This window comes from Halichoerus grypus, chromosome 4, assembly GCF_964656455.1.
Source record: "Halichoerus grypus chromosome 4, mHalGry1.hap1.1, whole genome shotgun sequence".
Taxonomy (NCBI): domain Eukaryota; kingdom Metazoa; phylum Chordata; class Mammalia; order Carnivora; family Phocidae; genus Halichoerus; species Halichoerus grypus.
The window spans coordinates 183,907,155-184,186,618 of NC_135715.1; the positions used below are offsets into that span (position 1 = coordinate 183,907,155).

At 41.2% G+C, this 279,464-nt stretch overlaps 1 protein-coding gene across 2 annotated transcripts; it reads right to left on the reverse strand.

The window, feature by feature from the left end:
* Window positions 1-20,511: 20,511 nt before the first annotated feature.
* On the reverse strand, window positions 20,512-241,415 carry PID1 (phosphotyrosine interaction domain containing 1). 2 transcript variants are annotated; one of them, XM_036071530.2, is made up of 3 exons: window positions 241,099-241,415; window positions 140,723-140,869; window positions 20,512-22,664 (listed from the first exon to the last, which is right to left on the reverse strand). In XM_036071530.2, the coding sequence occupies exons 1-3, from the start codon at window positions 241,126-241,128 to the stop codon at window positions 22,188-22,190; spliced, it is 654 nt and encodes a 217-aa protein (XP_035927423.1). In that variant the 5' UTR covers window positions 241,129-241,415; the 3' UTR covers window positions 20,512-22,187. The 2 variants fall into 2 exon arrangements, with proteins under 2 accessions (XP_035927423.1, XP_035927425.1); XM_036071532.2 differs by lacking the exon at window positions 241,099-241,415 and adding an exon at window positions 218,757-218,907.
* Between the last annotated feature and the right edge of the window lie 38,049 nt (window positions 241,416-279,464).

The following is a 279,464-nucleotide window of genomic DNA, read 5'->3' on the forward strand; positions in this document are numbered from 1 at the left end:
ACCCACAGCGAATATTTCTCAACAGGGAAAAACAGAGCTTTTCCCCTAAGGCCAAGAAAATGACAGAAATGTCCATTCTCACCACTGTTGTTCAACATAGTACAGGAAGTCCTAGCCTCAGCAATCAGACAACAAAAAGAAATAAAAGACATCCAAATTGTCAAGGAAGAAGTCAAACTTTTACTCTTCACAAACGACATGATACTCTATGTAGGAAACCTAAAAGACCCCACCAAAAAATTGTTAGAACTGATTCATGAATTCAGCAAAGTTGCAGAATATAAAATCAATGTAAAGAAATCTGTTGCATTTCTATACACCAATAATGAAGCAGCAGAAAGAGAAATCAAGGAATCTCATTTACAGTTGCACCTAAAACCATACCTAGGAGTAAATCTAACCAAAGAGTTAAAAGATCTGTATGCTGTAAACTATAGAACACTTATGAAAGAAATTGAAGAAGACAGAGAGAAATGTAAAAACATTCTATGCACATGGATTAAAAGAACAAATATTGTCAAAATTTCTATACTATCCAAAGCACTCTATACATTCAAGGCAATCCCAATCAAAATAACACCAGCATTTTTCACAGTGCTAGAACAAACAATCCTAAAATTTGTATGGAATCAGAAAACACCTGAATAGCCAAAGGAATGTTGAAAGAGAAAAGCAAAGTTGGAGGCATCACAATCCCAGACTTCAAGCTGTATTACAAAACTGTAATCATCAAGACAGTGTGGTACTGGCACAAAAACAGACATATAAATCAATGGAACAGAGTAGAGAATCCAGAAATTGACCCACAACTATATGGTCAACTAATCTTCAACAAAGCAGGAAAGAATATCCAAGGGAAAAAAGACAGTCTCTTCGACAAATGGTATTGGGAAAATTGGACAGCGACATGCAGAAGAATGAAACTGGACAACTTTCTTATACCACACACAAAAATAAACTCAAAAAGGATGAAAGACGTAAATGTAGGATAGGAAACCATCAAAATCCTAAAGAACACAGGCAGCAACCACTTTGACCTTGGCCACAGCAGCTTCTTACTAGGTGTCTCAAGAAGCAAGGGAAACAAAAGCAAACATGAACTCTTAGGACCTCATCAAAATAAAAAGTTTCTGCACAGTGAAGGAAACAGTCAACAAAACTAAAAGGCAACCTTTGGAATGGGAAAAGATATTTGCAAATGACATTGGGTAAAGGTCTAGTATCCAGACTCAATAAAGAACTTATCAAAATCAACACCCCAAAAATAAAAAATCCAGTTAAGAAGTGGGCAGAAGACAGGAACAGACATTTCTTCAAAGAAGACATACAAATGTCAACAGACACATGAAAAAGTTCTCAACATCACTCACCATCAGGAAAATACAAATCAAAACTACAATGAGATGACACCTCACACCTGTCAAAAGGCTAAAATTAACAACTCAGGAAACAACAGATATTGGCAAGGATGCAGAAAGAGGGGAACCCTCTTACACTGTTGGTGGGGATGCAAACTGGTGCAGCCACTCTGGGAAATAGTATGGAGGTCCTTAAAAAGTTAAAAATAGAACTACTCTAGAACCCAGCAATTGCACTACAAGGTATTTATCCAAAGGATACAAAAGTAACGATTCAAAGGGGCATATGCACCCCAATGGTTATAGCAGCATTATCAACAAGAGCCAAATTATGGAAAGAACCCAAATGTCCATTGAGTGATGAATGGATAAAGAAGAAGTGATATTTATATATGGAATATTACTCAGCCATCAAAAAGAATGAAATTTGCCATTTGCAACAACATGGGTGGAACTGGAGTGTATTATGTTAAGCGAAATAAGCTAGTCAGAGAAATACAAATATATGATTTCACTCATATGTGTAATTTAAGAAACAAAACAGATGAATATAGGGGAAGGGAAGGAAAAATAAGATAAAGAAAGAGAGGGGGCAAACCATAAAGAGACTGTATAGTGAAGAGAACAAACTGAGGGTTGCTAGAGAGGAGGTGGGTGGGGAGATTGGGTAAATGGATGATGGGTACTAAAGAGTAGACTTATTGTGATGAGCACTGTGTGTTATATATAAGTGATGAATTACATAATTCTACCCCTGTAAACCCCCCCAAAAAAGATAATAGTGTCAATCAAATCTGAGTAATGATGATATGATCTTTAGTATTATGAATCTCATAGTAACACATATAACTCATATTATGTGCCAGACAACATAAATATACATATGTTTAATCCTCACAACAAACCTGTAAATTAACTTCTCCTATTATCCCCATTTGACAGATGAGAAAATTGAAGCACAGGGAGGTTAAATAATCCAGTGGAGTTAATAAATTGTCCAAGGTCATGGAACTACACAGTGGTAGTCAGAATTTAGATCCAGATCATCTGGTCCCAGATTCCATGCTCTTAACCACTATACCAGCAGATCTCCAAATTTTTGGTCTCAGGACCTCATCACATTTTGAAATTTATTGAGGATCCCCAAAAGCTTTGTTTTTGTGGGCTATTATCTGTTAATATTTACCATTTTAGAAATAAAAACCAAGAGATTTTCTAACATTAGAATTCATTTAAAATTAACAATAATAAACCCATTAAATTTTAACATGAATAATAAGTTTTTAATGAAATATATTTTCCAAACCAAAAAATAAGAATAATAATTAGTGACAAGAGTGTCACTGTTTTACATTTTTAAAATCTTCTAATGTCTGACTTAATAAGAAAAAACCTGTATTCTAATATCTGCTTTTGCATTTTATCTGTTGAGATATGTTGTTTTAGTTGATATATATGAAGACAATCTGGCCTTACACAATATGTAGTTGGAAAAGGAGCAGAATTTTATTATAAGCCTTTTCAAATAATTGTGGATATTCTTCTTTAATATTAAAAATTTTGAAATGTTGTACTTTCTTAAAGGACACTTACAATGTGGAATATGAAACCATAACAATGAACTTTTCTTACTCTATTACATTAAAAGCCATTGATCTAACTCACACTTTGAATGAATCTTTTACCCATGCATAATTTTGCAACATCACATACATTAGTTATTTGGTTCACTGAGTAATGCAGATCTTTTAAATGTTGACACATTTTATTGTGAAATATTGAGAAATCAGACTGTTAACATCACTACTGAACTCATCAGAAAAGTCATAAGTGTTGGAAAGTTGTCAAGCTCAGAATGGCAAATGAAGTTTTTCCAAAATTCTAATTTTTGCTCAAAAGTTTGATATTTTTCATTGGCAATAAATATTGCCACTCATCTTCCTTGATGTGACAGACTCACTTGATTCATTTTTGAGAAAATATCTGCCAAACACTCAATTCTGAATAAGCTTGGGTTTTCTGTCATTTATTCTTTCATATGAAGATGGTGTTCCAGGAACAAGGAGCTCATCATACTTTTGTATTTAGTGGAAGTGCTCTATGTGTAATTCCCATTTCATTGTGCAGAATATTATAAAGGCATGTACTCAAGAGACAAGGTTTTATAAAATTAACAATGATTTCTGCTTTATTAACAACTTTCTTACAGAAAACTAAAACTGGAAATTTTCTTAAACTGTGATTTTATACCTGTGAAAACTACAATGATCACCAGTACATTTCAGTGTTACTGCCTTGATTCATGCTCAGGCATGAGTAGTTTCAGCCACCACTGCTTTTGCACAATTGGTAAAAATGTCAAAATAATGAAAAAGCAAGAAAGACTTTAGGGTTGTGATCAAAATAGTTTTGACCCTGCAGACCCCCTAAAAACGTTTTCAGAGATGACCAAGATTTTACAAACCACACTATGAGAAACACTGAGACTCATTAGACTCTCCATAAAGTTAAAAAATGAACAGACACAGTATATTTATGAAGATATTACAGAAGAAAAGAAAGAAAGTGTTATGGACTGAATGTGTGCCCCCAACCCTAAATTCATATGTTGAGGCCCTTGTCCCCAGTGTGATGATATCTGAAGATGGGACCTTTGGGAGGTAATTAGGTTTAGATGAGGTCATGATGGTGGAGCCCTCATGGTGGGATTAGTGCCCTTATAAGAAGAGATACCAGAGCACTCTCTCTCTCTCTCTCATTCTCTCCAATGTGAGAACACAGTGAGAATATGGTTATCTATAAGCCATGAAGATAGCTCTCACCAGAACCTCACCATCCCAGCACCCTGACCTCAGACTTCCAGCCTCCAGAACTATGAGAAAATCAATTTCTGTTGTTTAAGACTTCCCAGTCTATCAAATTTTGTTATGGCAGCTTGAGCTGACTAAAACAAAAAGTAACAGAAAAAAATGGCAGATGAATATAGATTCACCAGAATTATGTTGCCAAGCAGCAGATCAAAACTATCACCAAACACATCGTCATAAACTTAAAAAAAAAGAAAAACTTCAGCTATGGCCTCTATAAAACAAGATCTCAAAGCTGAGATTAAAAAGTTTAGGGAAAATATAGGAAGACCAAAAAATGATTATTCAAACCTCAAGAAAAAGAGGCAAAAGAACAAGACTAATCCTAGAAAGAAGTCCTTTCTAGAGCAACATTAAGAAAAGTAAAATAAAACATGGAGAACAAAGAACTGAGAAAAAACAAGCAAACAAAATTAAAATGGATACAAAATTTAAAAAGTTTAATTGATACCCCCAAGGAAAATCATTATGATAAAAGAGAAAAACAATTTTAAGATATATTTAAAGAAAATTTTCCCCAAATCATAGAAAATACATTGCTACAGAATGAAGGCATATACTCTGCCCAAGTAAACACTGAAATAGAAAGCCAACATTGAATCTAAGGGTATTGAGGACAAATTACTTACCTTTGCAATAAATAAACATTTAGGCAGCCAAGAAAATATAAAATCACCATAAGAGAGGAAATCTGGTTGGCCTTGTTGCATCTTATCATTCCACATCATGTCTAGAAGATAATCAGTACAAGAAGGCAGGTGAGTACTCTGCAAAATACTCAAGGCAAGAAAGCATTAAACACAAGTTTTATAACAAGACATTCTGCCCTTCAAGAGTTAAGGTAACAGGAATTCTGCACATGTAAGAACTCAGAGAGTAAAATTCTCATTAGTTCTTTAATTTTTTTCCTTGACTGAAAAAAAAAAAAAACAGGCGAAAAATTATTTGAAGGGAAAAGGATTCAAGGTGAGCTTTAAATAGACTGAACAAGAGGACTTTGCCAAAGACAAATTATGGGTCTAGAACAATCTTTACAGATAATAAGCCTCAACAATACAGCATTGAAATAATTATAAAACAGCCAAGAAAGGAAGTTGGAGAGAAGGGGTTGAAGATTATATGAATACACTGCTTTCCAATTGTTTTACAGCTTGTGGTCAAAAAAGAGTATTTAAAACCGATAAGTCAAGTAATAGAAATAAAAGTATAGATTTAAAGATATGAAGGCAAACACATGGAAAAATAATATTCAATTAAAATTGGTGGTGAAGGGGAGGAGAGAGAGTAGGAAGAACTAAATATTGACGAATTTCATTATTATTCAAAATAAGGAATAAATAAATAATGTGTGACAAAATAGAGAATTAAGCATACTAGATAATATTACATTTAATAAGGCAGCCGACAGAAAAAAAACCTCATCGCAAAAAAACCTCATCACAAAAAATATACAAAAATACAAAAACAAATCAAACAAGCTGATATATTGTATATCTGATAGCATTTTATTTAATTTTTTTTTAAAGATTTTATTTATTTATTTGAGAGAGAGAGCAAAAGCCGGAGGAGGGGCAGAGTGAGAAAGAGAAGCAGACTCCCCACTGAGCAGGGAGCACTACTCAGCGTTCTATCCCAGGACCCAATCCCAGGATCCCCAGGATCATGACCTAAGTCGAAGGCAGATGCTTAACCAACTATACCACCCAGGCACCCCCATCTGATAACATTTTAAATCAGTAGGACAGAACTGGATTTAGAGTGGCAGATCAAGTAGTCATACAGAAAAAAATTAAAATAGACCCTACCTTGTAAACTACCCCCAAAATGACATCTAATACAAGGAAGGTTTATGTATAAAAAATAATAGTACTAAAAACAAAGAGCATGGGAAATTTTTTTCTTATTATTTTGGCTCAGGCTGACCCAGCACAGAAAATTTGGGAGGTATTAACGCACTGACACCCGCCCTCCAGCCCTCCAGCCCAATCTCTGGCCAGTGTTGCCCATTAGTTGAAACCAGATGGTGCCAGAGGGCAAAGGAGCCAGAAGGATACAATACTTCATTGGCTGGAGAGTGGGTCAGGAGAGGAAATAGTCTTCAACAAATGTGCCCAGAACACAGAATGAGGTAGTCTCTTCAACAAATGGTGTTGGTTAAACTCTATATCAACATACAAAAGGATGAAATTAAACCCTTCTCTTACACCCTACACAACAAACAACTCCAAGCAGATTAAAGACTTAAATGGAAGAACCGAAAATGTAAAACTCCTAGAAGAAAACATAGAGGAAAAGCTTCATAATATTGGTCTTGGCAATGATTTCATGGATACAAAACTCAAAGCACAGGCAACAAAAACAAAAATAAACAAGTGCACGTACAGCAAACGAGCAATCAGCAGTGTGAAAAGGCAACCGACAGGATGGGAAAAAAATGTGTAAACCATATATCTAAAAAGGGGTTAGTATCCAAAATACATGAGAAACTCCTACAACTCAATGGAGGTTCTTAAAAATAGTTTCTCTAAATCGTATCTCAGATGGATGGAGGTTTCCAAGTGATTCCTTTTTTTTTTTTTTTTTTACATTTACCACTAGCACACTCGATCCAAATATTAAGCCCACATTTAGTAGAGTGTTCAAAAGATTTTTTTGGTATTGACTTACCCATCAGTTCTCCTTTCCCTTATTTATTCACATATTTTATATGTGATATAGACATATATTTTATATGTGATATAGACACTATAAGACACTTTAAAACTTTTTGGAAAAAGAGTAACATATAAATAAATACGAAAAATGAATTTCACTTTGTATAGACAGTTGTCTCTACACCAAGTCAGCACGAACTCTGGAGCCAGACTACCTGGGTTCCAATCCTAGCCCTGCCACTTAGGATCTGTGATCTTTGGATCTGACATGTAACTTCCCTGGGTGTCACTCTCCCCATCCTTAAACAGAAGTAAATAAGTAATAGTGTTCCCCCTAAGGTCACAGCAAAGAGTAAATTAGTTACTATACAGACACAGAACTGTATCTAGCATATTGTTAGTGCTATACAAATGCAACTTAGTATTAATGTTGAGCTTCCATGCCACACAGTGAAGTATATGGCTTAGGTTTAGAAATGATGTCCAGGGAGTCCCACAGTTTGGGAAGAGCAGAGGGTTGGTGTAGGATAAAAAATGTTCTGCAATTCATGGTACTTTAAACATTCTGGACCATGGCCCATTGTTTTACATGTGGAAAATCAAAGCCTGAGATCCCAAAGGATTAAATGGCTTGCCCAGATCACCCTTCTTCCAGGTGACAGGACACATCAATGAGGGTCCAGAGGCATTAAAGCAGCAGACTTACCATTATAATAAACAGGAGTCTAGCCTATGGAAAGAACACTGGATTCCCAGACCTAACCCTGTCACTTGCCCTGGGGGTCATGGGCAAGTCCCTGGACTTCTCTAGGTCTCCATCTGGGGGGAAAAATAGTGTCAAATCGTCTTCCAAGGCTTCTTACATTTCTAGCAACTTGTGATTCTAGTCATTACAAATCTCTCTGGGCTCATGCCTGTAACTAAACTGGAAACATTTGCAATGTGGTAGAAACAGAGCTTCAAAAGTCAGAACAGAAGATTTAACATTTCCTACATCTAGGGCTCTGACCCTCCTCTGTACTCCTGCCCAGTCCTTCCCATGAAGAAATCCCTTTGAAGTCATTCTGACTCTGTTGATTAAGGAATCAGTTCTTCTAATCCACCAGACTTTGATCCCCACACAACACAGATAGTTTCAACAGATGAAACCACTGCTCCCCAATCGCTGACCAGGCTTGAAAGCAGCCAGCAAAGATGCTGCCCCCCAGCCAAACCACTGCTGCCTAGTGAAATGAGTGGTGAACCTCAGGAAGGTGGTCCAAGGCCACAGTCCTCACTACTCTGAGGCCAAGTCATTAATTCATTCAGAAATTATTTATGGGTCCCATTTAAGTGGCAGGCATTGTGGTAAACACTTAAGGAACTTACGATCTGGAGAGAATAGACAGCCATTACTCACAGAGTCACACCAAGGAAAGCACAAGTACAACCAGAATAAGCGCTTGGAAGAAAATACACACAGTGCTATGCAAGTAGTGTGCAGTGCAGGACTTCTGGTCACTCCTTGAAAGATAAAGAAGTACTATCTGTGTCACAGGGGATGGGTTTAGGACTGGAGGACTGAGGATGGGGAGCTGGCACTGCTCTAGGCAGAGGGAACAGCATATGCAAAGGCCACTGGTGTGAGTATATGAGGAACTAGAAAGTGACCAGCACACTGAGGTATAGAGCACAACAGGACTCTGAGTCAGCTCATCGTGGGTTTATTTAAAGATAACTCTAAGAAACAGTTTTCTCAGTTATATTGATGCTCAAGCCTCCCTCTGCCCCTCTTCCTGCACTTTATCCAGCACATGGAAATAGCTACAGTGGTCCTGGTTCAATCTCTTACTTTGAAATGCACGAAGAAGTTACCAGAAACTTTCACCAAAGGCTATCCATGATGGTTCTTTCCAAATGCTCTTGCATTTCGTACTATAAAACTACTTTGATAATGCAGTTACCATTATCATTAACCTAGAATAACACAATCATACTAACATGCATTTCCACAAATTATTTTTTTTTCCAGAAGGCATATTTTCCAGTAGAAATGACTTTGTGTATTACCTGCTGTTCATGGGTATCTCAGACCATATTGTGTCTTCTGGGAAGAATTTTCACCAGTGAAACAAACATTGTGTTTATTTTTCTCTTTCCAAAAATTAAAGAATTAAAGAGCTACAGAAGTAATTCTTAAGTGAGTCATATATACATATATATTCATATATAAATATATATGGAAGACATTACATGTTCATTAGCAAACATGAAGAAAATCTTGGAAGGAAAAAATCACTCCCTAATTACATCAACATGAGAAAGTTGCTCCTGACATGATGATATATCGAGATGACTACTTCCTTTCTTCTCTATTATAAACATGTCTTCTTAGATTATGAATTGAAGTTATAGGGGGAATGCCACTAAATAAAGCCCAAGCTGTGATATCTCCCCTGGAAATAACAATCTGGTTGTGAATATCAACATCCTCTTTTGAAATTGGGAAATCAAAGATAAAGTAATGAAGAGATAATACTAAAGAACAGCAGTGTATTCTCAGGCTTATTTGTACAAAAATGCTGATAGCAGATAGACATAATAGTTCTTGAAAATTATAGGGTGTTAAAAACTGAACAATAATTATGATACAATGGCCTCCATTTTTAGTAAAGTCATGAAAATTAGTGTTATACCCTTCAAGGTTCATTGGAGTAAATGGTATGTTTGATTAAATGGGAGTGCATGAAATGATACATTTATAATCATAAAAGATTCTGGGAAACAAAGACCCAATTGTTAAGATCCAACTATGCTCAGTACAATTCCAGTACTTTTTTTTTCTTTTTGTATATTCTACTTATTTGGATAGTCACACTAGACACTAGAGTCCTTGGTTCACAATGGATTCTGCATTTCTACTATCGAACTTTCCAGATGAGAAATGAAACATTTTAAGGAAGAATAAAAATGGTGGTGTACATTAGATACATATAACGTCAATAACTTAGAGATCATCTCTGCCATGTTATAGAAGATACCCTTCATACTACGAATAAGAAGAGCATCTTGAGTCTCAGTCTAGCTTTGTGGAAAGTGGGAGAAATCATTTAATCTAAGTCTCAATATTTTCATCTGAAAAAAATTCTAATGTGGTATTAAAATAAGCAAACAATGCCCAAGACACTGGTAGATCTTTCTTCTCAATCTTCTGTCCCTGCAGAATAAAAGCTTTGAAGCGCTCCAAGGTATATTTATTTTACCGAGAAGACAGGTGCTGGCCTGACAGGACTGGTTTAAGAGACAGCCAGGCTGCAGGACCATCTCTGTGGCTTATCTGGAGTGAGCAGGCCCTGTGCCAGGCACTGGGTCAAGAGCCTCTACCCACCTGAAAGGCTGGATAAGACATGCAGACTCAGGAGTCAGACTGCCTCTCGAGGATGGTGACATTTAGCAAATACTTCTCTAAACTTAACTTCCTTCAACTGTAAAATAGGCAGAATAATAGTTCCCTCTGCATTTTGTGAAACATACAATTAGAAAATGACAGTAAAAATCTTAAATCCAGATACATGGTAAACAATAAATGTTCATTTCTATTTTTAACTCATTTAAATCTCACATGATTCAGGCTCAAGATTTGGATTCCTGATGTGCATGGAAGGAAAGGAGGACTGAAATTTATTTTCTGCTGGGCCAGGGAAATACATTTAGATACCAGAGCAGGGATCAAAAAGAGCCACCGAAATCATCCAGGGAAAGTTAAGCACTTTAGTTTCATGAAAATGAGCCCCTCTGGGGAAGAACCATCCCCAGGGCTCACTGAGAGCACAAACGTTGAAAGCAAGGCTCTGAAAAGTCACTAAAGGCTGGCCAATCCATAGCTCCCAGACAGAGGCACTAGGTTCTCAAGACTGAGCTGGACCTGAGAATGAGGTAATCTGATCCATTGGAAAATTTGGGGACCCAACTTGGGAGTCCCAAAAGTTAGATGGTTGGGCTGTTGCAGGGATGGAGTGACTCGGGAATGTCCCTGGAGCATGTAGGTAAATCGTAGGCTTTGGGATTAGTGGGTCCTGAGGTCAAATCCTAGCTTTGCTTCTTAAGTGATTATGGGATTCAGCCAACTTCTTTAAGCTTTTCCAAAATCAACTCTTCATCCATAATGAGGGGATAATAATTCTGACTACATAGGGTTCTGTGAAGATTAAATCTGAAATAAGTTGATGTATTTAAAGTGTCTTGTACCTCATATATGCTCAAAAGTATTAGTTCCTATTATTTTGGTTCCTTCAGAGCTTTCTTCTCTCTTTACCATCCTTAGCCCATGTCTTTGGTGGAGTCCATGGAACAGCCAATGGACAGTGTTGAGCATGAATGAAATAACTTGTTAATCTTGCACCTAACCATCTCTCCAGAAATATATTCAGGAAGAGCCTGCAAACATGCTTTCCTGAGTTCCTTTTCTAGGATACTCTGAAGGAAAGGCTAGAACCTATTACTTCAAATCCCATATCCTAATGCTTAAGTATCTTCTCCAACAGCTACCAATAAAGACTATATTATAGTGTCATTTGAATTTGCCTAAAAACAAAGAGAAACTTTTACAATAACAAACCATAAAGTTGAAAAGAATTGCAAAGTTCATTAGTTTTTCAGAGAAAAGGAGAAAGAAAACATGTCCTGAGTTCTCTGATGGTAGCCCATTGTGGAGAAAAAGACAATTTATAAAAAGGCAACTTTAATCATAATAGAACAATGTCTGACCTTTAAAAGAAAGAACTGGAAAATAATTTTTAGTAATAAATTCTCTTTGATCTGCTGGCCAGTCAAGTTCTGCTATGGGCTTATCTTAACAGAGCAACACTGAAGCTGCTTTTTAAATGCTGGGGAATGCTGTTCTTCCACAGTGAGGCAGAGGGATCTGATTCTTCAGTGTGGTGCAGAGCACATGCTTACAAGACAACACGAGACACGGCCACAGGACCTGGAGCTGCAGATGCGGAAAAGCACCACAATCCTTGTGTTACTGGCAAATCCGAAATCCTGGCCTTCAAAGGCTTCTTCTTTTTGTGATGTGGGGATTTAGGTTGGATCATACTGAGATGCCTGGAAGACACCAATTCCCAATGAAAGGCACAAAGGGCTCCATGGGGGAATTGTGGGCATTGGCTTAGCACAAGGTTGTCCCAGCCTGGAAAACTTGGCCTAAGAGTTGCCTAATGTTGTCACATACAGGAAGAGCCATTCTGCCTGCTTCAAACTTCCTTATTTATTTATTTATTTTAGTTCTCAAGCTGCCTTTCCCTCACAACCTCATTTCCCTCAGCACAAAACCGAAGCCAGTGATTACCAGACAGGACATAATAATGGGAGATGGGAAAGTGCTGAGTTGAGGGAATTTCATCTCCTTGAAATGCTTATGTATTTAAGAACCATGCTAACTTTATTTCACAAGGAAATTCAAAAAATTTAAATGAAAATATACTTCAAAAGACTGCCTGCGATGTCCTTGATAACCCAACCATAATTCTGGCTGGCCAAGAGAAACCAAACCCAGAAAAGGAGGGCTTCCCACAGGGGCAAGAGCAGAAAAAGTGTTGAATTTGGAGTTGAATCATCAGCAGTGAAGCCTCCAAGCCATGAACTCTGAAGCCTGACTCAGTGTTTCCACCTGCTTTCTGGTGCCTTATGGTTTTGAGTTGAATTGTGTCCTCCACTCAAATTCATATGTTGAAGTCTTACTCCCCGGATCTCAGAATGTGACCTTATTTGGAAATAGAGTCATTGCCAGTAAAATTAGTTAAAATGAAATCCTAAAGCAATATGACTGATGTCCTCATAAAAGGGAGAAATTTGGAGACACACACACACACACACACACACACACACACACACACACAGGAGAAGGTCATGTGAACATAAAGACAGAGAGCAAGGTGGTGGCGCAGAAGCCAAGGAATGCCAAAGATGGTCAGGAAACCACCAGAGAGCACAGAACAGATCTCCACTCATAGCCTCAGGAGGAACCAACCCTGCCAACACCTTGATCTTGGCCTCCTAGCTTCCAAGCTGTGAGGTCACAGTTGTTTAACCCACCCAGTTTGTTATAGCAGCCCTAGAAGACTCATATACCCACACACCTGATGGAGTTGGAATCAGGTTCACCATTTTATTCATTAAATAAGCATTTCTGGATGTTTCTGTCACTGAGATGGACTCTGTGGGTGCACAGAGGATCAGGCCACAGTGCCCACCCTCTGGGACTGTGCAGTGACATACAGCAGCACCAGTCAGACGTGGCTATTGAGCACTTGACGTGCTGTAATCTATAAAATATATACCAGATATCGAAGACTGTATTGCAAGAATGTGAAATATCTCATTCATGCATTTTATAGTAGTATGTGTTGCAATGATAATAGTTTAAATATTTCGGTTAAAGTATATTATTAAAATTAATTTCTCCTCTTTCTTTTAATTTTTTTAATTTGACCGCTAGAAAATGTTAAATTACACATGTAGCCAGCAGTATAGATCTATGGGACAGCATTGCTCCAGAAGCTCTCAGATCAGGGGTGAGGAAGACATAGAAGCAAATAATCGCCTTGTGTCAAGGTCGTAGTGGTCTTGTCTGTAGGAGCTTGGAAGAAGGAGCTACATCCACAAAGAAGGGAGGATTTGACATAGGATCAGGGCATTCCAAAGCCCAGAGTCCAGCCCTTTTGTGGAATTACAAAGAACACTGTAGACTGTCTAACAGGTCCCTGTGAAGGAGTGAGAAGCGAAAATTAAGTGAAAATGAAAACCCCCAAAGAGCAGCATAAGCTGAACACTGGTGAGAGGCCAGATTTGGACTAAGTACTTCATTTATATTCACTCATTAACTTTTCATTGCAGTTCTATCAGTCAGACACCTATTATTCTCACTTTATAGATGAGGAAACTGAGTTGTTAAATTCTTTGCCCAAGATGTTAAGTTCTTTGCCCAGCACAACACAGAGAAGGGGTCAAACCTGAGCCTGGAATAGCAGGTGAGAGCCAGGTTGAGAAGGAGCTTATCACACCAACATACAAAATTAAGGAAGGAGTGGAGGGAGGGAGGAGGGACAGTAACTAGTTTTCTTGCAGACAATGAAGAGACCATGGAAAGATTGTAAGTAAAACTCTGGCATAATCAAATTTGAGTTTTAGAACATAAGACCTTGGGGTGTGAAGAATGGTGGGGCTGGAGGTTCTGTGTTCAGCTAAGAAGCCATTCTCTTTCCTTGCCCAGAAATAGAAGAGTAATCCAGAGAACTTCCTGTTACTATGGCCTTTGAGGGCTTTCAGGAGCCCTTTGCAGACAAAAGACGAGTGTCACAAGTCCAGAAGAAATCTGAGGGCACAGAGCTGGTCTGACTGAAACCAAATTGTGGATGATGCAGGGCTCCTTCCCCGCTTCTTTGGGAGTCGCTGTTCTTTGACACTTCTGGCCATGGGAAAGGCTTGGGTCAGTGGCTGAATTGAAATAGCAGAAAAAATAAATACGACTTCTGCCTCAGAGGTTTGTTCCTGGGAACGAGCGAAGGGGACAAGTTTTACCTTCAGGTTCTGAGGCTTTCTGGCATCCCTAGAGTCACCCAAAATGAATCTTTCTTCCATTCTTAGGCTGTGATATGTGGGATACCTCACTCTTTTCCTTCAAGAGTCATAGAGAAGAAATGACTCTAAAGAAACAATGATTTTGATTCTTTAAAATACAATTTCTCATAGAACAGCACTTGGAATGTGATGACTCAAAGCTCACACCTGTTGCAATTCTGAGCCTAAATGTTAGGCAACTTTAGATAAGAGGGCTCTTCTCCAAAATATGATATCAAGAGCTATTTCTAGAAGATCACTGATAGGTCTCACATGCCCTCTTTTGATTTATGAAACATGTGGTATAGTGAAAAGTGTCCAGTGTTTGCTATTTCACGTGTCTGAAAAAAATACACTGAGAATAAGGACGTGGGTATAACTCAGGACTGCTATTTTAAGATGCTACTTATTTGTGAAAGAAGTTTCTACCCTGATAGAAAAATTATCTACCTTCTGGGACAATCATTATGCAAAGGCAAATTCCTCTTGGCTGATGGATTGCAAAAAGGTGCCTCTTCCTTTGAAAGAGCATGGGCTGGATCCAGTGCTGCCCACTTGGTCTCTCTATCATGTCCTCTTGGGCAGGGCACAAACTCCATTCTGTGTGCAGAGACCCTCCAAACCTCATACCCCATCCATGTGGAGCTAACACGGTGATCACATTAGTAGTGGAACACTGCAAATCATAAAAACATCACATATTCATCAGGGATATCGGTCTGAAATTCTCCTTTTTGATGGGGTCTTTGCCTGGTTTGGGGATTAAGGTAATGCTGGCCTCATAGAATGAGTCTGGAAGCTTTCCTTCTGTTTCTACTTTTTGAAACAGCTTCAGGAGAATAGGTATTATTTCTTCTTTGAATGTTTGGTAGAATTCCCCAGGGAATCCATCAGGCCCTGGACTCTTTGTTTTTTGGGAGGTTTTTGATTCTGCTTCAATTTCATTACTGGTATTGGCCTATTCAGGTTGTCAATTTCCTCGTTTCAGTCTTGGGAGTTTACAGGTTTCCCGGAAGGCATCCATTTCATCCAAGTTGCTCAATTTACTGGCATATAGTTGTTGATAATAATTTCTAATAATTGTTTCTATTTCCTTGGTGTTAGTCGTGATCTCTCCCTTTTCATTCATAATTTTATTAATTTGGGTCCTTTCTCTTTTCTTTTGGATAAGTCTGGCCAGTGGTTTATTGATCTTATTAATTCTTTCAAAGAACCAGCTTCCAGTTTCGTTGATCCGATCTACTGTGTTTCTGGTTTCTAATTCACTGATCTCTGCTCTAATCTTAATTATTTCTCTTCTAATGCGTTGCTTAGGCATCGTTTGTTGCTTTCACAGATCTGAAAAGTAAAATGTTAAATTTTAAGTACAAACCAGGCCACTAAACATAATTGGTCATAACTGACTTGTTATATAATCTTGATGAGTTACTGAGCTTTGTAAGGTGATCCACAATAATTTAGTGTCTTAGTAATGTAAGAAAAAAAACAAGTAGCGAAGAGAAAACTATTAAAGCTTGGTGATCAGAAAATAATTTCTATTTCAATTATTTTAATAACAATGTTTCTATGAGAAACAGGAAGAGTTTAGTTTTTGAGGGAGTTATGCTAATAAGATTAAAGAGTTATACTAACTGAAGGTAAAGATGTATATAAATGATGAGTAGAAGAGGAATTTTATTACTTCCAAGGAATCTGAGTCCTAGAATTGCATTAACCATCTGTTGCTTAGTGGAGAACACACTTTAATAAATAAAGAATAATGGCTTTAAACCAGCACATCAAGCCTCAATTCCAGCTGTACCAGCTTCTACTTATGCTGAAATTACACCATGTCTAATAAATTGTTATTGTAATATGTGGAAGCAGTTTTTCCCAAGCAGGCAAACACTTCCAATGACAACGTTATTCATCCTATTTATTTTGCTTACTAAAAATAAGCATAAAACTTGAGCTTTTCAAGCCCAAAACCACCAACTCCTAATTAGTTTTATCTAAATTAATGAGGTTTTACTGTACTAGTTTCTAAAAGTGTAGTACTAAATTCTAGGAAAAGCTGTTGCAATTAAAATGGATAAAGGCAATAAGAATTTGGCAAAAGACTAAAATTAAAGGTCTAATTCCATCCTAAGCCCCCCAATTAAAATCTGCTTATACCCATAATAGCATCAGCATGGCGATAATCCAGTTATGGACATAGCATTTATCATTAGATTTTGTTTCCTGTGTAGAATTGGAATCAGAAGCTCTAGTTCATATCTGTGATCAGTCTTGGTCCTGGTCAATCCCAAATATACATTAAAAAGTGACCCTGAAATGGAGTCATTTCTTGGCTCTTTCTTGCAAGTGGGTGTTTCCTTAAATGTTTCTCTTAGGCTTTGCCCCCAAAGAACAAAAAATGTTCAGGAATGGCATCCAGCCCCACGTAATGACAGGTTTGAAATCAAGTAGGACCTACCCAGCGTCATGTTTTATTTTACAAATTTCATAATATTTTTAAATGGCTCAACCTTGGTCTAATATGTATGTTTAGATAAAGGGCTGGAACATTTTTTTATTAAGAAAATAATTGCTGGGCGCCTGGGTGGCTCAGTTGGTTAAGCGACTGCCTTTGGCTCAGGTCATGATCCTGGAGTCCCTGGATCGAGTCCCACATCGGGCTCCCTGCTCGGCAGGGAGTCTGCTTCTCCCTCTGACCCTCCCCCCTCTCATGTGCTCTCTCTCTCTCATTCTCTCTCTCAAATAAATAAAGAAAATCTTTAAAAAAAAGAAAATGTTGAATGACTCTATAGACATAAAAGTATTGATAATTATTGGTAATTTATTATGAAGGGCTTAAAAATGTGTAATGCTTCAGTAATTCCATTTTCAGATCACCTCAGTACCTTCTTAGAGTAGCCTCTAAGCTAAGCTATTGAAATCTTAGTAGGAACTTAAAAATGTTTTTAAATGGAAGTCATAGGTCTCCGAAGCACAAACTATTCAGATTATTTTTAAATAACCAATTTTGTGTGCCGAAGCAAAACCCAAAATAATCTTACTAGGACATTCCAAAAGAAACATTCTCCCCAAATCTCTTTGTGAATGTCAACTTTGGTCAAGTGTGCAAGATTATGTCTTAGGTTCATTTAAAAAAAAAATATCGTAGTTTATTTGTAAATGTCCAATATAAGATGGATTAGATTTTTCTTCCTTTTAGCAATTTGCTCTTATGCATGCAGTTGTTTTTCTTTCTAAGCTTGGGGTTTATGTACCATACATAGTTCTCTTCTGGTAACTATTATCAGCTGGTACGTCTTCAAAAGAAGCAGCCAGAGTTCTTAAGTTGAACAAATGTGTCCCATAAAATTACTCTAAAGGCCAAATCTTGGTGTCTAAAAGGAAAGTTTCTTGAAGATCAATCAGAATTTGGCAATTAAGGGAACCTTCACCTTCACCCCAGTTCAGTTTAGGGTAAAACAAGGAGAGGAGACGATATATCGCACATTTTTGGAATGCTTAAGAAATAGTAAGCTATGACAAATTAAATTGTCATCATGTCCCATCTGACTGAAAAATAACAACTAAGAGCAATCATCTAGGATAATCTGAAGTGTTTGAGAATACTGTCAAATTTTGAATCAATGGATCATGAACTAAAACATGATCACAGATTCAGAGCACATATGCTCTTCCTGCTCAAATCAGAGAGAGTCTGGAGTGGTGTCGTGTAAATAAACATTAAAGTCAAAAAGGATGGAGGGGAAGAGGGAAAAAAAGTGGGAAAAGGCAAAAGAGAGGACAAAGGAAAAATGTTTTCTGAAGTACAAATTTGGGGGAAAATCAGTTATATTCATATGCTTCTCATTGTCAGAAAAATAAAAATGCTTTCCCCTAATACCCATCCTTTTTGTTTTCAGCAACAGAAATAAACAGAAACAAGTGTAAAACAAGAATTCTGTAATCTATGACTAGAGATGAAATGTGAACTAAAGGGACAAAATCCCCATCTTAATGACACTTAACACCCCAGAGGCTTAAACAGATACTTATATGATACACACACACACACACACACACACACACACACACACATATATATATACTTACATAATCATACAAATAAAGACAGAATTAAAAATGCAGGGAATGACTGAAGAGAAAATTACACTGTGCTCTAGAACCCTGTAGCAGAAGGATGTGACTGAGAATTTTAACGTCCCGAGAAACACAAAATAAACCATGTATCTTGGTTCTGTAGGGGTGAAAAGAATATTTTGTCCATTGACCACAGCCAATAAAATACTTAAGTAAAATCTCATATTATGTTATTTGTGCTCAAATAAAACTTCCTGGGCCTCTGTTTTTAAAATGTTTTCTATTGCTATCAAAAGTACTTGAAAACAAATAGCAAAGGATGTTTATTTATAGTGGTGTAGAATGCTAATTTGAAATAAGCTAGAGGAGGGGCGCCTGGGTGGCTCAGTCAGTTATGGGTCAGACTCTTGATTTCGGCTCAGGTCATGATCTCAAGGCCGTGAGATGGAGCCCCGCATCGGGCTCCATGCGCAGCACGGAGTCTGCTTGAGATTCTCTCCCTCTCCCTCTGCCCCTCCCCTCGCTCTCTCTCTCAAATAAATAAATAAAATCTTAATATAAAATAAAATAAGCTAGAGGATTTAAGGAGAATGCAAATAAAAAATCCCAAAGGGGTGGATCTTGCCTAAACAGAACAACAGCCCTGGACCAGAAGTCAGAAGGTTCAAAGTCTCCATCAAACACATCCTAGCTGTGCTGCCTTAGCCAAGTTACGTGATCTCTCTGAATCTGAGTTTATCTCTAAAGTAACTGCCAAACCTTCTGGGGAGACATATGAGTTAACATACATGAAAGTGCTTTGTGACCACCAGTATGGAACATACAGTGCAGAAAGGGAGAAAAGAAAGCATTAAAAAAAAAAATGCAAGTCTGAATCACCCCTCTGAGGGGAATTAATACTGGCTGTCCCCAAAGACTTCATTAGCCATTTGAAAGATGTGGTTGTGTATTTATCTTTAAATTTCTTACTAATCATCTTAAGCAAAAGCTCATGGCAATATTATCAGAGCCAATTACTTAGAATGTCACACTCAGTACCCCGAAAAAAATACCAGCAAACGCTTTCTGCGATAAATAATCATATGTGAACTTGGGATTTAACTTTTACTGTGAGAGGAAAATGGCGTTGCTTTGAAATATGTGCTGGCTGGGTCTATCCTTTCTTGCTTTCCTCTTTCTTTTTCTTTTTCTTTCTTTCTTTCTTTCTTTCTTTCTTTCTTTCTTTCTTTCTTTCTTTCTTTCTTTCTTTCTTCTTTCTTTCTTTCTTTTTCTTTCTTTCTTTCTTCTTCGTTCTTTCTCTTTCTCTCTCTCTTTTTTTCCCTCCTTCTTAGAAGCCTATTCAAGGGCAAGGTAGTGAAATTGAAATTGAGGAGAGGTCAATGAGGGAAAATGCCATTTGAATGGGAGGAGATGGGTGGTAATTCTTAACTGAGTGTCCCTCTTCAGTAGGCTCTCATTATTTTCACTTCAGGAGACTATATGTTGGTTACTGAGTCCATGAAGCGCACTGCTCAAGATGCATGGGCTCCAGGGCCACCTGCCTTGCTAGATTAATGGGGTCATTCTGAGAAATCATGGCCTGCAGGAAACATTTTTAACCAGTGCTGTCAGAAGGAATCACTCCATGTTTACCTTCCAGGATCTCGGCACAGGTTCTCCCAAGATGAAATGCAAGATTTTATAAATAGTGATCACTGGCAAAACTTTCCGGAAGACTCTCCTCTGAAATAAGTCCACCACACTGAATAACTATTTCAATGGTTGACACGATACCATCTCATTGAATTGAATATAAATTGGGCATTGGAAAATAAAACAAGATTTATTTAAACACTATCAAGGAAGAATGGGTTATTTATGACCCAGTAGGAATGTTTTTTAGGAAGAATTCCCTCTTTACTCAATTTGATCTATTCTGTCCTTCAGGTTTTCATTACTTAAAAAAGGAAAGACATATAAAGTATGAAAGTCCTCAGCTTTATTAATGCAAACATATTTTTTATTAAAGAATGAATGCATTTATGCTATAGAATAGTTTACATGTGTTGTAGAACAGCAAGCAATATCTCCAAGAGGCGAGTTCTTCTCAATACGACTCCATGCTCATTCTACATGCCTTAAAACTGGACCCATACACGGGGGCACACGTACACACACACAAACGCATACACGGACACGCAGATACACAGACCAAAACGCTGACACCATTACTCTCTGGATTGGATGAGCTCTCATTTAAGGCTTCTGTAAGGTGCCCCAGTGTCCCTAACATCACGGGGATTAAAAACAGACTTCAGTCAAGGAGCAACATTACCCGGAAAACTAGCCATCTGCTCCTGGCCTTAAATGTACGTATTTGAACCAACACTTTCAATTTCATTCAGTGTTGACTCTGTGTTGATGATATCTAAAGATCCATGAAACTGAGACATCTCAGGCCCTCTTAGTGAGAATTTCTCATTAGAAACAGTGAACAAACCGGCAACTCTGCCCCTAAGATATCACCAATTTTAAGATAACGGGGTCAGAATTCCCTTTAGGTTGTAGTTTCTCTAGACAAGCCAGGTGTATAAAGCACATTCCCTGTTAGAGTACAATATTGAGTGATGGGGGCAAGGCTTCCTTGGTGATGCCCAATCAGATCTGAAGCTTGCCGTGAAGGATTCGACAGGACCATCAACTAAATAAGTTACCATAAATCAGAATTGATCAAAGGACAGCCTACATGGAGTTTGCTCACTTGCTGATAACTCGTTCCCTTTTTCCAAGGTTTCTGTGGTTGTGGTGGTTGTTTGAACTCCTACTTTGATTGTTTATTTCATCTGCTTGGTTATTTTCTTCCCTTTTTGTGTCCCGCAGTGTATGCTGAGAATCCATCCCTTAGGGACGTTGGCTGGGTTGGAAGGGGAAAGAGGGTGGATGAGGAAGGATGAGGAAAGCAGCTATTAGTAGTTGCAAGTATTCTAAGAAAAGAGATGAAGTGAATACAATAAGAGGGTACTGCTTGATATATTTACGTAAATAAAAGCATTATCTTTAACTGTGAATTAACTGCCAACTATCAGGTTGTTAGTTGTAAAGCTCAATAAAGGCTGTGCTGATTTGCTTACTGAGGAGAGAATCTGAAACATGCCAGGGAGAGGGGCTCTCAGGATGAGCCTGAGGTGTCCCTTTAGCTCTGCGGCCTCCGCACCTGCACCCCCCCCATATCCCCTCCCCATGACTAGGGATCCTATAAGTGCATCTAACATTCTTGTTGGATTTCATAAGGCAAATTGGAATGGTCCATCAAATAACAGACGCAGTGTATTTGCCTGAGCATGGTGATAACTGGCATGGAGGTCTCCTACAGGGAGTCATGGGGAAATGGGGGGGGGGAGAAGACAGTCTAGAACTTTCCTCCCCATCCGCACGCCCACCCTCCTCACAGTCACAGCAGCAGCAGATTTCAATGTAATGTAATTACTTTAATAATACATTTCTTTAGATTTAGAATTGCTCTTCTAAATTTAAAAAGCTTGGTCAGCCAATAGTTTGGCAGTCTTTTCTTCCCAAATTTGAATCATTGCTTATTCATCTATCATCTTGAATTCCTTGACCAATGCTGCCTTGCTGAAGCGTCCTAAGTTCATTCAGCCATCATCGGATTCCAATTCCTGGGAAACTTCTTCCGATGAGCTGTTCCTATGGATCCGACCATCACTCTTCATACTGTGGAAAGTCTTCTTGAAGGCCTCCATCATGGCATGGGCCAGCTTCTTGGCCTCGAGCTTGCTCTCACACTCTACAGCGTGGCAGTCCATCTGGTAGGACAGGTCATCGTTGATCTCCCTGTAAACCCAGGCGAAGATGTTGGGGCTCACGTTGTGGTCGGCGGTGCAGTAGGCAATGCGCGCCACCTGGAAGGTATCCATGTGGACCGTGGCTTCACCTTTGTGGTCGAGGTGATGGAGCCAGACTTGGAATGGTCGGATTTCCAGAAGGGCATTGGCTGGAAAGACATCTTCTCGGGCTAGCGTGTGCTTCTTCCAGAGCTCGATGACTGGTTTCTCTGTGCAGCCTGACAGAAACTGCATGCCTGTGGTGGGGACTTTACCCAGATAGGTAACCTGCAGAGGGAAGAGAGGAAGAAAAAGGGAAAGGTCAATATTAGGCTCTTCATTCTAGTTGTTCACTTAGATGTTCTCAGACAGTCACACTGTCACTCTGGGCAGGTGGAGAGACATCTTTCCAGCTCCTTAAAAAACAAACAAACAAAGAAACAAACAAACTAACAAAAAACTGTCATCAGAATTTCTACCTTTTCTCCCTCACAAGTTGAGCACTTGGTAAAGGTATTGAAATGCCTTAAGTAGCGTTGGATTTTTAAAAAACCTAATTTCTAGAGACCTGCTCTCCCTCTCCTCTCCCTACCCCTTTTTAAAATTCAAGTTAGGGTAACAATATCATCTTTTTACATAATTTGGCATTTCTTTAAAATCATAAAGCCATTTAAATTTTACTTTCAACCAAACACATGCAGAATTTAATGACAGGAGGAAGTCAAAAGGATGCCGTATCTGAAAAAAAAAAAAATCTTTATTAAACTTGTCTCCTTATCTCTTTACAATTCTCTCAGTGTTTGATTTCACTTAAGCTTTTGCTTCTAGCAAATGCCAAGGACACAAAAACTGTTCTATTTACATTATGGCTTAAAACATGATTGTTTTCCCCAACTCCCCCACCACCAGCAAGATAATTTGTTAAATATAGCAATGCACAGTTGTTTTTTAGCCTAAACAAGTTTTAAACTGATGGGCATCTGGTTATAGTGATAATAAAGGAAAGATCCACAGATGGGTTAAGACTGGAATGCTGGCTTATCAAATAGCTAGATGGGCAGTACGAAAACAAAGACAAATAATTCCAAGTGATTCAAATAGTGTCTTTTTTTTTTTTTTAGGATTTTATTTGTTTATTTGAGAGACAGAATGCACGCACATGCCCATGAGCAGGGGGAAGGGGCAGAGGGAGAGGGAGAAGCAGGCTTCCCAAAGAGCAGGGAGCCCGATGTGGGGCTCGATCCCAGGACCCCACCCCCCATCATGACCTGAGCTGAAGGCAGAGGCTTAACCCACTGAGCCACCCAGGCGCCCCTCAAATAGTGTCTTTTAAAACACTCATTTATTATCATACTAAGAAGGGATTTTCATTCTTTCTCTCTTTTTTTTTTTTTTTTCAGTCATCAAAATGCATGGAGCTGACACCATTGGACAACTGGCATTATGGAAATGCATAAAACTGAAGAAATCATTTAAGAAATAACATGAAATAGTATATAATTAGGTTCAAAATTGGTGACACAGATGTAAATACTGTCAATTTGAGGAAGACAAGATCAGAAAAAGGTCCAATGAAATGATGAGAAAGGAGATTTGGGTACGATGATTCCAATCAATGTCTGTGTTTAGTGGGGCTATAAAGGCCACATACAAAAAGATGTAGAACACAGAAGTTAAGTACTATTGCATTTTTTCACAGTTTGTTTATCCCTTAAACAAGAGTTAATTGGACAGCCCCTTAAAAAAATAACTTCTTTGTAAAGAAGCACAGTGCTGCACATTCTAGGAATACTTATCAGGAACCTATTATGCACAATGGCGAAGTGCCAAGGGGGATGGAGAAGGAGGAGGGGGGAGATGGAGAGGTCCAAAATCAATAGGATGGAGGTCATTGGTATTTGCTCACAGCACAGTCTTGGAAGCCGACAAAGTCAAGATTTACATCCTAGTTCCACAGTTCACAAGGTGGGTGGTTCTGGGCGAACCGCTAACCCTCTACCGTAATTAATAAGGCAGACCGTGAAAAGGGCAGGCGAGGGATACAGGCAAAGTACCCTGAGGATTCGGAGGAGGGAGTGATGGTGTCCTGCTGATGGAAGGCCTCAGGGGAGAGAGTCACTGGATTTCAAGACATGGGTTCTCAAACGCCAGGGAGGAGAAGCACGTGAAGGTAGTGAGAGGAGGCAGCAGAAAGGAAAGGGATTGCAGTGGGGAAAGCCCTCCTCTGCAGAGGGCAGCCCTGGAGAAGACACAGGAGGTAAGCTGCCACGGGATGAAAGCAGGCTAAACTTTGGAAGACAGCCCTGCATGCAGTCCAGGGAGCAGGGACATCCCTGCTCTGGAGGGAATGCCATGGAAGGTCTACAGTCCCAGAAGTGTCTGGGTCTGAGCACGGTTGTGAACTTGGAAGACTTGCCCGATGCCAGGAAGAGTAGATGGGAAGGGCTGGGCAGTAGCAGAATGCTCAAACAGCACAACCAGGAGGCAAGAGGGCCCGGATCGGGAGTGGAGTTCGTGCAGGTGACAGGAAAGGACAGACGGAGCCTGATGGGGATGACATTACAGAGATGGGACTGACAACACGTGGCAGGAGATGGAAGGGGGAAATGACACAGACAGACACCCCCTCAAGGAGAGCCACAGGTTGGATGGCTCCTGTCACTCTGGGTTGGAGTAAATGTACAATAAAGAGTTCTTGATTTATATACTTGCTGCAAATGTGCTTTCTGTATAGAGTACTTTATGATACCTTTATTCTTTTTTAACAGCTTTATTACTCTTTTATTGAGGTGAAATTCACATCACATAAAATTACCCATCTTAAAATGTGTGATTCAGTGGCATTGAGTAGTCAAAATGTTGTACAACTATCAGATCTGTCCAGTTCCAAAATATTTTCACCACCTCCAAGGGTGACATCAGACCCATGAAGCTGTCACTCTCTATCGTCCCCCCTCCCCCAAGGGTGACATCACACCCATGAAGCTGTCACTCTCTATCGTCCCCCCAAGGGTGACATCACACCCATGAAGCTGTCACTCTCTATCGTCCCCCCCTCCCCCAAGGGTGACATCACACCCATGAAGCTGTCACTCTCTATCGTCCCCCCTCCCCCAAGGGTGACATCACACCCATGAAGCTGTCACTCTCTATCGTCCCCCCTCCCCCAAGGGTGACATCACACCCATGAAGCTGTCACTCTCTATCGTCGCCCCCCCCAAGGGTGACCTCACACCCATGAAGCTGTCACTCTCTATCGTCCCCCCTCCCCCAAGGGTGACATCACACCCATGAAGCTATCACTCTCTATCGTCCCCCCCTCCCCCAAGGGTGACATCACACCCATGAAGCTGTCACTCTCTATCGTCCCCCCCCCCAAGCCCCTGCAAACTCCAATCTGTTTTCTGTCTGTATGGATTTACTATTCTAGATTTTCACATAATATGCGACCCTTTGCATCTGGCTTCTTTCACTGAGCATAATGTTTTCAAGGTTCATCCAAGTGGTACTATGTCGCAATACCTCATTCCTTTCTAGGACATCTTTACTTTCAGAAATGCAAAAAAAAATGGGGAAACTAGCTTCAGTGCTTGAAGTGAAAGTGCATTCTTTCTTACTAGCCGCTGAAACTAGAAATAATCATACTTATATTTGATAGAAACAGCCTTCAGAGAGAGGAAATCTCCTTCAATTTGCTCTAATCTCACATACACACACACACACACACACACACACACACTTTTTAAAAAAGTTATCCAGCCAACGCCTTCTAACATGATATAATTAAGGGATGAGCTTAAAGAACTTTATTAGAAGTTGTAGATAATTCACTCCAAATGAAAGCGATTTCATAGTAGTAAATATGTGTAACTCGGAAAAATGTACTCCTCTCTTATAAATATTTATGACTTGAAAATTGAAGATTTTAAGGAAATGAAGCTTTATTTTGGAAGTGTGCTTGAGAGAAGGAGGGGGCAGAGATGAGTAGCCTGAAGAGCTTCCTAAAATAATAACGAAAGCTACTTTTAATACGTAGACATATATAAAAACAATTTTAAAGCTCTGAGGTAGGACCATAGAACGTAGATGTAACCTCTTGGTATTAAACTTATTATGAAAGTAATCTCCTTTCAGTGGCCCAGTTTCACCAAGGTCACCTGGATAGCACACTGCACATCAAGCATGAGGTCCTAAACCGTCATTTATATATATATCACAGCCAAATCAAGCCACACAGACGCTGAATAAGTAGTACCTAATGTTTGCGTCACACTTTAGACAAAAGGCACTTTGTGTCTACCAGCTTCGTTGACAACCCTGTGGATCCGTGGATCAGGATGGACTATGATTACCGCTAGCCCATTTTCCAAGGTAAGACCCCTAGGTCAGGTGGTGGCGCTAGGACACGTACTCTGTCCTGCAAGGTGCTGGGCTTTCAGGTACATTTTGAGGATTTGTGAGGAAGAGTGCATGGAAAAGACATCCTAAAAAGATACCTGTTGAATTCCTAAGCCACTTTCCTATTAGATGAGAGCTGTTTCCGTTGGAGTCCACTTACGAGCCACTTGTTCATTTTCCCCATCTTTTGACTGTACGAGAGATTTTGGATTTCTGTGAGCACCCTAAATGCAGTGGGTCCTCCCAAACAGTGGATAGCATTCTTTTGTGGGGTGCTTTCGTAAATGACACTCTTCTCCACGCCATTAGGGGCCTAGGCCTTTCTTTACAATTTTATTCCTTGTTGTATAATTTCAGAAAGACTCAGAAACCTCCTAAAATTCCCAGGTAAAATGGAGCACAAATAACAAAATTATACACACACACACACACACACATATATATATTTAATATATTTAATATCTGTTTATAATATATGATTTCTAAAACTCAAGAAAATATAATCTACTTAAAATGAAATCAATGAAAACAAACTGTTTAATCCCAGAACTGCAGACTTTTGGCATCTTTCCAAAAGCTTTCTGAGAAAAGAGAAGCATAAACGTGTTCTACCAGTACTAATCCCGAATATTCCGTTAGCTTCAACTTGCAAAGTATTACTCAGCCTGCAGAGGGAGGAGAGCTAAAAGTGCATTAGGGGATGACTCCTCTCCACTGTGACACTGACAGGGGCTTCCAAGTACACCAATGATCACTGGGGCTTCCACAATTTATGTCGGCTCTCGATTGGGATTTTCCATGGAGACTACGGAAGCTGCAGCGGACAGACAAGCCCTTCTTTGTACAAGCACAGAATTAGCAAACATGCTCCTGACATGCCAGAAAATGGCTGATTGTATAGATAAGCAGCTCCAGTCCTGCTGCTTGATAGGACCAGGGTCTGCTCACCTCAGGCCTTGGTAAGGCTCTTGGCTGAGTCTCCTCTTCAGTTAAATGAGTTAACTCTGTCCAAACCCTTCTAGGCAGTCCCAGTCATGAACTGTTCTCTGGTTCCTACAGGATCTAGTCAACATAAAACATGAGCTAGAGGGTCTAAACTGATGTCACTGGGTGAACCTTGGGAAGTCAATGACACCGCTGTTTCGTTGCCTTTGTGGAGTTGATGATGTCAGAAATCCCAGGAGATCACATAAATACAAAGAAACAATGCTAAGTTGGCATTTCTTAAAGAGACATGGAAAAAGAATGATCTGAATGGAGTTTCCCTAAAAATGGAATGTAAAATGATGACATGATGTACCAAGACAGTTTCCCCTCAGAATGACCCCTTTAAATCAGCCCTGTTATCATCCATAATGGCCCGTGTTCTGGAATCCTCACTTTGCGCACTTCCCCTCATAAGTCAATTATTTACTACCTGCCTGTGCATTCACTAACCTTCCCCTAAGTTCTCCAGAGTCTGCCATTAACCCTTACTGCTGACTCTAAATCACTGGAAAAAACAACAACTCTTCCGGCTTTATTAAAAAAATGTTAATTTCTCTCTTTAATTTTTGATATAAGTGTAATAGAAAAATACCTATGGCTCTGTTTTTCAAGGGAAAACTTAAAGTAAAAACTTAAAAAACAAAATCAACTCTCTCAAAATACCAAAGCTTCGTTAAGCTACGCATTCAGCCATGTCCTCTACCGACAGGAGGCCACAGGATCTATGTGTGTCAATAAACAGAAACCCCCAAATACAGCGCGTTATCTCTGTAGCCTTCCAAATTGACGCCGTGGCAGGGATTTACTCTCTCCATAGAGAGAGATCGCTTCTTGCCACAATCTTCCTTGTGCAGGAGACTTTCGTTCACACCCCTCTGTGGGCACTTCCTCCCTAGGAGTAAAAACAAAGGACTCAATGTGCAAGGCGGCTTCAGGGGGTTCTGCTGCCAAAATAGGTGTACACCGTTTCAGGTCTGGTGAAGCAGAATCTTGTTATTCCTGCCCATCTATGAAAGAAGTGAATGTTTTCTAGATGAATAAGTCCCTTCTGAGCCTCATCCTTATGGGCTGCAATCTTCCAGAGCCACAGAATAGACGAGAAACCTTGAGTCACTAAACTGGTCACTAAATGCCCAAAATGGTAGACAGATTTTTTTTTTTTTTTAAGTTGTCGCCTCCCAGGGTGTAGGAACAAAGGGACTCAGAAGATGACGGGAAGTCTTCCAGGGGAGTAACAACCAGTTGGAAATATGCAGTAAATACTAACATCTTTTCTATGGTTGCAGGAACAGGCATTGGGCAAGAAACTTACTAAGAATGAATCATTCAGAGAGAAATAAACAAGCAGAGCAAAAAAATGAAAGTTTTTCCCCATGTGTCATTCAATGGCATACACCGATGCCTCAGACACAGACGGCTGCAATGTGTGTGAATGGGCTTTGCCCAATCCCGACTGAAAAAACTATTGGAGAATATTCACGACGTGTGAAAATCCATAGAGGCCATGGAGCTGAGGGGCCCACCAGAGCGCCTGCCACAATCCCAGTGTCAGTCAGGAGAGACTAGTGTCCTCAGAAGCTCTCCTTCCCATCCAGGACTTTTCCAACAGCTCAGCCAGCTCTCCATTCATGAATCACCATTCTTTCTTCATCTGTGGCAAAACAAACTCTGGTTGCCTGACATGGAGCCTTCTGGCCAACCAAGCTAGCACCATCCCTTCCTCTCGGTGCCAGTCAATATTTCATTCTGGCCTGAAAACCCCTTGTTTAGGACCCTGACCCATCTTATCCTAGACCAGATAGTGGGATGGCGAGGCTAATGACGGGGGCCCCAAAATAAAGAGGTGGGATAGAATAGATGATCACGTAAGAATCCAAGCACCTGGCTTCCTGGAGATCTTAGACCTTCCAAGCTGGACAAACCCAACTGCACAACCACACGAGCCCAGCTTTGGTTCAGTTTACTGTGAGGTTTCTACAGGATGGCACATCCCGATCAAAGCTTCTCCAGAGGCCTTTCTTGGGATATAAAAATCCTTGGTGTTCTTTCATTGTCTGTAGGAGACTTCCTGTCCTCAGCTGACATAAAATAACATGATATGAACTCAAGAAGGAGAATACTTGACTGGGAATCCTAATAGCCTTTGGGTTGTAAGGCAGAAGATAAGAAAAAGAAGAGCCAATCCTGAGTCAACAGCAGAGTCAAACTCTTCTCCTCTGATATGAATTCCTACTGCACTTTGTGGAAAAATGGGACAGAACATTGAGATTCACAATCCCAGCTTGAATTGTCTCCTTCCTTGCTGGCTGCAGCGAAGCAAGCAACCACTAGACACTCTGAAGAGTGGGGATGGATCCACATAACGAGTTCCTAACAATCCCCAATGCAAAGACAGACATAATGCTAATCATGACCTTGAAACTGTATTACAAGTTGTAAGCCATGAAGGAAGTATTAAAGAATAAATGCTGTTCACAGGAAAACCTATGAAGTCATTGTGAAAAGAAAATAAAGTAATAAGCTTTGGGCTTGAAAATTAAATTTTTTTTGAAAATTAAATTTCTTAAAGGCACATTCATTTGATAAGTATGTATTGAGAACCTACTAGGAACTAGGTATATTAGTGAACAGAATCAATATAACTCTCTGCCCTCTTGTGGGGCTTATGTTGTCAGTACACAGACAAAGTTTACAGGACTAAACCTGACATGGGCAAGGCTAGCTTTAGCGAGAAGAACACACACATGCCTCTGTGAGCATTTTCAATGAATCCAGAAAACTTTTCTTAGGTTCAAAAAGGTCTTTCATACAGCACAAAGGGGACAAAAAAAAAAAAAAAAAAATCCCCATTTAGAGTCCGTTCCTTGGATCAAGCTGTGTTCCATGAAGGCTCATTATTTTTACCTTCACTGTGGTTTTGGTTCCTGAGATGTTGCCGTGGTGGAAGGCCAGGCAGGAGAGGGGCTTTGGAAGAGCATCAGGGGAGAAGGGAAGGCGAGTAGGAACTAGGAAGATATAGAGGTAGATGACCAAGGCAGACTTTGCCTCCCAAACAAAATGGCCTGGCAACTAAAACGCCATTGGTGACTTGATACTTGCCCTGGACAGAAGGGATTCTTGGCCTCCCTTGACATCTATGTCTTCACTCTCAGGACGTTCCAGGCACATCAAACTGATTGGCCTTTAATGAATTATTGGAGTAAAATGATGCATTGTTTTAGGCTACTCAGTATCTATTCCACTTTTCTTAGATTTCTCCTTTCTTCATTTTGGAGATCCAAATAACAAGCGTTCCCAGTGTTTAAACCCAAAGTATTGATAATTATATTGCAATAAATTCCTGATGATTCAAAGGTGTATCATCAACATTCTCGGTCTTCAGTGCTCAATGGGGCCATTCATACCTGCCTAACACCATCCCTTTGTTGCACATCACACAGCTGGTCCCTGAAAAAAAAAAAGATGTGGGACACAGTGCTTCTACCCCAAGGACCAGATTCTTCCCTCTACCCCAATCTTCCTTGAAGAGGATTTAGACCCTTTTTTAAAATTTTTTTTCTTTTCATTCTTATGTCATCTATCTTCTCTCTGGCCACTTCTTCAACTGTCCACACTGAGACCCATCAGGAACATGGAAAGGTGACAGACACTCTGCCAGGGCTTGTTTAACATTCAAAAAGGAATTTGGAATCAGTTAAACTGTCCTTAACCTGAGATGTGTTTGCATAACTCAGGGGTTTAAACAATGATGCCAGCTAGCAGCAATAATTGAAGGAAGGAGACAAGAATGCATACTTAATATTCAGATATCCTATTCCTAAAGAACTTTGAAATGGTGTTTTACAAAGCAAACAATCCCTACTTCAAAGAACAATTCCAAAGAGCAAATATTAAGCATGTGCTGTGTTGGCTCCAACCTTGCCCTTGTGGGTGGTATATATACCAACAAGCCAGACAGCATGTGATGTGGAATTGCTCTGGGAGCCGCACGCATGGTGAGCAGGGCTTTACAGAGCCCTCAACAAAGGCAGGAGAGCCTCAAAAGGCCAGCCTGAGAGACCAGGGCTCAGCTCTCAGCAGACCTGGGAATCCCTTCTGGTTACCCCCCAGAGTCCTACTCCTCAGCCCTTCAGACTTCTGTGGGTCATCCCTAAGAAGCCCAGATGATTCTGGATCAAAATGAGGATTTTCTTCTCCAAAGTGAATCTTAGGTACACTCTGGGGCCTGTTTTTTGGCAGACCTCTTCAGGAGTAGACCCAGCTCTCCTTTGGCTAGACAGGGAGGAGGAGCAATTGTGGCCATTTCCCTTAAGGCTATGCTTTGAAGTCTTTGTCTTATATCTGTTTGGCCAGGTTTATTCGGCTGACCCAGAGGCAGAGGATGAGACTGGTAGCCTAAGGTAAGCCTGGCTCAAACAGCACATTTTTGTTATCCCCTAGGGGATGGTGATGACCTGGAAAGGCTCACAGACTTACTCTTAATTTTCTTCTTAGCAACAATGCTGGCAGTACAAATTTAGGTTTTCCAAAGTGCATATCCTCTGGTGCACATTTATGCACATTCCTTTGTTCAGTAATATTTATTTATTTCAGTAACTTTCCTAAGGTCATAAATATTAAGAATATTTTTCTTATTGTTTAGCAAGTCTTTCCAAATATTTGCATGTGTTACGTTGACAGAATCTATAAAAATATTAATAGAAATTTTACTGGGAGATGGTTTCCTTTTATTATGTAAATGTACGTCATGGGGGGAAAAAGCAAATTTACTAAGACCCAACATCAAAAAATAATTAAGTACTATTTTTGCACTCTAATAAAGAGACGAACATTGCTTCGGCTGTTAAATAGAGCTTCTGTCTCACAATTAGGTGTTTAAGTGATAGATTTGTCTCTGTGATTCATTATTACTATATCTTCGTTCCAATGACGTAGAGTGATTTGAGACGCTGTGCCCCATCTTGAGCTTATCAAGCAGTACCAATGCTCAATTTGTCCTGTCAATTGGCTCTTGGATGTGTGAAGTTGGAAATATTGTCATTGTCACTGTCAAAGACAGAAGCGATTTATCTGGAAGGCACTGAAGTGTGCCCCAGAAGACAAAGTCACTTAATAAAAGTGATACCACATTGAAACATACATCCCCTCCTCGGGCCCCTTCTGGTGAGCTGGCTCAAGGATGGTCAAATCTGTCCCTCAGTAGGACAAGAGCAATTAATTTCATGACAAGTTTGATATCTCTCCTTCTGCTTTCAATTCAGGGGAGTATCCTGGAGAGGGATAGACATTCAGCAGAGCTCTGCAAGGCCCCAAAATGTTCACAATGAGAAGATTCTCGAAATGATAAATCAATATGGAGCACACTGCTTGAGAGTTATCCTGACAAATGGATTCAAGGGACAAGCACGGCGGCAGGTGAAAAATGTCACCAAGTTTAGTCCTTGTAGCACTTTACCAATTCATTTTGCTTCATGCACAATTCGTTAGAAATGGACCAGAGAAGGCATTAAACATTTAGAAAGAATCATATCCAGACAACATTTGGTTGGAGGTAATAAAATAAACACACCAATCTCTGGGCTGTAAGTCTTGAGCTCTTAATCAAAGGCCAGTGAAGGTTGGCAACAAGAGAGGTACACTGAGGTGAACAAAACATGGAATTACTATGTATTCCAGAGAAATGAACACTTGTTCAGACAAAACCTCTACACGAATGTTCACAGAAGCTTTACTGGCAATAGCCAAGAAATGGAATCGGTCCAGATGTCTTTCGACAGGCAAATGGTTAAGTAAACTATGGCACAGCTCTACCATGGAATGAACTATGGAAATATACCTGCAACAACCCAGATGGATCTCCAGGGACTTCTGCTGGGTGAAAATAAACAATCCCGAAAAGTGACATACTGTAGGATTCCATATGTATATCACTTTAGAGATGGGGAACAGATTGGTGATTGCCGGGGTCAGGGGTGGCGTGAGGGTGAGGTTAAAACAGAGCAACATGAGGACTCACTGTTGTGAGGGATGTGTTTAGAATCTTCACTGCAGGGCTGGAAACCTGCCTACACTCATGCAAAAGTTGCATAGAACTAAATACACGCTCATCATGAGTAAAACTTGGAAAAGCTGAAAAAGATGAGTGGAGTATGACTGAGGTATTACATGACAGTTTTGCAAAGTGTTACCATTGGAGAAAAGTGGGTAAAGTGTTGGGGAACTCTCTGGATTCTTTCTTTAAAAAAAAAAAAAAAAATTTTATTTAGGGATGCCTGGGTGCCTGGGTAACTTCAGCTCAGGTCATACTCCCAGAGTCCAGGGATTGAGGTCCACATTGGGCTCCTTACTCAGCAGGGAGCCTACTCCTCCCTCTGCCTGCTGCTTGCCCTGCTTGTGCTCTCTCTCTCTGTCTTTTTTTATTTATTTGACAGAGAGAGAGAGCACAAGCAGGGGGAGCCGCAGAGGGAGAGGGAGAAGCAGGCTCCCAGCCCGATACGGGGCCCGATCCCAGGACTCCAGGATCACGACCTGAGCCGAAGGCAGACCATTAACTGAGTGAGCCACCCAGGCGCCCCTGGATTATTTCTTAACAACTGCATGTGAATCAATTATCCCAATAAAAATATCAATTACAAAAGTCATCTCATCCATCTTATTAAGAGTTGTTTTTCTAATAAAGCTATCTTTTATTTATAATTACTTATCAAAATTTGTAATACATTTATGCTGTTCTGATCAATGCATATGCATATTAATTGTATGGATAACTCAAACCAGAAGATATTTAAATTTAAAGACATATGGTCAAAAAATAATTTTTTGAAAATTTCCATTATTTACATATTTTCCTTGCAGAAGAAATACGACAGGATGGGGAATAAATGATTAAACAACATTCTGAAATCCATTCTCTCCCTTTATGGGGGAAAGGGAGAGTGACCCGAGAAGAGAAAGAAATGGTCTGGTTTAATCTCCTCGTGGGCTTGTTAATGACAGACCTCGTGTGGTTTGCTAGCAGGCAAGTCCTTATCTATGGAATGCTTTTGGCAGGGTGTACCTGTTTGCCTAGAATTGTTCGTGGTAAACAAACCTGAAATCTGTAGAGTTACAGCACATGGCTTCCAGGAAAATGTCTCTTAAGCTACATAACTAAGTATAAAATGGAAATGTCTCAAGGTTTAAAGGGCTCTCCTCCATATAAGTACTATAACCACATACAGTATTAGGTATCTTCTGTTATCTGGGCTAGACCATCTTTGGTGCAGCAAGAAGGGACTGAAAGAGACTCACTGACGGTCCCAGATCTCACCTTGTTTTGCTTGTGCTGTTTCCTTGAAATTATTAGTAAAGTTGGTACTGGATGAAATTTCTGATCTGAACATCCAATCCTCTGTGTAATCTCATAGGGTGATCAACAGCCTTTGAAGCAGACCCTGATATTATTTTAGGATGACATTTGGTGGGGTTGCAAGGGCTGCAGGAGGGGATAGAAGGACTATAAGAGACCAGGAAGGAAGAGAAATGCTGCAGAATTGATGATGGTTAAAGAAGAGCTATTATAAGTAATGCTGCTGCGGACATGGGGGTATGGATATCTTTTCCAGTTAGTGTTTTCATTTTTTTTAGATATATTCGCAGAGGTGGAATTGCTGGATTACATGGTAGTTTCATTTTTTTTTTTTTTTTTTTTTTTAGGACTTGGGGCTTGAACTTACTACCCTGAGATCAAGACCTGGGCTGAGATCAAGAGTCAGACATTTAACCGACTGAGCCACCCAGGTGCCCCATGGTAGTTCTATTTTTAATTTTTTGGGATCCCCCATTCTGTTTTCTATACTGTGGCTGTACCAATTTACAATCCCACCAACAGTACACAAGGGTTTCCTTTTCTTCACATCCATGCCACTTGTTATCTCTTATCTTCTTGATGATGGCCATTTTAACAGGCATGAGGTGGTATCTCATTATGTTTTAATTTACATTTCCCTAATGACTAGTGATGTTGGGCATCTTTTCATATACCTGTTGGCCTTTTGTAGATCTTCTCTGGGGAAATGTCTATTCAAGACCTTTGCCCATTTTTTAATTGGTTATTTGTTGTTGTTGTTTGTTTGTTTTTGCTATTGAGTTATATGAGTTCTTATATATTTTGGATATCAACCCCTTACATGGTTATGCAAATGACATATGGTTTGACATTTTTTCCCCATTTCATAGATTGCCTTTTGATGGTTTCTTTTGCTGTGCAGAAGCTTTTTAGTTTGATGAGGTCCCACTTGCTTATTTTTTCTTTTGTTGCTTATCTTTTAGGTGTCATATCCAAAATATCATTACCAAGACCCAATAGCCAAGACATGGAAACAACCTAAGTGTCTACTGACGAATGGATAAAGAAGTTGTGATATATACATATATATTATTCAGCCATAAAAAATTGGGGAAATCTTACCATTTACAACAACAGGGATGGTCCTTGAAGGCATTAACGCTAAGTGAAGTGTCAGAGAAATACAAATACTGTATGATCGCACTTATATGTGCAATCTAAAAAAACACAAAACAAACAAAAATCCCCCCAAAAACAAACAAAAAATACCAACTCACAGACAAAAAGATCAGACTTGAGGTTACCAGAGTCAGGGGTGAGACAGAGGGTAATTTGAAGGATGGTGGTCAGAAAGTACGAACTTCCGGTTATAAGATAAATAAGGCATGTAATGTACAACACGATGACTATAACTAACATTGCTGTGTGACATACAGGAGGGTTGTTAAGACAGTAAATCCTGTAAGTTCTCATCACAAGGAGAAAATTCTTTTTACTTTTTCTTTTTATTGTATCTCTGTGAGAAAATGAGTGCCAGCTATACTTACTGTGGTACTCATTTCACAATATATGTAAATCAAACCATCAGGCCATATGCCTTAAACTTATACAATGATGTATGTCAATTATTTCTCAATAAAACTGGAAAAAAATAGTGCCTGACATACAAGTGTACTAGCATAAGTTGAAAAAAAGTATGTTCATGATATTTTTTTAAAGAGATGTTAGTTTGGTACATAGATTATACTGACTACATTTAAAGAGCCATGTAGCAATTTTATTTACAATTACAGTATTTTAGCGGCACTTGGGTGGCTCAGTCTGTGAAGCATCTGCCTTCAGCTCAGATCATGATCCCACAGTCCTAGAATGGAGCCCCATGTCCGGCTCTCTGCTCAGCATCCCTCTCCCTCCTCCCCTCCCCCCCCCCCGTTCATGCTCTCTCTCTCTCTGTCTCTCAAATAAATAAAATCTTTTAAAAATTAAAAAATAAAATTACAGTATTTTATTTTATTTTTTTAATTTTTTATTGTTATGTTAATCACCATATATTACATCATTAGTTTTTGATGTAGTGCTCCATGATTCATTGTTTGTGCATAACACTCAATGCTCCATGCAGAACGTGCCCTCTTTAATACCCATCACCAGGCTAACCCATCCTCCCACTCCCCTCCCCTCTAGAACCCTCAGTTTGTTTTTCAGAGTCCATCGCCTCTCATGGTTCTTCTCCTCCTCTGATTTCCCCGCCTTCATTCTTCCCCTCCTGCTATCTTCTTCTTTTTTATTTTCTTAACATATATTGCATTATTTGTTTCAGAGGTACAGATCTGTGATTCAACAGTCTTGCACAATTCACAGCGCTCACCATAGCACATACCCTCCCCAGTGTCTATCACCCAGCCAAACCCATCCCTCCCACCCCCCACCACTCCAGCAACCCTCAGTTTGTTTCCTGAGATTAAGAAAAATTACAGTATTTTAAATAGAAGGAAACTATATCCTTTGCAACTGTTTAAATGTACAATGGAAATATTCACTGTGTAACTTAAAAATGTATAGTCAACTATAATACTGATTCATTTTGTAGAAAACTGAATGAAACCCCTAGAATATGTCTTACCTGACTGACTGTTACTTAAAAGATCTACTCATAATTAGAGAAATGCTAACTAAAACTACACTGAGATGCCTTTCTCACTTACCAGACTGGTAAAAATAAAAAGTATGGCACACATTGTGTTCACAAGGCTATGGAGAAACAGACACTCTCATGTAGATTGGGGTACAAACTGATATAACCTTTTTGGAAGGGAATTGGTAATGTAGAACAAAACTAAACAAGATCAATGAATACCCAGCTCGGTGCTAATTTAAATGGAAAATAAAAATATTCTTATAAGCATACATAGTTGAGTAAACAATCTTGAAGGTTAAATTTAGTTTTTAGATACATGCAGCCAAGAATCTGTTTTTGATCAAAATCACCCCATTATGCTGATTGGATCAACCTATTTCGGTGATAAGTGACAAATACTATTCTAATTGTCCCGGTGCACCTGTGTGTGTGTGTGTGTGTGTGTGTGTGTGTGTGTGTGTGTGTGTGTTCAAATAACACCTTTGACAATCAAAATCTGTAATCACTCAAGAGCTTTACTGTATTTACCTTCTGTTTCCAAATAGAACCCAATGCATGATGTGAAAGTAATTTTTAATGACTAGCCCCATCATGTGTTTATATTGTTAGTTAAAAGTCACCTTGGAACCATAACTTTCTTGCTATTTAACCATTCAGCTCCGCTCATGGAAATATTGTGACTGATAATACTGCTACTATTCACCTCCATAGTAGAATTAACACACTGAAAAGAGTCCTAAAGACTTCTCCTACTAGATTTCTTTGTAAGAAAAGAGAGTGATATCGAATATTTAGAAATACAGGAGCAAGGACAGAGGCTTATGTTGTAGCTTTGAAGAGTGTCTGGTTAAAGTCATTGCTAATGAGTGTATTCTTAAGAGAAGAAAAAATAAAGAAGTTTCTCTTTCAGTGTTGGGAAAATAAGAATAAGGAACGAAGCCGACTCATGGGAATCTTTTGAGATGAACGACCACTTCAACAAGTACAATTATTTTTAGTAAGAGTGTACTTGCACTGGAGCAAAGGTTTCAAATCTTGATGGATTAAGGAAAAGCAAGAAGCTCTTCTGTTATTTTTCAAGAAGCACCTGCTCAGGAGCCAGAAGAGTCTTATTTGCTGTCACAGTAGAGTAATCCAGCAGTGCAAAGTTATGATCACTGCCCAGTAGACAGACTCCAAATTGCTTCCCTCTGGTTGGCTCGGCAGAGGAACAAAGAGCCATGGAGACCATCAGCCCAGGTAAGCAGAAAACTCAACAAGGCAACTGGAGGAGGAGACCTGTGAACGGCATCAGAAGGAAAGTCTATGTGGCCAGCAAGGGAAGAATAAGGAAAACATCTAGTCTGTATCCTTTGAAATGGGTCTGATTTTCTAGGCTCCAGAAATCTCAGACACATAAAGCAAAGATACAGATAGCATGACTTCCAGATCCAAGCCTGGAAAGCAGATCTCTTTTTTAGAAGAATTTTATTTTCATTGTTTTAGGAAATGTCTCTTTATAAAAGGTGCATACGTTCCCCCATAAAAGTACTGGATGTCCCATGTGGGTCTTTGTATCTTGACTTTTTTGAGCTCTCTCGACATGCTTCTGATGAGTTTCTGTGTGTTTCCATGTTCTCACTCTCTCTCCATCACCAGCCCATATCTGGGAATTCACACTAACAGCCCATGTTAGAGTGTAGACTCCCAGAATCCTAGTACGGGTACCATATTAACAGCATATGACACACTGCCTGAGCCCATAGAAAAGGAATAAAAAAATCAGTTAACTCTCCTTAACTTTCAGCTTTTTAATGGCATGATAACATACTCAGCATTACTATTTTCAAACTCTTAAAATTCAGGCTAGTTTCATGTGAGGAGTTTATTTCCTTTTGGACGCTTGGTCTATTTGTAATGGGGAATGACAGATAACAATGTAATAATAGTAATTAATAACATTAATCATCTCAATTAATAAAATGAATGGCTGGTATCCTGAGAAAATAAAGATATCAAGGAAACCTGAAATATAGCCAACCTGATATTTAAAGGTGTTTTAAAATTAATTTTCCTCACTGATTGGTTAAGAGGAACAGGAACAGGCTGGTGGTAGTTTTAGTTTGTTTAGGGTTCTCCTGCTTTGTTCAAGGCTTCTCTACCGTCAGGCCTCTGTTACCTCAGTTGGCACTGATGTCTTATTTTGTTGGGTCAGTGCTTTTCACAAAACTGTGAACATGCTCAGAAGGTAACGAGTGGGCACCAGTATTCCTGGATAGGCTGTGCAAGAAACAAACAGGTGGGGGCCGGAGTTTGGGGTGGAAGTGAGATGATACGAAAACCTTCCTTTCCTGGCCCCAGCTATGATGAGGGGTTTCCGGAACCTGGAAGGACACTTCCGTTAAACAGCAAATGTCTCAGGCCCAAGGTGAGATGCCTTCCCTGCCTGCCCTGCACTCTCCCTCTTGGACTGGCTCTTCTTAGCCATCTCCCGTAGCCTACTGTCAGTCACAGACTCCGTCTCAGGTCAAGGGGGGCAAATCTTTGTACTGTCATTGAACGTTCCTTGTTCCTTGAATTTGTGCAGTCACAGAATTGGCAGGGGAGGCTCCCTCTGTGACAGCAAGGCCTCCATTGCCTGCCTCAAGTGCCAACGGCCCAATCAAACTTGACATTGCCCGTCTCTGTCCACAGTCGTTCTGCTCTGCCTGGTGGCAATTCAATCCAGGGGTTAAAGGAGAAAATGGCCTTTGGAGCTTTTTACTGATTCCAGCAAAGAACCCGCTCACCCTGCAGCCACACTGCAGCAGGGCAATATATTCCTTTCACCGAACAAACAGATTCAGTGAAAAAAAATAAACAAGCTGGGAGGGAGGCCACAATTTTTCACCAGTCAAACCTTAGTCTTAATACACAGACAAACACACTCCCCCAACTTCCTGAAATTCCTTCCCTGCAAAGCTTGTTGTGTGTGAATGCTAACAGAAAAGTTAACATCACCAAATTAGAAATGTGTGATGTGTGCACGTGCAAGTGAAAGAGAAAGAGATGAAAGTGCACTTTGTGGGCCAAGGAAACATGCCCCAGCTCTTCTTCTTGTAGAGGTATATAATGGGAAAATTAATAGACCTGGTGAAATCTTATGGAAAATAAATTCTAATTTTTTCTCCTTAATTTTTAGGAAAAATACAAAATAAAACATAATTTAACCTGAGGTAATGAAAAACTCTCTCTAACCCAATTAAACTTGCCACTACCCGCAATAATCCTCCAAAAGCAAAAGACAAGTGAGATGTTTATACTTCTAACTAGAAGCTTAGATTCAAAGAATGGCTCCGAACAGAGTCACCTCCCTAAAATATTTGATCCTTTGTTAGATTTTGGTTTGGACAAAAAAATTTTAACTTGATGATTCCATCTTGCTTTCAAAATGTATAGGAAATTCATCAATTTAAACCTCTGACATACAGTTCAATGTCTACTCACTATTGCCCTTATATGAGACTTAAATCTCCCAATAAAAAAACAAACTCAGCTTCTATTGCCCAAATTAATGTGGCAAGATCTCCTATCATCTTGATTGGTGCAAAAGAGCTCCCAATTAAAGAACGGTTAGTTATTTTGGGGTGCCCAGGAAAATCCCCCTATAACCCCACAAAGCTTATCATCACCATGGGCTTCCAGAACCATGGAGAGTTTGACTCAACCTGGGAAAAGGGCTTCTATCCCAGCTCTGGGACACTCTTGCTCACTTGGAGCTACACAGCTACATTTTGTGCTCAGTATGGCCCCATTTTTCTTGAATCAATCCCTCACTCTTCTAGCAAAAGGAACTGAAATCCAGGCCAAAGGTCTGCACTGCAAGTAGACACCACACCAGCCTCCTCCACTTCATTCCTGGCCAACATGCCCAAAGCAAACTTCTCCACAGAGCTCCAGTTCCAAACCGGCAGCCCTCAGACACCAGGGGAGGGCAGGCAGAGAAGTGATTTTTGTACTAATCAATTCTGAGCCCCAGCTCAGCCAGGTATGGATGACTTATTGACCCCACAATAAGATAAAAGCAAAACAAAGCCCAATCCTCTTCATTTAAAGCCAATACTGCACTAAGTGATGATCTGATTAGGAAAAAAAAAGGAATAAAAACAAAATGAGATTTTTAAAAATGACAATATTCAGTTTTATGCCACCAGAAAATTAAATTTTTTAAAAATACTTAATATTTCTAATTATTTTATTTACGGTCTCATCCCAAACACAAAAATAATAATAGTACCTAATATTATGGAGTGATAACTCTCAGGCACTGTTTTATGTACCCAATATATGAATTCACTAATTCTCACATAGCCTTGGGAGATAAGTACTGTTATCATTCTCAATTTATATAGGAAAAACTAAGGCGCAGAGAGGTTAAGGCACTTGGCAGAGGTCACATGAGAAGTTTGATTTCAGAGCCCAGTTCTTAAGTACCTCTCAGATCACTTCTTTGAATCAAGATGGCATCTGTATTCAGCCACTCCCTCTTTGCTCAAGTGCCTTCATACTAAGTAATGAAATCAAAATCTCCCCTTATGATATATACTGTTACTTAAAAATATTTTGGGTTAGCTATTTTGGGGTGCCCAGGAAAATCCGGGTGATCCCTTAAGTGGCAGATTACTTCTCGATACATTCTGTATGTGGTAGCAGGAGTTACCATTTTATGACTCAAAGAGTGTCTCCCTGAGTGTGGATAAATGAGTTGAAGCCACATGCTATAGCATCTAGCAATTTTCTGTCATTCATAAAACCCTCCTAACTGACCTAACTTAATGGAGACTCCCTTAACTTAAGAGTTCCTTTTGGAATAGCACCATCAACAGAACTCATCCTTCTTTATTACCAAGATTTGTTCTACCCACATCCTCTGGCCAATCCTCACTGCAGTCCCAACTCTCTAAAAAAATTTTAAGAAAGGCTGCACACTGCCTGGTGGGAGGGTCCCCCAAAGGAGACAGTCTCTCTGTTGCAAAGGAGAGTTAATCCTTCCTGGGCTGACCTTTGTTTATTCTTTTACAATACTTCTTCTCCTCCATAGGAAAGAGGGAACAGGGCAAAATTTGCAACTTCAAGGTGCTGGCCAGAGTAGCGGGGGGGTCCAAAGATCTGTCCTAAAAGCTTCACTCCAGGGCGCTAACCAGGGCAGGAAGGGGCTATGATGGGGCAGAAGTCAAAGAGAAAATCAGAAGCAGTGGCTAATGGTGTATATTAAAATGATAATGTATGCTATGCTATGTTTTTTATAAATGCAAGATTGTACTTTATGCTTTATTTTTAGAATTTTAAACATGAAATATGTTAAATATGGACTTTCACAGATTTTATTTTATGAATTCTTCAAAATTTTTAAAGTAACAGTATCTGGGGTGTTGTGCAAAATTTATATTGCAGTATAGGGTACTGTCATTTTGCTGGAGTTTGGCAATCACCACATGACCCAAGAAATTAAATGCAAACTTGATTGTACATTAGCATTTTTCCAAAAAGGGAGTCATTGCATTAATCAGTAAAAGGATTGGCATTGCAAAAGAAGAAAAGACATATTGCCTATACTAAATTCCTAGAAGTAGAACTATGGCAGTGATGAATATGAATACTTTTAAAAAATTTTGATGTATATTTTAAAAGTGCCTTTCAGAAACATTTTGCCAATTTTTATCCCCAGTAGCTATGTATGAGACTCTTTCCACACATACTTTTCAACAATGGTGATCGTTACCTTTAGCATCTTTGCGATTTGACAGATGAAAAGTTACCCTGCTATTTCTTGATTGCTGATAAGATTAAATTTTTTCATATGTTTGTTGGTGAACTTTCTTTCTCCCCTGGTGAATGACCTATTCAATTTCTTTGCCCCTTTTTGTTTCTATAGAGGGTTGTTTATCTTCTTTCCAGTATTTGTATCTCACTTCATTTTACATCCCACTCCTTTGGCCAATATGTCCACAACAATAATAGACAATACTGGTGATAATGGCAATCCTCATCTGTAGCCTGAATTTATTTGAGATGCAGGACAATTCCAAAACATCAGAAACGCACCCATGAGCAAATGTAAGTAGCCAAATGCATTTCAACAACTTCTCTGTTACCTAGTGATTATCAGTAGCTCAGATAACTGATAAGCAAGAGCTCAAAAGACAATACAAGAGGCATGGTCCAATTTTTTTCCTGAGTTTAGCAGCTCAGAAATCCTGACATTACTTTCCTAGCACTCAGAAGATCATAAGAGACTTGCTGACTGTATTCATGCTGTTTTAAAATTCGGAGGGGGGAAATCAGAAAAAAAGTCATCTACAAAGAACACACATAACTGAGAACAATTGGCTACATTACCTAGACACATCGAACAGACTTTTCCCCAAAGCACCTAATTCTCTATCAACTTAGTTTATCACAATCTTGGGAAAAAATTTACACACCAAGATATATACATATATGTATTTATATATACACATTCACATCTACATGTACACATTCATGTGTAATTAACCTTACACAGGCAAAATTCTATAAATATTGATCATGGAAGAGGAAAACTGTGGAAAATTGCCAAAATAATAAATCATTTGGCTATAGAACTTTCCCAGATGACAGCTCCTGTTTCTCTAGGTTACCTTTTTGTGAATCTCAAAAGAAGTGCCTTCCCTGAAGCAAGACGAGAGATGGAAAACATATAGCCATACAAAAGGCACCGTAGCCATATACGTGAATTCCCCCATTCGAGCATGCAACTCTTCGTTTCACATCTCCCTCACGTACTACGATGCAGAATGAGGGCCATGACTGATGAAAACCTTGGCGATTTCTCTAGCTGTCAAAATGTATGGCCTCTCCAGCAGAGTTCTAAAATTGCATCAATTCTAAGCTGGGAAATCAAGGGCCCAGGCAGCAAATCCACGATTCTGAGGTGAGACAGGCTCTCTGCATCAGGAGAGGTTTTTTAGGCTATGTGGAATAGGCTCATTGGTCCTTAAGATTTCCTTTCTAAAAAGTCCATCTTTCACAAATAAATAAATAATAAAAAGTCCATCTTTCCAAATATTTACAATAAGTATACCCTCAGTTCACAGCATGTTAACTGCCAAGGAATGGCAGATTTGGAAATGTCCCACGAAACTGAGGCCACTCTACATCATGCTGTGTGGATATTGGTGTGTGCATACAGAATACTTGTATGGGACTCTTACAGAGACATACCAGTCCTGCCATCAGCCAGCTAGCCATTCAGTGTCCCATCTCAAACAAGCAGGGAACCTGGGTATAAATCACTGCAGGCTCTCTGATGAATAAGCCATGACACCACTCCCACCTTGGCAGTAGCCTCAGGGTTTATTTAAGTAATTTAAAGCCAAAAAAAAAAAAAAAAAAAATCACATGCTTAATGTCAATCAGTGCTCTTTACATGGTAATTTTTTTGAGCATCTCCTACCATTTTCTATGAAGAAAATAACCATTTGCTACCCATAGATTAGAAACCCAGCAGGCCTGCAATGCATACAACATAAGAGAAAAGTTTGTACAGAAATTTGGCAGGAGGGCCAATCAATAAAGTGGTCTGACTCCAGTGTCCCTGAGCATCTAATTTCCTTGTAGGGTTCTCTACACACTCCCAACTATGGCCACAAATCCTGAGTTCCGCACACTCTACTTCTGCTTGGTTGATGAGCATTTCATGTGCAAACCCCTATTCCTTTCCTTTCTCCTACTGCATGGATGAAACAAACTCAAACTGTCTGTCCAGAGTTTTATAAAAAGGAATGGAACAAAGAAGAAAACAAAAAGAAAATTTTAATCCATTTAAAGAGATGAATATGCAAAAAACAACAGCTTTGGAAGCCCAAGATAATCCAAATCCTTATCATTAACTGAATGGCGGATTTTATCCTGAGTAGTTGGGCTAATTAGCTGCTGCCTGGTCTTGGACAAATTACTGAATCTTGGTTTCCTCATCCACACAATGAGGATTCATTCAACAAATGTTTGAGTGTCTCTACTCTGCCAGACTCTGAGAACACAGCAGTGGGGGAAACAAGACCATTGAAGCTGACAGTATATTATGTAATACAAGTAAACATCTACAATATCAATTGTTACAGGGAGGAAATTAAATGAGGGGATGTGAATTAAGTCCACACTCTGTAAAGTCTCCCAGCGCAACACAGCAGGGCTGGAGGCGTTGCCTTTATGATGGTTACAAGCTGATGTGGCTCAGCTCGCTGCTCCAGCTGGGATTCTTCTCCTCCAGTTCCGGAATCCTTTCTTCCTGCCTCCTGTTATCTGGTGGATAACACTTTCCTGCAGTAGCATTGGACTAAATCCTTCCCATTTTGTCTACAGACCTAGACCAAATGGCTCTCTTCAGAAAAGCTCCAGCCCCTTAGCGAGAGGTCAGGTGTACCCTCTAGTCTCCAGCTCACCAGAAGGACAGGGAAATGTGAGTGCTCGGAGTCCCACAGAGGCCTGGAGTCTTCCCAGCTCAGGCTCTCATTGGAGGACACTGGTTAGTTCCTGCCCGCACTTCCATGAGCAAAGAATAATTTTACTAAAGCAGTTTAACAATATTATAATGCCAAACTATTCAGAATTTGGGATACACGTAATTTATATATGTTAGCACCTGTGCATCCAAAGGTTACAACGGCCCAGAAGAACAAACAAACAGAAAGTCATCTTCTCGAGGTTATTGGAAAAAAATCACACAGAAATACGTGTATATGTGTGAGGGGGCTCGTGTATGAGCGCTCCTGTCAAAGAAGCTTTAGACTTCTTTATAATGCCTGCTGTGAGGAGAAACCGTCCTGCTACATTTTCTCTTCTAAAGATAGTTCTATTTTCACTATCATGTTTAGTAATAAGTTTCCACTCCTCTGCAGGGCTGAATGACCATTTCTACCTGCTACCAAGGGCCTTCTTACCTAACTGCTGGGATTTGCCTCAGAGACCGCCCTTTTCCAACAACTGGGGATCGATAAAGCACTTGCTGCTTTGAAGACAGATTTACGGGTTGGGCCATTCTCTCCTCCAGAAGCCTGTACACATGAAATAAATTTCCTTGGTTATCCATTGTCTAATTTGGCCTGTGGGAATGTTCCTTTCAAACAAGAAAAAAACTGAACTCAAAACTACCTGAAGGCTACCTGGCATCTCATTGGGATGAGAGACAAAGCATTTGACAGTAATTCCAGGCAGTTCCATGTGAATATTGATGGCAGACGAAGAAAAAAAATTAGCAGAATTTTACTTTATGGTAATTGTGAGTTTTCTTTATAAGCAGAAACTGTATTTAATAAAGGGCTCCAACATTAAAACACATCTTTGTCCCGAACAATTTTTATTCTTTAACGTGTGCCAAATGTAATTTTTGTGAAAACCGTATTTCAGTAAGTAAATAATTTTAAGTGATATTTTATTCAGCTACGATGAAGAGCAACGAAAGCCTCTACCACAAAAATCTAATAGAACATTAGTAAACATTAACGTAATATAACCACTTCTAGGTAGAAGACACATTCCTATCAATTAAAACATCTGTGAGGCATATAAATGTATATCAATATGTAATACACATGGGCCATATTTTGATTCAAATTATATTAACTTCTCTTTTTCCTGACTGGACATTTCTCATAAAACTAGGATTCTTGTCTGAGTTTTTAAACCTATTAGGGGAAACAGTTTAATTGAACACCACCAAAATAGGACTTTCAAGAACTGTAAACTCAGAAACGATAAATACGTTACACTGATTAGAGAATGAAAAACGAGCATTTGTTCATTCAAAACAAATATTTTCTGAGCATCTAAAATATGCCAGACACTGCTGTGGGCATGTGGAGACAGAAGTGAATAAAACAGACAAAAATCTCTGCCTTCACGAAGGAAGAGAAAATCGTATCTTCTTATCCGCTGTCGTCCAAACTAGAGCTGGTGGTACCCACCATTCTCAAGGCTCCATCAGCCCGAAAGGCAGTTCTCCCACAGCGATCTGGACAGTAAAGCCTCATCAGGTACACCTTCTCATCATGCACAGAGTTCAAATTCACTTCATTTTATACCGACCAAGGCTAACTTTTCACCTTCCAAATTGGATGACGGCTTTTGGACATAATACAAAATGGAATTTTGCGGTTTATCGTTACCTTGAACATACTCTGAAGGGACTTAACAATGAAATATCGAGTGACTGTCTGCTCCCAAGAAATACATTCTTTCTAAAGTTAAACCAGTCGTGGCAACCCAAGCAATCAGTCGAGGCAGACCCATGATCCAAGTTTTGGAATGTCTTGGGAAAGGTTTTAGGATTAAGATTCAGAAGAAGTCTGTTGAATCTTGGAACAATTTCAAGAAATGAAAATTTTCTCCATTCCTCCCCATTCATTTAATTCTTGTTTTAATCATATGAATGGATAGTAACCAAGGACAGGATAATTACAGATCAATAATTATAGAATGGGTGGTTTTATATGCTCATAGTGATGCTGGGCACTTTTTCAAAAAAAGAAGTCTGCAATCAGGCTGGAATCGATAAACATAAAGTGATCCCCCAACAATACGAAATAGCAGATAACTAAGTGATGGGTAGTTTGGTATAATCCATACACCCGACATGATGTCCTAAGAGGCAAGGTTTGACAAGATTGAGATGAACTTGCCTTGAACAAGGGGGTGAATAGGTTAAAAAGGACAGACTGCTCATAAGGCTTGGTTGAGGAATGAATCACATGCACATGTGGAAGGAAGAAGATCATCTGACTGAAGTAGGGTTCGTGTTTGGAGAGAGATAGCATGTGATGCTGGAGACGTAGAGATTATGAAAGAACCTGATGACTTATAAGGGTTCTGACTAGACAGAATCAATAACAGGAAGGATGATTTGGTGGGGTGAATCAGATGATAAAAGCAGTATTTCTTTTAAGTAAGCCCTATTCCCAACATGGGACTTGAATTCATGACCCTGAGATTAAGAGTCCACTCTGAAATCAAGAGTGGACCTGAGATCAAGAGTCATATCCTCTACTGACTGAGCCAGCCAAGTGCCCAATAAAAACAGTATTTATAGAAGCTTAATCTGGTGGAGGTGGCCAAAGTCAACCACAATGTGACTTGCCACTCACAAAGGAAAATGTACCTCGATGGAAAACTATGCATTCATTGTCTAGACTCTAGGGAGCAGCCCTCTGAATTATTGGATTCTTGCTCTATGGGAGTGCTGTTCAACTCTGTAAGTTACAAGTAAGTGATAGCAATGCAAAATAATTATTGTGTATAGATGTGCAAATCTGTCCTGTCCAGAAGCAGTTTGAGTGAGTTCCCATCCCCCCAAACCTCCCCCACCCCCAAACAGGGGATAACAATTTTGCTTCCATGTATATAGTCATTTCAATATTCCTGATCTTATCAATGAGCCTACCCTTCAAATTCTCTTTTGAACTGGCTATTACATCTGCCTGCTTCCCTCATTGATTGGTGAGTAAAATAAAACCCAAACACCTGTTCATTTTATGTCTGCCTGAAAGTCAGGATTTTGCCTTATGCAGAAATTTCCTCTGAAGGATAAGGTAATAATGCAGGCCTGGGTACCCTGGGAGAGAGGTCGGTGCTGTACAGATGGGAAGAAGGGAAGAAACCAGAGTCTTTATAAAGAAAATGTTGGGCAAAACATGGTGACTGAATGAGTCCCCTGAATAATTCCCAACTCGTCATCATGGTCTTTTATGCTTATCATTCCTGATTGGTGCTCAAATTCACGAAATTTACAAATCTTCAATCAACTCTGAGAAAGGTGCCTGATTGGAGGAGAGAGGCAGAGCAGTTCACGCAACTTAGCTTCCTGACATGTGTTCTTTCTGAAACTCTTCCCTGCTCCTCATGGACAGCTGACCTCCTAAGGGTGATGCCAAAAACCAGTCTCTACCTGTGACATCTCTTGGCTTCAACCTTCCTTAAGAAGGAAGAGGGTAAGAAAAACAAGAGTAATTTAACCTGTTTAAAAGGCTTTCCTGTGTCCCACTAGCCACAACTTAACAGAGGGTATTTAAAAATAAGCAGAGAGGGGCGCCTGGGTGGCTCAGTCGTTAAGCGTCTGCCTTCGGCTCAGGTCATGATCCCAGGGTCCTGGGATCGAGCCCCGCATCGGGCTCCCTGCTCAGCGGGAAGCCTGCTTCTCCCTCTCCCACTCCCCCTGCTTGTGTTCCTGCTCTCACTGTGTCTCTCTCTGTCAAATAAATAAATAAAATCTTAAAAATAAATAAATAAATAAATAAAATAAAATAAAAACCAGGATAGGGCCTGAGAATGTAGCCACAGCTGCTGGATTTGAACCTTCACAGGCACACGGCTTATTTTCAATAATGACAAGTCATTTGTAGCACTTTACGTTTGCAAAACATTTCCACATAGGGCATTGTACTCAACTCTAATCTTGTGAGTCAAGGCTCCCATTTCACACACGAGCAAGTTGAGGCTGAGAGGCTGGATAGCTTGCCCAAGTGGACAGTAGTTGTTAAGAACTGGATTCAAGGGATGCCTGGGTGGCTCAGTCGGTTAAGCGTCTGCCTTCAGTCCAGGTCCTGCATCGGGCTCCTTGCTCAGTGGGAGCCTGCTGCTCCCTCTCCCTGCTTCTGTCTGCCGCTCCCCCCCACTTGTGTGCTCGATCTCTCTCTCTCTCTCTCTCTGACAAATAAATAAAATCTAAAAAACTGAAAAAAAAAAAAAAAAAGAAGAAGGAGAACTGGATTCAAATCCTGAAGAATTTCAAATTCCAGTGAACTCTTCATTCAGCAGACAGGGCAGGTTATTTTTGTACTGTACACAGTCTGATTATTTTGAGGGGCAAAGCTCACACCGTTCCTTATTCTCAAATGAAATCTCCACAGCCGCTGTTAGAAATTCTTTTCAAAGCTCCTGGATCCAGATTAGCTACAGAATGTTAGGGAGGTAGGAAAGCCACAGGGAAAGACTCCCTGTGGGAGGCTGACTGATTCATGGTCCTGATCAACGGCCAAACCCTCTGCCACATATGTCCATAGTCTTGCCACATAATCAGCCACAGAGTTTCAGGGTGAATTGTTGGGCAGCAATATGGCGGCCACAGAAATCAGATACATGCTCCCTTTTGTTAGGCAACTACCCACCTGTCCTTGACCTCTGAACATATCCCTCTGGGAAGAAGGAGTCATTTGGATGATCACTTGGTCTCTCTTTAGGAACCTGGACTCTGATATGCTAAATGGAGCACATTAATAAGGCCTCAGCACAATATAATATAAATAAATCCCTTAAAAAATAAAAATTTAATGGCAGCCCAGAATCAGATTAATTCTTTTCACCTGATTTGCTTTTTTTTCCTTCCCTATACAACCAACAAGCAATCTGATAGTCAAAAGATGTTCACACACTTCTTGTTAAAATCAATTTCCAAAGTAATAAAATGCACTGCCAGCATGATTAAAATAAATTCACATCAGTGTCCCTAGCGGTCCATCCTCAAATATACTCTAATATTAGAGACCCATATTTCCTGAATGTTTGTGACCTGAAGTGAAGAAAAGAGAGGTAGAATTGCCTGTTCCCTATAGCAGAAAAGGAGCTTTCCCTTCCTTTGTAGGAAGAAAATACGAAGTTGTCTATTCAGTCAAAGGATTGCTGGCTTCACTCCACACAGTATTTTTCCAAGATTTTCTTTTTTTCCACATGGAAAGTAATATACACAACTTTAACGTAACAGACAGAAATTACTATTTTTGCTGACCTCAAGATGTGTGGAATGCCACTGTGGACACACAGTAACAGACAAACAAAAACAAACCAGAAAAACACAAAAGTTAATAAATAACACTCATTTTTCATCTTTGGTTCTGTCTAGTGCTCCTTCCTCCTGCAAAACAAGCCATTTTTTTTCCTGCTTTATATAAATAAAGGTAAATACTAAAAACAGAATAAAATCTGAGTAAGATAATGCTCTACACCAAGATAGCTAAGATTATCTATGAAAAAATCAGAATTTAGTAAGTAAAATACCTAAATATTATATTAGAAATATCACCAATGAATGAACCTGGTTAAAATGATACTGCAGATTCTGTTAGTTGGTAGAACTGGTCAGCCTTAAGAACTATGTTTGGGCCTTTGTTTCAATTTTCCAGAGAGAGGTTGAGAAGACATTTGGGAATTCACACATAGAGTAATGCTCTTCTCAAAATTATCATCGCATAGAGAATGGGCACAGCCTTTTCTACCCACATTCATTAAGAGCTGGACAGGAGTAGAAGATACTTAAAATCAGTATTCAGTATGCATCAGAAATGGGACAATGATATTTTGCTGACCTAAATGTTTACGAAAGAATTAAAAGGCAATTAGATATGCAAAGCCTTTCTTCCTCCAGGCAGGATACAATTAGCAAGGTCAATTACGCCTCTGTGAATGGCTACCTGTCCCCTTGTTAAAGAGTAGCCAGAGTAAATTCAAGTCCCATAGGCTTGTAAGGGCCGTTTCTCTGCATGAACACCTGAACACTAGAAAACTATTTCCCAATCCTACTCCTCATTATATCATCACGGGATGAATGCACAATCGAATATTGTTAAAAGTCTCCTTAGGAAATCAATAAAAACACATCCAGCATTTTTACCCAACACCTTTAGAGTGTTCTATTTCTTTAATGGAAAATACCACATTCTGAAGAAGAGAAAAAGAGATGGGTTCACAGCAGAAACTCTCCAGTGGTCTTCTTTTGTTTGTTTGTTTTGGTTTCTGGTGGTAGCTGTTTGTGTTTGGGGCAGAGAAGGTACCCAGTGGATCGCCACTGATTATAACTCAGTGAGTGCTAGTGTGGAGAAAGAGGGTTCTCTTCCGGTTAAATGAATTTCAAATTTATGACCTGGTTATACTGTGAAGATGCCCGTAGGACAGATGCTCCTCCTGACACATACTCTGGAACTCTTTTGGTGGTTCTCTCGAGTGCATAGTTTAGAACTCTGCCAGCTACTCATCTTCATTCAACCTTAGTGCCACGCACTTTCAAAGACTCGATAAGAATGCAAGTCAATAGATGTGCTTTTTTTTTTTTTTAAAGATTTTATTTTTATTTATTTATTTGAGAGAGAGAGAGCACAAGAGGGGGGAGCGGGAGAGGGAGAAGCAGACTCCCTGCTGAGCAGGGAGCCCGATGCAGGACTCGATCCCGGGACTCCAGGATCATGACCTGAGCCGAAGGCAGTCGCTTAACCAACTGAGCCACCCAGGCGCCCCAATAGATGTGCTTTTAATCACGTTCATTAATTAAACCGAGAGTAAGTTAAAAAAAAAAAACAAAAAGAGCTCCTTGAAAGCAGAGACTGAATTTGTTTTTTCTACCATCAATTGTATCATGTCCTTAAGACACATTTGTCAACCATGACCAATGCCTACAGAGAAAGAAGTTCCATTACCACTGCTTCAAAAATCCATGAAAAGTGTTATAGCTAAAAAAACAAGAAGTGTGATAATGCTTCAGAAGGAGACGTGTGAAATTACCTGTAAGGGTAATGATACTAATGTCTGTCTTTAGTGTCAATATAACTTTTTAAGTATAAATTTGACATTATTTCAGGAACCTTTAGCTCAAAACCAACAAAGCAAAGCTAACTTAGAAACAGAGTCATTCCTCTCCTTGAAGCTAAACCGTGCATTTTCTATAGGATAAGATACAAAGAGAGAAATGAGAAAATAGATCAGAAACAAAATAGAACTGATGAAAATGCTGTGTGTGTGTGTGTGTGTGTGTGTGTGTGTGTGTGTGTGTGTGTGTGTTTGCTTAGGCTGGTTAAAGTTGTATTACTAGTTTTTAAAGTAAAATGAAGACACTAAGACAGGATTGGTAAATTATGTCACACACAGTGGCTTGATTTCATGTAATAAATACCAAAACTTCTTGACCAACATGAAATAGCAGTATTTCTTAGCTCTCACACATGACAATACATGAAACAATCATTTATGGAATACCTACTATGTGCTAGGCACCAGGTCAGGTGTTTGCACGTGTGATCACACATGTAAATTTCAGGATCATTATTTAACAGAGGAGGAAACGGAGTCTCAGAAAAATCAGTTGATGTGTCCAGTCCCACAGATTAAGGGATATTGCCAAGGCTTGACCCCAAGCATTTTCTGAATCCAACTGCAGTGTGCTTGCCAGCTATGCTAAAGCACTGAAGAACTGAATGATAAATCAAATTAAATGGTCCCAGCTAACAAACTGACTACATAAGAGCCATGATGCCTTCACTTCACTTGGGGAGTCCAGCAACTATAATTGAATAAACCAACTGCAAAATCTGTTGAATGGCATTTTGTCTCACCTTGTAACATCCCCCCAAAGTGCAATTCCCTTCATTCAACAGACGTTTTCTGAGTGGATACCACGTGCCAGGCATCTTCCTAGGCGCTAGGGAGGTAACAGGAAGCAGAGTCCCTGGTTTCTTGGAGCTTCCAGTCCAGAGGATGATACAGAGATACAAACATACCCTTATAATCAGTGTGTTAGGTGCTGTGTTGGGGGAAACACTGAGTGCCATGGGGCTCAGAGGAGATCTCCAAACCCAAACTCAGGGAAACAGGGAGGCATCTCCCAGAAAGAGATTCAAAGCGGAGACATGAGGAAATGAAAGGCGCGAGGGGTCATGCTGAGTCTGGGAAAGAAGTTTGCATTCTATCCTGAACTCAGCGGGGCGGCCATTCATGAGTTTCAAGCAGGAAAACACTATTTATCAATCTTTTTATTGGAGAAGGATCCCACTGGCTGCCACGGAGGTGAATGGGTTGAGGATTTGCAGCAGGCAGGCAAGTGAAGAAGCAACCACAGCAGCTGGAGTAGAAGAGAGAAGTGGTATGAATGCCCAAGGAAGGGGATGAGAAGGTAGTGGGAAGGAAAATCAAGGTGATTCATGATTGACTGGATGTTGGTGGTCATGGGCAGACGTTGGATCAGGTGTCGTCTAGGACACTTATTGAGTTGGGTGGGGGGCTAGTGCTACTTACAGAAAAAAGAACAATCTGGAAAAGGAAATGATGAATTAAACTTTGGATAAGCTGACTTTGTGTATCCACCAGGTAGTCTGGAGGATAGGGGGATGCTCTGGGCTGCATATCAATTATGCTTTTCAAGAAACCTTTTTGAATGGCAGTAAGCACTGAGCTTTCTTTCAACTTCCTCAAAACATGTGCAACTGTCTCGGGATTAATTCTTTAAATCTGTAAATTCTCCAATTTTTGACAAAGAAAAGTTGTAACGTCAGAGGAGGGGGGGAAAAGGCTTGCTTGTTTGGTGTTTTTGAAAAGCCACATAGTAACTGCCTATGACCATGAATGGCTTGAAATTATTTAAACTGTGGTCATTCTCTGAAGAGACCTTTTGAAAAGTTATGGGACAACGTGATCATACTAAAATCTTCTACACTAACCTTTTACTTCTTGGAGTAAAAACATAATTAAAGAGAAACAAAATGTACTTTACTTGGATGCTGATTCCAAAGAGAGCCCATATAATAACGAAGACTTTATAAAGCCAGCATTAATGGAAAATGTGCAGGAGTCGTGGAAAGGTGTGGCAATTCCATGCAGTGAACAGATGGTGGCCATGAAAACCGTGAAATGTAATGAGCCTGGAGTAGCCTGTTAAGTGAGCCAGGCTCCAGAGAGCATAACCAGATGCCAATCACTGGCCCCAAACTGATAGTTTGCTTTTTACCTTAACAGCTTGCACAGATGAACAGTACATTCTCAAGGTGCTTGCAAAGAAAGACCTTGGCTGAGCAATAAGTATCTGGACTTTCAGAAACTTTGCTTTCAATTTAAACTACTCATCCAAGGGGCGCCTGGGTGGCTCAATGTGTTAAGCATTAAGCGTCCACCTTCGGCTCAGGTCAAGATCCTGGGGTCCTGGGATCTAGCCCCTGAGCAGGGAGCCTGCTTCTCCCTCTCCCTCTGCTGCTCCCACTGCTTGTGCTTTCTCTCCTGCTGTCTGCCAAATAAATAAATAAAATCTTTAAGGAAATAAATAAATACAATAATCTACTCATCTGAGTACTGTGAAGGGAACACTTCTTTTGACTGCTAGCAAGATTCCAGGATTCTAGAGTTGCCTTCCCCTTTGACAAAAAAGTTAAGTTCTAGTCTAGTCTTTAGGAAAAGAAAAAAATCCTTTCTCCAAAACACAGTCGATAAAACATACATGATAAGCAATGTTGGTGACTGTTTTTCTCACTTTTGTGATCAATTAGACCTTGCAAAAAGATTCTGGAGAAAGTAGAAATACTTGGCTTTGTTGTGTTTTGGAAGTCTCTGCTGTCAGAAGGAATATTAATGCCCTTTGTGTACAATTTCTTAAACCCCTCCTCACTTTACACCCACATCCAAGTAAAGCACAAATACACACACGTAATGCACACACAGACACACGCATGCACAGCAATTTTTACAAAAGAATTAAGACCATACGGAGTCTTTCCCAAGGTTTACTGAGGTCACGGTTTCCTCTTGAGAAAAGATTTTTTTTCATTGTATGTCTTTTTATATAGTTACAAATGGGTCTTTGGGATTTTAAAAAAAGAGACAGCAAAAGTGAGAAAAATCAGAGAGCACTGTGTAAGACATTATCTGGCTGATAAATTCAGCTACCATGTTGACCACCTTATTCTTTCTTCCAACCCATTCCTGAGGGCTCTGCTCCAGGGGTCATGTGTATTCACCAATGGCTGATGAAAGTAATTTGTATGCTTGACAGTAAACTGTTAATGTAAGCACAGGCTCCAACTGAAATATTTTATGAACACACAAACAGTGTAATTTGTACTTTTTCATGTAAGCTAAGGATTTACAAACAGGCTTACTAACTGTAACTCCTCTGAGGCTGAAGGAAACCAGGCAGACAGAACTATGTTTTAAGCCACACACACACACACACACACACACACACACACACACAAGAAAACCAGAACTAGATTATCAAAATGAGCACAACAGGAGCTGGTATAGAGTAGAATCCAAGATACTATGCATTCCTTCATTTACCGAATGCCTAACCTACGCTGGGCACTCTCTAGGTGTTGAAAACCCACAAATCAAACAGTCCCTACCTTCAAAAGACCTCATGGTCCATCGGGAAGACAGGTCAATTCCAATTTGATTTGCCGAGTGTTATGTGACAGAAGTGTTTCAGTGGGACTAGAGGTCAAAGAATCTCCCTCAAAGAGGGTAACGCCTGGGCTGAAGCCTGAAAAGTACATAGGACCTAGCCAAGGACTTAGAACAGTCATGTCTTGAAAGCCATTCTTGTTTTTATGTATAAAAACAGAGATCTAAACCACTGGCACAACAACAGTGGCCTGAATACCCTGGCCGAAGTGTGAGGCACCATGGCGGCTTCATGAGGCCGAGTCCTTTCCACAAAGCATGATGCCACTTGGGCTGGATTTGAACATGTTCAGAATGTTCTGCCCCTGATCCTCTGGCCCTTTAGAGACAGGCATTTGAAAAAAGTGAGTTTCTATTTTGGGGCTACGTAAAATGTGAACTGAAGGCTCTTTTTTGAGTATTAAACTCTAGTCCTTTCTCCACAAAGTCATCCAATGGCTCAAGCTTCCTCACGGCAAGCCAGTGGGAAAATCACTGTCCTCATCCTCGTGTGCTCTGCCTGACCCACCCACAGTCAGCCCATGAACACCCACACCCCACCTGTCTACAAGTTTTCTTCTAACTCCATAGAAACTGATTATAACTGAATTTTTAAATATATACCATAGTTACCTTTAAATAACTCTTTCTTTTTTCTCTTTCTTTAGTTTAAAGTCATTATAGGAATGATTGGCTTATACAAGACCTTTAAGAGCTTTAATTAGATGTGTGGTGAGGAGGAGAGGAAAGTCAACTCTAGACTTGGGTGTTCTTCATTTGTGACACTGAGGCAGGCTACTGACTTCCTGCCATGGGAGCACGCACAATCCTCTCTGCTCTCATTGCCCTGCTCCAGGTCCTCAATGTCCCTCATGTGGAGGACAGCAGTAGATTCTTAGCCCTCACGGGTCACCCTGCTTCCTTCCAAACCATCCCCCTTCCCAAATCAATTCCATGAAGTCACCCGTGAGAGAGATCTGAAATGCCTCCTACCTACAAGATAAAGTCTAATCTCCCTGGCCTGGCAGATAGGACCTTTCCTGACCCATCCATAACCTGCACCCATTCCTCTCCAAGCTATGGCCTCACACTGGAAGCTCTGTGATGCTGCTCACCTCTCACCTCCATCCCCACGCATGCACTGTACTGCGTCTTGTCCTCTGGGCCTTTGATCATGCAGTTTCATCTGCTGGAATGTCCTTCCCCGCTTTCTGCAACAGGCTCTCTCTATTCATCTTTTTGAAGTAAAGGTCAATTCCAAAACTTACCGTGAAGTCCCCCATGGGACTCAGTTCTCTGTGCCCATGTAACTTCCTGGCTAAATACTCCCACTGCATGAAGCCCACAGACAGTCTCTGTCTAGATTATCTCTCTCACATTTGACTGGGAGCATTTGGATGTCAAGGTCGGGGCGTCAACTGTGAAGGCTCTCGCTGTGATGACCACCATGCCATGTGTATTTGTAGAGCCAAGCCAAGGGCTGCCCTGGCCTTGAGAAGGGGAGCAGCTCTGGGGAGGGCTCCCAGGGAAGACATGAGTGTGACCTAGGGAGGCACAGTGTGTCAGGAAACCGTCTCCATGGTGTCAGGAGCTAGACGGCTGTAGAGCTTCTCTCTAATGCTTGGTGTGTGAGGTTTGTCTCCACCCCCCCCCTTTATTCATCAGCATGGCATGCAGCAAAACCCAACATATTCCATAAAATTACACTGTCCAGCTGTCCTGAATATAGCCACTCACCTTTGACTCAAGATGACATCCTCTGGAAGGCAAGCATCCTTTACAACAATTGCTAAGTAATTAAATCAGGGCATTGAGCTTCCTTTCTCCTATGTTATTTTGTCAACTATAGGTATTTAGATCAAATTTATTGTTTCTCTTTCCTTCATGGAGAAACTGAGTCACAGAGCTTTCTGACTTCGTTGAGGTCAAAAGTGTGTCTGGGTCTGAACGTGGGCTAGCCCCCCTAACATCTGGTGCTGGAGAGGTGAGAGTAGTTGTGTTTCATGGACAAGGGGACCTGCTCTAATGGAAGGATTGTTGGCAGAAGGCCAGCTGTGACCATCGGGGCTTTGGTGGCACTGTCCATTTCTTCCTTACAACAACCCTGCTGGTAAGAATCAGTGTCTCCATTTTGTAGATGAAGAGAAAGAGACCCCCCTCAAAAGCAGTTAAGTAACTTGCCCACAGAAGGGCCTGCTGCTTTCATTAAAGTAAAGGCTAGGATTTCAACTGAGGATGGATCGTCTGGCTCCGAAGTCTAAGCAGCCTACACCAGCACCTCCCTCTTAGAATGCCTAGAAACTCTGCCTGGAACCCCCTCCTGCCTTCTGGCAGAACATCTTTCTCACACTAACCATCCCCAGCTCCCATCTTAAAATGTCTTTTAAATTTTAGTCCCTAAATAACTATAATCAAAATGTTTTTCCTTTCTTTCATTAGAAGAATTTAGATGAGATGAGGTGGGAAGTAGGGTCAGGTAGGGAAACTACATAATCTTCTCCCATATTCCACCTTTTTGAAAACAAAGGATTTTCAGATAGGTTTAAATATCTAAAAAAAATGCAGCTGAATACATTTCAAAGATCTTTCTCTCCAGGGACAGTAAGCTTAGGGTTTCAAGATCTCAACTCCAGATAAAAAGGTAGAGTGGCGGCAGGCATGGTTGATGTGATGTTGATGGCAGGGAATGAGTCACAGTTCTAGAATTTACTCTTTATGAAGCTCTGGGCAGTGGAGAAAGTAGTCCTGCCTTACCGTAGGGACCAGAGTTGATAAGCATAAAGCAGATGGAACAGCATGGTACCTGGTAGCGGCTATTTCTCTGAGGTATAATCTATGCATTTTAGACATAGTTTCATAGTTATTTAACAACTTAATCAACATTTACTGAGAAATGCCCATGTGTGAAGGTCTGTTAGTGCAGTGGGTGATGCAGAATTCAATAAGATGTTGGTTTTGTATTCTCAGGGCTCACCATCCAGATGGTAAATCATATATACATATAATTAGATATAATTCCAGCAGCCTATAATACAAACTACCAAGGAAGTGCCAAGCACGAAAATATCATTACTGCTTTATCAGGCAAATGACATATTCCTTTAAGTATGTAATTTTTTAAAAATTCTGCTCCATTATTCCAACTGATTTTTCTGAGAGCATTTCACCCACAGGCACAAATCAATAATTTGAAGAGAGAAGTCAAGAGGAAAAAAACCAGAAGACAGAAAGCACTCATATCTAAATATTTGCATATCATTTCACTTCAAGAAACATTCGTCAGTTGCCTGCTAGGCACAAGACCACTGTTTGCTTGGGAGGAAGGAGCCTTGTTCTCGGTGCACGAGGATTTGCTTGAGACTACAATATGTATACAGCTTCGGATATGTGCTATAACCTCTTTTTTTTTTAATATGTGATGGCTGAAAAGAGGAAATGCAAGGATGACTTCCTCAATAAAATGCTTTACAAAGACTGTATTGTAGGTTTATACGAAAGGGAAAGCAACAGAGCAGAGAGGTACTGAACCCACATTGCCTGGATTCAAATCCTCCCTTGGCCAGTTACTACTTCTATGACACTGAAACTGTAATTTAATCTTTCTGTGCCTCAGTTTTGTCCCTGAAAATAGGATACTCTGGATCAAATGGCAGTTGTGGAATTAAAGGAAACAATTAATACATGTAAAGGCTTAATATGATACTTAGCAGAAAGTAGGGACTTTATTATCATTGTTACTTCCTTCTGACAATATTTAGAACATGCAAATAACATCTAAAATGCAGATAAGAAGCTCTGATAGTAAACTTTATATCCAGTATTATTGTGCCCACTCCACAGGAAAAGGATAGACGTCCACCCAAAATTTGGTTTGAATATTGAGACTGGTGACACCCCCTTCCCCCAATGTAAACCCAGAAGGTATAAAAAGGTTTGTAGGGAGGGGAGGGCAGGCTGCAAAAGGTGGTCCAACAACACCTTGAGAGAGGAGGGAAAGGCAACTGGCTTCAGGTTTTTGTAATAGTTAGGGGATGGGACGGGGTGAGGATCCCGAGTATGGGTGCCCACAGGCACTGAAGGAGGGAGCATCTGGGTTTCCTTATCAGCTTCCCCAGATGCAGGCGGACGACTCAAATGCTGTCAGCAGTCAAACATCAAAAATTGGAGTCAGACTCTTCATTACAAGTGTGTACAAACCTTCCTAGACAATTTATATATGGCTCAGGGAGAGGATTTTGGCAGGCTGGTACATGTTTCATATGTTGCAATGTTCAGTAATCTATATCTACATTTAGACATCCATTCCACGAAGGAAAGTAAATGCATGTATTCATGTTTAATTTCCTTTGGTTCATTTTTTAAAAAACAAATATTACCAAAACTAAAGAAGAGTAGAAAATTATGTTCCTTAAATGCATCTTCACTGTAACTTTTTTTAAAAAGCAAAAAAACAAAATAAAACAAAACAAAAACAAAAACAAAAAAACCTTGGCGCAAGAGGCACCTCTGAGTTGAAGAGTTTCATCCATGGGCTACCAGACGGACCATCTCTAAAGGGACCCCAGAAGAGAAGTTACAATTCCTACTTGCCACAGTCCGTTCTATCACTTTAGGATCCTCAAACCTACATAACATGTAAGTGAGTATACCACACTGGCCACAAGTGAGGCTCATTCTCATTGAGGTTCTGGTGTCCTTGTTGCCATTGCTTTTTTGCAGTTACTGTTGAATATTTTCTGAGTTCTAGATAAGCACCAGACCCTCTGTTGAGAATTTCACATCACTATGTCATTTAATAACAACCCTATGAGGTAGATACTATTATTATCCCATTTTACAGATGGGGAAAAATGGAGAACAGATGGAGTCCAGCTGGCCGTTCCTTCATAGCTTATATATATAACCAGTGATGTTTTGTCTTGTTTTTTTTCAAACATCTTTCTGCCATACGTGGAACCATACACATGCCAAATTCTATTTGATGTGATTAAACCCCCCAGGAGGAAATTATAATTCTGACTTGGAAATAATTTAGCTAGGAAAGAAGAGGCTATTGAGGAAGAGCCACAGTAAGAGAAAACTCTTCAGCATCTCCTAGTTTATAACCATAGACAACTTTTTGAAACCATTGCCATCTATGGGCTAAAAGATGTTTATGGTGAATAAATTATGGCCCTATGATAAAAAGTCCCTGTTTCATTTCTAAACACCATTTTTCAATGGATGAAAACATTTTCCACACTGCCCCATAAAAAGTAATTTAATTTCTACAACAGCCATAATATTGAAATTTTTCATTTGACAGTCTCCATCTTGGATCATTCTTTACCAGTTTTGAACACCCATGGGATCATATACAAATCGACACAAATAATAATTATGTTCTCTTTTCAGCTGAATTTGCATTTTCTAAGGCATAATATGACTAAGTGCATCCATCTAGCACTAGGCATGTCGAAAAATCAAATACAGCAACTCACTATTTCATTATGAACCAGGCATTTTTCTATACTTCTTTAAAAGTTCACAAACAGTAATAGGCTAAGAGAAGATAATATATAATTGGAAATGGAGTCTCTAAAAAATCTTACAAGTTTATTGTAATTTTAATGTCCAGATGTCTAACTTTTTATGAAACTATAAATGTTTGCTCAAATCTAGTAATAGATTTTCAAGCTCATGGGCATTTTAGCTGTGGCTTTCTTTTAAAGTTGCCACATTAAAAACTTTCATGGATTTGGCAGTTTGGTTTCTGCTATTTTCAAGCCAAAGGACTCCCCAAACTTGATGTTGGTTCTGCATCTACCGTGAACACAGAGACAGGACTTTATTCAGGTGGGAAGGATCCTAACTGGGGGCAAAAAGATCTTTGGGGAAAATAAGGAGCTTCTGATCACTGCAGAGTGCTTGCAAAATTGGAATCCAAGCTTCAAAGACCTCTCTATCAGCCCAATGCTGTAATACAGCACTACTCAGCAAGGGGCTTACACTGAATTGCAGGGCCTAAAATGGGGTTATCTTCACAAATTGGGTAATTGCTGCCATCTTTAAGCTGGCATTTGACCCAATAACTATAGTCAGCTTAAAAGACAACTGATTGCAAAAACTAAGCTTTATCCGAAAATGGGAGGGTTAGGTTGTGGTTTCATGCTTTGCCCTGCTTCGTATTGCTAGAGGTTAGAGTAAACATGTCTTCTGACAAGATCAATACTCTCCTGTCTTTAATGGAGCCAGGGCCATCCCCTTATGGTAAGCAGAGAACTCAGTCCTGTCCTACCTTATAAATATGCAGTAGGAAGTCTAGACATCACGGAGTGCAAGAGAACTGAAATCACCTTCTAAAGAAATCAACAAACACTACTGCAGATACTAACAAACCTCTACTGGATTTCAGCAAAATTGAAGTTAACATAACTTGCCCCAAGTTTGTGAATACATTTTTATCATTTAAGGCAATTTTGGAGGAAACCAGAACGTTTGGGTTCTTAAACACTTTGGCTATTAGAAATAAAGCTGAAAGAAAGTTTATTAAATACCTTAATTTCTTGTTTTAGGGGCTGGAAAAATGATCCAGGGAAATCAGTGCATGTAAGTCCATATAAACAGTATCATTTGCACACGATTAAGAAAGTACACATTCTCTTTCATGGGGCTCTATTATCTCCCCGAAGCATCCAAATTAAATGTGCTGTTGTTAAGATGTCTCCAAAATAGAAATCATTAAAGCATAAATCAATCGCTAGAGACAGATAAACTAAAAGATTTACGTTTAGGTCTTATGGGGCTTGTAAATGGTAAATCTGATAGTAAAACACGTTTATGGAAACAGTACAAGAAGTTTCATCAATGCCACAGCCTGTTCAATTAATGATGTTGAAGATATTTGATTTCTATCAACCGCTACTCACTCTTCTAGGTTTTCTGGGACATGGACCCATCCCTGAAAATCCAGAACAAAGCGCAGCTCAAAGGATAATTTGGAAGAAAAATAATAGCAAAAGAAGGGCAGGAGAGCAGCAACAGAGTGAATTTAAATTGGAGACAAGTGGAAAATGTGGAAAAGAGAGGAAGGAGGGAAGGGAGAGAGGATAAGAAGCAAGCAACACCACATGAACAAGCATGGGGGCTTTTTACAGTATCTTTCCAACATAGTATTGTTTAGTAGTAAAACTGGTGCACATTTGTACAAAGAACTAGTGAATTTAGGAGATAATAATTTCCTGCATTAAATACAATCTCATAGGGCACCTGGGTGGCTCAGTCAGTTAAGCGTCCCACTCCTGATTTCAGCTCAGGTCATGACTTCAGGGTCCTGAGATGGATCCCCGCACTGGGCTCTGCGCTCAGCATGGAGTCTGCTTAAGATTCTCTCATCCCTGTCCCTCTGCCCTTCCCCCTGCTCAATCTCTCTCTCAAAAAATTAATTTAAAAAAGATTTAAATAAAAATTTTAAAAAATAAAAATAACTACAAGCTCATGATCCTTCATAATTCTTCAATGAAGAGTGCCTCGACAGATCCCAAGGATCAGAAGGCATTTACCTATTTTTAACTAATTAGGGTAGAATTGACTTGATTAGCCCAGTCTAAAACATGTCAAGGATATCCACTAGCTTTTAGAAATACAATTGTGATGATAAATTATGTAAATGAATTATGAAGGCAAAAACAATGAACAACTTTGTTTTCTATAACTGACCAATGGTCTGTAAATGGAGGGTAACATAGACACAGAGATTTCAAGGTGATCTGAGCTTGCTGTGGAGGAAATCTAAGGAAAAAAACAGGCACAAAAAACTTTGTTCAATGACTATGTGTTATTTTTTAATTTTTTCTGTCCATGTACTAAAAGCGCAGAATTTGTAATTATATAATATATATACACTGGGAGATTTTATCTTTAGTATTCTAGTAAAACAGACTGCATAACGTGTAGTCTTTTTCCTGTTTTTCACAAAGGCCTAGCCCGTCTTTCACATCTACCATGTGTCCATGAACATCGATGGATTGCTTTTAAGGGAAAAGATACCCATAATTTTAAAATGAACTTCGAAGTATAACCATAATGAAACCCTAAGAAGTGACTTGAATCACATCTGTAATCAAGATAACCATGTGTTGAGAAATGTACATATGCAACTCTAGGAAAATACACTCATGAATTCCTCAAGGAGGTATTCCTGAATGCCTGCTCGACACAGACTTCCATGCTGAGTGCCACCAGTTACCCAAAGAGCCTTAGACTTGCCCTTGAGGGTCTAGGGTTAGAGTAGGAGATAAGGATGTAACATGGAGAGAGTGGTGCATACTCTAGGACCAGTGGAGACACCATGCTAGGAGTTGCAGAGGCAAGATAGATACGGACCCAATCAAACAGTCCTTATTTATGTGACATAATATGAAATATGCTAATATGGAGTCTAAGTTTTTCTAGGGAGCTAAAACTGGAAAAATCCACCTTATTGGCTAATTACCAAGTTAAATGCACATTAATATCATGTCATAATGATTTTTTATTCTTGTTCCCCGTTTTTTGTTTTTTTTTTACAAAGAGAAAAATACCACTTGGCTGAAAATAATGAGGAAAATTTGGGGAAATGCTGAGATGAATAAGAGTAGCTTAAATAAAAATGCTTTTATAGCATTAACGAAACAAAACAAGTCATGTAAAGTTTCCAAGGCAGAACTGTTTACCATATCAAGTGCTTGTGGGAACAGCAGTTTAAAATATAAAGGGATAAAGTAAATAGAAAATTACAAAAAGGAGTTTATGTAAAGGACCTACTTCTGGTTGTTTTGGTTTTTTTTCCCCCAAGTTACTGTAAATCAGAAGCCAAAGCACATTTCTAAGTCAAAGTCCAGGATGAGCATGAGCCTAAGTGAGGGGCCATGGAGGACTGGCTCTGGAATTCTACTTTAGCTCCAGAAAAGTCTCTTTGGGACAATTTCTTGTTTGTCATGACGGCTATAAGGTTTGTTTTACTCAAAATAGTTATTCATTATCTCTTTTTTCCCCATTTCACAAGATCTTCCAAGGATGGGAGCGTGTGTTTTACCATATGTATTTTACTATATACATAATGGTTTATCAACTTGCCAAGATAAATCCTCTGAGGCGCAAAAGATACGAGAGCTCTAAAAAGGTTTCATAAAAGTACCTCCTTTGAATCCCCTTCCTCCTGCTACTATAGTAGCAGTCGTTTTATCCACTCTGGTTGCATCTTAGTTTTTATAATTGGTTCTCCAACTTCCTCCATGCAAGTGCCCATGACATTCAAGGCATGTGACAGAAAGTGGGGTACTAGAGGGTTCCTGTCCTTCCCTTAAGTTCAAGAGATTTTCAGCATCTCAGTTTGTTCCACTGAAGAGATAAACAGTGGCATGGAAAGAAAGAAGATAAGACAAACTTTCTTCTCTATGTTCTTTCAAGAATTCGTAAATCTGGAAGTTGAAAGAACAGAGCCCTAGACCAAGTGACTGAAATCTATCAAGTATTTATTTTTCCCCCAGTGGACTCTGGGGGAAGAAAAGGGGATTTTTAAGCAGACACTGTATCAGATATTCCAGAGCAGGGCAATGTGGCTGAAGCCACAGGAGGCAGAGGATGGAGATGGATAAGGTGCGGTGGGCATGGAAGCTCTGAGGTGGGGTCCAGCAGGATTCTCCCTCTCCAGAGGGAGTGAGGGAGCTGAGCCCTGGGCAGCTGTGCAGCCAGAAACAAAGGGGTGGGGGTGGCGGGGGGGGGGGGCGAGGCAGGACCAGTTTCCATGGGCTGTGCTCACTCTTGCCTCCAACCCCTCTGGCCCATCCTCCAGGGACATGCTGCAGGGCCACCTGGCCAATAGCACATTCTGGCAAATTGTCATCTTTCCATGGCTCCCGTGAAAGAATCAAGAAAGAAAGGTAAACTACTAATCTCATCACACGTTACTTCCTGAAAAGCCTTTCCTGGCCACCCAGTGTCTACCGGGCAAAACTCAAGGCATTTGAGGCTTCTTGTAATCTGGCTTCAGTCTACTCTTGCAGCCTTTTACAACTGGCTCGCAGGTTCTAACAAATCAAGCAATTGTCTTGATGGCATCACCCCCTTACACACGTCTACGCTTGCACACATCTGTGTTCTTGACCCGGAATGGCTCTCCCATCCCCAATTCTGTCACGATGACTTGCTCTGTGAATGCCCCCTCATCCTAAGACACGGTCCAAATATCACCTCCTCCAAGTTGCCTGCCTAGTCTTCCCCTAGCCCACCAGGTGGAATAGGGTGCTTTGACCTCTGTGCTCATACCTCACGCACACCTCGCTTGGAGCTCTCATCACAGAATGATCGAGTCCACGTCTTTCTCTGGGAACTCAAGATCTTCTCAAGGCCAGACGTCGCATCCTGTTCACCTCTCATCTTTCAGCCATCGGCAGTGTGTGGGACCATAGTAGGGACTCAATACATATTTATTAAATAATCTCTTGATTGGCACATTCAAATCGATTTAGCCAACGCTTTCTGGGTACTTACACATGGCAGACCGATACAAACCCCCAAGTGATAAAAGGAGGTAAGACACTGACTATGTTTCAGAAACTTTGAGTCTCATGGGAAAGAGAAAACAATTACAAAGCAAGATAAGATGTACACTGCTAAGATGGATAATAGATTCGGGAGTAGTACATGAGAGAAAATACTGAGAGATAAGCTGGCTGTGGTCGAGGTCTTAATCTAGGAAGGAGTGAGAACTAGAGCTGGCCAGGAGGCTTGGAGATGATTTAGCAGCCGACAGAGAGCCACTGACGAGCTTGGGATAGCAACGGCATCTTGAAGCAAATGGTATTTTAGGAAGGACCACTTGGCAGCAGCAGGATGAAATCACTGGAGCAGGGAGAAGGTGCCATATGAGGTCCCCTAAGCTTCCTGGCCTTGAATTACAAAACAAGACTTCTAGTTTATAACGCTACTTCAGTTCCTGCCATGAAAGGTGTTTACCTCATCAAGGGAAGGCAAAGAGTGCATGCTGCGTGAAGTTAAATGCTGGACAAACAAGAGCTGGTAGGTGGTGTATGCAGAAGATGATGCATGTCGTGATGGACAGGGCAATGCAGCTAAAAGCAGAAAGACTTGCAACGAGCTCGGGAAAAATACCATGGAATTCTCAAAGCCAGGAGAGTTCAGGGAGACCGCGGCACATCCAGACACACTCTGCAGCTAGGACTCATCTAGCGGTAATCTCCACAATACTTAACCAAATGAGGAAAACACAAAATTGCCAGCGTAACGTACATGAAAATGGGGGCATGCAGCCTCGGTATTCTTTAAGAGATCCCACAGTTATATTTCCAAGTCTAGAGCTGCTGCAGAGTCAAGACCAGGGTCTGAAATGTCACCATGACAAGGCGTAACTGTTCAAGTCCGCAAGTGATTCAGAGCCTCTTTTAGACTCTGGAAGTGGAGGCCGTGGCTGAAATGTGGACTGGGATGCTGAAAATGAGGAATGATACGGTGCAGAGGAAAGTACAGTGTTAAATATTCAAAAGGAACAACCTTCCTTGCAGTTAATCTGGTATGAATTTCCCCTCGCCCCCTGTGGTAAGCGGAACGCTAATTCTCAGACGGACCCCTGACTTCGCGCCCTGGTGCTGCTCCAGCGATTATGTTACTTTGCAGGGCAAAAGGGATCTTGCCAGTGTCATTAAGGTTACTTACTAGGTGACCTGAAGAAAGGGAAATTATCCCGGTGGGCTTAATCACATGAGCCCTTTGACAGAGAAAGTTCTCCCATGGTAGCAAAGGGGAAAGTCAGAGAAATTTGCAGCATGAAAAGGATTTCAGCACCACCTCTGTTCTGAAGATGGACAAGGCTCTATGAGAAGGAATGTAGGTGGCCTCTAGGGGCAGAGAGGGACCCCCGGCTGATAGCCAGAGAGGAACAGGACCTCAGTCCTCCAACTGCAAGGGACTGAACTTTGCCAACAACTTGAATGACCCTGAAGTGGATTCTTTTCCAAGTTTTCCACATGAGAATGCAGCTCAGCCAACACCTTGATTTCAAGCTTGTAAGCCCTAAGCAGAGGGCCCAGCCATGCCCACCAGAGCTTCTGACCTCTAAAACTGTGCAGTAATTAATGGGTGGTGTTTTAAGCCACAGAGTTTGCAGTAATTTATTAAAGCAGCAATAGAAAACTAGCAGGCCTTCCAAAAATTCTTATGAAATTGACACCTATACATTGATAGACATGAAGGTCTTGAAACTGAATACTGCAAATGCAATTTCATAAAGCAGGTAAATGGTACAGGCAATAAAAACCATGAAGTAAGGTAAAGAAAGAGCACTGAGGATAGCACATTTGGGACAGCCTCGCTGGAGGAAATGGGGCCCTATAGGCACCATCTCTGCCCTGCTGCTCAGAAAACCCATTCCTTTCCGTGGTCCAACTGAATATCTTATTCTCCGATAACACGGTCCCCAGCCAGTTAATCATTCACTCATCCAATATGCATCTGAGTGGCTACTTCGTACCAAGTGGTGGAGTGGACCACCACACCCACACGGGAGTGCAGGATCAGGGAACAGTCCTCGGCTACATGACAATCCATCACCTCCCCGACTGGGTAAAGAAAAAGGAGATCTGAGGTTACCAGCAAATAAAAAGGAGTCTTGGAGTCTCTGCCTCTGAAACAAATAATGCAATATATGTAAAGGAAAAAAAAAAAGAAGAAGAAGATAGCAGGAGGGGAGGAATGAAGGGGGGGAAATCGGAGGGGTAGACGAACTATGAGAGATGATGGACTCTGAAAAACAAACTGAGGGTTCTAGAGGGGAGGGGGGTGGGAGGATGGGTTAGCCTGGTGATGGGTATTGAGGAGGGCACGTTCTGCATGGTGCACTGGGTGTTATGCACAAACAATGAATCATGGAACACTACATCTAAAACTAATGATGTAATGTATGGGGATTCACATAACAATAAAAAAAGAAAAAATAAATAAATAAAAAAATATATATATATAAGTGAGGAGGCGCCTGGGTGGCTAGTAGGTTGAGCGTCTGCCTTCAGCTCAGGTCATGATCCCAGGGTCCTGGGATCAAGTCCCGCATCAGGCTCCCTGTCCCTCTGCCCCTCCCCCTCTTGTGTTCTCTCTTTCTCTCTCTCTCTCTCTCAAATAAATAAAATCTTCTAATAAAATAAAATAAAAGTGAAAAGCATGATACCAGTACTTGATTCAGAACCATCTCTTTGGTGAAGCAGTCAAAATATGTGGATATTTTATTATCCCTTGGTGATTGTCCGAAATGATTCTGCTACGAGAAGATCTCTGGTCCAATGAAAGTGAACTTGACCCAGGGAAGCTATCAGGACCGAAAGGTTATCTGTTCAGAGCGAATGTGTTTATTTCAAGTACGATCTCTGCCTATGAAGCCCAGCAAGCAGTCTAAGGTAATTCAGGTTGCTACGACCCTCCATCAATGTGCGTGAACTCAGAAAATGCCAGCACCACATGGGACCTGCCGGGGACGGGGGGGCGCAACCATCATGACAGCAAGATGTGAAAGCTTGGCTGAATATTGAAAAAGTAGCCAAGGCATTCCATGGCTGCCAGATTTTTACATTCTTCGTGTTACTGTAGCCCAGGCGGTGAAGTTCAGTAACCTACCACATGCTGCCTATATAATAGGAAACATTTACTTCAGTGACTGATTATAAACAGAAGGCTCTTGAAACAGCTCACTGCCAGTCAGATCCTTTAAATATTTACATTCTGCTGGCTGACACAGACCCACGCAAGCGCCAAACTAGATCGCCACACGACAAAGGTGTCTGGCTTCCCTGGTCATGCCACTGGCTATCTCGGGGATCAGAGGGTACAAGGTCAGACCTGAATACTTGTCTTCCTGCTATTGACAACTTCCTGCATTATTTGCTCTCGTTATTCTTTATTCCATGCCCACATGGCCATCTACTCTCTCAACATATCCATCTGGGGGCATTTTCACTTGTTCATCACGCCAATGAGTGGGGGGGAAAAAATCTTTCCTTTCTAACTGGTAATGGTGTTGACAATTCTCCATTTTGCCTCCAGGTTAACCTAAAATGATTGAGCTGGCAATAATGATTTGATTCAGCTGGTAGGTTTACGGCCCTATGAATCGGGACTGTCTCATCCCGGCCTGCCATGATAAATGATTTCTTTTCCTTGCTCCAAATATAATTATGTTCCTGATTAATAACAAATGTGGAAGAGACTCAGCCCCTGAAGCAAAGCTCAGGCAACCCATTCTCAACCACCAGCACATTTGTTTCATATCCGTTAAAAAAAAAAAAAAAAGGATTCACCGAACTCAGAGCAGAGATGGCAAACTTTTCGAGAACAAAGAGCAAGATGGGGACCCGGTGGCCAACTCTGACATGACATGGCATGTTAGATGAAATGCAGAACATTAACTCTCGCTTCGCTTCAGACAAGCACACATTCACATTCTCTAGTGCATTAAAGCTGCATAATTCACAGCTAGAAAGCAGCTCATTTCTCTCTTCGAATATGGCCCAAGAAAAATATTGCTTTATTTTCCTTAGTAGTTCAAAGGAGATGGCTCATGCCAGTAGGAAATCAAGTCACTTCTTTTTAAAAAGATGTTTTCTTCTTCCACTTGTTTCTGGGCTCTGAATCTTTCTCCCTTTAAACAACTTCAGACAAAGCTCCCTAACAAGTAAAATTAAATTAAAAAATGTACCATGTTTTTCTGCAAATAAATCATGATAATTGCATCTATTTTAATGTGATTATTTTCCTGATACAGATAGCTTAAAAAAACAAGATAATAAGCCTACTGCATACACATCTCTCCCATCCTCACATTATATATCCTCATGAAAAACAAAGAGCAAGTATTGTCTTCATGCAAAAGGGGGAAACGATCACACAATTTTGATGTGACTTCCTCAGTCCTTCAGGAAGTTCATGCAAAGGTGTTATGGATTGATTCTAGATTTCTCTAACCTCCGTGAGAGCATGAGTCCTTATTTTTTTTAAAGATTTTTACTTATTTGAGAGAGAGAGTGAGAGAGAGAAAGAAAACAAGTCAGGGCGTGGGGGACAGGGAGAAGGAGAAGTAGACTCCCCACTGAGCAGGGAGCCCAACATGAGGCTCCATCCCAGGACCCCAGGATCATGACCTGAGCCAAAGGCAGACGCTTAACCCACTGACCCACCCAGGTGCTCTGAAAGCATGAGTCTTTAAGGCCAGGAAAGTGATTGCGTTCTCTCTTGCATTCCATGCCTTGTACTTTTGAGAGGTGTTCACTAAGGTGTGCGAGATTAGATTGAACAGCGTGCTGGCTGGCCAACCAATCATGGCACTCAGATTCTGAAACATTTTAGAAGCTTTAGGGTCATTTGACTGGCTGTGGTAAAAATGTCAGCCCAACAGTAGTTAGAAGATACCCATGAAGAAACATTGCTTAAAAACACGTATTTGTACATCTTGATAACACCCATAACCTGTGACATACATGGAAAAGCAAATTTCACCAGTCAGGCACACTCCTTTGTCTTTCAGTTAGTCAATTAGATACATGGCTCATCACACCACACGATTCATGTCAATTCCAGTGGATCTGTCTTATACAAAACCGTATTAATCCTTATGATAGTGTAAATCAGGCAAACTTGAAATTAGTGAGAGCATGAGGGGGCCTTCAACAGAGACCTGATTATAGCTTCTGAAAAATCAGTGTAGGGGAAAATTGTCTTTTATTTCAAAAATAGACAATTGCATTCAGATCAACAACATTAAAAGTAGGAGCCAATATTTTATAGACTATAATCCACATACTTTTTGAGCTGCTTATTTACATTTAAATTCGAACCTATTCAAAAATACAGCAGCCCAGGAAAAGCCAATATATTTTATTTTTAAAAGATAATTCATTTTGGATGAGTTCTTCTTTGCACTTTCTATAAGCTTAAGTTTGTACTATTTTTAAAGGTTTCATAAAAGTGCAACTGAGAGAATTTAAATGAAAAAATTGCTAATGCAGCAGAAACATACACTTCACCTCTGCAAAAAACTTAACTGAGGCCTTACTGAGTGAGACAAAAGTGTAGGTAATAAGTAAAAATGATATACTATCTAAAGAGGCCAATTAAAGACTCCTGGTGTGGGTAGCGAGACAGAGATAGTGATTTACACATAACATTTGAAAGGATTACTCTTCTAAACAGAAGTACCATCTTTCAGGGTTGTATGCTTCATATCTGCAGAGCATCTGCATGCACATAACATTCTTTTCATCCCAGCACCGTGACACATGCATGTACGAGTGGACTCATACACAGACACACACACACACACACACACATGCACACCGAGAAGGAAGCCAATGATGACCATGCCATTTCTTTTTTTTAATTTTATTATGTTATGTTAGTCACCATACAGTACATCATTAGTTTTTGATGTAGTGTTCCATGATTCATTGTTTGCATATAACACCCAGTGCTCCATGCAGTACGTGCCCTCCTCCTCCCATCCCCCTCCCCTCTAAAACACTCAGTTTATGCTGTCAGAATGAATACTACATTTTAGCTTTTCAAATAACTAGAAGGATTAGCAGGTGAAGTCGAGAAGACAGCTGAAGTATTTGAGGTTTCACACTCTGAGACACACACATCACACTCAACGTTGATCAAATCCACTAGATGACTGCCTATCAGATTACATTAGGTGTTTTCCCCTCTGTGGGAACAGTGCAAGATCATGATAGGATTATCACACCAGATATCTGTTACCAAAAACAAAACAAAACAAAAACAAAAACAGAATCAACCATGATCTAGAGAATGGATGCATTCTTCATATCAGGTGCAGTGGAACCCTGCATAATTTGAAGTCACTGTTAAGGACATGATGCTAAATAAAAGAAACAAGGCATAAAAGAGTATTTGCTGTGAGATTCCATTTCCAGGTAGTTCTAAACCAGCAAAACCCATCTACACTGTTAAAAATCAAGATAGTGCCTACACTATCGGGAGGGAATGACTGATAGTGACAGGAAGGGGCACGGAAGGACTCCTGCAAAGGTTGTAAGGTTCTATTTCTTGATGCCAGTGCTGGTTGCATGAGTGTGTTGGTTTTGTGGAAATCCATCGGGCTGGACACTTGTGATTGCTATGCTTTTCAGTATGAATGTCACCCATCAATAAAAATTTGCTCAAAAACACTCACCATTGAGTAACCAAGTCTGCTGTCTCTCAAGCTTCTCTTTCTCCTTAAAACACACAACACACACACACACACACACACACACACACAAACCATCTGTATATTCTCTGAGCAAAAACTAAAGAAAGTGAATGCAAAAGGGCTTTGTCCTTTACACCCTGATTCTCAATTTGTCACGACCTGAAACATTTACAACGGAGATACAGTCAGAAGCCAAGTTTTCACTCCTTACTTAAATTTTTAAAAACCTCATTAACAATAGCTGTGCGGCCACAGAAGACAGACTCTGGGAAGCTAGAAAAATTGCCATGGCCTCACAGCCAAGAAGACGATGAGGATTTGGATCTCAGATGTTTCTGACTCAAAGCTGTCTGCTTTATAGTATTTTTCTTGACAGCCCACTGGCAGCAGAGAGCCACGGTCAGTGCCTGCACCAGCGTCCCACCCTGGGCACAAATCCCGGAGAAGAAGCTGCAGAGCGGGCCTCTCCATCCGTGAGGGCTCTGACCACGGCCAAGTGGAAAAACTAACCCCCCAGAGCAGAGCTGAGCTCCTCTCACTAACAGCTCCTTGCAGACAAATCTGGGAGCTTCTAAACAGCCTATCTTTTCTGCAGGTTACAAAGATTTTTTTTTTTAATTTTATTTATTTATTTGACACAGAGAGAGCGAGCACAAGTAGGCAGAATGGCAGGCAGAGGGAGAGGGAGAAGCAGACTCCCCGCTGAGCAGGGAGCCCGGTGCGGGGCTCGATCCCAGGACCCTGGGATCATGACCTGAGCCGAAGGCAGACGTTTAACCGAATGAGCCACCCAGGAGCGCCGGTTACAGAGATTCTTAATGGAATGGGTGGGTGTCTCTGAGAGCAAAGGGACCTGAGGCAGGTTGGCAAGGATTTCCTTTTTTTCTCTTGTTCGTGTCTTCATTTTGAAAACGTTTCTTGAGCAACTCTCATATGCCAGGCCCCAAGGGCACCGTGATGAAGGAGGCAACACGCTAAGCAGCAGGGTATCTCCCAGCAATGGGGGGAGAGGAACATAAAGAAATAAGACAATGGGGTCCTCGTGATGAAACAAAGGTGTGGACAGAATACATCCTCCTAGTAGAAACAGGAGCCCCTGAACAATAAGAAGTAGTCTCTTCTATGGACTCCGAGAAACAAACTGAGGGTTTTAGAGGGGAGGGGTGTGGGGGGATGGGTTAGCCCGGTGATGGGTATTAAGGAGGGCACGTATTGCATGGACCACTGGGTGTTATACGAAAACAATGAATCATGGATCACTGCGTCAAAAACTAATGATGTAATGTATGGTGACTAACATAACATAATAAAATAAAATTAAAAAAAAAAAAAAGAAATAGTCTCTTGTTCTCAACTTCCCATCAGTAGAGAGAGGAAGTTGGTACCACAGAAATGAACCTAAATACATAGTGTCAGTGCCCAAATACATAAGAATTTTATTGTAGTTTTTCAAAATCACACCAAGCCCTTCACTCCGGTTGTATCCTATTGTCACAAACTACAAAAGAAAAAAATCGAGGGCAACAAATATGCTGGAGCCCCGTGCGTCCACCCTCTTGAGTAATTGCCAAAAGCTGGGTCACTATTTCCCACGAACACTGCCTGAAATCGTTTCCTTGTCTTTGTAGGAATTCATCTTTGTCCACGTCCTCTCCTGTTTATCTTTACAAACTATGCCTAGCTTATAATATTAGAGGCCCCAGAATACATCCTTTTGCCTTTACAATCAAAGTATTGTCAGCGATGGTGATTTGCAGGCTTTTCTCAGGAGATTCTGCATCTTGACTCTCGAAAGTCTGTTTGATAGCTCAATTCTAACTTCAAATTGGCATATCATAGTAAAGGGAGCTTTGATTTTCATACTATAAGATATTCAGAAGTAAAACAAAGGAAGGGGAGTGAGAAGAGATTTCATAGCTGTTCTTTTTTTATTCCATCAGTAGCCATTGCTGGCCATCCATGACTCCCTCTTGCCGCTTGCCTTCAGCTCTAACTTGACTGATACCAGCACAGCTTTGCAAATTTAATAATGGCTGAAAGCACTGGCCTATTTATGAACTTTGAAAGGCACTGGTTAAAATGCATTTTGGTATCTCCCGTCCCGCAGAATTGTGTTTAGTCCTCAATCGTGCAAGCCCTGTGGGTTTAGTCTCTACTAAGATTTTAGCTGTGTCAACTTTGAATAGACTGGACTCCTTTAGAAAGAAAAGGTAATAATCAAGCCATTGGAATAACCTTCATCCTTAGACTCTGGCGTTTTCCCTCGAGTAAGCAATTCTTATCGTCACGCTAATTAAGTAAAAACATAAAGGCTTTCCCAATGCTTTTCACAAGGGAACACTTCTCACAGATTTTATTTTATGAAATCTGTAAAATGCTAGGAGGCATATTAATTAATAGCTAAACATACATGGAATACATAATTACCAAACATGATACCCTTAATACTTGAAAATACTAAAGAGCCAATTTTCAGTAATTTGTCTAGGAAAAGAGCTTTTATTTCTAAAGAAAGGCGATATAGATTTGAGACTGCAGTGGTGAATTCAGTTTTGCTGGCTGGAAAATGCCAGTTATCAGTAACTAACAGGTATATTTCTCTGTGGATTGCAGTAAAGCACACCACCGTGGATAAATGGGGGCACAGGGTTGAAAAAAGAGAAATAAATGAGAGAGAGGGAGACTGAAATTGAGACTGATTGTGGCCTGTGGTTCTCTAAGTAACTAAAAGACCCACTGGGTCAAAACGGTTTTGCGGCCCAAATATGTAACATACGTGAGCAGTTCCCACTGCTATTTCCTGGTCAAATGTTATTATTTAATTCATCCCAGTTAAATCTGATCTCAACTGTAATTACCGTGCAAAGCTCAAACTCAATCCAGACCCTTCAGCTGAAACCTCCCTAAAATAAAGACAATGACCCCAAACAATTTTCTCACATGGTCCTTAGAACACCTGAATGTTACCCTCCTAGTACTGAATTCCTTGTTGTTATTTTAGGTCTAATCAAATAAGTGAATCAACCTAGAAATGAAATGATGAGATCTATAATAAACATTCGAGTAAGACAAACCGGAATCTGTAGAATATCAGACGAATTCATTTTCACTGACTTTTACTGAATATTTGCAAGCATACGAGGCACTGAGGCAGGCGCTGATGAGGATGATGTCCTACCGCTCGCTACCCTCTCATGACACATGGAAGGGAGGCGGAGATCCTTGTCCTGCTGCTTTGGCTAGGTCTCGTTGCCAGGTCACGAGAAGCAGGTGGTTGTCAAGGGGCAGCCGTGACAATGCCAGGGGCTTGTAGCTTTCAGCGTCCTGATCCCAGCTCGGAGAGTTCCTGAACTCAGTAGTACAAGTGGCCCGCTGAGTCCTACTCCTCCAGCCCTTTCAGCAGTTTGTACTGGTATTAAATCCCTGCTTGAAATACTTGGTGCTTTTTCTACAATGAATCCCAGCTGATGCACAAGGGTCCTACTGCAGTGAACTAGGGTTGAGAGGGAAGCCAGGCAAGAAACGAGAGAAGAGTTGGTGATGAGCTGTCATGATTCATTCACTCATGCAGGCATTCCTTCCATGATTCATCCACGCAGACACCTGCTGAGTCTGAACTACGTGCCTGGCACTGTGTCACTGCTCAACAGCTTTGACCTTTTGAGGAACCAGGGTGATGATGGTCGAAAAAGAGAAAGGGGAGGGAGCATCCACAGTATGGAGAGTAAACCCTCTGTTGTAGGCATGGTTTGAAAGCCCTGGTAACTAGCTGGTGTGCCTCCATCTCTGGATCTTTTATTCTTCTCACTGTTATCTACTACAGTTTCTCTTGTGTTCACTTAAAGCCCCGTGTAGGACTTTGCAAAGAGCTTTTTGTCTTCTACAATGAGTATCTATAAATAATTAGTATATACTACATATCTTAAAATACAAAAACAAGCCTACTCCCATTTAGACACAATTAACGTGATATTATTTCCCATTAGGGTTAAGATCTATTCTTTTATTCTAGAAAATTAGAGTTAAGTCATTCTCTGAAAACATGTGCACTAAAATCCACATAAATGATTACGAGCATAAGGGGCATGCAATTCCCTTTAAAAACAGCAATGTGTTTAGGCTGACATGAATAAGTAAAAGAGAATCTATTCAAAGTAAGAATCATAAAAACTCCCTCTGGTAAAAAAGCTGATGAGTTACTGAATGTCCAGGAAATATCAACAAACTCTACGAAATTTATCCGACAGTAAACATCAATCAGCCTTAAACATGAGCCTTGATATTCACAGTGAGTGGCAATGGTAACACTTCAGCTGGAGTCCATTTGGGTTTTCCATTGGAACTTGTAACAAGTGTCTGCTGCCCAAATGAAGCTTATCCTGCTGACTTGTTCTGTCCTTCATGAACCTGTTACTCCCGATACAAACAAACACTGAAAAGGCATAATGCCTCACTGCACATGTGAGTATCTCGTTGCCAGGTCACGAGAAGTGCCACTAAATAGTAGCTAGCCTTGAAAGCCCCATGCACATCCAACCTCTTCTTGAAGCCCCGGCCAACCGTCTAGGGCAACACCGATCTCTTGTCATTATCCATGCTTACTGCATTCCTAGACAGATCCAACGAGTTTACTGACAAGTTATTTTCTACTTGCATAAAGGATGGGTTTACAGTCCATGTTTTAATATTTAACCTTTTATTTACTGCCTAGTCACCTAAGGGTCTCCACTATAAGCTGATGGTACAAGGATGAAAAGACATGTACCATGACTTAAGAAGTGTACCGTCTAGTAAAGGGAGTCAGACAGCCCAGCACAGAGAGAAGCTGCACAAAACAAATGAAAAACAAGAATGAGAGAGGCTTAGGCTATTCAACAAAGTCCCCAACCCTCATGTGTTCATCCTGCAAAAGAGAAAACAAAGGGAAATCGGCAATGGGGTGAAACGAGTTAAAGGGAAAAGAGAGCAGCACCCCTGGTTCAGATGACCTTCCTTGAGGAGTCCCATGTGCCCTCTCTCTCCAGTTGCCGAGGAACAGGTGCCATGGGCCAAGCTGAGAGACAGTGCATCCAAATTCTCACTCAACTAAACTATCAGGAGCCACTTGCAATGGGTAAGACTGATGCGTGCTGTCAGTGAAGTAACAGTTCAACCTTTTCTCTCTCCTGCCAGGGCTGACTGGGAGCTCCTGAAGTCACATGTACCTTTACCCTCTGTATTTGGAGCTATTATGGGTCCCCACAGTGCTTTTGGAGATGCCTGGAAAACCAAATCACTTAGGCTCATGCCTAAACATGTCCTTGGGTAAGTAACAATCACATACACAGCTCATGACACCATTTCATTGCTTTTTTTAAATTTATTTTTATTTTTTTTAAGCTTTTATTTATTTGACAGAGAGACACAGCGAGAGCAGGAACACAAGCAGGGTGAGTGGGAGAGGGAGAAGCAGGCTTCCTGCCGAGAGGGAGCCCAATATGGGGCTCAATCCCAGGACTCTGGGACCATGACCTGAGCTGAAGGCAGATGCTTAATGACTGAGCCACCCAGGTGCCCCCATTTCATTTCTTAGTAACAGCTCTTTGTCTACACAGCTTGCTGAAACCTCTTCTTCCTTAACCAAACTCTGGGTAAGAACAGTCTACAAATCCCATTTAAATCGCCTCACCGTTTTTTCCCTCTTTTATAACCTAGCTTTTGCTCCAATTACAGTGCTCAACTCCATTGAAATGTTTTCTATCAATGGTAAAGCGATGCCCAAGTAACACCCTGTAGGTCCTCTCCCCATTATCACACCCCTTTTCTTGGTTTGTGATATTCTCTCTCCCCTGGTTCTCCTTTCGAAATACTGTTTATTCCTCTGCTTTTTCAGCCTTTTTTTTTTTTTCTCCTTCCCTCATGTATCAGTCCATTTTGCTGTGTGACGAAAATGTCAGAAGCTCCAATGAGCTGCGACAGGAAATACGTAATTCTCGTGCATCTGCTCATTGAGGTTCAGCTGGGGATCTGTGAATCTCAGTGGAGCCTGTTCATGTATCTGGTGCATTGGCTGGGGTCTGTGCTCTAGGCTGGGCTAGACTCGGGCACCTAAGCTGGGCAGATTTTGTCTTGTTTCTCTTCCTGCTCATGAGACCAGGGGCTAGTTCAATCCTGTCCTTCTCTTGGAGATTGCAGCAGTGTGTGTGGGCAAGGGGAAACATGCACATCCTCATACGCTAAGCAGCTGAAATGGCAACCATCAACCCCACCTCACAGGGTTGGCCTAAGCAAGTCACACAGAGGAGCTGGAGTCAGAGGGCGGGATAGTAGACTGTCTCTTTTGTGAGAGAAACTGTAAAGTGACATGGTAGAGGGCAGGGACAAAGGAAGGGAAGAAGAGTCGGAGATCAAGGCTATTAGTGCAATCTACCCACTTTCCTCCCCAATAATTTATATGTGTGTATGTGTATATTTATGTATATGTGTATGTACATGCCCACATACACAAACACACCCATGGATACATATACATATGCATACATACACCTGCCCAAACATACACACACACCCCCAACACACACACACAGCAGTAGATCTCAACCCAGATCTTAGCCCTTTTACTTGCCATGACATGACGTCAGTAGTGGTGGTAGGAGCTGCTACTAGAATCCAACGTGTTTTATTTCCCCATTAGGAGACTATTTAGGATGCTAATAAATATCCTACAATCACAGGACAGCCTTCCCCACAAAGAATGTTCCGGGCCAGAATGTCCCTAGTGCCACAGTTGAGAAACCCTGAAACGTGTACATACGCAAACTCACATACACAAAGAAAGACAGAGTGAGAGAGAGAGACTGTCTCAAGTCTTGCAGTGAAGCTACTGCTTCAGCCATTATGATCACTGGTCTGGGAATGGTCCCTAAATCCACATCTCTCAGAGCTGAGTCAGCTGCCCTCTGTCTGAGCCCATATAATGGCTCCTCAAGTCTATCAGGAAAACTGACTCCAGCCAAATTTGTCTCCAAACCCTTCTGGGATCCTGGTCTTTCTGCTCCTCTGAGGGGCGCCTGGGTGGCTCAGTCGTTAAGCGTCTGCCTTCGGCTCAGGTCGTGATCCCAGGGTCCTGGGATCGAGCCCCGCATCGGGCTCCCTGCTCGGCAGGAAGCCTGCTTCTCCCTCTCCCACTCCCCCTGCTTGTGTTCCCTCTCTCGCTGTATCTCTCTCTGTCAAATAAATAAATAAAAAAAAATCTTTCTGCTCCTCTGAGTGGCACCATGTCTGTCCCAGTCACCTCAGCATGACATAAGAAAAGCGCATGGGTTTGGAGTCAGTGGGTCCTAGATGCAGCCCAGTTTCTGTCAGGTACCAACCATATGTCTATTAGCCCAGCACTCAGCCTCTCGCAGCCCCAGACACCTCACCTGTAACATTACCTTTCACAAGGTTGACAAAAACATTGAATTAATTGAAATGTGTGAAATTCAGTAAATATTAGTTTCTTCCCAGAGATCAAACCTTGGGCATATCCTTGGTTGAGTTAATTACCAAGCTGGAAAAAAATCAAGAGCTCTCATTCTTAAAGTCTTATCTTTACACACACAGCCATTCTGGGCATTCACTACCTCTTGCAAGAACCACTTGTTTTGCTAATCATGTAGGGTTATTTGTACCTGCTTCATAAGATTGTTGTGAGTATAAAATAAAATGATAGAAGAGCAAAGAGCCCATATTCCATATAGAGTAAACACTGAATAAATGTGAACTGCTGTTATGTTTTATTTACATTACTCTTATTTGTTGGTATTAGGGAAGAAGAGTCACCTACAAAGATACTTCTTTTGTTTGTTTTGTTTTGTTTGGAGGCTCTATGCCCATTGTGGGCCTTAAACTCATGACCCCAAGATCAAGAGTCACATGCTCTACCTACTGAGCCAGCCAGGTGCCCCTAAATTTACTTCTTGTTCAACCTTTTTCAAGTGCTACTATCTTTTGAAGATGACTTTAAACTGATAAGAACAGAAGATGATTTTAGTCAGGTCACCATTTTAAACAGATCAGGTGCTACGTTACACACATGATGTTACACATATTATGTGATCAAATCCCCAGGGCAATCTGATGATAGCATCCTATAGGTGAAGTCAATAATGATTAAGTGATTAAGTAACAAGCCAAAGCCACATAGCTAGTGAGTCACAGAGTTATGATTCTCTTCCCTTTCCCACTTCAAAGGACAGGGAAGCTATGTTTCCTGTGTCCTTCCCTAACCCCTGAACCATACAAACACAGGGAGACCCTGGTTTCTTCTCTTAGAGACACAACAATAGAAAACATAAAGATTAAGGTACTAAGATTTGGTATATTACCTCTACCTTTAGTTTTTGCATCTCAAGGCCAGGGGGAGAGAAAAATGCTTGACACAGAGAGAGAGAGCTTTCAATTCTGTGATGGTAGAATGTGAAGCATCACTAGGAGTCACATGTTGTGGTAGATAAGCCCCCCTCAACTTACAATATTCAGGGGAAATTGACCTTTTTTGTATTTTGGGACAAAGGCTACATGTCTCCATTTTCTTATTCCACGAATTTGGAGTCATTTCTAATTAATGAATTACTTTTAAACTGCTTTCTCTGCATGTTCCTTCAGAAGTCCAATTACAATTCCATTATTGGGGGGAGTGAATTAGAAAGCGAAGAGATGCTTGCATAAAATTAACATATCAATGGATGTCTTTGCATTGATAAGCAAATTTCTTTTAATATCAGAAACTGTTCATACAAAGATGCTCATTATAGACATCAGAATCTGTCAGTACGTCACATACTGCATCCCCAGGCCACACCCAACACTTGCCCAACTCCAAACAGACTCCTCAGTCCTTCACTAGAGGCTACAGAATGAAAAATGTTTCTTCGGGATACAGACTCATAAAAAGTTTTTGATTTATAGCCTGAAAGTTACCACTCACCCCTATATGTGTGATTATTATGGGATTTTCTTTTTATCTATTTGGTTCTACTTTGTTTGATTTCCCAGTGTTGAGGTTGAAAAGAATAAGACATCTTTGCATCAGTTCAGTGTGAGAGAAAGCAAATTATAAGAGCTTCATCTCATATATGACTTTTAATACATCAGAAATCTATAAGCATGTCAAATGGTGCTGGAGAATATTCATATAAGTTACACAGAAATGTCTAAAAGCAAAGTCTATCATTTTGTCAATAAGCAAAACTGTTTGTCTATAAGCCATGTTTGTATTAGAATTACTCTTACAATTTTAAGATATTCATTTAGAGGCCGGATCTAGGAAAATATCATGCTTTTCCTTTACTTTAGAAAAACTATGATGAATTTGAATTAAGAAAGGAAATCACAATGCCAGCAATTGCTAACATATTCCTTTATATTCTCATTTTATGGATTAAGGAGCGTGGCACTTTTTGGACAGTGTCAGCATTAGTCTAAATAATTTGTTTTGGAGGCACTATCCCTGTTAAATGGAGTGAAGATAATTTGTAATCTTCACTCAAAAGACTCTTTACTCAGCAATTTTCCCTTAACATATCAATAAAGACAACCCCATTTCACCCACTTAAGGTCCCTGCCATGGGGTAATTTTACTAAAAGTCGACCACATGACATAAAGAAGACAGCACTACGATAACACATCTGACTCATGATGGCATTATAGTTCTTGACTTCAGCTTTTAGAATTCTTATCTTTCCCACCTAGTGGTTAAGCTGGAAGATAATGATGTGAGGCTGTCTAAAGAGGATCAGATGGGTAATATCAAAAGCGCCAGAGTCCTAAGTGCTCAAAGCTTTCAGAAATTGAAGTCTGGGTTATATCTCCACGGGAGGAAAACACCATGCATATGTTTGGTCAGAAAAGAAAATAATTTCAGAACCGTGTCTCTTAACCCCTCACTAAGGATCCCTGTAATGTGCCCTTAGACTAATAACCCCACAATTGAATCTCAAGAAGAGGGTCTTACTTACAAGAAGGCATTCAGATGTGTCATGAAAAATAAACAAGTCAAGATTGGAGAGCAAAGTAAGAACATATGAAACACACCATAAATCTCCAGCACTGGGAACTCAGCTGTGAAAATAGCTTGTTAAAATCACCCTATGTTTGATTAAAAAATAAAACATTTCTACAAAAACAGCCACGTTTGAAGTCCACCACTGCTACAAGATAAAATGAAGCCTTTAAGGAACTTTCGAGATAGAAGTACATGAAGTGTTTGTGAAAACAAAGTTCTGTTGACCGTGTGTGTGAAATCTCACTTTACATGGGTACACAAGTGCCTTACTGAGAACCTCAAGTTGAGGAAGTTTAATTTGGTGGGAGAACACCATGGAAGGAACAAATGAGCCCCCCTCCCGTCTTATACTTTGCCCAGTGTTCTCCATCACAATGGGAATACTAAGCTTTGAATTCATTGAAGAAAGTCAGACTAGATAGAAATCAGGTTCTAGAACATTCTGACTGAAACCTGAACATATTAACTTGAGACATCATTGCTAACATAGCCATCTCAAGTCACTAAGTTTCTTTCTTTCCCAGTTACCTCCAACTAAAGCATGAGAATCCGATATTATTGGAACCCTGCAGCTATCCTGCCGAAAATAATTCATTTAGTTGACAATATCAAATACCATTCTTTGGAAAAACAGAATGGCGTCTTAAAGAGGGAAGCACCATAAGGAGTGGTTTCCAACTAATCGTTATAAGTACTTAGATAATATCAAGTCATTCTGTAGAGGCGTGTTCTAATCACCATTTTCCCCCAGAAGTAACTTTTATAAATGCTTCTTTCTTTTCTTAACCTAACAAGTCTAAGGCTTTCCTCTTTATCCTTACTGAAGAGTTAACGAATGGGTCTTGCACTGAAACCATAATGGTCTGATTCTACTGAAAATAGAAGCAATGGGAAGTCCTCAGAAGAACTATTTTCAATAAGCAAAAACGCTGCTGCAAGTTACACGGAACATAAGATTTATCTGGATCATTCTGAAATGAGAGCCAGGAATTCTGTGAGGTCAAGCTCTTGTTCTATTGCCAGGATTTCTTGGGTTTCTTACCACAGGCATGAGCTTTGGGTCCAACAAGTCTTGCTCAGGGCAAAACCATCTTCGGGGGCCCACTGAAGCATAAGCCTGTATTGTATGATATCCAAAGAGGGCTCCTGTTGGGGGCCAAGACTTGTATCAGTCTCAGAGGCCAACAGCAATAGCAATAGCTGTGTTCTGTGCAAAACATGAGAATTCTGGCCTGTTTCCTCATTTGAGAGAGATAGACAAGTATTCCTTCTAAATTTGTTTCACCAACCACTGCCTCTGTAAAAAGCAAAAGATAAAAGGAAGAGAAAGGGATATCATGTTTAAGCAAATTTGGAAAACGTTGTCAAGGGGGACCATTTTTTTATGACAGGACTTTCAGGGCCTTTAAACAACGTTTATTTGTCCAATGTACTCATACCTAAACCACATTAAAACATTAAGTAGTTTCCACTTGTTAAAGTTGTAAGTACCCCACTATGTGCCCCCGATTTTCTACTCCCAGAAGAAATGTCTTCCTTTTGGTTAAAACATATAGAGAATGTTCCTTCCTGAAGTTGGCGGAGAAGAAATCAGGATAATAATATATCCCACATAATATTTAATATGCAAGGATGAAGTTCCTATCTCCAGTCTACAGCCCACCTTGATCTCAGAATTCTTCCCCTTTCTGAGATCAGGTTCACTCGACCTTTCCAAAGCTCTACCTCTCATTCAGTCTTTCCAGTGATGTGCACCACAGGTTTTCCTATTCAAAGCGAGTTAGGAGTTAATAGACTACTTTCTTTGGCAGCCTGGGGCAATTTGCTCTCACCGTGTTCATGCTTTTTTCCAGTTTTCTTTATTCCTTTTTCTGGCTCATTCTCCACCATCATTTTTTGACTTTCTGCTCCACTGCATTTCTCTGATGCTAAAGCGATGCTGAGGACTTTCTTTCCCTCTGCCAGAGCAAACAGCCAGAGGACCAGGTCCTGCCTGGTGCACTGTGGCCACACTAGCGAAGTTGGCCGACGCCTGGGAACTTTCAGGAACCAGAACTATTTCTCAACAATGTTTGCATCATTCAACCACGGACATAGTTTAAAAGATCAATCTCCTTCCCACCCCACCCACTCCCCAAATCTTGCACTATAGAATCAGTAAGTCAGAAACCAGTTGAAAAATTCTTAGAATATGGGTCTACAAGAGAGGAAAAAAACTAATTTTAATTCAAAGAGAAGTCAAGGACTAGGTTGGGTAGCGGGGCAGAAACACAGAACTGACTCCTACTTTACTCTCTACTTTCCACATACGAAGCAGCAGATGTGGGTTTTATTAATCACTTCACATGGGCAGATTTGCACCCACTGGCTTTGACACAGACCATTTTGAGGCAGGAAATTCAATATCAGAAGGCAGGCACCAATAGCTTAACTTATTGCAGGATTCCAAGAATGTTGAACTAAACATGTATAAAAAAAGATACATAAGAAATTCAGAGAAGCGAGGGGCGCCTGGGTGGCCCCATTGGTTAAGCATCCAACTCTTGATTTCAGCTCAGGTCATGGTTTCAGGGTCATGAGATTGAGCTCCGTGTCGGGCTCCCAACTCAGCCAGGGGTCTGCTTGAGATTCTCTCTCTCCTTCTCCCTCTCCCTCTGCTCCTCCCTCCGTTTGTGTATGTGCATGTGCTCTCTCTCTCTCTCTCTCAAGTACATAAATAAATAAATCTTTAAAAAAAAAAAAAGAAATTCAGAGAAGTGGGAGACTGCACTTAGTTAGAAATTTGGAGTAAGCACATTAAGGTAATTATAAATCCCATTTTAGAACGACATCCTGATTAAACATGACTATCCAACTGTGAGTTAAAACTCATCCTGAGAGAGGTGCCTGGGTGGCTCAGTCAGTTAAGCATCTGCCTTTGGCTCAGGTCATGATCTCAGGGTCCTGGGATCGAGTCCTGCATTGGGCTCCCTGCTAAGCAGGGAGCCTGCTTCTCTCTCTCCCTCTGCCCCTCCCCTACTCATGCTCTCTCTCTTTCTCAAATAAATAAAATCTTTAAAAAAAATTCATCCCAAGAGGAGATGACACTGAGGGGCACACCATTCCACCAGAGCTTGAAATTTGGGGTTCCTTTCTAGAAGACCTGTCTCTTAATCAAGAAATCCTTTCATTGCCTAAAAGGATGAAATTGAAAGTATAAAATGATTGGGGGAAAGACTTCATTGGTCTCCTTCACATTTAAAAGTGTATAATCATCCCTTCTGTTCTTCATAGAAGTTTATCTTCCTATATTATAAATCTAGAACATCACACCCTGATATTTATTTTAGTCTCCAAACTCCATTTCAGCTGAATTGTGATAGTCTACAATAAGGTCTTATATGCTAACAGTTTCATGAAATGCTTACATGTGCTAGTTTACAATTTGAAATATGTTCTTTTAATCACATCAAACAACATTTTGAGTAAAGGGAATTAGAAGACCACAAAGGAAATGATGACTCCTTAATAATCCAGTACATTGTTTTTCAGAAGATAAAAACCAGGCTTCTCGCTTACATACAACAGTGCCACTCAAGTGGAAAAAAAAAAAAAAAAAAAAAAAAAAATATATATATATATATATATATATATATATATATAGCTTCCTTCTTGCTTCTGGCACAGGCAACAATTTTATAGTATTTACAGACATACAGACACACACCAGATTTCCCCCTTTTCCACTAACATCTATAGAATTTAGAGAAATCACTGTCTATGGCTACTCATAAAGAGGTAAATCTATGATCCTCTGACTCTCTGAGATGGTTTAGTCCTCTAAAAGCCCTGGTGCTCATATAAAGTCTACTCCAAGCCTGCTGTGGTGATGGACAACTATTAAAATCAAATGCAGAGTTGGGGCCTCTCGACGAGGGATGATCAGCAGCAAAAGGTTCTAAGTCAGAAGTTCTTCCCTGCACCTACCGACTCCTTGGCAAGCCAGATGCTCAGTAAAATCCGACATCACAGAACAAGATCTGGAGCTACACAGACAAGCAGACCCACTGCACCAGCTCAGGTGTATGCAGAAACTGAGCTACACAGAACAGAGCCATGCCCTGGGTGATCAATGACAATAATTCAGTAAGTACTAGCAGCTAGTATATTAGCTCTAACTATGGCCCAAATGCTGGGCACAGTGTTTGCAGGCATTATTTTATTTAAAACTACCATGACTCTATGAGGGCAATCCTATTATCGTGTCTATTTTATAGTTCAAGGAACAGAGGCACAGAGAAGCTAGAGTTTGCCCAAAGTCACAAAGACAGTAATTTATGAAGGCGAGAAATCCCAGACCCTCTAATGTGAGAGACTGTGTTCTCTATCACCTGCTTCAAACGCTCCCTCTTAGTCTCAGCTCAAACTGGTGCTCTAAGACTGTGAGCAGGGTGGGTTGCAGAGCCTGTGGGAGGCAGAATAACCACCTCCCAAAGATGTCCACACCTCACCCTCCGGAAACTTTACTTCCATTGGTCAACTCCTTTCTATCATGTAATGTAACAGATTCGCAGGTCCTGGATTCATAGGCTGCTAATCAATCAACCTTAAAATAGGAAGATTACCCTGCATTATTCACGGGGGACCGAGGTGATCATCAGGGCCCTTGCAGGTAGACAAGGAGAGCAGAAGACGGAGTGAGTGTCAGAGTGGCGCCCAGTGAGAGACTTGGTCAGCCATGGCTGGCTCTGAAGGCAGAGGAAGGGGACACATACTGAGGGATGCAGGCTGCCTCAAGAAGCCAGAAGAGACAAAGAACCCATTTCTTTGTCTCCTCCCCACATCCTCCAGAAGGACCACAGCCATGCTGACACCTTGATTTTAGGTCAGTGAGGACCATTCCAGACCTCTGACCTACAGGACTGAACTATAATAAATGGGTCATTTTATGTCATCAACTTTGTGGCAATTTGTTATAACGGCAATGGGAAAACTAGCGCCAAGCCAGAGACTCGGTAATTAGGGTCTTGAAGCAAGAAGATGACAGGAGAATGACACAGGCCTACAGGTAAGGAGGAGGGTAAGATGGAGCAGAGACGATTCCTGCCCAAACTAGTTCAAAGTTTGTTCCTGTTCCTCAGGGAAGAGAAACCAAAGACGGATGTGAGGAGCGACTCTGCATTGTTTCTGGTGCCGACTATAATTAGGCAGGGAGATGTCTGTGTTCCCTCACGGACTGCAGGCTCAGTCATGCTCATCAAGTATCTCTGCCATCTCAACAGAATCCACAGGAAAAGAACCCTCTAGGTATTGTTATATATAGCGTCTGTCCTGGGAGGCCTCCACCTGACAGTTAGAGTCAAAACTGTGGTGCAGAGTGGGCAAAACCAGGCCCAGAGCATTCTGGAAGGATTCAGACCAGCAAAACTGATTTCAACTTGCCATGCTGCATGTAACACAGGACAGTTTCTACACCGCCTTCCACAAAGGACCGCAGAAAATGCCATCTCTCAGGAACTGGAGCCTCAGAGTTCCTCACAGTTTTAGTCAAGATTTTATCCAATCTCTCAGAACCAAGGACCCAGATGAAGAGGGGATACCCTAGTGTTCACACTTCAGAGCTGACAGGCAGGTAGAATAAAGTCTGTTCATCAGACATCAAATGTCAACAGAGCATAACCTCTTTAGGGCTAAGATTTCTCACTTTAACCATAAAATGATGCAGTGGTACATGTTCCAGAGATGATGGATTTCTATTTTTAAAACCATGCTAGGTGTGGGAGAGACTTCCTGTGCCTACTGACATCAGGGTCCCCTCTTGGACCTATGTACTCTGCTAGATGACGGCTGCCAGCCCCCTGCAGCAAGGTGGGGTCGTGGGACTGGCACTTCTGATGGGCTGAGGGCAGAGCTAATGTAGGCCGCCTTTAGGAAGAGGCATAGGGTCCATACTCTTTCTCTCTTCGTCAGCTAGATGCAGAGGATCCGGGTCCCCAGGTCTGGAGTGACCAGATGGTCAGAGCTGAGACCCTGGACCCTGGAGAAGAACAAATCGGACTTTGCTGGGTGCAAGAAATAAAGACTCACTGTGTTTAGCTACTGGGATTTCAAGGCCACCAGTTACAGAAATGGCCTGGACGAATATGCTGGATTTTACAAATCAAGAACTTGTCCAAGTTTGATGATTCAGCAGTTGTGGAAACCACCGCCTGCCTTGGATCATCAAAGAAGCAGGATGCTCTCCTGTGTCAGACTGGTATTTCTTATTAGTAAGGAAACTCTGCCTTAACTGGTTTACTGACCTTCTATACAGACTCTTGTGTTCCCAAAGGCAGCTCTCTACTTTGCCCTGCCTTCCTCCTCTGAGGCAACACTAGCAAATGAGCGGGACTCAATGAATGATGAGTGAATGAATGAATCTGCACCTCCTGCCAGTCACTTGGTGACTTGGTTCAGCCTTCTTACAGACATTGGTTCAACCGAACAGCCTCTGAATGGTCCCCGCACCAGCTGCTGTGGGACAACTACTAATTAGCCTGACAAAGCAACACTGTAAATGTAAATGTTTTCAAGAAATGTTTAATGTGAGCAGCCTGTGCAACAATACAACTAAAAATAGACTAAGAATTGACTTCCTGGCAGAGAATGTAGGGGGTTGTGAAGCTGTGATTAGCCAGCTATATGTTTTACCTTATTTTTAAAAATGCATTAGACTCAAATTCGTCTGAATACATATGGCAATTATTGACTGTGTCACTCATTAGGAATTAATTATACACTATCTTATAGCATCTCCCCTGTTGCTTTGAACCCACAGTAAACTGTTAATTATAACAGTGAGCTTCCAACTTACATAAACCCGATACAGGAGGTGCTCACTTGGAAATGCCCTGCTGAGATTCTCAGGGTCTCATCTTGTTCTATCACTTCCTGGATGTGGAACCTTCGAGAAGTGACTTACTCTCCGAGTTGACCCATCAAATGGGCATTATATTAGTGCTGTCACTCATAGGGATGGGATTGCCCACATGAAGCATTTCTTAGCCAGGGAGGTCACCCACAAATGCTGACTGTCCATATTACAGTTACATGGTTTGGGGCAGATCCCCACCTCTCTGGGCCTGAACTGCTTCACCTAGAAAAACAGGCACAGACACAAATACCTGACGTCACAGAACCAAGGGTACCGCTCTGACAAAGTACCCGAACAGTAAACAGAATTTGTGCCAAGCCAAACAGTTGACCACCACGCACACCCCCTGAGATGGTTATATCCTGGGTGCATTTGTAAAATAAAGGGGTTTTTTTTGTTTTTTTGTTTTTTGGCCAATGTACTTTTGAAACATCTTTGTGCATGAAAGCCCACAATGTTGCAATGTGTTACTGCTTAATTTATCTCCGTTTGAGAATCACAGGAAAGAATTTCCATAAACCACTTCCTCTAGCCTGGACTCCTATCTGATCATCTGATCCGGGGCCCAGGTGGAGGGGCAGCCTCCCGCCCTCCCCAGGGCAGAGTCAACCAGCAAGGGAGGGTTCCTTCCAGCTGCAGGCCAGTAAAAGCTGAATAACCAATTCAGCCACGCTACACCCAACCTCTCCCCTCAGGACAGAGGAAATACTCCATTTGAACATGGATTAGGCCAAATCTCTTGGGATCTCTTATGTAGAAAGGAGAAACAGAGTTCCTCCATCCACGTGAGGGAGCGAAGGGCCAAGGAGTATGGGCTTTGGGGACGTGTGTGCTCACCAGCTATTGTAATTGTTCAAGTGGCACTAGTGACTAAAACTGCCACAAGCATGGCCGCTTGCCTGAGTCACCAGCAGCCACACGCAGGTACAGGGCCCAGCAGAATGCCTGGGTGCGTGGGAGAGACCAGACCCAAGCTACGTGCATGTGTGCATCATTTACATCAGGCCTCACAAAAGTCCAGCCACGTACATGGCAGCCAGTCACAGACTAGGAAATGGAGCCCCAGGGAATGCTAATAAGCAGATGGGGCTGGCACTTGCTTCTAGGGAGGATTACTTCCAAAAACACGCTCTGTCCATTATCCATCCAGCCTGGCACAAAGGTAGTGCTCTGTAAACATCAGTTTCAGGGGGAAAAAAAATGCACCTCCTCTCAAGAAAAAGACAGGAGTAGTTAGAATCAAAGCCAAGACTACACAGGTCCTTAGCATACCTTCTGGGAGGAGAGAGTCCACTGAGGATTGCCGTCCCACCATATTTTGATGTAATTATTGATAGCTGAAAGCTCTTCCCTTCCTGTGGCATTTGTATCTTACAATACATTTCATTACAAGTATCATATTTTGTTCTTATCAGTAACATTGTGAAGTTGTTTTAGCCATTTCATGATAGCATCATCCATTTCATGGTAAGGTGTGGTAAGGTGATTCGCTTAGGACGCTGGTATCATTCTTGGTCTATCCACGGGAGCCAGCTGGGAGCTCTGCAAGCACGCCCAGACCGGGCTGGACCCCAGACCAAGTGAAACCAACTGAAATCACCATGGGTGGTGGCCAGAGATCGATAAAGTAATATACCACATTAATAATTTTGATCACATGTTGAAATGAAAATATTTGGAATATATTGGGTTCAATAAAATATATTACTAAAATTATTCACACCTGTTTCTTTTCACTTTTTAACGAGGCTACTCAAGAATCTAAAATTGCCAATGTGGTTCATATTATATTTCTATTAAATGGAGCTGCCTGAGGGCAAGTCTGTGCTTATCATTTCACATGCATTTTCTAATGTAACCATCCTGTCCAGCCTATAACATGGAGACTCCAATAGCCCCATTTGACAGATGAAATAACTGAGCACAGCGGGTAGTACTTTGCCCAAAGCCACAGAGCTGGTGAGAAGCCGAGCCTAGATTTGCCCTAGGCAGAGCCCAGTCTCCTCTTAAACACCAATCTGTACAAGGCATTATCTCTTTTTCTGTGCAGTGGAATTTGTGTGGGTTGGACACACAGGGAAGAACCTAAAGAAATGAAGGGCTGTCCAGAATTTTCCTAAAGGATCTACTACCTACACATAAATTCAAGTTCATAGGTTAAGAGGAAATAATTTGAAAACCCACATTTTCTTCGGGGATGGGATATTTCCATAGCAGTAAGTCTGGCATAAGATACATATTCTCATCTTTAAAGGCAGACATTTAAAATCATTTTATTCTGGTTTAGCCCTCATTCCCTACCAATGAATAAATTGTATATTCCTTTTTGTGGACACAATTAGTCTTGGAAACCTATCTATTCAGTGATATTGATTTCTGGAAAATTTGGTTTCAACTGATTCCAGATCCGCACATGAAGCCTAAAATAAAACAGCTAAATTCTGTAGGATGGCCATGCCCAACTAGGGCTCAATATATGAAGATACAGTGAACCATCCTAGAAGGCACGAAGCACTTCGCCCTCCATGAATCTTCCAGTAGCTGCTTGTTAACTCATTTGTTAACTAGCCATCTCTTTGAAAGATAAGACCAAATTCCCTACCTATCTAATGGCAAACAGCCAAAGAATTTCTTTACATTTTCTGGAGACTCTACAGAAATGATACAATTAAGAATTAAGTTTACATCCACTATCCTGCCCCACCGTAAAACTAGCTAAGCAGATAGGTAGTCGAATACGAAACTTACACTATACAAGGGGATGCATCATGCTTTGTGCAACCAGCTGGAAACTGAAAAGCTGTCTATACACTGACTTTTTGATCCATTGATTGATCTTTTCTAACTGCCTTAGAAATACCTTACCTTTGCAGTAATCGGCATTAGCTTCTAAATTCTTCTTATCTGAGTAATTAAGGAACTGTTGTTCAAGACTTACAGACAGTAACAATCCAAGTTCTTGAAAAATGCCTTAGTATTTTCTGAAATGAGCTGGAGTAAAAACAGCTGAACAGATCAGTAGACAGCTGGATTGACAACTAGATAGGTCATTCAGCCAGTGGTCAGAAAGAGAGGAGAAAAAGAAAGAGGCTGGTACAAAGGTAGAGAAATAGACAAAAAGAGAAAAAGAGGGAGAAGGAAGAAATGAAGACCTATTATCTGTATGAAAATTTTTTGTAAGTGAAGAATCAGTAATATCATTCAATAACAGATATGTCATAGTTGCAACGATAAAAGGAAAAATTTAAATCTATCATTGAAAGCCTCCCAGTTTGCGGGAGTTGTTATGCAGCCCTTGGGATCTAACGCGCACACGGGTTTTCTGGAACCAGTGAGAAAGGCTGCCTCATCTCTGGATACAAGGATATTCTACTCAATGGGAATGGGAGACAATGTATCGTTTTGAAGAATGCCATGAAATGACCAGCTACTCTTAGCGAAATTTTACTAAAAAGAATGGTGAAGTGTGCCTCCTTTTGCTCTAAATCTGACCACCAGGAACAAGAGCTGAAAGTAGTCAGGATGCCACACATCTTGTTTATATGACACAAGCTTGCCTAGACTTCCAAATGTCCTGCATAAGACAGACAACAATAGGAGTTTTGCTCAAGTTTCTTATAATCTAGTCTTCTGTGGTGCTTTTTCATTTGAGCATTTTGAAACAGAAGGAAACAATTTTGCTTTAAAAGTCTCACTGGATAAAAATACAAACCCACCATCTGAATCCTCCTGCCTCCCTGCTCTAGATGTGGTCTGTGGACTGGTCCACACAGACATCCCCTGCAGCTTCTTAGAAACATACGATCACGGGCCTCTCTCCAGCTGTACTGAATCAGAATCTGCATTCCTGAGAGCCCCAGGTGTCTGGCTGGCACATAAAAATCTGAGATGTTCTCCTCCAGTATTTACTCAACAACTTTTTCAATGGCTATGAAATTATATCATCTTAAACCAAGAAGGAATGACCAGAAACTCATGAAACATGCACACGCACACACAAGTGCTTTAAAACCCTTCTCAGCTCTTTTGATTCTGGAAAGAACTGTACACAGTCTTGAAATTTTTTTTAAAAAAAAAGGAAAAAATGACCACATGCAGAAGAATGAAACTGGACCATTTTTCCTTACACCACACATAAAAATAGACTCAAAATGGTTGAAAGACCTAAATGTGAGACAGAAGTCCATCAAAATCCTAAAGGAGAAAACAGGCAGCAACCTCTTCGACCTCAGCTGCAGCAACTTCTTCCTAGAAACATCGCCAAAGGCAAGGGAAGCAAGGGCAAAAATGAACTATTGGGACTTCATCAAGATAAAAAGCTTTTGCACAGCAAAAGAAACAGTCAACAAAACCAAAAGACAACCGACAGGATGGGAGAAGATATTTGCAAATGACTTATCAGATAAAGGGCTAGTATCCAAAATCTATAAACAACTTATCAAACTCAACACCCAAAGAACAAATAATCCAATCAAGAAATGGGCAGAAGACATGAACAGACATTTTTCCAAAGAAGACATCCAAATGGCCAACAGACACATGAAAAAGTGCTCAGCATCGCTCGGCATCAGGGAAATCCAAATCAAAACCTCAATGAGATACCACCTCACACCAGTCAGAATGGCTAAAATTAACAAGTCAGGAAACGACAGATGTTGGCGAGGATGAGGAGAAAGGGGAACCCTCCTACACTGTTGGTGGGAATGCAAGCTGGTGCAACCACTCTGGAAAACAGTATGGAGGCTCCTCAAAAAGTTGAAAATAGAGCTACCGTACGACCCAGCAATTGCACTACTGGGTATTTACCCCAAAGATACAAAGGTAGGGATCCGAAGGGGTACGTGCACCTCAATGTTTATAGCAGCAATGTCCACAATAGCCAAACTATGGAAAGAGCCAAGATGTCCATCGACAGATGAATGGATAAAGAAGATGTGGTATATATACACAATGGAATATCATGCAGCCATCAAAAGGAATGAGATCTTGCCATTTGCAATGACGTGGATGGAACTGGAGGGTGTTATGCTGAGCGAAATAAGTCAATCAGAGAAAGACATGTATCATATGACCTCACTGATATGAGGAATTCTTAATCTCAGGAAACAAACTGAGGGTTGCTGGAGTGGGGAGTGGGGTGGGAGGGATGGGGTGGCTGGGTGATAGACATTGGGGAAGGTATGTGCTATGGTGAGCGCTGTGAATTGTGCAAGACTGTTGTATCACAGATCTGTACCTCTGAAACAAATAATGCAATATATGTTAAGAAAAAAAAAGAAGATAGCAGGAGGGGAAGAACGAAGGGGGGAAAATCGGAGGGGGAGATGAACCATGAGAGACGATGGACTCTGAAAAACAAACTGAGGGTTCTAGAGGGGAGGGGGGTGGGAGGATGGGTTAGCCTGGTGATGGGTATTAAAGAGGGCACGTTCTGCGTGGAGCACTGGGTGTTATGCACAATGAATCATGGAACACTACATCAAAAACTAATGATGTAATGTATGGTGATTAACATAACAATAAAAAATTTTTAAAAAGAGTAAATAAGTTTGCAAATAAAAAAAAGGAAAAAATGAAAAGGAATATTTTATATGTTTCACTGTATTTATTGAATGCAGTATTTTCTAACTGGGTTAATAGACTCCTAGGAAAGAGTTAGACCCAGAAATCTAAGGGATCCGAAGCAGTATATTTTTAAATTTTTAAATCATAGCTGTGGCTTTGATCTGCTATTAACTCAGTTTATTAGAAGAGCCCAAGAATGCTCCTATGATAGCTCAGCTTTGGTGTCACCCTCTACAGCACCATGGTGAGCACACTGCACTGGGTGACAGGTGACACGGATACAATGGTGAGCACACAGTGACTCCATCCTGCCCAAGGAAAGGAGACAGGAACACGATCTCTTTCCTCATGGGGAGGTAAGTACCCTAATACAGGGAAGCCTGCTGAAATGGGCAGGGCGGGAGGGGCAGGGAACACTTCCTAGAGGAAATGGTGTCTATGCAAAGTCTTAAAGAATAAATTGGAAGAGTCTTGGAAAAGAAGGTAGAGAATGGCAGTCTAGCAGGAGGGAAGAGCATAAGCAAAGGCACAGAGGTATGAAAAAAAGTGGGATTCTGGCAATTGTGGAGCACAAAGTAGGAGTCTGAGAGTGACAGAAATGAAGCCAGAGGGGAAAGGTAGAGGCCAGTTCATGGGGACAGCCAAGGAGCCCAGACATTGTTGTCTTGAATGATGGGCACTTCATCTTCCTGCTGCTGGTGATCAGAAATAAAGGGCCTAAAGTCTCCCTTTCTGGAGCATCTCACAAATCAGGCTCAATAACAGAGTAATGAAACTAAGAATTCTTAATATAACATTAGCAAAAATTGGGACACTTCTAAAAAGGACACTTCCATCAATTAGATTTTATGATGACAAAGCATAAAACATAGAAAATGTTTAGGTCATATCACATGGTTAATTCAGTGCAATAATAATAATTCAGTGTTATAAAACATTACAAGAGAAAGCTCACTAATACCAAGACTTCTAGGGATTTTATAGGGATAAAATAGACAGTGGATTTCAGTCTTTAAAAACATTTTCTGCTGAAAAAAAAAAATCATCATGAAAATCATCATGGTAATTTGCAGCTGAGTCACCTGTCTCAGGAGATTCTTTGAACCTTCTTTAAGAGAAGGCAATGGAGGTCTTTGGAGCCTGTGCAAACTCAGTTTCTTCAGGCTGTAGAAAACCCAGAGTTCTAACACAGTCTGTATTTGTGTGTTCGTGGCAAAGAGTCAGAAAAACAACATGGAATTTTCCAGGCAATTAGGGAAGTAGAAAAGCCTGTGTGTCAGCCACACACTAGTTGGCATGGTAATGTATGGAGGGCTGTGGCACTGAATCTCGTGTAGGCCGGTCCACAGACACAAATTGCATCATTACCTCCCACCAGCTGCCTTGCAAATGCATGTTCCCCACCACACAAGGCATCGGGCAAGAGATGACGGATGATTTAGGACCTCTATCAATATCGCCCCCCAAAATCACCACTGTGGGTAAGTTACTGAGGATGGGCTGGTGGAATAATCGTTATGAACAGAAAACTGAAGGATGATCTGTTTTTGTTATAATTATCTGGCATAATCATATTTTATATCTTTAATTACCATACATGCGTCCAAAGGACACAGATGCAATACCTGGAATCTACTACAGCATGGCAAGGCTTGGCGCCCTGGGTGGGTTAAGGGAGGGGAAAAGCAAACCTAATGGATCGGTGTCTGGTGAACAAACAGCAGGTGCATACGCTGGCTAGCCAGGGCAGCAGTGCATCTGGGACACGGATTCCGTCACTGCGGCTGTCTTATATCATAAACCAACTTTTTTTTCCTTTTAATATCCAAGCTGCTTAAGGTGCCCCACCTCATCACATGGGACATATTAATGACGACTCCAATTGGTTGCCCTGTAACTAGAGGAGTCACTCCACCTGTTTGTGCTTCCTGGAAGGATCTGTGGCAATGTCTACCTCATCTGTGGGGCAGATGCCTAGATTCTTACCCTGTAAGACAACCTCAGATCCGAGTACCTTTCATCCCAGCACCTTCCTGGCCCTGGGGGTGGATCTGAACTCAGCTGGGCTGGAGATCCCGGAGCCAAAGCTGAATGGCCATAGCCCACCCATTGCTGGGAAAGATGAGCTACCAGGAACCAAACCCCAGAGAGGTTAGGACAAGGATGAGATCCCCATCTAACAGGAAGGGTCTGCACTGAGGGAAGGCAAGATTAAATGAAAGAGGAGGCAGGAGAGGTTCCCTGACACAATGGAAGGCAAGCCAAGAAGCAGTTCCTGGGGTAGAACAGCAGGGGTATTATCACAGGGCCCAGCCACATAGGAACAGTTCTGCTCACTGGACAAAGCCCCTAAGACCTGAAATCAAAATGTGGCAAACCTTTTTTTTTTTTATCAGAGATGACAACTGAGAAAAAACAAAAAAACATTAACTGCATGGGATAAATAAGGAAACCTAAATCTCTGAATGAAAATGATTATGTACTATTATAATTATTATAAACAATACATGATGATATAATACATAAATAAAACATTAAACATAAGGTCTAATATTGAGATTGATCATTTCCAAAAGGGTTAAACTTTCCAAAAACTGTCCTAACTATTATATCTTGTTTATTTTCCCTGGGAATTAAAAGAAAAGAAAAGAAAACACTTAAATACGCTCTAGCCTATCACACTTTAGGTCTAGTCCTTGCTGGGGTGAGAGAAGTAATATGTAGGGCAGTGAGGATGGGTGGGCAATGCCACGGCCCCCTCCCCCTCTCTGCATCCCCTCCGTCCTCCTCCCCGCCCTGCTCCCCGGCAATTCACCTGGACACTCAAGAGAGAGCCCAAGACAGCAAGAGAAGATGGGGGAACAGCAGACACCACTGTAATTTTACTGTTTCAAAAATTAAAATATGAGAGGCTATAATAATAGAGTAGTACTTTCTGACCCAGAAATCTTCAAAGTTTTTTATTTACTTGAAATCTGCCTTTTAAAAAACAAAAAAGGATGGACGAAAGATATGGGGATTAAGGCAAAGGAACTCAAACAGGGTCACTTTTGACCTCCCACATCCCAATTTAAGCAAAAGAAAATGAATTATTTTTCTTATTTTTTTTTCCTGCACAGACTGAATACTCCACGTGGACAAAACAACAGAAAACTGTTCCAAAATGAGACAGAGCCTTAAACATTCTAATGGACTTTTTAAATCTTTTTAAGCCTTTTAATAAAGAATATATTGACTAAGAAGCAAAGTAGATTTAAAACAGCCTGTCCAAGGGCAGCAGTGAGCCTCAAGTCCTGATTATATGATAAATTAAATGACATCAAAATAAGAATGAAAGTAATTTGAAATAACTTGGAAATGATCTTTAGGAAATTGTCTCAAAATGTCAGAGACAAAATTCTAGCGAGCTTAGCAAAAAAAGAGAAAAGCTGGCCAAAGACTTCAAAGATGAATATCATGTTCCAGTTTCTGTGATTGAGAGAAGAGATTAGAGTCTAAAGGTCCTAAAATCTTTAGAGCTGGATGACAGTAAATGGCACATAACTTCAACTATTGGAGGGCATGCAATAACTAATTTGAAAATGTGCAGAGCTCTTCATCTATGATTTCACTGCTCAGACGATTTCATCCATACAAAGCTCTCAGCCTACACTGGTCCACATACACTTTTGGCAAAGTGAAGCCAAACAAAATCTCACCATAGACAGGTGGGAAGCAACAACAACAAAAAGGTTTGAACCTATTAGAAATTTTCCTAGTTTCAAGGTCAGAAAGAACTCAAATACATGGAGGCTAAAGAGCATCCTACTAAAGAATGAATGGGTCAACCAAGAAATTAAAGAGAATTAAAAAAATTCATGGAAACAAATGAAAATGAAAACACAACTGTTCAAAATCTTTGGGATGCAGCAAAGGAGGTCCTAAGAGGAAAGTATATAGCAATACAAGGCTTTCTCAAGAAACAAGAAAGGTCGCAAATACACAACCTAACCCTACACCTAAAGGAACTGGAGAAAGAACAGCAAATAAAGCCTAAACCCAGCAGGAGAAGAGAAATAATAAAGATCAGAGCAGAAATCAATGAAATAGAAACCAAAAGAACATTAGAACAGATCAACGAAACTAGGAGCTGATTCTTTGAAAGAATTAATAAGATTGATAAACCCCTGGCCAGACTTATCAAAAAGAAAAGAGAAATGACCCAAATAAATAAAATCATGAATGAAAGAGGAGAGATCACAACCAACACCAAAGAAATACAAACAATTATAAGAACATATTATGAGCAACAATATGTCAGCAAATTAGATAATCTGGAAGAAATGGATGCATTCCTAGAGATGTATAAACTACCAAAACTGAACCAAGAAGAAATAGAAAACGTGAACAGACCCATAACCACTTAGGAAATTGAAGCAGTCATCAAAAATCTCCCAACAAACAAAAGCCCAGGGCCAGATGGCTTCCCAGGGGAATTCTACCAAACATTTAAAGAAGAATTAATACCTACTCTTCTGAAACTGTTCCAAAAAATAGAAATGGAAGGAAAACTTCCAAACTCATTTTATGAGGCCACCATTACCTTGATCCCAAAATCAGACAAAGACCCCATCAAAAAGGAGAATTACAGACCAATATGCCTGATGAACATGGATGTAAAAATTCTCACCAAAATACTAGCCAATAGGATCCAACAGTACATTAAAAGGATTATTCACCACAACCAAGCGGGATTTATCCCTGGGCTGCAAGGTTGGTTCAACATCCGCAAATCAATCAACATGATATAATACATTAATAAAAGGAAGAACAAGAACCATATGATCCTCTCAATAGATGCAGAAAAAACCATTTGACAAAGTACAGCATCCTTTCTTGATTAAAACTCTTCAGAGTGTAGGGATAGAGGGTACATACCTCAATATCATAAAAGCCATCTATGAAAAACCCACAGCGAGTATCATTCTCAATGGGGAAAAACTGAGAGCTTTCCCCCTAAGGTCAGGAATGCGGCAGGGATGTCCACTATCACCACTGCTATTCAACATAGTACTAGAAGTCCTAACCACAGCAATCAGACAACAAAAAGAAATAAAATGCATCTGAATTGGCAAAGAAGAAGCCAAACTCTCACTCTTTGCAGATGATATGATACTTTATGTGGAAAACCCAAAAGACTCCATCCCAAAACTGCTAGAACTCATACAGGAATTCAGTAAAGTGGCAGGATATAAAATCAATGCACAGAAATCAGTGGCATTCCTATACACCAACAACAAGACAGAAGAAAGAGAAATTAAGCAGTCTATCCCATTTACAATTGCACCCAAAACCATAAGATACCTAGGAATAAATCTAACCAAAGAGGCAAAGAATCTGTACTCCAAAAACTATAAAATACTCATGAAAGAAATTGAAGAAGACACAAAGAAATGGAAAAACGTTCCATGCTCATGAATTGAAAGAAGAAATATTCTGAAGATGTCAATGCTACCTAGAGCAATCTACACATTCAATGCAATCCCCATCAAAATACCATCCACTGTTTTAAAGAAATGCAACAAATAATCCTAAAATTTGTATGGAACCAGAAAAGACCCCAAATAGCCAGAGGAATGTTGAAAAAGAAAAGCAAAGCTGGCGGCATCACAATTCCAGACTTCAAGCTCTATTACAAAGCTGTCATCATCAAGACAGTATGGTACTGGCACAAAAACAGACACATAGATCAATGGAACAAAATAGAGAGCCCAGAAATGGACCCTCAATTCTATGGTCAACTAATCTTCGACAAAGCAGGAAAGGATGTCCAATGGAAAAAAGACAGTCTCTTCAACAAGTGGTGTTGGGAAAATTGGACAGCCACATGCAGAAGAATGAAACTGGACCATTTCCTTACACCACACATAAAAATAGACTCAAAATGAATGAAAGACCTAAATGTGAGACAGAAGTCCATCAAAATCCTAGAGGAGAACACAGGCAGCATCCTCTTTGACCTCAGCCGCAGCAACTTCTTCCTAGAAACATCACCAAAGGCAAGGGAAGCAAGGGCAAAAATGAACTATTGGGACCACATCAAGATAAAAAACTTTTGCACAGCAAATGAAACAGTCAACAAAACCAAAGGACACCCGACAGAATGGGAGAAGATATTTGCAAATGACATATCAGATAAAGGACTAGTATCCAAAATCTATAAACAACTTATCAAACTCAACACCCAAAGAACAAATAATCTAATCAAGAAATGGGCAGAAGACATGAACAGACATTTTTCCAAAGAAGACATCCAAATGGCCAGCAGACACATGAAAAAGTGCTCAACATCATTTGGCATCAGGGAAATCCAAATCAAAACCTCAATGAGATACCACCTCACACCAGTCAGAATGGCTAAAATTAACAAGTCAGGAAATGACAGATGTTGGCGAGGATGAGGAGAAAGGGGAACCCTCCTACACTGTTGGTGGGAATGCAAGCTGGTGCAGCCACTCTGGAAAACAGTATGGAGGCTCCTCAAAAAGTTGAAAATAGAGCTACCGTATGACCCAGCAATTGCACTACTGGGTATTTACCACAAAGACACAAATGTAGTGATCTGAAGGGGTATGTGCACCCCAGTGTTTATAGTAGCAATGTCCACAATAGCCAAACAATGGAAAGAGCCAAGATGTCCATCAACAGATGAATGGATAAAGAAGATGTGGTGTGTATTCATATATATATATATGTATTCATATATATATATATATATATTCATATATATATGAATACACACACACACACACACAGGAATATTATGCAGCCATCAGAAAAATGAACTCTTGCCATTTGCAACAACATGGATGGAACTAGAGGGTATTATGCTAAGTGAAATAAGTCAATCAGAGAAAGACATGTGTCATATGATCTCACTGATATAAGGAATTCTTAATCTCAGGAAACAAACGAAGGGTTGCTGGATTGGTGGGGGTGGGAGGGATGGGTGGCTGGGTGATAGATATTGGGGAGGGTATGTGCTATGGTGAGCGCTGTGAATTGTGTAAAACCGATGAATCACAGACCTGTACCTCTGAAACAAATAATATATGTTTTAAAAAAAGAAGAAGAGGAAGATAGTAGGAAGGGAAAAATGAGGGGGGGGGAATCAAAGGGGGAGATGAAGCATGACAGACTGTGGACTCTGAGAAACAAACTGAGGGTTCTAGAGGGGAGGGGGGTGGGGGGACGGGTGAGGGCACGTATTGAATGGAGCACTGGGTGTTAGACGCAAACAATGAATCATGAAACATTACATCAAAAAAAAGAAATCTTCCTAGTTTCTCTGCTAACAAGAAAATGCTTCTGATGATTAGTTTTTCCATTAACGTCAGGGTTCACAACTAAAACCTCTAAGCCTCCCTATCAATATATTCAGCTGCATCAATGCACTTGCCATCTAGAAACGCTCCTCTGAAATGGAAGGGGTGAAGTGTTTCTAACATGTTTTTCAGAAAAATGAGACATTCTATCTATCTCTGAAAGTCTCATACCTGCAGGGGAGCAATGGAACCCCAATATTAGCTCGCAAATGCCATTGCTGTGCGAGAGACCCCTCTTCCCCGGAATCGGTTGATTCCACCTATTAACATAAACCATATTTCACTTTTTCTGTAGTCTTGGAAGATTCTGTCTCCTTAACAAGGATCTCTACCCCACAAAAATCCAATAGTGTATGCTAATACCTGAATTCCCAACAGAACCTAAGTAAAGGGTCTTTTAAATAGGAAAGCTTCCTAGCATGTTTCAAACATGATTTAAGCTACAGAAATCTGATTTGCTGCACTTTGGTGGAAAAAAATCTGCTATGGAGCACAGCATCCTAAAATGACAGCAATGGAGTCACTATTTATATGAATTAAGCAGGTCAGCCCACCTCTTTATCATAACATAGATATGTTGGTGTAGATGCCAAAGTACCTTGTGGATCTAAAATTCTAGAATTTCAAAATAAATTAGGCAATACCCATTCTTAACTCCATGGCAAAGAAAGAATAAACCTATTTTGTTCAAGGCTAGAATGGATCTTAGATGGTATCTAGTCCAATGTCATAATTCTATACATGAGGAAGCTGGGAGAGGACCCAGAAATTGGAAGTAATTTGCCTAAGACCTTTAGTTACTGCAATGGTCAATTTTACCTGCCAACTTGGCTGGGCCATGGCAGCCAGATGTTTATCCAAACATTATTCTGATGTCTCTGTGAAGGTATTTTTAAGATGAGGTCAACATTTAAATCAGTAGACTCTGAATAAAGCAAATTACCTTCCATAAAGTGGGTGGGCCTTGTTCAATCAGTTGAAGGCCTTAATGGGAAAGGGCTGACCTCTCCTGAGCAAGAAGGAATTTTGCTGGCAGACTGCCTTTGAACTCAAACTGCAACATCACCTCTTCCCTGAGTCTCCAGTCTACCAACCCGCCCTGCAGATTTTGGACTTGCCAACATCCACAATCATGTCATCCAATTCATTTAAATAAATTTATCTCTCTTCTCTGGAGAATGCTAATACATTTCTGACATTGAAATTAGAACCCAGATCTTATTTTGTCACTCTTTAGGGATGCTTCTGAGCGGTGCAGCCATCTTTTCACTGCTCATTTTCTTGTATGTTGCCTCCATCCGGCACCCGGACCACCATAATAGTATCTTTTTCAATTCCTCCTCTCCAAATCTGCTCTAACCTGGCCACAGATGACTTCCTATTATGAATAAATTACCTACCAAGCAACTGCTTGAAATTCTTCAACAGCCCTTAACTTGGTTTGCATGTCCTTCAGAGTCTGGGCCCTCCTTACCTTGATATCTTCCTCCATTCCACTAGAGGCAACTTCGTGTTACTCATGCCAAATGACCCATTCCTCCAGGTCCTTACTCTTTACCTAGACGACTCAATGTGACTCAGTTCACATAATTACATCCTCTGAACACTTCCCTATATCATTTCATGTTCTTCCTCTGACTTCCTAAAACACATCTTGTAATAGAAATTTATAATTATTTATATACTCTCATCTCCAATCAGGCCTTGTGTCTCACAAATCGCTAGGAACTGAGACAATGGATTTTCTAGAAAATTTTGGTTGGATCCATAAAAACCAAGTATCCTGACTCTCAGCCAATGATAGACTTAATTTAACTTGAAAGGTAAAATTTTTTATGCCCTTCTGTATTATTTTTCACATATTATTCTTGACAGATAAAAAGATATGAGTTTAGATTTGCAACCATCTGAATTGTTTGAAAGATAAATAGACTATCTGGAATTTATATCCAACTGAGAATCCAGTTTCTTATTTTATGCTGCTCTTTTATGTGAAAAACTCAACCAATCAACCAAAACGAGCAGCTACATTCTTTATTCAGCTGTGTACTACTGAAGAATTAAAGGAGGTTCTATAAACCCAAGCAAAAATTTGAGCATGTTCAAAAAATTTACTATAAACTGCACATTTCAAAGCAGAATTTAAAGAGAGGAAATAAGTGAGTCCTTCAAGTAGTACAGTTTCCTAATCTGTATTTTAAAAACCTCTCCCTACACCCACAAATCCCTGAAGAGAGTACCATGTGGGAGATGGGGTCACAGCCGGTTATTTTCAGATCTCCAAGGAGCAAGGTTACCCTGCTGACATTTGGGTTGTAATTGTAATACCGTATAACCTTTGTGGTTAGTAAATATAGAAGGGCTAAACATTCCAATGTAACTTCAGTGTTTTTCTCCACGTTCTAACTTTGAGAACCACGCACCTAGGAATGGCATCGTCTGAGGTATAGTCTTCATTCTGCCACTCACTTTTGTGGTGACCAAGGGAAAGTCCCTTTGCCACCTGGACCCTCAATCTCATCAGGAAAGGGAATTGAATGAGAAGACCCTCCTAAACTTCGACATTCTCTCTCCTTTTGTCTGTGTGATACTAGGTGTCTGGAAGCTGGGTAATGAGTAGTTACAACAGAGAAATGAGCTTACTCACTTGCTATATGCTCTCTTCTCTCTTCTTTCAAACTATATTTTGGAGCGAGGAGGAGGGGAAGGTGCATTTATTTATTTATTTATTCAATAAATATTTATTGAGTACCTACAAGAATCCAGACACCGATCTAGGTGCTAGGACAGAAGAGCGAACAAGATTAACAGAGTCCTGCCTAATGAGGATTACATTCTACAGAGGAGATAAACAATAGACATAAATATGACATAAAACAAGGGTGATAATGGCTGTAGAGAAAAACTATGAAGGGCAAATAGATAGGGAGTAATAAGGACCCTGTGGTTTGTGACAGGTTGATCAGGGTAGGAGTCTAAAAAAGGTCCCAATGGAGCAGATACATGCGTGAAGGTCGAGAATGAGCTGTACTCTTATTTCTAACGAAATGCAATTTTCAGAAACATCTCTAGGAGAATCAGTATTTACTTTCTTTATAGTTTATAGTAAATCCTCATTGAGATAATGAAAAGTTTTGGTAGCTGAAAAGTTAATGGAAAAATTCACATAATTTACAACAATTCAGCCTTTCTTTGCATAAAATAGCAGAGAGATGGTTTCTACACAATTATTAGTCCAGTGGCTCCGCACAGAGGTTACGATGACACACAGCGATGACTGAATGATTTTCCATTGGAATCCCAAGCAGGAAGTCACTCCTGTCTCTAAAAGGTATAGTCTTCATTCTGTCACTCACTTTTGTGGTGACCAAGGGAAAGTCCCTTTGCCACCCGGACCCTCAATCTTGCATCAGGAAAGGGAATTGAATGAGAAGACCCTCCTAAACTTCGACATTCTCTCTCCTTTTGTCTGTGTGATACTAGGTGTCTGGAAGCTGGGTAATGAGTAGTTGCAGCAGAGAGATGAGCTTACTCACTTGCTATACGCTAGGTTTTGCAACTCCTTTCCCCAAGGCCACCATACCTGGGCATTCAGATTGATTACGGGAGTGTGTGTGACCCTACAGTAAACCAAGACTCAGACCAAGGGCACTGACATTAGATAAAGCTCTAGATAGCTCCACCATCACACAGCCGGCACATTCATTGGTCAAGTTGGCAGCCAGCATTTATACAGCTCACCGAAGGGAAGCAAGTCTACCATAATAACAAATGGACAGCAGTTCTGAAGTTCTGTTCTGAAGCAGGAAATGAGACATCTCAGTATAGACGGTGAGGAATGGAACTGGGGAGAGGGGCTGAGAAGGGGATCGTTGGAACAGTAAAAAGCTATTACTAGTTCCTTAGGTGACTTGGAACCAGAAATTGGAACCCACTGTACAGCATTATAAACTACTGAGCCAGGAAACTTACCAAGCAGGGTTACATTTCAGTATTGGAGCTGGATAAAATGCACTTTACTTAAAAAAAAAAAAAAAAAAGGAAAGAAGAAGGGGGGTGGAGTAGGAGGGGGAGGAGAGGGAGGAGGAGGAGGAAGAAGAAGAAGAAGAAGAAGAAGGGTCTTATTAAGATATAATTCACATTAACATACAATTCACTCATTTAAAGTATACAATTCAGTGATTTTTAGTATATTCACAGAATTGTGCAATCATCACCACAATCTAGTTTTAGAACATTTTCATCACTCCATAAAGAAAGTACCCATTAGCAGTTACTCCCCACTACCCACCCACCCTGCCCAGTCCCAGGCAAACACTAATCTACTGTCTCTATAGATTTGACCATTCAGGACATTTCATATAAATAGAATCATGGCAGGCATGGTCTTTTGTAACTGGCTTCTTTCACTTAGCATCATGTTTTCAAGGTCCATCCATGTTGTAGCTAGCATGTGTCATTGTTTCATTTCTTTGTATTGCCAAATAATTTTCCATTTTATGGATGTATTACATTTTATTTATCCATTCATCAGTTTGATATTTGGGTTGTTTGAATTTTTTGCTGTCATGAATAATGCTACTCAATATTTGTGCACAAGTTTTTGCGGGGACATATGTCTTCACTTATTTGGGGATACTTTCTCTTGGGTATATACTCCTAGAAGCAGAATTTCTGGGTCATATGATAACTCTAGCTTAACTTTTTAAGGAACTGCAGAGTGTTTTCCAAAGTGGCTGTCCCATTTGACATTCCCACCAGCAGCATATGAGGTTCTCACCTTCCCCAATCCTTACCAACACCTGTTATTATCTTTTTTATTCTAGCCATCCTAGTGCTGTGAAGCGGTATCTTATGGTAGTTTTGATTTGCATCTCCTTTGTGTTGAAAGACTTTGACCATCTTTTCATGTACATATTGACCATTTGCATATTTTCTTGGGAGAAATGTCTCCTTAAATTATTTGCCCATTTTTAAAATTGGGTATTTGTCTGTTCTATTACTGAGTTGTTAGGTTTCTTTACACATTCTGTATGCAAATCTTTTATCAGCTATATGATTTGCAAATATTTTCTTCAAGATAAGTGGACAAAGTAGACCAATGCCAGGTAATGAACTTCCCTTAGGGGAAGCTGACTCAGTAGGTCAGATTTCTGTCAGGCTCTGTTACATGTTAAATAAAACACAGCAAGATTTGATGGTAGCATGAGAGATTTTCTTTGTATGCGGTTTGATAAATTAAAACCTGGGGCAAAGACAAAGTAAAATGAAATGTTTGCTCTTCAGTAATCATGCTGAGTTAATTTTATTATTTTCTTCTTGAGCTAATGAGGAGTTTCAAAAGTCTGGAGTTTTGGTTTTGTTGGTGGCTACATTAGATGGACATTAGCCTTATCATAATGAATCCATCTGTCCTGGCTTCCCACAACTGAGGATGGCTCCATTTTATTGCTGTGGTCTTCTTTTTGACTTCTCCCAGGCAACTGGCATTTTACTTATTTTGAGCAAAGGAAATTTTTAAAAAATAATTGTAACAAAAGGAGGAGAAGAAAAAAATGATATGAGATTATCTTAATGCTGCAAACAGCTACAAAACGAAAGAACCGAGTTTATATCCATGGCAGTAATTCTGATAGCACCACCCTTAATTCTCTATTATTAAATGTTTAAAATATTTTTCTCAGGGTGCCTGGCTGGCTCAGTCAGTGGAGCATGTGACTCTTGACCTTGGAGTCATGGGTTCAAGCCCCACACTGAGTGTAGAGATTACTTAAAAGTAAAAAAAAAAAATCTTAAAAAAATTAAAATATTTTTCTCATGCTTCATATTTATCTTTCATCTATTCCACAGACCTTGAAAATGAGATTCAGTGAGTTTGTCTCACATCTGTGGCCATAATTCTCACCAATACTTGACCTGCTGTTTAAAAAGAAAGTTAAAAGAAAAATCAAAATTTAGTCCAAGCTCTATTTATTTATTTATTTTTTAATGAGATGGCAAAACTAAATACTCTCAATTCAGAGATTACGTGACGCTAGTTCCTAACTGAGCCTAGGGTGGAGGAGTGGCCCCCGAAACAAAATGCCTTTGCAGTACCTGTTGGCTAAACATTCCTGCACCTAGGAGAAGATCTAACTCTTTGGGTATCTTCTATTCTGAGCTACGTTTCTAAAATTTCCCATAATGAGTCTTCATTTTCCCTTGGGGGCCAATTTTATGATTGGGCTTAGGGTTAAATGTCTATGTCCATGTGCGTGAGTGTGTATGTCTGTTGGGGTAGGACAGTGAAGTAAATATTACTACTATTTACTGATACCCGGTTTCTATTTCTGGTATTCAGAACAATCACACTTCCCTGTGTTTCCAAAGTTAGCTTTGGCTTTAAGACTTGCTCTTGCCAATAAAATTAAGCAACAGTGATGTGTGTCCCTTTTCTGCTGAAGCACTGTAGAGTCCATCTGTGGTTCTCCATGCTCTGTTCCCTGTTCCTGTGACCTGTGAAATCCATATGGAGGCACCTCCATCAGCCTGGGTCTCAGAGTAAAGATGACATGAATCAGAGCCCCCCACCAGTAGGTATGCAGTGTAAGTAAGAAATATACCTACCTTGCTGTGCTGTTTTTGCTTACTAACACTTAGGGAATGTTTGTTACTGCAGCATAACATTCCACCCTGACTAATAAAGGGAGCAAAAAAAAAAAAAAAAATAGCTGCTTTCATTTTCGGTCCAGTCCTTCCTCAACACATTTGAAATTTCTCTATTAATTATTCCAGCAACTGACAACCCACATCACACTTGATCTGACCATGCTGCAGAACCTGCCTCTAGGAACATGAAGGAAAAAAAAAACAAAAAAACAAAAAAACAAACCAAAAAACAGGAAAAAACTGCTTCAAATATAGGCTCTACTACACTGAAATGGATAAGTGGGCCTCCCTCTCCTTCCCCTCCCAAGCCCTACAAACATGCATTGGAGACTCTAATCCATGAAAATAAAATAATTTTTAACAAGATAATTTTGCTGAAAATCACCCCATTCCTTAAATATTTAAATATGGGACATCAAGTGTTGACTATACTTGGTATGTATACTCCGTGCACATTTCCCCATGTGCATTGTAGTCTGTGGGAGGCTGGTCTTCATGCAAGTACCTGGTATACCACTGAAGGCTTTCTCCCACCAAAGTATATAGAGCATACTGAACAATATTTGAACCTTGCATTTCTCAGCAACAAAGCCCCTGCGAGGTTCTGAAATGGTTATGGACTGCACATTCTTTGGGTGCTATTAAGGGAGCAATAGAGGATAATCCACCTCTAATGTGTTTACCAGGTCTATTTTCTACATAGTTACAAAGCTTAATTTTTCCTTACAGCCATCCCACAAAGATCTTAAAATGTGACTACATCACAGGTTTGAAAGACTCTCAAAAAGAGCCACACCACCTGCCAGATGCGATGGCAAATGTCTTTGAAAAAAAAAAACCAGAAAAACAAAAGTTTTCATAAAAAGATGTTCCTGCCCAAAATTTCTATGAAATAATGATGATGCAGCCCCAAAGGAGGTAGGATTTTGGAGAGAGAAAAATAAAAGAGAAATACATTTGGAGCCAAAGCACTGAGTTTTTCCCATTGTGCTGCATGAAAAAGATGGGTCTGGAGGCAATTTAACAAGTTTAAATTACAACTTGGAAAGTAATAAGCTTTGGCTCCTGAGATGAGCAACCAATTGGGAATGGTCTGGCAAAAAAAAACTTCATATTCCACATTTCTCAGCTAAATCCCAGATCCACATGCAACACTGAGCATTGAGGGGATAATATGTGAATTTATGAATCTTCATGCAGGGTTAAGAACCTGAAATTACTAAAATGACTGTCTGAGACATAAGTAAGCTTTCGCCTATCATGCAAAATACTGATAAAGGAAGTTTAATGAATACTTTGATTTTAAAACATGATTCAGAAGAGAGCATGTGTAAATGTAAACACCAGCATATTCAGAGGCATCATTAATTTTGTACCTTTGCATATTTGGTGGAGGTGAATTTTTCCACATAGTCCCAGACGGATGGCCAGAGGTCAAGTGTCCCCCTTATGTTTGCACTTGTCTGTTTCATTTTTTTATTAGAGTGGGCTAAAAACTTCTTTAATAACCAACATTTTAGTGACTTAACAAAATAAAGGTTTATTTTTGCTTATGCAACACTCTAAGGCTAAGCTTCTTCAATGCAACTGGTCAAGAACCAAGGTTCTAGGCTTGTGGCTCCACCCTCCTCTTGAAACTTGGAACCTTCTCCATGTGAACAGTAGGAGGAGAAGGAGAATCAAAGACCATTTGTACATTTAATGGGCCAGGCTTGGACAAGGAATACATTATGTCTGCCCACATTTCAGTGGTCAGAACTCAGTTATAGGGGACACCTACCTGTCAGGGGAACTGGGAGATGTAATCTAGCCATGGGTCCAGAAGAGAAAGAGAAAAGATCTGGTGACTTCTTTGCTTCCTTGCTGGGTGAGACACAACCTCTCTGTTTTCTCTTTTATAAAATGGGCACAGAAATTATACCTGCTCCATTTTTTTCCATGGATTCAAACTAATCAGACTCAGAATTGACTTGAATTTTAAGAGACTTATGAATGAGCAAGATTTCCAGTTTATCTCTGTTGGAGGCTAGAACTTACTATATACCAACTAAGACAACCCTGTTATGTGTCCCCCAAAATTCATGTGTTGAAACCCTCAGTGATGGTATGTGGAGCTGAGGCTGTTAAGGAGTAATTAGATCATGAAGTTGGAGCCCTAATGAATGGGATTCGTGCCCTTATAAGAAGAGGCCAGAGAGCTAGCTCGCTCTTTCCATCAAGTGAGGACATAGCAAGAAGACAGGCATCTGCAACCAGAAAGAGAGCTCTCATCAGATACCAAACTGGCCAGCACCTTGATCTTGGATTTCTAAGCCTCCAGAACTATAAGAAATAAATTTCTGTTATGGATAAGCCACCCAATTAATGGTATTTTGTCATAGAAATCCAAGCTAACTAAGACAACCCCTTTCTTAAGTCAAGGTGTTTAAAATGCAAAATAAGCCATCAGAAGGTGACATTCTGAACAGGGGATAAGAGAAAAGGACATGGGCCAGTCTGAAGGTGTGTCTTTTTCTAGACCAGGCGACCAGGGTTTCTCAACCTAGGCGCTATCGACATTTGGGCAAATTGACATTTGGGACTGGAGGATGTTTAGCAACAACATCTCTTGCCTCTACCCACTAGATGCCATTAATACCTCCCCAGCTGTGAAAATCAAAAATGTGTCCAGACATTGCCAAATGTCCCCCAGAGCACTAAATTTCACCCCTCATCTTTGAGAACCACTATTCTAGATCATTAAAAAGTACAGTGAACTAAGACAATCCACTATGTGACCGGAAAACTCTTATAGGCCAGAGACAGTGCCTGTCTGTCTGTCTGTCTTTCTGTTTCTCTGTATCTATCTCTGTCTCTGGGACAGCCTGGGAAACCACCGCCATGTCCCTGCTCTTTGGCTCCTCTCTGTCAGGGGCTCTGTCTGTGTCTCCCATTCCCTAGGCATCAATGTCACACATTTTGTTAGGGGAAAAATTACTAAGCAAGTTTCACACAAAAGGTAAATGGATTAAAACATTAACACCAGAGTCCCCCAAACTTCACATATTCTCGATAACTAAAGGTGTTTCCAAGGAGGCAGTAAAGACACTTAACATTTGTGAGCTCCTCACAGGGCACTGATTAAAAGCATAATCCAGCTTAGGAAAAGTCATTCTCTTTAAATTTCCTCTAAAAATTCAAATAGAAAAATATTTTAAAATCTTGGTCCAAATAGCAGCACTGCATTTTCTCCCGTTAACTAGCTGTTGCATTTCAGCAATTAGGGAAAGGCTCTCTGATGTTGGTGTAACTGTACAAAGTTCCAAGTATTTCAAGTTGAAATGTGCAAAGAGACTTATTTATTACTTCTATTGCTGAAAGGAGAATCTTTGATAAGGGGGGAAAAAAACTGTTCAAAGCCAAAGAATCCTTTTCTTTGAATATAGTGGACTGACTTCATGATGACAATACTTGGATAACCCAAGCTATTTAATGAATAGTACACCAACACTGCATTCAGAACTGTGAGCTTCTCTTCATTTCAAATTATTTCTAAACTGAAAACTAAATAATAATAATAATAATAATAATAATAATTATCACCATGCTTTGAGTATCTACTATTTCCCAGGTCACTTACATTCATTATCTCTAATGCTCACACTCTCTAAATATTTACATCATATTTTTAAAAGATGAAAAATTGAGGCTTAAAGAAGGTATCTGATTTATCTGGGAATGCAAAAGGGGTAAGTATAGAGATGGGACTTGATCCCAAATGCCCCTGACTCCAAAGCCCTCCATGTTTGGGTTATTTCCACCAAGCCATGATGGCTCCAAAGGAACTTAATTTATTGAAAATCCCATATTGGCAATTTCAGGCACTTCTACATACCAAAATGTAAGTGTCACTATGGTAGGAGGTATTTTAATTTTCATTTCAGTGCCTGGCAATTCTCCTCCACTGGGTAATGTATTGGGTTCTGTGTAAGTATATTAAGTTGAACCCAGCCATTCAGAAAGTCTTTATTCATTCCTACTTTGGAATAGTAGCTTATGTAAACAGTACTATGAAGAAGCATATTTCTAAGAACAATCTGATTTGTCTTTATCCCCCAAGTGGGTCATGGTCTCTGCCCCAAGAGTCTGAGCAGAAGGAACAGAAGAAAAGGCCATGTTTCTCTTTCTCATTTCACCTTGTGTGGTGACTGCACAAGCTTAATAGGGGAGGTGGCTCCTCTGAAGAGCAGCACCCACGGCTGGGCTGTGGAGTTCACACTAATTACAACGAAAATCTGTCCTCTGCCCAGTGGGCTCAAGTAACCATGGCAACCTACCAGCTACATCGCTCACACAAATTACAGCAAAGAAGCCATGAAGGGTTCCACCCAGAAACTGAAGCGGTCACACAAAGAAGGAAATACTTCTCAAGGACACTTTGCTCTTAGGTAGCCATTGGCAACCTTGCATCTGTTCAGCTTTATCACCAAAATAAATGTCAGTTCACTTCTACCAACTGGTGTTAAAAGTTGTTAAACATAATACCCTTGAACTGTCATCATCATGGAACTGTGAATTAAAGCTCTGAATAACTGCATCAGGAAGGGCAAGATAGGGGTCATTTCAATGGCTTCACGGTCCTCAGGCCACCCGGAACCCTGCAGACACACACGTGCCCTCCCGTTTCTGCGACAGGCAGCACTGTCCCCACTGAGGGTGCGAGTCCCAGCAAAGCCTCCGAGGGATGAGAAGCGTGGAGCCACATGCAAAGGGAGGAGGTGACCCTGTGTGAAGTTGATAGCAAGAAAAGGAAACTGCCCTTTTGGAAAGTTTCTGTTTTCTTTCTTTAAAGAAAAAAACATAAAGGTCTTTAAAAAATACCATCTTTAAGAAACAACCCATGAGCTGGAGTAGAAAGTCATTGGTTGGACGGAAATGAGGACAGTGGAGCTTTTCATAGTCACCGTGGAATGATTTTGAGCAAGATAATTAGGAAGGTAGTAGGTTTCTTAGGTGACTTCATGAGTCTGTCTGAAGTTGGCGACTCTGCACGTAGAGGGACATCAAACTTCCCCAATCCCTTCTGTCCACCTCTCCCACAAGGCTGAGTTCCAGATGTCACTGGCATCTAGCTCCATTTCTGGCACGAAGTAAGTGCTCATAAATGTTAATGGAACTCAACTGGAAACAGCAACGTCCGGGATGTCCGATATACTGGTGTCCTGGAGCTGTAACAAAGAACCACAAACCAAGTGGCCTGAACAACAGAAGGGTATTGTCCCACAGTGCAGGAGGCCAGAAGTCTGAGGTCTGGGTGTCCGCAGGGCCATGCGAGGGAAGGATCTGTTCCAGGTCTTTCTCCTAGCTTTTGGAATTTCCTTGGCTTGAGGCAGCATAACTCCCCCATGGTCACAAGGCATTTTCACCATGTCATGTCTACGCCCAAATGTCCCGTTTATATGGACACCAGTTATATCTGATGAAAGGCTCTCCCTACTCCAAGACAACCTCATCTTAAACTAATTACACTTACGACAACCCTATATCCAAATAAGGCCACATTCTGAGGTACCGGGGGACAGGACTTCAACATACTAATTTGGGTGGGGATATAATTCAACCCATAACACGTGAGCATAAGTAAACTTTAACTAAATTACTAGACAGCTCTAGACACATACACCATGAAGAGTAAAGAAACCCCATTCACACAGAAAAATTACCATGATAGTCAGGCTTTGGGAGTGATTTATTTCCCACAGAATAACAGCTCAAGCAAAATGTCCATTCTACCAAAAGGTACCACAGAATACTCATGCCAGACGTGAATTTCACTAATTAATCCTATTTAGCAATTAAAAGTCAGGGTCTCACAAGTCAACAGAGTTTTGAATAAATCACACAGGTCAATTGAGCAAAACTCAGTTCTTAAAGAGGCTCGACTTTTTCTGAAAGAGGCAACAAGACTCGGAAAAAGGCCTCTTCAAGTTCTGGCTCTTCTGTGTTCCTCTGAGAGACAGTGACCAGTCCAGAGAAATCAAGTAAACAGTCAACGTTATACAAGTGCTTTCAAACCCACAAGTCAGTACAAATAAACAAACACATGAAATCCAGCTTTTACAGCCATCAGTGCTGTAAGTTTTCCTGGACTTGAAAACCGTCACAAATCCTCATGTTTATTATTGGCAGATGTTGCTAAAATTTTGAACCAAAATGCTAGACACTGTTAGTTTGTCTGTGATACACACCATTTTGAATTTTGTATGAATGGGTTTTAGATTCAGGTTACAAATTTATCCAAGCTCATTATATAATTAAGTGTTTGATTAGGAGCAAGAATTAACATATTACACAGAGGCATATAATTTTATGAGACAAACTATTTAATCCCAGTAAAGAGATTCACCATGGTAATTATCTGACCCATCCGATTCAATATGTAATTCAAAATGGTTTTTCAAGCTATCTAAAAATGTAGTTATTAAATAGATGTATCAAAATGTATGCACTGCACTGTAGAGTTTTTTAAGAAATACTTGGGCAAAAGATGAGGGCATTTTAAATGGGCATTTAAAAATATAAAGAGAGAGGCACCTGGGCGGCTCAGTCAGTTGAGCATCCAACTCTTGATCTCAGCTCAGGTCTTGATCTCAGGGTCGTGAGTTCAAGACCTGCCTTGTGCTCCGTGCTGGATGTGGAGCCTACTTGGAAGGAAGGAAGGAAGGAAGGAAGGAAGGAAGGAAGGAAGGAAGGAAGGAAGGGAAAGAGAGAGAGAGAGGGAGAGAGAGGGAGGGAGAGGGAGGGAGAGGGAGGGAGGGGTGAAGGAAGGAAGGCAGGGAGAAAGGAAGGGAGGGAAAGAGAGAGAGAGAGGGAGGGAGAGGGAGGGAGGGAAGAAGGAAGGAAGGAAGGAAGGAAGGGAGGGAAAGAGAGAGGGAGGAAGAGGGAGGGAGGGAGGGAGGAAGGAAGGAAAGAAGGAAGGAAGGAAGGCAGGAAGGAAGGCAGGGAGGGAAAGAGACAGAAGGAGGGAGAGGGAGGGAGAGAGGGAGGGAGGAAAGAAGGAAGGAAGGAAGGAAAGGAGGGAGGGAAGGAGGGAAGGAGGGAGGAAATAGAAATATACAGAGAGAAAAGATCAGGGATGGAATTCTGAGGAAAGGATAAAATATTGACAGTTTTGGGGCGCCTGGGTGGCTCAGTTGGTTAAGCGACTGCCTTCGGCTCAGGTCATGATCCTGGAGTCCCTGGATCGAGTCCCGCATCGGGCTCCCTGCTCGGCAGGGAGCCTGCTTCTCCCTCTGACCCTCCCCCCTCTCATGTGCTCTCTCTCTCTCAAATAAATAAATAAAATCTTTAACGAAAAAAAATATATATATATTGACAGTTTTGTCATGGCAAACACTAGGCGCTTTAATTTCTTTCTTTTTTTTTAACTTAGTGACATTTAGAAATGGTTCATTTTTAATCTTTCTGGTTATCTTGGTAAAATGCGACTGGTTGGCCAGCACTCAAACGGGAGATGGATTTGTTTTAACTGCCAGATACAATCTCTGTTAATCAATCCGAGGTCTTTGAGTACAATTTAGTTTGCTACTTCAGGAGCTGGATGGCATGCAATTGTTCACAGCTGTTTCTAATTACACCTTGATCCAATAATAACTAAATATTGTTTAACACTGTGGCAGTAACTACTTAAGAAAATGTGTGAGATCAATAATGGAAAGTAACACTTTCAGGCATAAACCTGCATAAATTAGAACCTGGGGAAAACCCAAACACAATTCAGTAGGTGGCACTCTTCCCTCAGCCAGAATTCTCTTCATTTCACTGGACTGGAGTACTCTCCCTATGGCAATTACCTCTATTCACTTTCCATGGAATTTTGTGTCCTAAATCAGTATCAACATACTAGCCTCAAACATATCACCTGGCTTCTTCTCTTTGAGATACACGGCCCAGATTAAAAAAAAAAAAAAAAAAAAATCTGATAACAGGTGAAAGAGTAGAAAAACAGCTTCATTTCACTTGAAGTCCTTAGATAATGGGGTCAAGTGTAGTGTTATTTGAAAGTAAATTAATTCTTTGTACCCATTAAAAACAACCCAAGTGATTTGACCTCTTCCACTGATATTCTCCAATGAGCTAATTTAAAATATTTAAACTAGCAATGAGCAGGTTTCTCATCCTCGGCACTCTCGACTTTGGGGCTGGATAAATTGTTGGTGAAGTGATGTGGTGGAGAGGGCCTCCTGTATAATGTAGGATGTTCAGCAGCATCCCTGGCCTCTACCCCCAAATGCCAGTAGCACCTCCCAGTTGTGACAGCCAAAAAAGTCTCCAGACATTGTCAAATGTCCCTGGAGACAAAATCATCTCATTCGAGATACATCAGTCAGTCCTTTACCCTGAAGACTGATCCCTGGCTTCATGGCCAAGGATTGAGCTATTGTACTAGCATACTTTCAATAACAATGTTTACTATCCTTTTTATCTGATTCCAAAGGTTGATGCATGTGCAGTGTTGAAAATTTTGAAGCTATATTAAGCACAAACAGGAAAACTAAACGCCACTGGTAATCGTCCCATACTATGATAATGACTGTTAAAATTTTAACTGCATCATCTGATTTTTCTCTGCATAAAGATGCACATAGAGTACATGTAATATTATTTGACTCATTAAAATCTGAGGACCTTATTGCAATACTATTTTGTAAAAAGGTCTTTTATCTCTAAATATATACTGTCATTAAATATTCAATTAAGCATGATTTTTTATGGCTACAGAGTATTCTTTCCAAGAGATATATCATTTTTTAAACCAAGCTCTTATATTGGGCTTTTTATATTATCCCAAAGGTTAATGTCAATTACTTTGACTATGTTCACTTGGGATAAATCCCCACAAATCGAAATTTTGAGTACTAACCTATTTTAGTTCTGCCTTTGCACAGAGAGAAGAAAAGAGGGAATGATAAAACAAAGAAGGAAGAAGTGCAGAGGGAGGAATGGAAGGAAGGGAGAGAGAAGGTAGCAAATGAGAAGAGATGAGTTGAGGGGGGTGAGGAGGTACAAGGAAGGGAACCACAGAGGGAAGGAGAGGAGGTCTAAGAGAAAGGAAGCAGTTGCAGTAGAAGTTGATTTAGAAATGAACTTGGCTGGCATCCCTCCCACTCTCAGTCTTTAGGGATTGGTGTGGTTCGTCCTCCTTCAAAAATGATACTCTCCTAGCCCTCCATTCGGAGAGCATACACTTTGAATTATTTTTCCTCATTCAATTCTTCCTGTAATTAGCAGACATCGGTAAAGTGGCTACATGAAATAAAAGTGAGAAACCTTGAAAATATGCTAAGTAAAAGAAGCCAGACACAAAAGGTCACATATTGTATGATTCCATTTAATGAGATATCCATAAAAAGCAAATTCATTGAGACAGTAAGTCGATTAGCGGTTGCCAGGGGCTGGGGGGGTAGGAAATGGTGAGTGACTGCTTAATTGGTATGAGATTTCCTTTTGGAGTAATGAAAATATTCTAGAAGCAGAGCGCAGTGATGGTTGCACAACACTGTGAATGTGCTGAATGCCCTTGGATGATACAATTTAAAATGGTTCAAATGGTCAATTTTATGACGTCCTTTTAAAAAGTCATGAATGAAACAAATTATAAAGGAATCTCTTTATAAAATGCATGTGAGTTGAACATAAGGGATTTAAAAATAAATAAATAAAAATAAAAGCGAGAGAAGTAATAGCTATCCTCCTGAGCACCACTACCTATCCCTGTCTTATCTCGTCTTTGTGACAACTTTGACAAACGAATATTATTCCCATTTTACAGATAATGTATAAGAGATACTGAAAGTTAAGTTGCTCAAGGGGAGGCAAGTAGTGAAAGGCAGAATTAGAATTGACTTCTAATCCAAAACCTGTGCTCAAGGGATAAAACCAGGCTCACTAGGTAGATAAAATCCTTCACTGTGGCTTCACATGCACAGTAGCCTCGTGAGTTAACTAGACACAGATCATCCACACAGTTATTTAGGAAAGAAGAAAAGTCCCCACACCAGCTGCCTGATGTGACATTTTCCAGCTCAAAGGAGGTACTATTGCTCAGCAGGAAAGGAAACAGGATAAAAACATAGTACACGACTCTAAAACCTTCATCCTCAACCATCTCATGAGCTTAGTAAAGACTTAATCTCCCACTTTTGCCAAATAGAGACATAATCAACCAAATTAACTAGCTAGGTCATTGGGGCTGGGAGTGGACATCATGAAAAAAAACAGGAAGTTTTATGTGTATATGATCAACTTCAGAAATCACCTTTTTCTCTTTTTTATTCCAGCTTTATTTAATTGACATATAACGTTGTATAAATTTAAGGTATACAATGTGGTGATTTAATACACGTATAAACTGCAAAATGGTTACCACAATGAGGTTAGTCAGCACATCCTTCACCTCACATAATTAACATTTGTGTTTTTGTCATGGTGAGAACATTTAAGATCTACTATCATAACAACTTCCAAGAATACAATATGGTATTGAAAACTATAGTCACCACCCTATACATTGGGTCCCTGAAACTTATTCACCTTATAACTAAAGGTTTGTACCCTTTGGTGAACGCCTCCCCATTTCTTCCACCCCCCACCCCAGCCCCAGGGAACAATCAATCTGCTTTGTTTCTATGAGTTCGTTTTTGTTTTTAGATTCCACATATAAATGGAATCATACAGTATTTGTCTTTTTCTGCCTAACTCATTGCACTTAGCGTAATGTCCTCAAGGTCCATCTGTGCCATCACAAATGGCAGGATTTCCTCCCTCTTTATGGCCGAATAATAGTCCACTGAATATATATATCACATTGTCTTCATTCATTCTTCTGTCAATGAACACTTAGGTTGTTTCCATGTCTTAGCTATTGTGAATAATGCTGCAACAAAGATGGGGGGGGTGGGCGGTGCAGATATTGCTTCACAACAGTAAAGAAAGAATTCTCTCATGATGTTCACGGCCAGACAGTAAACAGACAGGAATGGTTGATAATGTTAAAGCATTCCAAGTCAAGAAGGAACCTCAGAGTGGCAAAGAAGACCTGAAGCTGAGGACGGGCATGGTTTCAAGAGGGAGAAGCACAATCATGTGAAATGTAAAACTCAGATTATTAGACTGTGAGCAACAAGTTCAATGTGTGCTTGTCGATTAATTAATGAAAAGAGGTCTGAAAAAGCGGTCAGCAGATGTGGTAGGCAGTTTCTCAGATGGCCCCCAGCAAACCTCACCTCCTAGTGTTCAGGCCCTTGTATAATCCTCTCCCCTTAAGTGTGTGCTCGCCCCTGTGACTGGCTTCTAAGATGCCACTTCCGTGTTTAAGTTACAAAAAGACTCTGTCTTCTATCTCGCTTATCCTGTCTTGCTCTCCCACTTGCTGGTCCTGATGGGGGTCAGCTGATCTATGAAGAGGCTCTTGTGGCAAAGAACTGAGGAGACCTTTGGGAGCCAGCCAGCTAGGAACCACCACTCTCAGTCCAACCACCTGCAAAGAACTGAATCCTGCCAACCGCCACCTGAGTGAGCTTGCACAGGGAACCTCTCTCAGTTGAGCTTTTGGATGAGGCTGCGTCCCCGGCCAACAGCCTGATGGCAAGCACAGGAGAGACCCTGATGCACAGGCAGTCAACTAAGCTACACTCAGACTGCCAAACCACAGAAACTGTAAGATAATAAATGTCTGCTGCTGCAAGCCACTAATTTGGGGGTAATTTTTATGCAGCAACAGATAAGGAGTACAAAAGAGTTTTCTGATATTTCACTGGTTAATAAAGAGAATTGTTTCAGAAATTTAATATTCCTCCTCTTGGACTTAACCATATATAAATGCCCCCAAACAAATTTCCTATAAGAAAATAGCTTTTTCTGTCTCTTTTTGTGAGTAAAGGCTAATGGGTTATTTACCTTCCATTAAAAAATCAATAAAGGATTGGCACTTTCGCTCTTTGATTTAAATCTATTGGCGGGCTATCCTGAACTTCAGGGACATAAATTAACTAAAGAAACTCTGAGCACTTTTTGACCCCCTGAGAAAATTCAGACAAATATTCCCTCAAAATTCTCAGCCCTGCCTTAACCCTAACTATCCGCTGCAGTCATGAAGAACAGCAGTGATGGAGAACATTAAATAGCAGGCTCATAGATCTTATTCCAGAACTTACCACATATCTTTATGTTTCTCTTGTAGAAATGAGCCATACTAAAGTCTATGTAGCAGAAAAAATCAACTCCCTTAAGGCAAGGTATTTCCTACTACTAAGCTTTACTTTGCTCAAAACAGTGAGGAGAAAATGCAAAGGGAAGATGAAGGATTTTTTTTTTTTTTTACATTTAAGAGCTTTAATAAATTAAGTTCATGATCTTTTTTCTTTAATCACAAACTTTTGCATATGTCATCAATTTCAAGTAAAATAAACTACACAAGGCAATGCCCTTTTCTGATTCCTCATAAGCAGCTGCTCTATTTAATACATTTGCGGAAGTCCCAGGAACAAAAGAGCAGAGAGAATAGAAAGATTTCTGTCAATTACGTTATTGATATTCGTATGGGGAAGTAGCTTGTGACATATGTGTTTTAATGAAAAGAACTGGGGGCCTTGAGTGCAGAAAATAAAGCATCACCATTTATTCTGGTATCATTCTTTCCCATAAAGTACATTGAAGCTAGTTTCTAACAGTAAAGATGACATTTATCTCTTACCAGAGGACTAAATTAAATCAAGGACACTAACTTCAGTCTGAGGTTTCCAATTAGATGTTAATGGTTTAAATGCAGTAAGTTCCTGAATGAAGGCAGGGGACTGAACAAAGGCTTGAACTCAATACACTGTAAGTTCAATCAATCCTCAAGTGCTGAAAGGCAAAAATAAACAAAGTAACAATGAAGACAAGCAGACACTTCTCTGTAGGAATGAATGGAATAGGTTCACTTCTGTCAAATGCATCTGCTTCAATTATGCAGGTAACTGAAGCTCCACATCCAGCACTCAGTTATGCCTTCTATAAAGAAAGCACTTTGCTAAGCTAACTTATAAACATAGATACATCAAGGCATTACAAGCTGCACTGGATGGGCTCCCCATTTCTCTGTTTGAGAAACTGGAATAAAGCAAGGGAGAGATTTTGCTGGAACACAAGGAAATGCATCAGCTATTCTATAGGTAAAGCAGACAAAGCTTTTCCTTTGTGCAGATGTCTGGAGGGCCAAATGCAAACAAAGGGACACGGTTCTCCCTAACATGATTCTCTGCAGAAAGCACTGGACCTCGGCTAGAATTGAGAAACCATGTGCCTGGAGCAAGACAAACAAATTCTCAGGGCCCTAGAGGATAACCGACAGCAAACGGTCTGTTGCCTCCATTATCAAATTGGAGCTGAAAGCAGCCTCTGCCCTCTTTGCCTGGACCCTTGGAAGGTGGGAGGAAAGAGTGATGTTCACATCAGCAAGTGTGCAAAGACTCCCACAACTGGTGTGCAAGCTCTCTTCTAAAAGACCATCATGCTCATAAGCTATTTTTTAGCTTTATTCAGGCATAATTGACAAATGAAAATTGTATATATTTAGGTTGTAAAATTTGATGCTTTGCTGTATGTATACATTGTAAAATGCTCACCACGATGATGCTAATTAACAAAGGCATCACCTCATATGGGTTATCTTTTGTGTGTTTAGTGAGGACACTGAAGATTTGCCCTCTAAGCAAATTTCAAGTATACAATATTGTTAACCGCAGTCACCATGCTATGCATTAGATCCCCAGGACTTACTCGTTCTACATAACTGAAACTTTGTACCTTTTGACCACCATCTCCCCATTTTCGCCACCTACCCCCAGCCCCTGGCAGTCACCATTCTGCTCTCTGTTTCAATGAGTGTGTCTATTTTAGATTCCATAGGTAAGTGAGCTCACGCAGTATCTGTCTTTTTGTGACTGGCTTGTTTCACTCAGCATAATGCCCTCTGGGTCCATCCGTGTTGTCACGAGTTTCTCAGGATTTCTCATGCAGTCTTTCTCTTCTACCTGTCCATCCCCAAAACTCAAATGAAATCCCCACTCTTCAAGACGGGTTCCAAGAGTCTCCTGCAGAGACCTCAGCACATCCTCTCAGCCTTCTCTAAAATACCCATTTGACTGGTGGGTGATCACTGAACCAAAACAAGAGAGGAAACGTGACACCCTATGGCTCACAGGGTTCTCCAACACTAGCTCACTGTGTCTAAGTGTATACACTGATTTCCTTCTCAGAAAAACAAGGGGACTATTTACAGCAGACATTATTTTTTGGTGTTACACAGTGTCCATTTCTCCCTCCCACACTCACAACATATCCGATTTTCCTGTGGGGGCCCAGGTGGGTCTGAGCAGCTCTTCACAGGAGACACGTCCAGGATAGTATAGTCCTCTCTGGGCCACAGAGATCTGTTGGGCCCATGCAGGTGACCTGAGCCTATCTAAGCAGAGGACCTGTGAAGGGGGAGAGATGGAAGCAGGAAGTGGGGAGAAAAGGAGTAAGCAGGGACAATGGGAAAGGGGTCAGAAAGAAAAAGGATGGGAAGAAAGATAGCACTGAGAGAAAAGAGAAAGACAAGAACCAAAAAAAGAAAGGGGAAGGAAAAATACAGCTTCCCTACACCAAACCCTGCCTTGGAGTACATGCATTCTTAAACTTGCTTCAACATCATTGTCAGGGCACTTAGCCTATCTTTCGTCATGCTTAAGACAAAGAAGAAAAGGAGGCGCCTGGATGGCTCAGTCGGTTGAGCATCTAACTCTTGATTTCGGCTCAGGTCATGATCTCAGGGTTGTCAGGTCAAGTCCCACATGAGGCACCAGGCTCATCAGGGAGGCTGCTTGAGATTCTCTCCCTCTGCCCCCCTCTTTCTCTCTCAAAATAAATAAATAAATCTTTAAAAAAAAAGAGAAAGAAAGAAAGAAAGAAAGAAAGAAAGAAAGAAAGAAAGAAAGAAAGAAAAAGAAAGAAAGAAAAGGAAAGAAAGAAAAGGACACAGTGTCCCAAATGCCACCTTCTCCACAGTGATGGCATAATCATCAGTTAACGAGTCAAATGCTGGAGGCTGAAGACAAATGACCACAGATTAACGAGCTAGGTAAAGAGTCTATTTATCCTGCAAATACAATGAAATAAATTTTACTCTTTTCATAGTGTCTGGAACTTTTCATATTTTAGATAGTGCTGATCTTAGTATTTTTCTCTTCCAGAAACCTGTGCTATGACTCATTAAACAAGATATAAAAGAAGAAAATGAAACTCCTAAGTCTAAATACCCCCAATATTGGGAAAATCCTTTCTACTTGCCAGAAAGAAATCTTGATCTATAAATGTGGAGTTTGCCCCAGCTAATGAACCATCTCAGCTATAATAGCTGGCTGCTAGTTGTCAATAAATCTCAGAGTTTGGCCAAAGCTAGATGAGTTGCACTTCATTTTAATGTCTTTAGCGTCCACACAAGTGATTATGAATTCTTTTATCTCTCCCATGATACAGGAAGGAGAAGCATTGTCACCAGAGGATTGGTCCACAAATGAAGAAAGCTAAATGGGAATTCTGCTTTTCCATCCATTTGTTAATAGCATCACCCAGTCTGACAGGTCTAGGCTTTCTTACCGACCAATGGGGTTCAAAAGAGGAATCTGGTTAGGATCTGACACCAGCCCATCACTTTCTCTGCCCAGAACAACGGCAGACGTCAACGAATGATCTTGGCATGCTCTTCCACAAAGCCAGGGAGCAGCCTCGATGTCTGCAGCACAGTAGACAAGGTCCTTTGCTTCCCAAGTAAGCTATCTACACCCCAGGAGGTACACAATAGAATCCCCTCGGTTGTGGATATAATACATTAGAATTCCTAGTTACAGTTATTTTTATCTTCAAAAATATGAAATAAATTCAGCATGAATAAACAGACTGACACCAGCACCAGCCAGTCCACATGTCAGATGTGGAGCTAGAAGTCTCCTACAGGTGAGAATTCTATGGTGAGAAGGAGGGGTGCCTGGGTGGCTCAGTAAGTTAAGCATCTGCCTTCAGCTCAGGTCATGATCCCAGGGTCCTGGGATCGAGTCCCATGTCGGGCTCCCTGCTCAGTGGGGGGTCTGCTTCTTCCTCTCCCTCTGCCCCTCCCCCCCGCTCATGCTCTCTCTCTCACACTGTCTCTCTCTCTCTCAAATAAATAAATAAAATTAAAAAGAGAGAGAGAGAATAAAAAAGAAAAGATGTTGATGTTGGCACCTCACTCACATGATCACTCAGGTCATTATAAATCACATTTGCCCATCTCAGTGGATTTATGGGTCATATTATCTGGTTTTAAGAAAACCCAGCTGAGATTCCTGCAAATAAATGGCAGATTTTAGATAATCAAAAGAATGCACCCATAAGCAGACAACAAGAAAATGACAGAGCTGATACACTCCCTCCCCTCCCCCCCATCTCTTGGTATGTCATCTTTTCCATCTCATTCTGGGGTGAAACTGATGATCTCATTGGGTCTAACAAGATCAGTGAAAACCCTGACATCATCAAAGCCATCTGAAATTTGGTTTTACATCCACTATTACTAAAGAAGAGCCTTGCCTAAATTAATCATTGCAATGAAGATAGACACAATATCATGTATTTCAGATTTAGCTCATTCTCCTAAGATTTCTATTCTGTATCTTTTAAAAATATACATCATGTGTGAGTAACAAGTACATAGATTTAACCTATATATTCATAAATGTATAGTGATCATTAGTGAATGTTTATTTTGTTTAAACAGACATGTGATTTTAAAAAGAAAAACTGCATAAAGTCGATAGCAGTGGATTTTAGTGACTGTGAATGAATAAACTAATTTTTTCTTTGTTGTGATGGTCTCCAAATTCCCTTCCTTTGACTTTTTTTCTCAATGACTCCAGCATACATATGGCAGAATGAGTTATCTTCCTCCCTGCTCTCTCTTTCCTGAGACGTGACTCTCACAAAGGAGAAATTAAATCAAGATTCTGCTGGCATAAGAACGACAAATGCAGCAGGTTTTTGCTATAGAAAAGAGTCCATTTTTGTCATAAAGTTTGTCTTACAGAAGACTTATGTGCAGGGCCCTGAAGCCTCCTGGACCTCCCTGCCCCCAAGCCAAATGCTCCTGAAGGGCCTGGACCCTTGCGGGGTGGGGGGTGCTCAAGGATGGGACAAGGAATAAAAGGGCTTTAGGAAACTTCTGGAATGAGAATAAGGAGGAGAGGACAGAGGACAAAGGTTTTATACACAAGCAAGATGGGCTCCGAATGAGCTGGTGATCTAACTGAAGAGAAAAGCAAACACGTGTTTTGTACCATCCCATGAAGAGACTATAAGTAATGTCTTTGTGATAACAGACATCCTTCCTGCCCTAATGGATATTATGGGATAGCCAGATGGTGACATGTGAGAATTCCAGTACTGTTCATAAGGGGCAAAAAAACATGTTTTAAAGAGAATGCTTTAATCCATCAACATGGGGGAGAAACTAATTTTGGTTGGATCTTTAGCTCACAAAGTAGTTTTCCTGTGTCCCAGAATGATAAATGATCATTTATCCCCATTACCTCTTGAGCAAATTATTTTTCAATTCCTGGATTTGGTTTATGAAGATGCCTGGTGACTCATGAACACCACTGTGACTAACGTCTCATTTAGAGATCTCAGTATGCACAGAAGCCCTGACATCATTTCTCTTGCCAAGAAATGAAGGTATCATATTTTCAGTAAAAACAAAGGAATGAACAGCCAGCACACCAAGGAACACATCTCTACCTGTTGTCACAGTGGTTTTTATCATTTACTCACTGGGTAGTCAGAGGTTGAAATACTCAGAAATATAATAAGAAATATCTGTACAAATTTAAGAGCGTAGTTTATGACCTTTTTATGATCTGGCTTATTTATTACCACTTTCACATCTATATCTCCTTTGCTACCATGTTGTCTATAGTTTATTGACCTTTCCATTCAAACCAAGGGGAGCTATATTTGAGTAACAATGGTATTTTATTTATACAGCTCTACTCTATGAAAAGCTGGAAGTACTTTATAAATACTTCTTTAAACTTCAAAGTAAGTTAAGGATCGCTGTTTCCATCTTAGATAAAGATATAAAACGAGAACTTCAAACAGCTAAGATTAGCAATTTAGAGAGGGCTGAACAATTGAGAGGATAAAGATGGCAAGTTCACCTCAGACATCCATGTCTTCTCCAAACCCTACTAAACTGATCAGAATGGACATTTTTTTTTAAGATTTTATTTATTTATTTGACAGAGAGAGAGACAGCGAGAGGGGGAACACAAGCAGGGGGAGAGGCAGAGGGAGAAACAAATTCTCTGCCGAGCAAGGAGCCCGATGGAGGGCTCGATCCCAGGACCCTGGGATCATGACCTGAGCCAAAGGCAGACGCTTAACGACTGAGCCACCCAGGTGCCCCAAGAATGGACATTTTTGAGTCATAAGCACAAAAGGACAAAATGAACGAGAGAAGAGACAATACCTTACTAGAGCTTCCAAAAAAGATTTGGAAACTTTAGAAAATCCAGTGAGTCTACACAGCCATATCCTCCAAAGTATTATAAAACTGCTACTTTTATCTAACCTATCATGCATCATGTTTCTTATTTCTCAAATGTTCCACAACCGGGAGGACAAATAGGAATTTTACTTAAGGCTCCCCAAAATACAAAGAAATAAGCATGTCCAAATTGAAAAGATACACAATTTTCCAACTATATGAATGCAGGGGATGTGTGGAATTCACATCAAGTCACCTAGTCATGAGATTTCAGAGCACAAAGAACATAAAGGAAATCCCAAAACTTTCCAGAGAGTAGAAGGGGAAGAAAGTCACATACAAAGGAACATCACTATGAGGATCAAATGGGATCAGGCATAGTAGAAGTCAATGGACACAACCTTCACAGTTTTAAGTAGAAATGATTTCCAGTCTTCATTTCTATACCCAAACTTTCAAAAAGGTGAGGGTAGAATAAAGAAATTTTCAGACATACAAAGCACACAATTTTTACTTCTTGAATGCATGCTCCAGCAAAACAAAGAAGGAAATCAAAAGAAGAGGAAGCAAACAGAGGAGTATCCATCCCGGGGGAGAGAAGTCCCAGAGTCACAGCAGTGAGGATGGCCTAGAGGCCAGTACTCTAGTCAGGTGCAGGAGGACAACAGACTCTGGAGGAGGGAAACTCAGGAGAACATGAAACAGAATACGCTATCTCCACGAGTGAGTGGCTGAGGTACATACTGATGGGTATATGCCAAATCAGAAAGCGCATTTGAGGAAAATTAAGTATACATAAAATGATGAAAATGATGTCAAATCTAAAAATAATAGACTATTAATTCAAAAAAATATTGAGCAAGAAAGTAAATAAAGTCATGGTGCCTCAACCCACTCTTCAGTTATTCACACACATAATAACTAAAATTTCAGAAGTAACTATGTTAGGAATATGAAGGAAGACAAGTGGGTAGAGTTATTAGAGATCTAAATCTTTATCTACCAAACTAGACAAAAGATATTACCTCAAATGGTAAAAGTATAGTACTTGAAGTACGAAGATAAGCATAAGAAGAAACGGCTAAAATAATTACAGTTGGAGCAGGACTGGGGTGTGAGAGGGATGAAGGGAACAGGTAAACAGTTTATGTTTCATTTTTCATTACTATTTGATAGGGTTGTTTTTATTTTTTGTTTCATTTTTTGTTTTTTGGGATTTTTTTTGGTAAATCTCTGCAGGTATTGCTTTGATATAGTTTTAAAACTTAAGGCAGAAAAAATCACTTGCAAAGAGAGTCTAGGCTTATATGAGGTTATATTTAGTCTACACCTTCTGATGCTTCCTTATGTAACGCACATTTGCCATTTAACAGACAATAAATTAAACTAGCCCTTCTAGTAGCAGATGCACTGGTATGGTAACATAGAAGTTCCTCTAGTGTAAAAAGTAAATAAAACACTGGGAAAAAAAAATGACATGACCAAAAATAAGTAGAAAAAAATATATATACTTAAAAATGTCTTTTAAACGTTACCTTCTTATATTTAAGCACCCTATTTGCATAAACCAGATTTTAGCTTGAAGTTATCTTAATCTTGTAACCATCTCGAGCAAGTTGTACGGTCTCTGCTGGAAACCATAAAGTATATTATTAATGAGTTTTTACCAACTTAATTGGTTTTCTGTGTGGTGTTTCTGCAGGTTTCCCCACAAATGAAATCTACCACAGAGGAACTCTATTTTATCCACAGAATTAACCCAGGAAAATTTGTAAAATAATTAATGTATTTCCCAAATAAATGAACCCTAAATTCAGATAATGATTAAACTAAATTTTCAGAACTAAACCAACAAATTGTTTCAAAGACAAACGAGCTAAACAGGAAGTGATGAGGGGAAAATAGCTTCATAATGAGATACTTCTCTCAGACACACATGTTATACTCATAATATTTTCTGTATCATTTTCAAAATTATCCTTATAGCTTTACTGAGAAGGCGGGGGAGGCAAAACATTATTTCCCTTCCCTGTGGTAGAACTGTGGAATGCTTTACAAACATATTCATCTAATATGTAGACTACAAAGGGTCAGGACTTAAACCCGTGTTCCATTCAAAACTTTAAGACAGTGCTTCCTTTTCAGAAATTTTGATAAAGTAAATAAAACAAAAAACTTTGGCTCAACCTAGGATCAAGTTACTTCCACAGACCAATGCTCCTCATTATCCTGTATTTTAAAGTAGTTTTCTGAATTCCAATGAAAGCATTTTCTTGGGCTCAAGAAATAACATAACCTAAACAACTGATTAACTAGGAGCATTATATTTCTTTTTGCTTAGGAATTTTGGCATTTCTAGAATTCCTCCTTTATAAAGAAACTATCTATAACGGGCCGAGTAAGACCACCCAAAAATATTAGGTCCTCTTTCCTGGAACCTGACATGATACCTTAAAAGGAAAAAGGGTCTTTGCTGATTTGGTAAAGCTAAAAATCTTGAGCTAGAGAGATTATCCTGGATTATCATGTGGGCACTAAATCCAACCACAAGTGTCCTTACAAGAGAAAGGCAAAGGGAGGTTTGAAATAGGCAGAAGAGGAGGTAGTGTTGGCCACATAGGCAGAAACTGGAGTGATATGGCCACAAGCCAAGGAATGCCTGCAGCATCATAAACCACAAGAGGTAAGGAGCCGAGTTTCTTCTACCGCCTCCAGCGGAAGCTCCTGGACACCTTGACTTCTGCCCAGTGATCCCTATGTTGGACTTCTGGCCCCCACATCTGTGAGAGGATAAATTTCTGTTTTAACCACTGAGGTTGCCACTAAGCAGCCTGCCACATCATCCCTGCAAATGCATTTGAGTAGGTTGACAATTATGCTGAACACACCAGACACGTCTGACACCGGACAAGTCACAAGTTAGACGGGAAAATGTCACTTTCCCTGAAGCTACGGAAATTCTGATTTGGGTGAAGAGAAGAAGCAAATGTCTAAGTCAGGGTGACTTAGAAGAAGCTGTTTTCCAAAATGCTCCATTTAGAATGGAGTTTCTTCCACATAGCTGTCCATCCAAACTTTCATCCAAAGAAACATTTCTTTTTTAAAATGTATTATTAAAAACGAATTACCAATGTAATATTTGTTCATTGTTGACAATTTAGAAAATGCAAAAAAAGCCCCCCCCAAAAAAGAAAATCACAAGTTTTACCCAGAATCCTGCTATCCAGAGATCACTTCTGTTCATATTTCAGTATTTTACAAAAATAAAAACCTACTAGCATTTTGCAACCAGGTTTTTATTTCATTTAATACATGATGAACATTTTCCACACCAGTATAATTTCCACAACAGAATTTTTAATGACTGTGTGTTTTCCATAGTGTTGTGGAGCAAAAATATTATAATAATCTCTTTCAGGCACTTAGATTGTTTTCCCATTTTTCACTAATGAATCTTTGCTGATCTCCCAAGAGTTTTTGAAGACAAGAAGTAAAGTAGGCAGTGACATTTGGAGATACAGGAAGATGTAGTCTTTGACATGAGTCCAAAGGTGAAGCTTTATTGCCACATCTGGTTCTCTAGAGTAAAATGCCCATTTTTCAGCCACAGCCCTCACAGTGTGGGGCACCAGGAAATAAATAGTTTGAAGGTGTCAAAGATCCCCAGAGAGGCTCATCTCATCTGTGCCAGAATATCTCCCATGTATATTCAAGGGGATGGGCTGGGCTGTAACACAGAAGGAAAGTCCCTCCCCACCTCCCCCCTCCACCCCCCAATGCTCTGCAACCTGAGGATTTGCATTTGCTTCTACTGGCATTGTTCTTCCTACAGAATGTATTTGTCTGCCCTCAGGTCATTAAGCCTATCTTTTTTGGTGTAGAGGATGCTTTTGTTGCCTCTCTAGCATCTCCTTCCCTCTTCCCTCCTGTTGGAATTTGCAGATTCCAAAGCAAATAAATTTCAGTGACTTAAGTCAATTCCAGTTAGGTTTTCCGTTATTTCAACCCAAAGGACCCAAAACCATTGTTTATCCTTGTGTCCCTATTAACATCTGGAAAATCCTGAGACTGTGCAATATATTCTTGTAGCTGATGAAAGAAATGAATTCAAGAAGAAAATTAGGGAGGAAGGGAGGGAAGGGAGAGAGGAAGGAGGGGAAGAGGTCAGAAAATTTACAAATCAACAAAGAGTAAAAATTGCAGAAAAATAAAAGCTTGTCTCTTAAACAACAGATTTTACCTCACACCAACTTTTACCTTTCTACATTTGGGGAGACAAGCTCGAGTAAATGCGCTTTGATTTGTTTACAGGAAAGTTTGAGAAAGACTAAAGAGAAAATGGATTGGAATTAGACACCATTTATTCTGAATCTAGAAGTTTACATTTTGGTTAAACCAAGAGATTTAAAGAGCCAAGAAAGACTACATGCCTGAATCTTACTTCATATGTTATTATTCTTTATTTTATTTGTATTCTGTCTTGATATCGAAATCAGAAACGTATTTTGCAAGGAGAAAGTCTGTGCAATCGGCAGAACTGGACTCATGCCCAAATTACCTACACCAAGAAAAGGCTGCAAAATGCATTCAATGAGGATGACACAGTATAATCAATGTTTCTCCCTTGTGTGAATGGGTAAAATTAGGGGCCTTTGGCTAAAATAAAAAAAAAAGAGAGAGAGAGAGAGAGAGAGAAAACATGACTACATTTCTAATTAAATACAAAACTGATCAAATAAACACAAAAATCTGTGTAAAACAGATACATATGATGCTAATTTTAAATATATTTAAATTCAAATCAGGAGCCCTCATCCCAAGTAGGGTTGCTGGAATTCACTTCTAAGACTGGCCGTCTTACACGGGTGCAAAATGGTAGGATTTGAGGACTGCCTGCAAAGCCTTCAGCTCAGGAACTTCTCCGTCCCATGCAACTGGGAATCAACCACATCCTTCCTGAGAGCTAGTGATTACTGCTGCAGTTACTCCTGATGCACGAATCTCAAAAAGAGTAATATGAAAACTGTCATGCTGTATGAATCACAAGTCCCTTCTTGGGAATTAAGAGTTTTTGATGGCTTCTGCCCTCACAAAAGGGAACGACAGTGAGGGTCTTAGATGGGACTTCACGTGATGCTAAGCCAGGTGCCTCACTCAGGGGGAGGAGAGATTTGGGAGCTAGAGCATTCTGTGGGAGAGTATGCCCATGTGAGGCCCTGGTGGGGCCCAGGATGAAGCGTGAGGGGACAGAGGCAGCCAGATGCCCACCAAGCTGCAGAATGAAGACAAGAGCACTCTCACCATGAGCGATGAGAGAACCTGGGATGAGGGGTAGGGGGCGGAAAGAAATATCATATGCTCAGTTAGCCCTATTCACCACCAACTCTCAAAGCCTGTCTGGTGGCCAAGAGGAACATCCCTCCTGGAGACCAATCTCAGTATGTTGGCTCCACCCAGCTATAGTGAGCAGGTGCAGCGGAAAGAGAGCCAGGTAAACCAGAACAAAGGCAAGCAGATTCAGATCCAAACAGGAGACCTATGTAAGGAACTGCCAACTTTCTTACTTCTCCTTCTTGCTTCTTTCCCCATCTGTCCTCCCCAGGTATGTGGCCTCCACGTCATCTTCCTTCTTCAACTAATCGACATCCTTACACTTAAACTACCACCATTCACAAACTTTATAATAGGTTTTAAATGAAAGATAAATGTTATAACTTGTGCTAGACCCCCAATTATGTGTCAGCATCTTGGTTTCAGCGTTGCTACTATTTTGCTTTAAAACTATAAATGCCATAAAGCTGGGGACTATCTCTGTGGAATAGATTTTATACAGTGTTCACGTGGGCATATAGGAACTCAATGGATATTTCGTGTTTTATTTCCTATATATTTTTTACAAGGAATGTGATTTTCATCATTATAAACTCCCTCTCTCTCTCTCTCTTTTCTGAAAACCAAATTTGAGAGCCTGAGAGGTATATTAGGGGTAAAATTATATGATACTTTTAGTACATTCTCCCCATGCTTTCTGGGTTTTGTGAACAAAGACAAAATTCTAATCCAATTAGGGGCGCCTGGGTGGCTCAGTCGTTAAGCGTCTGCCTTCAGCTCAGGTCATGATCTCAGGGTCCTGGGATCGAGCCCCGCATCGGGCTCCCTGCTCAGCGGGAAGCCTGCTTCTCCCTCTCCCACTCCCCCTGCTTGTGTTCCCTCTCTCGCTGTGTCTCTCTCTGTCAAATAAATAAATAAAATCTTTAAAAAAAAAAAAAATTCTAATCCAATTAAACAAGGTAAATTTGAGCCTTGGACCTTTAGATAAGAGAATGCCTGACATACAGTGACCTTGGTTCTCGCCTATTGAAGATGAAGAAACTGAGGCTTGCAGAAGCAAAATGACTTGCTAAAATCACATGACACAGCCAGTTTTAAGAGCTATCTTTGGACACACATGGGAACCACTCAGAGGTCATTAGAGGGGGTGGGATCTAGTGGGGAGGAGCAGAGGCTCTGGAGACAGACTGATGAAGTTCAAATGCAGGCTTTGCCAGTTACTCACCGGACACTCCGGTGCAGGAAAGAACCTCTCTATGCCTCAGTTAACTCACCTGAGAAATGAGGCTACAAATGGCACTTGAACCATTGGGTCATCATGAGGACCCAATGGTTCTATACCATGAAAAGTGCATAGGAGAGTGCTTAATGTATTAATAAACATCAGCTCTTAATTATTATCATTATCTCTGTATTAGTAGTTTATTACTAATTATTATTATCATCATCATTACCACCATTTCATGAAGGCTTTGAGAACTTTGGCAAGCAGGCCCAGAAGTGAGTCAATCCAACAAAGAACCCAGCGCCCCCTGTAGGATAAGGCGGCATCCACAGGTGCTGTCGGCAGAGCACACGCATCTGATGCACAAATTACGCCGCCCAGTTCTCTCTCAGATGTCGGCTGCCTGGTCAGCCGTGGCAAACCTGTCCTAACCACACGATGGTCAGCTAGCTCCATCCTCCATGTCCCGGCCCATCTCCCACCTCCCCGGGCATGAATCCACTTACGTCACTTACATGGCTCTTCTCACACACCACTCTGCAGCTCAGGTCCTCAAGCTCCAGGCAGTGCCCGGGCCCCACAGTCACGTACACTGCACAGTCTATTTTTAAGTACAGGTTCTTTTCTGCCTGTGAAGCTGAGCGCCTACGTCAAAATCTCTGGAAAGAAGGTCCAGAAACCTGCCCTCCAGGGCTTTCTGACACACAACACGAGTTTCAGCAGCTCTGGAGGTTTCTTGGTTCAGGCACTCATCTATTCCTTCCACTTGACTACAAACTGCATTACCTGCACCATCTGCTTTGATGCCTTTCTCCACAACTCCATGTACACAGGAGGCTTTCAATGACTATTAATTAAATTAAATGTTTGCTAACAAGTCAAAGCCACCTCGGATTCTGTGGTAGGCAGGAGAAGCTAGGTATGACCGACCATTGTTGCTGCTGTGGCAAAATCAGACACAGCATCGGATACCCTGAAAAGCTCCGACGAGAGTACGGGCAGGCGCATCCTAATGGTATGCAGTGGGTTTTGCAGTTAAGTAACTCCACTCCAGGAAAAAAAAAAAAAAAAAAGTGGCAGCAATAGAGGAAAACGCACAAAGACCCAGCTGCCCACAACATGAATAGCCTGGCAGGGCAATGCCATCAGAACCCACCGAGAATACAGATCAGAGGGAAAGGGGAAATCTCAGATGAGCCAGGGCCTCGATGGTGCTAACCATGATCCATTCTCAACACCCTTTTCCTTTGTTTCCCCCTGCCTCTCTCCCTCCCCAAACCCACAGTTACGCAAGCAAGCCTGGAGAGCTGCTGAGGCAAAAAGAACCAGCAGTGTGTGCAGATGGGGGGTCCTGTCCGCTGGCCCCGCAGCTGGGCCTGGGCTACATTGTGCTCATTATTCCTGGCAGGCGTGAGCCCGAGAGAGAGCTCCTCCTTCGGCAGCTGGCATTTTGTGAGCTAAATTACTCGTAAGAATCAGAGAGGAAGCATTGCATTTTGTTCCTGTGGATGATGGGGGTGGGGCGGAATGGGGAGGTCCGGACATTCTAAACAGAAATTTCAAGGCTCAAACATGTCACCTTTTTGTTGTTTTGTTATTGAAAGAATGTGACTCTGAGCACAAACATGAGATTGTCATTGAGAATTAAAGAATGTAACTCCAGTGCGTTCAGGTTAAAATGTAACTGTATAAAGCGCATGATAGTTTTTTACCATTTGAAGAATGATACATTGGGGGTTTTCTTCCTTCAAATAGAATCATAAAGCTAGAGTTGGCCCAGATCCCTGATTCCAGATCATGATTGTCTACACCTGCAATCTCATCTTCAAGATTTCTAGGGACGGCGAGTCTATAAACTTTCTACAGCCCAGTGGAATGTGTTCTTCACCTTGAATGCTGAAGTTCTTCCCCGTGTCCAGGTGAAATCAGTGATCTCCCTTTGTCTAGCTAGTCCCACTGACTGATGCCAGGGCAACCTCACTCTCTTCCGTGTGCTCTTCCGAATTCCTTCTATTTTTTCCAACATTCTTTTAGAAGTAAAATTAGCAAACACAAACTAAGGCAATACACAGAAAAATAAATTACTCTATGAATCTCAGACCCTATGCTCCTTTTCATGAAAATGATAATTTTTATTCTCCTAGCAAATATTTCTCTCTCTAGCAAATATTTCTCTCTCTCTGTCTCTCTGTCTCTCTGTCTGTCTCTCTCTCTCTCTCTCTCTCTCACACACACACACTTCTTTCATTTCCTGATTGGATTGCTAGGTCTTTTATTCTGTAACTGCATTTTTTTCCCCTCCCATTTAAACATACCCTGCAGCCTTTATCAAACGAAACTCTCCTCCTTTCACTTGTCCCTACTGACTTCATCTTGCTTTTGAGGGACCATTTTCCCCAACAGGAACAGATTTCAAAATGACTCTAGGAAATCTCTAAAGTATGTATAACACAATTTGATCTCATATCGCTTTCAAATTTAATGAGTATTTTTATAATTCCTTTGTATCATCAATTCACCAAAAGCATTGCATACATGGGGACCTAAGGCCAGTTCTGTGGACCAACTGTCTCCAGTTGAAGCAGAGCTTCTGGCTCTTTGGAAGCTGAAAGTTCACCTTAGCATAGTTGCCATTTAAAATCACTTTTTTTTTTAATGGAGTCATATAACTCCCTTGCCTAAATCTGACGGTTCCCCACAGTAATTAGAACAAAGCCTAAACTCCTTGCCACCGCGATGACAAGGCTCATTCTCTACCTGGACCCTTGACTGACTGCGTCACGGAACACAACTCTCTCAACTTCCTGCCCATTCCTCTCCATTACAAAGCACACCTGAGAATTAGCACTCCCTGTCCCTTCTGCCTGAAAGATTCTTCCACAAGTTCCTCCTGACTGGCTTTCTCAACAGCCAGTGCTTGTTTACGTGTACTTTCTCCTCCCTCCTCCCCAACTAGAAGTTAAACCCCACAAAGATGCTGGTGGGTGTTGTTCCCACTGTCCCCAGTGCTGGGCAGACAGTGAGATATTTGCGGGATGGATGAACATGTGTGGAGCTTTGTGTACACAGCCATCACTCCAGATTTCTGTAGGCTCCAATCTGACCACAGTGATGCAAGAACTGGGGAGGGGATGGAATATTCCCGCAAGAAAGATCGATGGACCTTGACTTCCCTAACCTAGAAAAGCAATAAGGAAAGGAGTGTGTCTACAGGGTTAGAATAGAAACCCACAAGCAAACATACATTTTTGCTTTACTTTATTTTCACTACTCAAATTTCTGCCCATTTAATTTTTTACTCCTCAAAACAAATTGCTGATGACAAAATATGCATAAACATATTTTCTTTGTTACCTCTGAACTGATCGCTATATTCATCAATTCATGCAAAAAAGAATATCATGGGAGAAAGAACCCAAAAGCTTACCAAAATTATACATTTCACTTCTAGGGTTTTTTAATGTCAGCATTACAGTTTACATAAATGAAAAAAAATGTTTTTTAATGGATTCTGAGGCATGAATATTAGTATCAATTCTGAGAGCTGAAGCCAAACAAAAATGCAAAATAACCCCTAAAGGAGAATACACTGTTGAGAAACTTGTTTTTTATTCTTTAAGATGTGTTTTATTCAGAGTGCAAATACAAAGGGAGGAAATATCACTAAAGACAGAACTTTCTTGGGAAGCCCCAGAGTTCCACAGGGACAGCAAATACAGTGAGGAGACTATTTTATTCATACATACTAGAACTTATGTCTTTAATATATACCTGGAAACGACAGAGAGCGGTCCTGATTGCTAAAGATACAGCAAGATCTCCTACCCAACACCCAAAGAACAAATAATCCAATCAAGAAACGGGCAGAAAACATGAACAGACATTTTTCCAAAGAAGACATCCAAATGGCCAAGAGACACGTGAAAAAATGCTCAACATCACTCGGCATCAGGGAAATACAAATCAAAACCTCAATGAGATACCACCTCACACCAATCAGAATGGCTAAAATTAACAAGTCAGGAAACGACAGATGTTTCTGAACAACAACAGATGTTCCGTGAGGATACGGAGAAAGGGGGACCCTCCTATACTGTTAGTGGGAATACAAGCTGGTACATCCACTCTGGAAAACAGTATGGAGGTTCCTCAAAAAGTTGAAAATGGAGCTACCCTACTACCTAGCAATTGCATTACTAGGTATTTACCCCAAAGATACAAATGTAGCGATCCAAAGGGGTATGTGCACCCCAGTGTTTATAGCAGCAATGTCCACAATAGCCAAACTATGAAAAGAGCCCAGATGTCCATCGACAGATGAACGGATAAAGAAGATGTGGTATATATATATATATATGAAATATTATGCAGCCATCAAAAAAATGAAATCTTGCCATTTGCAACGATGATGGAACCAGAGGATATTATGCTAAGCGAAATAAATCAATCAGAGAAAGACAAGTTCATATGATCTCACTGGAATTTGAGAAACAAGGCAGAGGATCATAGGGGAAGAGAAGAAAAAATAAAACAAGACGGAGCCAGAGAGGGAGACAAACCATAAGACACTCTTAATCTCAGGAAACAAACTGAGGGTTGCTGGAGGGGAGGGGGGTGGGAGGGATGGGGTGGCTGGGTGATGGACACTGGGGAGGGTGTGTACTATGGTGAGCACTGTGAATTGTGTAAGACTGTTGAATCACAGACCTGTACCCTGAAACTAATAATACATTATATGTTAATTTTAAAAAAGATAAATAAATAAATAAATAAATAAATAAGTAAAAATACAGCAAGATATGGATTCATCCAACCATCACTCAATGGAGCTCATTAGTCAGGTTACATTTTCATTCCTTTCAAAAGTCACCACTGGGAAACAAGTGCCCTAAGGCTATGTGTTCTTTGGTTTGTCCCACCAAGAGGGCCCCTGCTGGCCACATCTACATACCTTGCAGCCACTGTGAGTCCTTGTCTTCATCAGGGGCATGGTGGTGCACAGCTCGATGGCCTCGGGTTCATGGAAGATGACTGCCGGGAGGGGTTCCTTTTTCAGTGTGAGGACATTCAACTTGGACTTCAGCATGGTCTGGAAGTGCTGAGAAGCAAGATAAATAAATAAATATGCAAGCCAACTACAGTTAAAGTTTTTGGCATTGTACGTGGTGCAACTGCACATCAAACTCAGGAGCAAAATCTTTGTTTTATGAACTCTGTTTTACTAGGGGAGGTTAAGAGATACTTCATAAAATGCAGGGAAAAAACTGTCAGGACAGCACTAATGTGACACCATAGGAGATGGCCAACCCCCACGCAGAGACCACGGGAACATGGGGTAGTGGGAGAATCACCTAGGTCCTTGCTCTGAGAAGTTCTTTCAAAGTGATATATAGAGATAGAATCCTAGCAATTCAACCATGCCCATTTCAGCCAAATAAGGGAAGATGTTCAAGAAAGAATGTTTAACAGAGCTATTTGAAGGAGCAATCTAGAGTTAATGGAAAAGGAGAAGACCCAGTGAAAAAGAACACAAGACTCCTGCTCTCTGCCTTCCCCAGTTCTGCCATGCATTGGCTGTGGAACTTTAGGAAATTCACTACTTCTCAATAGACCATTTCATCTGCTGGACTCTAGGTAAATATCTATTCTATATGCAGCTCCCATTGACACCGGTTTTAAAATATACCCAGAATCCAGCTACATTTAATCACTGCTATGTATACACCCAGTCCAGGCCCCATCTTTGGTCTACCATAGCAGCTGGTCTGACCACTTCCAACCTTGCCCCAATGTGGAGTATTACCACAGCGCAGCCAGAGGGAGCCTTCTAAAATCGAATCATGGTATGTCAGCCTCTGCTAAGACTCTCCCAAGCCTTCCCTTCTTCTCGTAGAAAAATTCCAAGTCCTTTCCCTGACCTTGGAGCCCATGCACAATTCAGGGGCCTCTGCTTCTCCAACCTCATCTCCCACCCCTCACCCTCTCACTTGGATCCAGCCACCCGCGGCCTCTTTATACTTCTGAGAATAAGGCAAAGACTCATGTGCCTTGGAACCTCTGAACATGCTACTCCTGTCCTAGTATCTGCATATCTGGCTTCCTGATCTTCTTGAGGACCTTGATCAAATGTCACCTTACGAGACAGTCCTCCTTTATCAACATTATCTAAAATAGCATGTGCATGCGTACATACACACAGACACGCACAGATGGCTTCACGGGCCCGCAACCCGTGCCGTGACAACAGGGTCCCATGCTCAGGAGAGCTCCACGCTTACTTTAATGCTCTTGGGTTAATGTCACAATCTTGAAATCCCTCATAACTTTATCTCTGAGCTTGCGTTTCATAAGCTAAGTCCAATGAGACGGTAGTGTACATGCATGAGTAGAGGAAATACACACAGTACGTACAGCCCGATGCCTAGGAATTCGACGAAATGCAAAGGGGGTACAAGGTAAGCATGTTAAGCCTATGGCTCAGTAATCAGAGGGCTGGCAGCCCCAAGGGGCCATGCTTTAGAAGTAGAACTTGCTTCAAATGCAGAAAGAAGTCACTTGTATTCTAACAAACATGAGTGATCAAGGAACTCTAGCAAATCCCTTTTATTTGTATGACTTTCCTATAGTAGGCAACCATGTACACTGAAAAATGACAACAGAGAAGGAAAGGGACAGGGCAGCCACAGCTCCTCCTACTCTCTCTCGTCTGTCCCTCCTCGCGAATCAGCAAACCAAAGGTAAGGTGTCGGGAGAATGTGCATATGTTAGAGATGAAGGAAAAACAGGTGAGCTGGTTTTGTAGCATGTCTCCACTGTTTTGGTAAGCACAACGTTCAGATGCACCCATGAACTAGGAAATGCAGCTCGTGTGATTTCAATGATTCCACCCCTACGTGTTTGTATTTAAAGTGGGCACCGCACAACATAATGTTGAATGGCAGATTTGTGTTATAATCTAAATTTTGAACTTTACTTCCACACATGACATGGCAAAAGCAACCAACCAGCCGAACAGAAAAAACAAAAAAAAAAAACAAAAAAAACCCCACCATGACTATCACAGAGAGAGGTTCAGGAAAGAAAGGAAAAAGGTTTTATGTTTCAATACCTTCGGTGGCACTTTTTTCAACTTTTTGAGTAGAGGATACTGCATTTTCACTTTGCCCTGGGCCTCACAAATTATGTAGCCAGCTCTGCACACATATATACTCATCACCGTCTATTCCCTTCCTCTGCTTTGTTATTCTCATCACTTCTTATCACCACTACAAAATTATGTATTTTGTTTATCTTATTTTCTGTCATCTGCCATAAGAGCAGAAACTGTTTTATTCAATGAAGGACCCCAAGGGCCTAAAACAGTTTCACAGGTCCACATAGAATCTACTAGAACTCTCAGCTGGCCACACTGATGGTCCATTTTATGTGCCAACTTGCCTAGGTTACTACACTGTTACTCAACCAAACACTAATCCAGGTGTTGCTGTGAAGGTATTTTGTAGGTATGATTAAAGTCCGTAATCATCTGAATTGCAGACACATCCTAGATAACCTGGGTGGACTCGATTCAATCCATTGAAAGACCTTAACAGGTGAGGTTAGGCTTCCCTTAGGAGAAAGAACTTCTACCTTTGGACGGCAGCTTCAGTCTGTGCCGAGAGTTCCAGCCCACCCTTCCAGATAGCCTGCCCCAAGGACCTCAGACTTGCCTCGCCCGCATCAACACCTGCATAAACCAGTTCCTTGAATAAACCTTGCGGCATATCTCCTAATAGTTCTGTCTCTCTGATCTAACCCTGACCAATACTGCCACCTTCTAGGATACAAAGTTGCCACACCTGGAATTTCTTCAAATGGGAGAGATTTACCCTAATATTTCCCAGGGAGTACTGATTGGTATTTTTTAAAAACAAAAAGGCACGTTTTCATATTAACCTGGAAGCTTCTTTGTTCTTAATTGATTCTCGTCCAACACTGGGGGTTGCAAAGGTGTCTGAGAGGAGCACCACAGACACCTAAGAGTGAGAGGCAAAGTTGGTTGCCCCTGCGGGACAGCAACTGAGGCCATACGATGATGAAGGTAAAGGGGAGAGGGGCTCAGAAGAGGAGGTAACGAGCAAGTGGGGACACTGTCCCCCATCTGCCATTTTGCTGGAGCTCTATGAGAAGTACACGGCTCAACTCAGCCTGACTTCTGCCACACAGTACGTTCCTAAAGATGGCCCCAGAGGCGACTCTATTCTCATGAAGGCTGGACCACCACAATGCCCAGGAGCTCGGAGACTGTCCTCCGGCCCCCACTGTGGGACCAAACGTCATGGCTATTGGTCTAGTCGCTGAGCACGGAGAGAGACGGGAAGCTGCAGACTGGCGCACACACGCAGCCAGAGAGCCCAGTAAAAGAAATCCACAAACATTTTTAAAACCCAAAATTGGGGACGGGAAGATCATGGAGTTCAAATGCCAACTTCAACACGGGCTGTGTAACCTGAGCTAGCTAACTCTTCAGAGCCTTGGCATCTCCCGGCCGGCAGGCGAGTGCCCCGTGTTAGCTCCCCGGCCCCCACCGTGCACCCTCCCCCAACACCTGTGCTCAGCCAGACACGGTGGCAGGCGCGGCTGGAACAGAAACCAAGTGTGAGCCTCTGCCTGAAAGGGGTTCTCACAGTAGCTGGAGACTGGGCAATCAGACGAGATCGGGCGCGTTCAGGGTGGTATGGCCGTAGACGAGACTGGGCAATCAAATGACAACTGCGAATCGTGTGAGTTCACCAGACTAGCTGAACAGAGACACTAAGGCAGTATCTGAATGTGAAATTGAGAAATGATTCCTTTAAAAAAAAAAAAAAAAAAAATGGGTTTTGGGCACCCGGGTGGCTCAGTCGGTTAAGCATCTGCCTTCAGCTCGGGTCATGATCTCAGGGTCCTGGGATCGAGTCCCATGGGCTCCCTGCTCAGCGGGGAACCTGCTTCTCCCTCTGCCAGCCACTCTGTCTACTTGTGCTCTCTCTCTCTGTGTCAAATACATACAATCTTTAAAAAAATTTTTAAAAATGAGTTTTTTTTCTTTAATGGCTCTGTCCTTTTTGCCCACAATGAAAGGATGAGGGTAAAGAGGGAAATACACTGTGAATTATCTCACGAGTCATTGAGTCTACAATAATACATCTTTTTATAGAAAATTAACATTTTTATATAACTCTGAGCTGCTCCTGTAAATCTTCGAGTGGTAGAAGTGTGATAGTTTTCATTGTTTGTGATAAGAACACTCCTGTGCCCCCTCTGAGGAAATGTCTCCCCTGTTATCTAGCTGCTCTGTGGAGTGGGGTTGTCCCTGTCCCCTGACCCTGGGAAAGAATATGGGACATAGGCTGACCACCCAAGTACTGCGTATACCTGGCTAAAGGCATTGGTTTGGAGGAAACTCAAGATTGGCTGAACAGACTCTTCCAGAAGCCTGAACTACAGAGTTGCCAGGCCAGGGTGATGTGAGTACAAAGCAGCTGCTGACCTGCTCACCCGCCAAGGTCATTCTGAAAATGAGATGGCACAGAGACAAAGAGGGCCAGGATACGGAGGGTCACAGACTTGACATTGCTGAGCCCGGGATCCAGCCACATCTGACTCAGATCCATCCATAGACTTACAGAGAATATGAGCCAATACATTCTCTGTGATGCTTCAGCGAGCTTGGGTTAGGTGTCTGATCCCTGCAACTAAGAGTCTCGCCAACACAAATTACTTTTCAATGAAAAGAAAAATCACCTGAGACAATAAAATGGAGCCACTAACAAAATTTTAAAAGGACTTCATAAATGTTAAACTGCAGAAGCCAAAAGAACCATTATATTAAAAAAAAAAAAGAAGAAAAGAAAAAGATAGTGAATCTTGCACTTTGTTACCTGAATAGGCTGAGCCTTAACGGTAAAACACCAGTAATAATCAAAAGGAGGTATTACAGTCCCCAGGTTATTCACGTCTACAATAAAGTCCTCTGAGCTCCTGCCTAAATGAGATGAATTCCAAGTCTCAAGAGATAGCCAAAGAGCACACCCACAATGACACCAATTCTGGTGGCAAGCTCTCTTGCTGGGTAGCAAAGACAGAGGTGGGACAACCAGGTCCATCAGAACTTCCCAGGTCTTAGTTCTCCCTTCTGTCAAGTGTAAAGTGCTACGTTATGCCACATCAAAAAGGGTATTCGTTGTTCTTTGCGTGGGCAGACTAAGTGCAACAAAGACAATGCAATTTACCATAATCCAGGAGCATTATAAAAAGGCAACAAAAGAGGAATCTAATAGAGGAGCTTGGAAAAGCGATTGCTCCCAAATGAAAGACGCACAGAGTTCCATAAAGAAAATGTGTTATTCATTCTTAAAGGAGGGAAGTGAATAGTATTGTAGAAAATTAGGGCACTGCCCCGGACAAATTAAACAAAGCTCGGCTTTCTGCATTGGGTGCTTTATGTGCAATCCTAAAATAGAGCCTCTAAATCAAGCCCCATTATGCGGATGGGGTAATCGCCATGCCCTGTATAATTTTACAGTTGGCGCTTCCTACTCCTATTCAGACATTAATCTCTGACAGTTTAGCAGGCAAGGATTTACATATTTTACCAATTCAAATCCGGTGTATCTCACCTTTGTATTGACTCTGTATCCAAAATATAAAGCATCTTTTGAAGGCAAATCCTGCTTCCTCTTTTTCTAAGATAACTGGAACACTATCCTCACTCAAATTAAAGAAAAGGCATTAAGGTTTTAATCCCTGGTTCATCCTTGCATTGTGAAGGCTGGCTAAAATGGTCAGTTTTAACTTGCAAATTACTGATTCAGTAAGGCCCTAATCAAGCTTCAGAAATATTGCAAATGTTCTCCTGAAGAGAATCACAAGGAACAAGTGGGTGAACCAAATAAGTGGAAAACTTCAGTACCCCAAACAAATGTTAATTTGTACCAGCATGCAAAACTCAGTAAGGCTTTCACATTCTGTTCATAACCACACTTCATTTTATTACTTGGAGGGTATGTAAGAATTAATTAAACTTTGTTGTGGTTTCCTTACGTTTTATACCACTTATTTTTAAAAAGGTAGATTCAATGACCCCAATCATGAGAAAAGAAACTCCACTGTGATTTTCCAGAAGATCTCACTTCTCATTTTTAATGTAAATTCTTAGATTTCTGTTTTTAAATATTTATTCTGGCATTTTTACAAAACAAAGCAAAACAAAAATAACATAAAATCAAGAAAAAATAAAAATACTTCCCTGTTAAAGAAACAGCAAATGATTTGTTACATGATTAAGAGTAATCACATAAATGAATAAAAGAAAATTGTACTTACATTCAATTTTCATGTAAGTAAGTTTTAATGCAAAAGATTTTGTTTTTCATTTTTGTCCTTTTTTAAAAGGAAAACAGGGTTGGAAAATCTACCCCCAAAGCCAGCAAGCATATTCAAAAGAATATGGGACATAGGCTGACCACCCAAGTACTGCGTATACCTGGCTAAAGGCATTGGTTCGGAGGAAACTCAAGATTGGAGGATTAATTTTTTTTAATGCAGTTTATGTTGATCTGGTATTTCAAGAAAAGAAAGACCTACAGCACCCTGGCATTTCCCTTCTTGCTGCAAAGTGTCCTAGTAACTGCCTTATTGAAAAAAGTTCCAACTTAATTTTAAAGGCCTCCCTCCAGACACTCCTAAATTTAAAAGGTTGTCTATATCTGTTAAAGTGATCGCTATTATTAAACTAACTGAAAATACTCATGTTCACACACCCGTATTTATTCATGCAGTTTTAATTATGGAAGCATTTCTTTTGAACATCACAGATTCTCTCAAGAGATTATGTGGGAGGGGCGCCTGGGTGGCTCAGTTGGTTAAGCGACTGCCTTCGGCTCAGGTCATGATCCTGGAGTCCCGGGATCGAGTCCCGCATCGGGCTCCCTGCTCGGCAGGGAGTCTGCTTCTCCCTCTGACCCTCCTCCCTCTCATGCTCTCTGTCTCTCATTCTCTCTCTCTCAAATAAATAAATAAAATCTTTAAAAAAAAAAAAAAAAGAGATTATGTGGGAGAAGCACAAAAATAATTCAATGCCCATAGAGCCTGCAGAAAGCCCCCCAAGGCTCACGAAGAGCTCACTGGGGAGGAGGAGGATTTCAGCAAACATACACAGGAGTACAAAGGTCAGAAAAGGTGAAGCCCAAGTATGGTATCGTAAGCATCTGACGGTACACGTGACATGGTGTACTATCATCTGAAGGCAGTAAGTTAAAGGTGTATGCTAGGGGCGCCTGGGTGGCTCAGTGGGTTAAGCGTCTGCCTTCGGCTCAGGTCATGATCCCAGGGCCCTGGGATTGAGCCCTGTGTGGGGCCCCCTGCTCAGCGGAGAACCTGCTTCTCCCTCTCTCTCTGCCGCTCCCCCTGCTTGTACTCTCTCTCTGTCAAATAAATAAATAAAATCTTTAAAATAAATAAATAAATAAAGGTGTATGCTATAAACTGTAAAGCAATGACTAAAATAACAAAGCAAAGAGCTCCATGCACTAATAGAAAAGATAGAACAGAATCATAAAAAAGGAAGGCAGAAGGAGAGGGAAAAGGTAACAACAATAAAAACCCAGATGAGACAAAGAGAAAATAAATCATAAAGTGATAGATTTAAAATCTATAAAATTGATACCCCTAGTTAAAAAAAAGAAGGCAGATTTAGCGAGATTTGAAGAAGGAGCCCCAATTCTATGTTGCCTACAAGAAATTCACTCAAAATACAGGCCACAAGGGATAAATAGACATAAACTACAAATACGGCTGGAGATTTCAATCCCGGTCTCTCCAAAATGGATAGAATACATAGACAGAAAAGCTGCAAGGAACTCTCAAGTTTGAATAACACCACCAACCAACCTGACATAATTGACATTCATAGACCATTCCACCCAAAAACAACAGATTTCAAGGGTACAGAATACACTTCACCAAAACAGATCAAATTCTGGACCATAAAAAAAAATTTTTTTAATAAAATAAAAAACACCTCAGTAAATTTAGGATTCAAATTCTACAAAAGAAAATCAACAGAAAGATCTCTGTAAAATTTTCAAATACGTGGAAACTAGCACAGTTCGAAATAACCCCTAAATCAAAGAATAAATCAAAAGACAAGGCGGAAAGTACTCTGAACTGAATGCAAATGAAAACATCACACATCAAAAATTCTGAGATGCCACTAAAATGTATGTAAGGGGAATATTATAGCACAAGATGCCAATATTAGAAAGGAAGAAAGTTCTCTCTTCAATAAACTCAGCTTCAACTTTAAAAAAAAGGGGGAGGGGAATAAACAGAGTAAATGAAACCCAAAGTGAGTAGAAGAAACCAATAATAAAGATTGGAGGAGAAAATCAATCAATAAAGTAAAACACAGAAAATCAATAATCAGTACAATGGCCTATCTGCAAGTTCACTCACTCTTCCTTTGCATCTGCTGAGTCTACTGATGAGCTCATTAAAGGTCTTCATCTCTGTTCACTCTGTTGTTGTTTTCCTTCTTATTCTTGTTTTCCTTAGCACTTTTGTGTGATTCTTTCTTTGCTGAAATTCCCCATATGTTCATGCTTATTCTCCACTTTTTTCACTGGAGCCTTTAAATATTTATCAGTTATTTTAAATTCCCTATCGGAGTCATCTCTGGACCTGGTTCTGTTCATGGCTTTGTCTCCTCCGATGGATCATTTTCCTCCTGGCTTTTTGTGCCTCTCCTATTTTCCTATTGGATTCTGGACATCGTGTGCAGTAGAGACCAAGGCAAATAGCACTTAAACCTGAAATTGACCACATCCTTTCTGCTCCGGCATCAGTGTGGTGCACCAAGTCAATGTCGTCTGGAACTGGTCTGGCTTGGGTTTTATTGCTGCACCACAGATTTGGATTCCTCTAGATTGACCTTGTCTTTAGGGTGGGGTCTACTTCGCTGGGAGGTGTGTCTCTACGTTCCTCCTCCATCTTGCAGACCTGGGACTCACCTCGTCTCCCTCCCCATGCTTCCCCTGCCCCCATAGGTTAGCTGCAGTTGCTTGATACTAGGTGCTTTCTAGCCTGACAGTGTGTTGCGGGGAGGGCAAGGAAGGGTTCTTCCCTCTTGTTCCACTTCAGCCTTACGAAGGTCCTGTGTCCTATGGTCTTGGAAGTCAGGCTTTCTCAGTGACCTCATCTTTGTCCCCACTGCTCAGAGACCTCTACTTGTCTGGATCCAGGGTGGTTCCCTGCCTTTCCTCCGGATGCAGAGGACTTTTTTCTTTTCCTCTCCACATGTTACAATGGGTCTTCACCTAAGCCCTCAGAGCACAGGATGTTTCACCCTTTCCCACATGAGCAGTCTTGTGTTCCTTAGAAGAGTCGGGGTGCATGGCCTTGACCATGGCAGCCACACCCCTCCTCCAGGCCTGGACCATCAAAGGAGGCTTGCTCTGGCCTTCAGTCTGTCTGTCAGTAGATCTCCTGAATCCCAGGGGTGCTCTGTTAAGAAAGGCCCATGAGTTACTGTGAATTCCCCTTGGGTCAAGAGGAACCATGGGCTCTTCATGGCAGTACTAGCCAACAACTGACCTTTAAAAATTAGTTAAGAATGTTAGCTGAATTTTTCTTACCCTCTTGCCTTGCAGGCCACCTTCCACCATTCCCCACTATAAGTGAGCCATAATTCATGTGGTGTCTTTTTCTTTTTGGAGGCCTTGTTTTGTATATATGTCAGGCCAGTTGGATGTACTCTGACCCCGGCTCTTTGATGGGTTCAAGAGAAGGTTTGATTTTGTAAATTAGCTGGCTTTTTCCTATTAATAGGATGGAGAGTGATGTTCTTCTTACTGTCTTCATTGTAGGCAGAAGCCAGAGTCAAATTTATATTTTTAATCAACCAAAACTAAGTGCACTGAAGAATGCTTTGTATTTGGAGAGATACACATAAAATGTTATGAAATACGTATTAGCATTATCCTTAAGTTCCAAAGGTCCTTTTCCCCCAACCCTGTTTCTTTCCAGCTCAGATATTTATGTGTCCGTGGATGCTGACTACTATCTGGTTGTGGTCAGCTTCCTCCCTCCCTTCTCAGACGCCTCCTCTTCTATTTTGGCCTTATGCTCGCTCACAAACAAATGTGGGCACATGAATCCTGAAACTCTCTGTAGGAGGAATTACGACCCAGAAATGCAGAATATTAAGAACAGGAGCAACCTTCCAGATGACCTAGACCAACTCCCTCATTTCACAGATGAAAAACTGAAGCCTAGAAAAGTGAAGTCACTTGTCCAACGTCCCCCTGAGCTACAGACAAGCCCAGAAGCCCAGCCCTGTAATGACTGGACTGGTTCAGTCCCGGACCAGCATGCTAACCCAGATCACTTCTGCACCCATCTAGAGCTGATAAGGTTGCTGCTGCATCATCTTTTAAAACTGCATAAAAGGGGCACCTGGATGGCTCAGTTGGTTAAGCGTCTGCCTTTGACTCAGGTCATGATCCCTGGGTCCTGGGATCAGGCCCTGCATCGGGCTCCCTGCTCAGTGGGGAGTCTGCTTGTCTCTCTCCCTCTGCCCCTGCTGCACCCCTACTCGTGCTCTCTCGCTTGCTCTCTCCCTCTCTCTCAAATAAATAAAATTTTTAAAAACAAATAAGAGTGCATAATAGACTTCATTTTGTAATCAATAGTATAAGGCATAGGATAAAATGAAAGGTTTTAGAATCAGAAAATCCTAGGTTCAGTTATGAGTCTAAATATATGACTCATCCCACAATAGGACCAGTAATTGATATAAATGTGTGTGCATGTGAGAGAAAGAGAGAGAGAGAGATGGGTCCACACCTCTCATCAAGTGCCAAAGGCACTTGACAAGGATTATCTCTTTTACCTTCCAATAACATTCTGAATAAAGCAGGGCAGATTCACTCTAAGGCACTCCGATGTCAAGGCCCTGAGCCTTTAACATATCCTGCAGTATTTACCCCAACGACGTATATTAACTACCTGGAGGAGTAACTGGTACATGTACACACACACACACACACACACACACATATACACACACATACACACACACACAAATCACCTTTATTCTCTCCCTTCCTATTTTCTGCCATTTAAATTTAGACAACCACTTTAAAATATCTGGAAGCATAGTGGCGCCTGGGTGGCTCAGCCAGTTAAATGTCCAACTCTTGATTTCTGCTCGGGTCATGATCTCAGGGTCGTGGGATCAAGCCCCATGTCGGCTCCGCACTGACCTTGGAGTCTGCTTGAGATTCTCTTTCCCCCTGCCCCTCCCCCATCTGCTCACGTGCATGCGTGGGCTCTCTCTTTCTCTCTAAAAAAAACAAAAAACACTGGGGCGCCTGCGTGGCTCAGTTGGTTAAGCGACTGCCTTCAGCTCAGGTCATGATCCCAGGGTCCTGGGATCGAGCCCCGCATCGGGTTCTCTGCTCAGTGGTAAGCCTGCTTCTCCCTCTCCCACTCCCCCTGCTTGTGTTCCCTCTCTCGCTGTGTGTCTCTCTCACTCTCTCTCTGTCAATTAAATAAATAAATAAAATCTTAAAAAAAACAAAAAAACCTCTGGAAGCACATATACAAAAGCAGGAACAGTACCGCTTCCAGGTTGTTGAACTGCACGTAATTTTTTCCTCTTTTTCCCTTTGCTCTCTTTCCTTTTGCTAATTTATATTTTCTATCATGCCAAAAGCCAACTGCTACTAATTTTCTGTAAATGTTAATGTTAGCTATTTGCAATTATCTAGTGGCTGAGGCCCAGATCAGGTGGACGCCTAACCACGTCCTTCTTTGATGCACATATTCACATGAGTGAAACCTAAGGCAGCCTTTAAAACCCAGACCAAAGCAAGTGCACAGTAAGAAACACCCCAAGTACTTGTCTTCCTCCAAAGCAATAAATGAGGGCACAGAGCAGAGAATAAAAACAAAACAGCATAAACACACTTTTAAAAGACTGAGGTCAGACAAAACAAGGTAAGATTTGGAAACCAAACCAAATGTTATGAGTTTAAGATTCCAAAGGCTGTTTCTCCTATTTCCCCAAGGGGCTTCATTCAGTCCCCGAGTACAGCCTCAGGGACACCTTTATGTTCCATTTGGAAATGCATGCTTTATGGTGTCAGTGAATCCTCTGCTCATGAGGACATAGCACATACATGTTATGAACACACATATATTTTCATCCACACTCATTTGGTTTTAGTTTCACTTCATTTTCACTAGGCAAAATTCCTCTGCAGGACTATATTTTGGTGGATACACGACTGAACATTATCTTGGCAGGTTGGAAAGAAACTAAAAATAATTTTGTCCCCAGGCTTCAGATGGTCAGGAAGGTACCATGCCAGAGACTGGGCAAGCCAGAGTTTGCTTTTGATCAGGGCTCAGGGGAGAGCACTAGGCTGTAGTCATCCACAGAGGACGGAGAATTCATTTACTATACATGATACCATCAGAAGAGGTTTTTTTTTAAAAAAAGAGTAAGAAGTTGTCCATATCAAGGAAGACAGCTCTTATATTCTGGTGGCATTCCTCTCAGTTATGATCACATCTATAAAGGCTTTCCTGAAGCTCCCCACCTGCCAGTCCAGGTAAAACTAACCTTTCTGCCTGAACTGGGCCGTGGACAATAATCAGGATTTTCATGCCACCTGTCACACGTGAATGTACTGCTTCCCTACTGTCTCTTTGTATCCCTTGTCCCTAGCTAAGCACTTGACACAGAGGAGCTACTAGATAAATGCTTAATGCAGAAACAAATAATTCAGTGAAGAAAAACATTATTGGAATTAAAAAACCATGCCTTCAAACTAAACACATGCCTGAGTCACACTGTTCTCGTCTCAGCTGATTCCCTTCCATTCCTTGATTCCATACTACCTCCCGCTACCCTCAGCCAGACTACTCCTCTCTGAAAATCACCTTGTCAATGAGCTCTGGTCCAGGTCCACAACCAGACAAACATCCCACCTCCCTGGCAGGAAGCCAGCAAATCTCAGCTACAAGAACCATGACTAATGGCCTCACTTGCGTCCCCTGAAATCAGGCAAATCCATTAAGTTTCCTTGGAAAGGAAGGGATCTGTACCTGCAGCCCCATAAGAAGCAACATGTAAAAGAGACAGGCCATCTCCTAGGCCCGTCCCACCGCACTCCAACAGCAGGAAAGGCTCATTGCCATCCAATCCTGGTATAGACTTCAATGAGGAAAATGACCCCCTTTTGAGGTACCGCCAAAAGGTCCAAACATCTGAAGAAAAGCCTTTGTCCTCCAAATGGCTTAGGGATGGAATGTGGACCCCACAGGCAAATGTCAACTATTAATCAGTGCACCATACATAAGAAGGCAAGCAACGAGGAAGAAGAAAGAGAGGAAGGGGACAACCATTTGGAAAAGTCTTTGTCAAAAAAAGAGAAAAGAAGAAGAAAAGAAAGAGTACTACTTTCCTAGGGCTGCCATAACAAAGTACCAAAAACTGGTGGCTTGAAACAACGGAAATTTATTGTCTAATAGTTCTGGAGGCTAGAAGTCCAAAATCAAGACTTCAGCAGGGCCACACGCTCTTTGACAACTCTAGGGTAAAGTCCTTCCTTGCCTTCTCTAGCTTCTCATCCTGCTGGCATCCTCGGCATTCCTTGGCTTGTAGATACATCCCTTGTAGATGTGCATGGATACCTTGTCTCTGTCTTCACATCATCTTCCTTCTGCGTGTGTCTGCTTCCAAGTCCAAATTTCTAAGGACACTGTATTAGATTAGGTCCCACACTAAGGACCTCATTTTAACTTGGTTACCTCTGCAAAGACCCTATTTCTAAGTAAGGTCACATTCTGAGGGACTGAGGCTCAGGACTTCAACATATCTTTTTTTGGGGGGGAGGAGAGGGGCACACCATTCAGCCCATGACAGAAAGGAAAGATACACACCATGTAGATTCTCCAAGATCACAAGCTCATCCAAGCACAGCTATTTCACTGGCCAGTCAAGATTATTTGTTTTCACTGTACCTGAACCCAAGATGTTAAATTCCTCAGGAAAAGACACCCAAGTAAGTGGGTGGGACCTGGCCTGAGCCTGTCCGAGTTCAGTGGAGCTGAATCTGACCCTCAACTGCTCAGTCACAAAAATACCAGTGGTTCAATAAGCAGCCCAGGCCACCCCAGGAACAGATCTACCTGTAGCTAGTCTGTTTTCTAAGAGTTCTTGAAGGCAAATTGCACCTGACACTTGTCAGCTTTCATTACCAGCTTGTGTCTTACCTGCTCTGACCTCCTTTGAATTGGGACACAATAAAGAACATACCTCTTAAATCCTAGTGCCGGTTTATTCAGCCATTTATTCATTAATCCTCTTCTTTACGGAGTCAGGGACTCTGCTGAGTACATAGTATTGAAGAAGACAGGCATGTTTCCTGCCTTCATGGGGCTGAACTTCAACCAGGGAAACTGACAATGAGAAAGTCGGAGTTCCCCACTTCAAACAAAAACCTTTCATCACTTTTCCTCTGATTAGTTTAGTGCTTCAGTGCTAAGGAAGCCTCCAGCTTATAACTGTTGGTGCTCTGCCCTCAGCCCGCAGGCTTTCCCACTTCAGACTTCCACCATCAGTGCCTGCTTCTCTCTGCCTGCAGCTTTTTCCAAAGCCCCAGAAGCCAAGTGCAGCCCATGAACAACCCTGGGAGTCCTCAATCAATGAATGGCAGAGAGTGAGAGTATAAATACCCCAGCTCCCCAGCCCTATAAATGGTCTAACTTGGAGCTGTGATGCTTTTTTGTTTGGGTTTAGTTTTGGTTTTGGCTTTTGACATTTCTGAGAATTTCCCCCACAGGACTGAGCACTGGTCACACACGGTAGCTGGCTTGATCGCATTCCTTCATGGGCTTCCTCTCCTTTCCTGTCCCACTTCCCTGAACCCCACCAGTCTTTCCTTCACTTTCCAAAAGGCTACTTGGCACTTAAATCCTTACCTCAGGGTCTTATTTCTGGAAGAACCCAAATCAAGATAAAACCTAATTCCCCTTCGTCCATTTGAACTCAACTCACTAAATATGGATTATAGGCAGACTGTAGGTACATGATACTATGGATCTAGGAAGCTCTCGGTCAAGTAAGAGAGAAAATGGCATCATACAACCAGCTTAAACACACAGCAGACTTATAAATAAAATGTCTATAAGTGTACAAAAAGGGAACAATTAACTTTGCTGGGATTGGATTGGGATAGGCTTTATGGAGGAGAAGATAACACATCTGGGCTAGAAGTAAAGCAGTGTTTCTCAAAGTTTTTTACATTATCTGTCCCCTAAGGAGGCTTCTTAGACTTTTTTTTTTCCTAATTGCCTCCCTCACCCCCATGAAATTTTAAATACCACAGATGTATTGTATATCTGTTTATGTTCTGTGGTATAGATAGTCCCACTGTAATATCCAAGATCCTCCCCCCTTCAAAAACCAATTTTTGCCCCCCTCTGAAAATACATGAAAAAACATCGGGGGTGGGAGGAGACAGTACAGGTAAAGAAGTACCCTGAGAGATGTCAAAAGATATAGAGGCAAAGATAAGTGGTCTACTTTGGTCTGTGGTAGACTGAAGATGGCTGCAAATTCTTTGACACCCCTCACCTCAAGAGGAGGGGTCTATGTCCCCACTAGTCAATTTTTAGGAGATTGGCAGCTTCCAGTTGCTGTTCTTGCAGCACTGAACCCTGGAATCCAGCCACTACGCTGTGAGGAAGCTCAAATAGCCCCAAGGAGAGGTGCTTATGGAGACCAGGACAACCCTCCTCAGCTCCTAGCTGACACCCAGCACCAGCTTGCCCGCCATACAAATAAGCCATCTTGAAGTGCCTCTTTAGCCCCATGAACTACTTTAGCTGACCCCCCCGCCCCGAACCAGAGTCCTATCCAAATTGCAGATTTGTTAGCAAAACAGGTGACTGCTACTGTTTTATACAGCTAATGTTCGAGGTGATTTGTTACACAGCAGTAACCAGAACACCCTGCTTATAGACACTATTTAAAGCTACCAAAATCTCACAGCAAAGTCTTTACAAATTCAACCCACCACAGTCTTAGCCAGGCTTTCCTCACTGCTCACTGTGTTGCATAATAAGAAATGCAAGCAAACAATGGATAAACAAAGAGCTCTTGAGTGAGTGATTCATTATTGATTCATTCATAGTGATTCATTATGGTCCCAGGCCATACCTTCCTTGTCAAATGTAACTTTTTATTATTTTAAGCTGTTCTGGTTTATCAGTCAATTTGGTTGTCAGTAAAAACTATTAGGGTCTCTGTGAACAACAACATTACTGTATTTCCCAACAGCAAGGAGACACTTAATATTTTCAAATACTAAAAAAAAAAAAAAAAAAAAAAAAGCCAGCCCTAAAAGAGTAGTTTAGGACAGAATCAAGTGAAAAGTATTTTCAAATGCACATGGCAGGCAAACTGTTCCCACTCCCATCCTGCAGGATAATATACTGAAGGACAAGGGAGGGGAGTAAGTAAGTGATTCTAATATAATCCCACGCCCATGCCACGCCCATCCCTCTCTGAGGACCACTGGTCTTAAACAAATTTTCTTTTGATTTAAAACAAGTAAGACCATTTCTTTCTCTTTTTTTTTTAAGATTTTATTTATTTGTCAGAGACAGAGATCGAGAGAGAGTACAAGCAGGACGAGCGGCAGGCAGAGGGAGAAGCAGGCTCCCTGCTGAGCAGGGAACCCGATGTGGGACTCGATCCCAGGACCCTGGGATCATGACCTGAACTGAAGGCAGATGCTTAACTGACTGAACGACCCAGGGGCCCTAGTAAGACCATTTCTTATCATTGCCTCCACTCACCACCTTCAGTCAATTATCGACCTAAACATAAGCCACTCAACATTATGGTTCAGAGTTACTTGAAAAGATATTTTTACAGCATGAACATGAATAATCATGGTATTACAACTGCATGATACATGTGACACACATTTCATTCATTTCCTCTCTCAGGAAACAGATCCAGATGGACTTTGCTGTATCTGCAGCCACAAAGGTAAGTTTGGGGAGCTAGGTGCAATTTCTCCCGTAGAATCTTCTACTGATGCCAAACTGGACTTTTGGAGGGGGGAGGGGAATTCTGCGATTGCTGAAGATGGATTTCACTATCCCCATGCCTGCTGCCTCCTATTATCGGCCTCAAGTACAACACAGGCTCCCTGTGCTTATTCCAAAAAGTGACATCTTTCAAAGCTACAAATTCAAAACAGGTGCATATTTCGCGTGTAAATTTAGAACAACTTTATATTTCCTTCGTTGCATTCAACATGCTCATAAAATCTGAATTTTTGCAGTTTCAGCCAAAGTTCCTACAACCCTTTTTTTCTTAAAGACAATTAGCAAATTAAATTACAAACAAGAAGGATAAAGAAACTTGACTCTCCACCAGCAAGTGGGCTTGGTAAACAACCTCAGGTCCACGTCCAAGTGTACGTTAATTGGTTCCATTTGGCTCAGAGCTTCCCTGCCTTGCCTCAACTGACAGTCACACAGCCAGCAGACTTTGCCCGGGGGGCATATGATTTTTAGTTCCTGGATTCAGCACGCATTCCCAACAGAGCTTGTGCTATATGTTGTTTCTATTAGGTAACTAGGCCCCGAAACTCAAAAGCCTGTATCCCAGCAAGTTTCAAAAACTCGAGTCGACACGGAGAGCGCTAATGATACTTAATAATACAAGGTCTTTTACTGTAACAGATCAGCCATGCCGAAGTTCAACGGTGCTTGATGGACGTCATCTTCTGTGCCATCGGTGGCCATTGATGTTTTTTCAACCCTACCATGTAAAAGGGAAGATGCATGAATTTGGGAGTTCGCTTAACCTCCCGAGCTGGAGTTTGCTCAACTGGGATGCGGACAGAGTGCCTGTGCTTCACAGGACAGCATGAGGACTAACTGGGTCAAACGGGCAGGGCAGCTAACATCAGGGGTCCTGACACGGGCTAAAGCTGCAGACGTCAGCCCGTAGCGTAAAGCAGATCATTGCTCCACAGTTAATGACATTCAACACTAGGATTGTTCTTTTCCTCCTTCAGTTTTTGTTTTGTTGTGTTGTGTTTTTATTTTCTGCTTTCCTCACTCTCTTAATCCTTCCTTACTATACTATATTTCAACATTTATTCTTTTCAACTCTGAAACACCAAGTGACCTATTTCCACTAGTGACCTATTCATTGATGGGTGAATTCCAAAGACTGCTATTTTTGACTTCTGATAAGGAAAGGATTCACATGAAAAGATATTAAAATGCCCAAGTCAAAATGCCCAAAACTAGGCTACTTGTCTTCTCCAGGGCCCCTCCCCAGGAACTGTCTCCTCTCTCCAGCAGGCTCATCTCAGCCCCAGCATCAACGCAGAGGTCAAAGTCAGAGACCAGGGCTGGGTTTCTACTTCTCCCCCTTTCTTAAACTGCATATCCACTGAATCAAAGTATGTAGCTAATTCTCTTTATCAAATCCCTCCACTACTATGCTTTTATATTATCAGAAGCTAAAGGAAAGAGATAGAACTTCTCCTACTTGAGGTGATCGTGAATCTATCTACGCTGTGATCCAAACCCCCCCCCACCACCCTGGGGGTTCTCATCCTCAGGACAGTGACCACAGCAGAACCACAACACCACAGAGGGGAAGCCAGTCCATGGCTGAGCATGATGGGCCACCTCTTGAGTCTGGCAGTCATTAGTCCTTGGTACCCCAAACCCATCAGCTGATGATCTCAAGGTATCTTCATTCAATAGTGGTTATTAAAGGTTTTGGGTTATTTTCTTCTATCAGTTTTCTTAAAGAAAAAACTATAGGTAATGATTTTTTCATTGCTGTTGTTCTATATTATCCTTAATTTTTATTGTATAACCATCTTTCTCAGCTACTCAAGCCCTGAAGCTGCACGGTTCATTATCTATAATTGGCCATGATAAAAACATTCTGTTCATTTATTGTGTATATTTATTAATTATATTCAATTAAATGTATTTTATTATTTACAAAGGCATTGTGAGTTGCCCAAACTGAAATTAATTTTTACCAGTTCCACTTCAAATATATAGAGCCACACTATGTGCTTGAGACGATACATATCTAAACATTGAGAGGGAAGGATCTTCTGATGCTCTGAGGGCATCAAAAAAAGATGTGAAAGAGAGGCCACGTCTGTGCACTAGGCTGGAGTCGGGAAAGGCCGAGATGGCAGGCACATGACCATGTAAAGAGTCACGCCAGCTCAGGGTGGGGCTCAACTTGACTTTATAGAGACTAAGACACCCCCCCCCCCACCGTCCAACACTAGGCCCCCTCTGTAAAGGTCAGAAGTGAAAACTCTGTCTAAAGAAATTGCACATAATCCCTTTAACTGCTGGCTCATTTGCACACTCTTTCCTCTGGTTTGCATGTGTTTGGAAGGAGAGGGTGAAAATTCATCCACCTTGGTCCCAGGACCTTTAGCAACCCTTGCTGCCCCTGAACTCAAGGCCGCCTCTCCCTAGCCTAAGGCGGGTGGCCACCCTATCGACTCAGGGAAGGTTTGCAAATCCTGGGTTTCCCACAAACCCAGGAGAAAGGGAGGGGAACTGGCCAGAGACTGGCTGGTCCATGAAAACCAGGCTACAGATGGGGGACCCTCATGGCTCCTGTCAGCCCCCACTGGCCCTTCAGAAATGGAGCTACTTCACTTCCATCTCTTCTAAGACATTAGCACGAGTCTGCACTCCTCAAGCTGTTACTCTATGCCCCACAAAGAAAATGCTTCTCATTCAGAGCTAGGAAGCCAAACTGTTAAAATGGGGTGATGAATAGGAAACACCAAAGAGAGAGAAGCTGGGGGAGACAAACAACGCAAAAGGAAGTGTTAAGTAAAAAACACCCTTAAATTTTGACAGCATTTATACACAGGTGATGGCATCCCTTTTTAAAAAAAATGAACCATTCTCATTACTAACCTATTGGAAATTGTATTTTCCCTTTAATGCAACATTAGTATAAAACCCAATCACGCAAGACTCCCAGATTAAAAAAAAAAAATCTCTCCTAAAAGCAAAGGTCACTAGATAAAAAGCAAATACCAGATTTTATCTGGCTGCATAAGAACACAGTCTGCTGAGCTGATTTAAGCAAAGGCAGCTGTGTGTAGGTCATTTGTTTGTCCTGGACTTAGCCGTGGAAGGAGCTGCTCAAAGGCACAAAAGAGGCTGGACCCTTCTTGACCAAAAGGACCTCTGCTCAGAACCAGCTCCATCTGTCTGGACTCATCTTATCCCTCTTCTTCTCGACAGAGCCCCTCATAAGACATGCCTGCCCCCACCCACACACACACCCAGCACAAGCCCAAATCTGCACCAAACACTAGCGCCAGGTCCAAAGGACTGGATAAATCTCCTGTAGTTCTAATAAATGCCAATAATTCCATCCATATGCACTTTGTAGACGTGTTCCAAATCTGAAGTCTCTCCTTGTTTTTTAAATCTCTGCTTTATCAACGTTTGTGAAAAGTTCAAATGACCTAATTTTATCTAGTGTACCATAAAATTGTGATTGACATTTAGAATAATACACCTTAGGCAATGCATAGAACAGAGGTGCCCCTTGACTCATCTGAGATTAAATTACGTTCAATAAAATCTCGAGTGTTGCAAATACTATCATTGATTGGAAATGAGTAATCCATCCAATGTACATAATTTGTATGCATAGAAAAGGCATGAGATAAAGAATTAATGATTAATAACTAGCGCTAATATTATGCCTGCCGTGTGACAGAATGAAGTTCTGGGGGGCGAGGGTGGGGGAGAGTCTCCAAAATGTCAACGTAAGCGAAAAGATTTCAACTTTTAGCACTAGTTCTCGAAGTGTGGCCTCCAGACTTGCAGCATGCACGTCACCTGGGAACTCATTGGAAGTGCAGATTCTGAGGCTCTCCCACCCCCAGATCTGTTGAATCAGAAACTCTGGGGATGAGACTGGGTCGTCTGCCTTCTTGTAGGCCCTCCAGGTGATTCTGATTCACGCTAACATTTGAGAGTCACGAGACGAAAGGGAAGCCTGATACACAAGGAAGCCTCTGATCAGGGCCTGAAGGTCCCATGAGAGAACTGGATGTTAATAGGACAAGGCCAAGAACAAGAAGAGGCATAATCCAGTAAAAAGAAGCAAACCTTCTTGGGAAGGTATTTGGGAACCAGCAGGTAGTCTAGTTTGGCCGAAATATGTGGTACAAAAAGGTGACCACAGAAGATGATGCTGGAAAAAACAGATATAGGTCAGGTCAGAAAAAACAACACTGTATTCTGCAGGCCAGGAGAAGTCCATGAGAATTTGGCAGGAGAGACTGACAAGATCAAACTATCCACCAGTAAGTATCTTTGGGAATCAGATCCTCTACCACATTATAAATAATAAAAGATGACAAGAAGTCCCACTGATGCTTTATCCCCAAATATTCTTACAAGGAAAGCATCTCCACTGATAATCAAAGCATTCCAATTCATAATTATAATATCCTTAGCAACTTACTTCTACATTTATAAGTCATGAACCAGTGAACTATATTCAAACAGCTCAGAAATGAAATTCTGCTTTATTTTCTCTTTGTAAACATTACCAGAGATGTCTCTCACTTAAGTGATGAAGACAAGAAATAGAGCAGGCACCACTGGTGTGAAGAGATTACTTTTTTGTTATGAAAATTAATAACCTTCTGAATTTGCCTAGGGCAAGGAAATTGAATGCCATAGTCAGAAGTAACACAAGAGGATCCCTAGAACAACAGCGGAGTGGTTTTAGGAAATTTATTTAAAATCTTTGCTTCTCAGAGGCCACTGTCCACGGCTCTATCTTAAACATCCAAGTCTCTGGATACGATCTCTTATATTCTCAGCTCACTCCTATTAATACCTGGGACTCCCACCATCTTCAACCAGACAGGGACCTCAACCCATTCAACCACCACCTGTTTCCCATGACCCACCCCTCTCCTATCCTCAGCCAGATCCATAGCTAAGGTCAATCCTCATAACAACTTCCTTTCGTTCACCTATAATGCCCACCTCATCAAACTCCTTTGGAAAACCAGCCCTGGCAAAACCAACTCTTCCGCTCAAATCAAGGCTGCATGCACAGAGGTGCATATGGCTGGAAAAACCCACCAGACCAAGCCGGCTGGTCTCATATGAAGTTCATGACCATAAACCCCAAGCGGACACATCAGGCTGCTCAGCATCCTCTCTGTACTTCGTTAATTATTTACTCTCACACAGTCTCACTTTACTATTTTACACCTTCTCTTCCCCATCCTCACTCTCAGCTGCGGGTCTTGCTTCCTGTTATGGGCTAAATTGTGTCCTCCCCTGCCCCCAAAAAGATGTTTGAAGTCATCACCTCTGGAACCTGTGGATATGATCTAATTTGGAAATAGGGTGTTTGCAGATGTAAGTAGGAAAAAGTAAGGTTACACTGGATTAGGGTGGGTCCTAACCCAATGACTGGTGTCCTTCTAAGAGGGCAATTCAGACACAGATACACAGGAGAACAGGCCATGTGACAAGAGAGGCAGTGCTTGGAGTGATACATCTATAAGCCAAGAAATGCCAAGGATTGCCAGCAACCACCAGAAGCCAGGGAAGGAAGAAGCATGGAATAGATTCTCCCTCAGAACCACCAAAAAGAACAAAGCTTGCTGACACTTAGATTTCAGGCTTCTAGCCTCCAAAACGGTGAGGGAACAAATTATGGTTTTAAGCCACTTGTGGCTGTTAATTTTATGTGTCAACTTGACTGGGCTGTGAGGTGCCCAGATATTTGGTCAAACATCATTCTGTGTGTTTCTGTGAGGCTGTTTTCAGATGTAGTTAACATTTAAACCCAGTAGACGAGTAAAGCAGATCATCCTCTCCAATGTGCGTGGGCCTTGACCAGTCAGTTGGAGACTTTAATAGAACACAAAGATGGACCCTCCCTCAGGTAAGAGAGAATTCCTCCTGTCTGACTGCCTCAAGCTAGGACATTGATCTTTTCCTTGTCTTTGGACCCTAGCCCAAACATCAGCTCTTCTTGGGTCTTGAGCCTGCCTGCTTTCTGACTAGAACTTACACCATTGGCTTTCCTGGTTCTCAGACCTTCAAACTCAGACTGGAACTACACCATCAGCTCCCCTGGGCCTCTAGCTTGCAAACTGGTATCTTGGGACTTCTCAGCCTCCCTTAATTCATGAGCTGATTCCTTATAATAAATATACACTTACCACCTAGTTTGTGTACTTTGTTACAGCAGCCCTAGGAAACTAATACACTTCCAGTTTCTCTGAGGAAGTTGGTGCCCCACAAAAGAGAACCCCTCTAAGCATACACCCCTCAGCATTGTCCTGGGAGACCCTGTCTTGCCTCATGTTTCTCCAGACGCCACACCTGTGCCCCTAGGCGTCACTGATGGATCCACTTGCACACGGATCCCATCCTCTCCTGCCCACTGAGGGACATCATTCCAGCAATTTTCCACCCTCCCCGCTTTTATGTTCCCCTCCCTACAGGCTCATGTCCATAAGCATGAGACATGCTATAATTTTCTTTGGCTAAAACAAAATCCTCTCTTGAGCCCACCCCCAACAGCCATTTTCCCATCTCTCTCATCTCTTCCATAGCAAAACCGAGCTTCCTAAGTTTGTTTGCCTTCTTGCCCAGTTCCACTCCGTTGCTCTCATCAGGCATTTGCCCCATCACGCCACTGAAATGGCTCAAAAAAAATATGTGCCGAATGGCAAACCAGTCCTGTACTTATGTCTCCTTATTCCTATTGGCTTTTAAAACCATAGTCACCTCATCAGTGATGACACATGCCACAAATTACATGTCACCAAACACACACGATCACGGCCACACAGGCATGTTACTGAGCGAAGTCATTCACTCTCTCCGCGTTTCTTCATCTTGAAAACAGAGACGTTAGGCTTTGACCCTGAGCCCTTCCTGCTTCAACTTTCTGTGAACGGCTTCCGTTCATCCCCTGGTGGTCGAAAAGGTCAACTAGTGCCCCCACCCAGGAGGAAGACAGCTGCGTGACTTGGGGTGCGTCTACTGCTCTCCCGAAAGAGGAAGGGAGGGAAGAATCGGGGAGGAAAGAGAGGAGAGGAGGAAATGCAGGAAGGAGGGGAAGGGAGGCAGCGCCACTCAGAACACTGTTCGGCTAAAGAAATGTTGATTTTTACATCCTTATCCTACCACAAGAGATGATTATATGAAATAATTGCTCCTTAAAGCTCCCTGGTCTTTCGTAAGCCTGCTTTTAAATATTTATGTAAAGTCTATTTTTCTTCTGTATGAGATTTCTCTCAATGACAGCTACTGGTAAGTGCTCCTCAGAACAAACAGGATCCTTCTGAGGTATATCTGAAAAAGCACAAGTCCCTCCTTATCTATTAATCTGCATCTCCTTTCCCTTATACGGGGCAGCCACATGTGGTTGTGTACGTTGACACTTGCACAAGGTAAACTCAGCCAATGGCAGGTGGAGGTGATGAGGCCCCTCTTCTCCCCGCCCCTCCCCGCCAAGCTCTGCTCACCTAGCCCATGCCCATGGAGCTGCACTCAGCCCTCATTCAGAGCAGCGCCACCTGTGGACTATCTGGGGCCACACACAATGAGAACACATCATTGCACCTTGCAAGTAACAGGTAAACCATGAGCTGCTGCTCCATGCCAGGCATGGTGCTTGGGACTAGCCACACAAAGAAAAAGAAGAAACTTCAAATAGTTACAGTTCACTGTTGATGCGACCGCATGGGATGGGGGCCAGTCAGGGGCAGAAAAGGCAGGGGAATAATGTTAACTGGGCTGAGCGCGACAAGTGTTTCCCAAAATGTAAGAGAGACCCTTGGGGTATAGGAGATGATTTTAGTACAGAGAGAGCATTATGTAGTATTCAATCACCTCAGGAGAAAGTCAGGTCCACTTCAATTCCCTTTCAAATCATATCAAAGTGACAGTCTCATTTGGCGCCAGTTTCCTAAACACCTTTCTTATATATAAATCTTCCTTTTTAGCCCAGAGTACTGGCTTCAAGCTGAGAGCCTTCAGAAAACAATAATATCTTGTCAATTATTTTTTCCTACTTTGTTTTGATCATTTCCTTCTATTCATGGCAGTGAGATGGGTTTCCCATGAAGGCCATGACATAAATACTCCTTTTTAAATAAACGTATTACCTAATAAGGTATGTCGATTTAATGACACCGGGGGAGCAAATACTTCAGTTAGCATTCAGGTATGTAAAAATGGCGGAGAACGGCCCAAGGTACAGCATAACCAACAAAGTGCTGTTGGTTGTATTATGTGAATAGAGAGAGCTGAGCCACACTGGGCTACACCACAGAATGCAGGGGGGCAGGTCCATGTCTGTCTGCCTGGGGGCCACCCTGGCATCGGGTACACTGCTAAATATCGAACAGACGTCACCAAGTACTGTTAAAATGAATTAAGAAAAGAGAGAGGCCCACTCATTGACCAACCACAGGGGAGATGGGCAGGTGGAGACAGTATATGATCCTTGAGTTCCTATCTGTGGATTGTGTGGAGGGAGAACTTAGGGGCTTTTTTGCCTGTTGAGGGGCAGGAGAAAGAGAAAGTGAGAACCTGTTTCATCCACCCATCTGCAACTCAAAGTTGACTGCTGATGAAACTGCTTGGAACAGACAGTTTGCTTCCAAGTACTCTCGTTAATTTCCTAGGCATATTGGCTCTTCCTGTTTTGTTGTTTGTTTGGTTTGCTTTGGTTTCTGTTCTATCTTATTCAAGGATTAATTGTGAACTGGGTTCTTTCCAAGCCTCTACTTCCCAAGGTGGTCCACTGGAGCATGCATTCTCAATAGGGGCTATATGGCCCCCATGGGGGCGAAAACACATTTGGGGGGGCTGAAAAAAGCCTTACTCTTCTTATATATGAAGCACAGATATAACTTCAATACATAAACCATTATATAGTATCATATAGTAAAATTCACTGGGGAGGGGTTATTAGGGAAAAACGTCTTAAAAGGCTCTTAGTGAAGCAATAACGAAAAAAAGATTTGGGCCCCAAAAATCTTTGTTGTGGGGTTGTCCTGGTGTGATTGGTTGTTTAGCAACCCTACCCAGTAGATAACAGTTGCATCTTCCAGTTGTCTCTAAACATTGCCAAATACCTGCTGGGAGGAGGGCAAAACTGTCCCCATTAACAACGACTGGGCTAGACAAAACTGTTTACAGGTATCAAGCGAAGGGAGCCAGCAGCTCAGCCACATGGCCCGGTGGTCTGGGAAGAGGGTGCTTCCAAGGACACAAACATAACTCAATCATGAGAACAGAAGGGGATTCTTATATAACCGGGTTCCTCTCCCAGGGCTCATGTGGCACAGTGCAGAACCCAGCTACATCTATAAGGAAGTCCCACTAAACACATGAAATGAGACATCCACCAGTGCCTCAAAGAGATCTTCACCACGAGTAAATGTGAGTTCAGCAGCTAATTCGTGCCCTACAACTAAGACCTAAAAGGCTTAGGGGTATTTTTCAATCCACTCAGCAAATTCATTCATGAGCTTATATTTAGACACTCTTAATACTTCACCCAAAATTAGTAAGTTCAGAGCACCAGGGAATGCTATGCAATATGTGAATCAGCGCTCTTAAATTGCATTTTTAAAGGAATTGGTAAGTCAAATGTAAGTAAAATAAATCTCACCAACCAAAATGCAGGCTTATGAGAGATAGTGAGGCATATCGTCAGAAATAGGGATTTAGAAGGATTCAGAATCCAGTTCTACCTTCTACGAGTCACGTAGCTTTAGAAAACCCAATCGGGGGCGCCTGGGTGGCTCAGTTGGTTAAGCGACTGCCTTTGGCTCAGGTCATGATCCCGGAGTCCTGGGATCGAGTCCCACATCGGGCTCCCGGCTCAGCGGGCAGCCTGCTTCTCCCTCTGACCCTATCCCCTCTCATGCTGTTTCTCTCTCTCTCTCTCTCTCAAATAAATAAATAAAATCTTTAAAAAAAAAAAAAGAAAACGCAATCGGTCTCAAAAATTTAAATGTTAAATGCTTTAAAATTTAAACCTGGAATAACATACGTGCTATGCTAATAGCAGGAGTGCTAGCACCCAGGAGAATGCCTGACTAATTCGAGGCACCCAAGGAATGTCAGTGGTTTTCCTGGTCTCCTCCCCTCCTTCCTTCCTCCCTTCCTTCCATGAGGATGAACACACACTATATAAATAAGACCAGAGAGAGAAAGAAAAAATTATTAAAAGAAAATAGGGGATATTTAAAAAATACAAAAACATAGGGACAATTTATTTTTTTACTAATAATTAAGATGAAGAAATAGTTCTTTCTATGCACAAGACTGTTCACTAACTGGCCTTGGAGTACCTTTTCTACCCTCTCTGTCAAGATCCATCTCTATGGGCTGTGTGTCAGCTGCTTTAGTCTGTTTCTGTTTGGGAGGTGTGCCTGAGACTTTCAAGGGTGACCTCCTTACAACACGCCCAAAGACCAAAAGAAGGACCTTTTGATGTTTCTGGCTCTTTCTCGTGTCCCAACATATCAAGAGCAGCAGAATCAAGCGCCCTGAACACAATGCAGTCTCTTTATAAGACTGACTTTGTACTACTTTATAACTATGAAATTCATTTGGTTCAATAAAAAAGAAATTACTCTTGAACTATCATAAATATGAAACCGTAATTCACAAGCCACAATTTGAAGAATCTAAGAAACAGCATATGGAAGACTAGAGGTTAAAAGATGTATCTTATAGAGCATATATAAGCAGCTTCCTGATTTATCTAAGCCTATTTCCCCAACTGTAAACTGGTATTAATCATAATAACACCTATAATGTATAGGGTTGGTGTGGGGATTAAATTAGATAACGCATGGAAACATGGCAGGGATAGCTAGAAAGGCTGGGTTCAAGTTGGTTAGAACCCTTGCACATGGCTTCCCCAGGAGAGGCTCAGTGTAGTCAGACTCTCTTAGCTGGTGGCTCAGTGCTCTCAGAGAGCATGTTCTGAAAGGCCTGGGCAGAAGCTGTTGCTATAGCACTGCTCCTGACCCAGCATCAGGAGTCTCAGAAAGTTACTTCTGCCCTATCCTGTTGGTCAAGTCATAAAGCCAAGCCAGATTCAAGGGAAGTGGAATGAGACTCCATCTACCAAGGGGAGAAGTAGCAACAAATGTGCAGTCATTGTTAGTCTAACATACAGACCGCAAGCAAACACAAATGATACTATTCCTGCTTTTGTGGGTCAGGTCTCTGGAGAATTACAGAAAAGGGCTGCGTTTTGTTATTTGTCATGTCATGTGTGAATGCGTATGTGTGTGTGTGTGTGTGTGTGTGTGTGAAGAATTTAATTACCATGTAATAAATAGTATGCACTTAATAAAATTATATTGTAGCCTTATTGGAAAATGACCTTTCAGAGTCGCTTTTCCAGAAATAAAAACAAGTAGAATTAATGTCAAGTACAATTTGCTCCCAGCCAAATTAAACACTGGTTTCACAAAATGAAAAAGAAGCCATATGTTATTTTCAAAATGGCTTCCCAAGAGGGCAAGCAATATTGTGAAGAAGTATTGAAGTTGCGGAATGGAAAGACACCGTCAAAGAGGACTTATTACCTCCATGCATAACAAGAATAATCTCCAGTCCCTTGCCACTGAGGTAGGATCCAGAAAACCTAATGAAAATTCTAGGAGGGAATTAAATTTAATTTGTTGTTCTGGGCTTAGAGCAGACCCACAGCTATTCCAAGGGAATATTGAACCTTCTGAGTTTTCAAAAAATAATTTCAAAATGGCTATTTAATCTCGAGGTCAGAAGAGGAAAAAAATGACACATACACACAAAAACTAAATAATTGGTTTAAAGCACTGAAAGACATAAGATTTATTACTACCTCAATCTTTATGAATTTAGGCATTTCTCTTACAAAAAGAAGTAACAACACAGAGCCTTTGAAAAATATCCTAGAACAAGAGAAAGAAAATGTCATTCTAAAAACTTAAATGAAGAAGCAAGTTTTCATATATTATTTATATAGGAATTTGAAGAAACTTTTAGAAAGCCATGTTTTGCAAGTTCAATAGCATATAAGATGACATTACCTCTAAGAAACAGAAGTTTTAAAAATTAAGGAGTGTGAATTGAAATAACAGCAAGATTACACTAAATACAAAGATATTTCCAAATCAAATTTAGGATTACAGGGTTTACATTTAATTCTTGGAATGTATACTTACTAAAATTTTGGTTCTTTAGTTAGTCACATAATTACTAATTTGCTTTATTTTATAATGTATATAGAATATATATAATAGGATATTATATATATCCTACTATGTATCTCTCAGTATATGTGAGTGTGAGTATATGAACACACAGGATAATGTAAAGGAGTAATATAGGGAAAAATATTGTTCAGTATTAGAATAAAAAATGATTGGGTATACATGTATTATGAATATATACATATATACCTTGCATATATACATGTATATATTATACATATGTAGAGAGAAACATACACGCTCAGCTCAGAATAACAATGCCAATTTCATTACCATAAAAAGATCAGTAAAGCAAATTATTACTAAAAGCATTTTAAGATATCTTTGCAGACTTGTTTCTTTGGTTTTAGGTTAAATCTCACTAATAAATGATAGTCAGATGAATTCTTTTCTATGAGGTTAAATCACCAACTTGATACAGAGTTGCTTTCATTGTTTAAATATTGCCTTCAGTTTTTAAAGACTAAACATTTCATTTTGCTTTAATTTTATCTATAGTCATGTAAATTATTTGCAAAATTTTGCTATATTTATAAAATTCTAGTTTCTGTCCCCAGCCCCTCTACTCTGTCCCCAGCCCCTCTACTCTGTCCCCCTCCTTCCTCCATAGTAATCCCCATTTTTAGTTCTTTAGTTTATCATGCTACATACTACTACACACACACACACACACACACACACACACACACACACACCCATATTTCTCCTTTCCTTCCTTAAACAGTAAGATACTGTACACAACCTTTCCCACTTTGCTTTTTTTAAGCTTATCAATATGTCCTAGAGATAATTCTAAATTTCTTTTCATAACTGCATATTACTCAGAGCATGGGTGTCCCATAGTTTATTAAATTTGTCCCTTCCTTATGGATTTTGAGATATTCTCAGGCTTTTGCTAACTCAGTGCTGTAATGAATAGCCCCAGGATTGTGTCTTTTTATATTTTCAGCCAGAGTATACAAAGTTTTGATAAAAACAATGAAGAATCAACCCAAGAGGCCATTTATATGGAATGGAAGTATTTAAAATATATTTCACCCACATTTCCTTTTCTTACAAATGTACTGAAAGATAGGAACTGAGAAAAGTATCAAAATTAAGAATCCAAGGGCAGGAAAGGTATAATAATAGGATTGACCACTAAAATAATTAAACACCAAGGTGAATCTAAAAAATTATTAACATATAAATATAATACCCTGAAGATAAAACTCAAAACTATCTTTTTTTTTTTTTTTTTTAAAGATTTTATTTATTTATTTGACAGAGAGAGAAACACAGTGAGAGAGGGAACACAGCAGGGGGAGCGGGAGAGGGAGAAGCAGGCTTCCCGCCGAGCAGGCAGCCCGATGTGGGGCTCGATCCCAGGACCCTGGGATCATGACCTGAGCCGAAGGCAGACGCTTAACGGCTGAGCCACCCAGGCGCCCCTCAAAACTATCTCTTGAAAGTGAAGATGTATAATGCAAAAATAAGTCAACAATAATAGCCTGGGTATAAAACCCTTAGGTTATTATTTTCAAGGACTGGAAAGTAGAGGAGAAGAAAATAAAAGTTTGCTGAACTCCTTTTTGTACCAAGAGGAAGTAAAAACACAGTTTCATTGTTAACTTTGATAAGAAAATAAATATAGGTTAGGTTTTTCAAAAACATTCTTCAAAGATAACTAAAGAATCTATACCTTCAACGATAAAAAACTATCCTTTCCAAATTACTGGAGAAAACAAAATTAAACATAATTAAAATGTGCAGTATAAAGAAGCATGGAAAAAACAAAGCTCAAAATAAGATGGTCAAAATGGTTACCAGTACATCAGCTGTAACAATAAATATAAATGGGTCAAATTATTTTGTTAAACTTTCTCAGATTGGGTTACATACAACTCAAATCAAACTGCTTATAAAACTACCTTCAGAGACAATGCAGAGCAGACTTCAAGTCAGAGAGACCTTGCTTAAAACCCCAGCTTCACCATTATTAATTATTTAATCCTGTGCAAGCTCTGTTTATGCTTTGGGTCTCACTTCCTTTAACCATATAATAGGATACCTACCTCCCAAAGTTTTTGTATGGATTATAAAAAATGTATATTATGTGCTTTGCCTAGGGCTGACATAAATCTTTTACTGAATTTTTACTATTAGAACATTATAGTAAGTAACACTGACATAGTGCTATACAAGTGAGTTAAAAATAAAAGGATGACAAATAGACAAGAAGTAAGATAACATCAATTGTTGGATACAAGACAAAAACATTTATTAGCATATACTGACAAAGAGCACAATTTTCAATTAAACTGCGATGATCATGTATCTTTTTGTGTCAAATAATACACAATCAAAAGATATAACACAATATATATTCAAATTTCAAAAGAAAAATGACAGACAAATAATACTATGAGACACTAAGAAACCACTTTCAGAAACTGAAGAATCAAGTATTAAAAAAGGCACACAAAGAATGTGAATTATACAAATAATAATGTTGATTTAATTGATATAAATGAAAGTTGGTAGCCCTCAATGGTACATGGAAAGCTGTAAAAAAAAATTATAACAAAATTACTAGGGAAAAGAAAAAGCTTCTTGGACACTATTGTTGTTGTTCTTGTTCCTGTTTTAAATCACTGGAAATTACACCCACTATCCAGTGAAAAGTCATCAGATATTAATATACTAATTTGACTCTAACAAACTCAAAAAGAAAAGATACATTGTAAGAATGTGAAATCACTTAAGAATAGTAATTAGGGATTATGCTTTACCTACCTTACGTAATTGTAAACTATAAATCGTATATTTCTTTTTTTATGGCACAGATTTACCACTATCCATGTCAAATACAAAGTAAAATTATAGAAACAATGCACACTTAATGTTAAACATATTGTGTTGGATGATAAACAATTATAATGTGGTACCGTAACAAGATTAAAATTTCTTACTATAACAGAGGACAACTAATATAATTCATCTTGCTTTTATTTCTGAGATTCGTGGACTAGGGGGATGAGGGCACCACTGCCTTACCTATACTGTACATTTTCTTTGTAATTCTTCAAATAAAGGAATGTTACTATTTATTAAATCACTGTTTTTCCTTTCATGACTATTTTACAAGCATTTGAAATGCATTTCATTTTTTTAGAAGATTTTTTTTTTCTTTTTTTAATTTTTTATTGTTAGGTTAATCCCCATACATTACATCATTAGTTTTTGATGTAGTGTTCCATGATTCATTATTTGTGTATAACACCCAGTGCTCCATGCAGAACGTGCCCTCTTTAATACCCATCACCAGGCTAACCCATCCCCCCACCCCCCTCCCCTCTAGAACCCTCAGTTTGTTTTTCAGAGTCCATCGTCTCTCATGGTTTGTCTCCCCCTCCGATTTCCCCCCCTTCATTCTTCCCCTCCTGCTATCTTCTTCTTTTTTTTTTTTCTTAATATATATTGCATTATTTGTTTCAGAGGTACAGATCTGAGATTCAACAGTCTTGCACAATTCACAGCGCTTACCAGAGCACATACCCTCCCCAGTGTCTATCACCCAGTCACCCCATCCCTCCCACCCCACTCCCCACTCCAGCAACCTTCAGTTTGTTTCCTGAAATTAAGAATTCCTCATATCAGTGAGGTCATATGATACATGTCTTTCTCTGTTTGACTTATTTCGCTCAGCATAATACTCTCCAGTTCCATCCACGTCTTTGCAAATGGCAAGATCTCATTCCTTTTGATGGCTGCATAATATTCCATTGTATATATATACCACATCAGGAAGATTTTATTTATTTATTTGACAGAGAGCACAAGCAGGGGGAGCGGCAGGCAGAGAGAGAGGGAGAAGCAGGGTCCCTGTTGAGCAGAGAGCCTAACATGGGGCTCCATCACAGGGCCCTGGGGTCATGACCTGAGCAGAAAGGCAGACCATTAACTGACTGAGACACCCAGGTGCCCCTGATTTCATTTTTTTATTAAAAACCAAAAAGACAACTCTGAAAAACTCAATCCATTCAAAATCTAGTGTTCTGGTTCAAAATCCAAGGTTTTTAAGTGGTGATACCACTGAACAACTGAAATGAAATTTTTCTGAGTTCTTGATGAAAATTCAACCAATTACAAATAAAAATCCTGATAACTTTCAGGTTTAAAGTAACAGGAAGCTATAAATACTGGCAGACTGAGATAGCATTGTTAATGAAACAAATATTTCTTGGAAACTATATGCACAAATCCTCCCCAAATTTATTATCCTTCCCATTGTACTAGAAAGATACAAAATGAAACACGTAAAATTTTTGCATGAAGTTTTCAAAATTTATTAGGGACTAATATATGCATCACAAATAGCTTTCAAACATTCACAAGGTGTAAAACAATAATACGTTCTCAACATCTGTCCTGAGCAGCAGCTGATGTGGTAATAAACTATTTCAAGGTCTACTATAGGAGTAGCCAGCAAAGGAGTTCTGTTCTCAGTCCACCTCTCCACCCACACCCTCTCCTGGGTAATGTCATTCTGTTCTATGGTTTTGAATCCCAGCTGTATTGCAGTAACTCTCAAACACATACGCCTAGACAAGACTTCTCATCTGTGATATGGATTAGTACAGTTGACTTCTTGACTTCTCAGCATCTTTACTTTGAATCTGAACCAGTATGTCAAAATTAATATGGCCAAAAGAGAATATGCAGATCTTTCTCCAGAAATATGCCATCTCCTCTCTGGAACTCTTCCAATCTCAGTAAATGGTACCACCATTCACGTATTTGCTTAAACTAAAATCCCAGGAAACACTCTTGATCTCTCTTTCTCTGAGAGTCTACTCCTTATCAATTGATAATTCTACTGGATCTATATTCAAAATAGAGCCCATATCCAACCACTGTTCACCACCTCCCCTGTTAGAGCAACATCTCTCCTCTAGATTTAGTTCAGCAGCCTCATAACTGGCCTCCCTGCTTCTCTTTTGTTTGCTACAATCCATCCTCCAAAACAACAGACTATGCTCTTTCTGAAAGAATAGATCATAGGTCATCTCTCCACTGAAAACTCTCCATCGGCTCCCATCACTCATGGCATAAAAATCCCAAACACCCTAGCATGGCTGACAAGGTCTAACTCCTGACTACTTCCCCAACCTCTTCTTCCTCTTCTGTCCTGTTCCCTAGCAATGTCCTGGAGACTGTGACCAAGCTCGTTCCCGACCTAAAGCCCTTGCAGGTGCTGTCCCTTCTGCCTGCAATGTACCTTCCTTAAATATTCATGAGACAACTGCCTTTTCATTATTCAGGTTTCAAAGAGCACCTTCTCAGCCCTCACTCCTCCTCCTGAGCTAATCAAGTATCATGTTACCTCATTTTATCTTCTACACAGTGCTAGCACTACCTGATGTTAGGTTACATTATATTATACTGTATCATATTACATTTTCAATTATTGATGGTATATTTATTGTATGTCTTCCAACATGGGAACATCAACCCTGGAGAGCAAGAATTCTCTTGTTCTCCATCATGATTGTATTGGTGCCATTGTTCCGGTACCTAAAACAGTACCTGGCTCATAGCAGACTTCTAATAAACATTTATTTTTTGGGGGCTGACTATAATAAAACAACATTATATTTTTCAGATAACAAGGACACAGATAATAAAGTAAAAAGTAAGGTTAGAGTACACTTCCTTAAGCAGGCAGGTTTGGGATTTATGAAATCTATAAACTAACTCTATGACTGAATTTTTAAAAAGCTGTTTAATGTTCCAAAGAATATATGTCTTTAAAATAAATGTGAAATTTCTAGTTAAAAATAAGTAAATATGAAAAATAAGAATATTTTTCCATCAAAGCCAATAAATAATAATATTTCAACAATATTTCAGTATGCTGCAAGTCAGAATGTGCCCATGTAATGAAACACATATTATATATCAAAGAAATTTAATTTTGAAATCAAATAATAAAATGTTCCTACCTATGCTACATACACACACACACACACACACATAATTTCAGGGGATTGTATTGTTACCAAAAGTTTTAGGAGGTCAACTTAAAACTCAGTCTCGCTTCTCCTCCTTCTGGCAGGAGGCACAGATTCCATCACTAGGGAGAAGCTGAAGAAGGAAATTTGAGTTCATTCGTGAAGCTATTTAGCTAAGGGGTCACTCTGTTGTTTCACTCCCCCAACTTATCCTGGGTCCAACAGGTAGGGAGGCCATAGCCATCCAAGAAGTGATTATATTCCTTCCCAGGTAAGCATATCTGCCTGCACTTCCCTTATTTACAGGACCAAAAAATCAAGTGACTATATACAAAGAGCTATTTGGAAGACATTTATCCCAAAGTCTTTCATTTTTTTCCTTTACACAAAAGAGACACTGAGAAAATAATTGATGACTTAATTAGCATCAATATGGACCCCATACCATATAGACACTCTAAAGAACTCTCTCTTTCCAAGGCCTGATATCTGCTGAGTTCACTGTTGAGAAGCTGGTCCAAATCTCTATATAGTGTATATCTCACCAGAGCATCACTGTGAGTGATTGTATCTGCCTCCCCCATTATATCAGCAGCTCCTCTGGGGAAATGAAAAGGTCTTTTTAACCCAGAACTACCAGTAATTAAGACACTGCTAAGCACATAGTAGGCACTCAAGGCTTGTCAAGCAAATACAAACAATTCAGAACCAGACCCTCTGACAAGGCTCAGCACCCAAGAAGACAAGGCCTCTGCTAGGTCTCTTGCCCCCACACCTCCCATGTTTATCAGGTGCCACTCCTTCTGCCTCCACCACCAGCATGAGCTCCAATGCCCACTCTGCTATGTGTCTATCTCCATATTCTTGCATTTCAACCACATTGCTTTTCTTTTCATAACTAAATTTACCTCCACCATTAGAAAGACATGATGTTCACCAAAACATCTAACAATCTCTTAAATTTCTTCCCAGCCATTAAAAATGCAAATAGAGAACTAATCACATCATCGCGGAGCTATGTGAAATGACATATATTAACCCAAATGAGCAGGTCACAAAGCAGAGCACATTGCCTATTTCCTGTTTTGTAAATAAATGTGTGTACCTATTTTAAAAAAGAGAGAATGTAGAATACACACCAAAACATTAAGTACAGTCTTAATGAGTTTTGCTTTCTTTTTCATACCTTTCTATACCATGAAATCTCTTACTATGAAAATACCACTGTTTTCAAAACAAAACAAAAACAAAAAAACTAAGAATATTTCAATTGTTTGAACAAAAAGGCATCTCGAACTTGGTAGAACTATCAGGTTCAGAAAGAGGAATAAATGGATCAGGTTTTGAGTTCTACTCCACACGTTAGACACTGAACAAATGTCTGTTAAATAAAGGCAGTAACCATTTCCCTATGTTGAATGCTCCCTGAGGCATCCTTGTTGGCAGACCCCAGCCTGATCTAAATCTCTGCACTCTGCATTCTCATTTCTGAAAAACCTCTGGCCCACAAGGGACAAAGAACTAAGGAAGACATTTAAAAAAAAAAACTGTGTGAAAACACCTTTAAATCATTTTCTTTTTCTTTCAATGTTTTTATTGTGATAAAATACACATAAACTATAAAATTTGCTATCTCAACCATTTTTAACTGTACAGTTCAGTAGTTTTAAGTATCTTTGCCCTCCATTACCAGAACTCTTTCTACCCTCAAAACTGAAACTCTGTCCCCCTTAAACAATAACTCCTCATCTTCCCTCCCTCCAGTCTCTGACTACCACCATTCTACTTTGTCTTTATGATTTTGACTATCCTGAGTACATTAGAAAAGTGGGATCCTACAGCATTTGTCTTTTTGTAACTGAATGACTTCACTTAGCTTAATAATGTCCCCAAGGTCAATTCTTATTGCAGCATGTGTCAGAATTTCCTTCCTTTTTAAAGCTGAATTACATTCCATATGTAATACCATATTTTGTGCATCCATCCATCCAACGATGGATGTGAGTTGCTTCCATGTTTTAGCTACTGTGAATGATGCTGTGATAAAAATGGGTGCACAAACATCTCTTCAAGATCTGTTTTCAATTATTTGGGGTATATACCGAGAAATGGAATTGTTGCCTAATATGGCAATTCTATTTTTAACTTCTTGAGGAACTGCCATATTGTTTTCCACAGCGGCTGTATCATTTTACATCCCCACCAATGCACACAGCGTTCCTCTTTCTCCACATCTTCTCCAACACTTGTTATTTTCTGGGTTTTCTTTTTGATAGTAACCATCCTAATGGGTGTGGAGTAGTAGATATCTCCTTGCAGTTTTAATTTGCATTTTCTTAACAATACATCACATTCATTTTTGCTTCAATGGCATTTTTTTCTGACTCTGAAGATGAAAAATCTTCCCTGCCTTAGCCAGCCAAAGCCACATTATGGTAGCTCCCACAGTGTTTTTAAGCCTGCACTTCCTCCCTGCCTCCTGCTATTATGTGAAGAGACATGGAAATGAAGCTAGCACTTAAATTATTTGTTTCTTCACTCACAGAGAGGACCCTGACAATTCCAGGGAACAACTGTCAAATATTTCTTAAAGAGAAAAACATACCTAATCCCTAAAGAAACACTACCTACTAATTTGACTGTCTAGAAGCATAGAAAACATGTCTGAAGACTATGATATGTTCTTAACACTACTGTGCAAAAAGTCCTCATTACCAAGAAGTTTTAGAGAACTGACAAGACTACAAATCCAAAGCGGGCATCAGTTTGGCTTTTGTTCACTTCTCTCTGTGAACCTCAAAGCAGAATTGTTCTTGGAATTCGAGGCAATTACTTTGATAACATAATTATTTCATCTACACTAACACTGTGCCTGCTCTGAGTTATTAACGCCTTCTTCCCATTCTATTTCTATGAAAATGAATGGCAGATGAGGAGTTTGGCATAAACTCAAAACTTCCAGGGATATTGGGCTGGGATAGCTAATTGCCTGAAAGGGTTTCAGGTTGCCTGTTCTACTATAAGGGAAAAAATGTCTGCACATTCCACCACATCTGGCTCAGGTAAGGTATTAAGTAACGAACTTCTGCGTTTATAACATAAACTTAATCTTTCTGTAAATGTCACCTGGTCATCAACTAGTATTGTCTTTTAAGTGCTATTGAAAAAGGACATAAAATAGTGTTCCAAAAGTAGTGCATTTTTAGTTTGAAAGTAAAAATGGTTTATTCTAATAGTATTCCAATTACAATATGACTTCATCACACTGCCTGTGAATTCAATCCGTTTACCTCCCGAGCTCAAAAAGTAACAGATGTATGGTTACAATTAATGTTCTCCACTCCAGCCACAAGAACAGTGGCTCATAAACTCTTTTAGGATTTCAGACCCCTTTAAGATTTTAAATAAAACTGTGGATCCTGTCCCTAGAAAAAGAAACAGAATCCAAATTTAGAAAAAGTTCCAGAGGTTTGTGGTCATTCCTCTATAAAATCCATGTACAGAACCCATTCTACATCAGAATCATTTGGGAGGCTGGTTACAATAGAAGATTCCTGAGTAGGAGAAAGGTATCTCCATTTTTAACAAAGCCCCTAGTGATTCTAATGAACACCAGGATTTGAAAGTGTTCTGGAGAATGACAGTCCTTGAGGTCAATAGAGCCAGGTGAAAAACTCCTGATACAAAAGGTAGGGCAACTGGGTAATGGGATAGGTTCTTAGCTCTCTGCAGAATCAATCTTATTACAATCACATCTATGAAGGGGATGGGGGAAGGAAATCCTAAAGCCAAGATACACGAATATAAGAAAAATAAATAAATAATAAAACTAGATAGTATGTTACTGTAGTATATAGCATACATAAAGTATACCACTGTACTTTGTATATAGCATACTACTATAATTTAGCATTTCTAGTAGAGCATTCCTTCCTTGTAATATTTAGTGTGCTAAAGTTCAATGGACACAAATGTGAGTGATAGAATATGAAGGAGCTGTGCACACAGGTGAATCCTGATCACAGTCTCCACATGAGTGGACATAGCAGCTCCTTGAGCATCCACCCAGGCCTCATTCATCTCATCCCCAAGTATGGAGAATATTGCCTTGTTCACGGTTGATGCTCAACACATATCCTCTGGATTTAATTTTAATCTGTCTCTGCTAACAGCTCTATTCCAAATCTAACCATCTGCTTAATGACAACAGACCTTATTGGGGTCCACTACAGAATTAAAATGGAAGAGCCAAACTTGCCTGTACTCAGTCCCTTCTAAGATGGTGAAATTTAGAATGGTCAGAAGTCAAGTCTATATATGTTGCTTATTGCCAGAGCTTCCAGTTAAGAGTGGAGTATAAGCTCCATAGGGTATGAGTCAAGAGAAATGAGATCACCTTGGAAGTATGTAGGAAGATCAGTTTCCTAACTTCAGAATCATATTTGCTCTTCAACAGTGATGATGACAAAAAAAAAAAAAAAAAAAACACATGTCCAGCTACTCCAGTATGATTAGACATGCACTGAGTTAATAACTTGATATATGGACAAATGATCCTTTGGAAGATCACGGACTTCTTGAAGAATCAGACAAAACCCAAGGAGCAAGAGATCTACACAAGATTTTCACATCGTGTTGAGGAGTTCTCTGATCCCTGGAAGGCCATCTGTGCCCACCTTTTTTTTTCAACAGCATTCAGCAAGTCTGTCCACCTACCTGGAACAGCATGATGGGAATACAGAAAGGGGAGAGGGACACGAAGTGTGAGGTCACATGGGCTTTGATCCTGTGATATTCCACAATGGAAAGAACGTATGATCTGGACACAAAAGGTTCTGATTTGAAGCTTGACTCCATGACTTTATAGCTGCAAAACAACTAGGACTACTGTAAAGACCAAGTGAATTAATCATTACGGGTCCTTTCTGCCTAGTAAATACAGATGTCACTTTCATTAAGTAACTATTATACATTTTTTTTTCTGATTATATAGGAGCCTAGATATTAATATCCTTTAGGTCATATTTGTGGTATGAAACTTCTCAGATTATAATTAAAACTATATATAAGGTTACTTCGGTATTTAAGTTATTAAGATCCTTTGAATGTAAGTCAAGAAAAACTTGACTATACTAATTCTACCCCAAAGCAAAAAAAAGAAAAAAAGAAAGAAAGAAAGAAAGAAAGAAAGAGAGAGAGAGAGAGAGAGAGAAAGAAAGAAAGAAAGAAAGAAAGAAAGCAAGCTTTTTTACATAAATAGAATAACATTTAAGTTTAAATTTCTTAAGAGAAAGCCAAAATCATCATTCATAAAAAGGTGAATGTTTAAAAAGTAGCTAGAATACACATCATTAAATTACATCATAAACATTTACATGCCAAGCTACACACACATTCACACACATCACACATGCATATTATATATGCAAACATACACACATATTTTTATATCAATCTGTGTGTACGTATATGAATCATTATATAATCTTGATTTATTTGTCATTGCTTGGACTCTACCTAGCAATAAGTGACTTTTATCTACCAATTAAAAACTACTGTAAATCCCTATCTTCCATACATTAACGTGCACTTCAAGAAAGTTTGATTATATTTTACCAGAATCTGGCGGGGAGAGCAGGGGCGGGGCTACATTTTGCTCAATGAGAGATTTAATTAAATTATTATTTTCATCAAATTAGACTCAATCCTAAAAAATATTTTTCTCCAAATTATATCAAGAAAATTTAGAGTTACAAGGTCTGCAATAGCAAGCACAGGACTTGGTGAGGTAAATGCCACCATTTCAAATTCCAAAGTCAATTCACAGTAGCGATTTAAGAGATGCAAAAGGCCTGGCAAGAGTATTTATTTCCTCCAAGAATCCTCTGCAAGCAAACTGTCCATTCAGCAATTCTGCAGGCTACTGTTTCACCATGCGACAGGCCCACTTATTCATAAACAAATCATTAACATTCTTGACATAAATCCATAGTGGACCATTAATCCCAGCTATGATAATGTTTTAGTACATTTGCTCTGCCCATCGTGAATGGGACTGTTGTGCCCAGAACCCATTCCTGACAAATAAGAGGCAAATTATGCCCCGTGAGAAAACTTGGAGAATGAACGGCTTACACACCAATTACTGTCTCATTATCAGGCTGATGCCGAAATAGATCCTGTGTGCTTTGGGTGAAATTTAGAATTTTCTTACTCAGACAAAAAAATACAAGTATATATAAAATCATTTGCCAAGGTGGTTTTGTTGCTCAGATTCATCTGCAAACCACACTCTGGGGATAGGCCTCATGAAAGCAAATTAAAAATTATTGCTTAAGGAAATAATTATTGCTAGTAAGTTATTGCTTGTAGAACTACAAAAAATACCAAAGGTCTCAACAACCACAATGACTAATGATTAATATGGCTTTTTAGCATTTCTGTGTTCATCATATTCTGCCGAAGAGTTATCAGGAAAGGGATATGAGTAACAGAAAAACAATAATCAGGACATAAAAAACTTACTTAAGTTTAGTTGACTCTATGACCTGACTCTTAAATTCAGTTTATAAATTCTCCCAGCAGAACTTCAACAATAAACATCTTCATGCTCAGAAAGCATTGGATACACACTCATACATAAAAAGTGCTCTGCTATATGTTTTTGTTTTATGATCCAAGGTAAATGGATTCAATTCTAGCTCTTTAACCCTGACATCATAAGTTAAACAAATACGCTAACTCTACAAAAGTGACCAAATCAAACACTGTGTTTTTTAGGTACACCTAGTTCTACCTACGAACCATCTGCTGGACTAAACCCCATGCTCGTGCTCTGTCAACCATCACTTCACACATTAGCATTGGCAGGGACAAGACCATGAGCCTGTTTATTTCTCCAGAAAAAAACCTGGCTTCCAACATCTGTTGGGTAGTGCGGTACTTCTCAAACTTTGTGTGTATAGTTATCACCTGGGGATTTTGTTGAAATGCAGAATCTGGGTCAACAGATGTGTGTTGGCACCAAATAGTATGCATTTCTATCAAGCTCCCAGGTGACTTTGATACTCCTTGGCAAATACTTTAAGAAACTAGGTGGGTGAGGACCATGTTTTAATTATGGGTTGGTAGATCAATAGTTGGGTTTTCTTCAGGCATGAAATAGAAGCTCTATTTAATTTTGCTTTTCCTATTACTAACATAATTATTAATTTAAATCAATAGATATAAAATTTAAAGCCATGTTTTACATGACTCGTAATGTCAAGTAGGATTTAAAGTACAGAAGTCTAGAGATATACTTGCATGGGATTGGCATGGGGTCGCCCTACCAATGACGTGGATTTGAATCTTATTCTACTCCTCCATTAAACAAAACCATGAGGCCACACATGTGGTTCGGAACTTCTCTTGGCAGAGCTGTTTCATACAACAGGTCTGAGATGGAACTTCAGAATCTGTATTATTAAATACCTCCCTAGTGGTCCTGATCTACAGTGAGGACTGGAAACCAGTGCCTTCATCTTTGGAGCCACAGATACCAGTGTGGCGGTGATGCCCAACCACTTGCCACCTGGGATCTTGCAACAGGGCTTAGGATGCAGCAAACTCTTCCCAGATACAAGACTGGGTGTCACTGCTGCCCTCATATATAGGCTTGAGGATGAACTCACAATGATTCCCTTAGCCGTGGGTACCACTTCCCTTAATGTGTCCATTTCATAACTCTGGCCATATCTGGATCAACAGCAATCGCAAGCTCCAGGCTCTGAGGTTTTTCTCTTTTAATCACCACCACAACTGGGTCATGATGGAGGCGGCTTCAGGGAGTCCTCCTACCTGTACGATCAGAGCACAAGCCCCTGCCCAGTGACCTCCAGACTCTGGCTTCCTCTAACACTTCTCTGCAAAGGAGAAGAATGAGCGCCCCATCACTAACAAATCACTTGGTACATCTCCAGTGCAGGCCTCACAAATCCCGCATGAACAGGCTGGTCGGTTAGAAGGAAAATACTTTCTCTCAGCTCACCACTGTCTTGTCTCTTATGGCACCCATCTGTGTATACAATCGGTCCTCGCAACAACTGTCACAAAAAGAAATATCTCTTCCTACACTCTGGTTTTAGAGAACAAAGACCCCATTTCCAATTACAAATCTTAGAAACAGAAGAAAATAGGCCTTAAAGAACATATGTATGCAGAATGTAGCTAGGTGTTCATGCAGAGATCTAAAAGTTTGTTTCAAAAGCGCAGAATGCATTCCCTTCACTCTTTCCTTCATTTCCCTCCCTCCTTCCTTCTCCTTCTCTCTCCCTTTTTTCCCTTCCTTCCTTCCTTCCTTCCTTCTAATGGCATTTAGAATTCTGTAAGCTCACAGAAACCTTTCCTAACCAACCAGAATGTTATTTCTTAGACCTATCTAAGTTACAGGTGAGTGTCTCCTCTGGTATGATGAGAGAGAGAGAAAGAGGGAGTGGGAGGGAGGGATGGAGAGATATCAGGGCTGCGAATCAGTGTTCTTGTTTCCAATCCTAGAGTCATGCAGGAGTTAGAGAAGCAGGCCTGGTAATAAGGTGATAAGTGGAAACTGAGGATTGGCCTTCTCAGGGATGACAGGGAGTGGCCAGGACAATGGCAAACAAAAGAGTCCCTGGCCTCTGTACAGGTAGAGCCTCAATACAACTCTAGACGAGAGCGGCAAGCAAGAATATGACATACACACCACCAGCGGGTCAGATTTTTCAAACAGAAGCCAGAAGGCCAGGTATTTATATGAAATCTCCTGATCTTGTGGCGTTTGCTACCATTTTAAAATTCTACGAGCACTGTGCTAGCCAAAGGAAATATACCAGCAGGGCCAGTGTGCCTTGCTCGCCAACCACTTGCAAACTTTCACCTGATGGTCTCTGTGGCATGCTGGCTGCTCACCAAAATCTGTTTCCCCTCCTTCTCAGGCACTCAGCTAGACCACATTTCTCCACCTTCCCTGGAAAGAGCCATGAGCTGATGACTGAGTTCTAGCTAATAGAATGTGAGCAGAAAGGACACGTGCTTCTAATGAGGAAAGACTTGAAATAAGCAGCTGCTCTTCCTCATGCTGTCTCGCCACCTATACAAACAGCAATGAGCCCACAGGAGCAGTGGAACCACAGCAAGGAAGAAGCCTGGGTCCCTGAATCACCACATGGAAGAGAGCCACCAACTGTCCAGGAACACAGTGTTGGATGGTTAACTTGGAAAAACACATGTATAGTGTTTCACACTTTTTATATTTTAGGGCCTATTAGTTATTGCAACCTCGCCTGACTCATTTAATACAGTCTCCAGGATCTCTCACCTTTGGCTTTGAAAAATAATGACCTTTCACAATCCTTGAGATGCCCTTACTTCAACTGTGAGTGGAATGCTTTCATTTTTCTCTCCTAGACATGTTTATCTTTAATTCTGATTACACTAGTCCCCCATGCCTATTCAGACAAGTTTAGCTAATTTATTAATCAATGCTTACGGGCAGAAACTGTGATTTCCCAGAGCACTCAGAAAGGTATTTAGGATCAGATTCAGAACGAGGATTATCACGTTTCTATTAAGGAAATGTCACCACAGAGGAAAATTTACAAACATTTTGAAAAATCCTCTCACATAATCATTTAAAAAAACAAAAACCACAAAATATCTCCCAATAATAAGTTGCTTACTTTTTATAGAGGCCCCTTCCTTAAATGTCTGCTTACTGCTTTTTCTTTCTACCTATGATGAGCTCCCAGGAAGTTTCATATCAGAAAAGGAAAAAAAAAATGAACTTAAAAAAAAATGTTAACATATGGAAAGACATCGAGAAGATCGGCATTCTAGATTGGATTCCTTCCACAAAAGCGAATTTTGCCACAAAATCCGAGAGTGGGAGAAGCCAGAAGATTTCAAGGCACTTTTCCCAACACCTTTTGCTACATAAGTAAAGATAAAAATTCAAAGAGCATAGCTTGTTGTCTTATCATTTTATTTCTTTATGTGCAGATAGTTTGCTGGAAAATTAAGAAAAGGAGCTGAATGCCATGTGCCAATATGGCACTAGAAGCCAACAGTGAACCATGGCAGATCAGAAAATAAGATCCATCCCTCCAGACAGACTCCTGTGCCTGCCAGCAGGAACAGTCCCCTCCAGGCAGGGCACATAAAAGCTTGGTGAAAACAATTAAAGAGGGTTAATAACTTTTTCCATTTACTTTCAGCCAATAGGATTTAATTAAGTATACTTTAATTAAAATTTAATCACGCTTTTTTGTGGCTACTGACAGCGTCTGCTGAAAATTTCATTAACTAGTATTTTCTAAAACCCCTTTCCAAATAAAGCTGCCTTACAATGAAAAAATATTTATTATGATGATATTGTATTCTTTCCTCAAAAATGGGAGGAGATGGGGGGGTGCAGTGAAACAATTATATAAAAGACATTATACAACAAAATGTAGGAGGCTGGTTTGGGGGGATAAGTTCTCCATAAATCAGAGACTTGAGCAAAGGAGCATTTGTTAGATTCAAAATTACAGTAACTCTTCATTCAAGTACCGAGAAATGAGGCGTTCTGTGTAACCTAACATCCATATTCCCCGGGTCCTTTACTTACTCATTTGATACATTTATAGGCAAGTACTGTTCTGAGGACAAGTGGTCTAAATCTCAGTGCCAAATCTTTAGTTGACTAGGATGAATAAAAAAATCTTTATTTGCATGCTTGAGATTTTCTTAAACAGAGTGTATGAGCAAAATGGAACGTTTATCGATCACATTTACTATCGATGTGAACATAAATTATATTACTGGGCTTAACTGGAGAAATGCTCTCATGGGCCGTTGAGAAATGTGTGATTCTCTGTGGAAATGTGGATTTCCCTAAGCCAAAGAGTACCACGTTATATCTTCAAAATGCATCTGTGAGCTCTGTCACATCCACAGAACATGATGCTTGGGCATTATGGTAGCTGTTTGAGGGCCAAGGGTTTTTTCTTACCTGCTTCTGATCAGACTCAGGTTGTGTTCTGGATGGATGAGGTTGTCAGAAAAGTAACTTTTCAAGAAAGAAAGCATCATTATGCAACACTATCTGTGTCATCCAATAGCAACACACAGTGAAATGGTTGGCACTATTACCAAGTTTCTGTTAATCAGAATTTTAAGAAAATTCTATCTCAGTCAAATTGAAGTTAAATACAATTCTGAAAATAACTGAAGATTTCTCTGACAAATAAGAAACTTAGTGGGTCTCAAGGCCACTCTTCAGAAATCAATTTTAATTGTACAGTTTCTCACTTATAAAAAGTATCAGACTGCCTTACTATGTATCAACCCCAGACAACCCCAAGTCACACCCCAGATTTGTGTTTTAAAGTTAGGCCCTTATTCTGGCCTCTTTTTCTTAGAGTTTGCATTTTCTGTGGAAAAAAATAAATAGAAACAAAGAAGAAAGAGCTGGCTAAGAGTTCTGCCTGTTGGCGTGCTTGTTGTCCCTCTGACGGTATGTTTCCTCAGCCATGTTTAAACTAGATTTGTCTTCAAAGCCTTTAAATCAGGTGTCCAGAAGTTTCTTCAAGAGAAATTTATAATTCCCTTTCAAAGGATAAATTTTTGAAGTTCATCCAGAGATTAAGCAGTAAGTCATCACGGAGAGATGTCCTACAGCTGTCACCTAGTATGTGACTTATTTTTCCCTCCTCTGTCAAAAGAAACACAAGCCCAGGTTTCATTATGGCAGAGGAAACTTCTATGAGAAAGTCACTAAGAACTGAAGATAAGTTCTCAGCAGCTCTCAGCAGCTCTTGATGTTCTACCTAGAGCTGGAAAGGGGACTAAGTTTGGAGAAGTGTCTTTCCAGTGTGCTATTTTAAAACTATTTCCATACAAAGATATCCTTGAAGAAGTACTAACTAGAATCGGCCACAAAGGTATACCAGAGGGTTTCTTTGGCAAGTGTTGGACCTCATGGTCATGGCCACCGTCTGAAGGTTTATAAAGCAAAGTTGGGGGCACATATTTTCAGGCACAAACTACAAGAGGCATTTTATAGGCTTTTGCCATTTACTTTTCACATCAACCCTGCCAGACAGATACAATGATTCCCATTTTACATACAAAAAAAAAAAAAAAAACCGAGGCTTAGTTATTTATGCCAAAACACAGCAAGGCAAGTGGGAGAGACAGAATCAGAAGGCAGGATGGCTAAGTCCCAGATCACAGTCATTCCCTCCTCCTCTTCTTAGCTGACCCACCCTGTAGTACACATTGTTACCTCACCCATGACCCTGAGCTCCTTTTCCAAACTCACTCTCAAACTAATCCCTTTTGTAACCAACAAGACCAATTAATGACACGGGGGGAAGGAATTACCATACACTCTGGTTCATGAAATAAACAAAGTTAACCAGGAGTAGAGGGAGAAAGAAAAGGCTACATGGGTTAAGTAGGGTCAGACTTGGGCTCCACCTAATCCAGTCTCTGTGAATTACGAACTTTGTAACTTTGGGCAAGTAAATTAACCCCTGTAAGCCTCCACTCTTCATAGGTAAAATGCCCAACTTCCAGGGTGCCTGTGAGAATAAAGTAAGATAAATATGACAAATTCAGGGACCCAGGACACAGGACAGCTCTCCTCCCAACACTTGACCCAATCACAGCCCAAGTTCAACTCCTCAGGCTCTCGGGCCACTGAATGTCATTTCTCTCAAGGGATATCCTGTCCACACCATCAACTGTCTCAGGATCTGGTTTTTTTCAACGAGGAAAATTAAACTCAGAGGATCTGAGCCAGACACAAAGGCACATCTTAGAATCTGGAAAGACAGAGAAAGTATGGATTCAGGTAAGAACAATTTCCACACCTTAAGCGCCAGGGCGCCCTTGCAAGAATAATGAATTGCTCACAATTTTCCTCCAACCACCTTCTCAATCAACAACATGTTGATTGACACAGTCCATTTTATGGGTGGCCCCTCCCCCAAAATTCTAAAGCCGTATGTCCCTGTGCATCTCAAGGGTAGACATTATGCCTTCCTTTTATTCTCAAATACTCGACTCTACTAGATACAGAATGTATATGATTTTTGGCAATGGAAAAAAACAAACAAAAAACATGTATCATGTAATATATTGTCTTCATTAAGCTAGCCAAGGACACTTGATCAAGAAACAAGCCAGAATTAAATTCACTATCAAACACTATAAACAACCACACAGAACCTTAGGCCTTGTAGGACTTAATAAAGAGTATGCCAGAAAGACAGGAAGTAAATCATTACATTTTGAACCAGAAGAAGCGTTCCATTTTATCTTAACCGACTGTCTTAAATTAAAAGTAAGAAAACTGAAACACTGAGGTGAGGTGGGCGTGCCTATAAACATAAAATGAAAGAATGATATCTGTAATTAAGTTCTGGACTCCCTTCTAAGTGTTTTATAAGTAGTATGACTTTTCATTCCTATAACCCATTGCAGTTGGTATTATAACTAGCCCCACTTTACAGATGCTGAACCAAAGTTGAAAGAGGCTAAAAAATCTTCCCAAATGCAAGTAATAGAGCCAAGACATAAACCCAAGCCATATGACCTGGGAATCCACTTTCTTGACCATTGCTCTTGACTGAAAACCTGCAGCATGGATTCCCCCACCAGAGAATAACCTTGTTATTCTTAAATCCTGGCCAATCCTCCTGTCAAGAGTCTAGGGAGCTGGGGCGCTTGGGTGGCTCAGTCATTAAGGATCTGCCTTCAGCTCAGGTCACAATACCAGGGTCCTGAGATCAAGCCCTATATCGGGCTCCCTGCTCCTCAGGAAGCCTGCTTCACCCTCTCCCACTCCCCTTGCTTGTGTTCCCTCTCTTGCTATGTCTCTCTCTGTCAAATAAATAAATAAATAAAATCTTAAAAAAAAAAGAGAGTCTAGGGAGCTGTCTGGGCAAGTTAATCAAAAGGCAATTACTTCTTAAGAAGTATATCTGGGGGCACCAGGGTGGCTCAGTCGTTAAGCGTCTGCCTTCGGCTCAGGTCATGATCCCAGGGTCCTGGGATCGAGCCCCGCATCGGGCTCCCCGCTCCGCGGGAAGCCTGCTTCTCCCTCTCCTACTCCCCCTGCTTGTGTTCCCTCTCTCGCTGTGTCTCTCTCTGTCAAATAAATAAATAAAATCTTAAAAAAAAAAAAAAAAAAAAGAAGTATATCTGAAAGCAACTGAAGCTGTGTTCAATTAAAAACAAATCTACAAGTATTTAGGGTACAAATAAATAGAATTCTAGAATCAGATATGGGGAGGGTGAAGGCATTATTAGAGAATGGGAAAATAAAATGGAGGGCTTTTTCATTAAATAGTTTTCCTATCACTAAAGATCCACATGCTTGGCATAAAAGAGGAAATCGAATTAACACAGAAGGGCATATAGCAAAATATAGAAGACCTCTTGTCAGTCTCGGAATTTCAATGTCAAATCCCAGAGTCAATCACTACCAGCAGGTTTTTGTTGTTTGGTTTGGTTTTTTTGTTTGTTTGTTTTTCTTTTGCATCTCTTTCCAGAAATTTTCAATGCAGTCCTGAGCACAAAGGGATCTTCTATTTCCTTTTTTTATACAAATGTGATCATACCAAATTACTATTTTACAGCTTCCTTTTTCTCTTATGATATATTGAACATTTTCCCTTAACAGCAGGCACAGGGCACATCTTATCTCCCCCGTCCCTCCTCCTCCTCTCTCTCTCTGCCTCCTCCTCCCCCTCTCCCTTTCTCCTCTGTCCCTCTCTCTTTTGTTTAAGCTCTGTAGTGTTGCATTGAATCCTGGCACCATAATGTCACTAGTCATATATGGATATTTAGGTTGTTTCTAGCAGCTTGGGTATACTGTTGTTATTAATACAAACAATACAGAAAGGTACAAGTATTGGGGCAACTGTGAAATAAATTTACAGAAGGGAAACTGCCTTGTCAGAAGAGTGTGCCTTACTTTTCCTTGGCACATATTGCCAAAACTCTCCAAAAACGGATCAGAGCAATTTACACTCCCACAAAAACAATGAAAGTGTCTATGATGCCTGGCTCCCACAGCACTGGGCTTCATTTCACTGTGTAAGCACGACCTGTCTGAGAGCTGGGGTATAAAAACACCTACTACTGCTACATCTTCCAGCCCTTTCACTGAGTAAGGCTGAACATCTTTTTGTTTGTTTATTGAAAATTTATACTTTTTTTTTTCCACTACCCTATAGATTAAGCTTTTGCCCATTTTTCTACTGGATTGTCGTTTTCCCATTGACTGTGAAAGGGCTTTGAACATTTACAAAATAGACCCTTTGTTAGTCAGATGTTTGCACTACATCTTTCCCCAAAATGAACCGTGTAGAGCTAACTTCAAACCAGGGATATGGTTTACCATAAGTCCAAATATGTGCGTAGACATGACAGGAGAAATTTTATTATAAAATCGGAAAAAATTAAATTAAAAAGCTGAACTTATATTCACAGTCTCCAATTAATGTACCTGCGGTCTCCAACCTGTTAGAACAGAGTCAGTCACATAGTTGACCTCCTGTGATGTCTTGTTATTACAGTCTTTAAGTAGTGAAAATATATTTTAAAATATAATTCAAATCAAAATAATTTGTGGGACACCTGCATCACCTCTGCCAAACATGACTTGGAAATCACTGAACACCAGGATGAAGCCAAGAGAACATCACTTTTGCTATGGAAGAGAATGTACCCATCTTTTTTCAGTTTTGACATGTGGCTTTTCTAAGAAGAGCTATTCTCAAAAGGTGAAGTCTTTAAAACTTGGCCTTGTGATCTTGATCAAAAGATACTAGGCAGCAGCAGAACAAAATCTAAACATAGTTCTTAAAAATGGCAAACAGCAAATCTGCTGCCTGTCATATGGTTCCCCTCAATTTGCAGAGGGGCCACACTCATGCTGGGTTGAGTAGGAGAAGATGACAAATGTTCATCTGAAGGTTTCTCCTCCAAGTTCAGAGCGTGATACTGCCAGTCTGCTTCTCAGCCCCAGCACCCAGCGTCCTTGTGCTTCATGGGTTCTTGTGGCTTTAGTTCCCAAAATGACGGGGTCAGAAAGGAAGACAGGGACTCAAGAAAGAAGAATATCCCACCACCAGGATGGCCAGCATGTAAATAATCACACAACCCAAAGAAAAGGTCAGTAAACTGATGAAGACGCTAAGAATTGAAAAAATCAGTAGATAAAGGCCTTAGATTTTGATCTTTCAAAAAATAGGCAGGTAATACTCAAGCTGTCAAATTCTTAAAAAGTAAATAACTATACCACTTGCTGCTTAAAACAGTTCTTACAACGTATTTATTAAATATTATTCCACTGTGGAGGGAAAATAAACCAGAAACAAGACCCAGAAATAAAATCAAAACCGTAGCATGCCACTTTTCAGAACGAGGAAACATACACACAGAAAGAAGTAACTGACCCAAAGCCACAAATGACATTATTATTGTCATTGTCCCTCTGGTTTGCAAAGTCCTTTCCTGAAAAGGCACCTATAAGTTGTCATTTTTTTAAGATTTTTTTAAGAACTTTTTTTTTACTTAGAATTTTTACCGAGTTATAATTTACGTAGTGTGAAATGTACAGATCCAACTTTTGTTGTATAGATCCAACTTTTAAATAGACCAAAGCACTACACAACCACAGTTGAGAGCTCCATATTCCAGTCTCCTGGGGCAGGCTGTCCACAAGTGCCCTCAGCTTTCTGTTAGCCTCTCTGCTGGAGCAGCCTCCTCGGGACAGAGCCCATTTCTATCCAGAATCTACAGGAAAACCCATCAGAGCTCTGGGATTACTCCAGAAAACTCCATCGCAGATAATAAAGCAAAGCGTGGAACACTCCATCAAAATGAACGTCTGCACTAGGTAAGCTCCAAATTTAATTTCTTTCATGCTGATGAGGTTTATGGGTCTTTGAAAATATGAAGCTCAGCTGTTTAGGATTTGCTTTGTTTGTTTCGCTTTAATTAATGATAGTGCCTTTCTGGAGAGAAAACAGCACTGAGAAGAAATAGAGTCAGAAATGATCTATTCAAAGCCTCTCCTTTGGCCCTGGCTCTGAAGTAAACAAGATTCCTTAATCTCACTCCAAGTCAGAGAATGGGGAGGAGGAGGCAACAACAAGTGGCTCCACCTTCAAAGAAAAGATGAGACTCCGCCCAAGTGCCAGGACAGGGGGAGAAGGGCAACATGTGGTTGGCTACTGTGGAGAGGAGCCAGGATTGCTGGCTCCAAATGATACTGAGATACCCAGCACGCAACTACCAAGAGTTGTTTCTCAAGCTCCTCACAGTTACAGTACATTAATTTAGACTTGACTCATTCAAATTTTGCAGTAATTCCCTGTCACCACCCATCTCCTTATCCTAGCATTCCCAGGTACTTCTAAACATAGTCCCGGCTCTGTCTTTACAGCTTTGCTTTCCAATTTCAATCATGGACCCTCCAGTCACCCCAAAAGTCCTTCACTCTTCCAAGCCTTTGTGTTGTTTCCTCTACCTAGCACATCCTCAAGATTGAGCCCAAATATCACTCCCTCTGGGAATACTCTCCAAGCCCCACTGTAGACTACTGCTTGTCTCCTCCACTGCACACCCAAAACCTTTCTACGTAAGCTCTCTAATAACCCTTTATTTTCAGTACCTGATTATTGTTCTCCACTAAAGTACTAATTCCTTCTCAGTGGCCAAAAGGGGACCAGAGACAGTGCCCGTAATACAGCAGGTGCTCAAAAAACAAATACCAATACAAATGTCACGACTGGCATGGATTATCTCATGAAACGATTATACTTGAAATGAACTTCCCCACAATTTTGCTTCCTGAGCAAAAAAAGGTATTAAAAAAAAAAAAAGTCATGACAACAAAAGAAATATAAAAAAGAAAAATCAATGACAATCTTCTCCTGTTTCATTTCCTCTTATTCCCATTCATCCATGTCCACACACTGTCAAGTTGTACAAGCTGCAATCTGCACATGCTTTGGGAATCAACAATGGAGCCAAGAAGAATCTGAGGCAGTGACAGAACAAGGCAGGGAAGAGGCCAGATCAGGGTCAGCAGTAACATGGAGGGCCAAAATGTTGACCAAAGGCAGGATGAGGCAGACAGGTGTCAGAGGATGGGGTAGCAGACAGACTGGACATCCAGGATCTGAAACAAGGTAGATGGGCCCAGTATGGAGGTGGGTTCCATATACAGAAGCCAGGTTTGGAGCCCTGGGATTCAGGGGAGAAGAGAGGAGTAGAAAGATGACTAAGGTCCAAAGGCACAGGTCAGATTCAGAAGTGGGGGAGAAGGAGATACAGGAACAAATGGAAAGATGAGTGGCAGGGATGCAGAACAATAAGCCCAAATTTTGCCCAATATATTGACTGGCTCAACAGAACCTCTCTATGGATCTTCATAGAGTCGGATTAACGTATCATGGTCCACGCTCCTTTCTTTGTAGTAGGTTCCTAAAGTCTTCCTCAACTGAATTCTCATTTTCAAAAGTCAGGATATGTTAAACTGAAACCTCTCAAAGTCAGTCTCTCCTATCACCACACAAATACACAATTATTAATCTCAGGCCAAGCTTCAAACAAGACCAGAGAAAATGCATTAATCGGGTGGGACCACAGAGATCATCTAGGTCAGGGCGTTTTTTGTAGATAAAGAAATGGAAGGGAGAGACTTGCCTAAGGTCATGTGGCTAGCAAGCATTGGGCCACAACTAATAAAGACTCACAAAAATGTGGGTTAGACACTGCACGGATCACTCCACATATGTGATCAACTTTAAACCTCACAACATCCTGAAACCTCTTTAACAGGAAAAATGAGACCCCAAAACACCGGGAGACCTGTACCAAACTTGCACGTGGCAAGTAGCCAAGTGAAAGAGGCCCAGACAGAGAGGCATCTTTGCTCCACAAACACTGTATTTAATTCTAACAAAATGATTGTACAACCAATGAGGAAAACAAGTCACGGAGAGCCAGAAGTTGGCCCCAAGCCCACAGGACTTGGACACCAGGACCCCAATGGCCCACATTCTCCAGTGAACCTACAGGTAGTGAGGCTGGGGTACCCAAAGGTGGGGGGGTGGGGGCGGAATCTGGAACTCCAACCCCCAGCAGATGGCAGCAGTCAGGCCCGGCCTGGCAACCAAGGATTCTGTAAGTATAGCTGGCTCCACTAGATGAATTGAGTCTTTTTTAGGACCAATGGTCTATTAGCACTCTGTGTCTTTAAACTCAGTGCTTTCATGTATCAAACAGCACACCACTTCCCCATTAATGCAAATTAATGAGGTGTTGTTATAGGTTTTTTAGTCGCCTTGGTGTAAAATTAAAACTAAATAAATAAAACAGTAATTGGAAAACTCAAATAAGGAAGCCATTTAGTTTAAAACTGTCAATGTTTACCCCAGCGCTTTACTTCCTACGGTTTTACTGTACCACTCTGACTTGATTTTTTTAACTAAAAATTAAAAAGAAAAACAACTTATTTTTCCCAAAATTTCACCAGATTGCTTCAACCCAAAAATATTTTCAAAAATATTCCCAAACCCTCCATCCCACTAAATTGGCAGCTCGGCATCGGCTTGTTTCCTCGTGTTGCTACTTAACGGCATTATGTATATACATCTGGTATCCTCACACAGATGTAACCTCCCTTAAAGAGCAGATATTTTAGCTTAGACATTTTTGAGAAGAGTGACCAACTTGTCCTGGTTGGCCCAGGACTTTCCTGACTGGAGCACTGAGCAGTGTGCATCCTGAGAATGCCCCAAGTCCCAGGCAAACCAGGACAGTTGGATGCTCTATCTTTGAGCTTCTTAAAGTCTTGAGCAATTTAGCGTCATCCTCTCCCTTGAGTTTCTCACCCCACAGTTGTGTGGGTTGTGTCCCCACTCCTCACTCCATGCTCCATCAGAACTGTATTGTCCATGATCCAACGACCCAACCAAAGGCCTCCTATGGGGCTTCCACCTTCTGGACCCACAGCCTTGGTCAGCTCTCTTGTCCACTCCTTCCTTCTTAAGACTCTTTCTTCATTCCTTTTCCACATTTGGCTTCAACTTCTTCATTAATTCCTCTTCACGACCATCTCTAACCTTGGACTTTCCCAGGGTTCTGCCCTCTGCTGACCCCTTTTCTCCTGAGACAAATGTTCCCTGGGCATCCTCCAACATTTCAACTTCAGCTACACACATAAGCCAACACACCCAAATTCCACCATCCACCATTCCCTCCCTCCCAAGGACAAGACAGTATTCCAGCTGTCTGTGGAAGGCACTACGGGATGCTTCACAACGACTGTACTCCCAACACATTCAAAATGGAACCCTCTCTGCCGATCCCTCTAATGGCGCCCTGCCCAGGCTCAGAAAGCAGCAGCCCTTCCTCTCCTCTTGCTTCCACACTCCTACACCCGAGCACTTGGCATGTGCTGGCGATTCTGCCTCCTACATTTCTATGGAGTTGCTCCCTCCACCGCCCCCATCCCTGCCCTGCCAGGCTCCATGGGGACTCTCGCTACCCCAGGGCCGGTACTGCCCTAAGCTCCCCCCTGAAGCCCTCGGTGCTGTCAGAGCTCTCCAAACATAATTTTGGTTATGACATTTGCAATGGCTTTCCAATGCCTCTAAGGATGGAGTCCAAACTCTTTAAGATGGTATCGAAAACTTTTCCTGACTTGGCTTCAATGTACCTATTCAACCTGATCTTGGGATGGTTCTCTTATTTTTATTTTTCTGTATTTACTTTCAGTGCGAATCCATATGTGGACTTTTCAGCAGTTAAAGGCACGGTATAAATAAAATTTTCACTCCTTTTTCAATTGACATCATTAGTATCCTTATATTACCGTATAGCTTCCATAATTAATCTGATGGTTATACAAACACATAATTTACTGAATCATTTCCCTGTGGTGGGACCTTTAGGTGGTTTCCAATTTTTTTACTCTTATAAACATTACTGCGTTGAATATTTTCTTACACATGGCTTTCGTTGTCTTTTTAATAATTGCCTCAGGATAAAGTCCCAGGAGTGGGATTGCTGGGTCAAAGGGTGTGGAAATTTTATGATTCGTTATAATTGTTGCCAAATTGCTTTTCCAAAGAGCCTCTACAAATTCCACTGCCACCACAACAACGACCTCGCAATTTTCCTAGCTTTGGTCTTAAAAAACAAACAAGAAAATGATTATTCATTGGAAACATGTAAAATACCATCTCATTATTATTTTAATTTGCATTTCTTTTATTATTAATAAGCTTAATTTTTCAAATTTGTTTACAAAGCATATTCTAATGTTTATGCATACTCCTTGTCCGTTTATCTACATGGTGTTTCTTATGCATCAGTTAAAACACTTGCTATCAAATTTAACCCTTTGACTGTCATATTTCATGCAAATATGGTCCTGGTTTGTTTTACCTTTTGCTGTTAGCTACATGATTGTTCATTTTAGGGAAATCTAACAGGCTTTCCAGAAAAGAAACTGCTAATTTCTTACATCATGGTGTCCTAACGGTCAGGATGAGGATGATCCTAAGACCTCGGATGGTTAACTGCACTGAGTTTAGAGTCAGAACAATGAGCCCCCCCACTAAGCTGCACCATCATCTGCCATGGGCTGGGCCACGACAGGTTTCTGGTCCTCAGTTTTCTCATCCGTGAAGTAGGGAGTAACATTTTTACAGCCCCTACATTGGATCTGCCATCCGGTAAGCATAACACCCAACAAGATCAGCCCCGTAGATCACACTATCTCCTGCTCATCTCTCCATAATTATGCATTCATATCAAACTCTGGAGCCTAGCTGGAATTAATTTTGGTCTTTGGTGTACCGTATGAATTTTAAACTAACTTTTTTTAGAAATTGATTGACATTTATTTAAATATTATTTTCCTTCCTCTTGTTCTAGATTCACATGTTATTTATGCATTTATTTTATCACGGACCATCACTGTGGGCTTTTCAATATGGACAAAATAAAATAGTGACCCATAAGGCAAACTAGAGACTAATATTTAAGCAGAATATGTATATAAGATGTTTGTTTTATTGTTTTCTGACTTAATTTAATTAAACTGTCCTGTTGCCAGCATTTTCTAATTAACAATATAGTATATTTGCCTCACTAATGGATTCAGAAATTTTTTAAAAAGCCAGCTCTGAGATGCTGTTTTGTGGCATGTCATTTGGCCTAAACCTTTGCTATTTTTCATTAGTAAAATGAGATAATACCTAACCTTTCTAACTCCCAAGAATATTAAAAGGGTCAAGTGTAATGATGTCTGGAAATGTAAGGCAGGGACATTCTGCCCATTATTATGATCACGATGGTTACCATAAGGCTTGGTTTCTATATTTTTTCAACTTCTGTTACATCTCCGTAACACCTCTCATAGCATAGAAGTTAAGAGCCAGGAGGCCAGTATCTGATAACAGCGCGTGTTCATGACTTGGTCACTGACCAACTGTTAGATTCAGGGAAATCTGCATAAGCTCCCTGAGCTCAGTTTTCTGAGTGAAATGGAGACCATCGTGAGGACAGTTAGCACAGTTAATGTGTATGCAAGTGCTTGGTGGTCTGTATGCACATAGAAGCATGGGACAAATCACATAATGTGTTGGTTATTCTCATTGACCCTCAAGAGTTATTCTCTACCCTCTGTGGATTGTGTTCTCCACTTGCCCTCAGGCTTCTGAGAAATGCCAGGTAAAGGGAATCACAGGAAGGAAACAAGAAGCCATTGGAGTATTATCTACTTTCTCGTCCTTCCTCCAGGCCCAGGATTTTCATAGTGGGATCCTCTCCTCCACATGGACATAGCTCACCTGGCAACCTCTCTTCTGAAGCAGGGGTTCCACTGGAACCTTTTCAGGAGTAAAGGCATCCCACTGATGCTGGCGTCTGGTGCTTCATTATCTCCTGTGCATCCCCCTAACTCTGACCTATTCACACTTCAATAGACAGTTTGTTCTTCAAGTGACCTCAGCTAATCCTTTGCGTGCACCATCTTTTTTCAGCCAGGATGCAAACTCTTCACAGCACTTCAAGGACTATAGGTCTGACATTTGGGTGGCAGTGTCCACATCCCCCCTAGGTGTGTGGCCCAGTCAAAAGGTAAGCACTCCTCATACTTCACAACTTTCTGGAATTAGTTTAACAGTTGCTTTTAAGTATTTCACATCTGAGAATTTCATTACTTGTGTTCTCAAAGTCACAGAAAGCAAAGGATGCATTGTTGTTGAACCTCAAAGTGACATGAACATGCTAATTCAGAGGATAAACAGACTTACTGCTGTCACATCTCCTGATAAAACTGAGCACTGATGACACTTCCCCAATCCAAGTGACCCCACCCAAGATTCTAGACCCCAAGAGCCAGTGATGGTTCCCATTAGCACATATGAGGTCTGCACTCTTCCAGCTTGGACAAGTTCATCCCATCGGAGCTTTGGCCAAAGAGCATTGCCAGAACGTTCACCAACACCCACATGTACAAGGAAATCAGAACAGGGAGGACTCCTAATACTGAAAATTCCCTGGTCTTCTCTGATACTTCTTTCTCACGAAATTTGCCAGGAATAAAATTAAATCCAAAACAAACTCACACATTTCAGAAGTTGGGACCATTTCAGGCTGGGAGGAGACACATTTTCAGTTCATACAATAAAAGACAACAGAAGCTAAACTGTTAGAATGACCCTCCTTAAGGATCATTTTTTCCCACAGTTACTGCAATAGTGCTGATGTAGACAAAAACAGGGTGTTTCGAATTTTATTTTTTTTAATTTGCAGTGGTGTCATATTTTCTTAATGATAAAAGAACAATCTCCAGAACAGAAACTTTCCTACAAAGAAATCTGTGCTTTGACAGAGAAACTGATCTTCGGGCTGAATGTATGAAGCAAAAACAAACACACAAACACAAAATAAAGACCTACACATGAGGAAATAACCATTTTTATAAAATTACACTTACCACAAAAGGACTTGATCTTTCAAATGTCAACACTGCTCCTCAAAATCACTTAAATAGGTTTAATGCTCAAATTTGTGTTGCCCAGCATGGTAGACACTAGCCTACATTTAAATTCATCAAAATTAAACACATCTGGGGAACTGGGTGGCTCAGTCAGTTAAGTGTCTGACTCTTGGTTTCAACTCACGTCACGATCTCAGGGTTGTGAGATTGAGCCCCGCGTCGGGCTCCATGCTTGGCAGGAAGTCTGCTTGAGATTCTCTCTCTCTCTCTCTCACTCTGCCCCTCCCTGGTTTGCTCATGCACATGTGTGCGTGTGTGCTCTGTCTCTAAAATAAATAAATCTTTAAATTTAAAAAAAATTTAAATTTAAAAAATTTAAATTTAAAAAAATCTTTGAAAACTTTAAAAATTAAAATAACAATAAAAAATAGAAGTAAACACATTTGATAAAATCAGTTCCTCAGTCACAATAGCCACATTTCAAGGGCTCAACAGCCACGTGCGGCCAGTAACTATAGTACTGGACGACACACGACTGAGTATTTTCATCATCACAGAAAGTTCTATGGGACAACATTGGGTCAAACTACATCCAATGCACTATGCACACCTACATTTTCACTGATGGCAGTTCAGTAGCAGCAATTACAATTTACTGATGCTGTAGACCCTGTTGTTGGCAGTGATTATGCATTCCCCTTCACCTCAGATTTCCTCTTCAGAGGCCGGAAATGGTAGATAGCTTTGGTAGGCTTGTGACACAATGCCAGGCCATGAGATATAAACACAATGCTGCTGGAGAATCCTGGGGAAACCTTTTATTTTCTTCATAAAGGCAGAGCACCTATTGCCTTCATCTATGACCATAAATATGATAACTTAGGGTTGTAGTAGCCATCCTTCAACCAAAAGGCAAACACATGATGATGAAAGTCAACACACCATGTTCAGTAAGACTAGAAAGACAGAAAGAACCTGCATTTTTGATGGTATATTTAAGGAGCTAATCAAACCGATACCAGCAATCACTCATGCCCACACTTGTCACATGAGCAGCTATATCCCCCCTGTTGAAGCCACTATTAGAAGCATTTCCATTAGAAGCAGTCATATTCATGTTACATCCTTATATATAATGGTGAGGGTCTATGAGTCAAGTATTCCAAGATCTAAGACCATCTAAATCATTGGAATCCCTAAGTCCAGAACAATCCAACTGCTAGTAACAATTTATATCTTTGTTTACTTACATTCCATAGTTCATATATTTAAACAGATAACATAATCACAAAAAGATTTGATTAAATTTTATAGTTACTATTTAATATGTGCATATATATAGCAAATATAAAAACATTTTTTAAAGTATGATGATAGGGGCACCTGCGTTGCTCAGTCAGTTAAGCGTCCGACTCTTGATTTTGGCTCAGGTCAAGAGATTAGGGTCCTGAAATCGATCCCTGCCTCAGGCTCCACACTTCGTGGGGAGTCTGCTTGAGATTCTCTCTGTCCCTCTACCCCTCCCCCTGCTCACAGGCGCACTAGTGTGCAGTCTCTCTCTCTCTAAATAAGTAAAATATTTTTTTAAAAAGTATGGTGGTAAATTATAGATCTAATGACAATACACTGAGGACGACTTTGAGTCGTTGAGTACGACTATATGAATAAGTTTTCTGTTTTAAAAGTGTCCTTTAATGAGAACATACTCCTTTCATGGGTCTATATACGCAATTTATAAACATCCAGGAAACATGTGGATAGAGATTTTCACGCTCTTTCATATTTAAACAAAAAAAGGTATCTGTTAAAAGCATGTTGATAGTTGTTTTCCTAAAATGATCTTAGAGATTAATGGTTAAGATCCCTTTATACACAGGAATACAATTTGTTGGTGCCTGAAATTTAACCATGAGAAACATCTTAGGCTTATGCAAAACAGGAATTTTGAAGCCTGTTAAAAATATAATTCTTGAGGAGACAACTTATCCCTTGTTGGTCCTTTACATTATTTGGTGTGAGAAATATACCTTATCTCAGAGAAACACCAGCACTCTGGAGGCTAATGGCTTGGAGTCTCATCAAAGTGGAATAGCGGAGAAATGATCTGCTGACTCCCCTTTTCAACCTAGTCTCAGTGTCATCGTTGAGCCTAAGGCCATCACTAATTTTCCGTGTTTAGTAAAGGCTGTGACTCACAGCAGAAGCTGAAGACTGATTTCTGAATAAATGAATGAATGAATGATCAGCAATAAAACCCACCTTTGCTCTGAAACACATCCTTTCTCCAACAGTATACCACCTCACCTTAGAATGATGCCAACAAGCTAACCTCGAGGCCACTATGGCCTCCTAGACCTCACACTGCATTGTGCTTTTGGTAGCCATGCATCACATTTATTTTTACCCCAACTTGCAGGGTGATTGGATGGCCCTGCATTGTCCCATTCAAAGGGAATTTTTAAAAGCAATGTTTCAGTCAGTGTGTGATGATAAATAAATTGTTATATATTTTTCTTCACATCAAATATTTTACCAGACAGTCAACTCAAATGTAGGCTATCCACAGATTCTCAGGTGGGCATCTCTTATTTACTACTTCCATATGTTCCTCTTTTTTGGGCGGAGCTTTAGTTCACCTTCAAGATTTCAAAAATAAACCCTCTTTGCTTCATGTAGCCTATATCATGACATGCTGAACCTACAAAGAGCGCATCTGAACTTGGCTTAAAGCAGATGTCTTATTCAATAATCTCACCCAGGTGATCTATAAAGTTTTATTTAGCTCTTCTATTTACACATATGGTACATATTAAGACTTTTATAAAAGACACAATGCATGCTGGGAGAAGGACCTACAAAGAATTTATGAAGTGAAACAAATTATTTGCTATGTTTTTAACATTTTAATTCGTTGCTTATACACTTCTCTGAGTAATTGCAAGGTTTAACCTTGGCCAGGAAGGGGTGTCAATCTAAAAGAGAGTAATCATGTCTAATAAAGGTCAAGGAGTTTTACAACTATCTGCAGGAAAGAAAGGTGTTTGGAATTGTAATTTGATTCCAAAAGCAGATACCATACTGCACTTCACTAGCAGAAAGAAAAAAGAAGGGGGGTGGAAGGAAGGAAGGAAGATAGACTAAAATAATAAACCTTGATCAGTGAAGCAGAGACCACTAGGATTTTAAAGAACTGAAATTCTTTAGTAAGCCCTGCATTTTACAATATGAACCCTTCTTGGCCCTTACTGCATACTCAGATTAAACACCACTCAGATCCAAAGCTTGTTTATCTCTTTTACAATTGGAAGTTTCTCTGTGAAATTTCCCTTTGGTATAAAGGTATAAGCCCCTTTGGTATAAAGCCCCCTTAAGTTATCTGGTTTGTCAGCCATACGATTTCAACATTTGTTTCACAACCTTGGACCCTAATTGGATTTAAATCAATAAGAGGAATTTATTGCTGCCCTTGGGGCTTTGTAATATCTGCTTGTGAAGCTCTGTGTGAGTTACAGGGGATGAAAAAAGTTCATTTCTTCACTTTTTATATCGAATGACAGTCTACTTTTCAAAATACAGCACACTATAATTTCCAAAGGGATACATCTTATACACACAAATATATACACTCTAGAAACATAAATATATATATGTATACCTTCCTGTGCATATATACATATGCATTAAATATACTATCATTTCTCTTGATTTGTTTCTCTGTGTTTTAATTAACACTTAGCAGTGTTTATTAAACTAAAAAGTCTCATCAATACCTCCTCATAAGACAATCATGGAAATCACTAAATTCCCCTTCTCTTGTTAACAAGGGCTGCCCAGCCATGGGGGACCACAGCCATGTGAGCACTGAGTTTTTGCCCCAAAAAGTGTGCCAGCAGAAACCCAACAACCAAGGGTCAGAAACAATGTACAACATCCACACCTCGGCCCACCTATCTGGCTAGACAGTGGGTTAGAGGACCAGGGGAATCTCAGTGGACTCTCGGTCCACTGGTAGCCAATGAGGCCAAACCAGAGTACCCAGCTCAAGTGAAGCACACAGCCCCTAACCTAACAAACTCAGACTCACCCTTTTGGTCTGTGGAAAATTCTCCTCCAATTCTCTTTCTCAAATTTGGCCTTCTATGTAATTCGCACATTTGCATGCCCCCCTCCTCCTGGGGATGTAGCATCACGTGAATACATCACCTCAGCCTTTGAGACAAAACTACGGTCTACCAATTACTTAATGCCTACCATGTCCCAGGTATTTAACGTGTATGCTCTTTAACCTGCCAGGCAAGTATTACCAGCTCTGTTTCATGGATGAAGACAATGGTGCCGAGGCAGTCTCAGAAATCCGCCCAAGGCTGATCAAGTAACAGAGCCAGAAACAAACCCAAATGTGTGTGGGTTGCAGCTGTACCAGAGTTTCCAAACCTGGGTCAGTTCTCCCCCATACGCGTGGTTTTATAATGTATGCTGTCACCAATGCGTCTCAACAGTCCAGATGTGGGACACCATTTTATATATATAAATATAAATAACTTCCCACGACTCCTCTTTCGCCTCCTCACCTATGGACACAGGGATGAAGTCAGAGGTCGTGCCTCCTAATCTCTCCCACCCATTCAAACCTCACCCATCTACACTCCACCAAAATACATAAATGTGCATATAAATAATTCACATGTATGTGTGTGTTATGTATCTACTCACACTTATAAGTAAGAAACTGCTGGAAAAATACATGAAGTATGAAATGCGATTAAAGTGGCAAAAAAGTACTCTGAGTTGAGACTGAGAATATGTTTATTAAATCTGCTTTTTGATATCATAACATGGTCCCTGAAACAAATGTGAGTTTCGTTTACCAATACAGCTGACCTATAAGTGTTCAGATGGGAAATGCCAAGAACTTCGTATGAACAGGAAGAGCAAAAAGAGAAGACAGTGGATTTCTTCACAAACCACAGTCCCTCAGTTAAATCTTTCAAATAAGATCTTTGTTATAAAACAAAAAACCAGAGTGGTCAAAAGTGCCTATCGGTTTTTCGTTATATAATGTAAATTATTCTAATCAGATTACTTGCTCAAAGCTGGAATGAGAGAATTTAGATGAGCAGGGAGAGCAAGAGAGTGAGAATCATAGCTTTTGTAATACGGGAATGTTCGGAGGGTGGCAGGCTATCACAGGGCATCTCAAACCCCTTACTAATTCTAAATGTACAAGAGCAGGGTGGGTGTGGGGGTGACAGAGATAGGAACCAAGATGAGAAAAAGATTATAGATAATAGAAGATCTGGGGTGCCTGAGTGGCTCTGTCAGTTAAGCAACTGACTCTTGGTTTCGCCTCCGGTCACAATCTCAGGGTTATAAGATCCAGCCCTGCATTGGGCTCTACGCTCAGTCGGGAGTTTGTCCCTCTCTCTCTTCCTCTGCCCCTCCCCAGCTCGCACACACACACAGTCAGTCTCTCTCTCTCGATCTCTCTTTCTCAATCTCTCTTTCAAATAAATAAGTTTAAAAAAATGGGAGGTCTAAAAGTCCTGGTGACCAAAAGTACCCAGTATGCTAGCTTTTTGATGATTACTGTACAATGAGGAAACCTCTCCCACCAAACATATGCCTCATTTATTTCTATAGAATCACTTTTAGTTAGTCACTTAGCAAACATTCATTGAGTATTAACTATGGCACGTTGTGTTGGGAGATCCAGAAAAACGTCTTTATTCTCAAGAAGCGTATACTTTGGAGGGCTAAGTCTTATGTGAAAAACATCTAGAAAATAATGTATGGTGCCTCATAAATAAGTCGAACACTATATGTCAGAGACGATAAATGCTATGGGGAGAAACAGGTGCATTGGCCATAGATGCCAGTGCTTCATGGAAAAAGTGACTCGAATTTACCTTTGAAAGATGAGGAGGAATTTCAGACATTGAGGAAAGACAAGTTATCAAGACAAAGAATAGTGCAAGAGCGTAAAGCCTAGGGGGACCCGGAAAGAAACATAGCAGGGAGACTGGCTAGACATCAAATACAGGATCCAAAGTTGGACAGATGAACTGTAACTGCTGGATGTGGAAGCTGGACTTTAAGCTTGCAGGAGAGACAAAGGAGAACCACTGGAGTCCTTGGGCAACACAGAACGATTCACCCAGTAGCACTGCGCGAGGTGAATCGGAAGCCATGTTTGTCATGTAACACCTTCCCTTCTGCCACATTTGACTCCCGCCAGAGAAAGTCCTCTGCTTTTAAGGGCTCATTTGGTTCAGTGGGCCCCATCTGGATGATCCAGGATAATCAACCTATTTTAAGGTTCATAACCTTAATGATATCTGTGAAGTTCCTTTTGCCATGCAATGTAATGTGGTAGGCAGAATAATGCTCCCTCGCCAAAGATGTCCACATCCTAATCCTGAGGACCTGTGGCTATGTTATATTATAATGCAAGGGCGGGGGTTAACGTTGCTAATCAGCTGACTGTAAAGTAGAGAAATCATCCTGGATTATCCAGATAGGCTCAATGTCTCTGCAAGGCTCTTTCAGATGTGAAGGAAAGAGGAAGAGGAGTCAGCATCAGCGATGCAGTACGAGAAAGAAGAAAAGAGCTGACCAGCGCTGAAGGCAGAAAGGAGCCAGGAGCCGAAGAATGCAAGGAATTTCTAGAAGCTGGAAAAGGCAAGGAAGCAGACTCTCCCTTTGAGCCTGAGAAGGGAGTCAACCCTACAAAGACCTTAATCTAAGCCCAGCAAGACCCATTTTGGACTTCTGATCTCCAGAACAGTAAGATAACTCTGTGTTGTTTCAAGTCACTAAATCTGAGCTACTTTATTACAGCAGCAGGAGGAAACTAATACATAAAACACATTCAAGTTTTGGGTATTAGGGTGTGGACATTTGGCAGGGTGGTGGGGAATGGGGGGAGGGGGTCTACAGCCTACTGCAGGTGTGGGCTCACCTCTTACTGAACAGCAAACTAACAGGACCAAGCAAGCAAGCCTGGAAATTTCTGATGACCATGTTATTGTCAAACAATGACCTATTTTGAAAAACCATTATTACAATGGATTGGGTATTTCAAGTGCCTAGCATGGTATCTGACACATAACAACCCTTAATAAATATTAACTGTTATTCTTATGTAAGAGATTGCAAGTCCAGTTCTTCTCATCCTGGTCACCCAGTATGCCATGCATTATTTTAAGGACTGAAATGCCAGTTATGATGCTGTTATTTCATACTCTGACCAACAGCTTCCTTCCTCCTCCTCCCACAACCCCGGGCTTTCAACCACCCTCCCCCTAAGCATTCTCAGCTCCTCTTGACCACTCTGCTCCTACAGATGCAGGCTCCACCCCCAATCCTTCATCATCAATAGGTTAATGCCAGTGGCAGGAGGAGCCCTCGGAAGCAGTGAGTCTCTCCACTGGAGAAGAGCAAAAGTCAGACTGAATTCAGGAGGAGAAATAAATCAGAACTGTCACTACTCTCCTGGAAGCAGCAGGCAGAGCAGAGGAGCTGCCCAAAGGTTGTGGTTCTGAAAGTTGCACTCAGGGCTGCAAAACTGCAGGAAGTCCTGAGGTCCACTGACCAGGCCATCAGAAGGCGGCAGCTTCCGGGGAGACATGGCAGGAAGGAAGGATGCAGTAGAGCCAATAGCAGCAGCCAGATGGGTATTTTCTAATATGTTTATTATTTTCTTCCATTTGAAATTTAAGATTTATTATCACTGATTTTTTTTCTTGACTTTTTAAACACTTACTTTTTTTTTTTAATGCCAGTATTCATCCATGACATAGACACTGGAACACTGGCATTGTCGTTTTCCTCTACTGTTGCATTAACTGACCAGTACTGTCATTGTGCTTCAGTAAGTGGATAAGGTCATGATAGTGACCCTGTAATCCTATGAGGTACTTAAAATGTATGGGCCGAAGGGATGAGAGATTAAAATCATTCGGGGAAAGTGGCTAAGAGCCACAGCAGTTTGAAGCAAGGAAGCCCAGACCAGAAGTGTCTCCATGAAAAGAGAGGCATGTGATGGCTTCCAGGCATCCGGAAGGCGAGAGAACAAGGGTCTCATGGCTGGTTGCACATAAGAAGCAGTTTGTGGCAAAGTCTGTTCTTCAATGGAGTGGAAAACCAAAGCGTGTATTTTAGAGAAAAAGATCTGAATATCATCTTGCAACAAGACTCCATGAGAGCTGATGGTAGCCTATCATCCCACACATGACCTGAACAAGGCTGTAAACAATTTACTCTATGAACAAATTCGTAATGTGTGTCAGCTTTTAAGAAAGCCATGTACATGTAGATAGTCACTGAAGGGGTCAATTCAGGTATAAACTTCTAAGAATGAGGCCCTTTTTTAAAAACAGAGGTCTCCCTAACATAAACTCACCCCAGAGAAAGGCAAGTAACAAAAGGAAGAGGAGGAAGAAGCACGAAGCATCTCATGAAGGTAGGTCCAAAAACTTCTAGGGGATTCAGAGGGGCAGGGAGACACCACTTGCAGAGAGTGTGGTCAGTTGGAGCTTCACGAAGATGGTTCTCTCACAAGCCCTGCTGTGTCCGGGAGCACAACCCCTGCTTCTCCCCTTACCAAGGAACAGCCTCCTTTATCTGAGAAGGTCACCTTTTACTACCAACTGTGCAACTTCAAGAGGGACCTTCATGGAGAGGTAAAGGAGGAAGGAGAAGCCCAGTGCAGATGGTCAACCAAAAGTATAAGCCTTGGTTATCGGTGGGCAGTGGAGGCTACAGTCAGGTCACTTTCACATCCTAGGAGCAGCGTTCTCCCTGAACAGATAAGACAGTCTTTGGGGTAGAGGGACATCTTGAGCAAAGATAGGGAAGAAGGAAAGCACATGTTCCTCTTCCAGTAGAAGGAATGGGCCAATAGGCTGAAATGCAGGAAGAACAGTTAGACAGGAGAGATACATCAGCAGCCCGGAACAAATCAATCCATGATGTGTTGTTACATATAAAGTTTTATTGAAACCCAACCATGTCCATTTTGTTATGTACTATCTATGGCTGTTTCCACACTACCTTGGAAGAGTTACAACAGAGTATGTTCTACAAAACCTAAAATATTGCCCTGCCCTTTGCAAACACACACACACACACACACACACACACAAATTGCTGACCCCTGATACAGATCACGATGTATGTGTTTCTGAAATACTGTAAAATCTCACCCTAATAAGAAGATATTAATAGAAATAGAACTTGGTGGTAGGTCCTGTGTAAGAAAACTATCCAGTGTGGGAACTAAGGAATCCCTTTACATCCAGAGAACAATAATAGAAACCAATTCCAAACTTTTACTCATTCTGTGAATACATTAAAGGATTTAGGAGAAAATATTCAGTCACCAACATTTGTCAGTTTTGCAGAGCGAGTAGCCAACCCATAAAAAGAGCACTACTGTTCTGAATGACTTGGATGAAAAAGAAAAAAAAGTAAACACATATGAACATTTCCACTTACCATGTTTATTCATTTAAGAGCTGTCCCCTAAAAATAGTACCATACCAAACTGCCCTAACAAACATTATTCTCTAAATAGTACATGGTTTTGACTGGAGATGGAGAAATAATTTGCAAGGACCCACTTTGTGCAATAGGAAAAAAAAAAAAAAAGAACAGTCTTTGAATCTCAGGCAAGTGCAAAGCTGTTTCCACCTGTGTGTGCTAAGTGAAAGAGAGAAATGTACCTAGGTGCAGTGGGAGAGAAAGAAGGAGAAACTTTTATCATTCTGAATAGGTATTTTGCTTAAAACTGAAGGCGACCCTAACATAAATAAGAATTTGAAGAATAAGTGACATTTCTTAACTATCTATACACTTATATGTCCTTTACCCCACCTTAACCCCCCACCCCCCCAACACAAAGGCTTTTCCGAACCCTTAGGAATGTCTGATAAACTCTCAATTACTGAAGCAACCATGGAGGGGGGTCTATAGAATTATTAACACTGGAGTTAATTTATACTGACACTGGAATTAACTTATTCTGACTTACACATAATAAAATTAATCATTCCAATTTTAATTAATGCCCTTCTTTAAGACTCCTCTACTAAATAGAAGCTACATGGTGGAGGGGTGGAGCTAGCACCAAATTAATTAGTAACTTTGAATGTTCATTTAAGTTCTTGCTTTCATGTTAAAAAATGATGATATTAAATTTCAATTTGGAGAGCCCTTTTCTCTCCATTTAATACAGCTTGTCTTACTTCTTTAAAACATTCTATTTCCGTGTTGGTCAAGAAAACAAAACTATCTTGGAGGTAAAATAAATCCCTCAATTACCAGGAATGGAATTTAAAAGGCTGCCTCTAATCATCCAATAAAGTTTTTTTTAAAAAAGGGGGAACATGACTCAGTAGGATAAGGACTTCATTCAAGCATTAATTGCTTTCAAAATCATCCAGCTTGATACTGTATTAACTGTTTAAAATGCCAAACCACATCATTGCCCAGTTGATCTTGGAAAGCTTCAAAAACCACAAACTAGAGCCCAAAGATAAAAGGTCAGTGAATTGGTTACTTCCAGAATGAGATCAACTTTTGAAAAGAAAACAGACTAGAAGAATGTGTTGGCCACATTCGCTCGACTTGATCAAAGTAGCTCTGGATATTAATTTGGGAGAGGGGGCAAATCACAAATGAGTAAGTAAGACATGAGCTTATCTGTAACGACATGAACTTTGGCTCCACTTCTTGCATTTACGAATAGGTCTCCAGCCTCACCGGGAGATATGGGCTGGGACAGGGGGAGAGAGGCATTGCCCAAAGTCTCAGACAGCACTACCAAGTGGGTCATGACATTGTTGTGCTAGTCTGACCAGCATCATAATCCTGGCTGTCCTACTGAACATCTCAGCCTCGGCCAACTTCTTCCCTAAACCTGTTTCTTTGCTGTAAAACAGCAATCCTATCAGTACTGACCTCGGGAATATTGTAACAATTAGTGGAGATAAGGCATGCAAAGGGCTTGGCCCACAGAAAAATGTTCTGTAAATATTAGTTTCTATTGTTTCTTTATTATCATTACTAATTAGTGTTATTGTTATTATTTAAAGTATTTCATTTGGTTTGAAAGGAACTCATCCAACAGCCCAAGAACTCTTAGGTTCTACTTTACTTTTGTTGTTGAATAACCAGCAGGACAGAAAAACTATTCCAAAATGCTTCCTTAATGTAGAGTAGTGGTTCTCAAATTTAAGCAAGGCTCAGAATCACTAGGAGAGCTTGTAAAAACATGGATGGCTGGGCCCCACTTCAGGGTGTCAGATTCAGCACATCCATGGGAGAGCCAATACCTTGTATTTCTACCAAGTTTCCAAGGGATTGATGCTGAAGATCTGGAGATCACCAATTAGAGAACCACTGCTCTGGAATTTTATTCTGTACTTAGGCATCTCTGATTTAGAGGGAAAAGAGACTGAGACTGACACATTTCTGGAGAAAACAAGAGAGAGAACGGGAGATGAATCTGCATCATCTCCTTAACAGCCACAAGCAAGAAGACAAGCACAAACCCATTTGTTAACCAATGCCAATGCAATGTGGGGTCCATGGGAGGGTTCAAAGCCAACCATGGAAAGGGGATATGTTAGACTCCTAGAACCAGACTGAGAAACAGGAGAAGAGAACAAGCAACAAATTCAAAACAAACCTTGTGAGTGATGATCTCTTAAGTTCCATTTGCAAATATATTCAAAGAGAAGGTCATGCTGCTCAGTAACGATGAAACCTAAGTCACTTGATCCTTCAATGAATTATTTCAAGAAGTTGAAACCTCATTTGAACTAGATGGCTTACATCATTTATAATGTAGTTCTGCCTACCTTTATACAAATTGCATTTTTTGTAGCATTAATTTACAACATTTCATGATTAAATTGCACGTAAGAGCACAGGTAAGCACTCATAAGACAGAGACACAAAAGGTAACAATTGCATTGCAATCCAACTCAACCTATATTCCTGGCACTATGGTACTCCTAAAATAAGCCCTGGGAACTCTAGGTGGGAGTTCTATTTTCATCTAGACTGAAGACGCAACCCTGAACAATTTAACCCTGCTGGACAATATTTCACCTGGCAACAACCCAAATCCATTCAACCTAAAAATATGTTATTAGAAGGAAAAAAAAATGCAAGGTAGGTAAGACTTCACATTTTCACTGCTACAGATACAGATAAACTGCCAATTATTTCCCCAAATCACTTCATCCTGGAGACATCCTGGACATAAAAATGAATAGTGAGTAATATCAAATTCCATTCCTGAAGTTTCCTAATTCCAGAAATGTTTTTTTTTTTTTTTTTTATTTTTAAAGATTTTTTTTTTTTTTTTAAAGATTTTATTTATTTATTTGAGACAGAGAGAATGAGAGAGAGAGAGAGAGCACATGAGAGGGGGGAGGGTCAGAGGGAGAAGCAGGCTCCCTGCTGAGCAGGGAGCCCGATGCGGGACTCGATCCAGGGACTCCAGGATCATGACCTGAGCCGAAGGCAGTCGCTTAACCAACTGAGCCACCCAGGCGCCCTAATTCCAGAAATGTTTTATAAATAAAGCTAATCCCCTGAGACACCCTGTGAAGAAATGATGTATGGTATTAAAGAAAAAAAAAAAAGCTTGGAAGTTGGCGAATGTGATATCCTTTTCATAGAACTTCTCAATTTACTAAGTTGTAAAGTACAGGCCTGTTTAACTTTGTTCGGCTCAGAAGTTCACAAAGTATTAGTAGCAGAAAATCCTGTTTTCATGTTCATGGTGTATCTCCCCCAGATATAAAGTTCTGGGTTGACAGATTATTCTTTTCTTTCAATACTTAAAAGAAGTTATTGCCATAATCTCCTTCGCTCCATTATTTCGCTCCAGGTTTCTCCTACCTGGGATTTGCTAAGTTTCTTGGAACTGTAAATTTAATATTTTCAGGGGTACCTGGGTTGTTCAGTCAGTAAAGCGTCTGACTCTTGATTTCAGTTCAGGTCATGATCTCAGGATTGTGAGATCGAGCCCCGCACTGGACTCTGCGCTGGGCATGGAGCCTGCCTAAGATTCTGTCTCTCTCTCTCCCTCTCCCTCTGACCCTCCCCCCCACTCCACCCATCCCCCCCCCCCCACTCACACACTATCTCTCTACAAAAAAAATTGACATTTTTCACTAAATTTGGGAAATTTTATGATTTGTTGAATTTTCCTGCCCCGGTCTCTTTCTTCTCTTCTTGGGACTACAATTACACATGTATCCTCTACTGTTGACGTGTCCCACAAGTTGCTGCGTCTCTGTTAAGCTTTCTTAGTCTTTTCTTTTTTTACTTCTGTGTTCTTCAAATGGATTGATACCTACTGATCTTTTTTCAAGTTCACTGACCCTTTCTTCTTTCTTCTTCAATCTGTGGTTAAGTCCATAGAGCAAAATTTTCCATTTTAGATATTTCACTTTTCAGTTCTAGAGTTTCCGTTTGGTTCTATGTATGGTTGCCATTTCCCTATTGAGATTCTCTATTGTTCACTCCTTATAACAAAAACTTTCATTCTTTAAACATATTTATAGTAGCTACTTTAAAGTGTTTTCCTACTATTCTGACAACTGCGTCTTCTTGGGGGTCTGTTTTTATTGAATCCTTCTTCCCTTGGCTATATATTACATTTTCCCACCAGATTTTTTTTTTTTTACACTGAACATGTTAGATGACACATTTTAGGACTCTGGATTCTGCTGTCATTCTCAGGTAACAGGAATGTTGATTTTTTGCTTTAAAAAGCTGGTAAGTTACTGAGTAATCACCTTGAACATGCGGAGGCTTTGGTAGGATGGGTCTATTTCAGATTTGCCCTCAGTTGAAGGAAAAAATTTATTTTACCCAGAAATAAAGCCTACAAAATACTGCTTACCTAGCCACAGAAAATCTGAATTTTGCACAGATAAAACAGGAGGAAAATCATTCTTTATGGGAGCACAGGTTTTCAAGATGTCTAGTTCTTCCAGTATAATCCCAAAAGATACTCAAACGGTATTTATTCTGAGGAGTTGGTGAGCTTTTAAGCATTACAAAATTCACAGCATGCATAAATCAAGTTTTATTTTTCTCAAATGGGCAGAAAAGTTTTAATAACTGGCCTAAATGTCCAAATCAAAATCAAAATACCTTACAATGTATCTGCTACATTTAAAATAGAATCGTTTCCTATTTTTTCAATAATTTTCCCATAAGAGTTATGATTTTTCAAAAATCAAGTATAAGAATATGTTTGCACGTAATACAGACCTGACTTGATTCCATCTTTACCACTTTTGGCAAACTCTTAACCTCTATAAGCATCTGTTTCCTTGCCAGTAGAGTATCTGTAACAACAGGTACCCCTTTAGCACAATAGCAGGTAGAGAGTTATTGTTCAGTAAACAGTTATTTTTAAAGGCAGAGATCTCTGCCTTAGATCATGAGGTAGAAAAAAATTTCATCCAACAAGTAAAATATAGTTTTCCTGTTCTGCCTAATTAGAGGCCAGCTAAAATCAAAACTCACACCACTTGCTGTGACTCACGTACTCCACATAACAACCAGAACTGCATGCCCACAAGCAAAAATAGTTACAGGTCTGAAAGGACGACTTGTGATTCTGCCCCCACCCTATCCCACTGCCACCTGAAATATGCCCCTTCTGTTACAGATCCCAGCAGCCTCCATATGTAGCGTGATGCTCCACTCAGCTGCCCAGACTGGAAACCTCAATATCATCCTTCACATTCTCTCTCCTCCCTAACCTGCAGTCAATCCATTTTGCAGCTTAACTGTTGCTCACGCCTCTGCCACCTCCTCACCCCCAACAGTCACTGTTTTGCATGATATCTTCATCCCCTTTTTTCTGCACCATTTCCAAGAGCCTCCTCATTTCCCTGCTTTTAATTCATCTTCTATGTCACTGCCAGAATAATATTCCTAAAACCAATACATCTGCATCCTTCATCTCCTGCAAGCTTCCAGGGGGTTCCCAATGCCTAAAAGATGGAGTCCATGCTCAGAGATAGCCCATATGAGACCCTTCCTTCCCAATCAAGCCTCAGCTACATGTTAGCTTCTACGTTCCTTCACCCCAGTTCCCCCCACCTCACCTTCCAGCCTCATGTGGTGTGCTCACTCTTGTCTGGACAAACCCAAGTTCCCAGCTCTGCATGGGTTCTTACATGTGCCTAGGGTAAGCTTCTCTACCTAGCCAATGCCTATTCATCCTTAAATAGCTTACATCCCCTCCTCGGTGAAGGGTTCCCATCTAGGACAGGGCTCACAACTGCCCCTCTCTATTGGATTACAGTACCATTCCACTGTGCCATAATTACATGTTCATGTGTCTATTATGTTCTCAAGACTATGAGCTCCCAGAAGACAAAGACAATATCTAAGATAGTATCTGGCTCATAGTAGGTGCTCAATAAACATTTATTGAGTTAATAAATGAATATCAGCCTTACATTTCTGTGGCTAACATTCTACAGATATGCAGTATTTGGATATTAAAGCCCAGAAATTAAAAATAAGAATGAACAAAATATTGGCCTCGGTGCAAATCCCACCCCCCAAGGACAACAATCAAACAAGGAGACTCAGTATTAATCATAATTATAATCATCTTTTTCTGCATTCCTCCAATACCAAGAAAATTGAAAATCTTTTTTTACAAGATCAAGGTCACATCTATACTGGTCAAAGCCCAATTTAGCAACTCTCAACTTTTCCTAGATCCTACATTTTATTTATAATTCTTTCTTTTCAGATCACATAAAGTTTAAAAAAATGTAAGCAAAGATTAACATTGGATACTTTACTCACAAACTCACGTTTGGCATTGGGTCTTGGCAAAAAGCCCCACATGTATTTTCCCTGAGACTAAATTACTCATTTCTAATACAAACATAAGAATAAAGCAAAAACCAGCATTGTGTAAACAAAATATGTTACTTTCTAGTTCTCAACAGAAAATTAGTGCAAACTCATTTAACCACCATATCAGTGAGACTTGGGATCTTAGTGTAAGGCAGAGAAATCAGGGATCCTTGTCAAGCATTCATCACAATCCAAAAAAACCTCTACTCAGTAGCCTTTTTCCACTCAAACTTTTTTCTTCCCAAACTTTCAAGTATCATTTTTTTTCAAATACAGAACCAAGTATCCCTGATTCTTAATCGTCATCCAAACAATTGCAACCAGCTGTGAAAACTAGCACTGGAATCAAGTCTGTCTGTAGGGCATCCCCTCAAAGCTACCAAGTGTGATTGTTTTCACCAACAAATATTCGTGACCCTCTTTCCCAAAATTCTGACTCTGCCAACCACCTCTTAAAAAAAAAAAAAAAAAAAGATTCAACCCTACAAAATCCTTTCATAGTTCTTCATTTTAACTCAATCAAAATTATGCAACCTCTCCTAAGAAACTAATTATCTTCTCTCCCATTGATCTGTATTTAGTTACCCAAATAATGCATTTACTGCAAATACGGAATATCTTTTTCCATCCCTGTAATATCAACACATTGTCTAATCTGCAAAAGTAACTCTCCACTCTTTTCAAAGCAAAACTACATCCTCTTTCCTTCTCAGCTTCCTCATAAGAACCTCATTTCCCAGATTTCCCATCAGAAGCTTCCTACAAAATCCTCCCCAATCTGTGTTTTGCTTCTGGCAACGTACGTATGACATCTGCCATGGCATTAGTCACTTTGGTCCTTAGAGAGGTAGGGAAACCATCCTGTAGAACCTCAAAACTCCAGGACCAGAAGTTTCAGGTACTATAAACAGAATGTTACTTGTTTTTCAATTGTCTAAGGTCAAAATCCCACATATAGATCTGTCCTGTAACAAATTCCATCTCTGCCAGTAGGCATGTTTTCCTTTACACTTAAAAGAGCTGTCCAAACTAATTATGGCATTTTGCATCTCCTCCTTGACAACACTCTCAAAAACCCACCTGTGGTTTGAAACTCTTCTGCATGACTAAGTCCCTCGCACTGCTTTTGCTCTGAATTCAGTTTGGAACACATGACTTCATAAAGCTTCTCCCTTGGACACATGCCTCTCTATCCCAAGGAGGGCCAAGATGAAAATGATGTTTCTTGTAACACCCCAAGCTTCCTGGTAAATGCCACAGGTGTCTATAAATGCTCATGGACAAGGGAGAAAGGCAATTTGTTTTGCTTTGCCTAATTTCTCTCTCAAAACTTTTCACTAACAGTAATAATCCTGAAGGTATGGAAATGTTACTCATTTTAACCAGTCTATGTTGGCGGATCCTACAAATATCCTGACAAATTCTTAACAATTACCTAGAGCACAAAACTGCAGTGCTCCCTACCAGGAAAATCAGCATTGGAGGTCGGGGGAGGGCAATACCACTCCTTTAATTAGCTGACTGCTAAATAATACTTAAACCTATTTTCCAGTTTACAAAACACTTTTTTTTCCCTACACTATGTAGAACTCTAGTATTAGACTCATTTTACGGAATGAGGAAACTGAGGCTCAGAAGTTTGTGTGACTTGCCCAAGGTCATAGCGAAACCACCTAGTGGGGCTGAAACTTCGATGAAACTCACATGAAAACATCCTGATTCCCAGGCTCATCCCTCCTTCATCATACCAGGCTCACTTGGGCCCAAGGAATATTTAAGTCCTTCTTATCATGCATCCCTCTACATTGTGGCTCCAGTTTGTCTGGTTGTTGGTTTCCTTCGGTGTTTTGATTGGTTTGTTTTGCAGACCAAACTGTGACAGGGACTTCATCAGGTGACCATGGACAAATACGTGATTTGTTCTCTTTTCTGTAGGAATGCAATCCAAATTTGCATACGATAGCCATCACTGAGTCCTGCCCAGGCTAGCTGGAGTTTAGAGAGCTGGAAGACCTCACCTGTGAATTCCAAGTAGAACGCTTTCCATTCAAGTGACGATCAAGCATCCCTCAAATTCACATTAGCCAGAGCACCAGTAGTCAACACAGCCCACCAAAAGGAAATCACCCTTCGTACTTCAGAGCCTCCAGATCATGAAACAACATGACCAGGGGAACTACGCAAGCCAATACAATCGTCATTCGCATCACATCTAAAAGGAAACAACTGAACATCGTACAAGATGCCTACAGGGTCCATTTTCAAGTTCCTGAGTTCTGCTGCACAGAAACATGCACACATAATTGAGGAGTTAAGCTCTGCTACTTACATACCAGTCTGACAGTAAACAAGCTGGAAGTCAGTTCCTCTATTTATGTTGTGCTGTGGGCACCCACACCCATTTATTATCTGTGGGACCGAACACGCCGCAAATCTTAGTGGCAATAAATAGTTCCAAAGGAGGAACCATCCGCTGAACAAGTAAAAACATGAGTGGATTCCAAAAAGTACAAAGCTTTGCTAAACAAAACTCACCAGGCAGAAGGAGCCCTTTTAGAACCGGCTCCGAATCCTTCAACTGAAGCAAAATGTTTTTGGCAACTGGAAATCGTTAAAATTTCCTATTTTCTGATTATCGCAAGTGCTTACCTCTGCACATCCGGTCTCCAGCTGGGTCTGTCAGAACAAGAAACCTCCTAAGGAAAGCCAGCTCTCACCATCTTTTCAGACCAATTTAGCAATTTGCAAAATGGAGCAGGTTTGCCATGACAGAGGAGAAAGGAGGGTACCCTCAGCATGTGAAGTCCCCCAAAGTACAGACACGGACACACCAACTCAAGGACAGAAACAGAATCCTGCTCAGAATAAGAAAACTTCTACCCTGGGAAAACAGAAAGAAAAAGAAGAAAAAGAAAAAAAAAAAAAAGGCCAGAGAATTTCTACAGTCAATGTGTATATACGTGACAAACTGAATACAAAGCTCCACAGAGGAACAAAAATTCAAGAGTGAGGATTCTTAGAGAACACACTGTATCCTGTAGGATTAGCTTCAGTTGCGAATGAAAGAAACAGCCAAATAGCAGTGGTTTAAAGAAGACAGATGTTTATTTCTCTCTCACATAAATGAAGTCTGGGATAAGCAGCCGAGGGCTGGTGTGGCAGCTCCCAGGCATCAAGGTCCCAGCTGCCTCTCCCTCTGTCCCCTGTCCTTAGCACAGGGCTCCCCCAAGATGGTCTAACCTTCAACCATTACATTCATATTCCCACCAGAAAAGAGCAAGAAGGGGCAGAGAAGCAGGTACCCTCCCTTTCAGACTCCTGTTCACATCCCACTGGCTACCACGAATTTGTTATGTGGCCATTAACTAGCTGCAAGGGAACCTGAAAATCGTAAAATAGGCACTCCCAATTGGCATTTGCAATTGTGCAAAGATAAATATTCCATAGCTCGAGAGACTTCAAGGCTGTGCCAGCCATGTGTCCATCAAACAAATATTTACGGACTGCATCCTCTTGCCAGGCACTGGGCTCTGCCCTGGGTGTGTGGGGAGGAACAGAACAGAACAGCCCCTGCCCTCAGGCTTCAGACAGTTCAGGGACCACCATCCCCCAAACCAGGAGAAATGGCCTTTGCAAACACGTCTATGTAACGTGTTTTTGTTTAGCATTTTATGCTGAAATAATCTCAGATTTACCCAAACATAGCAAGAATGGTTGTACCCTTTACCAGATCTACCAACCATCAACATTGGACCACGTTTCCTTTACGATATATTCTTGCTCTCATTCATTCATTTTCTCCCATCTTCCCTTCTCCTTTCCCCTTCCTCCCCACTCCCATCTCTCTTTCTCCCCTCCTCCCTCCCTCCTTCCTTCTTCTCCCTCTCCATCTCCCTTCATCCCTCACTCCCTGCCTCCTCACCCACTCACTCTTTCCCTCTCTCTCCCTCCCCCTTTCTCCTCCCTACTTCCCTCACATGCATTTGAGACTAAGATACAGACCTCAGATGTCACCCCGCTTCACATCTAAAATGTTCAGTTACATATTTCTCAAGAACAAGAACACTCTCTTGCATAACTGTCGTAAAAGTATATCACCAACATGTCAATGAAGTCCTTTAGAGCATTTCTCTTCCTGGCCGAGAATCCAATTCAAGATCATGCACTGCACTTGGTTGTCCTGTGTGGAACAGTGTCTTGGCTTTTGTCTTTCTTGGCATTGAAATTTTTTAAGAGCACAAGCCAGTTATTTGGTAGAGTACATGCTCCCAAAACAGGAATACCATTCAAGTGGTACTGCCCAGTGCACCATATCAGGAGACACCCGATAATGGTTTGCCCAGTTTGGGTGATGCCAACTTTGATTATTTGTTTAAGGTGATGCCCACTTGATTTCTTCACTGAAAAGTTGCAATTTTCCCTTTCTTCAATTGATCATCTGTGGAGACATACTTTGAGATTATGTGAATATCCTGTTCCAAATCAAACATCCACCCACCAGTTCTAGTGTTCTCTAGTGATTCTTGCCTGAACCAATTATTATGATCATTGCAAAATGGTGAGCTTCTAGCTCCATCATTCTTGCCTTATTCATTAGTTGACATTGTGTAATAAGGAAGAGCTTTCCTTCCTTGCCTATTTATTTGTTTGTATCAGTTTATATCAGAATAGCCTCAAAGATTCTTATTTTATTCAATGGGCTATAATCCACAACAGCTATTACTTATTTTGAGGGTCAATGTGTACCCTATTTGGTCAATAGAAATCAAGCTGGCTTCTGTTTCCTTTTGAAATAATCTTTTTTCTTTCTTTCTTTCTCTCTTTTTTTTTTTTTTAGAATTTCTTTGCTTTAGAGCACAACAAATAATGTGTTTAGCAATCCTGGACGCCTCCAAGTTTCTTGAAGATGCTCAACTAGAGATCATTTCATCTTACATAAGGAAAAGCAACCTAAACATTTCTCCCATCTAAAACTCAACCATTACCAAGAAACATGTAATGCTAAGGAAAACAGATTCTACATTTTATATTTTAATTATTGTTTTTATGAATAGCTCTGAGTGTTGACATCTCTTGTATTACTGAAATTAAATATAACAGATAATATTCCTACAGTAAGCAGGTAATAACTTAGCTACAAGATAAATACAATGTATGATATTTTGACTTAAATGTCAAGGAGATCCAGGATATATTCTAAAGAACTTAATACAGACTCATAGAATTGTTTGCTTCCTCATTAAAAGTTGGCTCTAAAGACAAATACAAGTGTTTCTCTCTCCCCCTCCCTCCACCCCCGCACCTCCCCTCCACCTTAATGCAAAAGTCAAACTCCACTCTTAGCATCCTCACTGATTTATAATGACATGTATGCCATACTACCTCTCTCTCCTTTCCTTCCAAAGAAATTAAGAGATGGCAAATACATTATAAAATATCATTAATTTACTGAACTCTACAGAAATAAATATGTTCACTGGGCTTGCATTGTGCTCCTAGCTTTATATCCCACGTATTATGCCAGGTGCAAAGGACATACAAGGAGGAATAAAGACCCAGTCCCCAGCCCCTAGGGCTTAGAGGTTTCTAGAACATGGAAGTCCACAAGTAATTCTAACAAAAAGAAAAACGAGAATGAGCTAAGCAGGATGACTGCATTGTAAGAACTGTGGACACTTAGAAAAAAGGTATGATTCACTGCACTTGGAGTTAAGGCAGAAGAAGGGTAGTTTCATCTGCTACGGGAGGAGGACAATCCCCTCAGCAGAACATACAAGTGATGAAGGATATTTCAAACTAAGGAAACATCAGTAAAGGCATCGAACATAAAAACACACAAAATGTGGGAAATGGTCCAGGATGCACTAAAAGATGTAGAGAGATGAAGATGGTACCTGACTTTGAACCCAAGCATCAAAGCAACTCTTTAGCATCTGATAAGGACAGATCTTTACAAACACCGGCCACAGAAGGGAGGAAAGGAAATCTGCCTAATCACCAACATTTTTGTTCATTTGGCCTCGTTCCATACAATCTTCTCACATCCAATGTGCAAAAGACTGCAGAAAGGGAAGAAAGAACAAGCAGTATCAACTAAATAACATTTTCCCAAATAAGAAATTAGCCAAATAGCATCTGTCCAAACAAACATAAAAATTCTAAACTTCTGAACACTTAGATGAGATTTTTATTTTAATCACAAAGAAAGTCTCCCTCTCTTAGTAATCCTGGCAATTTTCAACACATGCCACTGCACAACATGCTCTTATTAAAAGATGGGCTGGAAAACCATCTGAGATCATGTGGGACCAGCATCGATCGATGGCTCACGTCAGAGGACTGTGTCAATTAAAATATCTGCTCTCGGGGCGCCTGGCTGGCTCAATCGTTAAGCGTCTGCCTTCGGCTCAGGTCATGATCTCAGGGTCCTGGGATTGAGCCCCACGTTGTGCTCTCTGCTCAGCGGGGAGTCTGCTTCTCCCTCTCCCACTCCCCCCCCCACTCGTGCTCTCTCTCAAATAAATAAATAAAATCTTAAAAAAAAATCTGCTCTCCCAACCAATATATGGTCACACATAGTCCTCATCTCTTAGATGTCAGCATTCCCCTGGGTAGAACTTGAAGGGAAGCTTTTGTGTTCACAATAAAAGGGGACAGATGACAAAGGCTCTCCTCTTTTGCCCTCCACAGTCTTGGGATGGAAGCCTCCTCCATGACAACAACAATCTACTTTATATTTAACTGACTGAAACCTTCTTGGGCACAGGAACCACTTCTTGAGACCCACCTTATAATTCAGTTTGGCTCCTCACCCAAAAATAAAAGATCCATAACATTTGCTGAAAGTAAAGCCTGTAAGACAGGGACATGAGGGGAAGCATCCTGACAAATCCACCAAAGTCAGTGTGTTTTTACCCCACCCCTGTAATCAGCATTAATCAAATCTACAGCCCCCACCTCTTTCAAACACCACAGTCCCTTTTAAGCCCACAATGATGTTGACCCACATATAGTACTTTGATACTCAGTACTTGAAAATATGCATGAAGTCCAAAAGTCACTATGAATCAATAATTATTTTAAATAAATATTTCTTTCAATAAAGCACACGAGGTTTGAAAAGTACTTAATATATTTGCAAGGTATATATTTTTGGTCTCTAGGAAATGCACATAGGGTTCACAGATGTCTTTTTTTTTAAGATTTTATTTATTTGAGAGAGAGAGAAAGAGAGCAGGGCGGGGGGTGGGGAGAGCAGAGGGAGAAGGACAAGCAGACTCCCCGCTGAGCAGGGAGGCCCACATGGGGCTCGATCCCAGGACCCAGAGATCATGACCTGAGCCTAAGGCAGACACTTAACCAACTGAGCCACCCAGGCGCCCCGGGGTTCACAGATGTCTTAAAAAAAATTCCATGACCCTCTCAAGTTCCAAGATCCATAGGTCAAACAGTATTAATCCATAATAAGAGCACTTTATTTGAATCTATTGCATTGTCAGTAGACTACCCAAAACCCCAAGATGTGAGTTGTAACAGAGCCATGACTTTGCCTTCTGCTCTGGCCAACTTTAATCTAGTTTTAAATTTCTGAAGCAGGCTTCTGCTCCTATTTATAATATGAAGTTTAAAAAAACATGTTAACACTTATGAAATTGTTATGCTACATAAAAATTCCCGAGTCTGAGATGCCCATAAGAAATGCAAGAGACGAAAAATAATTTGCTCTATCACGCATTTTCTTATTTACCAGCAGGCATTAATAGCTTCAAATCAAAGTTAAATTTCCTATTTAGACGGGCCAATGATTGAAATAAAATAGATAAATAGCATCAGTTTCTTAACATAATGAAAGCAGGCATCTGCTAAGCTCCAAGAAAGACTTTTTAAAGTGCATTTTACAAGCAATCAACAGTCTATCAATTTCTTCCAGGCCTTGGATCAAAATGAATCCATTTGGCCTCTTCATCTACAACCCAAAAAATGAGTTTTGATGACCATCTAAGGCAAAGATCATGTGCTCTTAGCCCTAAGCCAAAACAAAAAGAAAAGTGAGAAGGAAAGAATTAAAAAAAAAAAAATCCCCAAAAAACAGTGGCTTTGAAGCAATGGTCAAACTTGTTTTTGTCCAATTTAGCTGTGACTTCCAACCCACCAAAGAGCCTGTAGCCGCTGAAAAGGAAGATGGGAGAAAGGAGAGGTGGCCATCGCCCCCTGGAAGAGCTATAAAAAATGTCTGAAAGATACAGCAGTGAGCAAGAGAGCTCAGAGAAATGCAGGAGTGGAAGGAGCTTCACTCCTATTAGTTGTGAGAAAAGCAGAAGGAGAAAAGCAAGAAAGGGAGAGAGTCCACGCAGAAGGGAGAAAACACAGATACGGCCCCACATCGCAGAGCAAGTCTACCTTACGGGTAGAGATCCCTGCAAATTAGGTTTTATTTCCAAAAGACTCCCTCCACGTTTCTGCTGAATGGTTGCCCTGCTCCGAGGGACCCCGCCAGCACACACGTCCCCTCCTGTTCAGAGCACACACACATCTCACGGGCCAGCCTCTGTCCAACAGGGGCGGTAAATTACATTATGAAGAAAAACGCCAGTTCTCTGGGCCAAGGAGTAAAGAGATCAGCACTGAGTCTGGGCTATTTACCATTAACACAACAGAGAAAAGGAAACACCAATTAGTACGTTTTTTTAGACTCTGTATTCTTCCTTCTCTAGCCCACCTTACTTCCAGAAAACCACCGAGCTGTATCATTCAGTCTGTCAACATCCTAAAACAGATATTGGCTGTACTCTATACGTGAATATTTAAGTGTAATTTCAATTTCCCCAAGAGGATTCCCACAGCGGGAATACTAATTTGAATTTTCTTTGGTTGTACAACACTCTCCCAAATTTGCACTTTTGCAAAGCCATTCATTTTCTACAAAGCTTCAAGCTCCTAGAGAAAAGACAAGGGAGTGGGGTAGGGAAGGGGGGACGGGGGGGGCGGGGGGCGGTGCCCAAGCTAACTGATGCCAGATAGACTTTCCTGGATTCGGAGAGCTTTGTTTTGAAGATTTCCGCCTTGTCTTAAATCAAAGTGGCAAAGCAGGTCTTGAAGACTAGTGAACTACATTGTCTACCCAGAAGGTCAGGGCTGCCAAAGTTGGACGTATTTAACTTTCTGGGCTAAAGAGCCCACACTGTCCTAGACTGAACTTATGGAGCTATTCACATTTTTAACCAACAACTACAAATGTTTCTTGAGAACTGAGACTCAGCCTGAGACTGGATCTTTTTGGGTATTTTGGCCAAAACAGCTGTTTGCATCCCTGACACCATTTCTACCCCAGATTCAGAGACAAGAGGGATTCATTTTATAATGTGGACCAAAATTACTTTATTTGTTTTTGACGTCATAAAAGCAGCATTACTTAAAATGATAGGCCGCTTTTTCAGTACAGAGATTTGGCAGAAAGGTAAGAGCGATATCCAAGTTATAAAAACCTTAAGATTTATAGCAGATGCCAATAGCCAGGCTACACCCTTATAAACAACAAGGACAAAAATCATTCTCCAGCGATGGGCCAGAACACGGAAACTGCGGGCCAGGATTAAAGGATAATGAGGGTTCTTTTTGTTCAGTGGCACATATTAAAGTAGGGCTATGTGCGAGAAAAATTCCAGGCAGAGAACTGTCTGTACCCTTTCTTCATATCCCAGTGGAGCAAGCACACTTTTGACAAGGAAAGGGTACCCATAAGGAAGGACAGGTGTGTGTCCATGACCTGGTTGGTATCTTGGAGACCCTCAAGCATGGCTGTCTCGCTTTTCTCCGCACACCAGCTCTGCTCCACACAGAACGTTTCAGGACACAGAATTTGAAGGCTGAACACCAGTGGGTTCATGGAAAATTCTTCCTGTATATCAATCAGAGTTTGCAATCAGAGTCTGCAGGGGTTGCAAGCAGTAGACACCAACTCCAGCTCACTGGAGAAGAAAAAAATTAATCATCAGAGTGATACGAGATTGAAAGGAGATACGGAAGGACCAAGCTCAGGAAGGATGGGGATCAAGAAGCTCCTGGGGTCTATGCAGAAGCACTACAGATCTAGGTGGGCAGAATAATCAGTTTTGGCGATTTCCAGCCTTTTTACCACCCTGTTCGGGATCCCAATTTGGGGAGAAAGTGTCCAATTAACGTAGACAGCAGGATGCCAGAGCTAGAGGAGGGTGCACTGACAGTCCCCCTCCTTGAAGTACATGGAGTCCCCCACACACAGGAGAGGGAAAATAATTCCCAAAGGTGAGATCAGGGTGCTGTTACCAGAAGATGGGAAATGAAGTTGGGCAGAAAAAACCCACAGATGTCCACTTCAACCGCTACATTGGATAACAGTCTTAGCATTCCTACTTCATTGTTTATTTTTTTCAACTTCCAGAGACATCTTTGTCAAAAACTACAATTAATATTATCACCCAAGCGTCTGTGCTACGATGTCCCATATAAAGAACCATATGGTAACTTCTAGGGTCTTCAATTTAGGAAAACACTTAGGGCTCCAGATGAGTTGATGGAGCGTCTTCTATTAGATAATGAGACCTAAGTAATTCATCACGTTTCTCGTCTTACTTAGGCCGCTGGGAAGCTCAGAGCTGGAGGTTTCAGGCTCAGTTATACTTGCTCTCCTCGGTTTTCAGGTACAACTAAATCCTTCATTATATGACTGGTATTCGAACGGTTTTATTTCAGTCTTGTTTTAATGTGTCAGTGGTATTTCTATCTTTTACTGAAAAGTACTTCAAAGGCATTTGAATTTCTTTCTTTACTAACCAAAAACCAATCTTTCCAGAACTATATAAGGATCTAATACGTAACTGTATTTTCTGAGCTTTTAGATTGGGCAAGAGCTTTATGTTCTGCAGGCCAGCATTATCTCTTCCCCCTTCTGCTACAGCAGAGCTAACTCTGTGCAACAGAAACTATTTCAGATGAATTTCTGGTTTTAAAAGGTGCTGGAGATGGGCACCTGGGTGGCTCGGTCAGTTGGGTGTCCACCTCTTGATTTCGGCTCTGGTCATGATCTCAGAGTCCTGAGATCGAGCCCCTGAGACGAGCCTCAGTGTGGAGTCTGCTTAAGATTCTCTCTCTCCCTCTCCCTCTGCTCCTCCACTGCTCGCACTCTCTTCCTCTCACTCTCTCTCAAAGAAAGAAAGAAAGAAAATTAAAGGGTGCTGTAGGAAAACAGTTTAGATTAACTTAGATCAGATAAGAAGGAAAGACAGACAAGTAATAACCCAACTCTGAGTCTGATTATAATGTGCAATAATTTTCAGAATAGTTATTAATACAGTCATAAACTTTTATTGGAAGGGGGTCCAATGGAGGAGCAATAGGAAACCATCTCCATCCTGCCTCGACAGTCTGACTCAGAGGAACCAGGACGTACACAGTGTTCGTGCCTTCAGGAACCAAATAGATTGGTTGAGAGTGAGAGGTCTAACTCATTGGTTTACAGCCACTTTCTGGTTAACTCCATATACTTATAATGCTAAAAATAATCAGATCCCGTAATTCTGCAGGAATGGGCAGAGCTAAGGAGACTAGCAGCATATCTGGGAAGGTAAGTGAAGCTGCAGATCTACTCCCAAGAGGACCAGAAAACATCTACAGCATGCTTTCGAGTGGTTTGGTATTGGTTTTTTGGTTTGGTTTTTTGTTTGTTTGTTTTTTGTTGTTTTTGTTTGTTTGTTTGGTGGAATCAGGGATTCTTAAATTTGAACGTATTGCCACCATTGAAGATGTCTTTCAGTTTAGGTTTCCTGAAATAACATTTGAGCATTTCTTCATAGGCTGATAATCTGCAAGGAAAATGTTGAAAGCCATTAAATTAAAAACTACTCTCCATCCTCTAAATTTCCCCCTTTTGGAAGCAATCTGTGCCAATGTTTGGCAGTAAAAATGCCCCCAAATGAGCCAATATTATGACAATGAGAAATTTCCACCTGCCTGGCATAGGCTATGCAGGAAACGGTGCTGTGGATTTAGTGAGAAGTCAGAGAAGCCTCCCACTTGTGCCTGGAAGCCTTCCCCTGTGCTCAAGATCAGCACGTGGCAAGCACAAGGCCACTTGTGGTTCCCATGCTCCTGTGTGCCCTGAAGAGAAAGGGCGATGGCGAGTCCCTGCTCTAATCACACAAACTCTGACACACAGCTCCCTAGAAGGAGGGGAGAAGAGCTGGCTTCCAGGCACCTGAAGATGGGCTCCCGGAGTTGTGCCTGCAAAGCAATGAATGATGCTAAGCAAATAAACATAGTCACACAATCTTCTATCGCCTTGGCTTTTAAAAGTCAGAAGACCAAGAACCTCATCCAGATTCCAAGGACTACATGAACTTTGAATTTAGCTTTCCCACCAGCCAAACGAAGGTGCTGAACTGGACCAGAGTCCCCAATCCAAGTGTCCCAGGCCCATCAGCTTATGGGACTTAGTGACACCTGATCTAGAAGGCCTGGGACAAGCTGGAGGCCACTTCCCCGTCCACACAGAACAGCGCCGGCTGGTGGTCACTATGTCAGAAGCCACTGTGGCTTAAACCTCCCATTTTCTAAGAGAATCAGAAAGTCCAGGTTTCCTTATAAACTCCTCTAATTTTTCAATCCTGGAAACTAATTTGTCAAGTTTTTATAGACATTGAAGGTGCCAAAGGAAATATTTTTGTAAGCTAGAGCCAAGCCTCAGGCCCACAGTTCGTCAACTTAAAGAAATTCAAGTTCTGTATTAAAGCACTCTGGACTGCAGGACACTTCTTCACAAAGGGCTGCCTTCTCTTCTCCCCTCACGTGGAAATTCACGGGGCACTGGCATCTCAAAGGCTACAAGAAGTCCTGCAGTAAACCAGACTCACTTCATTTCACCCACTGCTTCCCAAAACTAAAGACTGAACCCTCTGTGGCAAGACTCATGTGAGTAGCGCACTAAACTCATGCTCCACGGAACACACTTCGAGAAACACCAAAACTCTATTCTCCACCTAGTCCCAAGATGCTACACGGCTATTCCTAGCTCACCCTTTGGAACTGAAATGCAGGGAAGGAATTAGTATTTACTGACTCCCAGTATTTGTCAGTTACCATGCTAAGCTCTTTGTAGTCCATACCTCAGTGAGTAGTCAAGAGCTAAATGTTATTACCCCCATTTTAAAGTTGAAAAAAATGCAAATCAGAGGCCCTGAGGTAACTTCTAATAAGTGAGGCAGCCAAGATTTATATCCATGGGTGCCTGATTAAAAACCCCCTAATCGTTCCCCTCTTCAACAGCCTATGTTGGTCACAGGTAGCCAGATTCGTAGCCTAAAGAAATATTCTCTCAAATCCTCCCATTTCCCCCAAGCTGGCCACCCTTTGGCTTTGGATCTTCTTTGTTTTTCCCCCTCAAAGTTTCCTAGTCTTCATCTGAAAAACCTTAGTTTTCCAAAAGAGCCAGAAATCCACCAAAGCATTCAGCACCACTGAGCAGGTGTGAACATCGGATGCCCTTGCTGAAAAGAATAATGTTTCCATAGGCCAAGAGCCGCATAGAACATGTGACCGACAGCTACATTTTGGGGAGCACGCATATGTGCTAGGGATGGTGCTGAGGGCGTGTGTGACTTCCTTCACCCTTCCACTTTGTCCTCTTTTTTATGTGCGCATTCTTTACCCCCACCGCCCCCAATCTCTCCTCTCCCTGGCTTTCCTGCCCATCTGCTGTCCCTCACCTCCATGTATTTCATTTCTTTCCTCTACTCCCAGAGTGACAGAGATAGGAACAGAAGTCCAGCATGTTACCTGCCATTTTTAGGGGTGAGCACACAGCCTGGTTTGCCAGGGGACTCTGGTTTATGTCTGCTGTGTCAGTTAATTATTAATACTGTCCCCATCACCTCAACAGGACCTCAGTTGGACGATATGCCACATGGTCTCCTCAGGTATTTTTTTTGTTGTTGTTAAAGATTTTATTTATTTATTCATAAGAGACAGAGACAGAGAGAGAGGCAGAGGGAGAAGCAGGCTCCCCACTGAGCAGGGAGCCCGATGCAGGACTCAATCCCAGGACCCTGGGATCATGACCTGAGCCGAAGGCAGATGCTTAACCATCTGAGCCACTCAGGCACCCTCCTCAGATATTTACTGAGCAAATTCTTGCACTCCTTGTCCTTTACTTTAAAAGGGATTGAGTCAAGTGCCTTAAATTTTCCTCGAGGAGAAAAAAAAAGTTTTTAAACTAGATTAACGTTTTTGTGAATGCTTCTCAATAGCATTCTACTAAGGTTCAATGGCCATTGGTAAAGTCACTATGTACTAGCTAAAGTTTTGAGTTGCCATACTCATGAGAAAAAGAATTATTTCATAAGAAATCCAGACCCTACATCTGCTAGGCATATCATATTCAGAAACTGGAATCAAGACCCAGTCGTGGTTTTGCATGATGTATTCTGTTTTCTATTGCAGGAGGAAGAATATCAAGAAGGTGGTCCAGCCAGCCACGGGGCCACAACCCTGGAAATTCACCCATTCAACAGCACAATCTCCTGAGTCTACTGGCCACTGGGGTGAGAGCCAGGGGCTGGGAAAAGGGCCAAAAACGCCTCAGAGGACTAAGCCATCAGGGCAGACTGGAAAGAGGTGAGAAACAAACCACCAGGAGCAAGAACAAGAAAGGGGCCATCCTAAATGAGAGAAGGAACAACGAAGCACCAACTTGAACCGTCCACACTTTGGGTGGGATTTCTTCTTTTGCTCAACTACTAGTTTCCCTTAGGACCTTCAGGCAAACTGACACTGATGAAACATGTCATTTCAAGGACTAAATAAAGAAATGCTTTAAAAGGAGTGAATGGAACTCTAAGAAAAAAACAGAGTTTGTTATTTATATGCTAGGTTAGAATTTTAGTTTCCAGTTAAAAGAACGCAAAAGCTACAGAGAATTCACAGAAGTGAGGGCAGGAACCACGTTATTACTTAGTTCCCCCAGCACCTAACATTGTGCCTGGCATACAATGACTCCTTCAATTACCCTTTTTAAAACAGTTTTATAGAAGTATAGCCGACACATAATACGCTACGTAATTTCCAAAGTTTTGACATATATATGAGCCCATGAAGCCATCACCATAATCAAGATGTTGAACACATCCATCACCCCCAAACATTTACTCAAGCCCTTTTCAAATTCTTTCCTCGCATCCGATCCTCAGATCCACTGATCTGCCTTCTATCACCTTATGTCCCACCAGCAGTAAGAGTTCTAGTTCATCCACATCCTCACCAGCGCATGGTGTGGTTGAAATTTCTTTAATTTCAGCTCTTCTAGAGTTATGTGGTGATATCTCACTGTGGTTTTAATTTGCATTTTCTCCATGATTAATGATGTTCAATAGCCTTGTGTGCTTATTTCTTGTCCATATAACTTCTTCACTCAAATTGTTTGGTTTATTTTTTTTTTTAATTGGGTTGTTTATCTTCTTACTATTGAGCTTTGAGAGTCCTTTCGATATCCTGGATACAAGTCCTTTCTTACAGATATATGATTTGCAAGTATTTTCTCCCAGTCTGTGTCTTACCTATTCATTCTCTTGTCAAAATTGCTTAAGGAGCAGAAGGTTTTCATTTTGATAAAGCCCCATTTAATCAAATTTTATCGATCATGTTTTTGTTATTGTTCTGAGAAATCTTGGCCTGATCCAAAGAAACTTCGGGGTGTAATAGACATGGTCATTGCCTTGATGTTAGGAATGTTTATGCTGATGTATAAAAAGTTACAAAGATTTTCTACTGTCTTTGTCTGGAAGTTCCATGGTTTTAAGGTTTTGCATTTAGGCCTGTGATGAATTTTGTTTTTGTATGCCAGATGTATGAAGTAAGGATTAAAGTTTGGAGCTGGCTGTTTTGCTTGGGGATATCCCATTGTTCCAGCATCGTTTGTTGAAAAGACTATCCTTTCTCCAGCAAACTACATTCTTTGCACCTCTGCTAGAATTGTACACACTTCTGATCAAAAAGCGGAATTCTCACAGAGGCCTTCATTAACAGCTGCTAAAACATAAAACATGCATACCCCTAGGTGTAGCAATTCCTGTCTAAAGAAATACAAGTGCAAGTACGTAAGGACCTGCCTAGGGAGTTATAACAGTATTATCTACAGGCAGGAGAACAACAAAAGAACACAGACATGCCCCAGATACGCCTTGATAGAGGAAGGACTGAATAAATTGTGGTCCAACTCTACCGCAAATTCTATGCAGATACTAAAAGGAATGAGTTGGAGCTACATTAGAGTAGCCCCCCCCTTATCCATGGGGAATATGATCCAAGACCCCCAGCGGATGTCTGAAACCACAAATAGCAGCACACCCTACATACGCTGTTTTTTCCTATTCATACATAACTGTGATAAATTTTAATTTAGTTAGGCACAGTAAGAGATTAACAATAACTGATAATAAAATAGAACAATTATAACAATATACTGTCATAGAAGTTCAGTGACTGTGGTCTCTGTCTGTCCCTCAAAATATCTTATTACACTGTACTCATCTTTCTTCTTGTAATAAGGTGAAGGATGTAGGCATTGTCACGTAACCTTTGACTACTACTGACCTTCTAATGATCTGTCAGAAGAAGGATCATGTGTTTCTGGACTGTAGTTGACTGCAAGTAATTGAAACCATGGAAAACAGAATCATGGAGAAGGGGCAGCCACTGTACTGACCAGAAGAGATATCTAGGAATCACTTTATAAAGTGAAAAAACAAATGCATAGTAATACATATATAGTATGATTATATTATTGAAATACATGAGACAGACCTAAATTTGCCTCTATATATTTGTATATGTTTGCACAAACCTGGACAAAGTTGTGGACGATCTGTCACGACCAGACAGATCATATGAGTTTCCTTCATGAGTAGAATGGGGAAGAGAGAAAGGGACAAGCTTATTAACATACTTCCCAGATGTCTGATCTGTTACCTTGTTATCCTAGGCAGCTATTATTTTGTAATTTTTCAATCAAATTAGGTATAAAATAGTAGCCATGACATGAAGCAGATAAGCTATTCCATTTGACATCCATACAACCATTTGGAAAAAAAAAAAATTCCCATTGTTTTGTTGGGGGTTTTTTTTGGGTGCTTGGTTCAAGTACTCAAAAGAAAATTCTAAAGTAAGTGTTACGGACTGAATTGTGTCTCTCCAAAAATTCATATGCTGAAGTCCTAAACCCCAATACCTCAGGATGTGACCCTTCTTAGAAACAGGCTCATCGCCGATGTCATTAGCCAAGGTGGGATGGGACCGGAGTAGGGTGGGCCCCTGGTGTCCTTCTAAAAAGACACACCCAGGGAGAACGCCGCGTGCAGACCGGCAAGGCGGCCACAAGCCAGGGGACAGCTAAGATTTCCAGAAACCCACCAGAAGCGAGAAGGGAGGCACGGAACAGACCCTCCCTCACAGCCTCCGAAGAAACCAACCCTGCCCGTCGGCTTGATTTCAGACTTGGGGCCTCCGGATCTGCTGTTGCCGAGGACACCCAGCCTGCGGGGCTTTGTCATGGCAGCGCTGGGGAGCGAACGCACTAAGCTACGGAGAACTTAGGCCCGACACAAACCAGCCACCCACCAGCAGCAGGGCCCCACGGCCCCGGGGACAATCCCCCCGCCCCCCAGCACACTCCGAAAGGAAACGCGGGCTCCACGACCCCCACCACGGGTGGCTGGGGCCCGGGACGTCGCCCACACCTGGGCATCAAAGCAGGCGCCTCTTCCTCCCGACAGCTCTGCTCTCCCTGCCCGGGCCTGCGGGCCGCATTCACTCCTCCCCGAGGAAGAGAATGAAAGGAGAAATGGCATTTAAAACCCGGAGAGGCTCTTCACCCGACGACCTGCCGACCCCAGGGCAGCCCTGCACGGACTCAGGCTCCTTTGCGCCCCTTGCCATCTGAGCCACCGAGGCCACTGCGTGGAGAACACCAGCCCGGCCCAGGAAAGCAAGGGTGACTCCTCGCGACATTTGCTTTGGGTCTTCAAAGTGAGTTCCGCAGTAGAAAGAGGTTCTTCGTTAAGATAATTTACACCGTTACCAAGTGAAAAACGAAAACAACCCAGAGTATCCAACCAGATGCAAATAATCATCCAGACCATCATCTGGGGCTGCCCTGAATAGAATCTAATGTGAACCCCCCCTTGTCCCTGCTGGGGAGAGTCAGTTACCAGCGGGCCTGTTACCCAGAGACCCTGCAGAGACTCTGACAACCTGGACTGTTTTGAGGATAAAACCCTAACCTTCCCTTGGCCTCCGCCTTTCTGGGAAAGTATCGCCGAGATCCACCTTAAAGCAAACTATCTTTCACATCCCATAATTTTAATGACCAAAGTTAACTGCCTCTTGAAGCACATTTACTGTATTTTCCGGAGGCGCTCCCTTTAGCAACACAAAACCCGTTTGCCGCCGTTCCCGGGATGTGGACCAGAAGCAGCTGAGGGAGAGAGAAGCAGTAATTTAGTTGTTTTATAATGTCTGTTTTCATTTTTTCTGAATCCACTGTAAATAAATTCACACACTCGGTATAAAAAGAGCACACTAGAGAGACACGTTCATTTTGTCCCAGTTTATGAAAGTCAGGCATACCTAGGCTTCCAGAAATACAGAGAACGCGGTCAAAAGCAATATGGTTTCATGAGTGCATTAAGTTTACTAGGGCTGCTGTGACCAATTACCACAGACGGTGCTGCTTAAAACAATAGAAATGCATTCTCTCATAGTTCTGGAGGCTGGAAGTCCCAAATCAAGATGCCGGCAGGGCCATGCTCCCTACAGAGGCTCTAAGGAAGAACCCTCCCTTGATTCTTTCTTCTAGCTTCTGGTGGATGCCAGCAACCCCTGGCATTCCTTGGCTTGTGGAAGCCTAACTCCATTCTCTGCCTCAGTCTTCCCAAGGCTTTCCTTCCTGCACCTCCTCTGTGCCTTCAAATCTCTCCTTAGAAGGACACCTGTCACTGGATTTAGGGCTCCCCTAATCCAGAGTGACTCAACTCGATTATATCCTATTTTCAAACAAGGCAACATTCCCAGGTAGCGGGGTTAGGACTTCAGCATATATTTGGGGGGGAGGGGTTCCCTACTGGAACCTCCCTTATCAAAGCAAGACCTCAGTGGCAGCCACTGAGAGAAGAGGAAGGAGCTCCAGGCCATCAGGCATGGGAGAGAAGACCTCAGCAAGATGAGGACCCCAAGTGGCACCAGCATTAGGGGAGAGAGCTCCCCTGAGACTTTGGAAGCACTGAAACAGGCCAAAGGCACAAAGCCAGTCTGTGTCTGATTCCTGACACTGTCCTCTTCCAGTTCTTGGCCTGAGGCTTTGGACCTGGGGAATACCCTGACGTTGTATCACTGGTTGGCAGCTAAACTGGGATCAAAACTCCTTTTTAAGTTAACATAAAATGATAGGAACTAATTCCACTAGACTCCAAGGACGTCTTTGGACAACGACCTCAACTATTTCTTCGTGCTGTACTTAAACAAAGCCTCCGTTGAGATGTGGGCTCCGGGGGAGGGGAGGGCTGAGTGAAGCACACGGCAGTGTTACTGAGCGTTTCTGGACTACTTTTATTTGCTGACCACTAACGACTCCCTGCATTGCCACTATTCGCTCTTTGTGGAGTCGAACAGCCCTGTGGAACGGAGCCTGATTCCCCAGTCTGTCCAGGACTGACTCTTCCAGGACCCAATTTACAGGATTAATTTACACAGTAGCATGGGAGTCACTGGGGGGGGGGGGGGAGAGTGGGGGGAGGAGAGAGCCAATCTGGAACATCAAACAAAATGCAAAAGTTGCCTAACACCCCAAGATAACCCAGTAGAGTCAACATTAAACAGCCCAATTTAGGCAATGGGTAACCAGGGGGCAGAGGCGTTTCCAAGGCTGACATTTTGCAAGTCACTTGGTGGAGATTTTGCTGACAAACTCAGAGAAAGATCCAATGATGGCAATCGGGAATTTCAGCTAAAGTATGACATAGCAGCTTACTTCCCCCAGAGGTGTGAGCCACCCAAAGAGGGTAGCCCTTGTTGGCACAAGCAACCATACCACTGCCACAAGGAAGACGAAAGCCGCCTCTGGGCCACTGGGACCACCACTGCTATAATTCTAGCTCTTAGTAACAAGAGCCCCAGCATGTGGATAGCATCGTCTTATCCTTTTGCACTAGAGAAGTGGTTAAGAAGTAAGTTCTGAAGCCAGACCGCCTGGTTCTGATTCCAGCTCCGCTCATTTCTAGCTGTCCAACCCTGACCAAATCATTTCACGTCTTTGGCTTTCAGGGGTTTGGTTTTGTTTTGTTTTGTTTTTCACTATAAAATGGTGATAAAAGTGGCTATGGCAGATAAATGAACTAGATAATTCAAATAAAACTCCTTAGCACAGTGCCACACACACAGTATGTGCTCCATAGAAACAGACTGCTGTCATTACCTTCCTTAATCTGTGTTCCTTTTGTCAATTTGGTCAGCCTGGGAAAGTGTCGTATCTGCCAAAGTCTTCTCTCTGCCCTGTGGGTCTGGTCTAACGGTCTCTAGCTGACATTCTAAAGGGTTCTTCAGTCACATCTCAGGGGAAAAGTGAAAAGGGCATAATAATAGAGAAATAAGTCTAGAACAATCCCCAGGCCAAGTGAAGGTGAAATCTACCAGCTAAGGCTAGGCAGAGAAAGGACAAGGTAATCCTGGGGGACAAAGTACTCTTACCTAAAATCTCCAAAGTTTTATCTCCAGTAAAACTTAAGTTTTATTTACTTGGACCTTTTTGCCAGCCCAAAGTTTCACCAGAAACCAAAGAAAGCAGGATCTGGTCTTCTCCCTACCCTCCCTCATTGCACCGCATTTTGAAGGTGCTGATGTTCGGCCACTGAACAAAATGAGAATAAAAAGGAAAGTGGTGAGGGCAAGAGAATGATCCAGGCTGAGAAGCCAAAAGCCAGCTTTATGGATAAAAGTTCTGCATTTTCTGGATCTGCCACGGAAAAATTTCAATCTCAGGGAAGACAGGCAAATGATTAAATTGGAACCTTTAAAGAATGTCTCATAAGGGGCACCTAGGTGGTGCAGTCGGTTACATCTCTGACTCTTGGTTTGGGTTCATGTCATGATCTGAGGGTTGTGAGCTCGAGCCCCGCACTGGGCTCTGTGCTCAGCACAGAGTCTGCTTGAGATTCTCTCCCTCTGCCTCTCCTGTTAATTCTCTCTCTCTCTCTCTGCCTCCCTCTCCCTCAAATAAATAAATCTTAAAAAAAAAAAAGAAGAAGCCTCATGAGAAAACAGTTACATACTGACTCCACAATTAGAATTTGCTAGAACCTGCTTCTCATACACCTTCCTACTATCATGTTCCACTCCATCCTTGTAAGAACTACACCTCAGGCAAGGATCTGTTGGCCTCCTTTGTCTCAAACTCTGCCTCCATTCATTTTTCTTTTGCTCTCCTCCTTTCCTGGCCTGCAGAAAAATGTATCTGGAAGCTCACTGAAGACATATGCTCTGGGAAAATACACGTTTCTACGGCTAACGTCTCCTCACTCTTGTATGGATGAGTCTGTCGTTTCTAACGGATTCTCCTCTGCCTGAGATTTAAGACAATTAGGAAACTCATGCAAATTTTAAAATATCGAGGCCAGAAGTAATCTCATCTCTATGTTAAAAAACCAATACATAGCCTTTTTCTACTGAAAAGTCCCCTTTACTTCTCTGAGAAGAACCTGTTTCAAATCTGCTTCTTTAAAAATTTATAACTCTCCCGAGTCCCTCCAAGAAAAAAAAGTCCATTGTGTAATATAGAAGGTGAAGAGGGAAGAACTCATATTTATTCATTTTTAAAAGTTGGGGTGGAAATTTAAATCTTCACATCCCTTTTGATCCTATTATATTTTTAATGGCAGAAGCTCCCAGCCAGGGCTCGAGTGGGATGCAACAGAAGTTTTAACATTCAGGGGAGCAGATGAACTTGCCGCGGGGTGTGTGACTGAATGAGAAATGATCCAGCTCAGCCCTGCTTGGGGCAACAGGTCGCTCTGCCCATGCTGGATTTGGGTCAAGCAGCTACACCTCAAATCGGGAAACATCAGCATCATTTTGTTTGGCAAAGAAGTGAGTATTGATAGTGATAATCAAACCCGATCAAAGATGTCCTTTCCTGAGCAAAAAAGGCTGGTTGCCAGCCCCAAATTAGCTAGAGAGTGACTGTCTGGCCTGAGCAAGATTCTGCCACGCTCCCAGGGCCACAGAGCCTTTGAAGAGGCGTCATCTAGCTCATAAAATCAATTAAGAAAAGATGTCATTCTATTCTTCCCTCGCCTCTTCTGTTTCTAGGTATTTGTACAATAAATTGGTTCCTGAGCCCTTAGTCCTATTAGGAAGCTCTGGGAATGCTTCCTTGAAGGATTTTCTGCACTCCAGCTCATCTAAATTGAAGTCTTGCATTAAAAATTAATGAAGAAAAAAAAATTAATGAGGTTGTAGGAGAAGGTTAGGATTTGTGTAGGAAGGGTGGGGCTGTAACTTCATTCACGAGTGGGACTTATCATTTATCTCCCCACTGAACACAATTTCCATCACCATCTCCTTGGCCACAGAATCTGGGCAAGATAAAGTATCCCATTCACTAAGGAATCGGAAACCAACGTTCCTATATGGTGGTGCCTTGAGGGCAACAAGGAGAAGAAAAAATCCCAGACAGCAAACAGAGACCGTGACAAACATAACCACAAGGAATGTAAATAAAATATTATTACACGCAGCTCACTCACCACCTCACCCTCGACAACTCCCTCGCTCAGAAACAAAAAGTAAAAGCATACAAATTGTGTGTTTTGAAAAAAGAGTCGAGCTGCTATTTGGAAAGAAGCCACGACTATGAAGATTTTTTTTTTCTCCATTTGGCTCTCTTCTATAATCACAAGGCTTGAACCGGACCTTTAAAAGAGAACCGGGTTTGTTGACTAATTTAAATTGGGGAAGCATGAAGGTGAGCCTGGTGTTGGGAAGAACCTTCCAACAGGGATTTGATCTTCGTCAGTGATAAGACATGTTTACCTGAGCTTTCAAAAGCCCAAACCCCGGCTCTTTCAACATGACACTTCAAAATGAAATAAATGCATTGCAAGCGCAAACTGTAATAAACCAGACTCGAGCCAAACGCACATGTGTACATTTCACAGAAGAGCCAGGAGGACATTTCTAGTAAAGGAACGATTGCCATGCGGAACGTAAGCCAGAGCTCTTGCCTGCCAAGGGTCACGTGCTCCGGAGCACACAGGAGTCCTTAAATGAAACAGGCCGGTAGAAATAACTTCAAGAGACAAAATCCACAAACTTTGCAGAGGCACAGAGCCCCAGGCCAGAAAAGCCACTTCCAGGAACTCTGGCCTCATCTCTCCAAGGACTTCGAAGACCTACCCTCCTCACTTGGATGGGGGGACCTTCCACCCCATTCAGTCACCCCTTCCTTTAGAATAGAAGCCATGCCCTGAACCGAAGGGGGGATTCAAATGCACAAGTGGTAACTGGTGTTACTGCCAAAATACATTCACTTACCTCTGGTCAATCATTCAGAGCTCAATGTGATACTCTCTTAGTAGGATGAGGAGGTTAGAGGTTGGTCACCCACCACCTTGTTCCCAAGGCTGAAAGTCCCTTTTCTTGTTTAGTCTGTTTGAGACCCTGGGGGACTGGCCTAGTGTCTCAGGTTCTGTTAATATGAACCCACTCCCCACAAATCCACAGGCCCCAGGGAGGCTTAGAAAGGGATGGGGTGGGGGTGGGGGGGCATCTGTTTCTGCTAAATGCAATGCCCTCTGCAGGTTAACCCTCAATATGAGAACTCTCAGGCAAAGGTCAGCCTCTCCCAACATCTAAGGGACAGTCTGCATTCTGCATTTGGAGCTCTGAATTTTCATTGAGAAAAATCCCAAGCCAGCCAGGGCTCCTGGCCTCCACTGTTCTAAGACTTCAGACCCACTCAGCCTCCAATGGTGCTCTATTTTACCACTTAAACACTTCTTCAAAGTTTACTACGAAACAATGTGGCTCTGAGTCTGCCAAAAGTTTCACTGCAAGATTCAGTGGATTTTATCTGGCAGAGTAGCTGCCCTCTCTCTTGAGAATATTTGTGAGCAAAAGGCAGTCATCAAACCTTGCAGTCTGGGCAATTCTAGGGTCCCAAAGCATCACTGGAGGAACTCCTTTCCGTAAACATCCCTCTTTTTCATTTTGACCCCCTTCCCAACACCCCAACTTCAGAATCCAAATTAAAGGCAGTCTGTCATTTCAGTAGACAGCACTGAAAAACTTTTGATGGGATGACCCAGAGCGTAAGTATTCCTGGCTGAACTTAACTTCTGATTTCCAAAATATATGGGGGAGCTGAAGTTCAGGGAAGATGAAAGGAGAGCACCAACAAATAGGGAAAAAATGAAATGAAATGAAATGAAATGAAATAAAATAAAATAATAAAATGCATATCGTGGCCAAGCCAAAACAAGTTTGATATTTCCAAATTATACTGGCAAATGGATGCTTTCACACATCATTTGCTCCGTCTTTCCGGGAGACAAAAAAGAAGAAAAAAAAAATCTGGATGCAAAAACCCTAACCCCAGACCAGTAAATTGTGTCAGTGGAATGCAATCTAAAACTGCTGGTCAGAAAGTGCAACCTTAAATCTATCAACACGCACACAAACACCCGAAGCCAAAAGTTGTAACGCCCGAAGCGGTGCATTTGTCAATTTATCACCCCCTCGCCCCCGTCGGGTGCCCGGCGCTGGGGTGAGCTGACAGCATCCTGTGCTCACCCAGGCGTCTCACACGACCGCTCTGGGTAAATCCCCGCCAGGTGGGCAGAGGCGCCCCCCCTCCGCTCCTCCGGCCGGGGCACCTCCTCCTCCAGGCTGGCCCCCCGGCCGTGCGGGTGCCCCTTACCTGCAGGCGCTCGGTAGCCGGCTGCCACATCTTCCAGCCCGGGGTTTGGCAGAGGAGACGCTGGCGAGACTCTGGATCGCGCCAGGGGGGCGAGGGGCTGCGGTCCCGCTTTACATCTGGGGTCGGTGTCCGCGGGAGGTGCGTCCGGGAGCCGGCCGCCGCCGCGGGGTGGGCGCTGGGGGCCGCGAGCAGAGGAGGCGGCGCCGCGCTCGGCTGCCGGCAACTTGTGGGCACGGCCGCGCGCCGGCTGTCCTGGCGCAGCTGCGAGAGGACTGCGCAGCTCCGCCCGGGCCCGCGAGCGCACGACGGCGGCGGCGGCGGCGGCGGCGACCGCTCCCTCCTCCTCCCCCGCCGCCGCCGCCGCCGCCGCCGCCCGGACCTGCGCGCTCTGAGCATGCCCGGGGCCGGTGCCCTCCCTCCCCGCCCCCCCCCCCCCCCGAGAGCCAGTACCCCGGGGCCCCAGATCTCGCCTCCGGCGGCCCTGGCCACCCCCCACTCCCCGCGGGAGCCCCGGGCCGGATGGGGTCCGGGAGAGGGGTCAGGCTGGCTGGGGAGGGCCGAGCCTGGAGCTCGGGGGCTTCCCTTGTGACCTGCCAGGCGCTGTGCTGCGCCACAGACTTTGCATTCATGCTTCCAGGTCCAGTTAACTGAGCAGCTATTATGCTCCAGCCCTATACCGGGTTCTGAGGGATACAGCGGCGCAGAACAGAAGGCAGGAGAATGTTCCCCCTCCCCCTGAGCTTTCATTTGAGTTGGGACGTCGGTCAATGACCCAGAAGATACGTGAAGGGGGTACTGGGTCAGGTGCTGACAAATGTTAGGGAGAAAATAAAGCAGGACTGATGAGGGAAGAAGGGGAGAGGAGAGGTAATTTAGATTGGGACCCTGGAAATGTCTGGACTAAGATCCAAAAATGGACACGGTGAGGGATGGCATGCTGGGCAGAGGACTAGGGTGCCCGTACCTGGGTGAGGAGGGTGAGCACAAGGCCCCCATCCCTCGTCCCTTCTGAGATCTGCCAGGGGCTGCAGGAGGCTCGAAGAACCCAAAGCTAGGGGCGGCTGTGGGCTCCCAGGCCTGGAGGCTCACAAGCTAGTGTTCGCACCATGACATAACTACTTTGCTAAACATGGCTCTTGCCATCCTCTTGACAACCAGGCAAGATAAGTATTAAAATATCCCCATCGTATGGATTAGATAAATGAGGCTTGCAGAGTTTAGGTCACTGTCCGGGTGACACAGCCAGTGAGTGGCTTAGAGTGTGCACGCTCAGATGACCTCCAGGCGAGAGTTCTTGACTTAGCATCTAACTCCTCTGACCATGGAACGCCTGGGAAAAGGAGCAGCCATCTGGGCCTGGGGGTATGTTGGGGAACTTGGCAGGATGGAGAAGCTAAGCTGAGCCTGGAGGGCTGATGGAGTATGGGCAGAGAACATGGTGGGAAATGCTGAGGGACAGAAGAGCACAGTATATGTGGGGGCCCAAAGCTCCTGAGAGGCAGGGTCCAGGGAGTAGCGGGGCTGGCAGGGGAAGGCTTCTGATAACATACGGCACTGGGACACGTGCACAGCCTGAGTCCTGAGCCACCTGTGCACTATCAAAATTAACACCCGATGTCCAGAAGGATCTGTGCTATCTCGTGCATACGTAGCATGATTTCCAGATATCAGAGCACTCTGGAATCCAGCCCTCAGCTTATCGGATCCTCCTAGCATATCTCCCAAGGCTTGGGGAACACAAGATTCATAGAATCACCCAGAGGAGAGCCGCACAGTGAGGATTGCAGATCCAGGGCCCCTGCCTCCCATGGTGTCCTTTACCAGGGCTCTAGATGCAGCCTCTTCCAGACCACGAAGTTATGGGTCAGACCCTTGGTGCCCTTGGAGCCACAGAGATGCTTCTCAGGGGCTGGTCTCTGTCTCCCCAGATGAACACAGGACCCCCCAGCTTCTGCCTGAAAACCACAAGTTCTCACTTTCTGAGCCACTTCTCTAGGCCCTGTCACCTGCTCTGGACCTATCAATAAATCCCCTATGCTGAGGTATTGGTGGTTTGCCCTCCGTGGATATACATCTCTGATGCTTGCTCATGTGGTCTGTTTTGAGATGCTATTTTTAGTTTTCCCATAACTCATCCTGCACACCTCCCACACCTAGAAAACTCCTGATGAGAATGATAGACCTTCCCAGCCTCCTAGTTCTCTTTTGTCAAATCCCAAAGCAGAAAGCAATGCACTTCATTGCGAAAATCTAGAAAATCCAAATGTGCATATTAAACCTCTCAGGAAGCTAAAACGGGAATATTCAGTTGCCAGAGATGTCTTCAGACTCAAGCTTTGAAACCATCCTCAGTTGCAGATGCTTCCGTGGAAAAGTGATTTTGTTTTAAATAGCAGCGGGATGAGATACCGGCCTAAATTCAAATCGCATTAGAGCGTTAAATCCTGTCTTCTCACCTCCTAGTGTAATTAATTGTTATGACTCAGTAATACAGCTCTTTAGTTCAGCGTATGGTGCTATTTTAAAGAGAAAAGCCTTCAGTTCTGTAGAGATTGCTTTCAGTTACCAGTTCACTTTGCAAACAGATTGGGTAGAGAATGTGTTTAACCGACACTCCCGTTTCAGTTACCTTTATGCCACTAACCATTAAACGAAGGGTGGGAGGGTGTGTAGGGTGGAGGCTGGTGGAAGGTGGCAAAAGGGATGGGACAACCTCCCACCCATCAGTTTTGCTCCCAAGCCTTCCCATTCAGGAGGAACCTCCAACAGCGGGTGAATGAAATAGAGACATCTACTGGCTAGAGCCGGGACTGCACCCAGATCTCACTGTTCTGTTCTGGGACATAGCGGCCTCACCCTCCTGCTGTGTTTGAACTTGCTGCTTTACCATGTAAACAGATTTGTTTTGAGTAGGGAATCATTCCTGAAATAACCGAGAGGTGTTTTGGTGCAATGAGTAGAAATATTAGGTACATAAACATGTGCCTTATTTCACGCATAATCCTCTATAATGATCTTAATAAATACCATTTCAAGAAAAATGACCAGAAAAAAAAAAAAAAGATTGACAAGGCCCAGATGAGTTATAAACATAACTTTTTCTCCAGAAAAAGAATTACAACCATCCCTAGAAGGCTTTGTAAGCCATGTTTAATCTAGTTCATGATTCTGAGCCTTAAGGTAAGCAACCTAAATATCCACATCAGGAGACTGGTGAATTGAATTATGGTCCAGAATATCAAAAAAATATTAAAATATTATGCTGCTATTAGAGAGGATAATTATGGAGCTGGGTTGCAACTGAAAAATAATACTTATGATAAATTACAGATTTTTAAAAGCAGGTTAAAATGTGTATAATTTGAATACATGTTTAAAATATGTAACAATCACAATGGGGAGATTCAGGTTGAATCCCTTCAAACTATCTAGATGATGACTTTTGGCAGGTCATTTGCCTTGCTGAACCTCAGATTTTTCATCTGCGAAAAGGGTGATAATATTATTTAAGGTTATTAGGAGCCACAAATGAGTGAATTTGTGCAACATGCCTGGCACGTAATAGGTGTACAGAAAACAGCAGTTTTTCATCTTGTTACTTTTCTCCCCCTTTTTATTATTGAAATGATCAAATTCTCACAAAGTTCACATGTTCAAATGATCCAATGTTGCCTGTGGTTAAGTCATTTCCATGTGGAATATCTGTAGATTTTGCTTATTTGATTTAGTTTCTCAAAAGTGATAAACCATATTGAAGCTCATTTATATTTCTAATTCAATCAGATGGCCAGCAAACTTTATTATGGCTGTATGTTTATCAGGGCAGGCCTTAGAAAGTCTTTCTTATGGTATCATTCACTATTTCAAAATCACCAAAACAGCTGTAGATGAGCAATATAGAAAAGTCTGGAAGTTCATTAAACCTTTGAACCTCCCTACAGTGATGGAGCCTCTGGCTCTTGTTCCTATATAGTGATAGGTATTTATTGGGGTGTTAAGATACCCCTTTTCCTTCCTTAAAAGGAAATCTTCATAGCTTATCTTTGCAAACTTGGTTAAAAGACAAGTGGCAGAACTGGTTAATACCCAGGATGTGTGTTGTCATTCTTTACTTCCTCATACTGTCATCCCCAGCCTAGAAACGTGGCAGATTATTTTCAAAAACGGTCACAATCATCCCTCTCCCTGCCCCTCCCTCAAAGCCCTTTGCACCACGGCTTGCCTGTTTCTTTCATTATGAGATGGAATTTATCTGCACCCTTTGAATCTGTGCTGGGTGTTGTTGGTTCATGAACTGGCCCCCATATAGGGAGGGCAAAGAGAGACCGAAGAAAGGCAGGCCACTCCAGATTGGGAGGTGGCAGTTTTAATAAGCAAGGCAACTTACGAGGCTTGTCTTGGGTGGCCGCAAGACAAATGAGCTCCACACCAGCTGGCCAGAATAACAGGGCTCAGTCATATATACCATCCAGATGGTCTCAACCACACCTTACTCTCTCAAGGCTGCATCCTTGAAAACAGCTCCCAAAGTGGGGACGGTGGCAGGGTATATTCCAAGGACAGGGGAGGGGGTGTCTAGCTCGAGGGTCAGCCTGCAGTCTGTGCACCTCCTCTAGCAGACGAGCGACTTGCTTTGATCGATATAAGGTGGCGGATGTGACATCGTGGGCCTTCCAAGCCTGAGCCACGAAAGACCTTACAGCTTCTACCGTCACCCTCTTGGAACCTGAGATCATGGCAAATAGAAGCCTAAACCAGCCTCCTTAAGATGAGGACCATGTGAAAGGGGGCCAAGTCGACAAATGAGTGAGGTCAGCTTAGAACAGCCAGCTCAGTCCCACCACTCCGCTGACCCAGGTGAGCCCAGCAAAAGAACCTCTCATGGCTGACCCACAGAATCGTGAGCAAATAACATGGGGGTTTCTTTAAGCCCTGTGTTTTGGGGTGACTTGTTAGGTAATGGTAGATAACTAATGCAGAAAACAAGTGTTAAACTTTCCACTAAACCTTGAATCCTTTTTAATATTTCCTAACAGATTTATCAAAGTTCCGTCAACATGAAACCCCATTGTCCAACATGAAGCCTTATTTCTTTTTTGTGTTCTACTCTTGCTCTCCCACTTCCCTCGTGCACACCTCTGTCCTAGCCTCAGATTGCACGGGCCACGCTGCCGAGTCATGCCTGGTCGCTTTTCTAGTAGGTCCTTCTGACAGGAAGATGGGACGTGGGCTGTGCTCCAGGCATACGATGATCCAGGTAGGTTTCTTCTAGTGCAATTTGCTGTAAACATGAACGTATTGGCTTTTCCAAAGTCCTTGTCATCCTCTCTGAGATACCCGCCCATGTCGACAACGTGCTGTCCCTCCTTTGGGACAGGTAAACGCAGCTCCTCTTCCAGCCAGGACCTGGGGGAGTGGACGAGAGTGGAGGCTGGGGCTCAGATCTGCCTTTCCCACGTTTAGCGCAGACAGGAGCACGTGTGTGCTACGGCGTTCTTTGCGGACTGGCTTCTCAGGGTCCCCGTTGCCCTCTCCCATAGGCCTGACTCACTGACTAGCCACGTGATCCCAAACACGTTCCCGGTGGGGCTTGTGTGAAGCCACACCTTATGCTCTCTTCCCACCTCACCACTTCTCCATCTGAGCTGATTTCACACAAGACCAGGCTCTTGTTTTTTCTTCATGTCTATTTTTTTCGCTGTTTCTTCCCACTTCCATCATCAAAGCCAAGAATTACTTATGCTAAAACCTATGGAAAATGTGTTGGACATAACTTGTAGAAAGGAGGTAGTCCTGGAAAGAGCATCCATAGTAAGAAAGCATCTCGATCCACACTGGCCCTGCTTGACTCAGAGCCTGTGGGCACAGTTGTGTGATGCGAGACCTGCTCTGCTGGACGGACCAGCCCTCCCTCAGAGATTCCCAGGACCACTCCAGTAAAACCATGAGGGACAGGCATAAAGTCGGTGGCCTTGTGGACGGAGAATTGGAGAGAAGAGGAGAAAACTGAACCTTCGTCTTAAACAAACCACCTGGAGTTGTAAGTGGATTAGTGCAGGGCTATGCCTATGTGTGCCGTGCTCATTTTTACCGGTCATATTTCAGGGATGGAGAAAAGGAGCAGGGCGTCATCAATGACCTCTCTGAAGTGCAGTCAACATTCAGGAATTACTGATGAGTAACAACGTAGTGGATGTTGTAATGTGCTGTCCAGATACATCCCTCGGGATCACTGCGCTCACTGCCTCAGCGGCCAGGAGTATGGGCCAGTGTTGGGAGTGTGAGCCTTTGGCCCACGGGCGAGTCCCTCCCTGGGCATCGCCTTCGGTCAAAGGAAGCTGACTTGCCTTGCCCAAGGTTACGCTCCCTCCGTGCGGGCAGCCCACGTCTAATGACTGGTTGACATGGGGGTGCAAATGAGGATGGGGATGACTGTATGATTGCAGAGGGTCATTCCAGCTCTAGAGCCTCCTACTGGATCAGCCAAATCCTTGGTGAGAGCTGCCTCCCAGTTCACCTTCTCTTCTTGTCCAAACCTGCTTCCTTCATTTGCTTACAGACTCTAAATGGGGGTATGGGAGACGGACCACCTACCAGATGGCAATGGATAGGACACTGATCAACTCTAAAGCGCTGTAGCAGGGCAATTGTTTCACTGGCGGTGAACTGAAATGGGATACAAATGTAAAGGAATGTGCTGATGGGTGCAGTGTCTCGGGCATTAGAGAGGTTTAGGGGAAACAGTAATTACAAGGATTATGGACTCAGATGACTGGTGCTGAGTGCTGTGGATCCATTAGAGAAAGATGAAGATATGCAGCTGCTGATTACAGCAAGGTGTGAAAGCCAGGGTGCCTCCTTCCCGCATAGAAAGAGACTCACATCTCCTGCATCTACATGGAGGAGCAAGCTGAGTATCAGGCCAGGAATCGGTTACACAGGGAGGGGAGCTTCAGAGAAGACTGAATTCTCCACTCCAGAAAGTTCGGTGCCAAGGTCAGCACCCTGTTTGGGAAGGAGTGAGACCCTGAGGCTTGGGGCTGGCAACACAGATCGATGCCCTTGGAAATCTTGAATTCCCAGATTCCGTGACCCCTCTGAACCAAGAGAAGTGCTGCTCTCCTTGCTCGAGATGTATTGAGCTCTGCTTTGCAAAGTAACTGTTTTAATGCAATTGATTTCTTATAGAATACTGCATGCAAGAAAAGCAGAATATGCATCCTTTTTAAGTGCACATGAGTATTAACCCATATAGACTCTACGCTGCTCCATAACAAAAGCCTTGGTAACTTTAGAAGAATTGAAATCATAGACAGTGTATTCTCTAACCTCAACATAAATAACTCAGAAAGAAATAACAGAGAAATGCCTAAAAAAATGCACAAATATTTAGAAAGTAAACAACACACTGTCAAATAAACTGTGAATCAAAGAAGAAATCGCAAAGGAAATTTTAAAATATTTTAATTAAATAATAGTGAACATCAGTCTATCGAAATTGTAACCTGCTGCTGAAGCAGTCTTTAGAGAGGAATTTATAGTTTTAAAGGCTTATATTTAGGGGCACCTGAGTGGCTCAGTTGGTTAGGCGTCTGACTCTTGGTTTCGGCTCAGGTCATGATCTCATGAGTTGTGGGATCGAGCCCCAAGTCAGACTCTGTGCTCAGCTGGGGGTCTGCTTAAAGATTCTCTCTCTCTGCTCCTTCCCCGCCTCCCCCAGCTCTGTGTGTGCGCTCTCTGTCTCTCTGGAATAAATAATCTTTAGAAAAAATAAAAATAAATGTTTATATTCAGAAAATTATCTAAGTTTCTACCTCAAGAATCTAGGGGAAAATTCTGGGGCAACCACGACTCTTCAGCCTTGCTGCTTGGGATATAAAATGGCACAACCATTTCAGAAAACAGTTTGGCAATTTCTTATAAAGTCAAACATACTCATCATACAACCCAACAATTGCACTTCTAGATATATACCCAAGAAAACTGAGGGCATGTGTGCACACAAAGTTTTGTACACAAGTGTTTATAGCAGCTTTATTGATCATCAGCCAAACTGATAACAACCCAAATATCAATCAACAAGTAAATAGTTAAACACACTGATTTATCCTTTTAGCAGGATACTTCTCAACAGCAACAGGGAGCAAACTACTAGAACAAGCACCAATATGGATGGGTCTTAGCAACATTCAGAAGTCAGACACAAAAGACCATATATTATATAATTCCATTTGTATCAAATTCTCGAAAAGGCAGAGCTTATCTATAGATATGTAGTGACAGAAAGAAAATCAGTGATTTCTTATTGTCAGGGTGGGGGCGGGGGAGGGTCAGTAATTAGGACCAAATGGATGAGAAAACTTTCCAGCATGATGGAAATATTTTACCTCTTCTTATGTTGGTGATGAGTCAAAACTCCTCAAAATGTCCGGCTTCTTCCTCTGCCCAGTCCTGCTTCTGCCCTTTCCGGTTATGGTTCCCTACAAAACTCCCCAATAAACCCCTGCTCATAAATCTGCTTCAGCATCTGTCTTGCAGAGAACTTGACCTGAGAGATCAGGTAGCCTTGAAGTTACAAAAGGGTATAAAATGTGGATTTAGTGAAGTCAATTTCCACTAACTCCGTGCACACCCGTATTAGCCCTTACTGCTGGGGTAGAACCAACAAGTCCTTTCCTAGACAGAACGATTATTTCTGCCCCCAGCCCATTCTCCACACACCAAACAGCACCCAGGGCCCAATTCAACATTTCACAGAGGATATTTCTAGAAGCTCCCAGAAATTTAAATTTTAAAATGATACGCTTCTGACATTGTGTTTTTTGTTTTCAAAAACATTTATACCATTTTTTTCCCTACAACAGGGAACATGAATTATTTAATTACAGTGAAATGCATTGATGGTCAAGGTCTTTAATGGAAGCAGTGAAAGGAACAAAAGCAAGGGGTTCGATCGCTAGTCCATGCTTTGCGGGAATAGTCACTATCATGGGACTGTGTTCGTATGCACATGTAATTGTGTAGATTCGAGTTATAAAAGAGAATCTTGGGGCGCCTGGGTGGCTCAGTAGGTTAAGTATCCGCCTTTCGCTCGGGTCATTATCTCAGGGTCCTGGGATGGAGCCCCACCTTGGCTCCCTGCTCATCGGGGAGTCTGCTTCTCCCTCTCCCTCTGCCCCTCCCCCTGTTTGTGCTCTCTCATTCTCTTGCTCTCTCTCAAATATATTTTTAAAATTTTTTTTAAAATAAAAATAAAATAGAATCTTTCTGGTGCTCGTACCCAAGATAAGCAGAGAAATAGTGAGAATGCTACCCAATCACACGGAGAAATCACCAAAATCCAACTGTTTCCAGAGCTAACTGATGGGCCCTTGTGGATGCCCTGTTGCAGCAACATCCTCAGGGCATGAGACCCTTTTGTGAATGTGGAGGGCCACCCCTCAACCTGTCACCAATACAGGCTTTTGGAAAAATTAAGAGACAATTTTAAGATTAACTGTGAGGATTTCCTCTTCCTAGAAACCGCAAGGGCACTGAAGCATGAACATCTAAAAAGTCAGTAGAGGAAAAAAAAAAACAAACAAAAACCTCATTTTTTTGTTTTTGATTATACAAAGTAACACTTGCGGAATTTTTAAAAGTTGGAAAGTACAAATAGAAAAATGATTTGCATAAATATTTATATTTTAGATTCTAGTACATATGTAATTTTGGACCCTGCCCTTTTCCCTTACTGCTATCCGCTATGCGTGTGTAAATCCTCTTCGGCTGAAGCACCACGGAGGGTGAGTGTGCACAGGTAAATTGAGCGGCTACTCTGTGCTTACAGAACTCACCCTGGAGGAGTGAGATTACGGTCCCATTCTCGGCCCTACAGTTGACTTCTGGACACACTGACCCATGGACAAACACAGCACCAGAATTTTAACTTATAATGATATTTTCTTAATATTATTCCACCTGTCTTTTGCAAAATATTTGTGTTTATTTCTCCTAACTGAAACTAAACTCACACTCAACATGAAAAAATAGTAAACACCAGAATCGAGCATACCCCTGCCACTCCATCAAGGTCAGAACTGCAGCCCGGTTCTGGTTGCGGTTCTGGTGCGGGGGGATCTTTTTGCCCTCGGCCCCTGCTCGTCAGAAAAGACTCGCGTGAAATGATGGCGTGGACGTCCACCACCCTTTTTTCATCTCACCACTCCAGTTCTTCTACTCCTAACTCGGGGCTTTCAACCCACCTTCCATAGATTGCAAAATCAGCTTAGTGAGTCATGCTCAGCATTGTAAAAAAAATAAATACATGAAATAAGAAAGAGAAGAACAGAAAATATCAGAGTGTGCCACACATAATAAAGCCAAGTGTTGCTTCCTGAAACATTCGTTTTGGCTCTGTGTGTGTGTGTGTGCACGTAGCATCACCATGCAAAATGTATTCCTACTGTGTGCCTACCAAGAATTCCCTAACATCTTTCCCCCATAGTCTGCATGACCGTTGAAAAGCATCACTTTCAGGGGTGCCTGGGTGGCTCAGTCTGTTAAGCGTCTGCCTTCAGCTCAGGTCATGATCCCAGGGTCCTGGGATCGAGCCCCACATCAGGCTCCCTACTCAGCGGGGAGTCGGCTTCTCTCTCTCCCTATGGCCCTCCCCCCGCCATGCACACGTGCATGTGCTCTCTCTCTCTCAAATAAATAAATAAATAAATAAAATCTTTTTTTGGGGGGGGAAGCATCACTTCCCAAAAAAGTGGCTGTCAAAAATTCCCATCCTTCCTAGGTCCTGCGCTTCCTACACTCCACCCCACAAACAACACACACACACACAGACATACACACAGCTGGGCTACCTATATCCCCCAGCTTTATTTCTATCTTTGGTCTGCAAATATCACACAGGAATAGGGATAAGGATGGGGATAGAGATAGATGCTCAAATAGAAGAAGAAGAAAAAAAATAGGCAAGGGGAAAATAACCAAAGGAGCAAATCTACCCCATTATTGATAATGGCTATCTCTAGATGATGGTTCTACAGGGGATTTTTAATTTTGTCTTTCAGCTGTGCTGCAATGTTCTCAACCTCCTCTAGCAGGCGAGAACTCAGACACCAGAGTCAGACAGACCTGGCTTCAATCATGATTCCAGCTTGTCAGCGACTAAAACCGTAAAAACACTCCCACTACCTCTGTAAATAAACACAAGTAAATGTGAATAAACACAAACAGTCCATACTTTTTATAATTTTGAATATTTTTATTTAAGGTCACATTCTCTCCGACTGACAATACCTAAGTTTTGAGCACTCCATTTATGTTCCCGCTGAGATTATCACAGTCAGCCAGTGGTCGCTCTTGCTTGTCTCGGGCTACCTGTGGTGAGTCAACTTTTTCATCTTTCCTTCCCTGATATCTACTCTTCCAGTGCAGCTAAAAATCGGATGGGAGAACACATGGTGTGGAATTAAGAGATACAGTGGCAATGTTTATGCGGTTTTAGTCTCTGGTGAGTTAGCGAGCTTTCAGCTTCAGGGCTGATATCCATCATTTAATAATTTGACAATTTTGAGATATTTTTTCCCCAAAAGACTCATTAATAATGGTAAGAAAGAGTAACAACAGAGCCCCTGCTTTTTTCTCTAGGATGTATTTTACACGAGTTCATAAATTTTATAAGCATCTCTTGCTCCTTCAATAACCCAGACACTGGGATGTCGTCGTGAAATGTAGGAATACTTACGGTCTTGAGAGATCCCCAAGGATTCCCGTGCGTGTCGAGCCCAGGACTGGGTACCAACCCCAGCGCTGCCGCTTTGTGACTTTGAGAAAGTCACTTCACTCCTCAATTCTCTCATCTGTAAAATAAATTATTTGGATTAGTTTACCCCTAAGTTTTGTTCCAGCTTTAAAATTTTATTATTCTCTTTCTTTGGCTAATGATCCCATTAAGAGTATATAATGTGGCACATCAATAACACTAATGGAATTCTTTAATACCTATGCCTGTTCCAAAGTTTTTCACCATCATTCAAATCTATTTTGAGAGCAGGGAATAGCTGTGTGATTTGCCCTTCGGGGATCCCTAACACCAAATGTGGTGAGTAAGGGTGGGACAGGGTGGGGAGGATAGGAGGAGTGGGGCTTGAAGTTATTTTATATTCTAATGTTAGTGTCAGGCAGATGAGGTCTTGAAATAGGAAAATTCATCCCATAAAGTGATGCTTCTTCGGTTGCTAGAACCTGGTCCTGCATCACAGGGTGGTGGTACCCTTTCCAGCTAGCTCCGTAGAACTGGCTGATTCCAAACACGGCATCCCACTGGAACGGATTCCACCTGATGTTAATTAGTGAACCCATTTCCATTTATTCTCTAGTAGTTCCTAAAGGATATTATCACACTTGAACTTCACTGATAGCCAACATCCTTAACCCCTCCTCTAGTACAGTGAATGATCTCTAAGAACACTAACTTCATTTTCTGAGCCCCAAATCAAAATATACCAGCATGAGTCAGAATTCTGAACCTACCTGGTAGCTAGAAATTTAACTGCAAAATATTTGAATTGCCTCCAGAAATTACAGTTTAATGTGGACAACGGGTAGAATATTTGAAATCAGAATGCTTTCTATATATCTAATGTCTCGGCGGATGCCAAAAAACTGTGACAGAATCAAAACATGCTAGAAGGCTAGAATCAATGGTTACTTTACAATGGCTACTTTCTATTGAACACTTACCTTTGCCAACTATTCTGCTGCGTACCTTGCATCCACCCTCTCCTGGACTCCTTGCAACAATCTTACGAGGTAGGAACTCTTGCTAGCCCCATTTTACAAATGATGAAACTGAGTCACCGGGTTAAATCCTCTGCCCCAAATCACATTGCTAGAAATGGACATAGCTGGGATTCATACTTCAGTGTATCTGATTCTAATAGTTTAAGCTCTTTGACATGAGGCTATAAAGGAATGGTTCATAAATAGATCTCTAAGGCTGGAGGGACCTGAGAGATATCTAACGTAGCACAGCTCTCTGAGAGATGAACTAATGTGTCCAGACTCATCCAGCCAGCGAGTGATATACTGGGACCAGATCTCCCGAGTCTCCAGCAGATACATCACAATGAGTAAAAGCCGAGGTTTAGTTCATGATCAGAACGTGCCAGGCACTAGGTCTACCTGATGTGTACTTGCTCCTTAGTGCTATCAACAATTTCAGGCACTATTTTTATCTCTACTTTATAAAAGAGAAAATTGAGTTTCACTCAATTTACACATATACAGTTTACACAGAATACACAACTAATAAGTTTACACAGAATACACAACTAATAAGTTTACACAGAATACACAACTAATCGTCCAGGATTCAAACTTTCCTAGCCCGTCTCCAAAGTACATGCTCATGACTACCACCTAGAAAGTCCCCAGGAAGGAGATAGGTCCATCGTGGTGGTTCCAAAGGCCCCTCTACTCCTGGGACTCTGCATACCATGTCCCAGGGCTAGATCTTGGCAATGCCCTTCCTTTCATCATTGTCTGATCTCACCCTGTTTCTGTGGTTTGGCATTGACCACAGACTATCCTCTGAGCCAGTTCCTGAGTGACTGTCCAGCATCCCTTTTCCACTTAAGAAATTCCCCAAACAACCTTGACGTAAATGCAGCAAAGAGTGTGAGAATAATCATCCCCTAGTTTCCCAACCTGTTTTAACCTTAGAAAATATTCCCTGACTGAGAAGTATTCAGAAGATATGAGTACTTTTACAAGTCCTGCTACATGTTGCCAAATTGTCTCTAAAAAGGATTGTGAAAGTATACAGTCAGCAACAAAGTATGAGAATATCACATCATTAACACTGGGTATTTTCAATAGACTCTTTTTCTTAACAACTTAAAAAACCAAACAAACAAAAAAGCTTTCTTTATGATTTTAGTTTGCATTTCTTTAGGAATAAGGAAAGTTGATCATTTTTCTGTTTTTAAAGCAGTTGTATTTCCTCTTTTGTAAGTTATCTGTTCATATCCTTTTTTCATGTAATAATTGTCTGCTTTATATACATTTTGAAATTTATTAGTGTATGCAGTATGTATTAAATCTTTAACCTTTATGTGCTGTTCCCTTTCCAAATTCTTTTACACATTCTATATATTCTTCTTGGGAATGCTCTTCATGATGCTACAAGAATGTAAATTTATTTTTTTTGGTCTCCAAGTCGTTGAGAAATTTAAAGTTCATATTATTTGTTTCTTTTTTATTTTGTTACAGACAATATTATAATGTTGTGTATTATTTATTGTTGTTCTATTTATGTGTACATAATTTGGCCTGTTTTGAAAATGTTCCATATGTATTTCAAAAGAAATATATTCTTGCTTTTGGGAGTACAATGTTTAATCTTGCATTGCCCTTATTCAACTTCTGTGTGTCCTTATTTTATCTTCCAGAATGACTTTTATAATTAAAATATCCCACTTCGGCCATATTTATACTATAAACAACTTACAAGTCAGGAATTTGTTGCTATATTATTTGGAGCATAGAGTCTCAGTGCCATAATTCTTTACTATTTATTCTAATTTTATCAATTTAAAATAATTCTCAGTCAAATTAGAGAGCTGGTAATCACATTGGGAAGGAGTTCCTTTGAATAGTCCTCCAGGTTGCATTCCATAAAAAAAAATTAAAAAAAAATAAAAAGGAGTCTATCCACAGCTTTCAAATTTGCACTTAAAGTGGTATGGAAAAAGCATAAAGCATTTGTGCATAAAGGAAAGAGCAGCAAGCTCTGATTTGGTGGATGCCAATGACTATCTGGGGCTTCACAAGGCAGAACAAGGGCAGACCAGTGCTCTGCTTTTATTCTTGCTATCTACCTTCCAAATGGCATGTGCCGGCGAGGAAGGACACTTACCCCTTCGATCATAGTTGAGTGAGGTAGCTTTGCAGCACCTCTGGGGAGAACTCCCTTCCCCCCCCCAATTTATTTTCCAATGAGCAGATGAATCTGGCTGAACTCAACTTTCCTAAATTGCACTTAACAATTATTTTGAGAAGTGAACTTCCCATCCCAAGTGAAAAAGCCAAGTAAGAAAAGAAGACGTAAGTCCCTTCCTTGGCCAAATCCTCGATGGATGTCATAAGCTTGGGCGGATATGTGACCATGAATGTGAATGATGAACTACCTGGGGAGGAGGACTCTCTGTACTTCAGACACTGGGTTGAGGAGGTGACATCGTTATGGTGTTCTCTTTTGAAAAAGGATGCAACAGTGACCTGTCGCATTTCCCTCCTATTTCACTTACTGTAGCTTTTCCTAAATCTCTGTTTCACGCGGCAGGCCTTGAGTTTCAATCAAACTAGAGGCAAATAACTTGAAGAACAGACTCTCACATCTTCTGTTTCATCATCCAAAAGGTCAGTATTTTACACGTGTCATTCTTCCGCTTCAGACACCAGTCATGTGTCTACTATATTCCATTTTCTAGAATTAGCAGCAATTTACATGTGATCTGTCTCGCTGAAATTCAGGCTGGCTGTGTGCTTTCCTTTGATTCAAATCACAGCAATTTGTTTCCTGTAAGAAGCATATTCTCTTTTTCAATATTTTCTTTCATTACACTGGAGAAAATACTGGTTAAAAGAATGCTTAAAAGTGGTTTGAGGCCACTCTGCCCAGGCGAATGCACTAACAAAGAGGCTCTGCTCTCTCTGATGGGAGCTCCTCTGTTTCAGGCCCCCAGGACCGGGAAGAAAGCAGCGGGCCCAGGCTCGCAGACAGCCCCAGCGGAAGGCGGTGCTAGACATGCGGGGGAATGAGACAGGAGCAGGTGCAAGAGGTGTTCAAACAAAGCCTCCGGGACAATTCTTGAAAGGACGTCCTTGCTGGTGTCCAGCAAATGCTTGTGGGCTTCCTTCTGTCTTCACCTCAACTACATCATCAAGGTCCACATCATCGGGGAGCCTTTAATCACCTGTCCTGTAGTACCCAAAACGGGAGCTGGCCTTGCCTTGGATTTGCTGGAAAACTGGAAGTGGCTGGATGCAGGGACAGAATTTGGAGAATATAGATTCCTCGCTGTTGGGGTTCATGTAGAGCATGAAATCATCCATGATACCTGGCTTGCTAAAATGTAACAGGGAGGCCGCTGGGGGTAAGGGAAGGTTTCGGAGAAGGGCGTGGGCCTTTGGAATGCTGAGGCCTGCGTGACCACTCTGCGGTAGGAATGCCCCCGGGGAGTTGCCTTCCCCGAAGCTTTCTTAGCCCAAACAGCCACCCTGTGATCTAAGAGATGTATGCATTGTCTCCCTAGGCTGTGTTTAGCAGAACTCATAGAACACGCAGATTAGGATATCGTATCTTTCCCGTAAACAGATCCTCTCAGTTCCAGTAAGACCCCTTGTCACACATCACGTGCTTGAGAAACAGTGATAAGGATTTGTGATTATCCTGAAGGACCAATAAAGGCGGGAGCAGAGAAGAGCAAAGGGTCTTTGTCTCTGAGCGTTGACCCCCTGCCTTCTCCTCTCTTTCAAAGCAAAGTTTGGAGTCATCTTTCATCCACTGGTACAGGGATTGCTGGACATTTCCTGCACCTTGCATTGAACAGACCTATTTGGGGAGATGCACTTTCCACCAGCTCAACAAAGGATCTGAGGCAGCGTGGAAGATCAAACACGTGTTGGGGTGAGAAAGGTGCTGGCCTCCTGGCCTTGGGGCCAACTTCACCCTCAGACCTCAATCCCCCCCATCAAGAAAAGTGAGCAGAGTGGACGAAATCGCTTTTCAGCAATCCTTTCCAAAGTTCATTTTTATTTGCATGTTCCTCAAGGAATATTTGTATGAAAATATTTTTACCACCAAAGAGCTGCTTATAAAATAATAACTCCATTTTCTTCTCATTTCTTTACTCAAAGATGTATACAACTGCTAATCAGAGCCTCCAATCAGCAAGAGTTGAGCAAGGTGAGCACATCAGGCTGATGAAATTCTTGCCAGAAGTAAATAAGTAAATTTCACTTAGCCTGCATGATCTTATCATAGGAAAATATATGGTTTCTATTAAGTTTTTAGAAAAACCGAAATAAGCTTAGGTATTCTTATTACTGTCTAGGCAGACTCTGAAGTTGGGAGACATTGGGCTGGCTGATTATCATGTTTCTGCTCCAGCGTTGATTTCGGTAGTTCTCTGGCTCTTCTATTCATGCCAAATTAAGCAAGATAAACAAATGGAGATTTGAAGAAGACACCACAGTGGAAAGAGATGTAAAGGACTATGTTAAACCATGCCCTTCTTCTAATGGCCAGAAGAATAATCCTTATTATCTGTTGCCAACCAAACATTTATGTTTTGTAAAGATTGTCGTTAAAAATAAGCTTGGTTTTGGGGCGCCTGGGTGGCTCAGTCGTTAAGCGTCTGCCTTTGGCTCAGGTCGTGATCCCAGGGTCCTGGGATGGAGCCCCACATCGGGCTCCCTGTTCGGCAGGAAGCCTGCTTCTCCCTCTCCCTCTCCCCCTGCTTGTGTTCCTTCTCTCGCTATCACTCTCTGTCAAATAAATAAATAAAATCTTTAAAAAAAATAAAAAAATAAAAAAAATAAGCTTTGTTTTAATAGGCTTTGTTGTACCTTTTTTTCTTTTATAAACCAAAGGATAACTCAAAGGGCAACTAGCTTCTAGATACCACTTGGGCTCACCCTTGGCATTATAGCCAATCATCAAAAATAACATGTCAAAATAGTGTATTCATACAAGATAGAGTGCTGCATCAGCTAGAGCTTTAAGATATAACTCTTACCTGCTGGAGGCTTATAAACCAAGATAAATAGAATAGACTTTTTTTTTAGGGGTGCAGGAAGGGCAGAGGGAGAGAGAAAAAAGAATATCTCAAGCAGACCCAATGCAGAGGCTGATGTGGGGCTCCATCTCACAACCCTGAGATCATGACCTGAACTGAAATCAAGAGTCAGATGCTTAACAGACTGAGCCACCCAGGCGCCCCTGGAATGGACTTTTTGAACAAAAAACTTCCATGCTACTTTGGAAAACAGTATGGAGTTTCCTCAAAAAGTTAAAAATAGAACTACCCTATGACCCAGCCATTGCACTACCCCAAAGATACAGATGTAGTAAAAAGAAGGGGCACATGTACCCCAATGTTCATAGCAACAATGTCCACAATAGCCAAACCGTGGAAGGAGCCGAGATGTCCTTCAATAGATGAATGGATAAAGAAGATGTAGTTCATATGTACAATGGAATATTACTCAGCCATCAGAAAGGATTAATACCCACCGTTTGCATCAACATGGATGGAACTGGAGGGGATTATGCTAAGTGAAATAAGTCAAGCAGAGAAAGTCAATTATCATATGGTTTCACTCATATGTGGAACATAAGGAATAGCATGGAGTCCATTGGGAGAAGGAAGGGAAAACTGAAGGGGAGGAAATCAGAGGGGGAGATGAACCATGAGAGACTATGGGCTCCGGGAAACAAACTGAGGGTTTCAGAGGGGAGGGGGGTGGGGGGATGGGTTAGCCCGGGGATGGGTATTAAGGAGGGCACGTGTTGTGTTAAGCACTGGGTGTTATACACAACTAATGAATCATTGAACACTACATAAAAACTAATGATGTACTATATGGTGGCTAACTGAACATAATTTTAAAAAAACCAAAAAACAAAAACCTTCCATGCTGTTGGTTCACCCTGTCACTTCCCCAACTAACCCAACAATTTAGACGAAATCCAAACTTGATGTGTCAGTCAAGGCCCTATAACCTAGCTTCAATCTCTATCTTCGATCCTATCTCCCTCGCTGTTCAGTTTAATTGAGCAAATACTCATGAGGACCTTCATACCCTGTAATGGACAATAGGGATACAAAGGTAATAAAACACAGTCCTGCCAGTGGAGGGAGGCTATTGACACAGATTTAACAGAAAACACGCTAGTGCCTGCCTTGCTGGATTGTTGTGAAAATTAAATGAGGTAACATATAAAAAAGGCTTAGCATGGAGCCAGGCACAGTGACAGCTGGCTAAAATGGGGTAGTCAGATGTGACAGGTCTCTCGTGGGTGGCCTTGGCTTCTCCACCCAACCCCCCAGGTCCACCCCCACGCACACCACCATAGCACCATGAGATCCACAGCCCACCACCGCATCTTCCAAACACATCCAGCCACATGGTATCTTTTTTTGGGGGGGGGGCAAAGCCATTTAGATTCTCCTGAAATTTTCACAAAGTGATGGGGAAGAGAATTAGAAATAAGATGTAATAAAATCTCCATGAGACACTTCCATGCTACCTCTGAATATTTCATCTCTAAGTGCCCCCACTTCATTTCTTTACCCACCCCCTTCACCATCACCCCAGACAAAATCCCCTCTATTGCTCTGAGCTCCAGCCCTTCCCACTCAGGGAGGAAAAACAGCTTTACAGTTTAGGGGCTCAGCCCCTTAGCGATCCCTCAAACTCCTTTTTATTACAGGAGCATGCCCCCTTCGCTATTGTTCTTGTGGGGAGTGGTTATGGAAGGGCTTCTCTCCCTTATCAAATTTTTCACCCTACAAAAAGCAAATCTGTTGTAACCAAGGAGGTCTGATATTGCCCTTCTAAGAAAATAAGATTTCCTCCACACTTTCAGACTCAAAACTAATAAGCACCAAATTTGCTTGGAACTGAAAAAATCTCACCAGACAATCTCTGTCATTAAATGTCAACCAAGCTCCCGGGGTCAGAGAAAGGGCTGGGCAATAGGGAGTTTCCCTTCCTGGACTTCCATCCCTGAATTTTGCTTTGGATAATGTTTCCAGGAGCAGAACCCAGTCTTTCCAGCTTTCCCAGAACTTTGTGCTCTGATCTGTCCTAGCCACTCAGATCCTCCCTAATACACAGCTACCATCCATGGACTTCACTCCATTCCCACGGTTTGGGTTTGCTGGTGCCATCAAACAGAGCCATGTTGCTTACAGCAGAAAAGCTCATAGTCTCCTTAGAGGCACCCTGTGATCTTCTCCTGTTTTTAGCTGCTCTATATTCTCTCCCCATCTATCCCACAGAAGCAGAAAATTACCCAGGCGCTACAAGAAATTCCCAGCAACATCTCCGTCTGCCGAGTACACTCATTTCCATGAGTCCAGCTGTGAAGATCTTGGTTCCATTCACAACTTCCTCAGTGGACAGAAGGTTAAACCACCATGAATACCACACTGAGTATTAATGCTTTGTTTCACGCTATTGTACTCAGTATAACTGCATTTCTGCTTTGAGTGTTGGATGCTTTAAACATTACGCAACAGCACAATAATTAAGGCAACGTCATTTTGCGATGTTTGACTGGATTTTGTGATTGGTTTATTCATAACGGGAAAGGTCACTTTTTGTGATTTTGCATGATTCTCACTCCCAGGTGGACCTCCCTCCATTTGTACCCCAAATCTCTGGACCTTTGGGGTACCAGAAGGAAGAAACACAAATGGGCTCCTGCCCCTAGACCCAAGGAGGTCTGAAATACTCTGCCTCATAAACACACATCCTCATTTGGAAGCCTCAGAAGGACAGAACGTGGCCCTTGGGAGTTTTTGCAAACACAGTCAGCCTAAGGAAAAAGCTTACATTGCCCTAAAGCACATAGATCCACATTCTAACACTTAGAACCTCCCAGGCCTCTGCCGCCTTCTGGGAAATTCTACCAAAATGCAAAAGTGAGGAGCAGCTCTCCAACATGTCTGGCGGCTCGGAGCTCCATGTCTGCTCCACACAGCTGCTCCACTTGGCACCCAACCAGAACTGGTTCCTCTTTTTCTCATGCCATCAAGACGTTCCTTGTTTCCGATAATGACTATTAATAATAATATTTACACAAACAAGCTTTTCAAAAGATCTCCACATGCTTTAGAACAAGTATGCCACAATTCAGGGCCAGATATACTGAGATGGAGCATCCAGAGTGGTCCCTGAGAGCAACCAATGGATCCCTCATAGAGAGAACATAGCAGAAGGGACACTTTCTGTCCTTAAGTTGGAAAGAAGCATCTAGGAGCACTGCCGGATGCACACTAATGTATGCCCAAACCACAGAAGTGATGCTCAAATGCAACTCAGCCTGGTAAAGAAACTCAGGGTAGCTGTTTGTGGCCATCTGGCTGCCAGTGTTCCTCTCCCCTTCCTTTCATGATTTGGGGCGGTGGGAGTTGGGGGGAATGGTCTCTGCCTCATTGCACAAGTGGGATAGAACTGTTACTCAAGGTACCTTGCCCTCTCTAGCCAAAGACAGGGCAGGGAACCCGTACGGTCAGAGGCCCAGACCTTCCTAGACTAGAATCATGTGAGAGTCTTGAAGACACTGAGGCCAGTTGAAGCTGATTAAATCCAGCAGCCATGCCTGACAAAACTCCGGCTTCTCCTGCTACCAGAACTCTTCAGAATGGCCTGCTTTCTATTTTCTTTTGTCTGGTTCTTTAGTTGTGAGTTGTCAGTGTTGCATTGCTTTTTGTTTTTGTTTTTTTGTGGGGTTTTGTTGTTTGCCTGTTTAATCTTGTAACCTCCCCTTGATAGAGATAGAGATAGAGATAGAGATAGAGATAGAGAGATAGATAGAGATAGATAGAAATATGGAGATAGAGATATAATTGTTTTGCTGAGTTTAGCCTGAATACATTTTCGTGACTGGCATCAAAAAGCTCTAACTGATATTTGTTTCAGGGGGAGAAGAACCATGAGAGACGATGGACTCTGAAAAACAAACTGAGGGTTCTAGAGGGGAGGGGTGTGGGAGGATGGTTTAGCCTGGTGATGGGTATTGAGGAGGGCACGTTCTGCATGGAGCACTGGGTGTTATGCACAAACAATGAATCACGGAACACTATATCTAAAACTAATGATGTAATTATGGGGATTAACATAACAATAAAAAATTAAAAAAAAAAAAAAAAAAGCTCTAACTGATAAAGGGGAGTTAAGCGCTTTCAGAAACACATGGGAGGGGCGCCTGGGTGGCTCAGTCGTTAAGCGTCTGCCTTCGGCTCAGGTCATGATCCCAGGGTCCTGGGATCGAGCCCCGCATTGGGCTCCCTGCTCAGCAGGAAGCTGCTTCTTCCTCTCCCACTACCCTTGCTTGTGTTCCCTCTCTCACAGTCTCTGTCAAATAAATAAATAAAATCTAAAAAAAAAAAAAAAAAAAGAACCACGTGGGAGACATCTTAATCTTACATATTCTGGACTGTATTGGTATAACACAACATGCAGTTAAAATCTAAGATGAGTGTGGGTGGGTAGAGCGAGCAGCTTCAGAAGCGTAGGTCACTTGCCTTAGACGACTACATGCTGGAGATGGCGCCTGGTTTCACCAAAACCACAAACGTTGACAGCTGCAGAGAAACCGCCTTGGGCTTCATTCTCCTTTAGACACATGCTGAATTGAAATAAAAATTAGAGACCAAAAAAAAATTATTTTTCAGTTTCTTAGGAGTATAGCTGGACTCCAACCTAGAACCTGAACACTTGAAGGCCACGGAGACAAAAGGGCTAAAGCAGCAATGTGATGCCCTGATGTCTGCGTGCTGGATGCTCCCCCACTGTCCTGTTCATGCCCACAGGCCACACTGATAGCTGGCAATGGGACTTCTCAGCCATTCTGCACCAGGACATTTCACACAGTGGACTCTCTGGATAGTGAAAGTGCTAAGTAGAAAGCTGACCGGTTTCAGGAGTGCATATAATAAACTATGTAAAACAAGGAAAGCTGGTGCTAATGTTACTAAAGTTACTAACAGCAAACTTTCACTGCTCCAAACAAGGAATTTTGATTCTTCTTCATGAAAGGATATGTGTAGAGGCGGAATTGGAGGTTTGTTTCATTGATAAATAAACATCTTTTTTAAAATTTTATTTATTTATTTGAGAGAGAGAGTGTGTACAAGCATGAGCAGGGCAGGGAGGGGCAGAGGCAGAGGGAGAAACAGACTCCCCACAGAGCAGGGAGCCCAACACGGGATTCGATCCCAGGGCCCTGGGATCATGACCTGAGCTGAACCAAGAATCAGACGCTTAACCGACTGAGCCACTCAGGTGCCCCTGAAAAACAAACATCTTAATCACTGTCATGTGACTATATAATCTTTCATCTAGATTCCTTAGAGGGGAAATAAAATTTCTAGTCCAAAATTTTAGTCCATCCTGGGTGTGGAAATTCAGCTTGCTCTAATTTGTTGCTTACTAATCATAACCCAACATATCCTAATTTATGGATAAGACCAATCAACAGCTGATATGGATAGTGTATTAGTTTGCTGATACGCATGGCGTGGGTTACTAGGACTGCCATAACAAAATACCACAAACTAGGTGGCTTGAACAACAGGAATTTATCTTCTCACATTAGAAGTCCAAGATCAATGTGTTGGAAGGTTTGATTCCTTCTGAGACCTGTCTCCTTGGCTTGCAAAAACATTTCTCACTATGTCCCTCCATGATCTTTCTTCTGTGCTCACACGTCCCTGATGTTTTTCTGTGTGTCCTAATCTCTTCTTCTTATAAGGACACCAGTCAGAATGGATTAGGGCCCACCCTAACTCATTTTAACTTCATTATCTCTTTAAAGGCCCTATCTCCAAATACAGGCACATTTGAGGTACTGGAGATTAAGATTTCAAAATACGAATCTGAGCGGACCATACAGTTAAACTTAAAATGCCATATGAGATGTTCAAAGAATTCAGTATCCTGAACTAAAATCTAGGATACTGAAAATCAAACAGATTTTTGTGCTAAAAAAAATAAAGTTTGAATTATCATTCATGGGTCAATCACATTAATACATTGTTTGTAATAAACATTCAAGTGGTCCACGCGAGAAATCGTGCGAGTGGGGGAGCATCCAGCACGCAGACATCAGGGCATCACATTGCTGCTTTAGTCCTTTTGTCTCCGTGGCCTTCAAGTGTTCAGGTTCTAGGTTGGAGTCCAGCTATACTCCTAAGAAACTGAAAAATAATTTTTTTTTGGTCTCTAATTTTTATTTCAATTCAGCATGTGTCTAAAGGAGAATGAAGCCCAAGGCGGTTTCTCTGCAGCTGTCAACGTTTGTGGTTTTGGTGAAACCAGGCGCCATCTCCAGATGTAGTCGTCTAAGGCAAGTGACCTACGCTTCTGAAGCTGCTCGCTCTACCCACCCACACTCATCTTAAATTATGTCTTTTATAGACACTTATAAGCTGTTTAGGCTTTGCAATCTTTATTTTGAAGAGTCTGAAGGACATTTTTGAAAAGGCATTTTCAATTAGTTCCCATTTGGATGGAGTTTCCTCTGTTTAGCTTAAGTAAAATAACAACCCTGTGATTTTCCACCACCACGGATGGCTCTTCATTGAAGAATTTATGTAACATGACTTTGTAATTATTTTTAGTTATTGGCCAACCCTCCACCCCCGATTTTGCCTTCTAGAATCACGCCTAATTCAGTGCCTGGAGAAAGATCTGAACTAAGAAAAACAAAGAAACAACAACAACAAAACCCAGATAAATAAATAACTTAGCTTTCCTAATAAAAGGATAAAGAAGTAGAAAATGTATGATCTCTTAGTGAAATGAACTGGACAATCAGAGATCCTGCTCCCAGGAGATAGAAACCAGAAAAGGGGACAAAAACAGATTTGGGGAAGGAAATTTTCAAACTCAATGGATTGTAGTTTATCCAATCCTAAAGGTCATGGTGACAGAGAAGGAAAGAAGAAAGAAAGCAAACCCCAAGTTATCTGTTTACTTTATTAAATTTTTGTAAGAGGTATCAACTTTGTAACTTCTATCAACTTTGGAAGGTATATTCTATATAGTTAACTTTTAGTTGATGTTAACAAAGACAAGCATGTATATTCATTATATTAGTAAATACCCAAACACAGGGAAACTGAAATTCTGACAGAGGTTTACACCTTGGGCAGAGCCTCAAATTACAGTGATGGAGAAATCACGGAGGTCAAATGGTGCATATGGGAGAGTTTTGTGACAAATCTTCCAATTTCTACAAGGAAACCCACAAAAGGATTACAGATTGACAAATAAGCATAATCATGGTGGTGTCTGCTTCATTTAGGCTTTCTTACTTCTCCTGGTAAGAAGTCAGAAGTAGCCTCCTAGAAGGTAGACCACAAGTAGGGTGGGATGGCATTAAGAAGGGCCTTCTTATTTTTTTTCAATATCCATCAGCTTAAACCAAACACAGCTCATTCTCTCTACTGTTTGCTTCTATGTGCTATGTCCATGACCCCATGGCTCATAAGTGCAGTGGTTCAAAGGACTGAATCAAATGTGCCCAAGACATCTTTGGTTAGTTTTTACTCCTTAGCTGAAAAACCAGGTATGCAGAAATCTGCTCTTCTACATTTTTCATTTGATTTGGCTGCTGTGAGACATACAAGTGTCTTTTTCCAGATAAAGTTTTTTGCATCATGTTTTAATGCTAAAATTGCTGTTGCCTTAACAAATCCTCCTGAAGTTTTAAAGAATGTCGGTGAAGAAAGAGGAGTATGATTTGTTTTTCTCGTGTCATCGTGAACTTTGGAAAAAGCAAAGTCAGAGTTACTGCTATGGGTGCAGTTTCTTCATCTGCATTACAGCACCAGAGCACACCTGGATTCCACCTCGATGGATTCTTCTCCTCGATGTGCTTATAGGAAAACAAATTGCAATAAATTGATCCTTTGAGAACTTCTGACTGATTAATGACTTTGGCAGTACGTAATAGTGAAATCAGAAAATTAAACAGGATGATTCTTGGTCATTTTGGTGAGGGTAAGGGGAAGCATAGCAAATCAGTAAACCAGTATGTGCCTGGAAAAGACACTGGGTGAGTCACCTACCCATAGTAATTACACCTAATTCTAATGCTTTTTCTCCCATAGATTTTTGTTTGTGGCATCCAGCCCAGCAGAGATGGGTTTTGCCAGAGTCTTTGTTGCTGGGGGAGAAAAAATAGAAAGCAACTTCTTTAAGCACAAAAATTTGCAGAACTTGAAAAATATCTTTTTTTTTTTTTTTTTTTTTTGCAACCTTTACCCCAGGGATCATGAGAGCAGCAGAGTTGTAAATGCCAATGGGGAAGTGAACTAGAGAACTGGGTTTCTTCCCCCACCAAAAAGAGAAATGGCCAGATTACTCATATGTATAATCAGATTCCCTGTCTCACCTCCAAATGTTTTGGCAGTTCCAGGGTCCAGCCTGGAGTTCATTGATCACACTGCATCAGAAGAGTACTGAGTAAAGTTGGCATTAGAATTCTAAACTAATAGTGGTAATGGAAATAAGCATTCTTCTCTCGAGGCTTCTATAGAGGAAGCCTACAGACCCATAGCAATCAATACACAAGGTCTTGGCCAATTGTACTATCAGATTAACAGAGGAAAGCCGGCAAAAAGTCAGAAGGTAAAGGCCATAGAGGTTCTTGGGTCCGATGCATGCATTGATGAAGCCATGATGTGTGGCCTGCTCTGTACTCCCCATGGTGGTCATTGACGACTAGAGATTTATAGAGCAAAAACTCAGTAACTATGTATTGAATACATAAAACAGAAATGCAATTAAATATTGGGCAAGAGGATAAAGGAGAATCAAGCCTCAAAGTCAGGAATAATTTTAACAAAAAAGCAAAATAGTCTTTTGACACACATTGACTATAAAAAAAATGGCACAATTTTTATACAGTCACACTAAAAATATCTTCTTTCTTTATAATCAGAACTTTTGGGCCCAGTGATGGAAGGGCATAGAGAGGATAAGTAGAGGAATGGGTAAAACCAGGATACCTTCTCACTACCCCTTAGCGATGCCTGTTCTTTGCTATCTCACCTCATTCTAAACATGGTTTTGGGTTCTGAGAGACAGAGGAGAGAAAATAAGAGATGAGCTCCAAAGAGAAGCATAAAATGAAAAAAGAGGGGGTGGGTAGAAAGGAATGTGGGAGAGCAATTTTACCAGCCAGTGTTCAGGGGAGAAAAATGTAAAGTGTTCACAATCAACAATTGCTTGATCTTTTTCTCCTTCTTCTGAACCTTCAGCATGGGCACTCCTTCTTAATTCGGACAATGTCTCAGAGAATACTGTTGCAATGCCCATTTTTCCTGTTGACTTTCCAATCTTGATTTCTCCATTCCTCCCTCCCCAGAGCTGCCTGATTTAGGGCTCCCCATGGTTTAAGTAAAGACAAAGCAAGGGATGGAACAGGTGAGTCAAGATCTAGATAACTTATTCCATTTCCCTGGTCACTTTGAGGATGGACAGGTGACCTGGGTCATCCAGCAAGAGTATTATCAGGGCTTTTGCTGGGAAATTTTAGGGAAGAACTTAAAAAGCCATCTTGGGACTACAAGGAACATCTCCTCCCTGAGGCAATGTCACTCGGCTCAAGCTTCTAGCAATAGGAAGAGAACAATTCAAAGGACTCGCATGGCACATTCTTCCAAACATCAAACTATAGTAGTCCCCCAACTTTATCCCTTATCCTCAGTTTCACTTTTTGCAGTTTCGTTTACCACTGGTCAACCACAGTCTAGAAGCAGATGATCCTCCTTCTGACCATATCGTCAGAAGGCCAATAGTCACGCTAAGTCACAACGCCTACGCCATTCACCTCGCATCAACTTGTAACATAGGCATTTTATCATCTCGCATCATCACAAGAAGAAGGGCAAATACAGTACAATCAAACATTTTGAGAGACCACATTCACATAACTTTCATTAGAGGACACCATTGTAATTGTTCTATTTTATTTATTAGTTATTGTTAATTTCTTACTGTGTCTAATTTATAGATAAAACTTTATCATAAGTATGTCTGTAGAGGAAAAAGCATAGTATATGCAGGACTCAGTACTATTCTTGGTGTCAGGCATCCACTGGGGGTCTTGGAAGGCATCCCCCACAGATAAAGAGGGACTACTGTAATTTCAGTTTCATGTAACTTATGTGTCTTGGTCCTAAAGTTTTCCCTCAGAGAAAAGTGGAACAAGTCTGTTCTACCTTCCTCCCTCAGGCTAGTATTCTCTTTCTGAGCTATCCCCAGGTCCCCCAAAGTTTCCACATGTGACATGATTTCCAGAACCCTCATCCATCCAGACATTATCTTGCTTCAAGGTACACCCTCATCAATATGCATATCCCTCAAAAGATTTTTGTTAGTGCCAGATACTGACAAAGAACAGTGGTTAGGGTGCTATAATTCCATTATTAGCATGTGTTTCGAGCAGTCCCTATCCGTAGTAGCTCATGCCTCCGTTCAGGCATGATGTCACTGAGCCCAGTCAAACAAGGCTATGAAGACAGTGGAACGAATTCAGAAAAATACAAAGCCTGGTCCCCAACCTCCAAAGGAAAAAGACGGAGAGAGGAACAGAAGGACTGAGACAGGAAGGAAGAATAAGTGGGATGAGAAAAGGAAAGGAAGGTGGGAGGAACAAGAAAACATATAGGTGGATCTATACGGATTTCCCCCCAACAAAAACACATTTATGAATCTTCCATTTATCCCTCTAATGACATTTTATCTGCTCTATTCGTAAACAACACACAGCCTTCCCTCATCTAACACTTTGCCCCTTTCTAGCTACTACTCTATCATTCTCTTGCCCTTATTCCAGTGTGCAGGTGATTCTCCCCATCTCCATTTCTCCAAACCACTTCCCGTTCAACTTTTGGCAATTAACTTTCTCCTCCATTTCTCTCCCCAGAAGCTTCTTCTGCCAGGGCCATTGGTGATCCAAACTTTGCTGAATCCAATAGAAATATTTTAAGTCTTTTATCCATCCTTCTGGACATCTTAGCTGTACTTAGCACTATTGATCAATCCCTTCACCTGAAAATGGTCCACAGCTTTGCCCTCTGTGACACCCTCTCTTGGTTTACCTCCCAGCAGTCTAGCTGTCCTGTTCTCCATTTCTTCTGCAGTCTTCCTTACTCTAACCACAACTCTGGTTTCCCTCCTACTTAGGTTTTGGCTCCCTTCATTTACTCTGCACCTGCTCCCTTGGAGGTCATAGTCACATCTTTGGCTTCAATTTCAACCTAACTGATTGCTTTCAGGCTTTGGACCTAAAACTATATTTCCAGCCAGTCTTTGGGAGGAAAGAGCTTGAAGTGCATTCAAATCATGTATCAAACTTAGAAGTTATGTACTGCAAACAAAAGCCCAGGATAAAGGACAATTATTAAAGCAGGGCCAGTGCAGGAGGTTTGCCGAGTTCCATAGCGTCAACTATCATGAAGATCCAAATGGGCAGGTGTTGAGCAGCTGATTCAGGGATACAGCCAAAGAGAGACTGGAGATCAGGGCCATAGAATCTGGGATTCAATTACTGTGAACACTGTGTATAAGTAAGAATTGCAATAATAACCTCCGGGCTAGTCCAACAGCATGGCTGGAAATACTAATAAAAAAGTTTCTTATATTCCTACCTCAAGCCAGGGAAATTAAAGGGGCATGCCTATGGGCAAAATGGCAGAGACACATGGATTCTGTAGTCAGTGTTAGAGCCTGAGGGGTCAGAAATTTGGGCAGGTCATTAACATTCCATATCCATGAAGTTCTAAGTATAGAATTTTACATTTGTCCTTGTTAAATTTTATCTCATTGGTTTCTGCCTAGAGTTCTAGATGTCAAAATAGTTTTGAATCTCAATTCATGCATCTGTCATATTAGCTCTTTCTGTCACTCAGCTTTGTATCATCTGCAAATTTCATGTGGCCTTCTACATCCTGAGCCAAGCAATTGATGAAATGGCGAAGTCAGCCAGGAGCCTAGCCATGTGACCTTTCTCTTCAACATTTCATCCAGTGGACATCAACCTATTAATCAACACTTTTTGGGAGGTTATTGTTTAAACCGCCACAATTTCACCTGACTATCCCGACATTCAGCTAATAGCTCATTATTGTGTTTTCCAAACTATAATGAAAGTCTTTGGCAAATGCTCTTTTGAAATCAAGGAAGGCTCTTCTAAAGGTGTCCCCCCATTTTTCCTGTTCCATCAATCTAGGAGCGTGATAAAAAAGAGCATGATTATGAGTTTGGCATGACTTTCCCTAGTGAGTCACTGCTTCCTCTTCTCTGTGTTCACACACCATCTGTTTAATATTCTATTTTAGAAGCCTTCCCTGGAATAAAATCAGATTTGCCAGTGTGTAGTTTGCAGAATTCCTTTTTTCAAAACTGGAAGAGCACTTGTTCATCACTAATCCCTTGGCCCCACTTCCATTCTCCAGGGTCAGATAGTTCCCAGATTCCTGACAGTGACTCAGCTCACACACAGGTTTGTTCACTTTTGTCCTTATAAAATGAAGTCATCTGAAATTGCTAGATGTTCTTAATACTTCCCTACCTCTCTTCCCTTTTTCTTCCCATCTTATGGTGAGAGTACAAAACAAACAGTTTTATTACCATTCTTCTTGTTGGAGAAGGTAGACACAAAAGTTTCTCTCCCTTTGTTATCAGTTGGAATCCCATCACCTGTCCCAAGTAATTGCGCTCTGAACATAACATATATATACCCTCTATCCTTATTCATTTACCCAGACCTCAGTTGACTCTGAGTTTTAATCTCCTTACCATGTCCTGATTGTTCCATCTATTTCTCAGACAAGTTCTTTTAAGTATGATTTATTCCAGGACTTCCTGTGTAGTCACACCAATCTATACTCCCCAACTCTTCTGAATGCCACAAATCCCTCTTTAGAGATCTCTTTGTCCCTAAAATAACATGACAACACTGGTCTAATACCATGATTGTGTTTAATCCTCTTGGGTCCTCTTCCATCCAAAGAGAATCCCAGACAAGCCAGGAATCCACTGGGCTTAATTGCACTGATGGGTGACAAGATAAATAGCAGTCACATACCATGCCCAAGATGCTCTAGAGTAAAAAGGAGTCTCTCTTTTATTCCCAGCCCAAACCCTTCACCATATTAGTTTCTTTTTTCTCAAACACCTTCCAACTTCACCCCAAATCCTGTCTCCAAAGTGGTAATTTGCAAGATTGCTGTTTTGTTCCTAACTAATTACTTTATTCCTAATTACTTTGTAATTCATTTTCAGGTGGCTCTACTTATTATAAGTCATTAGCCTGAGAAGAGAATGCTCTGCTCAGCAAGAAAGAATGATTCTGACATTGTTTCTTAATTGAGATCTCTGACCACTTGTTCTGACTCCAAGTTCCTGGCTCACTATATGCTCTGATCTCAAGAACATAGAATCTTGACAGTCTCTCTCTTTATCTTGCCTGTGTCTCCACATACCTCACTGACCCACACATGTTCTTCTAAATCTATATAATTAGTACACTCTGTTTCTTCTAACTCAATCTACAGAATATTCTGAAGTTTTATATAGACATATCAACTTAGCTTTATAAGCCCTCCAGCCAAATAAATTTTATATAAATATTTTCATCCATTTCCCTCATTCAGTTTGGTAGGTTTTTCTTTTGTCAATGCTACCTTTCATATCAAGTTTGAGCCAGATCAAAAGGTCTGAGGCAATATATTTTCCAGAATGTTCTTTTTAAGCAAAGAACCTTTTTTTTCCTGAATATTATTTTGATATCTGATTGTAAATAGTTGCCTTTGTACTTATTTCCTATAAGCCACTTTATCTGAATGTGGGAAAATGAAGGCTTATTAACTGAGTTTCAGCCATAGCTCCCCTGGCCTGCCCTACAGATTTTGGACTTGCCAGCTGCCCCCCATATATTTATAAACACACACACAGACACACACATGCAAACACAATCTCCTATTGGTGCTGTTTCTCCAGAGAACCCTGATTTTTACATAGCCATAGCTTTAGATCCTTGGTGAAAAGATTTTTCTGTCAATGAAAATGATCAATTCCTGAAAAATCAAACTATGTCTTAGCTTCTATTGGAAGATGGTCCAAAGCTACACACAAGCACTAACATTAAGACTTGCTGGGAACTCCAGAGACTGAATGACAGACACAAGAGTAGCCACTGGGAGAGAAAGGCCAGCAGGCCATGAAAACCCCTCTTTAAGCAGGGTTAGTGTCCATCTGGGGTGTTACAAAAAGAAGTGGTAGGATTCCCAAAATGCACCCTAGTAAAGATTGGGAGATCCACACAAGGCAGGGTAAGAGCCTTGGAAGCCAAGTCCACTTATGAGAAGTGACTCATAGGGATGATTTGAGGGGGGCAGAACAGGGCTTTGTTCAGGGTTGAAGTAGAATAGAAGCAAAGGCACAGAGGAGTGAAGTGTCCCCAGGGCAGATTGTCTTCCATAGTGGGGAACAGGTAGGGAATCTGAAGCCTAGAGTTAGCGTAGGCATCATAACACAGGAGAGGAGACTACTTTTGAACTTACAGACACTGTCCCTAACCCCTACCCTGCCACCTCATCCCTTAATAAAGGAGACACTAACACCATACAAACAGATTCTCTGGATCAGATTGGGCAGAACTGAGCCTGCTGAGAGCAGGTTTTTATAGCTGAAGCTGGGTAGAGCTGGGGCAGGAGCTGAAGGAGCTTCTGATGCTGCACATTTAGTCCAAATTTCCAGTTTGTGCAGGGACAGAACTACTTGAGGTAGCATGTTTTGAGAAATATCTTCAAAATCAAAATTATAATAAAGTTAAAATAATAAAAATTAGCTTTTTGGCCTTGAATAGACTTTATTGAATTATTGTGCTTATAATTCTGTTTATTCAAGCTTTTCCATTGTCATTAGAAAAACTATACAAACATACTTAAAATTTTTCACCCTACTTTCTCCTTTTAAAACAAAACTAACACATATTCCAATTTTCTTGTGTCTTCCTGCATTAATAGCTTCTTTCTCATTCAAATATTTATTTATTTGCAAGACATTTGTGAACTACCTACTGGTTTGTGACATTGCATCAGATGCTGAGAGAGACTTGCACAAAATTGCAAACATTGTTCCTCCATAACAGATTAAATGCCCCCTACATATCATTCCTCAATCTCCTTATTAAATGTGTTTTTAAAGGCATTACTCTTTAATACTTAGGAAATGTGGATATCAGCTGCCTTTGAATCAGATTATCCCTACAGTTATAAAAACAAATTTTTAAAAATCTCTAACAAAAATGCACATAACCAGTTGGTATCATGAGAGTACAGTTCTATTAAAACTGCTTTGACCACGTACCCTCTCTTCTAGAGTTACGCTTGACAAATTTTCAGAAACTCTCCTTTCTCTTCATCTTTCTTTCAACTCTTGTATCATTTGAATTTTGTGTTAACCTTAAGGGGTCCTTCTTATACCTTGATGTCTTTAACATTTTTTACCAAACTTTCCTCCCCAAATTGCTCTATGTTGAATTGTATTAAATGTGTCTCTCCAACACTCTTGAATGTAAAGCTGTATTTCACTTTTGTTAGCATTTTGTGTGACCACCTGCTTTGCTGTTCAATATACCCATTATCTCCTGCTGGTGATTATACTGGACTATACTGGAGACTTGGCTTTTCACCAATATGACCCCAATTTCCTTTCTCAACCCCCCCAAGTCTAAAGCCAGACTCACAAACACAGTTGTATGCTCACCCACCTTCACCCAAGTTGCCTGCTCCTGGGAAGAACTTTCTCTTTGTCCAGCTGATGAGACTGCGGAGCAACACCAATCCCTTTGTGGCACCTCCCCTAGTCCCCTAAAGAAGGTCCCCAAGCAGCCTGCTTCTCCCCACTCATTTACTGCCTCAGTGGGCCTTGTGCTTCATTTTGCCAGCTAGCCTTCTGGTTTGAGGGTAATAAATACTTGCAAATATTTTTTCTAGTCAAAATCTACTGTAAAGAGCCTATACTTTTTTCCTAAATAAAGTGGGCAATACTCATTTTACTACAGACTTTGTTATTGTTCCCTTTTCCCAAATTTTATTGAAGTCCATTAACAAGGCCAGTTTAACCTTCCTGGGAACCTTCATCACACCCGGCAATAAGCCCATCTGGTCCAGAAGCAAGTTGTCTTCAGTAGCTCTCCACCAGCCAGGTGCTGATTCCTGGTAAACCCTTCATTTCTTCTGACGTCAGAAACAGTTGAAGGGACCCAGAGACTTCCCCATGCTTTTCTGGTTCCCCTTTCTGAGAAATTTTGCACGTCTTATTTTTTATTTTTATTTTGAAGTGATCTTGAAGTCCATTTTTTGTTCTCAATTGTTTTAACCACATTTTTATGCTCTATTTCTTGACATGTGCTTATATATCTACAGGTAGAACTTCAGTGAGCGATCGCAGGGGCTCATTGATGTGAGAGGGCTTTCAGAACATAGTTGGGCTCATAATTTGGTTATTGGTATCATCAGATTATGGAATTCTAGGAAGGAATCTTAAAGATCAGTTACATAGAAGCCTTTTCATTTTTAATATAAGTTATGTGTTGTTCTATGTATTTTTTAACCTTGGCTACTTCTGCAATTTTCTGTAGGTTAAAAATATTTTATTTAAAACCCCTTTTCAGTTCTTCAGTTTAATTCTTTTCTCAGTGATCCTACCTTGTTTCTAGTCTTTTTTTTTTCTTTCTTTTTTTTTTTTTTTTTACACAGGCCTTGAACTCACAACCCTGAGATCAAGACTTGAGCTGAGATCAAGAGTCAGATGCTTAACCGACTCAGTCACCCAGGCACCCCTATGCTCTTTTATTCTTTAGTCTTCTTCATCATTATGATGTGCAGGCTTTTACAGCCACATTCCTGGATGTGAATCCTAGCTCTGACTCTTTCTTACCAACTTGCGATCTGGGGTGACTTCTGGGCTTCTTGGTTTTCTCATCTGTAAAATGGGATCATGATAGTACCTACCTCAGGTAGAACCTTTAAGGAGATTAAAGGAATAAGTATACATAAAATGCTTAAAACAGGGCATTGACCATGTTCAATAATGCCAGTAATTATAATTACTCTTTTCAATATCTCTTATAACTTCTAGATGCACTGAAAGCTAACCATCCCCATACTCTTATTTAACTGCCTTTGAATTATTATTTCATGTGCTAAACATGGTCTCCACTTTTCTGAAACCCCCAAAAATATTCCAAGGAGAAATTAATAAATGATATTAAGCAATGTGAAGACTACAGCTTCTTCCTTTACATTTCATAAGTAAGGTCAACACATCTGTGCAATAGCATGCTGTCATTCAGTATAGCATCCTTCTCTGCCTATCTTTATGTAAGTAGTTATGCAAGCACTTTATGCAAGTACTTCCATAAATCTTTATATAAGCAGATAGAGTTGCAATCAATATTGGAGACAACCAGAATTGAAGAAGGTGAAACTCTAACCCTATGGGTTGACCTCAAGAAGAACATCATGGAGCCCAAGAATGCATCCTCTGTCCCACCGTGAGAGATGTGACATGGGCTTAATTCAGATTGGCAGTCCTTGTGTTCTCAGGCCACATGACTATATCTTGTTAAGAAAGAGGGCTTCATTGCTGTTTTGTTTTGTTTTTTTTGTAAATCATCCTAATATTTAAAACCATCAGCAGTTTTGTAACCTCCTCCTTTCATTTCATATATAATTATCCACTGCCTTCAAAGTGTCTTTTTCTTGAACTTGAAGATAAAAACCCACTTCCACTACAAGCTCTTTCTCCATTTCATTTTGCAGATCTGTTTTCCAGCTTCATATTCTGTACCCTCCACTTGACATCCAACACCAGGTGTCTTCCACCTTCAGTTCTCAAGATTTCACACACCTTTTGTATGTGAGAGAAAACACAGAAGAGGGAAGGGACTTACATATCCAATTTCTTCTTACTTTTTAAATCAGGATTTTTTTTTGGTTTTTTTTTTTTTTAACTTGAGAATCCACCATGGGGCTTGTTCATGTAGGTTCTTGATCCTACTGGCAGTCCAGGAACCTGCCAACTTTATTCCACCTACAGAGGGATCTGATGCAGGTGATTAATTACCACGCACCTTGACAAATTCTGTCTTAGGCAAGTAGTCTGATCTGCCAAATACTCAAGGATATTATATATTTTGTATTTTAAAGGCCCAACGCTGACCTTTCCTCAGAGCTACACATTCATCTCTCTCCAGGTAGGTCACCCACAAACAGCTAAATACAGTGAGTTCACTGCTGAACTCACCACCTCTCCCACAAACTAGCTCTTCTATGTTCTCTGTCTCAGCTGGTGTCATGACCACGTTTGGTCACCAGGTAAAAACCCAGAAGTCATCCGTGCTTCTCCAAGTCCCTCTCCCCCAGACATCATGTCAACCACCTGGTGCTATTAATTTTGGCTCCTGAAATTCTCTTGAATCAGTCCTCTCCAGGTCTGAATCATTCTTTCTGATTTATTGCAATTGACAGCTGAGTGCTCTCAAGCTCCTCAAATAAATTTTTCCACAGATGCCAAAATGATCTTCCTATAATCCGAATGTGATCATATAACCTACATTGTTTTCAGGTAGTCTAAAGTCTGTAAGATGGCACTAAGGATCTTCTAGGAGCTGGCTACTCCAAACCTCCTTCACCTAATTTCCCACCAGTTCTTCAAAAAGACTCACTGTTAAACCATCGTTTTTGTTTTTCTTTTTGTTTTGTTTTTTGGGTTTTTTAATTTAAATTTTAGGTGGTTAACATATAGTACAATATTGGTTTCTAGAATAGAATTCAGTGGTTCATCACTTACATACAACACCTAGTGCTCATCATAACAAGTGCCCTCCTTAATCCCCATCACCCATCTAGCCAATCCCCCCCCATCTCCCTCCATCAACCCTCAGTTTGTTCTCTATCTTTAAGAGTCTCTTATGGTTTGTTTCCCTCTCTCCTTTTCCCCTTCCCATATGTTCATCTGTTTTCTTTCTTAAATTCCACATATCAGTGAAATCATATGGTATTTGTATTTCTCTGACTGACTTACTTCATTTAGCTTAATACACTCTAGCTCCATCCATGTATTGAAAACCATCACCTTTGAAACCAGAAAGAAATTTGGAACTACACTAAGGAAGGAAGAGTGCCAGAAACAGGAAATATATAGATAAATATAAATAAATTTTTCTCATTTTTAAGTTCTTTAAAAAATAATTTACTGTTTAAACAAAAAATTATAAGCTTACGTATATGTAGAATGAAAATTTATGACAACAACTGCGCAAAGCATGGGAGAGGAAACCAGGAATACACTGTTGCAAGTCTCTTTCATGAAATGAAGTGATAGAACATATTTGAAGGTAAACTATGATTCTTAAAAAGATATACGGTAAGCTTTTAAATAAAACAGAAATGTATAAGCCAATAGAGGACATTAAATGGAATTCAAAAAACAAAACAAAACAAAAAGAAGTCAGGAAAAAGAAAAAAAGGACAAATTAGACAAGTATAAAACAAACAGCAAGATGGTAAATATTAATACAAACTTACTGATAATTACTCTGAATATGAATCATTGAAACACTCCAATTAAGTGATAGATTGTCATAACAGATAAAAAAGGAAGATCTAAATAGAAAGACCCAAATATATGCTGTCTAGAAATTCCCTTAAACTATAATTACACAGATAAGTAAAAATAAAATGATGAAAATATGTATATAATGAAAACAGTAATAAAAAAGAAAGCTAGACAGTCTCTTCAATAAATGGTGCTGGGAAAATTGGATAGCAATATACAGAAGAATGAAACTTGACCATTCTCTAACACCATACACAAAGATAAACTCAAAATGGATGAAAGACCTCAATATGAGACAGGAATTCATCAAAATCCTAGAGGAGAACATAGGCAGTAACCTCTTTGACATCGGCCACAGCAACTTCTTTCAAGATACATCTCCAAAGGCAAGTGAAACAAAAGGGAAAATGAACTTTTGGGACTTCATCAAGATAAAAAGCTTCTGCACAGCAAAGGAAACAGTCAACAAAACAAAGAGGCAACCCACGGAATGGGAGAAGATATTTGCAAATGACACTACAGACAAAGGGCTAATATCCAAGATCCATAAAGAACTTCTCAAACTCAACACCCAAAAAACAAATAATCAAGTCAAAAAATGGGCAGAAGACATGAACAGACACTTTTCAAAAGAAGACATACAAATGGCTAACAGACACATGAAAAAATGTTCATCATCATTAGCCATCAAGGAAATTCAAATCAAAACCACATTGAGACACCACCTCACACCAGTTAGAATGGCAAAAATTGACAAGGCAAGAAACAACAAATGTTGTAGAGGGTGTGGAGAAAGCGGAACCCTCTTACACTGTTGGTGGGAATGCAAGTTGGTACAGCCACTTTGGAAAACAGCGTGGAGATGCCTCAAAAAATTAAAAACAGAGCTACCTTATGACCCAGTAATTGCACTACTGGGTATTTACCCCAAAGAC

Bases quoted from the DNA above. Each gene is read 5' to 3' on its own strand.
- PID1 (XM_036071530.2), bottom strand. From the start codon at position 241,128: ATGTGGCAGCCGGCTACCGAGCGCCTGCAG. The intron at 140,870-241,098 runs GTAAGGGGCACC...CTTGCTTCTCAG, and splicing joins CGGCTACCGAGCGCCTGCAG to CACTTCCAGACCATGCTGAA. The intron at 22,665-140,722 runs GTATGTAGATGT...TTCCCTCTGCAG, and splicing joins GGACTCACAGTGGCTGCAAG to GTTACCTATCTGGGTAAAGT.